The sequence below is a fragment of the Ambystoma mexicanum genome, chromosome 10 (genome assembly GCF_040938575.1).
Source record: "Ambystoma mexicanum isolate Mex_15411 chromosome 10, UKY_AmexF1_1, whole genome shotgun sequence".
NCBI classification, from domain to species: Eukaryota; Metazoa; Chordata; class Amphibia; order Caudata; family Ambystomatidae; genus Ambystoma; species Ambystoma mexicanum.
In genome coordinates, this window is record NC_090932.1 from 1,311,953,626 (window position 1) to 1,312,241,983 (window position 288,358).

Here is a 288,358-nt window from a genome sequence, read left to right on the forward strand (position 1 = left end):
AAGGTATATCACTATTTTTTGTACCTACATTATGACACTTGTTCAAAAAGAAAACACAGGCACATTTGCAAAACCATGCTTTCAGATCCTTGCCAATGCTCCTGGCACAAGTTTGCTGGAAATCCACCCATGTTGTATTTTTTCAAAAGTGTCAAATGTATGCACATACAAGTCATATAACCTAGCCCCCACTTGGCAAAATCCAGTCAGACTTTATGAAAACATTTATATCTAGATCTAAAATCTTTTTGCAAACTTTTGTGTAGATTCGTCAAATTGCACCACATTTATAAGCCTTGACAATATTTTGGGACACCCCCTCTAATTTCGCCCCCTCTTGACAGAATCCCACCAAACTTTGCAAAGACATTTAAATCTAGATCTATCATTTACAAACCTTTGTGTAGATTCGTCAAATGGCACCACATTTATAAGCCTTTAAAATAATTTGGGACCCCCCTCGATTTTTGCCCCCTCTTTACAAAATCCCACCAAACTTTGCAAAATAATTTATACCTAGATCTATTATCAGTTCCCCAACTTAAGTGTAGATTCGTCAGATGGCACTGCATTCATAGGCCTTTATATTATTTTGGGACCCCCCCTCTAATTTTGCCCCCTATTGTCAGAATCCCACCAAACTTTGCAGATTCATTCATAATCAGGTCAAGAATATAAGAGCAATATTTCATGCAATTTAATTGAGTGGCGCCAAAGTTATAAGCCATCCAAGAACTGCTTTTCACCAACCCTGTAATGCAAAGGTGTCTGCAAACTTCGCAGGACTGTGCGCAAACATCCAGACTGTTCGTGGACTTTTGCAGCAAAAACCACCTGTTTTTTTGCTTCTTGCAGCCATACCCCATCCCATCCTCATCCCCACTCACCTCCCCAGAGATTATCTGATAAGTTTGACAAGTGCAATGTTGTGTTTTTTTATATGTTTTTACCGGGATGTCCACGGACAGCGGCCGAAGTCCGCAAATCCAAGATGGTGGGCGTTTCCAAAAATCTGACGCACTTCATGCTTTTCAGGATCCAATCAGCGGGCGCGTCCGATGTCCGCGGCCACCACGTTGCCCTCTAAGCCAATCAGAGTCCTGTCCGCGGAGCGAACAGGGAAGTGTGTCCGCAGAGCGGACATAGACATCACAAATATTGTTTACTTACATTTTGGTCATTTAAAAAAAAACTACTGGCGGATTTACACCAAATTAACAAAAGCACGCTTTCGGGACCAAGCCACTGTTCCTGCCGCATATATGGTGACAATCCGTCCAATGGTTTGGGCTGTAGGAATGAGCAAAGTTTTTCTCCATTCAGTCTATGGAAAAAAAAGAAATTTTGGGACTCCCCCTATAACTTTGCCCCCCTTGACAAAACTTCACCAAACTTTGCAGAGCGGGCCATATACTTTTTCTGCAGAAATTGTGAGGATTCATCCAGGGGGAGCAAAGTTATAAGCCACCCAAAGAGTGCTCTTCCTATGGGTTTAGCAACTTAACCATAACTACTGGGCCGCTAGCGCAGGCCCAGTAATATGATGGAAGTTGTTCTCTGTTTGGCATATACGCAATGTAATATTCTGCAAATTATTTTATGGCCAGATCAACCTTGTGCAGTTCATATGAAGTTTCAGGAATGATCTGCCTTATTCTACTTTTTATGCATTTTTTTGTATTATTTATTACATCTATTGCCATATTAACACACACCTGTTTGGATTCTGTCAAATGGTGCCATGTAACTGTATTGGTCTTGGTGCATTGGTGTGCGCTTTGATATCCATCCACTACAACTTAACAATGTAGTCAATTAAAGTGTTCTCCTTAGCCTGCCTAATTTAAAAAAAGAAAAAAGTACAACATCCAGAACAGACTCCAGACCCTAGTTATGATAACAAGGGAAAGTCTAAGCCCCCCCCCCTATATCCTTAGCCCCATCATCACCCTTTGTTAAGGAACCCCTATCCAATCCTGGGGCGGAAGCTAAACAAGAAGATCAAACTTACCCTCTGGCCACCCTGTCCCCACCAGAACAATTCCCTAGGTTCCTGGAGAAGGCTTCCAGCCTATCTTTGGTAATCAATAGATAGGAGACCCCCCAGACACTCAGGATAAAATCTTGTCTAAATTCTTAGGGGAACAGGAGAAGAGAGAGATATTATTCAGCTTTCCTCTCTCTCTCCCATCAGCAGCGAACCAGATCCCTCATGGGAAGACTCATGGGTAGCCTTACAGATAAGGGGTGTATCAGGCACTTTTACTCCCTAAAAATAGGCAAAAACTCCCAAAAATTAAAATAGGGAGTACAAATACTATAAGGAGCTCATTCTGGCAACTGTAAAGACGCACACAAGTGATCACAGTTCAAGGGTGTTTATTAAACTGTATAGGTAGGTTGGACCTAAATCTAAGATGGGAGCAAGCTTCGACCAACAAACAATAATAAAGAAGTCCTAATGGTTTCTTTGTCAAATAAAAAAGGCCTATACTAAAAACCCTATTGCCATTCCTTACGCTAAATACAAAAAGAAGTGTGGGATAATGTTCTTGAGAAAGAAGAAAGTGTTCACAATTAATAAGTCATGATGCAGTAGTCGAGGTCTCCCTTCCCCACGTTTTCAGCACGGGATAAGGTTGGATTTTGGAGCACAGCACACGCTCGAGGTTTCCCAACCCGATCCAACAGTGTCGCACTCAGCAATCAGGGCCTTTTGTGGTTACATCTCTTTTCTACAAAAAGTCTCTGGCCGCGTGGGTCTGATGTATCAAAATAAACAAAAGTTACTTTCTGCTTGCTCGTTGGGTGATGTCTTTCACCCTTGGATCCCCCTCTTCTGTGCACAGATCCCTAGAAAGTTCCTTAATACTACCAGGGCCTCCGATAGCTATATTTTCCTGCTTTCGAGGGCCTGACAGGTTCAAAGTTAAACATTGAACAAAAAGTTCTAGAGTTTTGATTTGGGTAACATCTCTTCACCTCTGGGTTCCCCCTATTCCGGGCTCAGACCCGTCTCGAACATTAGCTGTTCGTTGTCTGGTGTCACTCTTGCATGTCATGCATTCAAAAAGGCTTTCCCTCTTGTAATTTGCTTTGTTGCATTCACGGGTCGGTGGGTGTTGGCTTCTCACCCTTGGATCCCCCTCTTCCGGGCCCAGATGTTACTTGACTATTCGCCTCCCTCAATCGGGTTCACTATGGCTTTCAATGCAACCGGGTTGCCCTCTTCTGGGCTTGGACCCTTCTCAATTGAATTGTTAGCCTCCCTCCGCCGGGTTCACTATGGCTTTCAACACAATCTTCTTTGTGTCATTCACAAACCTTAAGGTCTCCTAAACAGTTCACTGTGGACATCCCTCGGCCGGCTTCACTCTTGTCAGCACACTGTATTTCGGGACTTTAGACTTTGCCCCCTTTTATCGCATCCCTCTTTCGGGTTCGCTCTTGCCAATCTTGTCAATCGTGCTTTTTTCATTCAGCTCTTACGATGCAGGATTCACTTCCCTTAGCTTCACCATCATCTGTCGGTCAAAGACTCTCGACTGTACAAAGGATTTTTACAAGACCCCTGTATGACTGTTTTGACCTCCTTCTTGCCTTTCCCGAGGCCTTCTGGTTACAGTAGTTTCAACAAGCGGGTAATCGCCCAGAGTTTCCTGAGTGAGCACCCCTGTGGTGACGGACTCCTTGGTTGCTGGTTTTCCCCTTTTTCTCATCAATAGTTCTTTTAACCTTTCACAGTTCAATTAGCTGTTTATTACTTTCCGTTCAACACAGTTCGGTTTCATATCGACTCTCCTCTCGACTCACCAGCTGTGATGAACTACTTGGAGTCAAGGTTGGTTCCATGGAGACAAGACAAGCATCTCTCCTCGGCTTGGTTATCAGCAGAGGAGGGTCTTACGTACTGTTGACATCTGATGCAACACATGCTGGCTTTTGTTCGCAGTTTTACGATTCCTTTTGCTGAGTTTTCTCGGGCCTTGGTCGGAAAGGGCAAGGTCGCTTCTCTCCTTGTCACCCTCTTGGTATGTGCTGTCTTTCTCCTCCTCTTGGACTGCTGTGCTGAGTTAGCTCTCTCAACGTGCAGTCTGCCTTCCTGTGTTGCGCTCTTGGGCTCCACCTTTTATCCCTGTGGGTAAGGGAAAGTGCCAACAGGTGTGTGCGATTATGGTCAATTTGCTTTACTTTGCCTAACCCTGGTGTTGGGACTTGTCAGGTAAATGGCTTGAGTATTAGTCTGTCGTCCTTCATAATATGTGAAAGAATTTGCATCAGAAAGGGGGCGGGGTAAAGTGTTTGTGTATCCTACATGGAAGGTTGGGGAAAAGTTGTCATAAGAAGGGGGATACCGCGTCTCACCCATCAGTGTCCCACTTCCACTCCCCAAGGACCCGCTATCCAGGTGATCCTCTCTCACTGGTGCACCGCCAGGAACTGGATCCAATAGCTATGGCCATGTTCTAGCCACCTGGATGACAGACCCCCGGGACTAGTAAGAGAGACACATTCAGGTTTCTCACAATACTCCCAACAAAAATGGGAAAGTGACTCATCGGAGCATGCCCTCCATCTTTTATCCACACAGCTCCTTCAATATGTCTGGACCAGTAGTAAACATAAGGCCACAGAAAGAAGCTCTACCATTATTACTGCCTGGTCTGAAGAGGAAAAAGTGTACCTTTTTAATGTGCATGTATAACTTGGTGCAAACAAATATTTCAAACAAAACATTTCTGTTTCCCAGCTAAAACATATTTTTACTCGATTCATAAATACTCCCACTGGGACTGGAACTTGCTTTTTTACTCCCAAAAAAACATTTTACTCCCAACTTTAAAAAATAAGAAGTAAAATACTCCCACTTTCAAATCTTATCTGGATCATTGCTCCAGGGTATCGTGCTTCAGAAGACCCAGTCCGTATATCTTCCTTTTACGATAATAACGCCATAATATCTAAAAGCGAACAAGCAAACAAGTCTGAGTCTGTAGTTCCCCATGAGGAAGAGGATGAGGCACCTTTCCCACATGTTCTGCTAACAAGCCTTACTATGCTATGCGCCCAGACATCCCTCTTCAAACTAGAAAACAAGAGAGTACAGGATACTTCTCTACAGGGAAGGGAAAAAGAACAAAGGGAAAAGTCGATACCTTTGTACAGGGAATAAAACTACCTATAGAGCCCCTGCCACTTTAGAAGTGAAATCCATCTGAGCCCAATTAGATATTGGCCCTCATTACGACCCTGGCGGAATACGAAAAACGATGGCGGAAATGTAATACCGCCATCGAATACCGCCCGTTGCGATCATGACCCGTCACCATAAAGTACAATGCCATTAGCGACACCGTAGCGAACGCCAGCGCGCCGTGCAAAACCGCAATATCCGCCATGGCGCAACGGTACGCGAATGCTGACCCCAGCGGACATTCACCTAACGCCATCAAGCATGGCGGAAAGTACCATTCCGCCATGGCGAGAACTACGGCATCGCGAACCAACCGTAATGGCCCTACTGAGTGCCTGTACTCCACTCCCTGGCCACATTGCACAACTCCTCGTAGGCGCAATGCAGTCACACCATGCAACCAGTGAAATGTACAAGTCACCCATGCATGCCAACGAACAAAGGCATGCAGGGGCCCCAAGTGCCCTGTGAGTGGCCATCCACAATTGGCAACACACCATTGCCGTACTGATGCAGCACAGGCATCTGAAGGTGCAAGTACACCAAAATGAACTGAAAATTCCATGACACAACACAACAACAGTCCCCCATCGCTTGCCACCAGTGTAAATCAACATTCAAAGCAGTAACCTGAGGGAGACTGCACCAGCCCTGTACACATGCCAGTAGTCAAACCAACCATCAGCATAAGCACGTACCACACAACTGTACCCAGAAGCCGGAACCCAATGCAGAACACCTCACAATACATCGCGCTACAAATCGGAATATGCCACATTACTAGCAAAGAATAACGCTACACGGTCAATATCGGAATATAAATTTAATGCACATCAAAATCACCAAGCCCATACAGCCATTTGAACATAAACTCACAAATGATCAGCATTACTGTGGGCTGCATCCGCAATAAATGACCAGCTTCCCCATGTGTGACGCCCTGTACCTTCATGGCACAGAGGGGCTACATCAACGTCCAAAAAGGCAACATGGAAGCGCCTAGGACCGCAGGGCCGTCCCATGAAGTAGGCACTAGTCCAGCTGGAAGCTAGGTATGCTGCACCTAGCCACTAGTACTGCGTAAGGGCATGTGGGCCATTGGCGATCGTCCCATAAGATCGTAATGGTGCTCCACTGATTAACTCGAAGCTGCAGGTGTCGACTGTAGAAGCCATCTGCAGGAGTGGCGTACAGATGGCAGCGGCAGAAGGGGAGGAGATACCTGTCACCCAAATGAAAAAAATGATAGTATGGGCATCCGAACTCCATATGCATTACTCACTTCATTCAACACACCAAACCTACAACCATATGCATGCTAGCCCACTCATAAGGATCAATTGCACCCAAAAATCACTTGCGAATCATTACGACACAATTCGAGGTGAATACACTATTTCAAACGAGTGTCTGTGTGCATGCGCCTGTCAGAACACGATCCATCAGATGGGATCATCAACGTGCATAGACACAAGTGATTGAAGGCGCGTCGAGACAGGGAGGGTTCAACAAGGGCAGACAGACGATGGTCCCACTATGGCAGCCTTGCATCACATAGCCCAGGGGAAGGGGACAGATTCCAAATAGCCATGTACATGGCAGACTCCCAATTAAATCATCTTTCCATGCATCCATTCATCATTCCCTCATCCCGTTATGAAAACGCCTGAATATTCACTCACATAACATTCGAAATTTCCATTGAGTCTGTGCGTAATGCAGGCTTCTAAATCCACTGTGCTCCTGCCCGGATTCCTTGTGTAGTGAAGTCACATGTATTTGGGAACGTCCTGCCTTATCGTCCACTACGCTATGGCGCATCCCATTCAAACCATATCAATCATTGCATTCCCGTCATGGGCCCTGTCCCAAGGACATTCAACAATAGAACGTTACATTTCCAGTCAGACCTGTGGGCGTCTCCACGCCGCTAGTTGAAAACCGAAAGCGCTGTCCTTCGAATTCCTCATTTTCAACATCACGTTGAAAAGGCATCTGTGAACGCTTGTATTCACAAATACATCTATGCAGTGCGGCTGTGTGTGAAAATGGTAACTGGCCTCAATCACTGATGGGACTCCCCGCCGTCGGTGAACGTCGGTACAGTGCTGCATGAGGGTCCACCGTTGATCGAGCACTACATTCCACTGACCCTTCACAAGTCTGCTCGCGAATGCAAATATAGTATGTGCAACAATGGGACCATAGCAGAATTAACATGTAAACCAATATTCCACAGCCATCGGGATTAAGAACATGATTGCAAATGCAAGATGCCATGCGTCGAATTGCAGCGTCGTGTGCGGGACGTGCTCGCACGAAAGGCATTGCAGCTGACACAGGTGGAATGAATCACCACAGGTGAAGGCTATACAGCCTGAAAACACATAAATTGCACACCCAACCCCCTCCCCCAACCACACCCACTCCAGAATGCTACCGGCAGGACTAGCGATGTTGGGCCTGGGGGACCTGATTGCACTGCAAGTACTCCAACTTCAAGAAGAAGACGAACGCCAACTACTACAACAACCGGCCGCACAGAGGAGACGCAGGAGGAGGAGGAGGAGGAGGAGGAGGAGGGCAAGGCATGGCCAGCAAGCCCCACCAGCACAGCCACTACCACCATGCAGGCAGCCCGCAATCCCACGCCTCCGAGCTAATCCGTTCAACCTCACAGCTGAGCAGATCCACACCCTCTACCGTTTGGACCGGGACACCATAACCGCCATTGTCGACATGACACACGCTGACCTTGTCAGCATGATAGATAGCCCAACCGCCATCCCACCCCTACTGAAGGTGGTGTCTGTACTCCACTTCCTGGCCACAGGCACCTACCAGCACACAGTCGGACAGTTGCATGGCATTTCACAGCCACTATTCTCACGGACACTATTCCAAGTGCTTGATGCCCTCCTGAAGCACTCAGACGACTACATCACTTTACCACGCTCGGAGCAGGAGCTTACAAACACAAAAGTGGGATTCCATGCACTTGGTGGCATACCGGGTTGCATTGGTGCCATCGACTGCACCCATGTGGAATTGGTTGTCCCACATGCCATGGAGGCCCAGTACCGCAACCGGAAACAATATCATTCTATCAATGTGCAAATGGTGTGTGACTCCAACAGGATCTTTACACATTGTTCTGCCCGATTTCCGGGATCAACACATGATTCTATGGTCTTGCGGAACTCTAGAATACCACGCTACATGGAGCGACACGCAGGGCGCCGATCCTGGCTACTCGGTGAGTCTCATTTAATGCATGAGTATGTGGGGTAGGTGATGCGTGAATGACCTGGCAGGAAGGGGGGGGTGCGTACGTAGCAATGACATTCCACAAACATCCTTTCTTGTCCACATACAGGTGATTGCGGGTATCCACTGAAGAGATGGCTCCTTACACCAATCCGGAACCCACAGGACCAGCATGAGGAGGACTACAACCATGCCCACTCACGTACCCGTGTGGTCATAGAACAGGCATTCGGCCTACTGAAGGCTCGTTCCCGCTGCCTCAGCAGGTCTGGCGGGGCACTCCTGTACCGCCATGAGAAGGTGGCAAAGATGGTCATGGCATGTGTCATGCTACACAACATGTGCGTACGTAGGAATTTGGCCATGCCCCCCGACGCAGAACTGCTAGCACCTGAAGATGGTCATGATGAGGGTGGGGATGTGGCAGCACCTCAAGGGGTCCGCGAGGCACAGGAGGCCCGTGAATTACGTCAGAATCTCATAGATGCATGCTTCTAGCACTCACGCCTGGTGGCTGTTACATGGACACGGGACTTGTGGCACTGTGTGTGTCTGGAACATGCACAATATGGACTGTATGCCAAGATAGGCCTCGTACACAGTGATCAATGTCCACACATCTCATAGGATGAATATGAAGAATTGTATTGCAGATGTGAAATGACATTACACACCCAATCGACCCGCCACCCAAAGAAGCACAACACACCCCCTCCACCCTCCTACCCCCCCCGAACACCAGTGTCCAATGACGCTCATTGTCAGTGGGCAGACGCTATTGCAAGCCCCCTCTCCGGGTATCAGGGGCACCCCTGCCTGTGGAGCGCCGGGTCCTCCCAGATCTACGTTGGGGGCTGCCCTGGACGGAACTTGCAACGGATGATGTCTCTGCCTGCTCACGTCCATGCATGTCCCTAAGGGTTTGTGAGAGCTCAGTGAGCACACGGCGCACAGCGGCAAGTTCACCACATACGACTTTGGACGTCGCATGCAGTTCCCCCCTCAGGCTCTCGGTACTTCTCTCCATTTGTGCCCTTAGTGTCTCTGTACTTTGCTCCATTTCTGCCCTAAGTGTCTCAGTAGATGTTTCAATGGCTGCCTTAGAACCCCCACATTCATCAGCATGCTCCTTGAGGAGCGTGGCTAGTTGCTGCTGTTGCACCATCATCTGCTCGAGGGACTGTTGCCTCTGCTGGGCCATGCCCATTTGCGGTGGTGTCACAGAGGGGCTGGACGCCTCATGTTGCCTTGCAACAGGCCTTGTGGGGGTTGGCCAGTCGTCGTCTTGTGGGTGCCCCTGCGTGGTTTCCTCGTGTACGGGATGAAACATACAGGGGGATTGGGACAGGTCATGGATGTGTCCTACTTCGGCAGCACCGTTTTCTGTGTCGGAGCATGCTGGCATGAATGCAGTGTCACCTAGGGTGCTGCTGCCACCAGAAGCAGTGCCTTCTGTGGCATCCATTGGGGGGACCTGTGGTGCTGCTGTTGTGGACATGCTGGCTGCTGGGGTGCCTGTTGATGTCCCCTCCAGTGTGCTGCCACTCGATTTGTGCAGCTGCCGTGTCTTGATCCGTGCAGCTGAGGTGGAGGGTCTTTGGCCGTTGGTCTTGGCCCTCTTTGCAGGTGTGCTGGTAGGGGTGTCCTGAAGCTCGTCGTTGGAATCGGACCCTGTGGTGGAGTAAAGGAGGGCGAGCGTTATTCATGGGTCTGTGGTAATTGTAATGGCAATTGTATCACATGCATTGGGGTGGTACCTGGGGGTGATTTGGGTCAGGGCCTTGGAGGTGGTCTCATTTTTGTGTGCATTGGGGATGCAGTTATTTTGCAGTCTGCAGTTAGGGTGTGCATGCTGCACATGTAGAGTGTGTTTTTTGGATTTTTAAATATTTATTTATTTGATCTGACTTTTAAGGGGCGCTGTCATGGCATTGTATGTGGTCGTTCTCCTGAACATGTGTTTCTATTGCACTATGGGGACACATGGTACTTCACATGGTTGGTAATTGAGGATTTGGCATAGTTTTATTTGGGCCACCTACCTGATTCTTCTGATGTCTGCACTCCTTTCTCCATCCCTCCGACTCCCTCTATGCTCTCCATTCCAATGGTGGAAGCACAGATTTCTTCCCAGGGGGTCAACTTGATGGGTGATTCCGATCCTCCCCCGGTAGCTGTGGCAATGTTCCGGTTGGCAGAGAGTATGCTCCGGACGCGTATCCGTAGGTCGTCCCATCGCTTTCTGCATTGCTGTGGGTTGCGGGGTGCGGTCCCCACCGCACTTACCCGCTGTGCCACCAGTGCCCATATGGCCTTCTTGTTCGCAAGTGCCGTCCTGGTCATTTGCGTAGAGAAGACGAAGGCAGCATTCTCCTGGAGGGTCTCTGTGAGCACGGTGAGTTCCTCGTGGGAGAAGTGGACCTGCCGCTTGCGTTCGCACGCTTTTTTAGCAACTTTTCCCATATTTATTTTTTTGACTGGGGTGGCTAACGGGTTGGGATGTGTCTCAGGGTCGGATTTTTAATGGTTGTGTTGGGATTCTGATTTTATAGGTGTACGGCGTGCTGTTTCCCGTTCCGGCCCCATGTTTTTACTTCCGTTTCCGTATATTTACGGTGACCGTATTTTGCGCTGACCGCTCATTACGGTGACCGCTAAGATGGGTGGCGGAATTGCACCTAGGGCGACGTACGACGGCGGTAAGGGGCGTTTTGGGGTCATTTCCGCCATCGCGGACTTTGCACTTCCGCCATGGCATAATGCTCGTGCCCGATGGGTCAGAATTAGCCGCACTTTCCTCCATCGTGCAGTGGCGGAAACGCTATTTACGCTATGGCGGTCATGTCAGTTGATTTCCGCCAGGGTCGTAATGAGGGCCATTGAAAGTAAAAGGTCTGCAGTACCCCCTGTGTGGAAGAAAATCACAAAGGAAGAAAGAGTTGGTTGTGTACATGGCCATTTGGTGAGACACCCCCAGACACAAATGTCTATTGCCATTCTGTGAAACGAACTATCTCTTACAGTGACTGTAATCCCTAATTTATCAACTAAATGAATTCTAGGTAGCACAGTCCCACCATTTGACCAATGGGTAGCCCAAATTTGCCAAATAGAACTACGGGCAAAAACCAAAAAGGGAACCATCCAACCATAACCCCAACATCCTCTCTAGAATTAAGAGAACTAAGAAAACCCCTTTATCAGCTTCAGATGGGGAAGCCAAAAACATAAGGGAAAGGGTATGTGACGAATCTGTGGATGTTATCCCCTTTTTACTAGAGGGAGCCCCTTTGCATGAGAACTTAGCCATTTTAAAAGTACTGGGATGAGGAAGAATAGGAGTTACCTAAGTGAAGATCCCTTTCCCAGTACTATGACGAGGAAGAATCCCAATAACTCACAAGTGAGTCCTAAAATAAGTACTGTGATGAGGGAGAAGTCTTGAGGCTTGGGGATTACCTATCTGAACCATGTTGAGAAGTCTAGTGTCTTCCCAAGTATTATTGGCCAGAGCCAGTATAAAAGGGACGACAGACTCGGGAAGTATGAGAGAAGCTCTCCGTGGAGGAGCAAGAAGCAGGGAAGATTTGTGGGAGAAGAAGAAGCTGTGGTCCAGAGGCTCTGTCAGAAGGAGGGGGGACCTTTGCACGCTGGCAAGGTGCTGAGGACTGGGGCGAATCCAGGAGAATCCCTTCTCAAATGACCTGCCAGAGAGCCTAACCCTCCCTGTGGGTGGGAAACTGGGGAACCACATGCTGCAGAGCTGCTGCAGCACACCAGAGAATGTGGAAGACTGCAGAAGCCCATTCCCAAAACAGAAAGACCTCATGGCTGACCAAGGACTACCGGGAGAGACCCTAAAGGTACAGGGGTGACCGGACCGGTTGGTAGGACCAGAAGGGAACTCTGGGATACTGTGACCCAGCTAAACAGGAGAAGAAGGGAAACTCAGGGAAGTAAAGTAACCTTCCTGAGCCCCCAACAAAGAAACGAAGGAAGACGAGTCTAGGGCCAGCACCCAATGAAGATTAACATCAGTCGTCTTCATAGTTGCAGTACTTGGCAGGCTAGTGAACCAGGTCTGCCACACATTATCACAATAGAACTTTATGGGTTTGGGACCCGCACCCCAGAGACTTGAAAGCAAGGTATAAAAAGGCGAGAGAAGAAGAGACCAGGGGAAGAGAAGCATCCTCTCTGGTGTTGTATAGAAGAGGCAGGGGAAGGGAAGAATCCTCCCTATTGTTGTGAGAACTGCATAAGAGAAGTCAAGAGAAGGAAGGCGCTCTCTTGACATTGTAAAGAGCCTAATAAAAGCCAGGGGAAGGGAGACATTTCCCCTGATGTTTGTAACCACAGCAAGAAGCCTGAGTGAGACCAAGAGTTGGGAACCAATCTTTTGGTGTCAACATTTTTGAGTTGAACTTCGCTTTCATTTTGAGGCAGAGAACTTTGCTACTGTGGAACTTTATTTGTGTTGCACTGTTTGGAACTTTGTTTCGGTACATATTGAAACATTTTCTTTCTCCCCAAATTGGAACCCTGATTGGAACTCTAATTCATTCTTCTGGAACAAGAATACCTAGATTCTTTCTAGTTTGGTTGATAAGGTAAGGGACAGAAATAGATTTTGGACACAGGGCGGTGCACTATATACGTTTTACGGACATCATGACAGAGTCCTTATTATTTGGTTTGAGGCTGGGAAACCCTCTTAGTAATAGGGCTAGGTAAGTGTTTTCCTTATTTTGTTATCAGTAAAAGATTATGCCAACAGACTAACCACTCCTGTGTCTGTCTGCTACCTCTGCACCCTTACAGGGTGCAGAAGAAGGACTCTGGCACAAAGGTGGCATATTTGGGGCTTTAGACTTTCATTAGTAAAATAAAGCAAGAGAAAACCTATCTTTCCCTATTTCTGAGAAGGGTTGCCCTCCCTCAACTAAAGATCTAAGGTGACTGTCAGGATGTCTGTTAGAGGAAAAGTGTCTACCGTCCTATGTAAAAATAAATCTACTTCTGGCCCTTACACAATAAACTATTAAATAAAGCAGCACTGTGCTAATACCAGGTGAATGCCTCCTTTCTCCTGGGTTATAGTCAAGATTCCACACAATGGCCCTCATTACGAGGTCGGCGGTAAGGGGTTAACGGCGCCAGTAAGGATGCCGGTGCCGTTAATCCCTTACCGCTGCATTACGAGGTCCCGTAGCGGGAGCCGCTAAAGAACCAGGGAGCTAACAACGGGGCCGTTATTAACAAGCTCATTGTTAGCTCCCTCCCCATTCCGATCGAGCCCTATGGGGGCTCGAATGGGAATGGGGATGGGTTCCCTGTATGGGGAAATACCGGGTCCTCCAAGGTTGGAATGACCCGGTAAGTCCCCATTCAGGGAACCCGGACCCAGTATACGGTATGGGGGTAGCCATGGTGCTAATAGCGCCATGGCTACCTCCATACTCGTAATGAGGCCCAATGTCTTCTTGGTGGGCCACGAGAATGCAGGGGAGTTGCTAGGTCTGGAAAAGACCCGGGGCTAAGCTGATGTCAGAATTGTTGGGACTGGGGGCTAGCTAGTCTTTTGGCTGTAGCTCCTGAGATTCTATCCGGGGCTACAACCAAAAGATCAGGGGCTATAGCCCCCTTAGCCCCCCCCTAGCAACGCCCCTGCGAGAATGACTCCTTTCTCGTGGGGTTCAGTCTCAAACAACCTGGCAGAATGACTCCCTTCCCCAGGTCACAAAGTTCAAAATAAAGCTCCCAATAATAGGCCTGGTGGGACGATTCCCTTCCCCAGGTCACAATGTTCCAAATAATAGACACTGTTCCTTTGGGCCAGGAAAATGCTTTCCTTCTCCTGGCACTCAGTCTAAAATAACCTAACAGAATGACTCCCTTCTCCAGGTCATAAAGTTCCAAAATAACAGTTACCACATAAGCCAGGAGAATGCCTCCATTCCCTAGCATTTGGTCTCAGTTTCAAATTATCCTGGGGGAATGACTCCCTTCCCCGGGCTTGTTGGACCTTCCTCCCGGTCCACATTACCAGGAGAATGACCCCCTTCTCCTGGTAGTTGATACAATCTCTTACAAACAAGTAGAATGACTCCCTTCCCCAGGTTCTCTCCTCCTTAGTTTTCAGACTTACAACACCCAACTCTAAGTGTTTTGAGGGTCGACCACCCTAGTTTCTCTCTTCTTCTTTGGTTTGGCCCACTTGGTTCACTTCTCTGCCAAGTACTGCCACGAGGAAGATGACTCATATCGCACTCGGGTTTAGTCCTCAAGCCTGGTTTCCCTTCTTCTTTGGCTTAGCCTACTTCATTCACTTCCCTGGCCAGTATTGCCACGAGAAAGATGACTTGTATCACTCTCTTGGGTGGGGTCCACAACCCCAGATTCTCTCCCCCTCTCTTTATGTCTACTTGGCTGCCTCACTTGCCAAGTACGGACACAAGGAATGTAGTCCTGCTTGGCACAGGGTTTGTGCCTCCCACACCTTTTGGCTCCTACTAGGCCCCACATCTCTCCTGTTACCTTGTCTGTCCCCGGTCGGTTCTTGCTGGGGGGCCTTCTCCTGCTCTGACTGTTGTGCGGGCTTCTCCGCGTCTTGGCTCTTTTGACTTTGCGGATTTCCCTTGGAGTGACAGTATGAACGCTGCTTCTTGCATTCGTGTCACTGTCTGCCAGCCTCCCGTTACTGTCTGGATGCCGTCGGGTGAAGGAGTCATGATGTTCTCTTGATTCTGGCTATGTTCCTGATATTCTTCTTTATCTCAGTCCAGAGCCTTGAGGTAGTCTACTTTAAACGGCGATTAGGCCTAGTCTCTACAAAGAGATTAGCAGTGTAAGAAGAGGATAAAGTGTGTGGAAGTGTGACGTTCCTATAAGGGCTACACCCCAGATAGTCATCTTTATCCCTGGGGCCAGGGGGAGTCCCTCCTTCATTATACTACTGCCAGGGGGACTATCGGGTAGCAACCTCACCTCCCTGGCCTCATGGGAAGGTGTTCTCCCTTGAGAGTAGTGACAACATCTAATAATTTGTCACAGATTATATATTACCAACTTTACGTATTGTGACGATTCACACAATGTCATCACTTCTCCCCAAGGGGGAGCCCATTTTCATGAGGCTAGGGAGGTGTGGATGCTACCCAATAGACCCCCTATGGGTAGTTTAATGTGGGAGGACCTCATGGGGAGGGATTCCGGTACTGGGAATAAGGACAACCACCTAGGTAATAGACACCACAATACCTGAACACAAACTTACCTGAAGCCTCTAGCACTTTCACACACACCTCCTCTGACTGACACAACCATGTGCTATGGTAACATAAGGTTAGTTTTACCAACTGAGATGAAGAAGATCATCCAAGATGTAAAATGTAACATCATGCCAGTTTCATCAACTGAGACGAAGAAGATCGTCAGAGAAACAAAGGTTAACCCCAATGCAAGTACTGAGACGAGATGGTACCAAGGAGCCATGAAGGGTGACTCATGGAACGAGAGAAAATGTTCTAGTGCTCCACTGGGGAGTGGTCACCAAAACATGTAAAAATCACCAAAGGACTGAGTGAAAGAGAGAGCCGTCCTGGATGCGGGCCAGCCAAGAAGGAAAGCAGCACTTGAGACCGTCCAGCCTGGGAAAATTAAAAGGCAGAGCAGAGAACACGCTGAGGAAGCCAAAGGCAGTCATGCGCTCGAGATGCAGTGAGATTCCTTTGCTCGGTGGTGTGGAGCTGGTCGGGAACTTTGCTGGAGACTGAGGAGCAGTGGTGCGACCTTGAGAAGGTGCGCCATGAGGTCCTGCAACAGCACCTACACTGCCCACCTGGCGAGCAGGGACGAGGAACATGGAGAAGGAGCCGCAAGACAAGGAAGGCCTGTTCAGCGCTCCTGAACTAAGCAAGAGCCCAGGAAGAACTGGCAGAGTGTCTTGAAACCAGCACCTTAACAGGTGTAACACGGGAACTGGTAGGGGCATAAAGCTTGAGAATAGTCAATTGGAAATTCTGAATGCAAGTTAATCGAACTTGGTGATACAAGTGATCTTCATCATGGCAGTACTTGTCAGGAGAGTGAGCCAAGGAGGTCTAACGAAAAGGAGAGGAAAGTAAGGGTTCGGAACCCAACCAAAACAAGGGCAGGGAACCAAAGCTAACCAAGTGAATAATAGAGGGAGTCGCCCTCAAGACAGTGGCAGAGATAAGTCCACTGGCAAGCCGGGAAGGGTCTGGATCCCTGTACTCAATTGTTGTGGGGGAGAAGAGCCCACTGGCCACCAGGGAAAGGTCTGGGACCCTATACATCACAGACAGTGCGGAAAAGGAAACCACTGATGAGATAAGAAGGGTCTGTGACCCCAACACAGACACATTCAAGCATCATAGTGGCAGAGTTAAGTCCACTAATCGCGAGAGAAAAATCTGGGATCCTAAGAAGATTTGGGACATTGTTGACAGCGTACATGAAGAAGCGTGTGGGGAGACCAGCTTGCACTACATTGTAATACAGGACTGGCCTGTAGTAGAGAGGTAGAGATGACATTCATGGGGGGAAGTGATATGTGTAAATCGGTTATCATGAACAGTCCGCCATGTTTAAGAGAGTTTCTGACTTGTAACACATGGTCGGCCCGCAGTAGAGAGGCACAGATGACATTCATGCAGGGAGAGTGATATGTGCAAAATGGGTATCATGAACAGTCTGCCATGTTTAAGAGAGACTCTGGCGTCCATTAGGATAATTAGTGAAATATACAGTCCATTTTTGGGCATTGAAGCCCATAGAGAAGATATATGGATGCCAATTAGTACCCCACTAGGAAATAAGAGCAGGGGGCAGACTCTGTTTGTGGGAAACACATCCTTAACAGGTTGGCACCCTGCCTTTTTCTAGATGCAGGAGAGAAAGAAGTCTTCACCCTGAGAGGCATCACGAGAGAGGAAAGATAGAAGTGGAGATTGTGGTGTCCCTACATCGGACCGTTAGAAACATGGGTAAGTGAGTACCTACAATCGTGTGGAAATGGAGACAGAGAGTCGAAGGATAGACGCTTATTTGAATGGGATGTTCTCGCCTTTTGCAGACATCCTTTTGACTTTGAAGAGTGGCAGTAACAAGAGCACAGAAGACAGGGTACAGCAGAGATCTATCTATGCGTGGGGCCAATTTGAGCACTAGCAATATGTAAGTAACTTGAGAGACAATAGAACAGGTCACTACCCTTAGTGATCTTTCCTTTCCTGTTTGTACAAAGAGAGATAGAGGAATTGGAGCATTTCCATTTCTGTTCTCTGTATTCATGTGTCATTAGGTGGTTTCACCTTCAAGTGAAGCAGTCACCCAAGCATGACAAATTGCAAGATCTGAGGTCCAGGACTCAATATTTAAGGTGTGCACCTTGGTTTTCATTTATTTTAGATGTAAATTGTCAAGTGATTGATTGTACTGCTAAATACATAAGTGTAGATGGAACTTGTTTTTAATGTTAGTTATTTGGCTTGCTTTTTAGATAGCCACGAGTACAAAAGGTTGTAAGCAGTGGGGCATAATACAGCACCCACTTAAGTCCTGAAGAAAGCTGGAGCATCAAACGGCCACAGTGAAAGGCTCATATATTCTGGCTGAAACACGTGTCGACTACTTTTTCTTTTGTTAAGAAATTGACACACTGAAAGAAAGCAACTATGTGTAATATAAGAGAGGAATCAAATTGTTAGTGGAAAGCCCTCATCAACTTAAAGGGCCTGTATATATATATTGTTGGTAATCAGTTGTTGTGTGGAGAGTGATTGTAAATGTTAGTGCATGATTAGTCTGGTGTGCATGTACTCGTGCAAGAGTTGAAGAAAAATTATAGTTACATGAAGATGTTTTTCTAAAGTCCTCGTATTGTTGAAAGGAGGTAATTTATACTGATCAAATACAACTATTTATTCTTTATCAAGTGAAGTTGTGTGATTAGAAATGAATGTCATCAGTTCTGTCCGTCTGTTACTTGTTGGTGTTGATCTTTTGTGTTATAGTACGGTAATACGCGCAGGTGCTTATCCCTCTTACTGGTGATTATGAGTCCAACATGAACACCCTTAATTCTATATACTCAATCATCCAAACCTGGATGGCAGAAAACTGGTTGTGCCTCAATGGCGAGAAAACCGAACTTCTGCTAGTACGATAGTCGCTTGTTTTGTTCCTCCCCTCCCTTTCTGCACCCCTCTCCATCACCATTTGTTTTTCTATGGCTCTACCAGAAATGTCATCAGGCCTAGTACGGTAGTCGCCTGTCTGTTTCCATTTCCTTCCCACTCTCCCCCTCCCTTCCTTATCTATGTCTTAGCTCTTGCACTATCTGAAATGTTGTCAGGCGAGTACGATAGCTAATTTCACATCCTTACTGTTCATGGCCTTTAAGAATGTTGTTGTAATTTCCCTTGTTCCCTCCCTTGCCTTGAAGCGCTTTGAAACACATTGTGTATAGGCGCTAAATAAATAAACTATCATATCTATCATATCAATTGGTTCGTCTGCCACCCTCAGAAAATGGGACAAACAATACAACTCTTTCATGATTGACAACATGCCAATCAATGTATCAAGACCCTGGGTGTATACTTGGACTCCGACCATGAGCAGGCAGGTCAACGCAATTGCATCCACATCAGCATAATAAATTGCTCAACTCAGCTATACCCTTTCTGTCAGAACAGAATTGCCTCACCATTGCGAGAGCAATAATTGGATCTCGGTTGGACTACTGCAATGCTCTCTTCTTCGGGACTTCCGCTAAAAACATCTCCAAACTCCAGACGGTCCAAAACAATGCCCTCAGGGCTGCTACCGGCAACTCCAAGAGGGACCATGTCTCTGAGACCAGGAGGCAAGTTCACTGGCTCCTCGTTAAAGAGCAGATCGTCTTTAAAACTCTCGCCTTAACGCATAAATGTGTCCATAACCTTGCACCCTATACCTGTCTCAAAGAATAGCCAACCCCATCTCACCAGACCCATTCGATCAGATTACACCAACCGAATTGCCACTCGTAAACCCAGAGAGTGCGCGCAGGAGCATCCAGCTTCCCCACCACGGCTGCGACCCATTGGAACACTCTATCCCCCCACATCAGAAGTATTGACTCGCACATAGCCTTTCAGAAAGCGATAAAAACTATGCTGTTTGTATAACAAAGTACTATGGGTGCTGCTGCCAAACCCTTTGCACCCATTTCAGCTGCATGCTTTTTACTATCTGTATGAAACCTCGTTGTGACTGTATGATACTCTAAACATGTGATCACCTTTGTCTGTATCCTACTAGATTCTCACTGTTCGGTTACACACTCTCTGTAACTCTGGGCTAAGTCTTGATCCACCTATGTATCTATCCTACTAGATTCTCACTGTTAGGCTACACGCTCACTGTAACTCTGAGCTAAGCCTTGATCCACCTATGTATCTATCCTACTAGATTCTCACTGTTAGGCTATACGCTCACTGTAACCCTGAGCTAAGCCTTGATCCACCTATGTATCTATCCTACTAGATTCTCACTGTTAGGCTACACGCTCACTGTAACCCTGAGCTAAGCCTTGATCCACCTATGTATCTATCCTACTAGATTCTCACTGTTAGGCTGCACGCTCACTGTAACCCTGAGCTAAGCTTTCTTTGTTTGTAACTAAGACACTCTGTCAGTTTTACTCTTACCTTCTTCTAGTTTCACTCCTGTCCCCCGTATTTCTTTACTTCCTTCCTGCACACTTTGGGATGTCTCTTCCGGATCTGCTCCGAATCTCCTTTTCCAGACAGCCTGCTCTCTGGTCTGATGACAAGATCTACCCCGAGAGGAAGCCACCCTGCCCCTCGAACTCGGGGCAAAGGGGGCCCCCGAACCGGGGTAAACCGGTGTAGGGGAAAAAGCCCAGAAGGCACAAAAAACCCCTTTTTTGCAGGTCTCTGTAGAAGGATGTGGCAGGACTGCAGGGCAGGACAGAGGTAAGCCGGTAGCGAAGCTTGGAAGGTCCGCTAAACAGAACGAAGGCAGGAGAGCCTGCATCGGAAGGTCGAAGCGACCAAGCAATTATGGAAGTCAGCAGGGAGCGAGGCACAAAAGGAAAAGACACAAGTAGCCTAAGCGAGGAAGAGAAAAAACAAGGAGAAGGACTAGGAAGACAAAAACAGGAGCGGGAGTAGAGCACCAGGGAAGAGGAGCGATGCACAAAGGGGAAAATAAGGTGGCAGACGCCACGGAAAGGAAACACTTCAGCGTACCAACCCGGAGCCTGACGCGAGGGTTGCAACGCTCGGGCTTCCGGGTTGGATGGCGCTAAATAGGCTCCACAGAGGAGGGGCGAAAGAAACTAGACCGCTGCAAGTGAACGTCGGCCGCGTGACGGCCAAATCAATGGCCGCCCCATCGCCAGCGTCTCCACAGCCGACAACGGCGGCCGAGCGTGACAGTATGCCCCCCTCCAAGGCTGAACCCCCCCGGGCTTACCCGGATGAGCCCGGTGAAAACACCTGACTAGCCTGGGAGCACGAACATAGGAATTAGGCTCCCAAGAGTCCTCCGAACTGGGGTAGTTCTTCCAGGAAACCAGGTATTCCAACCTGCCTTTGCGATATCTGGAATCCCGGATGGCAGATACCTCGTATTCTTCGGGCAGGGTTTTGGCTTTATTCGACAATCCAGAAGCCTTCTTAACTGAAACATGGGGATCAACAGGTCGAAGGAGGGAGGAGTGAAAGACCGGGTGTACCCGGTGCAGGGACTTAGGAAGCTGTAATTTGTAAGCAACCGGATTGATCTTCTTGATGATCTTGTAGGGCCCTACAAATCGGGGGGTCAGTTTAGTCGAATGCACCCATCTGGGCAAGAATCGGGTTGATAACCAAACTCGATCACCCTCCTTCCAATCAGGACAGGGCAAGCGAGACCGATCAGAAGAAACCTTATACTTATGCCTAGCGGAAGCCAAACTCTGTTGAGCTGTAGAGTGTGCGGCAGTTATGTGATCCAAGGTTGAGTCAATAGTAGGTATATTTGAGGGTGATGAAACTACAGGAAGTATACCACGAGGGTGAAACCCATAGGAACAGAAAAAAGGGCTAAGACTTGTCGCCGAATGCACTGCGTTGTTGTATGCGAACTCTGCTGTGGGCAGAAGGCCAACCCAATTGTCCTGATTCTTGTTGATGTAACACCTAAGGTATTGTTCGAGGGAGGCGTTAAGTCGCTCCTTCTGACCATTGGTCTGGGGGTGAAAGCCAGACGATAAGGCCCTTTCTATCCCTAGTCGATGGCACAGGGCTCCCCAAAATCGAGAGGTATATTGAGTACCTCTGTCAGAGATGATTTTATCGGGAAGTCCATGGAGTCTGAATATGTCCCTAAGAAAAACATCCGACATCTGGGTGGCCGACGGTATTCCCGGTAATGCAGAAAAATGCGCCAATTTAGTAAACGTGTCTATGGTAACCATGAGACAAGTCGACCCCTGGGATATGGGCAAGTCTACAATGAAGTCTGTAGAGATTTGAGACCACGGTCTGTCGGGTAATTCCGGTTGTGTCAGTAACCCATATGGTTTGCAGGTTGTGGTTTTATTTTGTGCGCACACCATACATGTTCTGCAGTGATGCCTCACATCCTGAGAGAGCGATGGCCAAAAGAACGAGCGAGAGATCAATTCTGTGGTTCCTTTAACTCCTCTATGTCCAGCGGTCACGTGGTTATGGCCCCAGACTAGGACCTTCCGCTGTAGGGTCTTGGAGGGAACATATAAACGGTGTCCCACTAGCAAAAGTCCTTTCGACCAACTGATCTGAGGACGCAGACTACCGGGTACTGAGGTGACTAAGTCCGGTCTGGTTACTGTCTTGATTTCTTGCAGAAAGGAAGAAACAATTCCCACAATCCTGTTTCGGGGAAACAGAGGGTTACCGACAGGATGTAAGAGGTACTCGGAAGACTGACGTCTGGACAAGGCATCGGCCAGGCAATTCCGAGTGCCTGGTATATATGTTATTCTGAAATCATACTGGCTAAAGAAATGCGCCCACCGGGCCTGCCTGGAGTTGACATAATCCATACTTCCGAGTACCTTCAGGTTTTTATGGTCGGTGCGTAACACAAAAGGATGGGTACCGCCTTGAAGTAGGTGTCTCCATTCTTCACAAGCGACCTTGAGAGCTAAAAGTTCTTTTTCTATTACCGAGTAATTCCTTTGGCTAGTCGAAAGGGTTTTAGAGAGATAGGCGATAGGATGTTCCTTGCCATCCTTAAGTTGAAGGAGAACCGCTCCCAATGCGTTGGCTGAAGCGCCGGCCTCAACAATGAAAGGCTGATTCTGATCCGGTTGTGACAGGATCGGCGCTGAACAAAATCTACCTTTCAGATCCATAAAGGCTTGATTGGCCGATTTCGACCAAAAGAAAGGCTTGGCATCCTTCTTCAGGAGGGCGGTGATGGGAAGCACGATCTGAGAGAAGTGATTGATAAATTTTCTATAGAAATTGGCTAACCCCAGAAACCGTTGGACGTCCTTGAGGGATGCTGGAATTGGCCAATCCAAGATGGCAGATACCTTCCTCGGATCCATAGTGACCCCTTCCTGAGAGAGGATGTATCCTAAGTATGGAATAGAAGGCTGGTAGAAGAGGCATTTCTCAAGCTTGACTAATAGCTGTTGCGACCGTAACCGCTGGAATACTGTTCGAAGATGACACACATGTTCAGAGTGGGTCTTTGAAAACACCAAGATGTCATCCAAATATATTATGACACTACAATACAACAGATCGGAAAACATGCGATCCATAAAGCGTTGGAAAACAGCGGGTGCGTTTACCAGGCCGAATGGCATCACCCGATACTCAAAAAGGCCAAACGGGGTCCGAAAGGCAGTCTTCCATTCATCCCCATTCCTAATTCGTAGGAGATGATAAGCACTACGGAGGTCCAGCTTGGAAAATATTGTGGAACCCTGGACTGCTTCCAATATGTCTGCTATCAAGGGCATCGGGTATCGGTCTCGAACCGTGACCTTGTTCAGGCCACGGTAATCTATACAGGGCCTTAGCTCCGAGGAGTCCTTCTTAGGTATGAAGAAGAGAGAGGCACCGGCCGGGGATTTGGAATGTTGAATAAGGCCATTAACCAAGTGGGAATCCAAATATATGCGAAGGGCCCTCTTTTCCATAAGAGACAAGGAGAACATGCGACTGAATGGCACCAGGGAATCAGGTAGCAACTCGATGGCACAGTCTTCCGGCCGATGTGGGGGTAGTTAAAAAACTGAGTTGTCCTTGAAGAGGTTTGAGAATTCGGCCAATTCCGGAGGAACCTTACAAATCTCGTTTACCCCTTCCTGTAGAGGAGTAAGGACCTGTACCGGCTCTTCTGCGGAATGGTTACCACAATTTTGTTTACAATACGAGGAAGTGAAGGCCACAGTGTTCTGTGTCCAATCTATGAGCGGATTATGCATCCTCAGCCAGGGAATGCCAAGAATTATTGGAAAATGTGCTGCTCGGATTAAGTCAAACCGTAGCTGTTCCGAATGGTGAAAGATGCAAACCGTCATGATCTCTGTGGAGTGGGTGATAGGACCTGATGAAAGCGGGGAACCATCGACTCCTTCCACCTTCTGGACTTCTTCCCTTTGTACAAGCGTGAGCCCTTGTTTGTGTGCCCACATAGTATCCATAAACACTCCTGCGGCTCCACAATCCAACAGGGCCATGGTGGTAAGGACCTCCTTCGAGGTAGTCAATTGGATGGGAACGGCCATCAGACGTGAGTCCAGCATGGTTGGATGAGAAGCCACTGTCACTGTAAGATAGGGACTAATAGTCCGACCTCGTTCACTCGTCCCTTTTAGTTCCGAGGTCGTTCGTTTCCCGACCGTCTCGGCGGTACTTCTGGACAATTTCGAAGCAGGTGGGAATCCGAGCCGCAATACATACAAAGCCCCAATTCCCTACGGCGTCTTCTCTCTTCGGATGACAAAGGGGTTCTGGTAGACCCTACTTGCATAGGTTCTTCTTTGTTGCTGGAGTGAGCTAGAGAAGGTAAGGAATGGGTGTCTCGAGGCAGGGAGACAGGGTTCTTATACTTCTTTCTTTCTGCCTTGCGTTCGCTCAAGCGGTAGTCGATCTGGGTGACAATGGAGAATAAATCCGACAGTGTTGTGGGACGAGCTATTCTCGCCAGTTCGTCCTTTATCTCCTCCTTGAGTCCACGACGGAATACAGTATACTGTGCCTGTTCGGGCCATCCTGCGGTGGAAGCCAAACGCTTAAAGGTGGATATATATGTCAAAAGGTCGCTGGAACCCTGGTGGACGTCCAATAGCTCTTCTGCTGCCACATGAGTAATCTCTGCTTGTTCAAAGATCTGGCGCAATAAGGTCACAAATCCCCCGTAATTATTTATCACAGGATCATTGTTTGACACCAAGGGAGTCACCCAAGCTAAGGCGTTCCCTGTCATGTTGGAAACCATAAATCCCACCTTGGTGTGATCAGTTGAAAACAAACTAGGTCTGAATGTGAAATACATTGAACATGCTTCCAGAAACTCTTTGAGGCGCTTCGGGGTCCCATCAAACTTGCCAGTAGACAAGGCCATGGGAGGCAAATCATGATCCCTGGGTTCACGAGAAGTGATCAATTGTCTCAATGTTAGGTTATCAGCTTTAACGTTCTGTAGTTCGACGTTCAAGGTCTGGACTGCAGCCACTAACTCTTGTACTTGTTCAGGGGTGGCCATAGTTACTTTCTGGCATTGCAATCTGTCAGTTTTACTCTTACCTTCTTCTAGCTTCACTCCTGTCCCCCGTATTTCTTTACTTCCTTCCTGCTCACTTTGGGATGTCTCTTCCGGATCTGCTCCGAATCTCCTTTTCCAGACAGCCTGCTCTCTGGTCTGATGACAAGATCTACCCCGAGAGGAAGCCACCCTGCCCCTCGAACTCGGGGCAAAGGGGGCCCCCGAACCGGGGTAAACCGGTGTAGGGGAAAAAGCCCAGAAGGCACAAAAAAACCCTTTTTGCAGGTCTCTGTAGAAGGATGTGGCAGGACTGCAGGGCAGGACAGAGGTAAGCCGGTAGCGAAGCTTGGAAGGTCCGCTAAACAGAACTAAGGCAGGAGAGCCTGCATCGGAAGGTCGAAGCGACCAAGCAATTATGGAAGTCAGCAGGGAGCGAGGCACAAAAGGAAAAGACACAAGTAGCCTAAGCGAGGAAGAGAAAAAACAAGGAGAAGGACTAGGAAGACAAAAACAGGAGCGGGAGTAGAGCACCAGGGAAGAGGAGCGATGCACAAAGGGGAAAATAAGGTGGCAGACGCCACGGAAAGGAAACACTTCAGCGTACCAACCCGGAGCCTGACGCGAGGGTTGCAACGCGCGGGCTTCCGGGTTGGATGGTGCTAAATAGGCTCCACAGAGGAGGGGCGAAAGAAACTAGACCGCTGCAAGTGAACGTCGGCCGCGTGACGGCCAAATCAATGGCCGCCCCATCGCCAGCGTCTCCACAGCCGCCAACGGCGGCCAAGCGTGACACACTCTCATGCAACAGCACCTCTATGCCTTTGGGCTGCTAGTGCGCGTTACAAATACAAACAATACAAAATAAAAATAAATGATTGCCTGGGTGATCAAGACCATACCAGGTACCTTCTATAGTAGAGATCCTCTAGTTTGTGGACTCTTTAGAGGGGTCCCTCTTAATGTGCCGCCCAAACCTTGATACCCTGAACTTTTGGATGTCAAAGGAGTTTTCTCTCTGATTTTGGAGTTGCTGGATACATTTGACTGCTCTGCACAGCTGGCTGCCTAGCTTGAGATGAGTATGTGTTTGGTTGATTTGAGGAGAGTGTTGGAGGTCCAGGCACTTAATCTGTCTGGTGGTTCTTTTACTGTGGATGGGGTTTTCTTTAGAATCAGTAAGAGAACTGTGACTGGGTGTGGCCCTATTGATTTTCCAGCCTTTCATCCTATGCTTCATCTTTGCATGGTTAGGTGCTTTAAGGAATAGGAGGGTAGAGCTGCTTCCCTGAGAGGATCCTCTTAACAGCTTTCTTTCTATCCTTCCAGAAACCTCATAAACCAGTCTCTTCCACAATACTGGTTCGGGGGTTTGATGGGGTGTGTCCCCTTGAGGTACTAAAGTTGCTATGATTGGAGCCCGTTCTTCTGGGGGGCTATGCCATCCAAGGTCGTTTGAGCTGGAGCTAAGCTTGAGGACATTCTCAGGACAGCTGACTAGCACAATGAACACTTTTTCATATATTCATTTGCAAGTTAGTTACACATGCTGCTTCAGTGGTTTTGTCTATACTGTCAAAATAAATAATAAGCAGTCCACATCGCATGTCCTAAAATGTCAATTCCAAGTACATTATGACAGAGGGGCGGGATTCTGTTAATGGCATGGAGGGGAGTATTATCCATCCCTTCTGAGCTTCACTGTTTAGGTTTATGTTTCTGCCATCAATTCCTTCACAGGGTAGCAGTTATTTTATGAGATGCTGGTGGCTTCACCTGGGTGGGGAGTGTTGCTCCGCTGCATGTTGGACGTTATCGCCATTTTACGAATCTGGTGAATGGAGAGGCTGGATGTCACATTCGAAAAGAGGCCATGGTTTAAGATGAGGTACTTCCTAAAGGAGGACTCTATCCTAATCTTCTAGGAATAGTTTAGATTATCCATGTCTCTGTCATACTCTATAGCAGCCTGCTGTTTATCGATCCGAATCATCTTTACTTCTGAGGTCTCTAGTGAGCGGCTACCCAGGGGACCAGGACCTTCATATTGTCTGGTTTTCCCGAAGAACCTGGAAACTACATGTGATTTCTTCCCACTTTTCACTTCATGTGGTTGTTCTGCTTAGAAGGCGCCTCTCATTCTTTCTTGCCCACTGTCAAGTTTGGGAGGAGGCTAAGCTTGTTCTTTTGCCTAGACAGGTCTGTGGACGTCATTGTGAGTTTGGAGGTGACTGAAAAAACAGGGAGTGATGGTGCTATCGCCTGACCATGGGTTTATAAACCCATAAGATGTAAAACCACCTGCAAGTAGATGGAAGTTTTTTTACCTCGAAAAAATAGCTTCATTACCACCGGAGGTATTATCAGGCTCAATGGAGTCCAATGGCACTTCAGAATGGAGACTAACAGAAACTCATAATCATGCATCGCCAATAACATCAGTGATAACAGTAATTCCGATTGGAGGTATTACCACCACTAATACCCACAAACTCGTAATTAGGCCATGCATTCCCCTACCCTATCCCATGCTCATAAACAACCCACTTGCACAACCCAGCAGCGACAGGCTCCAAAACGGAGTCCTTCCGTGAGGGCTAGTCTTTAGGGTCCAATTGTTCCTTCTTCGTTACCTAATGCCAAGGACCCTGGGGGTATAATCACCCAAAGCCAGACCTAAGCTAACTGTACAATGAACTTCTCACAGAGTAAATACAGAGAACCGGATGCTCCATATAAGCCCCCCAACAAAACCAATGTGAAAAAAGGGCAGGTAGATGGTTACACATATCCTGGATAGAAAAAGAAGACACATAGAAATTAAATTCCCTGCAGGATTTGAGCTGCTGAGATACTGTCATATCACAGTGCACAGCCCTGGCAGAAAGGACAACAACAGGGTTTAAGTCCATGAAAAGTGCCACAAGACCAAGGGCCTTGGATTACAAGTTTGGCGGTAAATCAGAAGTAAATCCACCTATTTACCAGTAAAATCATTTACCGTTATCACTACTTGGTCCTGTGGGTTTACCATGGAACTAGGAGTGGTGTTGTGGTGGTGTAAACCCCCATTTTCGGGGGGGTCCACTGGGATTTTTGGAGGATGTACTGCAAGTGGTATTTCCACTGGGTAAATCCACTGATTTGTGGCATTAAAGTAGAGGATTTACCCCCAGAACATGCTGGAATCAATCTTTCACTTCAAGGTCAGTCTTGGAAGTCGGTGGTGCGGTGAAACCAGCAGCAATTCCATTAACTCCAAATAAAGTGTCGGTAATGGAATTAGCGCCACTTTTTAGCGCATCACCAAACTCGTAATGAGGTCCCAGATCTGTAACTTTTTATAGAGATAAAGCAGGGCGGTACGTACACGAAATGCATACCTGCCAACTTTGGGCCTCATTACACGGTAGGTGGTAAGGGTTTACCGGTACTGGTAAGGGCACTGGTACCGGTAAACCCTTACCACCTTACTACGAGGGCCCTTTGCGGGACCCTGGTGTAGACCAGCCGTTAAAGTTGGGACCCGCAAAGGGACCTGGTGCTAATTACGGTACCGCAATTTGCGGTACCATAATTAGCTCCTTCCCCATTCCCATTGCCATTGAGCCCTATGGGGCAAAAATGGGAATGGGGAAGGGCCATGGAGAAAGGGGCAATTACCGCCGGGCCAACCTTGGAATGGGGTAGTAATTCCCCTTTTCTCCATGGTGGTACTGGTATGGTACCGGCGGCAACCATGGTGCTAATAGCACCATGGTTTACTGCATTCCGTGTAATGAGGCCCAAAGACTCCAATTAGAGGGAAACGAGAGAGGGATGCCGTTATCTCTATCACGTGTGTTGGGGATTTATTTATTTATTTCTTAAGCGCTGAAGACAAGAGGCCCTGAGGCATAAGAGCGCTGCAACAAGACAAACAATAGAATACACAAGAAGGATTATCAGGAATATAAGGGATAGAAATATTAGCACGGGGAAAGATAAAAAATGTTTTGCATTTTTGGCAGGAAACGAAGGAAGTCTCTTCCAAAAGGGAGTCTTCCTCCAACACGGGGAGAGCTGGCAGCTCCGGGAAAATTGACATTTCCAGTTCCCAGGAAATACGGAGGAGAGACACGTGAAGCTCCCAGTGGAGCAAGCGCTTCAGGAAGGGCCTCTGGTGCTGTTCACTCTTCTGGCCTGCAGATGTGTCAGCTGCACTCCCCTATGTATACCAAACACTCGTTTGCAATGAAAAATGGTCCTTGTTGGTGCATGTTTCCTCCTCTCCAAACTGCTCTGTGCCCAGTGTGCTGGGATGAGGCAATGCACGCAGGCACGTGATTTAAAGCCAAAGCATCCTTCATTTGACCCGTCCGACTGTCACCCCAAACGTCCATTATTCATTCTTAAGCAGTCTGGGCTGTGTATGAAAACATGTAATCGAGACCGTATGTGTTTTAAGACAGATCGTGGACTAGAGACCTAACTAAATTCCTATCTCCTCTGGCAGCCTTTGCTGTTTTGGGGAGCAAAGAGGATTGTATTTGGAAGCACAACGTGTCTACATATCTAGAGTGTTGGTTGCATTGTGGATGAGCAGTGTGCATTTCAACTAAGGGAATCTTTTCATACTGTTAAGTGCCCCCAGGAAGAGGTTCTGCTGTGTGGCCAGATCAGCAAGGTATACTGCTCTGGGCAAAGACATGGACCTGTAGATTCGTGATAAGGCTGGAGAAACCTCTAGGCGGACTGACCTGCTAAAACAGGCCTTGAAAAATGGCTATAAGTACTAATGCATCCAGCGTAGGAATATGCTAGTTTGAATCTTGATGGGTTCACTCAGTTTCTCATCTTTCTAAGGTCAATCCAATTGGCATAGCGGATGGAGTTAGCTCTCAACCATTTGGGTCGCGAAGGCGGGTGAAAACACCCGATTTTAGTTTTGGCGGGTGAGACGCCCATTGAAATGAATGGGCGTGCTGGAGGCTTGGCGGGTGAGTGAGCTGTTTACAAGGCGGGTGACACCCGCCAAAAGCGTATGAGTTGAGAGCTATGTGTAATAGTATCAGCTCTCATCAGCCCCTAGAGATGTTTCATCCGAAAGTGGGCGAGTGTATTTATTGCCAGACAGTCGGCCTCGGTAGGCTTAGTTATTTGTTAGTTCTGCCGACTGGCTGTGTCACGTCCCATGGGCATTTCATAGGCACCTGCTTCCCAAGAATGTTCAGGTTTCATTAGAGCCACTGTTGCCAATGGGGAATTTAGCAGAGCTCTCCAACAGCAAATATCGTAGATCAGAGAAGTAACTCACTGAAGGTCGCTGAGCACTGGTGCAGTCTGCAGTCACAGGTTCGAATGCCAGCAGTGCCGACTTAGTCCTTTATCCTGGTCTTGTATTTTAGCTTATTGATTATCTTTATCTTTACTAATAGCATGCTCTGATTGCTATGCTTTTTTAGATTTTGGACTGTTTCTATAAATTAGGGATACGTAATGTGTATTTTTATACTCATTAGATCGAATTGTTTATATGATTGTGTTTTTTTCGCCGATTATTCAGATTTTTTAATTTTATTTGATTTTTTATTCCGATTAAACATAACAATAACTTTTGTCCTTCCTTGGTCGGTACATTGAGTACCATTAAAAAAGATAATAACTATTTAAACAGTGCTTGGACGTGTGAGGAATCTGGCGCAAGGCTTTAAATGAAATGAAATATAATGTTGTGTGTTAGAAAAAATAGAATGTGGATTCCAGTGCTTTAAGTGGCCTGCCAAATAGAGATGGGGCTCTTAGGGGGCGTGGCCTCGAAGGTGTTCACCGCCACAATCAAGAAGCAACATTTGCTTTAACTGAATGCTGCCTGTTAGGCGACGTTCCTGTAAGAGACCAGGCTCGATTTTGAAAAAGGGTTGTGGACTGACAGGAGGCATTCGCATCAGGTAAGTGTTGCTGCCGTATTGCGGGACCGATCCCTGCCAGGCACCACTTTGCATCAATCGTCTACCTCGCACCTGGGGAGCGAGCGAGGTTGATGAGCCTTGCATTTCTAATGAAAGGGGTGCCTTGCATTGCAGGGGTCTGCGTTGCATTGAAAAAGCAGGCACGGCTCTTTTTCTGAAGACTGAAGCTCTCATGTGTACGCGAGAGCGTCAGCTTTAGAAAAATAAGCATTGGCTTCTAGTGGGTGTTACGTTCCGCCCTGCGTCCCGCTGCGCGGTGACGCAGGGCGTCCTAATAAAAGCCCCGCCCCCGCGTTCGGGAGGCAGTTCCGGGGCAGACCCAACATCAGCGTGGGTGTGCATTCTTTCCAGCTCCTGCTGGAGCTGCGCCACAGGCCGCGCGGCCTCTTTGATCAACGCCAGCCCCCGCGCGCGTAGGCCGCGGCCCGCGAACATAACAATGGCGACGAGGAGAGACGAACCTCACGAAAGGCTCGGTGCTCGGAGAGCACAATAACGCCACACAGCCATCGGCTAAATTTTTGGACACCCGGTGGGGGTGCCATCACACACGTGACCCCCCCCCCACCCAAAAAAAAAAAAAAAAAAAAAAAAAAAAAAAAAAAATTTTTTTGTCTACCTCATCCATTCATGCTCTCTGCCACCAAGTCCACTTTTCTTCACTCCAGAATCGAGAAAACCAGGTGGCATCGAACTTCCAACACAAGGGAGCAGCATCACGGCGGGTAGGGAAGGCCAGGCCCTGAGTCGTAACACGGTGCCTGGATACGGCGGCACCTCCAAGGTAGGCCCAACGTCGCTGCATGGGTGGCCGTCAGAGACAACTACGACAACACGGATCAGGTCCACGCCAACATGGCGGCCGGCGCATCCACGCCTGGGCCCTCCACGCCGTCCAGAATTGCAGCAAACCTGTCCATGACGCCACCTCCACCTCGAACACAAGGCACTTCGTCGACACTGGTCCAGCCGTTTGACCCTTTCACGGATCCGTCGTCATGCGGTCCCAGATGGCAGCTGTGGATCCAGAAGTTCGAGATGGCGATGGAGTGCAAAGAGATCACTGCGCCCAGGAAACTGAAGGCACACCTTCTACTCAGCGTGGGTGACGAGGTACTGCGCATTTTCAATTCCCTCAACGTTGATGATGGCCTGGATGGGTACCGAAGCGCGAAAGACGCCCTCACCGATCACTTCCTCCCTCAACTAAACCCAGACTATGAGACGTTTCTCTTCTGCACCACCTTACAGGCAGCGGAGGAAACCCTTGATGCATACCACACCCGCCTGAGAAAGTTAGCCATGTCCTGTGAATTCACGAACGTGGAGAAGGAAATCAAGAGGCAGATCATCAACGGGATTCATTCGGAAAAATTGAGGCGCCTGATACTTAGTGAGAAGGGTATTCCCCTACAGCGGATCCTTGAACTAGGACGTCAGAGGGAACTGGCACACACCAGAGCGGCCAACATGGAGGCCACACTACACAGGCTGCAACCTGCTCTGAACACAGCTATGGTGGCCCGCGTCACCAACAAACAACCCTCGAGAGATGACAACAGTGGTGGATACGGCCAAAACAGGTGGCAACCGCGCGGTCCGGGATCCACAGAGTGTGGCTGGTGCGGTGGCCCACGACATGGCCGTCGCAACTGTCCTGCTCAAGGCACCACATGTGGAGCATGTGGCCGGAAGGACCATTACGCGAAGGTATGCCGATCGACGGACACCCCCATACAGCCCCCGCAGAACCAGCCGGAGAAGGCTGCGACTAAGAAAAAGAAGCAAGCCAGTGCCAGAAGGGTCGCAGTGGCCAGCTCTTCCACGGAGGATGAAGGGGATGATATCTCGGCGATGCTGCAGGCCCCCTCCAAGGACACAGACAGGAAAGGAAGGAAGGTATACATGGTGTCTGCACTATGCCAAGACCGAGGACCTCGCAGAAAAGCCGCCCGAAGGCGCAAATGCATGGTATCCATCCAAAACCAGTGCATTCTGATGACCATCGACACAGGCGCTTCGGTGAACGTCATGCCTGAAAGCATTTTCCTGACCCTAAGTCCTACACCAGAGCTGAAAAGCACCGACACTCTGTTGTATGCATACGGCTGTCGAAAGCCCCTGCCGGTCATTGGCAGGTTCCGCACCACGCTGGAACACGGAAAAAACAGACTATGGTCCAAAGTCTATGTGGTGAAGGCAGGTGTTGAGAGCCTCCTGAGCGGGGACGCAGCGGAGGATCTGGGGGTGGTCCAATTCATCGGCCATGTCAACGATGAAAAGGAAGTGGAGCAGATGCTGAACCAGTACCCTGACCTGCAAGAAGGCATATGCTGTCTGAAGGGCAAAACCATCAAACTTCATATTGATGAGACAGTGCAGCCGAAAGCCGTCCGGCACCGGAGAACGCCTTTCCACATGAGAGAACAAGTGGAGCAGGAACTCAAGGCCCTGGAAGAAGCAGGTATCATTGAGGAAGTCACAGGGCCCACACCCTGGGTCTCTCCCATGGTGGTAACACGGAAGCCCAAGCAGCCTGGAAAGGTACGGATCTGCATAGACATGCGCCTCCCCAACACCGCCATCAAAAGGGAACGCCACATAACCCCAACAATCGACGAGATTGTGGCTGACCTCACAGGGTCGAGCATATTTTCAAAGATTGATCTAAAGGCGGGGTATCACCAACTCAGACTCCACAGAGACTCTCGATACATAACAACGTTCTCTACACATTTGGGGCTACGGAGATACAAACGCCTGAGTTTTGGAATATCGTCTGCCGCGGAGGTGTTCCAGCAGACCATCCAAGAGGTCATCAGGGGCATCCCCGGTGTCCTCAACGTGAGCGATGATATTCTAATTCACGCCCCCGACAAAGAAACACACGTCAAGAGGCTTCACGCCCTACTGGGCCGACTACAAGAGGTTGGGCTCACAATACACCGGGAAAAGTGCGAGTTCCTCAAATCCGAGATCACTTTCTTCGGCTACAAGTTTGGCAGCACAGGCATCTCACCTGACCCGCAGAAGGTCGCAGACATCCAGGCGGCAAGCCCACCGATGACCCCCACGGAAGTGCGCAGTTTCTTAGGCATGGCCACCTACTGCGGGAGGTTCATCCGAAACCTGGCCACACTATCTGAGCCGCTGCGGGAACTCACGAAGGCCAACGTCAAGTGGGAATGGGGGCCAACATGCCAGGACGCGTTCGAGAGCATCAAGGACTCCCTCTCAGCTGACACCAAGATGGCCTACTACAACACTGAACTGCCCACAGAGCTATTCGTAGATGCCAGCCCCGTAGGGCTCGGAGCCATCTTAATGCAAGTCACGAGAGAAGGGGAGAAGAGACCGATTGCGTATGCGTCGAGAGCCCTCACAGAGACCGAACAAAGGTACTCACACATCGAAAAAGAGGCCATTGCCGTGCTGTGGGGGTGCCGACACTTTCACCTCTACCTCTATGGGCGTCATTTCACAACAATCACGGACCACAAGCCCCTGCTACCAATCTTCATGGGAACATCTGCACACCCTCCGGCCCGAATCACCAAGTGGTTACTGCACCTCCAGCAATATGACTTTAATCTCGTCTATCAACCAGGCAGTGGAAACCCAGCGGACTATCTCTCCAGGCATCCGCGAGAGGCCACTCAACAAGAGATCCAAGTGGCGGCAGAAACAGAGGAACACATATGCCAAGTAGTGCGCGCAATGAGACCCAAGGCGGTGAGCATCGAGGAGATCGAGGCGGAAACGCACCAGGACCCGTGTTGTGACTTAGTGAAAAATGCCATCCTTTCCGGTGATTGGAAGACTTTCATGAGACACACACACAACAGAACAGCGGAAGCAAAAGGGTTTCTGTCCGGCATATTCACAGTGCGGCAAGACTTGTCAGTCACGGAAGGTGGACTGTTGCTACGGGGAAACCGCATAGTGATACCTCTCAAACTACAGGACAGGATAGTGGCCCTAGCACATGAAGGACACCAAGGACTGGTGAGGACGAAAGCCCGCATTCGGCACCGAGTATGGTTTCCCCAGATCGAGGAGCGGGTCGAGACACTCGTTGCCACATGCCTACCCTGTCAGATCACGGGGGCCCCGCCAGACCCGGAACCTATCATATCAGCAGAACGGGGCCGCTCTCGCTGGGAGGCCATCAGCATTGACTTCTGCAAGCTCCGAGAAGGCCTCCACCTGTTGGTGGCAGTCGATGATCACTCTCGATACCCGGAAGTCGAGGTAGTTGAGTCCACAGCAGCGGAAGTGGTAATTCCGGCACTAGAGAAAATGTTCGCGACTCACGGACTACCTATCTCAATCAAAAGCGACAATGGGCCGCCGTTTACAGGGGAGGATTTCAAAAAGTATCTACAGGAACTCAATGTGAAGTATCATCACATCACTCCAAGACACCCCCAGGCAAACGGGGATGTAGAGCGATTTATGAGGACTATCAATAAGGTGCTCAGAGTATCTAAGGCCAACGCCAGCCCCTGGAAGGTTGACCTCTTCCGATTCCTCCGAAATTACCGGGTCACGCCTCACAGCACAACCGGCATTCCGCCAGCGGACCTCATGTTCGGCACCGTCATCAGATCCTCAATCCCGCATCACCCAAGCAGAACCCCGGACACGGTGAACGAGGAACGCACAGAGAGAAGGAGAAGGGATGCCAACGAACACATGAGTGGCAAGCGGAGAGCGAGGCCGTCCCATCATCAAGTGGGTGACCAGGTCATCATGCTACGAAACCCCTCCAAGTCTAAACTGGACACCAGGTACGAGGAACTTCCATGGACCGTCAGCAACCGGCATGGAACCATGGTGACGGTAACACGGGGAAGCCGCCAAGTGACGAGGAATGCGTCATGGTTCAAGGCCGTACCACGTACACTGTGGACCGACAAGGAGGGCCACTGTGAAGGCGAGGACACTCCTCCCAGTGAAGAAGAGCCGGAGGCCATCCCTGAGGACAACGGAGCGAGGGATGGAGACTGGGAGCCGGTGAATGAACCCGGCCTCGAGGACCCGAACCGCGAAGATGGAACAGAGCCGGAAGCAAGGGGGGGTGACCCCCGCGAAGGACGATACAGACTGAGAACAACAACAAGACCGCCAGCTAAGCTAAGTGACTATGTGTGGTAGATGGTACACTGGTGCCCTGAACCCTACTAGCGGGGCGGCTGAGTGTTGAAGACGGACAGTTGTTGTTGGACCTCGCAGTTGTTTGGCAGTTATAGTTATGTGTGTTGTTTTGTTTTATAATAAAGGAGGAATGTTACGTTCCGCCCTGCGTCCCGCTGCGCGGTGACGCAGGGCGTCCTAATAAAAGCCCCGCCCCCGCGTTCGGGAGGCAGTTCCGGGGCAGACCCAACATCAGCGTGGGTGTGCATTCTTTCCAGCTCCTGCTGGAGCTGCGCCACAGGCCGCGCGGCCTCTTTGATCAACGCCAGCCCCCGCGCGCGTAGGCCGCGGCCCGCGAACATAACAGTGGGTTGGGGCTAGCAGGGTGTGGTGTAACCATGAGAGGCCCAGTCACGTGGACCAGGGGAGACCTGAGTCACGTGATGTGGGCGGGTAATAAAGTTGGCCCAGAACTTATTGAGTCCGGAGCCGTAGGCCAAACGAGGTGGTTGCAGCGAATTCTTGTGCGCTGTATTCCTGAGGCCCGTGCGAGTCTATGAATGGAAAGTAGGCCCCGCTCAGCATCAGAGGCCTACTCAGGGCTTTAAGTGGGGTAAGAAATCGAGGGGGGGCCTTCATTTGGGGGCGTAGCTTGTGGGAGGGTCTTGGCCTTCTAAACATAGAAATATGTTACATATTTCTATGTTTAGAAAAGATGGCTTGCATAGTACACACACCATAGTAATGTACGCACACAGATATATAACATTTATATACATTTATATACATTTGTGTGCATAGCCTACGGTTTGCCTAGTTTTCAGGCCATCTTTTTTAAACATTTCGGGTTTATAAAAGATGGCTTTGAAAGTACACAATTCAAGCCGTCTTTTATAAAGCTTTGACTATGGACAAAATTGTCCGTCGGCAAAGCTTTATAAAAGATGGCTTGAAATGTGTACTTTCAAAGCCATCTTTTATAAACCTCGAAATATGTCGAGGAATCCCCAGGTTCGCCGAGGGTTAAAGACGCCTGGCGACCTGGGGAAACAAAGGCACAGTAACTGCCTCTGGTGACCTCTTGCGCGAGGGGTCACCAGATGCAGTTACTGTGACTGATGGAAGTGGCAGCCAGGCACAGCGTAGCTGTGGTTGGCTGCCACTTCTGTCAGATCGCCTGACTTCATGGCAGGCGCCTCTCCCGTCGCGGCTGCGGCCGCGACGGGATAATGCATCCTGCCAATGTTGCGGGCAGTGGGACGGGGCCCCGGCAGGGCCCCGGCTCAGCCCCACTTTTTGGAGACTGCCGGGGCCCGGCCCCGTCAGGCCCCGGCCCACTTTAAGCACTGGGCCTACTCATGATAATAGAACACTGGCGATGAGGATACTTGAACCGCGTGTGTACACGGATTGGAAACGAAAACGAACGCCACATTGAAGATTGCGGCGTACTACGTGGGCGTTCGATACACTGAAAAGGGAACAAAAAGAAGCCATTGAACAAAACAAGAGCTAGGCAACGCTCCACCCAACCACTCTAACACGCCGGTAAGCGATACTAACACTGCAATGTTCTCTGCAAGCCTGTCAATCTGCTGCTCACCAACTGCTCAGTTCCAACGGCAGCAATATCAAGCCTGGCCCATTAACGCCACTATCAACCCACAATCTCTCATCACAGAGCATCCTGGGCTGCAGGAAAACAGCAAATGTAAATATAATACAGCGCATACTTACCCATTGCTGTGGGGAAGAGACACAATTAACCCTTCTCACCACCCCCCAAAGCAAAGCAGGGCCCCCTGGAAAACACATGGGCGCACGTGCCATCGCACAAGGGAAGCACAAATCCCATGCATATCGCACTACTCGCTGGCTCAGAACAAGCAGCAAACATGTCAAGACCAAATGCCAGCCCATCCAGCCCAGGGAGCAGCTCTGCGGATAGGAGGAGTAACCTATTTAGTCCAGACAACCAAGAGATTTCACAGACAATTCTCATGCGGCCATCCGACCTATACACCACAGGCGCAGCACTCCGGTGGGGCATATCGCTGCAGCAATTTGAACTACATTTACAAGCAAGAGATGTTGCTGAGGAAAAAAAGAAACGCACGCTCCTATTGCTGAACATTGGTGCCGCAGCACTACGCATGTTTAATACACTTCCCAACAACGGAGCAGCGGATGACAATAATGCAGCCAAAATGGCACTAACAAATTTAAGCCAGAACTCAACCCAGATTACGAAAGGTTCCGCTTCTGTGTGACCCGCCAAAGGGAAAAGGAGACAATAGATGAGTCCATGCCAGGCTGAGAGAGCTAGCTGTGGGGTGTGAATTTCCCAGCGAGGAGTTTGCAATCCGACTGCAAATTATAAATGGTCTATCATCTGAAAAGCTGCAGAGGGCCATTTTATCAGAGAAAAATGTTCCACTAACTCGCATACTAGAAATGGGACAGCTCCGGGAACGAACGGATGACCAGGTTGTGGTGATGGAAGCCGCAATACAACGCTTACCACTGGATAGCCCCCTGACAGGAGAAGAAGTCGCAGCCATCAAAAGGGGACAAAATAACCAGGCACAGGAGGAGAAGCGCCCCAACTACACAAAGCCTGGACGATCGCAAAGGCGAAGAGATACCTGCAGATGATGCGGCGGCCCATGACACAGAGGCGAACCGTGCCCTGCATGGGGAGTAACATGCAGAAAATGCAAGCGATTGAACGAATTTGCAGCTGTATGTTTAAACCCATCAAGTCCGAGAGAGACAAACCAGCAACAAGAACACAGAACGGACCCTAACCAATGCAAATCATCTCGACAACCGAGAGGAAGAGGGAGAGCCAGAGCAGTAGATAGCTCACAGAGATCTCCCAGTAGCAGTGAAACCGAAGAATGATCTGACAAAAGTGGGTCCACTGACAGACGGGGGAAAGAAAGGCGGAAGAAGTCAAGCAATAAAGGCCATTGCGTGCATATGATCTCAGCCATAAAGCCGTCTTAAACGAAACATGGGAAGAGGTGAAGGCAGAGCAATCAACCATCCTACAAAATCCTGTCGGATGGAAGCCACACCAAGGTAGTCATAGACACAGGGTCAACCTCATGTCGGCCTACACATATAACAAACTCTACCCGAAACCAGCACTTCAAGACAGGCGCTTAGAACTATTCGCCTCTGGCAGCCGAAAACTACTGCCCGTACAAGGGTGTTACGCTCACCTGACTCCCATGGAGGCGCTGGTCTAGTGTGGGTTGCTGTGGCCTCTTCGAGCGTGATGCGCAGAACTCGGAACACCGACTGAACAGGACCCTCAAATCTTGCTTGTCTGGCCCGTAGGAATATCCTTCTGCAGATGAGAAAGGGGATTAACAGTGTGCAGAATAGTGTGCTTGCTCCCCCCTTCCCCTCTTCGTTCTTCTCTAACTTCCTCCGAAATCCCCGGTTGAAACTCACCTTATGGTTTGAAAGGATGAAATCTCCATCCTGCTTCTGGTGCAGGGGCGCGTGTTTGTCCAGTTACTTCACTGGTTTTCAGAATTGCGCTGGCAAAATCCACTTGACTTTTCCGAGCGGAACGCAGTAAGTATGAAGATTACAAAAGTTCAAGTGTTGAGCCTCCTTTTCAGTTGCCTTCCTAACCTGTGATCTGTCCTTTATTTCAGGTGCAGAATGAAGGCGATGCGTTGAGGGATTGAATTGCCGATGGTAAACTCAGGTGAGTTAGCGATGGGGGCGATCCCTCTTAATGTCTTTATATTCCTCCAGTAATGTCTTTTGTCCTTTCCCCATAGGGGCCGGGGTGCGGTACCTGCCAACGAAGCGGCGCCGACCCAAAATGAGGAATGATCCACCAACAGAAGACTGGTAAGTGTTATGGCGGAAAATTAGGCTTTCCTCATGTGTTCCTTCTGCTCACCTTTTGTCTCTTCTTCTCTCCCCTAGGCGCAGAGATGTGGCGACCGGTGCAGACAGTCGCGGTGGACTCAGAAGAACTCCCGAGGACAGGTGAGTGAAGCGCGGCGCTGCAGCGAGCAACGCAGTGCTTTTAAATGAAAGTCTTTTCTCAGGAACGCTGGCGTGAAGGTTCCGGATGCAGGTAAGAAGTTTGATAAAATTCTTGGTTTTCACCTTTCTCTTCTCTTCTTTCCTTACAGGTTTTCCGGGATCGAGGCGGGCGTGGCTGGAGACCAGATGCAGGAGCAGACACGGTGAGCGTTCAGCTGCTTGGATGCAGAACAACGCGAAGCGTGAGCTACTGTCTGGGCGTGGCTTAAATAGCCCCCAAAGTAGTTCCAGGTAAGTATCCTTCCCTAGCCACGCCCGAGTGGCAAAATAGTCCCAATGAAAAAATAGTCCCTTTCAGGTCTCAGGGAGGCCTGAATCTTGCAGCATGGTCTGCATCAGGTAAGTGCACAAAACACCTTCCTTTATGAGCCTGGCACCTATGGCGCCAGGACTGATGTCCAACATGAGCCTGGCGCCAAAGGCGCCAGGACAGAGTCCAAAGAGCCCCTATAAGGGGCCGCTGGGCTTTTACCCGGGGGCATGATGCCTGTTCCCAGGGGTGCTGGGCCTATCCTGGTGCTCCGGGGGTAGGCATCATGACAGCACTCCCCCCCAAGGCCCCTCCCAAGGTTGTTCCCTCTGGAGGTTTCGGTTTGTTTGGGAAATTCTGTTGGAACCTTTTTACCAGCCGAGGTGCATGTACGTGGTCGCTGGGTTCCCAAGACCTTTCCTGAGGCCCGTACCCTTTCCAATCAATTAGATAGAAAAGTTTTGATTTTGAGATCTTAGAATCCAAAATGTTGTTCACCTCGAATTCAGGCTCCCCATCTATCTGGATTGGTTCTGGTGGCTTTATTAATCTGGTTCCTGGTTGCACTGGTTTCAGAAGTGACACATGAAAAACGGGGTGAATCTGCATGTTAGCTGGTAGATCGAGCTTGACTGCCACTGGGTTAATTATAGCTTTGATCGAGTAAGGGCCCAAATACCTTGGATTAAAAGTTCGAGGTCCCTTGAGCAATAAGTGTTTGGTAGCCAACCATACTTGATCCCCTATTTGGTATGGAGGCGCCTCACTCCGATGCAGATCCGCATTCTTTTTGTATTTCCCTTTCGCTTGTTGCAAATGTGCAGTTGCATCCTTGAAGGCTTGAGTTATCGTGGAATGCAAATGGTCCACTGCGGGCATTTCAAGGCTCAGAGGTGAGTCCAGGTCTGAAGTACGAGGGTGATGTCCATATAGGGTATAAAAGGGGCTTTGTCCAGTTCCAGGGTGTACCGAGTTATTGTATGCATATTCGGCCACCCATAAAATATCCTTCCAATTACCCTCCGATTGGTGCAACATACATCGTAGGTATTGTTCAAGGGTCTGGTTTGTTCTCTCCGTCTGACCATCGGTCTGTGGGTGGTGGCTGGTTGAGAGTTTTACGTCGATTTGTGCCAGTTGACAACACTTTCTCCAAAAATGAGAAATAAACTGGCTTCCCTGGTCGGAGACTAGTATGGACGGGAATCCATGCAAACGGATGATATTTTCGAGGAATTCCTTGGCTAGGACAGAAGCTGAAGGTAATCCTTTCAACGGAATAAAATGGCCATCTTGGAAAATAAATCCACCACAACCAGAATAGTATTGTATCCATTACAAGGGGGCAGGTCCGTGATAAAATCTAGTGACAAGGTGTGCCAAGGTGCTGGTGGAATGTCTAAAGGCTGAAGAAGACCAGCGGGTTTTGGCTTTATGCCTTTGTTTTGGGCGCAAACTCCACAGGACATCACAAAAGATTTAATATCCTTTCGCCAGGAAGGCCACCTGAATTGTCGTTTAATTTTTTCCTCAGTTTTGGCAATGCCAGGATGTCCTTCCATCAGGGTATCATGGTGACGGGAAATAACCAGTTCTTGCAATTCCTTTTCTGGCAGAAATAAGCGTCCTTGGAAGTAAGGTAGGCCATCGTTGACCGAAAAGTAAGAACCCCTTTGGATCCAATCCTGCAAGGCTGTAGAGTCCAGGAGTTGTTTTACCCGTGCTTGAATGTCTTCAAGGGTTTGTAAAGAGGTTATCCCCAAAATTCTTTGTTCGGGAATTATCGGCACAGGTTCTGAGTTTGTGTCTATTTCTCCCATTCCTATTCGAGATAGCGTGTCCGCTTTGCCATTCTTACAGCCGGGACGGTAAGTGATTACAAAATCGAACTCAGCAAAGAACAAAGCCCATCGGAGCTGACGTGACGATTGAGCCTTGGCAGTTTTTAAATATTGTAAGTTTCGGTGATCAGTGATCACGGTGATGGTATGCCTGGCGCCAAGAAGATAATGCCGCCAAGCCTTAAAGGCGGACTTAATGGCTAATAATTCCTTGTCGGTGATTGCATAATTTACCTCAGGCGGCGAGAACTTTCTGGACCAAAATGCTACGGGGTGCAGTTGGTTGGTTTCAGGGTCTCTCTGAGACAGGACAGCTCCCATGGCTAAGCTGGACGCGTTGGTTTCGACTATATATGGGAGATCGAGACGCGGGTGCTTCAAAATAGGTGCGGACGTGAATATAGCTTTCAGTTCCTGAAAGGCCTGTTCGGCTTCCTCGGTCCATTCGAAGCGTTTATTTTTCCGCAAGAGTGCAGTGATGGGTTGTACCACACGTGAAAATTCTGGGATAAATCTGCGATAAAAATTGGCAAAACCAAGCATGCTTTGGACACCTTTCACTGAACTAGGTGATGGCCATTTGAGGATGGCATCCACTTTTCGTGAGTCCATTCGGACCCCTTTAGGTGTCAGGATGAATCCAAGAAACTCAACCTCGGTGGTATGGAAAACGCACTTTTCCAGCATTGCAAACAGTTTGTGCTGGCGCAATTTCTCAAGGACGGCCCTGACATGCTTTCTGTGATCAGATTCCGAAGAGGAGTACACAAGAATGTCATCGATATATATGACAACACAAACATTGATGAGTTCCCGAAGGACATCGTTCATGAAGAATTGGAAGGCAGCAGGCGCGTTGCACAACCCGAAAGGCATCACCTGGTATTCGAATAATCCATATTTTGTACGGAAGGCCGTTTTCCATTCGTCACCTTCTTTTACTTGCACCATATGATAAGCCCCCCGGACATCTAACTTGGTGTATACGCAAGCGTCCTTCACCTGGTCAAGGAGTTATGGGATCAGAAGCAGAGGGTAACGGTTTTTAACAGTTATCTGGTTCAATGCGCGGTAGTCGATACAAGTTCTAAGGTCGCCTTCTTTTTTGGGCACGAAGAACAAAGCCGAGGATGCCGGAGACTTTGACGGGCGAATGAAACCATTGGCTAGGTATTGATCTAAATATTGTCTCAAATGCAGATTCTCAGGTTCAGTAAGGGCATAAATCCTGCTAAAAGGGGGTTGTGCACCGGGCGCCAGATTGATTTGGCAATCGTACGATCTGTGGGGAGGTAACGTGTTGGCCTGTTCCTTTTGGAAGACGTCCTGAAAGTCTTGGTATTCCGGAGGTAGTTGCATGGAGACAGAGGTTACAGACGCTAGAATAATCTTCAGATTTTCTGGGTAGCAGGTTTGTGCACAATCCGGGAAGGTTATTCTCTTCGCTCGCCAATCAATTTGAGGATTATGTGTCTCTAACCAAGGGATTCCGAGAATAACCTGAAACTGTGGAGCCTTGATTACATCAAACACAACTGCCTCCTGATCGCCGTCCGGACCTATAAGTGTCACCTCAGCAGTGGAATGTGTTACCGGTCCAGAGGCAATTTCGGTTCCATCGACTGTGGTGATGACATCTTTGCTGGTTTTAGGATGCAGAAGGAGGTTAATCCTAGAGACCAATTCACGATCCACATAATTTCCTATAGCCCCACTATCGATGTATGCCTTTATTGCATGCAACCGCTTAGGCTGTTCCGGATCTACGAGGACTATTGGCACAATGAAATGCAAGGTCTGAGAGTTAGTTTTCAAGCTCGGCAAGCGGACCCCTACGCTTGTCGGGCATGGTCGTTTCCCGAAACAGAGTCTTCATGGTTTTTATCAGCGGCTCCTACCACCTTCTTGGGCGGTTTTGCCGGGCAATCTCGTAGAAAGTGTCCAGAGGACCCACAATAAAGACGTAATTGCATATGCCGTCTTCTTTCACGTTCTTTTTGAGTTAAAGGTCCTTTAACCCCTCTGATTTGCATAGGCTCAGAGACATCAGCACCCTTGGGGTTAGCGTGGGTCTTGACCAACACCCGGGTCTCAAACTTGGACCAATCTGCTTTTCTGTTTTGAAGTCTGTGACCCAATTGGACCACTAAGTCTATATATTCTGTGCATTCTTGGGGCGGATTTACAACTTGGGCCGGGACATCTTTAAGTTCTCCGCGTAGACCTCGATAAAATAACGTGATTCTTTTATCCTCTGGCCACCCAGTTTCCACAATTAGTCTATTAAAGGTTGCAATGTAGGATAGGAGGTCCTGATTGCCCTGTCGCAGGGATAGGAGTTGGTCATCCAGAGCCTGCCCCTGAGAGTGTCGAGCAAATAACCTTTCCATGCTTGCTTGAAATCCTTGAAAATCACGGAGAATCGGGTCATCTTGAGTAACCAGTGGAACTGACCAATCGGCAGCACAGCCGCTGAGATATGACAATACAAAGGCTACCTTGGTCTGGTCATTAGGGAAGGCCCCAGGTCTGCATAGGAAGTGCAAACGACACTGATTCATGAATACGGCGAATCGTTTGGGGTCCCCAGCAAAGCATTCGGGTGGGGCCAGCGGCATGTTTCCAGGTAGATTAATCTGCACAGGGTTACTGGGAACCACAGGAGCGGGGTTCCCCCCGGAACCGGGTATAGGAGTGTGTCCAGCTTGACCTTGCAAAAACTGTCTAGCCAGGTCATCAGTTCTTTCCTTTGACACAGTCACTTCCCTCCTGAGAGCATTAGTCTCTTGACGAGCGGCGTGTACTTCGGCCCGTAATTCCCCCAGTAGTTGGGCCAACTGATCAGTCTCATAAGTTTCCATAGCGCCTGGGTGGGAATTTGTAGGAAGGCTTCGCGTTCTGTAACGCTCACCTGACTCCCACGGAGGCGCTGGTCTAGTCTGGGTTGCTGTAGCCTCTTCGAGCGTGATGCGCAGAACTCGGAACACCGACTGAACAGGACCCTCAAATCTTGCTTGTCTGGCCCGTAGGAATATCCTTCTGCAGATGAGAAAGGGGATTAACAGTGTGCAGAATAGTGTGCTTGCTCCCCCTTTCCCCCCTTCGTTCTTCTCTAACTTCCTCCGAAATCCCCGGTTGAAGCTCACCTTATGGTTTGAAAGGATGAACTCTCCATCCTGCTTCTGGTGCATGGGCGCGTGTTTGTCCAGTTACTTCACTGGTTTTAGAATGGTGCTGGCAAAATCCACTTGACTTTTCCGAGCGGAACGCCGTAAGTATGAAGATTACAAAAGTTCAAGTGTTGAGCCTCCTTTTCAGTTGCCTTCCTAACCTGTGATCTGTCCTTTATTTCGGGTGCAGAATGAAGGCGATGCGTTGAGGGATTGAATTGCCGATGGTAAACTCAGGTGAGTTAGCGATGGGGGCGATCCCTCTTAATGTCTTTATATTCCTCCAGTAATGTCTTTTGTCCTTTCCCCATAGGGGCCGGGGTGCGGTACCTGCCAACGAAGCGGCGCCGACCCGAAATGAGGAATGATCCACCAACAGAAGACCGGTAAGTGTTATGGCGGAAAATTAGGCTTTCCTCATATGTTCCTTCTGCTCACCTTTTGTCTCTTCTTCTCTCCCCTAGGCGCAGAGATGTGGCGACCGGTGCAGACAGTCGCGGTGGAGCCAGAAGAACTCGCGAGGACAGGTGAGTGAAGCGTGGCGCTGCAGCGAGCAACGCAGTGCTTTTAAATGAAAGTCTTTTCTCAGGAACGCTGGCATGAAGGTTCCGGATGCAGGTAAGAAGTTTGATAAAATTCTTGGTTTTCACCTTTCTCTTCTCTTCTTTCCTTACAGGTTTTCCAGGATCGAGGCAGGCGTGGCTGGAGACCAGATGCAGGAGCAGACACGGTGAGCGTTCAGCTGCTTGGATGCAGAACAACGTGAAGCGTGAGCTACTGTCTGGGCGTGGCTTAAATAGCCCCCAAAGTAGTTCCAGGTAAGTATCCTTCCCTGGCCACGCCCGAGTGGCAAAATAGTCCCATTGAAAAAATAGTCCCTTTCAGGTCTCAGGGAGGCCTGAATCTTGCAGCATGGTCTGCATCAGGTAAGTGCACAAAACACCTTCCTTTATGAGCCTGGTGCCTATGGCGCCAGGACTGATGTCCAACATGAGCCTGGCGCCAAAGGCGCCAGGACAGAGTCCAAAGAGCCCCTATAAGGGGCCGCTGGGCTTTGACCCGGGGGCATGATGCCTGCTCCCGGGGGTGCTGGGCCTGGCCTGGTGCTCCGGGGGTAGGCATCATGATAAAGGGTCATTCCGATCGAACCTGACCTATGACGGAAAGTCTTGCAGGACAAGAATATATGTGGTGGATTTTTGCCTGGAAACACTCCTGAGTTGCCGAACAGTGGAAAAACTGCACCTGATACAGTTCACTTTCAGCATCAATACGACAGAGATAGACAGCCTTCTCAGAAAACACTGCCAAGTATTCCAAGGCATTGGGTGCCTCCGCGGCAGGACGATTAAGCTACATATCGATCCAACGATAGAACCAAGAGCGGTACGGCACCGCCACATTCCATTTCACATGAGAGAAGCAGTTGAGAGTGAACTCGAAAAACTGGAGAAATCAGGGATTATTGAAAAGACCTCCGGGCCCACCCCATGGGTGTCGCTGATGGTTGTTGCACAAAAAACAAAACAGCTGAATGTCGTAAGGATTTGTATAGACATGAGACTACCCAATGCGGCCATTGGACGAGAACGCCATGTCACGCCAACTATCGCCAAACTAACTATAGACCTGACAGGAGCCAAGATCTTTAGCAAGTTGGACCTCAGGTCCGGTTATCGCCAGCTGCGGCTTGCTAAGGAATCGAGATACCTAACCATCTTCTCGCCCCACCTAGGCCTGCAAAAATATAAATGACTAAACTTCGGCATATCCTCCGCTGCAAAGGTGTTTCAAAATGAAATTAGGAGAGTTCGTCAAAGCCTCGAAGGAACCACCAACATAAGTGATGACATACCCGTTTATGGCACCACCACCAGCGAACACCATGAACGGCTCGCAGCAGTCCTGCAACACCTTGAGGAGGCCGGGCTCACCCTGAACGCAGAAAAATGTGAGTTCAACAGGGAGAAACTCAATTTCTTTGGATATGTCTTCAACTCCAACAGCGTATCACCGGACCCAGCCAAAGTGAGTGACATAAAGAGCACAAAATCCCCAACCTCAGCCACCGAGGTGAGAAGCTACATGGGCATGGCGAACTACTATGCCAGATTCATACCTACCTCGCTACCATTGCAGCACCCTTAAGGGAACTAACAAAGAAGGACAAACAGTGTGAATGGGCAACACAGCATCAACAAGCATTCCAACAGATAAAGGACTCACTGTCCAGCACCACAAGAATGGCGTTCTTTAATGTAGAGTGAAAAAAATGGAACTCCAGGTGAATGCCTGCCCGGTAGGGCTAGGTGCAGTCCTCACGCAAGTGCACAGGGACGGGGGCATACATCCAATTGCATTCGCCAGCCAAGCGCTAACGAAGACGGAGCAGAATTATGTGCACATTGAGAAAGAAGCACTAGTGATCCTCTGGGGCTGCTGCCATTTTAGAGTATACCTATTGGGACAACCGGCCAAGGTGTTCACCGATCATAAACCACTGATCCCAATCTTCAAGGGGTCTTCACCACATCCCCAGCAAGGCTAGAGAAGTGGATGTGTCACGACCCTCGTCCAAAACCCCTCTGGCAATCCCATTGGCCAGGTGGAGTCAGGACTCGGGCCTCTAGAGCCTGGCATCCTCTTCAAAAGCCCTCATGGGGCCAGTCCTGACGCCTATGGGGCCAGGCTCATACACCATGAACAACAATGTGCTTGGGAACTACTTTATTGTATTGTCAGCCAACATGTGTTTTGGGTGTGGCAGGCCTGGAACTACTTTCCCTGGTACTACTTTACCTGGGCTATATAAACCACACCCTGACTGTAGAACATGCTTCGTGTTACTTTGCAGCTTGCAACGTGACGCTCACCGTGTCCACCTATTCCTTTGGAGAAGCAGAACCTGCAAGGAGACAAAAGGAACATAACTAGCAGCACCATTTTACCTGCAGTCTTCATCTTTAAACACTCGCAGCTACTGAGAACAGCTTCCTCGAATCTGCATGCCTCCCGGACAGAACGACCTGAAAGAGGAAGATAGAGGCAACATTAAACAAAGCTGTGGAGACATTTACAAATTACGAACTGCACAAAAGGCTTACCTGGCTGGTCGCCTCTCGGCTGGCACCACTCCCGACATTCCATTCGCACTGAAAAGCACTGCGACCTGCAAGGAAGGAAAACACATGTTAGCAAAGGCAAGACTTCACAGCGCTGCGCATAGTGCTTACTTACTGCATCATAGCACTCTTAATGCGCCATCATTTACCAGCGGGGCTCAACCAAGCCAGTTTGCTGCGCTGAAGCTCTGCATACCTAAGGGAGAAAAAAGAGACATTTTAAACAAAGAAAGGCATGCAGGATAGCAACTAAACTAAAGAACAGCAATAAGACCTACCTGAACAATATCAAACGGGCCGGCGTCAGTGAAGTAACTGGACCCCACTCGCCCATGAAAGACAACGCGCCCCTGCAAAGAAGGCAGGACGGAGAGCACACCTAATTCTACCACAAGGTGAGGAGAGGGCGCCAGAGGGACTGAAAACATACAGGGGTGGAGGGAGGATACTTACCCCAGTTGGTCAGTCTTGAACACAGTCCTCCTGTATTTGCAGGCAGAACCTTCCCCGCAGACCACATCAGGGCAAAGCTGAAAAGCATACCAGCGAGTAACCGGCTGGGTGGCGTCCCTGCGGATACCAGGTGAGCGTAACAGGATGCTGCAACTATAACCATTTAACATTGATGTGGAGTACTGGACTGGAGCTGACAATCTGGCAGACTACCTCTCCCGCCACCCACGCCCCGCCACGAAGCTCAAGGAACAACATCCAGCAAAAACCCTGCAGGAGATAGCGAATGAAACATCAGGAGACTGGAAGGATTACCTGACAGCAGTGGCAAGGCGCACACCCACAGCCCAAGAAAAACTACAAGCCCTGTTTGGGATTCGCCACAAACTCACACTATCGGGAGAAGGCGTGTTGCTAAAAGGGCACAGGATCATCCTGCCAAGTACACTGGAGGAAAGAGCTTTGAAGCTAGCGCATGGAGGCCATGAAGGCATAGTAAAGACTCAATCATACCTAAAGCCTAGAATGTGGATTCTGCAAATGCACCAATGCGTGATCGAGCTAATCGAATCCTGCGCAGCATGCCAATCGTCAAGGAGGCTGGCACCACCTGAACCCATCATCAGTGCACCGCAGTCACACCAGATGGGAGGCAGTAAGCATGTACCTTTGCACCATCACTGGAGAAGGGGTATCTCCTAGTCCTAGTCGATGAGTTCAGCCGTTACCCAGAGGTGGAACATGTGACGTCCACAAACGCAGAGTCAGTGATCACTGTACTCGAAAAAAACATGTGCAGTGAATGGAATACCCACCAAACTGAACAGCAACAACAGCCCACTGTTTACCAGTCAAGACCTCAAACAATTCCTCCAAGACCTGGGCATCAAACACAAGAAGATCACGACATACTGGCCGCAGGCCAATGGTGACGCAGAATGATTCATGGGGTCTCTGAATAAGGTCATATGGATTACAAAAGCACACACCCAACCATGGCTGACGGCAGTGTACAGATTCTTGCGAGCTCATCGTCAGACACCACACGTGTCAACAGGGGTGAGCCCAGCAGCGCTCATGTTCGGAGTGCCCATTCAAGCAGAACTTCCCATGCACCTGATCTGCGTGAGCCCTGATCCCAACATTCGCCTCATTGAAGAAAGACGAGTAAGGAGGAACGATCAAGAGAGCCAAGCACATCATGCTCGACACAGGGAGCTACAACCTGCAGACACACGGTGCTAGTAAAGAACAGAGCACCCCAAAAGAAAATTACAATGAACTATGAACCCTGCCGATCGATAGTACAAGACACCAACCACAGCATGATAACTGCCATGCGAGGAACTGAAGTACTGACACTGAACGTGTCTCATTTCCGGAAGGTCCCGGAAAACAATGTGGAAGGAACAACCTGAACACCAACCAAGTGGCGCAAGCCCTCCTTCATGACACGAGGCACCCGAACAGACAGGGGACAATTCCTCACCTCACATGACGAATTAAGAGTTCCCCCAGCAAGACACAACAACTCCAAGTCCCCCCAAGGTGGACAAGCCAGAGAGGGCCCATCTGCGGTACCAGCTGAGGGAGAGACCAAAACCATCATCCTGTCTCCACGTGTACGCACTACAAGGGGTGTACCACCGGAGAAGCGAAGCAGAGGAGCAGCAGTAAGAGACTATCCATTTTACATGAAAGTTATAGTGTTTAGCATTCTATGTTTGGGAGGAGTGTGGTGTAGCCATGAGAGGCCCGAGTCACGTGATGTGGGTGGGTAATAAAGTTGGCCCAGAACTAACTGAGTCCGGAGCCATAAGCCAAATGAGGTGGTCACAGTGAATTCTTGTGCGCTGTATGCCTGAGGACCGTGCAGGCCTGTGAAGGGAACGCAGGCCCCACTCAGCATCGGGGGCCTACTCGTGATAAAAGAACACAGGGGACATTAGGGAACCCTGGTACAGCCTTGTCTCAGACACAGTTGCCAGAGCCTGCCAGGGACCCACCCTTAGCCCACTTAAAGCCCTGGTGGATCCTCATAAGTTACTTGAAGAAGAAGCTTATTTGCATTTGTAACAGCCACATTTAAAGCACCCCTGACACACCTACACGTTTGAGCATCCATGCAGAGTCAGCATAGGAAATGGGACTGAACAGGCACAGTTTGTCTTGCCACAGCTCTGCTTTTTCTAGCAGGAAACTCCAATATCTATTTCCAAGGTGAGCTCTCGCACGTGATCAGCCTGTGCTTCAGAAGACTCAAAACGGGGGACTGGATACAGAAACAGGCAAAGCCTAAAAAAAGAGCAGCGTTCAATTTCCATTACTCATTCAAAAGGGTTCCTTATTGAATCACTATCACAAACATGTTTCACATTTAAAATTGGGGGCATTCTTATGCTCCTAAAATGCTCTTTGCTTTAATGCAAATGTTTCCCCATCTTCCAGTGTAGCATTTTTTTTTCTTTTACATTTGAGAACTAGAAGAGGGGTTCATTGCCGTATAAGCGGCCAAATAGCTTACTGTTATTTGACATCGGAAGAGATGATTATTCCCTTGCAATTATTTATATATTTCAGTGGGCGATGCATGTAAAACGATGCTCGGGTATTTACCACAGCACAAGTACGTAGTAAAGTGGAATACGAACCTACTAACGCGTGGGGCAACCACATCGGGTAACAAAACAGTACAGGACGCAACATACATTTCTGATTGGTCCCAGTGCGCTTATACATACCTTCATCATGTGATCCAACACATGATGGAGACGTTCCAATCGCTATAGGAACGTAGGGTTACTTTCCGCATTTAAACGAACACATGATGTGCTCGAATGCATGCATCCAGCCATGCCCACATTCGCTTACGGTTGTCACGCTCCCCATTACAGCTGCTCGCCCCTCCCTACACTTACCTGCAAAGGCAGTCAAGGCACACACACCAAACGGCAGCATGCTACCCAACAAGCGGGAACACCAGCATGCAATCCGGGTGTTTTCCGTCCTTCCTTTCGTTGGCAGTTGCCATGGAGACTCACACACATCTGGCAACGTCCCCGGTTTTCACGGTCATCCATGCGGCACATAGAGAGACTCCCACAGCAACCTTGATCATCCAGCATCACGTGATTAAGATCACGTGACAATCCTCACGCTGCACGCTTCCGTGGTTCACATCACGTGACTGCCTCAAACAAGTTCAAAAGCATCCGAAAACACGGAACCAGTGCTTCACAGCTGATCTCGTGAGGAATGTTTGGCGTTTCTTGTTTTCCCTTCGAATCACGATTACTACGACCTCGGACTGCTCAACGGACCTGATTTTTGCCTTCTCCCTGGATTTTGGAACTGTTTCTTTACGACCTCGGATTGCCTTACGGATTCGATCTTTGTCTACTCCTCGGAATTCAGAACTCCTGTCCCTTACGACCTCGGACTGCTCAATGGACCTGATTTTTTCCTATTCCCTGGATTGCCTCTGATCAATCTCTCTGGAGCTTTGGATCTTTGAACTCTGTATCTTGGAACTTGTGTTTTCGGGTTTTTGCCATCTGACCCAGGTGTTATCCTCCTACAAGCCGTGCGGAACGCCTGGTCTTCCTGCCCTCGACCACCTGTTATCCACTCCATTCAAGGCACTACTATCATACACTGGGGTAAGCCCTATTTCAATTGGTGATTACATTGTATTTTCTTAGTACTGCACCTGTTTAATAAATCACCCATTGGCTTACAGTGGTCTGGGGGTTCTTCCGGTGTTCCTGGTTCCTGATTGACGGCTCACAACACCTGTGGCCTCAAAGATTGCACAGGCAGTTTATTTCTCCTGCCTGTGCGGTATTTGGGGGCGGAGGTACGATAATCTGCACGACCATCAAGCTCAGAACAAAGGTAATCAGTGGCTGTCATCTGTCAGCTGCTTTAGAGTTTAATATCGCTAACCTGGGCAGACCGCGGTCTGCAACGGAGGCAACTTGGCAGAGATTGGGGAATCCCCCGTGGACGTTCTGCTCTCCCTCTCTCCCCGAGTTGGAAAACAGTGAGGAGGGAGGCAGGACCCCCAGGGAAAACCTCCTGGGGAATAAAACACTGAGTCGCTGTGGTTCTTCGGATCGGAACGCAGCAGCCTGGACGGTCCCCCCTAGTCGAGCTGGAGTGTGACGAGGATTGGATTCCTTTCCGGGAACACAAGATAAATTAGGTAAGTTCCAGGTAAGAAGGGTAGAGAAAAAGGAAGGCACGTAAGGATTAGAGGAGGCACGTACGTGTTTATCAGAATCTGATTCACTACGGGATGAAGAGGTTCACGGGGTACATGACCTAGATCTGTGGAACTGAGTGGAATGAAAGACAGAGGAATGAATGTTTGAGATATGGCAGGATATAGTATAAGGCCGGGGGAGCTGAGATTGGATGGGCTTACTAACAAAAGTAAAACTTCTGTCTCGAAAGTAACGGATGAGCTGGGAGACAGCCTGAGAGTGAGCCTGTGGGTTTGAGAAGCAGAAAGAAAGACGGGGGTTAGGATTCAAAGGAGAATGCAAGTTTAGAATGTCAGAAGAGGAGATTCCTAGAGGCAAACTTACGGCGTGTCGGTATAGACAGTGGCGACGCGTACACTGGTTGCACTTCCTTCCTTATCAGGAGTCACTTGAACAGGCGCAAGAACGTCAGATGTGCGTGAATCAACTAGACCGCAGTCATCCTTACAACGTACCATCGCTATGGGAGCCTGCAGTACGATATTCTGTGCCGTTCTTCCTAATCTCCGGGTTTGCCCCATGACCATGGCCGGTAATGTGTAACAGTATGCCCCCTTCTCAGGGGAGGTGAACCCGGTTTTTCGGGGTGGAAGCGATAGAATCTTCTTACCAACTTGGGGGCATGGACCCCCAAAGCTGCTTCCCATGTTCTTTCTGAAGGAGAGTATCCTTTCCAATCAATCAGAAACTGAAGGTGACCTCGTCTGTATCTTGAATCACAGATATTGGCCACCTCGTATTCCGGACCTGTTTGTGTGTCTACTGGCGGAAGGTTAGACTTGTTATTTCGAGCAAAGTGGTCCGGAACGGATAACTTGATCTGGGAGACATGAAATACTGGGTGAATTCGGGACCAAGAATGACATAGCTCTAATCGAACTGCTGCTGCTTCTACTAGAGAGATTATCCTAAAAGGACCAAAGAATCGAGGAGACAATTTGGAAGGAACCAAATGTTTGTGGAGAAACCGGGAAGCTAACCAAACCAGATCTCCCTTCTGAAGTGGAGGTACATTTCTGCGGTGCCGATCTGCATATTGCTTAGCCCGATCCTGGGTGGCTTTTAAAGATTGGCGGGCTAGACGATGACCCTTCTGAATGTCGCAAATCAAGCGGTCGACTCCTGGGCTTTGTGAAGCGGGAGGCGAGATGGAGGGTAAAAAGGATGGGTGATAACCATAGGAGCAGTAGAATGGGGTTGAATTCAGTGCGGAATGGTGTGCATTATTGTATGAAAATTCTGCCAGTGGCAGTAATTCCAACCAGTTATCTTGGGCTGCGGATACAAAGCACCAAAGGTACCCTTCCAACGTTTGGTTTAAACGCTCAGTCTGACCATTGGCCTGTGGATGATATCCAGAACTGAGCGACCTTTTTATTCCCAATTCCCGACACAAAATTCTCCAGAATTTATAAGTGTATTGGGACCCAGGGTCTGAACCAATAGAATCTGGGAGTCCATGTCGGGAGAAGATTTCTGCTAAGAACACTTTGGCCATCTGTTCTGCACTTGGAATCTTGGGAAGAGGTGTAAAGTGAGCCAATTTAGTAAGGTAGTCGATGGTTACCATAATAGTGGTATGTTGTGACGAAAGGGGGAGATCAACAATAAAATCCGTAGAAATAAATTTCCATGGACGATCTGGGATAGGCATGCAGGATAGTAAGCCGTATAATGGAACTCGAGGAGTCTTGGATTGTTGACACACCACACAGGCGGACACATAGTCGCGGACATCTGTTTTCACCGTAGGCCACCAGAAATATCGAGAGATTAGTTCCAAGGTGTTCTGATACCCTCGATGTCCAGCCGCTCTAGAATCATGGCACATCTGTAATACCTCCTTTTGTAATGAGACAGAAAGGACCAATACTTGGGCTTTATAGAAGTAACAGCCTTGTGTCAATTTAAGCTGATGATGGCCAGCTAATTCGTCACGTGTCTTGAAGAAAGTTAGTGGTCATCTCTATGTCATAAATCACCAATGTATCAATTGAAAAGGATATGGTAACCAAAAAAGGATACAATTGGTAGGACTCTTCCGGATCCTTTTTCACACAACTTGATTGTAGGTAGGTCAAATTAGACCTTCCAAATGATACAACTCTCTGACTGATGAAACAGGCAGAGAGATGGATCACTGGAAAGGGCGTGGGTATTGTATCGGAAGTACGCCTAGGATAGATAAAGTATCATAAGAAACTGTCCCAAACTCAAATCACTATGATAGTATAGTATTAGCATTAATTCAAAACACTGACCTTATGGCAAAAACTGAAGTATTCAACGGAAGTCTCTTGAAGAAAACCCAGGAGTTGAACCAACGACAAAGGAGGGGAAGATTAGTAAGGGAGACTTATCCCGAACGGCACGAGGCTCACACTAGATACCGGGTTGGTGCACCACAGGATAGCGTCCAAAGTACTGTGCACAATCACCTTCCAATACTTCGTTTTCCGGGCAATGCATCGAACAACCTCGATTTCGAATAGAATGGTCTAGCGGTTCTATGGGCGTAACTCATTTTGTATGGAGAGGTCATTCCCGGTCCAGAGATATGTCCAGCAGGCATGACAGTGCCACCCCCAAAGAAGCAACCTCTCCCCTTTTCGAGTGGAATCCCCTTAATAAAGCAGGAGCATGAATGTTAGACAGAGGTTCCCAGGATCTATCCTCGGGACCATAACCTTTCCAATCCACCAGATAATACGGCTTCCCAGACCGTAGCCTCATGTCCAGTATGTCCTGTACTTCATATTCGTCTGACCCTTTCACAGAAATAGCAACAGGCGGTATAGGCAATCTAGTAGCATCAGAGCACAGTTTGATGAGTGACACGTGGAATACAGGATGCACTCGCCACCGTTGTGGCAATGCCAGACAGACAGCAGCCGGATTTATAACGTGGAGCACTTCATATGGCCCGATGTATTTAGGCAACAATTTCTTTTTACCGGGTATTCTCAAGTTTTTAGTGGACAGCCATACCTTCATACCTGCTTTGTAGACAGGTGCAGGGATTCTATGAGCATCGGCATAGGTCTTATCTCGTTTTTTAGCTTGCTCCAATTGCTTCTTAACTTTCGTCTGTAGACTCTTTAGATCTCTAATATTACGTCCTGCTGCAGGAGTATCCAAAGACAAACTGGAATCCAAAGGAATGGATCGGGGGTGTTGCCCATACAGAGCATAGAAAGGCGAAGTACCTATGGCACTATGGTAGGAATTATTATAGGCGAACTCCGCTGCCGGCAGGACATTGAGCCAATCTGACTGAAACTGCAGGCACAAACATTGCAGATATTGTTCCATAGTGCTATTGACTCTCTCAGTCTGTCCATCCGTTTGAGGGTGATAAGCACTAGACAACCTGTCATCAATTAGTAATGCCGAATTTAGTGCTCTCCAAAAACGTGACGCAAATTGTGAGCCCCTGTCAGTGATAATCACTGAAGGTAGGCCAAAAAATCGGAATATATGCCGGATGAATAAATCAGCCAGACCAGCAGCTGTTGGTAAACCAATACAGGGGATAAAAAGCGCCAATTTTGTAAAGTAGTCCACCACAACCCATATGGTATCGTAACCTTTATTTCTTGGAAGTTCTACCACAAAATCTATTGATATCATGTCCCATGGTTTTTTAGGAACAGGTAGGGGGACTGGAGTAAACGCACTGGTTTGCCAGGAGTGTTCTTGCATTGACTGCATACAGAACATGTTGAAACATAATTTATAACATCTTGTGTTATAGATGGCCACCAACTCTAGGGTCTTCTTCTGTCCAGGATGGGCTGCAATCAAAGAATCATGACCCCAACTGAGGGCCTTGTTCCGAGTGCTACCAGTTGGTAGATAGAGTACTCCTTGTTTGAAAGGCAAACCATTATATATATCAAGATTCAATTCCTGAATCAATTGTGGATTTAGTTTCACCCACTCCTGTAACTCGTTTTTTAGGGAAGGTTGTGCAGAACAACTACATATCACGTGATCTGCCAACAACTTATTTTGCACCGATGGTTCTTCCTTCACCTCTTCACCGATGCGAGACAAAGCATCCGACTTGACATGTTGTCTGGCAGGGCGATAAGTAATTCGGAAATCGTATTGAGCAAAAAAGACATGCCATCTGGCCTGTCTAGCTGTAAGACAATTCATGGTTTTGAATGCCTGAAGATTTCTATGATCCAAGTACACCAGCACCTGATGTTTGGCCCCAAGAAGATGATGTCGCCATTCTCGGAAAGCACCCCTGATTGCAAGTAATTCACGCTCAGTGACAGTATAGTTCTGTTCGTATGAGGTAAGCTTACGTGAGAAGAAAGCAACTGGATGCTCCTCCTTGGTTTCTGCACAAACTTGCGAAAGTACAGCTCCTGTAGCGACACTGGAAGCATCTGCTTCAACGATAAACTGACAATCCGGATCAGGATGTTGAAGTACAGGTGCAGTGGTAAATGCTTCCTTTAACATCTCAAAAGATGCTTGGGCATTCTGGTTCCAACAGAATGGAACTTTGGAACTAGTTAAAGCTGTCAATGGGGCCACTGTTTTGGAGAAAGAACAACTACATCTGCGATAAAAATTCGCAAAACCTAGGAATGATTGTAATGACTTGACATTGTGTGGAACGGGCCAATTCAATATGGCCTTCACTTTGGAACGACTCATTCGAACACCTTGATTGGTAATGTCATAACCCAGAAATTCCACTTCTTGTGTATGAAAGACACATTTCTCGGCTTTAACAAAAAGCTTGTTCTCTCTCAGTCTTTGTAAAACAGCTAACACGTGTTTAACATGTTCTGGAAAAGACGATGAATAAATCAAAATGTCATCCAAGTAAATCACCACGAATTGGTCCATCTTATCTCTGAAGATATCGTTCATGAAGAACTGAAATGTGGCGGGAGCGTTACAAAGACCAAAAGGCATCACTAAATATTCATAAAGACCGTACCGCATCTTAAAAGCGGTCTTCCATTCGTCTCCTTCGCGAATGCGAACCAGATTGTAAGCACCGCGCAAGTCCATTTTAGAGAAGTACCTGGAAGTTCCTAATTGATCTAACAGAACATTTATCAGTGGTAAAGGGTACTGATTCTTTATGGTGATGTCGTTAAGAGCCCTGTAATCAATGCAAGGCCTTAGATCTCCTTTCTTCGGAACAAAGAATAAAGGAGAGGCAGCCGGCGATTGAGATGGCTGTATAAATTCCATATCAAGAGCTTTATCGATGTATTCTTTCAAGACAACATCTTCTTTGGGAGTTAAAGAATAGACTCAACCAGTAGGGATTTTAGCTCCAGGAATTAGTTCAATTGGACAATCATACTGCCTATGTGGAGGCAGCTGTTCTGCCTGGCCTTTGTCAAACACATCAGCAAAATCTGTATATTCACTTGGTATATGTGTACCGCTCTGATGTACCACACTAATAGTGGAAATTCCCTCCATAGAGGCCAAAATATGTGATTTATTTGACACCACCTGACTGGTAAAGCAATGTTCATTGCAAAAAACGGAAGGATATTGGATCAATCCCGTAACCCAGTCAATGGCGGGATTATGAAGAGTCAACCAAGTAAGTCCAAGTAATATTTTGTACTGAGGAGCCGCAGTGACATCGAAGACTATTTCCTCCGAATGACCATTTAATAAAGTCATCTGAATAGGTACAGTCTCCTGAGTTACCATACCGGAAATCAAGACCGATCCATCCACAGTATTAACAGTTTCAGGTTTGTTGTTGTCTACAAGGGGTATAGAACATTTATTGGCATATGTGATATCGATGTAATTATTAGTGGCTCCAAACTCAACCATAGCCTTGGAAACCAATTCTTGATCATCAAAACGTAAAGTCATCTCAACAGCTATAGGTACGTGCGCTGGAAATATAATGGAGTCCGATGTAACACTCGACACAGGGACTCCTGCTACTGTCAAGTTTTGGCGTTTCCCGAAGGCTTAACTGGTTTTTTAGGACATGCCGCCAGTAAATGACCAGAAGAACCGCAATACATACATAAATTATTTTTTCTTCGGTTCTCTCTTTCTGCTCTAGACAACCGGCCTCTCACCGCACCAATTTGCATTGGTTCGGGATCATTTGAAGAAGCTACCGGTGTCTCAGAACGAACCGGTGCATGCAGAAAAGGTTTTCTCTCTCCTTTGTGAGCATTTCTTCGGGCATCAATTTGTAATCAAATCAAGAAATTCTGAGAAACCTGTAGGAACCACTGGGACCGTGGACAAGGTATATTTCAGTTCTTCTGAGAGACCATTGTAGAAAACAGCCGTCCTCTTGTCTTCAGGCCATTGGGTTTCGGCTGTTAATTGGTTGAATCGGGCGATGTAAGCCAAAAGAGGTTGAGTGCCTTGTTGTAGATTCAGCAACTCCAGATCTGTGGCTTGAGTAGCATAGCGCATATCAAAGACTTTGCTCATCGCAGCCAGAAGATCATCGCAATCGTACAACAAGGGGCTATTTGATTCCAATAAAGGATTAGGTCAAGCAGCCACTGTACCCCCCAAATGGGAAAGCACAAATGCTGCTTTAGTAGTTAGATCGGGAAACGAATTAGGCCGGTAAAGGAAATGAAGTCGGCACTGATTAACAAAGGTTCTATAGGTTTTAGGGTCACCTGTGAACCTTTCCGGGGAAGCCAAGGGAAACTGTGTTGGCATAACCACTTTAAGAGTTTCCTGTGATAATGATGGTGTCGTAGTCCCAGATCCAGATGCAGTGGCTATTGGAACCTGTGCTCCCTGAGGAGTGGCATGTATGGTATCTTGCATAACATCCATTCGATGCTGTAGCATGTCCTGTGCCGTAATCATTTCATTTCTCAAGTCAGTGATTAACTGAGTCAAAACAGTTAAAGGATCCGTACCCTCCATGGCTTCTGATTCTGTCATAAATCACCAATGTATCAATTGAAAAGGATAGGTTAACCAAAAAAGGATACAATTTGTAGGGCTCTTCCGGATCCTTTTTCACACGACTTGATTGTAGGTAGGTCAAATTAGACCTTCCAAATGATATAACTCTCTGACTGATGAAACAGGCAGAGAGATGGATCACTGGAAAGGGCATGGGTATTGTATCGGAAGTACGCCTAGGATAGATAAAGTATCATAACTCAAATCACTATGATAGTACAGTATTAGCATTAATTCAAAACACTGACCTTATGGCAAAAACTGATGTATTCAACGGAAGTCTCTTGAAGAAAACCCAGGAGTTGAACCAACAACAAAGGAGGGGAAGATTAGTAAGGGAGACTTATCCCGAATGGCACGAGGCTCACGCTAGATACCGGGTTGGTGCACCACAGGATAGCGTCCAAAGTACTGTGGACAATCACCTTCCAATAGTTCATGAAATACTTCCTTTCCCACGAAGAACAAAAAATAGAAGTTCACCTGTTAACTGTCACAGGTACCAAAGGTTCAAAGTAGTTCAGAAAACCAAGTGCAGCATTGCACGCAACAGCGTACACACAGCCAGGACAGCCGAGCTTGGAGACAGCGTTTCCGCGTAGAGATTTAGCACGCAAACAGGATATATGCAGCCCAGGACAGCCGCGTTTAAAAACAGAATCCGCGTGTGGAGATTTGGCACGCGGACAGGATACACGCAGCCCAGGACAGCCGCGCTTGAAAACAGCGTCCGCGTGTGGAGATTTGGCGCGTGAACAGGATACACGCAGCCCAGGACAGCCGCGCTTGGAGAGAGCGTCCGCGTGGAGATTTGGCACACGAACAGGATACACGCAGCTCAGGACAGCCGCACTTGCAGACATCGTCCGCGTGGAGATTTGGCACGCGAACAGGATACACGCAGCTCAGGACAGCTGCGCTTGCAGACAGCGTCCGCGTGGAGATTTGGCACGCGAACAGGATACCCGCAGCTCAGGACAGCCGCGCTTGCAGACAGCATCTGCATGGAGATTTGGTACGCGAACAGGATACACGCAGCCCAGGACAGCCACGCTTGGAGACAGCATCCGCATGGAGTTTTGGCACGCGAACAGGATACACGCAGCTCAAGACAGCCGCGCTTGCAGACAGCGTCCGCATGGAGATTTTGACACACGAACAGGATACACGGCTCCAGGAATTAGCGTGTGGAGGAAAACACGCTCCAAAAGGCCAAAGAAGTTGCTGAAGGGAATGCGAGGACGCAGGTCCGGAGTTCAGCTACAAAACGCCAAAAATGAATTAATCAGAAGCAGCGTTTGATGTTTCCACGCTGCTTATGTACGTACTGCAGTGATACACGTGACGGAACTAAGTCACGTGAATTTAACAACGTGAAAAATGTAGACGTCGTTTTCCGGGCAATGCATCGAACAACCTCCATTTCGAATAGAATGGTCTAGCGGTTCTATGGGCGTAACTCATTTTGTATGGAGAGGTCGTTCCCGGCCCAGAGATATGTCCAGCAGGCATGACACTCTATAAATCTAGCGTTAGCGAATAACGGTTCAGGGGTGAAGTGGTAAGGAGAGTAATCGTTGCGTGAAAGAGCATCTGCCCGAAGATTTCTATTTCCCGGGAGGTATGTAAACTCAATTCTAAATGGCAGAAAGAAATGAGCCCATCTCGCTTGTCTGCTGTTGGTCGTATAGGCTTGTTGCAGAACTTTGAGATTCTGGTGGTCTGTGCGTACTTCAACCAGGTATCTTGTTCCCAATAACATATGCCTCCATTCTTCAAAGGCTCTTTTGATATCCAGTAGCTCTTTTTCAATGATAGAATAATTCTCTTCCAAAGGATTAAATGTCTTGGATAGATATGCTACTGGTTTATCGTCTCCTTGGTCGTTCTTTTGCAGTAATACCGCCCCCAAAGCATGATGTGAAGCATCCGTCTCCACAATAAAAGGTCAGTCTTGATCCGGGGTAGCCAATATCTCTGCAGAAGTAAAAAGGTGTTTTAGCCTTTCAAAGGCTTTCTGCGCCTCCGTATCCCAATTGAAGGTTACCCCCTTCTTTAACAATCTAGTTATAGGTCGGACAGTTTCAGAGAAACTGGGTATGAATTTGCGATTGAAGTTTGTGAAACCCAGAAATCTCTGGATCTCTTTGATGGAGGTTGGAGGAGGCCAGTCCAAAACTGAAGAGACTTTTCTAGGATCCATGGAAATCCCTTGCGGAAATAAGACAAATCCTAAATAAGTTACTTGATTTTGGTGAATTTCACATTTTTCAGGCTTGCAGTACAGTTGGTTCTCCCAAAGGCGAGCTAACACGAGATTGACATGATGTATGTGTTCTTCTCTGTCCTTGGAAAAAATCAGGATGTCATCGAGGTATATTATGACAAAGTAAAGAAGGATGTCTGCAAAGAGGTGGTCCATGAATCTTTGAAAAATCGCCGGTGCGTTGACCAGGCCAAAGGGCACAACATGATATTGGTAATGTCCAAAAGGGGTACGGAATGCCGTTTTCCACTCATCTCCTGGGGTAATTCTAATGAGATGATATGCCCCTATGAGATCCAGCTTGGTATAGAATGAGACCCCTCGAACTGCTTCCAGTATGTCAGGAATCAATGGCATGGGATATTTGTCTGGAATGGTAATCCTGTTTAACCCGCGGTAATCAATGCACGGTCGTAGTTCTTCGGAATCTTTCTTTGGGATGAAAAACAACAAAGCTCCAGCAGGAGAATTGGATTCAGATATTGGTCCATTTTGGATATTTTGCTGTAGGTACTCTTTCAGAGCTGTCTTTACTTTCTGGGAAAGCACATACATGCGGCCAAAAGGGATTGGTTGATCGGGCATCAGATCTATATGACAGTCATCCCTGCGATGTGGTGGAAGAGTCTGGAATTCAGGAGTAGCGAAGACAGAAAGGTAGTGTTGATGGCATTCAGGAATCTGTAACGCTCACCTGGTTCCCTCGGAGGCGCTGGTCTTGGGCTGGGCGCTGCAAACGTCTTCAAAGTTAGGCGTAGGGTTCGTTTGGCTCCCGGATTTGGCCCCTTACTCACCGAAAGCTTGACCTGCAGAGTGAGGTGTCTGTAAGTGGAAAATCAAGGTATTAGTGGCTGGAAGGATGGGAGAAGTTCCTAGCCCCTCTCTCCCTTTCTCCCCGTGGTACTCAGATGATTGTTGTGCTCACCTTAAGTAAGTGAATGCTGAGCTCTCCAACCTGCGTCTTGTGCAGGTGCGCTGGGTCCAGTTACTTCACTGGATGTGAGTTCCGCCTCTTGATTGCAGAGGGTAGGTGAGAGTGATGCCGCCGTTTTGCTGCACGAGCGTGACTTGTAAGTATTAAAGTTCTCTTTGGATTGCTCTCTTTAAATGTCTTTTTCCTTATGTCTATGTCTTTTGCTTTTAGGATGCTGTCGATGCCAAAGAAGATGCTCTCCCAGATTCGTGGCAGAGAGCGTAACAAGAAGATGGTGAATTCGAAGGCACGTAAGTAGGAAGACTGCTTTAGGGCCGTAGAATGCACCTTAATGTCCCCTTTTGTTTTTACAGGTGCCGGAATGCAGCGCGAACAAAGTTGGAGCAAGCGCAACACAGGTAAGCCGTATTGTAACTGAACGTTACTAACCAATGTTCTTTGTCTTTGCAGGCCCGATGCCGGACGCGGAGTGCAGAAAAGAAAACGACTTGGATGCTGCCGATGGCTCGGGTGAGTTGAAGCGCTAACTTTGCCTTTGTCTAACCTGTGCCTTTTGTTTTGCAGGAGCTGCTGAAGATTGAAGATTGGTTCCCAGCAGGTAATTTTCGTAACTACAGGATCCGGAGCTGAAGATTCGCTGGAGCTGACACGGTGAGCGTCCTGCTGCAGATGCAGAATAACGCGAAGCATGTGGTACCAATCGGGTGTGGTTTAAATAGCCCATAGGAGTACTTAGGTGTCTTCTTCCACAGCAGCCGCGCCCAGGTAAAAGAGTTCCTGCTTCCAGAAGAGTTCCAGCATCAGTGATCCAGGGAGTGGTGCCTGCCCCACCCAGAAAGAAAAGTAGTTCCTGTTAGAAGAGAGTAAAGCATCATCTGGCTGGTAAGTAAGCAGCATGGTCTGCTTCAGGTAGGTTCACCCAAGCACTTTTACACTTGATATGAGCCCGGCGCTTCCTGTGCCGGGACGGGTCCTTACTATGAGCCTGGCACCACCGGTGCCAGGACAAGGTCCAAAAGGTCCCTATTGGGACTTGCTGGTGCCGATAAGGCATGTTATGAGCCTGTTTCCAAGGGTGTTGGGTAGGTCCTGACTCCTTGAAAGCAGTGGTCATGACAGCACCCCCCCTCAAGGCCCCTCCCAAATTTGTTCTCTCCGGGGGTCTTGGTTTATCAGGAAAAGTTCGATGAAATTTCTTAACCAGACGGGGTGCATGAACATGTTCCGACGGTTCCCAAGATCGTTCCTGGGGGCCATAACCTTTCCAGTCAATCAGATAGTATAATTTAGATTTGGAAATCTTGGAGTCTAATATGTCTTGTATTTCGAATTCTAGTTCTCCGTCCACGAGAATAGGGTCTGGAGATTTTGTCAAACGGGTTCCAGGTTGCATGGGTTTCAGTAGTGAAACATGGAAAACTGGATGTATTTTCATATGAGCAGGTAGGCCTAATTTTACCGCCACTGGATTGATTATGGCAGTGATTGGGTAAGGCCCCAGGTATCGTGGATTGAAAGTACGCGGTCCTTTTAGGGGTAAATGTTTGGTGGACAGCCAGACCTGATCTCCCACAAGATATTGAGGAGCTTCCTTTCGATGTAGATCCGCACTCTTTTTATATTGTTCCTTGGCCTGCTTAAGGTGAGATGTGGCCTCCTTAAAGGCTTGAGTGATTGTCGAATGCAGATGATCTACAGCGGGTGTTCCAAGAGTCTGAGGTGGGTCAAGATTTGAGGTGCGAGGGTGGATTCCATATGAAAGAAAAAACGGAGTTTTTCCTGTTCCGGCGTGGACTGAATTATTATAAGCGTACTCCGCAATCCAGAGAATGTCTTTCCAAGTGCCCTCTGATTGTTGTAACATGCAGCGTAGATACTGTTCCAAGGTTTGATTGGTCCTCTCGGTCTGCCCGTCGGTCTGGGGATAGTGGCTGGTCGAAAGCCTTATGTCAATTTGGGCTAGACGACAACAACTCCGCCAGAAGTGAGAAATAAATTGACTCCCTCTATCTGAGATTAAAATTGAAGGAAAGCCGTGCAACCGAACGATGTTTTCGAGGAATTCTCGGGCCAAAATTGCAGCTGTAGGTAACCCTTTCAATGGGATGAAATGAGCCATTTTCGAGAATAGGTCCACAATCACTAAGATTGTATTAAATCCGGAGCATGGTGGTAAATCCGTGATGAAGTCCATGGAGAGAGTATGCCATGGATGTGGAGGAATGTCTATTGGATGTAGGAGGCCTGCTGGTTTCTCCTTCTGGCTTTTGCTTTGAGCACACACGCCACAAGAATTAATGAAGTCCTTAATGTCCTTTCTCCAAGATGGCCACCAAAAATGTCTCTTTATCTTTTCCAACGTTTTGGTAATGCCGGGATGTCCTTCCATTAAGGAGTCATGGTAACAAGAGATCACCTGTCTTTGTAAATCGGTACATGGTAGATATAATCTTCCTCGAAAGTATAATAGGTTCTTATCCATTGTGAAATCATTTCCCTTGAGCTGCCAGTCTTGCACTTCTGCTGGAGTCAGAAGATCTTTAACTTTAGTTTCAATGTCTTCAATGGATTGTGCATCTATTAAACCCAGGATTCTCTGTTCCGGAATTATAGGTACGGGTTCAAGATTGGTCGTGAGTTCATCTACTCCAATTCGGGAGAGAGCGTCTGCTTTACCATTCTTGTTGCCTGGTCGGTAAGTTATCACAAAGTCGAATTCGGCGAAAAACAATGCCCAGCGAAGTTGTCTAGAGGATTGAGCTTTGGCTGATTTAAGGTACTGTAAATTACGATGATCCGTGATGACGGTGACTGTGTGTCGGGCTCCCAAGAGATAATGCCGCCAAGCTTTAAAGGCGGACTTAATCGCCAAAAGTTCCTTATCTGTAATGGTATAGTTGATTTCAGGAGCTGAAAATTTGCGGGACCAAAATGCCACTGGGTGTAACTGATTTGTTTCCGGGTCTCTTTGCGAAAGCACTGCTCCCATTGCGAGACTGGAAGCATCAGTCTCTACGATATAGGGAAGTTCCGGGCGAGGATGTTTTAGAACTGGAGCCGAGGTGAATTTTGTTTTTAGTTCCAGAAAGGCTTGTTCAGCCTCTGTAGACCACTCGAAACGTTTATTCTTTCTGAGGAGGGCTGTAATGGGTTGGACAACTCGAGAAAAATCTGGGATAAATCTTCGATAAAAGTTAGCAAAGCCCAACATGCTTTGAACTCCTTTCACTGACGTTGGTGAGGGCCACTTAATGATAGCGTCCACTTTTCTTGAGTCCATGTGGACTCCATTTGGTGACAAAATGAATCCCAAAAATTCGACCTCCGTGACGTGAAAAACGCATTTTTCCAATTTTGCAAAGAGTCTGTGTTTTCGGAGCCGCTCCAGTACTGCGGTGACATGTTTTCGATGTTCCGCCTCAGAGGACGAGTAGACCAGAATGTCATCAATATAGACAACTACACATACATCAATGAGCTCTCTGAGGACGTCATTCATAAAATACTGAAAGGCTGCCGGAGCGTTGCAAAGCCCAAAGGGCATTACTTGATACTCGAACAGTCCATATTTAGTACGAAAGGCCGTCTTCCATTCATCGCCCTCTTTTATTCGTACTAAATGGTAAGCTCCTCTGAGGTCCAGCTTTGTGTAGATACAGGCACTTTTAACTTGGTCAAGAAGTTCAGGGATCAATGGTAACGGATATCTGTTCTTAATCGTAATCTGGTTCAGGGCACGGTAATCTATGCATGTTCTTAGGTCTCCCTCTTTTTTGGCACGAAGAACAAAGCTGAAGAGGCTGGGGACTTCGAGGGACGGATAAATCCATTAGCCAGGTACTGATCCAAATACTGCCTTAGGTGAAGATTTTCAGGTTCTGTGAGGGCATAAATTTGACTGCATGGAGGAGTGGATCCTGGAACCAAGTCTATTTGGCAGTCGTATGATCTGTGAGGAGGCAGTGAATTAGCTTGATCTTTTCGAAAGACATCCTGAAATTCCCGGTATTCAGGAGGCAGGTGAGAACTCTCAGAAGCAGTTGCAGCTAGTTTCGTGGGGGGCAGCGGATAGCAGGTAGGTGCGCATTCTGGAAACCGGATTGTCTTTGCTCGCCAATCAATTTGAGGATTGTGTTTTTCCAGCCAAGGGATTCCCAGGATAACTTGAAACTGTGGAGCCTTGATCACGTCAAACACGATTTTCTCTTGATGTCCATCTTGGCTTACCAACGTCACTTCCATGGTGGTGTGAGTAACTGGTCCGGAAGCTATTTCCGTACCATCCACGGTGGTGATGACGTCTTTCACCGACTTAGGACAAAGAGACAGATTCATCCTGGCGGCCAATTCACAGTCCACGTAATTGCCGATTGCGCCACTATCAATGTATGCTTTAATGGCATGCATACGATTGGGTTGTTCCGGACTCACGAGGACCATGGGCATGGTAAAATGCGAGGTCAAAGAACTGGCTTTTACGCTCGGCAAGCGGACCTCTACACTTGTCGGGCGAGGTCGTTTTCCGACTCTGAACCTTTGGCACCCTTATCGGAAGCTCCTACTGTCTTCTTCTTTGGTTTCACTGGGCAATCTTGGAGGAAGTGCCCTGAGTTCCCGCAATAGAGGCACAATTGTAGTTGTCTTCTCCTTTCTCTTTCCTTTTGGGTTAGAGGTCCTTTCACCACCCCAATCTGCATGGGTTCCACGGTATCATTTCCTTTAACGGAGCTCTGTGGTCTTGAAAAAACTCGATTTTCAAACCTGGAACGATCGGCTTTTCGATTTTGTATTCTATGATCTAATTGCACCACCAGATCAATGTATTCGGAACAGTCTTGTGGTGGATTCACCACCTGGGCCAGAACGTCTTTAAGTTCTCCACGAAGGCCTCTATAGAAAAGGGTGATTCTCTTATCCTCAGGCCATCCGGTTTCAACCACTAGTCTGTTAAATGATGCAATGTAGGCCAGAAGATCTTGATTGCCCTGTTGTAGTGAAAGCAGTTCATTGTCCAGAGCCTGTCCCTGAGAATGCCTTGCGAACAATCTTTCCATACTAGCTTGGAAGTCCTGGAAATTATAAAGGATAGGGTTATCCTGAGTCACTAAAGGAATAGACCAATCTGCGGCGCTGCCACTAAGATATGAGAGCACAAAGGCTACCTTAGCCTGGTCTGTTGGAAAAGCGGCAGGTCTACACAGAAAGTGCAAACAACACTGATTGATGAACACAGCAAACCTTCTCGGATCACCTGAAAAGCGTTCGGGCGGAGCCAAAGGTACATTTCCTGGTAGATTAATTTGCACCGGATTAGAGGAAGCCGTTGGGGCATGGCTTCCACCAGGGGTAGGCAGAGGAGTCTGTCCCGCTTGGGCTTGTAACAATTGTCTAGCCAACTCGTCTGTTCGCTCCTTAGAAACCACTAGCTCTCTCCTTAGGGCATTTGTTTCCTGGCGTGCTGCGTGTACTTCTGCTCTCAACTCCCCGAGCAACTGGGCCAATTGGTCTGTGTCTGAAGTCTCCATTGCGCCTGGGCGGGAAATGTTTGGGAGGCTTCGCGTTCTGTAACGCTCACCTGGTTCCCTCGGAGGCGCTGGTCTTGGGCTGGGCGCTGCAAACATCTTCAAAGTTAGGCGTAGGGTTCGTTTGGCTCCCGGATTTGGCCCCTTACTCACCGAAAGCTTGACCTGCAGAGTGAGGTGTCTGTAAGTGGAAAATCAAGGTATTAGTGGCTGGAAGGATGGGAGAAGTTCCTAGCCCCTCTCTCCCTTTCTCCCCGTGGTACTCAGATGATTGTTGTGCTCACCTTAAGTAAGTGAATGCTGAGCTCTCCATCCTGCGTCTTGTGCAGGGGCGCTGGGTCCAGTTACTTCACTGGATGTGAGTTCCGCCTCTTGATTGCAGAGGGTAGGTGAGAGCGATGCCGCCGTTTTGCTGCACGAGCGTGACTTGTAAGTATTAAAGTTCTCTTTGGATTGCTCTCTTTAAATGTCTTTTTCCTTATGTCTATGTCTTTTGCTTTTAGGATGCTGTCGATGCCAAAGAAGATGCTCTCCCAGACTCGTGGCAGAGAGCGTAACAAGAAGATGGTGAATTCGAAGGCACGTAAGTAGGAAGACTGCTTTAGGGCCGTAGAATGCACCTTAATGTCCCCTTTTGTTTTTACAGGTGCCGGAATGCAGCGCGAACAAAGTTGGAGCAAGCGCAACACAGGTAAGCCGTATTGTAACTGAACGTTACTAACCAATGTTCTTTGTCTTTGCAGGCCCGATGCCGGACGCGGAGTGCAGAAAAGAAAACGACTTGGATGCTGCCGATGGCTCGGGTGAGTTGAAGCGCTAACTTTGCCTTTGTCTAACCTGTGCCTTTTGTTTTGCAGGAGCTGCTGAAGATTGAAGATTGGTTCCCAGCAGGTAATTTTCGTAACTACAGGATCCGGAGCTGAAGATTCGCTGGAGCTGACACGGTGAGCGTCCTGCTGCAGATGCAGAATAACGCGAAGCATTTGGTACCAATCGGGTGTGGTTTAAATAGCCCATAGGAGTACTTAGGTGTCTTCTTCCACAGCAGCCGCGCCCAGGTAAAAGAGTTCCTGCTTCCAGAAGAGTTCCAGCATCAGTGATCCAGGGAGTGGTGCCTGCCCCACCCAGAAAGAAAAGTAGTTCCTGTTAGAAGAGAGTAAAGCATCATCTGGCTGGTAAGTAAGCAGCATGGTCTGCTTCAGGTAGGTTCACCCAAGCACTTTTACACTTGATATGAGCCCGGCGCTTCCTGTGCCGGGACGGGTCCTTACTATGAGCCTGGCACCACCGGTGCCAGGACAAGGTCCAAAAGGTCCCTATTGGGACTTGCTGGTGCCGATAAGGCATGTTATGAGCCTGTTTCCAAGGGTGTTGGGTAGGTCCTGACTCCTTGAAAGCAGTGGTCATGACAGAATCCTACTGATGTGGCTGATAGTCTGAACTTTCTGGCATCTTTCCATCTCAGATGGGAGATGTACTCCCACCGAGGAGCAGGACAGACAGTGGGAGATGCAGTATTCAGATCCCAAAAAAAGAGTGCTGGCTGACCAATTGATGAAAGGATTATGTAGTATCAACCATGGAAGTCCCAGGATAACTGGATAATGGGCCGTTTTGATGAGGTCAAATTCCATAGATTCCTGGTGAGTTCTAACCTGTACACTCAAAGGTACAGTGTGTTCTCTAATGGGGCCTGAACTCAAAGGAGTACCGTCTAGCCCTTTAATAGGAGTGACTAGAGGTTTGGCTACTCTAGGAATCCCCTTGCTGGATGCCCATTCGTCATCCAAGAAGTTCCCCGCTGCTCCACAATCGATAAGTGCAGGGACATTCTTCAGAATAGTATTCGGGAAGGATCTGGTCAAAGAAATCACGACCATGGGTCGGTCAACGACCCCGATGTCAGGGGAGGATACCTTGCTAGTAGGGGAACCTTGTCATAAAAAACTCCTACCGTGGTTCCCCCTACGGTAGGGTTTTGGCGTTTCCCGGAACATGGGTTTGCTTTCTACGAGGTGGTACTATGGGACAATCTCTGAGAATGTGCACTGATGACCCACAATACATGCACAACCCTAAATTCTTTCTCCTCTCTATTTCGGTGCTGGATAAAAGACCCTTCATAGTCCCAATTTGCATGGGCTCTTCCGTAGCTATGGGTTTAGTGTTTCCGGGGAGAAACTCCAAATGAGCTTGAGGGCCCTTAGTCCTCTTCTTCTCATGATGGCGTTCTTGCACCCGGTAGTCTATCTGCATGGTAATAGAGATCATCTGCCAAATTTGCTGGTATAGGAATCTTTGAGACCTCATCCTTGAGCTCTTCAGACAGTCCTCTCCTAAATAAAGTGATAAGACCATCATCTGGCCACCCAGTCTCAGAGGACAATTGTTTAAAGAGCGTGATATAAGAGATAAGGTCTTTAGATCCTTGCCTCAAATAAAGGAGTCTTTCTTGTAAGGATACCGAAATTTCTTTTCGGCCAAACATGGTTTTCAAGCTGTTAATGAAGGCAGGATATGAATAAAGGAGAACGTTTCCTGAAGTAACCAAAGGGGTAGCCCATGCTAATGCTGGTCCTGATAAATGCGATATTACAAACCCCACCTTGTCTTTCTCTGCGGGGAAGAATCTGGGCCTGAAGGTAAACTGTATAATACAGCTGTCCAGAAATTCTTTTAGCTTAAGTGGGTTCCCATCAAACTTTTCAGTATGAAAAGTTGACGGTGGAGTTTCGGAAAAGGCACGACCAATCTTCTGTTTTAATTGTGCATTGTCCTGTCTAAGGGTCTGCATTTCCAACAACATGGACTGCATGGCAGCCATGAGTTGTTGCATCTGTTGTTCCATCGCCAATCGCGGTCTGTTCAGGTAAACCGATACCAAAAATGGCGTCGCTATCTGTTATCTGTCGGCTGCTTTAGAGTTTAATATCACTAACCTGGGCAGACCGCGGTCTGCAACTGAGGCAACTTGGCAGAGATTGGGGAATCCCCCGTGGTTGTCCTGCTCTCCCTCTCTCCCCGAGTAGGAAAACAGCGAGGAGGGAGGCAGGACCCCCAGGGAAACCCTTCTGGGGAATAAAACCCTGAGTCGCTGTGGTTCTTCGGATCGGAAGGCAGCAGCCTGGATGGTCCCCTCTAGTCGAGCTGGAGTGTGACGAGGATTGGATTCCTTTCCGGGAACACAAGATAAAACAGGCAAGTTCCAGGTAAGAAGGGTAGAGAAAAAGAAAGGCACGTAAGGATTAGAGGAAACACGTACATGTTTATCAGAATCTGATTCACTACGGGATGAAGAGGTTCACGGGTACATCCGGAAGACTGAGGAGTCGGGGTACATGACCTAGATCTGTGGAAATGAGCGGAACGAAAGACAAGACAGAGGAATGAATGTTTGAGGGTCGACAGGTCAAAGGATCGACACCAAAGGGTCGACAGGACAAAGGACCGAATTATTTTTCCAAAACGAAAACCTAAAAAAAATATATAATTTAAAAAAAAATTCGATCCTTTGTCCTATCGACCCTTTGGTGTCGATCCTTTGTCCTGTCTGCCCTTTTTTTTCGATCCTTTGACTAGACACCATGTTTGAGATATGGCAGGATATAGTATAAGGCCGGGGGAGCTGAGATTGGATGGACTTACTAACAAAAGTGGAACTTCTGTATCGAAAGTGACGGATGAGATGGGAGACGGCCTGAGAGTGTGCCTGCGGGTTTGAGAAGCAGAAAGAAAGACGGGGGTTAGAATTCAAAGGAGAATGCAAGTTTAGAATGTCAGAAGAGGAGATTCCTAGAGGCAAATTTACGGAGTTGTCGGTATAGACAGTAGCGACGCGTACACTGGTTGCACTTTCTTCCTCATCAGGAGTCACGTGAACAGGCGCAAGAACGTCAGATGTGCGTGAATCAACTAGACCGCGGCCATCCTTACAACGTACCGTCGCTATGGGAGCCTGCAGTACGATATTCTGTGCCGTTCTTCCTAATCTCCGGTTTTGCCACCATGACCATCGCCGGTAATGTGTAACAGCGGCTTCCAAACATTACATCTATTACTCATGGACGTTCAGGCAGCTTGTAGGTAACTCGCCTTTTCTCTTCCCTCTCTATGCCAGCGTTTCGCTGTGACAATACCTTTGCGCACGGTAAACCGTGAAGTCAGAAACACGAGAGAAGACGGCATCGAACGGGGAGAAGAGAAACTGCATTAAGGTAATCAGCGGCTTTCAGCTACTAGATTGTAGATTTGAGGGCGTTTAGGCAGCCTGTAGGTAACTCGCCCTTTCTCTGCTCACTGTTTTCCAGCGTTTTCGCTGTAATAAGATCTCTGCGCACGGTAGACCGTGAAGTCAGAAATACGAGGATACAAGCAGCTTTGGGCTTCAGGGATTCCCGTCCAAACGTCGGATCCCGTACTGAGGTAATCTGTGTTCTTCCAATAGTGAACATTGTTGTTTTGAGGTAATTGGCCAGCAACCCTTGTAGAATAAGGAAAGCCCATTGTGTTCTTTCCGATTAAGCCTAACACGGTGCTGTATGTTTTGATTCTGTTTTCTCAGAAATTAAACTATCGCTTCCCTCATGGGGCTCCGGGGGGTTGAATAGCCTGTGGTGAGGATCTCTATATTCTGCACCACCTTGTGCCTTGAGCAAATATTGGTGTATTGGCTTCGTGGACTTCCTGGACCATCCAATGGATGGTAAGCAAGTTTATATGCCTATTAGCATGTTTAATTGATGACGCTGAGTCCCACCAAAGAGGGATAGAGACTTGTGTGTATAAGCTATGAGATTTAGCTATAGATATGGAAGGCCAATTTGTTTTTGGACACCTGAAACTGTATTTATGTGGGCTTTAAGTGTTGATTATAAGGACACATTGAAATTAGCCAAATGGAGTTAGCAATTGCACTCGCTACTGGTAATTTATATACTGGTTTATGTTGGCTAGGACATTGGGACAATTGTTCTAATGGTCCCTTCTTGTTTTTTCTTTTTTCCATAGGTATCAAGCGGATTCAACTTAATGGTTGTTTTGTGGATGCATATTCCATTGAAATACTAAAAGTGGCATATTGAGTTCACGCCATTTTGTTTATTTCTGGGCATTTAGAGCTGAAATATTAGAGACCCAATTAATATGTTGGTCTTTGTGTTTTAACTTAAATAGCGCCTAGAGACGCTATACAGTGCACTATTTGTAGAATGTGACGCAACAGTTCCCTGACGAATTTCCCTTGACTGTATTTTCACCCTTTCCTTTTTGTGGTGTAATTGACGGAATGAAACATGTTGGATAATTGTATGTCGAGAAGGGTGTATGTGTGAAATGTTGAATGATAGAATGTGATTTTTGTTTGAGTTTTGCCAAAATTATTGCGTATTTTGCACTTGCACTAAGGCACTTTGAGTACAAAGTACCTCAAACTTTGGAGGACAGTAACCCTGCCCTGCCCCCCTACACTCTAGACTTATTGTTTGTTGTTTTTTCCATGTTGTTGCACTGATATATGTTTTCTCTATTTTTATCATTGTTGATTGTCTTTGCATATATATTTTTATGATTGACTTTCCTCCTATCAATAAAAAGTATTTATAATTTTTCTAAAAACTGCCTGCTAATTTAATGGAATTTGGTAGTTTACAACCAAGTGGTTGATCCTGTGGTTACCTATGTGGAAACCAAACAAGATGCCTGTTTGATCTGGCTGTTAAGTATTAATGGTTGTTGACCTCTATGAGGGTGGTCAATTACGGGATTCCTTTCCCTTCTACTTCCTTTTTGTGTTTTTGTTAATGCAAATCCGCCATGCTGGGTTCCATGAAGAGATGTGATCCATCCCGGGGCCACGCCCCACAGCATTCCCAGAGTAATTAACTTCCATTTGCAGCACTGTGCAGAGTCATGAAGGATGAGCTTCTCTTTGTGGAGTAATAGAAGGATGTCTGGCATACAGTACCTTAGAAAAGCGGTCCTTTGAATGAAAAAAACAAATAAATAAATAAAATAAAGAGTAATAACATTAAGGTAGTAAAATGGAACCCTGCCGCACTCCTATACTGAAGTTCAGCTTCAACAACAGCTACGCTCTTGTATGCATAAAGGATCAGGGACCACCTTTGATACTGTAAAACAGACACTTGCCAGCGCAGATTGTCAAGCTCTGTGCTACAACCGTGACTCCCACCGTTATTGACTTTGTCAATGCATCCTTCAAGGCCAATGTTGTCCCTATTATCCTCAAATCAGCCTGGGTCACGCCTCTCCTGAACAAACCATAGCTCGACCCTGCCCTGCCTACCAACAACTGCCCCATCACCACTGTCCCTTCCTGCTCAAAATGCTTGACCAAATTGCCTAATCCCAAGTCCAACAATTTCAAGAATCCCACCATCTCCTAGGAGCTAGCCAATCCGGCTTCTGTCCCAAACATAGTACTGAAACAGCCCTGCTTGATCTTAAAATAAAACTAGACAGCATTTGTGACTCAGGCACCTTGCCATTCTCCTTCTCCTTGGCCTCTCAGCAGTGGTGGACCTTGTAGACCACAACGCGCTGTGCCATCGCCTGAGTTTGCACTTCCACTTCTGCACAAAATCCCTCACCTGGGTCAAATAATTTCTGAGTGAATACACCTCAAGAGTATTCATTGGTAGCACAGCAGCCGACCATATCCCAGTGCCCTTAGGTGTCCCCCAAGGTTCCTGCCTGTATCCCACCTTCTGCAACACATACACTGAGCCCCTATTTGATGTCCTTGATTCACTTGGCATCTTCTACGTGAACTTCGCTGATAACACCCACATTCTCATCCCCATTACAGGCAACCACGCCAATGATAGCATATATTAACAGAATATATAGTACCATCCAAAATTGGATGGCTGCTCACAATCTTTGCCTTAACGATGACAAAACAGAGTTACTGATTGTAGGCTCTCCCCACCGACTCATTTCCCATTGATGGTACTGCAATACCTATCCTTAAACAGGGTAAAGCTGTGGGAGTTTATTTGGATGCAGAGCTATCCATGACCAAGCACATGGCTTCGCTTCATCCACTGCCTATACCTCAAAACCTATCTTTTTTGAGTAGACAATATGTTTCACTGAGTAACTGCCTCATGCTCCCACCAGCTATAATCCTCAGCAAACTAGACTATTTATTTATTTATTGACAGCACCAACACCCGTAAGTATCACAGCACTGATAAACTTAGGAAACAAAACAACAAAGAAAAAACATGGTACATAAACATGATAGTAACTGCTGCACAGAGTCATGTAGGGTCCAGGGGGGTATAGCCCAATTTCAGGTTAATCGTATTTCCCAAACAGTCAAGTTTTTAGCAGTTTTCTGAAAATTAGGTAGGATGCCTGCTCTTGGATTTGGAGAGCTTAGGTCATTCCACAGGGTGGGGGCAATGCCTGTGAAGCAAGTGCCCCCAGCTCTTTTTCTCGAGAACCTAAGGATGGTTAAAGACAAAGTGGATGAGGAACTTAGGCAGGGGAGTTTGGCTCTCTTGGAGATGCGTTGGGTGAGGAAGGAGGGTGCAGTATTGTGGATGCATCTGTGCGTTAGGGAGAGACTCTTGAAATCAATGTGTGCTTTGATTGGCAACCAGTGAGCGTCACGTCTGGCATGAGAGATGTGGTCCAAGCACTTGAGGCCGCAGACAGCCCAGAGGGCATTGTTTTGGATCAGCTGAAGTTTAACCAGATATTTTGAGGAAGTGCCTGCAAGGATGGTGTTGCAGTAGTCGAGTTTAGTCCAGTAGTACTGTAATGCACTCCTCATGGGCACATCTGCCACTAATCTGGCCAAAAACCAACTTCTCCAAAATTAAGACTTGCGTACTGCACTGGACCTACGTCTCTCAGACCACATCTCATCAGCAACTAGGTGAGAAGTCCCCTGGCTTGCATTAATGCCTGCATTGAGTTCAAAACCCCGACTATCACACCCGCTGCATCTATAAAGAATCCCCTATCTACCTGAACAATAGCATTGACCAGAAATAGCATGTGCGCTCTCTACGATCATCCAACAGCATCTCCCTTATCATCCCACACATCAAAAGTGTCAGAGCAGGTGGTGCAAGCTTCTGTGTCACTGCTGCCTCACTCTGGAATTCACTACTGCCAAATATCAGCAATGAGCGCTCCTACCCTGCCTTCAAGAGACTTGTGAAAACATGGCTGTTCAACAAATATGATTAATCACACCCTTTACTATTTACTGACACCTGTTACCTGATTTCATTAATGTTCTCTCTGTACAAACGCTGTGCTACCTCCGGGTTTGGGCGTTACACAAATGCTATAAATAAATTAAATAAATGAAATGTGTGCTACATAATCATCAGAGATAAATTAGGAAGGCATATTGCACGTGAAGGGTGCCAAGAGGTGAATAATGAAGAGTTATGTTATGTAGTGGGGTTTGTAAAGATAATTGCTGCCAAGTCCTGACCTCTTGATGTCGATGTATTGGCAGGCTGGCAGGTTGAGAACAAAAAATACACAGATCCGGATGATCCATATTTATAAATAAAGGGAAGGAATCTATCGGAAATGTGGGGCAAACAAATACATCTTACAGTTTTTCTTGACAATTAAGTTGTAGATTTCAGAGAAGGGCCAGGGCATCATGTTCACAATGTTAATGTTAATGTTAAAGGACATTTGTACCGCGCACTATCATCACCGGAGTGGTCCCTGGCGGCTCTGAAACGGGAGGGGAGGTTGAGTTAGTGGGAGGAAGCAGGAAAAGTGCACAAGGGCAGTGATGTGCTGTTGGCGGCCTCTGCCCGGTGGGTCCGTTGGCTGGGCCTGGGGTGTTTGCGGCCGGTAGTCGTCGTGTACTGTTGTGCAAGGCTATGTGTGTTTTTGTTTAGTTGTTGCAGTGTAGTGAAGTTTGTGCGGTTTGTTGTGCTGTAGGTTTTGGTTGTGTTTGGTTTGGAGTTTGAGGGGTGTATGCAGAAAGGGAAATAGTTGGTAGGGGTTGGTTAGTTTGCGTCTCTATCCTGAATTGATGCACTCTGTTTGCGTAGTCTCCCCTGTTGCTGCTCTGTCCTGAACTGGGTCTGACTGGCCTACAGGTTCCTTACTCCTCTGGCCCCCGCCTCTGACATGCTTTCTCATAGCTCCCCTTATCTTCCATTCATCCTCCTGTGGCCATTGCACCTGCCAATGACAACCTCTCAGGTAGTGGGCGATTGCCAATATCTCGATAATTCCACACCCATATGGTACCTGGCGGTAGTTAATTAAGGGGGCGGGCGAAAGTGTTGGTGGGATTGTCTGGGGCAGTTGACTCAGTCTCTGTGCGTATCGCCTGTGTTCCAGTCTAGTCGTTGTCACCCGTCCAGGTGCTGTGGGCGTTACTCTCTCAGGTCCGGGATGTCCATGTCTTTTGGTTTAGTCATCCTTTTCCAGTTTTGGTTTCCTGGTTTAATCTGTGGTGTTGTAGAGCCAAGTTTTTAGTGATTTCCTGAATTTTAGGTGATCTTCAGTGTTTCTTATTTCTTTTGGGATGTTGTTCCAGGTTTTTGCAGCTAAGTGGTAGAAGGAGATGCCTCCAAGTTTTTTCTTATGGTATGGTTTGAGTTCCAGGCGGATTTCGTTGCTTGATCGGAGGGGTCTCGTTGGTTTGTACACTGTTATTTTCTTTTGTAGGAATTCTGCTCCTTGTCCGCTGATTGCCCTGTGCGCTATGCACATTGTTTTGAAGGTGATGCGATGTTTTACTGTGAGCCAGTGTAATGTTTTTAGGGCTGGAGTGATGTGGTCTCTTCTGGATAGTTTGAGAAGTAGTCTTGCTGCTGCATTTTGGATCTGTTGCAGTTTCTTAAGGAGGTATTCTGGTATTCCGAGGTAGAGGCTGTTTGCATAGTCGATTTTAGACATGATTAGGGCGACGATAGTGAGTGTTTTGTGCGCCAAGGAGAGGAAAGGTAGAATTCTTCTTGCCGTGCGGAGGAGGAAAAAGCATTTCTTCACTGTTGCATTTATTTGTGGTTCCAGGGTTAGGTTGTTGTCCATTAGGACTCCCAGATTTTTTACTACCTTCAATGGTGTTGGTGCGTTTCCCATTTCTGTTGGCCCTGGGACGGTGGTTTCGTTCTCTTGGTCTTTGGATATGATCATGATTTCTGTCTTTCCTGGGTTGATTTTTAGGTTGTTGGCATCCATCCAGTTGAAGACTTCTTTTAGACAGTCGGTTAGGGTTGGATGGTCGGCATCGGTGTCTTTGATTTTGTAGATGATCTGAGTTTCATCTGCGTAGTTGTAACATGTAATGTTGTATTTTTTGAAGATTCTGATGACTGGAGTCTGATAGATGTTGAAATATAGTACAGATAGTGAGGATCCTTGTGGTACTCCGCAATCATTGACTCGTAGAGTGGATTTCAAAGGTTTTATCCATACGGTCTCTGTTCTGTCTGCTAGGAATGATTTGGTCCAGCGTAGTGCTGTGTCTGTTATGCCTATGTCTTCTAGTCTTTTGGTCAGGGTGTCGTGGCTAACTGTGTCAAAGGCTGTGGAGAGGTCGAACAGAATAAGGGCTGAGGTAGTGTTTGAGTCTGCGTTAGTTTTGAGGTCGTCCCAGATGGATAGTAGTGCTGTTTCCGTTCCTCTCGCAGGTCTGAAACCAATTTGGGCTTGATCCAGCAGATGGTATTTTTCTACGTGTTCTTGGGTTAGTTTATATACGTAGGTTTCTAGAAGTTTTGCTGGGTAGGGGATGTTGGAGATCGGCCTGTAGTTGGAAAGGTCATCTACGTCACCACTTGTGTTTTTTAAGAGTGGCTGATTTGAAGATCTTCGGTACAGTCCCTGTTGAAAGTGATAGATTTAGAAGGTTTCTGTAGTGTTCTGCTGGTGATCCTTGCGCGATTTGTAGATGTCTGGGGGACATGGGTCCATGGGTGATCTCGCTTTCTTGCTTCGTCTAACCAGCATTGCGAATGCCTCTGCTGATATTTCAGGAAAGCTTTGGAGTTTGAGTTGTGGTTCCGAGTTGGGTTCGTTGGGTTGTATGTTGTGGTTGGTTGGTCGCTTTTGTATGGTTTGACAGATGTCATTGATTTTTTTTTTAAGTGATCTGCCAGGTCGTTGCATAGTTTTTCTGAGGGGGTTGGGGTGTTATCACAGCCTAGTGGGTTTCTCATTTCTTCAATGATGTTAAACATTTCTTTTTGTGTGTTGGTGGCATTATTGATTCTGTCATCATAATGTCTTTTCTTTGCCTTTTGAATTTCCTTCTTGTATGCACGGATTTGTTTCTGGTACAATGTTTTTTTCCCTCGGTTATATTCTTTCCTCCATTCCAATTCCATCTTTCTGTTTTCCTTTTTCATGTCGTTTAATTGTGGGGTGAACAATTTTGCCATTGCTCTTTTTTTTTATGGGGTGAGCGGTTTTTCTGGGGCGATCTTGTCTATAGTATCTGCGATCCATTTGTGCAGTATCTCTGCTTTTCCGTCTAGGTCAGCTAGCTCCAGTTCTGTAGTTGAGGGTTTTGTTAATTCCAGTTGTTCGAATAGGTTGCTTTCTTTGACGTGTTTCCAGTTTCTTTTGGTGGTGGTTGTGAGTTTTGGATGTTGGATGTAGGCTTTGGTAGGCAGAGTAATCACGCATGGGTTTATGAGATGGTCGCTCCATAGTATTTGTATCAGAGGTGCTGTGGTGATGAGTTTTTCTTTGGCAAAAATTGCGTCTAGGGTGTGTCCTGCCGAGTGTGTTGCTCCTTTGACTAGTTGTCGTAGTTTCATGGCGCTGAGTTGATCAATTAGTGAGTTTTGGGAGTTGGCGTGGCTGTCTTCAAACGAGATGTTGAAGCCCCCCAGGATGATTAGGTATTCGTGGTTGATGGCTAAGTTGGTGGTGGCTTCTATGAAGTTATCGACAAATGTTGCATCATATGTTGGTGGTCTGTATACCAGGATGAATGTGATGTTGGTTTTTGGGCTCGCTGTTAGGTGTATTACCATGGTTTCGCAGTTAAGGATGTTGAGTGGTTCGGCAGTTTTTATTTTCAGGTTTTCTTTGAATGCTATGGCGATGCCTCCTCCTTTTTTGTTTTTTCTGTTTATTTGTAGGCATTTGAAGTCGGTCGGAAGGCAGCTTTGGAGTGTGATTTTGTAGTTGTCGTCCAGCCATGTTTCTGTGATGAACAGATGTCAATGCCGTTGTCGTCGAGTAGGTCGAGGATCTCTGTTGAGTGTTTTGACATGGATCTTGCGTTTATTAGATTGCAGTGAAGTTTGGGGGTGTTGTTTGGTTTGGGTTTTGTTGAGGTCGTCTTCCCCTCGGTGTTGAGGTTTCCTTCTTGGTTGGCCACTTGTTGGGCTGTGGGGTTTGGGGCGTCAGCGTCTTTGAAGAGTTCTTCTAGGTTTTGTCTTGGGTTTTTAGTGTTTTCATCGGGTTCGTCTTCCGGGAGTTGTGGTTGTTGATTGGAAGTTCCTCTTGCTTTGGTGATGTAGGGGGTTATTGGGTCGGTCGTCTGTCTGTTTGTTTTGGCCATTCTTCTTCTACTTGCTTGTGTTAGGTTGATTGATGTTGCTGTTTCTAATGTTGGGTTGGATTGCCGTGATGGCCAGTTGTCTGTGAGGTATGGAGTTGGGTAAAGGGATTTTGCTCTTCTCTCAGAGTTCCTTTGGTTTGTGTTCCTGCCTGTGGGGGTCCAGTCTGTGGTTGTTCTAGGTTGCTGTTCTGGTGTGTGTGTTCTTTCATCTCTTTGTCTTCTCCTCGAAATTGGTTGTTTGCGCGGCATTGTAGGACTGAGAGTTGTTTGGTCTTTGTTTGGTGACGTCTAGATGGTCCTGCTTAGGTCGGGCTGTCTTGTGGTCTTGTGGTGTAGTGGTTGGTGAGGGGGGTGTCCGCGGGTGGTTTGGGCTCCGTCTGTGTGGAAGGGGGAGTTAAGGTTTATTAAGTTGGGTGTTATCGGTGGCTCTCTTTACTGTCCGTCTCCCTAAGCGCAGTTCGATGTGGTGAGCAGGCTGTGTGGGTTAGGAAGGGTATCCGCTGGGTAGGTGGCTTGGATGGGCGTAGCTGTCATGATCTCTGCTTCCAAAAGATCAGGACTTGCCCGACTCCCTTGGAAGCAGACCCATAACCCCAGTTCCGAGTGCCAGCCACTCCCAAATGGGACCTTTTGGACCCTGTCCTGGCGCCAGTGGCACAAGGCTCATAAAAATGCCCAGTCCCAGCGCTGGAAGCGCCGGGCTCATAATGCTTGGGTGGACTTACCTGCAGCAGACCATGCTGCTTACTTACCTGCCAGTTGAGCCCCTGATCCTCTTCTGTTTGGGACTACTTTTCCTGTTGGGTGGGGCAGGAGCCACTCCCTAGGTTCAGAACACTGGAACTCTTCTGGAAAGCAGGAACTCTTTTCTCACCTAGGCGAGGCTGTGGAAGGAGACACCTAAGCACTACAGGAGGCTATTTAAACCACACCCGATGGATGAATCTTGCTTTGCGTTACTCTGCATTCTCTGCAGCAGAACGCTCATCGTGTCTTCTGCTTCTGATCCTGGGCCTAAGGGAACAAAGGCTTACCATCCTGGAATCCAGTCTTCAGCAGCACCTGTAAAGACAAAGAAAGAACAGGTTAGCACTACGGTCTTCAGTGGCAGCGCATCTCTTACCTGGTCCATCGGCTGTCACCAACGCCTCGCGCTGCATTCCGGCATCTGAAAGACAAAGGCTTACCTACTCTTCGCATGCTCCGGAGGTCTTCGCACTGCATTCCGGCATCTGAAAGACAAAAGCTTACCAGCTCTTCGCACGCTCCGGAGGCCTTCGGCGCTGCATCCCGCATCTGAAAGACAAAAGAAGGTGCGTTTAAAGACATTGGGCAACTTTATTACTCACGTGCCATTACTCCTTCCCACGCCGAATCCAGTGGGTATTCCAGCACCCTTCAGCTTCTCTAAAGCTCCGAACTCGTACCTGCAAGATAAAAGGGACAGTTAGTGCGCATCGTGAAGCAGGCTACAAGCGCTTACTTACGTGCTTCCAGGCGCTTCTATTCCTCACGCGGGTTCGATCCTCAACTCTCATCAGCCCGCCATCCGCCATCGCCGGAACCCTGCAAAACAAGAGATATCATTACAAAAGACTTTTAAGACATTTGAAGTGCCCAGAACTTACCGTTCGTGCAGTTAACGACGGACAGCAGTCCTCTGAGGTCAAGAGGCCTGCACCCTTATCCAGTGAAGAAACTGGTTACGGCACCCTGCCCCGAGGCAGATGGAGAGCTCGGCGTTCACTTACCTAAGGTGAGGGCGTTAACCTTTGGGGTTCTACAGGAGAAGAGAAAGGGAGGAGGAGAGAGGCACCCAATAACCCCAGTTCATTAATCCCATATTTTCTATCTGCAGACATCTTACTCTTCGAGTCAGACATACAGTGCACAGAGGTCCAGCCCAAAGAGCCAACCGTGTGTTACACATCACCTTTGAAGATACGGCATTCAGCCAGTCAAGACCGGCGCATCTGCGGGAATCAGGTGAACGTTACAGAACGCAAAGACTACCGCAAAACTCCCACCCAGGCGCTATGGAAACCTCGGATACCGACCAGCTAGCCCAGTTACTTGGGGAACTAAGAGCAGAAGTGCATGCAGCCCGTCAGGAAACGAATGCTCTAAGAAGGGAACTGATTATTTCCAAGGAGCGAACAGACGATCTCGCTAGACAATTGCTACAGTCACAAGCCGGACAAACTCCGTTACCCGCATCAGGGGCAAATCTTCCTTCAACATCCTCTATGAACCCAGTGCAGATCAACCTACCTGGGAATGTACCTCTGGCTCCGCCCGAACGATTTTCTGGTGACCCAAAGAGGTTTGCAGTATTTATTAATCAGTGCCGGTTGCACTTCTTATGCAGGCCAGCAGCCTTTCCAACTGATCAAGCTAAGGTAGCTTTCGTGCTTTCGTACCTTAGTGGCAATGCGGCAGACTGGTCGATCCCTCTAGTTAATCAAGATGATCCGGTTCTCCATGATTTTCAAGCTTTTCAGCTCAGTATGGAAAAACTGTTTGCAAGACATTCACAGGGGCAGGCCTTGGACAATGAGCTCCTTTCATTGCGACATGGTAATCAAGACCTTTTGGCTTATATTGCGTCTTTCAACAGACTGATAGTGGAAACTCGATGGCCTGAGGACAAAAGGATTACGCTGTTTTATAGAGGTCTACGTGGAGAGCTCAAAGATGTGTTAGCCCAAGTAGTGAATCCCCCGCAAGTCTGTTCGGACTATATTGACTTAGTCGTTCAAATTGACCACAGACTGCAGAACAGGAAGGCCGATCGTTCCAAGTTTGATGCTCGAGTATTTTCCAAACCACCAACTCCTACCAAAGGAGTAGACTCCGGGGAACCCATGCAAATAGGGGGCCTGAAAGGACCACTAACACAAAAGGAGCGGGAAAGGAGAAAACAGCTGCAATTATGCCTCTATTGTGGAAACTCGGGGCACTTTCTTCGAGACTGTCCGGTGAAACCAGCCAAGAAGGCAGTAGGAGCTGCAGTTACCAGGGTCACAAACTCTGAGCAGGGAAACGACCTCGCCCGACAAGAATAGAGGTCCTCTTGCCGAGCGTTAAAAACAGTTCCGTGACCTCGCATTTCGTGATACCTATGGTCCTCATTAGCCCTGAACATCCGGATCGATTACATGCGATTGAAGCTTACGTCGACAGCGGTGCCATCGGCAATTATGTGGATCATGAAATGGTTTTGAGGATGAATCTGACTCTTTGTCCAAAGGCTGTAAAGGACGTCATTACTACGGTGGATGGTACGGAGATAGCCTCCGGACCAGTAACGCATACCACCCAAGAAGTGACGCTAGTAAGTCAAGATGGACACCATGAGAAGATCGTGTTCGATGTGATCAAGGACCCTCAGTTCCAGATTATTCTAGGAATTCCTTGGTTAGAGAAGCACAATCCTCAGATCGATTGGCGGGCAAGAACGGTTCAGTTTCCAGAATGTGTCTCTACTTGTCACCCTCGACCTGGTGTTGCACTGGCAGCAATTTCCTCGGAGGCTCCCCAGTTACCTCCTGAATACCTAGAATTCCAAGATGTTTTCCGGAAGGATCAGGCTAACTCTCTACCTCCTCATAGGTCTTATGACTGCCAGATAGACCTGATACCTGGATCTACTCCTCCTTGTAGTAGAATTTATGCCCTCACCGAGCCTGAGAATCTTCACCTCCGACAATACCTGGATCAATACCTAGCGAATGGGTTTATTTGTCCTTCCAAGTCCCCTGCTTCCTCAGCTTTGTTCTTCGTTCCAAAAAAAGAAGGGGACCTTAGAACTTGTATAGATTATCGCGCCCTGAACCAGATAACCGTTAAGAATAGATATCCGTTACCTTTGATCCCTGAACTCCTGGACCAAGTCAGAAAAGCATGCATATATACAAAGCTGGATCTTAGAGGAGCCTACCACTTGGTACGAGTAAAAGAGGGCGATGAATGGAAGACAGCCTTCCGCACCAAGTATGGGCTATTTGAATATCAGGTCATGCCCTTCGGACTTTGCAATGCCCCGGCCGCCTTTCAATATTTTATGAACGATGTCCTCAGAGAGCTCATAGATGTGTGTGTTGTTGTTTACATTGACGACATCCTCGTTTATTCTTCATCGGAAACTGAACATCGGAAACATGTGAAAATGGTCCTCGAGAGATTGCGTCAACACAAACTTTTCGCTAAGTTGGAAAAATGTGTTTTCAACGTGACTGAAGTTGAATTCTTGGGATTCATATTATCACCTAGCGGAGTGCGTATGGATTCAAAGAAGGTCGATGCAATTCTCAAATGGCCATCGCCATCCTTCGTAAAAGGTGTTTAAAGCATGTTATGCTTCGCTAACTTTTACCGCAGGTTTATCCCCGAATTCTCTCGAATAGTCCAGCCCATCATCGCCTTGTTAAAGAAAAACAAACGTTTTGAATGGTCTACCGAGGCGGAACAAGCTTTCCATAATTTGAAGACTAGATTTATCTCTGCACCGATCTTAAAACATCCTCGCCCAGAACTCCCCTACATCGTTGAAACTGATGCTTCGAGCCTTGCCATGGGGGCAGTTCTATCACAAAAGGACCCAGTAACCAATCAGTTGCATCCCGTGGCATTTTGGTCCCGCAAATTCTCGCCTCCTGAAATCAATTACACTATTACTGATAAGGAACTTCTAGCTATCAAGTCCGCCTTTAAGGCTTGGCGGCATTATCTTCTGGGGTCCTGACACACTGTTACTGTGATTACAGATCACCGAAACCTGCAATATTTGAAAACCGCAAAAGCTCAATCCTCTAGGCAACTCCGTTGGGCACTATTCTTTGCCGAGTTTGACTTCATAATTACCTATCGACCTAGTACAAAAAACGGTAAAGCTGATGCCCTTTCTCGGATGGGAGTGGAAGAACATTTGATCAATCCTAAACCTGTACCTATCATTCCCGAACAAAGAATTCTAGGTGTAATCGCCACACAATCCATAGAGGAAGTTAAGGATAAAGCCAGGCTACTGGTAACTCCAGCAGACATACAGAATTGGCATCTGCAGGGAAAGGACTTTACGGTGAAGGACAACCTATTATATTTCCAAGAACGGTTATACCTGCCCAGCACAGATTTACAGAAAAAGGTAATCTCTTGTTATCACGATTCTTTAATGGAAGGACATCCCGGTATGACCAAGACCTCGGAAAAGATCAAGCGCTACTTCTGGTGGCCGTCTTGGAAAAAAGATATCAGAGATTTTATAATGTCCTGTGGAGTATGCGCCCAAAACAAGAGTCAAAAGGAAAAACCAGCCGGCCTCTTACGCCCTATTGACATCCCACCTCGCCCTTGGCATACGCTTTCTATGGACTTCATCACCGATCTACCTCCATGCTCCGGATACAATACGATCCTAGTAATCGTGGACCTATTCTCCAAGATGGCGCATTTCATTCCACTCAAAGGCTTACCAACAGCAGCAACTCTGGCCCGAGAATTTCTCGAAAACATCGTCCAACTGCACGGTTTTCCTTCAGTTCTCATTTCGGATCGAGGTAGTCAATTTATTTCTCATTTTTAGCAAAGTTGCTGTCGGTCGGCTCAAATTGATGTGAGACTTTCGACCAGCCACCACCCTCTAACCGACGGACAAACCGAGAGGACCAATCAAACTCTGGAACAGTATTTGCGCTGCATGCTACAACAAACTGAAAAAACTTGGAAAGATATCCTTTGGATAGCCGAATATGCCTACAATAACTCTGTCCACTCGGGAACTGGGAAGACCCTGTTTTTTCTTTTATACGGTAGTCACCCTCGAACCTCGGAGTTGGATCCACTCCAAGATCTTGGAACACCAGCAGTAGACCACCTGCATTCTACAATCACCCAAGCCTTTAAGGAAGCCGTTTCTCACCTTCAAAGTGCTAAAGAACAATACAAGAAAGGAGCAGACCAACATCGGAAGGAAGCCCCCCAATATCAAGTAGGAGATCAAGTCTGGTTATCCACCAAATATCTACCTCTAAAAGGACCACGCACATTCAACCCAAGATACCTTGGTCCCTATTCCATCACTACCATAGTAAATCCAGTAGCGGTCAAGTTGGACTTGCCCCCTCACATGAAGATACATCCGGTCTTCCACGTCTCTCTATTAAAATCCGTGCAACCTCAAACCCGACTAACTAAATCTCTAAAACCTATTCTAGTTGATGGAGAACTCGAGTTTGAAGTCAAAAGCATCCTGGATTCCAAGATCTCCAAATCTAAACTATTTTACCTGATTGACTGGAAAGGCTACGGTCCCCAAGAAAGATCCTGGGAACCTGCAGAATATGTCCACGCCCCTCGTCTAATCAAAAGATTTCATCGAACATTTCCTAACAAGCCCAAACCCCCGGAGAAGCCCGGTTTGGGAGGGGCCTTGAGGGGGGGTGCTGTCATGATCTCTGCTTCCAAAAGATCAGGACTTGCCCGACTCCCTTGGAAGCAGACCCATAACCCCGGTTCCGAGTGCCAGCCAGTCCCAATTGGGACCTTTTGGACCCTGTCCTGGCGCCAGTGGCACCAGGCTCATAAAAATGCCCAGTCCCAGCGCTGGAAGCGCCGGGCTCATAATGCTTGGGTGGACTTACCTGCAGCAGACCATGCTGCTTACTTACCTGCCAGTTGAGCCCCTGATCCTCTTCTGTTTGGGACTACTTTTCCTGTTGGGTGGGGCAGGAGCCACTCCCTAGGTTCAGAACACTGGAACTCTTCTGGAAAGCAGGAACTCTTTTCTCACCTAGGCGAGGCTGTGGAAGGAGACACCTAAGCACTACAGGAGGCTATTTAAACCACACCCGATGGATGAATCTTGCTTTGCGTTATTCTGCATTCTCTGCAGCAGAACGCTCATCGTGTCTTCTGCTTCTGATCCTGGGCCTAAGGGAACAAAGGCTTACCATCCTGGAATCCAGTCTTCAGCAGCACCTGTAAAGACAAAGAAAGAACAGGTTAGCACTACGGTCTTCAGTGGCAGCGCATCTCTTACCTGGTCCATCGGCTGTCACCAACGCCTCGCGCTGCATTCGGGCATCTGAAAGACAAAGGCTTACCTACTCTTTGCATGCTCCGGAGGTCTTCGCACTGCATTCCGGCATCTGAAAGACAAAATCTTACCAGCTCTTCGCACGCTCCGGAGGCCTTCGGCGCTGCATCCCGTATCTGAAAGACAAAAGAAGGTGCGTTTAAAGACATTGGGCAACTTTATTACTCACGTGCCATTACTCCTTCCCACGCCGAATCCAGTGGGTATTCCAGCACCCTTCAGCTTCTCTAAAGCTCCGAACTTGTACCTGCAAGATAAAAGGGACAGTTAGTGCGCATCGTGAAGCAGGCTACAAGCGCTTACTTACGTGCTTCCAGGCGCTTCTATTCCTCACGCGGGTTCGATCCTCAACTCTCATCAGCCCGCCATCCGCCATCGCCGGAACTCTGCAAAACAATAGATATCATTACAAAAGACTTTTAAGACATTTGAAGTGCCCAGAACTTACCGTTCGTGCAGTTAACGACGGACAGCAGTCCTCTGAGGTCAAGAGGCCTGCACCCTTATCCAGTGAAGAAACTGGTTACGGCACCCTGCCCCGAGGCAGATGGAGAGCTCGGCGTTCACTTACCTAAGGTGAGGGCGTTAACCTTTGGGGTTCTACGGGAGAAGAGAAAGGGAGGAGGAGAGAGGCACCCAATAACCCCAGTTCATTAATCCCATATTTTCTATCTGCAGACATCTTACTCTTCGAGTCAGACATACAGTGCACAGAGGTCCAGCCCAAAGAGCCAACCGTGTGTTACACATCACCTTTGAAGATACGGCATTCACCCAGTCAAGACCGGCGCCTCTGCGGGAATCAGGTGAACGTTACAGTAGCGTGGACTTTCGCCTTGTGATGCGAGAGGCCCTGGTTAGAGAGACCCACCACCGTAATTCGTTGGTGGTTTCTGTCTCACTTGAGAGTTTGCTGAATGTGCGAGTGACCTAGGTTTGAGACACCTGTTTAGTGGGAGAGAGGCCTATCAATGCAGTCTGGAGGTCACACAATGCCATTTGGGTGGAGAGGCCCTGCTATCAATGTAGTTTGGGGATGACACAATGCACTTTGGGCACAGAGTCCCTGATATCAATGCAGTTTAGGATCACACAATGTAATTGGGCAATGAGACCCTGCTAAGTTTGAGACAGCTGTATAGTGGGAGAGAGGCCTAACAATGCAGTTCGGAGATCACACAGTGTAATTTGGGCATAGAAGCCCTGCTAAATTTGAGACAGATGTAAAGTGCGAGGGAGGCCTAGCAATGCAGTTTGGAGATCACACAATGCAATTTGGGCACAGAGGCCCCGCTCAGCTTGAGACACCCACACAGTGGGAGAGAGGCCCAGCAATGCAGCATGGAGATCTCCCAGCGCGACCCGGGCACGGAGGCCCTGCTAAGTTTGAGACACCTGCACAGTGGGAGAGAGGCCTAACAATGAAATTCGGAGGTCACACAATGTAATTTGGGCATAGAGGCCCTGCTATCAATGCAGTCTGGATGTTACACAGTGCAATTTGGGCACAGAGGCCCTGCTAAGTTTGAGACACCTGTATAGTGGGAGAGAGGCCTGACAATGCAGTTTGGGGGTCACACAATGCAATTTGGGCACAGAGGCCCTGCTATCAATGCAGTCTGGAGGTCACACAATGCAATTTGGGCACAGAGGCTCTGCTATCAATGCAATTCGGAGGTCACACAATGCAATTTGGGCACAGAGGCCCTGCTAAGTTTGAGACACCTGTATAGTGGGAGAGGCCTAACAATGCAATTCGGAGGTCACAAGAGTGGGGCAAAATATTTAAATGATCAACCCCCAATCTGGTTTGTTTTTTACACTCTTAAGAGGAATTTCTATGCACATCTGAAGGTTCTGATAAGGGCTTAGGGTCCTGAGGACCTTTATTGCAGAAATGTTGATAAGCAATGGCCAGGATTTTGAAATCCATTCGGAAGGTCACTAGGAGCCAGTGGAACAATCAGAGGGCAGGGGTGATATTGCCTTGTATTAATCCAGCTGTTGCATTTTTAAGCATTGAGGTCACCACAGAAGATAGTTGGTGAGTTCAAAATAGAGGCCTTTGGCATAAGCAAGCTTTGACAGCACCCGATCTACTTCACTGTGGTTTCTGTTGGTACCCCAGATTGGAAAGGATAGTTTTAAGGTGTGGAGGATAAGAATCCAGCCTGACCCAGAACTGTAATTTGAGGTGTCAGGCAGAGCTCTTTGATGTTGTGTCATGTTAAAGGACACAAGGACACTCGGCTGTGAAGCCTTTGAACCAGCACATTGAATACCACTTATTGTGCCAGGGCACAGACAGAAAGTGAAGAAGGCAAGAAGAACACACTCAAGGGTGGATCTTAATAGGATCAGCCTGGTGGGATACAAGCCCCCCCCCCCGAAGTAGGCAAACAATTGTACTAGTGTGGGTACCTGAGTGATAAAGTAGTGTAGGGGTGCAGAAGTTAGACTCTAACACGGAGGGGTGATAGTGGTTAGCATAAACCTTTATTCAAGTGAGAAAATGAAAAGAAATCCCTGTCTTACCCTAACTCTAAGGGGGATTTCCCTGTCTCAACCAAAATAATTAGTGTCACAGTCAAGATGTCAAAAGTAAAAGTCCCAATGTCAGAATCTTAGCTCTGTCCCTGACACTCGAAGTTCGAACAAATAAAAAGGAGATCTTGACTCCCTTCCCTTGGACAAAAAGACGGTTCTGGGTTTATCAGTTCCTCAAATGTTGGAGGGAATGTCTCCCTTCCCCAGCTTTCTGCAGGCTTCTGGCACCGTTCATCAAATGCTGGGGGATGTCTCCCTTCCCCAGCCTTCGTTCAACAATTGGTGGGGAAATATCCCTGTTCCCCAATTGGCACTTCTCAGTTTTCTTCTCTGTCTGGGGGTTCCCCAACACTGACTGGCAGACCTGTGTCTTTTCCACCGGGCACTGTGGAAAAGAAGAGGAGTTTGGATGCGTCTCCAAACAGTGGTGGCTCCCTGACCTTCGTTGGCAGACCTGGTTTCCTCCTACCAGGCACTGCGATGAAGAAGAGTGGCTTGGAGGCTCCTCCAAGCTGTGGTGGGTTCCTGATGCTGGTTGGCAGACCTAGTTTCCTCCTACCTGCACTGCAACGAAGAAGAGTGGCTTGGATGCTTATCCAAGCTGTGGTGGGCCCTTTGACCCTGGTTGCCAGGCCTGGTTTCCTCCTACCAGGCACTGTGACTAGGTAGAGTGTCTTGGATGTTTCTACAAGCTGTGGTGGGTTCCTGACGCTGGTTGGCAGACCTAGTTTCCTCCTACCTGAACTGCAATGAGGAAGAGTGGCTTGGATGCTTATCCAAGCTGTGGTGGGCCCTTTGACCCTGGTTGCCAGACCTGGTTTCCTCCTACTAGGCACTGTGACAAAGTAGAGTGGCTTGGATGCTTCTACAAGCTGTAGTGGGTCCCTGACCCTGGTTGGCAGACCTGGGTTCCTCCTACCAGGCACTGCAGCGAAGAAGAATTTGGATGCTTCTCCAAACTCTGATATGTCCTTGAACCTGGCTGGCCGACCTGATTTCCTTCTCTAACAGGTCTCCTAATCCCAAACACAGACTTGGCTTGCTCACCTGCCAAGCTCTGAGTTCCTCTGTATTATTTTCACAGTTCTCTTTATGGTCTTTTAATGTCACATGCAGCTTTGGTTTACTCCCCTGCCAAGTACTGTCTCCTGTGTAGAATCCTGCTAATCCCTCACTGAAACCATGGGAGAAAAGGCCCAGAGAAGTGGGGAGATTCCATGGGATCAGACACAGTATTATTCCCCTAATAGGGAGACTTTTACCACTGTCCAGAAGAGGTTATAGCTTACTGTCATTTGAATGGCTTTAAACCTACTATGGAATCTAAGGTGGAAATGTTGTAACACCAAAACATATTATACCAAAAGAAAGAATCTTTTTGGTACCTAAATTCAAATGCCCTCCTCCATAGAGTAGAGTAGAGCGCTCGCTTTGGCATCCATGCTTGCTAACGCAGGTTCGAATCCCGGCAAGGCCAAACTCAGCCGTTCATCCTTCCGAGGTCGATAAATGAGCGCCACACAACGTGGGTAATAAGAAGCGCTCAGATACCTGAGGGTTCGTAGCGCTATATAAGTGCCAAATTATTATTACCAAAGCTACACTACAAGGATTGGCGGAAATGTTGTCTTCTCTAAATCGTCTTGCTCTAGCACAGTTAAAACATACAGCTCCTCTGTTACAATTACTAAGGGAATCAAATCTTAATGAAATGAAATGATATTTTATTTATATCACTCTCGAACACAAGTGTTTCAGAGCACGACCAGGAAAAAAGGGAGGGGAACAAGGGAGAAAAAAAACAGAAAAACAGTGATCTTACTAGGCCCAGTGACATTTAAGAAAGCCCAAGTGCATGGAAAAGGAAAATGGGGGGAAAGTGCATAGTAGGGGGGGGAGTGGAAAGTGCGAGGCAGAGGAGAGAAAACATAAATGAATAGTAAATAGAATAAATAATAAATAAGGGCGATAAACCATGGTAGTGCAGCCAGCAAGTGGGCGGTGAAAGTTAGTCATAAAGGTATATCTGATGAGTGCAGAAGAAAAGTGGGAGGGGGGCTGTATGGGTACAGATACAGAACCCTAGTGCAGATGGTGGCCTGGAGGCAGTTTGTTTGTTTGTTTATTTGTTTGGTAATGCGCACCAAGCCCTTGGGTAGACGGGCGCAACAGAAACAAGAAATCTTAAAAGCTTAGTTACAGTGCAATGGTAGTAATACATAGAGCAGTGATTGCAGTAGGAACAAAGTACAAGATACAGGATTCATCAAATAAATAGCAATGGTCTTGGTAATTCATGGAAGCATTATCATGAGTCTCAGTATATGCGCACATACATAAGCACGTATGTGTATGCGCCTTACATGTCTACGTCATCATATATCCATGGTGCATACAAATATGACAGAGCAGACAACCATGCGTGCATGGTTAACCAGAGTGCAGTGTAGTTTGGCGGAATCAAGGGTCGTGTAGGGGCTGAAAAGGTGGAAGTGTAGATAGTCAGTTAGGTGTCATTGGTGTGTAGACAATTGAGTATTTTATGTCTAGAGATCAACAGGGAGAAGGGGGGCAAAGGCAGAGGCAAAGAGGAAGGTCTTGAGAAGTTTCCAGAACCAAAGATGTTTTTCCTCAAGTTTCAAGGTGGCCGGGAGGCTGTTCCAAAGGGAGGCACGAGCCGAAGACAGAGATCTACACCCAGCTGGTTTTTTTGCAAACCGACTAACCCTGAGGGAGTTAGAAGTAGAGGAGCGAAGGGCTCGAAAGGGGAGGTATTTACGGAGGGATAGTTGAAGGTATTTTGGACCCATGCCCCAGAAAGCCTTGTGGACAATGCAGAGTGTTTTACTTTTAATGCTTGCATCTACTGGCAGCCAATGAAGGGATTTCAAGGCTGGAGAGATACGATCCCAGGGCTTGAGGCCAAGGACAAGTCTCGCAGTCCTGTTCTGGATTAGTTGTAGAGGGCGGAGAGAGGAGGCAGGTAGATTTAGAAAGAGGCTGTTACAGTAATCCAGTCTGGAATGAACCAGAGCGTGGGAGACAGTGAGCTTTTGTGGGAAGGAGAGGAAAGGCAGAGTACGTCTAAGGAGGTGAAGTAAAAAGTTTGATTTTTTGGAGACATCAGAGATGTGTGCGGAGAAGGAAAGTGTAGAATCAAAGATAACCCCAAGGTTCAGGTTCTTAGCCGCGCAAGTGGGGGTGAGAGGAAGGCCAAGGGAGCCCGGCCAGAGAGTGAGAGGAAAGGAGGGAGATGGTGAACCAAAAAGGAGGATCTCAGTCTTGTTGGCATTTAGACATAGATCATTGGCGGCACACCAATTTCGAATGGCGATTAGACAATCACAGATGAGGGAAGGAGAGGAGGAGGCTGAAGGAAGCCTGAACATGAGTTGGGGGTCGTCAGCATAACACTGGAAAGTTGAGCAGAACATTGAGATCCAGTAAGCGAGAGTTGCCAGGTATTGGTGATCTACCATTAAAGATATTAAAGAGGCAGAAAATCATAACTTCCATAAAGTAAACTACATGTCCCAGAATCCTATAGGGACTGAGACAAAGAAGAAGGCTGAAGAGACAAGTAGATGTAGTAGTCAGGGAACTAAGCCTAACAGCCTTTGCACAGGTCAGGCAGGCAGGTCAGGCAATTGAAACCATTGGCTCACACCTGAAGCCAATTGTCAAACCAGGGAAGCATAAAAGGCTTCAGCAGGAAAGAGCTGGAACAGGAGTTGGAAGGCTGGCACTAGAAGCAGTACTAGCAGAGCACAAGGCTGGCAATTCACAAGGAAGTGTGATCACAGAAAGGATGCTGGGACGTGGGAGAGAGGTTCCTGTGGTCTCAAACCCTGCATTGCCATGGCTGCACTGAGGAAGACATGCTGAGAGTGGAGCTTTCCCAATGTGCGCCTAGTAGCTGTGATTGCATAGCCATGACCATGTTGAAGCTCGATGCCCGTACCAGAAGGTAAGCCGAAGGATTGAGGAGTGAAAGAGACTCCCAATTAACGTGGCCAGATGCCAACCACCTGTGCTGCAGAAGGGTGTGGGTCCAAAGAGTGCCAGAAGCAGCCCGCAACCGCAGAGTTCCTGAAGCCGGTGAGCAAAGCTTGGCATTCAGGTTCACTCAGCAAGCCTAGCTGGTAACTGTTTCCAGCTCAGAAGTGACTCGCGTAAGTCCAAACGTGTGTATTAACTGTTAGTCATTGTGGAAGTTCCTCTTTATAATGGCAATGTAACACACGCACTATTAGTGAGAGCAATAGTGTTTGCATAAGAAGAAAAGCTTGTTAATTCCATTGCCGAGCAATATACTGTTGCCGGAGTGGTCGCTTGCGTCTCATAAAAAGGGGAAAACTCGTTACAGCCATTCACAAAACCTTACTTTATCTTCCACAAATGTTACAAGAGTATGCAGCATCAAAGGAAGGTCGCATGTGACTAATTGTAATTGCGTCTGAAGCTGTCTCCGTGATATTGAATAGAAATACAATCACTAATATCTCTTTAAAATTAAAGATCTATCTGAAAGAGTGATCGTGTGTACCTAAATCTTGTTTCCTTTGAAGACTGAACCTTATAGTAGTTGAAACATTTATTCTTAAAGTCCCGAAGTTGTTGCGCTGACTAGAGGAGCTGACTAGAAGAACAAACATTACCCAAGCCAAAAGGCGAACCCTTTCAACAACCAGTCCTATTAAGGACGTTGCATCTGATCTGCAAGGTTGTTAAAGGTCCAGTGTCCTCTGATACCAGTGTGACATTGTTACCTGAAGCTGGAAGAGTGGCCATACAGTTTCAGGGTAGTTACTGGAACCAAGCAGATGGTGAACAATGCTGGGGAAGGGAGCTGGGTGCTTGTAAAGAGTCAAACAGAAGTACCTAAGTGGCAGTAAGGCAGACAGAAGAGGCTGCCCTTTTCTTGAAGTATAGGAAAGGAAAGTGCCTTGCCTACCTGTAGAGGACAACGTGTCTTGTCTTTCTATGCCTAAAAGTCTGAAGTTGTATAAGAAGAAGAAGTACCAGAAATGTGGTAGTGTATAAACTGTCAGTGGATGTCACATTGCAGTTGGTTGAAGTAGTAGCACACTGTGGAACATTGGAGATTGTTTCCACGGTAACAGTAGCAGAAGTGTGGTTGTCAAGAGGAAAGCAACAACCCAAAAGAATCATCCTGACAGTTACACTAGAGGTACAGCAGAGGTCTTGGTCAAATGTAAAGTTGTAGAAGAAGAAGTTGATAACCTAATCTTTTGAACTGTGGATATTGATCCTGGAAAAAAGACATCCAGGATTACCATTGGTACTATTTTCTTGGCTGAGAATCTAAGGAGATCTTTTCAACTGAAAGCTGAAGAACTGTTACCAGTGGATTTTTGTTTGATGAGCCTTTGTATTGACTTGGAACTTATATGAACTGGTTCAAGACTATTCTTTTCATTTCAACATTTGGAGAATTGACTTTTGAAACCTCTGGGGAAGGGATTTATCAAGGACAGGTGAATGTCACCTAAAATACTATTTAAATACTGTTTGTTATGTTGTTTATAATTTCCTTTGGATGTTTTGTTGTTTAGTTTGAGGGCCAGTGTGTTTTTGCTAGGAGTATTTCCTTAGCTTTTAGACCAGGTAGGGAATCCCCTGAAAGAGTAGGACTAGCAAGGATTTATTTTTCCAGATTTTCTACTAATAAAATGTTACATTTTGAGAAAAACACAAGCAGCTGTCTGCCTCACATTGCCCACCCCTCACACTCCATATGTATCACTCCCACAGTTCTCTTTATGGTTTCTTGATTTTACATACAGACTTGGTTTATTCCCCTGCCGCGTACTGTCTTTGTGTATGTATTTCTCTCACATTTCTCTTATGGTTTGTTAATTTCACATACAGACTTGGTTTACTCCCTTGCCAAGTACTGTTTTCATATGTATTTCTCTCACAGTTCGCTCTCTTAAGTGACAGTGCTGGGTCACCTTTCTTCCAAGTACAGCCACGAAGAAGATTAGACATTCTTATTACTCAATATGTCTTTTTCTCGTAATGGTCTGTGAAGGCATTATGAGTCAGTGTCAGGGTCCCTGGATCCAGCGCAGAAGTAGCATGAACTCCTTCCTCCCCTCAGTGGTTTTGGCACCTGGGACTTAAAGCACACAGGACACCGCAACCACCACGGGGAAAGAGGGTTATGGTCCTTGGATTGGATGGGTACGGGGGTTGTAGGATCACAGGTAGAGGGTAAGGTAGAGGTTACGGATGGGTCGGGGGTTCGAGGACAAACATGCTCCTGATCTCTTGCGGGCACTTTGGTATACACTCCAGATTCTCTCAAGGGGCACACTCAGTTAACTGCACTGAGCATACCTGCCTCTTGACACGAATTCAGAAGCTGGCTCCCTCATAGCCTACCTTGGCTATCAGCATTATCACAGTATCAAACAGTGGTACGTGGATTCAATTTACAGGGCTTCCCTGTTTTTATCACAGGCTGAACCCCTTGACACTGAACACAAATCTAACTGCACAACATGTGAATGCATACACTAACACACGTGCCCCACAACCTTGGTTTTGTACTGGCAGGGCTTTAAGTGGGCCGGGGCCTGCCGGGGCTGGGCCCCGGCAGGCTCCGAAATTTCGCTTTGAGGCGGGGCCCTGCCGGGGCCCACTAATCTCCCCTGGCAGCCCCGGCTACAACACGAAAATGCATTTTTTTCTACAGCCTGAAGCTCTCGCTCATGAGCGAGAGCTTCAGGCTTCAGAAAAATATGCCTTTTAGCCATAATGGTGGCGCCGCACCTGCGAGGCATCCCTTTAATCAAGTGATGCACGTGGGCCGGCGCCACCATTATGGAGAAAACATGAGGCCGCTGGAAGCCGAGGCCTTGCTTTCTAAATACTGAAGCTCCTGCGGATTCGCTGGAGTTTCAGTCTTTAGGAAAAAGGCCTCTACTTCCAGTGGCCTCACCCTTTCAGCCTTAATGGTGACGCTGCCCCTCCCCAGCTGGCGAGGGGCAGCATCACCATTGAGGCTGAATAGGCGAGGCGCTGTCCCCTGCCAGGCAAGCCTATACAAAATAAATGAAGAGATCAGCACTCTCTCCCCTATTGGGGAGAGGGTGCTAATTTCTACAAAAGGCTGCCTGGCAGGGGTGCCAGTAGCCCATTGAGCCAGGGCTCGTCAAGGGGGCGTGGCCTAACGGGCCATGAAGACCCCTGTTGTTAGGCCACGCCCCCTGGATGAGCCCCGGCTCGATTTGTAGTGCCACTTAAGGCACTGTGTACTGGACCCAATACCAGGCTGTAGGTTTACACAACACCGATTTTCCCCAAGTAAAATGGTAAATGACTTAGCTTTGGTGCTTGTCTGAGGTCTGGTTTGTCGGCGGGCCTGGCGATGCCTTTGAAACTGGGCGCTGCATCTGGCAAATTAAACAGTATTAGTTTATGGTTGGCTATTTGCTAAGTTCACAGGTAATTAGCCCTCGCACACTATCTTTCATGCGATTAGCAACGTGTGCCTGGTGCCAAACATGCTTCTGAATTCCAAACATGCGCCCGATGCCTGTTATGCGCCTTTGGCCCTTCGTTAGTCGGCTGCCTCCTGAATTTCAATGCCCCCGTGCTGTCATGCAGTTAGTAGTGCAGGGGTTTACAAGGACTTTAGCGTTTCATCCAAGGGTCAATTGTACTTAGCTTTTGAGCTGCGGGGCCGCGATGAAGAGATTAGAGCGAAGGATGGCCCCGCGTAAGAGTTTCGCTTCCTCAGAGCTCAGGAAAGTGCGTCCGCCCGTGAGGAAAGTCGAGCGCGAACAAGGTTCCGCCTTCTGCGCATGCGCGATCCTTTTTCACGCATGTGCGGTTGCTGGGGCGTTGTCCGTGTGGGGCTCCCGGTCCCGTATGCTCGATTCTGGGTGTGCCGCTCCCGGAGGCTGCTGGGGATCATAGTTTAGGAGCCTTTTCCTGCTCCTGATGCTGCATTGGTCCAGCAGATGCCACTCTTCCCCATCTGAGAGTTCTACAAGTGGGACAGAGATGGCATCTGCTGGATAAAGACGTTCCCACACTAGTAGCTGCAGACAACAGGTTAAAGGTTCTCTACAAAATGTTATTTTAACTTAAAATAGGTAGGGTGGATGAATGCCTAACTTGCCCTTGGCTAAGGTGCGATTTCCCTACCTAAAGAAAACTAAGGATAGTCTATACCAGGAAGTCCAAAATAAAACCAAGTCTGTGTCCAAAACTGATACTTGCCCTCAAACAAACAGCACACAATGTGTGGGGATGTCAGCATCAACAAGGAACAGTGTTCAAAGTAAAGTTCAGAGCTTCCTCAAGCTCTTTGGCTTGTGATCAGCTCCCCTTACCCAAGTTCAAAATAGTTCATCAAATACAGGGGTTCCCTTCCCCTACAGTTCACATCTTCCAGCTTTAAAATGATATGATATATGAGTCATTTATAACTCTCCTGTACACAAGTGTTTCTAGGCATGACAAGTCAACGGAGGGAAGACAGAGGGAGGACAAAACAAATGATCTTACTAAGCCTTGTGTCATTCAGATCGTGCAAGTGCGATAACGCAAAGCGCAGGGGGGAGGGAGAAGCGGGTAGTGCCAGGGAAAGGGGAAGTGCAATCAGGGCAGCATTGCTCTGAGTAAGTGCAGCCAGGGCAGCGCAGCTCTGGGTAAGTGCACAGCGGCATGGGACTGTAGAGTAAACAGTTACAGCACCTCAGTGCACGGTAGGACCGTAGACAGTGCAGGGGCGAGTGGTCGTGGGGGAGCCTGATACCCAGTGTAACACTGAAGGTAGCCAGGCCGCCAGTCAGCACAGCAGACAGGTAGGTCAGAAGGGGAGGGAGAGAGAGAAAAAGCAAAGGCAAAAAAGGAAGGTCTTGAGCTGCTTCCAGAACTTCAGGTCGTCTGGCTCAAGTTTGGGAGGTGCAGGGAGGCCATTCCAGAGGGAGGCACCTGCAGTAGAGAGAGATCTACCCCTGCTCTCTGCCTGGAGAAGTGCCTGACCCTCAGAGAGTTAGAGGTGGCTGAGCGAAGGGCTCATGAAGGAGGGTGTTTTGGAACAGAGTTGTATGACCCCGGGCCCAGAAAGCCCTATGGATAATGCAGAGGGTCTTGAACTTGATCCTTGCAGCCAGCAGGAGCCAGCAGAGAGATTTCAGGGCTGGAGAGATAAGGTCCCTGGGCTTGAGGCCAAGGACAAGTCTCGCAGTCCTGTTCTGGATTAGTTGCAGAGGGCAGAGTGTAGGTGAAGGCAGATTGAAAAAGAGGCTATTTCAGTAGTCCAGCCTAGAGAGAACCAGGGCTCTGGAGACAGTGAGCTTCTGTGGGAAAGTGAGAAAAGGAAGAATACCTCTGAGGAGCTGCAACTGGTAGTGGGCCTTCTTGGCAAGGTCTGTGATGTGAGGAGAGAAGGAGAGAGTGGAGTCGAAGATGACATCAATGTTTTTTGCCTCATAGAAAGGCGAAGGAAGAGGGCCCAAGGAGGGCGGCCAGAGTAAGAGAGGGAAAGTGGGAGCAGGGGTCCCAATGAGAAGGCTCTCAGTCTTACTGAAATGAAGGCAGAGATCATTGGAGGCGCACCATTTGTGAATCGCGGATAGACAGGTATGAGCGAGAGAGGAGAGAAGGCTGAGGGGAGCCTGAAAGAGAGCTGAGTGTCATCCGCATAACACTGAAGGTTAGAGGAGAAGGTAGAGATAAGGTGGGCCAAATCGGCCAAGTAGACATTGAAGAGCCAGGGTGAGAGGTTAGAACCCTGGGGAACACTACATGTGGAGAGAGAGGTGGTGGAGAGAAATGACACAAGTTGGACCTTTGAGGGTTGGTCCAGGAGGAAGGAGGACAACCACTCCAGGGCCTGATCCATGATGTCCAGATTCTCATGGAGTCAATTGATCATGATACCGTGATTGACCATGTCAAAAGCAGAGGAAAGGCCAAGGAGGATGAGGACAGAAGGCTTGAATCGAGATTAGTGAGCACATCTTCACAGGTATTCAGGAGAGCAGTTTCCATGCCTCTGCCTGCTCTGAAGCCAGACTAATGGTAATGGAGACAACCAACAGATTCAGTGTGGAGGGTAAGCTGGGAGGTGGTTGTTTCAAGATGTGGTTGTTTGATGGTGGCATTGAGTAATTCATGTCGCCTGCTTCTGCCCCGTGCCCTGCCTCCTGCTATCTGTTCTATGTAATGTTTGTCTATGTGAGCGCTCTGAGGCCTTCGGGTGATTTTGCGCAATATAAGAACCAATATAGATAGATAGATAGATAGATAGATAGATAGATAGATAGATAGATAGATAGATAGATAGATAGATAGATGGCAATCTTTTCCAGGAGTTTGCCCAGGAAAGGAGTGATAGAGAATGTGCAATTGTTTGCTGGACAGGTAGGATCGGCAGAAGGCTTTTTAAGGAGGAGGTGCACAAGGGAGTGCTTGAGGCGAGAGGGGAAAGTTCCAGTGGCAAAAGAGTGATTGCAGAAATCAGCCAAGGCCAGAGCGAAAGTGTCAGTGTGGTCTTTGATGGTTCTGGAGGAGCAGCACCTGTTTGGAGGTCAATTTAATAGATCAAACTTGTATAGCAACCTTGTCAGGTGTAGTCAGAGAGAAAGAGCAGAAGGGAGGAGGAGAGAGAGAGGCAGCTAGAGGACAGGAGTTTTGGTGGTGAAGTGAGAAGCCAGAGCTATACAGAGGGCCTGTGAGGAAACAGGAGAGGTGGAGACTGCAGAAGGATTGGCCAACTCCTTGCAGATTTTAACGAGTTCAGGCATGTTGTTAGAGGCTGCAGAAACAAGGGCTCTCTTTTCGGACAGGACAGAGAGTCTGTATTCCCTTTGGAGCAGGCAGCAGGCCAGTTTGTTAGAGGATGCGCCTGATGCCCTCTACTTCCTCCCAGCCACCCTACACTTGCGTTTCAGGGTGGCGAGGTTGGAGTCATAACAAGAGTTGCACTTGGAGGTAGACTTTAGACGGATTCTCATGATAAGGGCAAGAAAGTCAGGAAGTCCAGAGTGTTGGAGATAGAAAGATGCAGGTTAAAGAGGGCTGTGTCAGAGTGTGAGTTAGCCGCAGGCATGGGGGGGAGCAGAGCAAGTAGCAGCAAAGGCGTCCACTGGCACATGCTTCATGGGTGAATGACCCAGAAGGTAGGTGGCAGTGCTGGGGTGGGCTTAGCCTGGGGGACAGAGAGCACCAGGTGAAAGGAGATCAGAAAGTGGTCGATCCAAGAGAGAGGAGTGGTGAGAGGGTTCAAGAGGGGGATGTCTGAGGAGATGAGAACATCCAAGGTATGCCCGAAAGAGTGTGTTGGACCAGAGGGTAGAATGGAAAGAGAGAGAGTGTCACAGAGGTTGCAGAAGAGCCCTGAGGAGGTATTAGAGGCATCCAGGTGGATGTTGAAGTCTCTGAGGAGAAGAAGTTGAGAGGTAGAGGCAAGGAGATAAAAGGAGAGGTCAGCCCACACTGGGAGGAAGAGGGCAACCTGGCCAGGTGTCCTGTAGATGGTGGCCACAGTCAGAGAGAGGCCAGGAGAAATAGAGACCCTGCAGACCAAGCATTCAAAGGAGGTGTAAGCCTGCGTAGGAATGACAGAAGCAGGGCCCCGCTCTGGAAAGATCAGAGCTAATCCACCTTCGGGATGGTTGGTTCTGTGTTCGGAGAGGATCTTGTAGCCATCAGGGAGAAGAGTGTCAAAACTCGTGACAGAGCTAGCCATGATCCATATCTCAGTGAAAGTGAGGACATCCAGGTCCATTTTTTCGAGGAGGTGGCAGATGTCAGAGGATTGTGAGAGCAGAGCAAGTTTTGACAGTAGCGATTTGGAGCAGGTTGCCACATTTGAAAGATTTCTGTGGAGGGGAACAGGTTTGAGGTACGCATTGGGGAAGTGGTAGAGGAGCCCGAGAGTAGGTAGAGGAGGTAGAGGGCGGTGGCAAAGTAGCCAGAGAGAAGGAGGAGAAGGAGAGTGGCAGAGAGGCGGCGGAAGAAGAGGTGGCGGAAGATCCAGAGAGGTGCTGGTAGGAATAGCAGGAGAAGGAAGGAAGTCGATAAGACGTGGGAGACGCCTACCGAAAAGGAGACGATTGGGACCAAGACAGTGCCATTTAGATAGCCATTAATGATGGTCTTGGAGGAGTGGAATGGGGCCAAGAGGACTTTCCACTGAGTGCCACCATTATTGAGAGAGGAATAAAAAGGAGAGAGAACAGAGACCATATGAGGTATCCGTAGGTTTGGAGAGGGAACGACAAAGAGGATGTCTATAAGAGTATGTCTCGAGGAAGCACTGATGTAGGTATCAGCGATAGGAAAACCTGGGTTGAGACCAAGATATCCCTTTTGATCTTTTCCTTCCAGCCTAAGTGAGAAGGATAGGATAGGAGATAGAGTAGCAGTTGGAGTATATGGGAGAAATTGAGAGCAACATAGAGGATGCGAGGAGTAGAGTTGGAGGAAGTGAGATTGAGAAGAGAGAAGAAGAGGCACACAGCCCAGTGCTGTTATGCTGGATGCACAGAAGGGGCCAGGGGATAGGGGGCTCAGACAGTAGGGAACACAACAAGAAGAAGCAGGAAGGTGACACACTACAGGGGAACAAGAACCAGCAGTAGCCAGCCCACCTAAGTTCGAATTTCCCAGAGCGCAAGTGCAGCGCAGAAATGGAGATGCACAGAAGTAAATGCACCAAAATTCCAGTGTCCCAGAAAGCGCAAGTACGGCACTGAAATGGAGATGCACAGATGTAAAAGCACTTAAATTTGAATTTCCCAGAGAGCGCAAGTACGGCATAGAAATGAACCGCGATACAGGGTGATGTTTGCTTACCGTTGGGAGCGGGGAACCGCTGCAGCAAGAAGGCAATCATATATTAGTGCGGGTTGCGGGGGCCTCACGGTCCTCCAGGCCCGGACAGGGCCAGACAGGATGGGATGCAGCCCTTAGGTAGAGGCCCTTTGGAAGGAGGACGATCTTTGCCTTCCGGCTCCCAGGCCAATTGGGGATAGAGCTGCTGCCCAGCCAACCAGGCTGTTTCAAGGAGGCAAGTGGAGTCCTCAGTTGGAGACGGTGAACCCGGCGGCCATGTTGGAAGGCCCGAGTTTCCAGGTGCTGTGGTCCTCATGGTCTAAGAGGACTTCCAAGCAGTGGTGTCTGCTTCGAAAGTTAAGGGAAAAGAAAGCCCCTTCTTCTTTTCAAATCTTTCTCCCAAACAAGGGCATCAATATCAAACATCCATAATTCAAACATTTTAGAGTTCTTAGTTGCACAGTCGTGGCTGAAACATCTGTTCTTACTCCTCTGTTAGCTCATCTGTTGTTAACATTTCGCCAATGGCATAAATCTCTATACGAGTGAAAGTAAGCACGAGTTTCAAAACAACACTTAATTTGAATATCACAACAAGGTCTTTGCACAACACAAGCTTCTTGATAGGTGTTTTCAGTACTCTTTTCCATTCAGGGATACCCAGTCTAGGTGCGGTTATCGGACCATATAATCCACCCATTATGGGTCACGGAACCTTAACTGTTCTCCTTGGACTGCAGTCCACTTCTTCTCCTCAGCAGTGAGATTTGCCTCAGTCAAATGTGTCACACTCTTCTGACAATGTATTATGGCTGGTTTAAACATCTTGTGCGTGTTACACCTCCTTATGTTTCCTTGGCTCTTGCCAATGCTTGTTTCCTTACAATGTACAGTTCCTTACACTTGCTTGCCTGTTGCCAGATCTACATTCAACTCTTTGTGCTCTCTTGACTTTTCTAGAACTTGTTTGACTCAGTGCAGTTCATTATTTTCATGCAGTTCACAACTTTCCTTTCTGTAAAGTTCACACTCTTTCCTTCACTCCTTTCATGATGCCAGAGTGTTTTCAACTTATTCTCACTTATGTCGATATTCAAAATACTTCCCTTCATTTTAATTGGCTTTCAATTTGTTCAGTATTCAAAATACTTTTCATCTGCTTTCATTGCATTTGGTATGCAAAATACATTTCACCTGCTTTCATTGCTTTCATTGTGTTCAGTATTCAAAATATGTTTCATCTGTTTTCATTGTGTTCGGTATTCAAAATACACTGCATACACTTTATTTCTGTCACCTTCTTCCAGCCCGATGTTCCCATTTTCTGGTTTCACTCACCAGTCGATCTTATGGCTCCTCGCAAGTCCTTCCACCGCGATGGGTTCCTGGTTTGCAGTGCGGTCACTCATGTCTTCTCCCAGCAGTCCTCTTTTGGCTTGTGCACACCCAGCAATGCTTCCACAGTGAAGCAGGGTGCATACAACCGCTTCTTTCGGTCCTGCCTGCCTCCGTGTAACGGCTTGCTACTGGCCTCCAGCTTCTGTCACGGCTTCCTGCCGCATACACTCTGCACTGCTTTGTGGGCTTCCAGTGCTCCTCCTGCCATGCTGCCACACCGGTGACGTCTCCCTGCACACAGCTGACTGTGCTCATACAGCTCACCATGCTTCTACAGCGGACTTCATTTGTTTTGCGCTTCCAGCTTGTAAAGCTCCCGCCTCTAGTTACATTCCAAAAAGGACTAGACCACTCACCAACAAAGCGGTAGTCCTGCCTTGGTCTTGTTGTCCTCCTCCTCTTCCCAGTACTCAGTTGGATCTGACAATTGTTTATTTTCACAAAATGAGGATGTGTTTGTTCAGTTTTCCTCTTTTTCTTCCCAGTAGCATATTGATGCGTTTTGGGGAATATTCTAGGGACATCACAGTGACAGGGCTGACAAAAGCCTTCTGAAGGCTTGAGGGTTCATGGTGAAAGGGAAATGGGGGATACCATGTCTCACCTAGGGACGTCCTCTCCCCACTCCTCACATCTTGTCCACCCAGGTGAACCTCCCTCGCATATCCACGTCCGTGGTCGGGATCCAAAAACGATGGCTTTTCCCTGACCACCTGAGCAGAGGATACTGGGGTAAAGAAGTAAGATCACCTTCAGGTTCCTCGCATACCCTTCCCCTATGCGGGTTGGACCTCATTGTTTCACAAGGAAACTGGGAGAGGAAGTCTACGTTCCCCTGTTCCCGACCCTTCTGGTGTTCCACTGTGAAACAATATGGATGCAGGTCTAAAAACCACTGCATAACCCTTGGATCTGTTTCCTTTCTTTGGCTGATCTACATTAAAGGGGAATGATCAGTGACTTACCAAAATTTGCGTCCCAACAAGTAATATTTCAGATGGAGTATGGCCCACTTAATTGGCAGATCCTCTAGCTCGACAACTGAGTAGTTCTTTTCTCAGGGGAAAAAAATGTTATGCTAATGTGGAGCATGGGGTGTTCCAGTCCATCATGATTTTGAGAGAGGACAGCTCCTAATACCATTAAGGAGGCATCCATTTGCAGGATGAACTCCTTTGAGAAAGCTGCTACTTTAATAAAATGGGGCTTTCTCAAAAGGTTTCTTTAAAGGTGTTATAACAAAGCTGATCTTCCTCATCGCACTTCATCTTTTTGGGGTTTGGCATTTTTCAATGTATCCGTAAATCTGGCAGTCTTACTTTAAACATTTGGGATAAATCAGCAATAATAACCAATCAAACGTAACAATGCTCTAATGTCTTTCTTTGTTCGTAGTGTGGGGTTGTCAAGTACTGCATTAACCCTTTCCCGTCGGGGTTGCATAGACCCATTACCCACAAAGAATCCTAAATATTTAACTGCTGACTGAGCCCATTTCAATGTATTGGGATTTGCTGTTAAATCTGCCTTTCTCAGTGTTCTCATGACTCTGTAGAGATGACAGACATGATCTTCTGAAGTTTTACTATGTATTACAATGTTGTCTATATATGCTCCACAGAAATCAGAATTGTAATATTTTGTCGATCAACTGTTGGAATGCAGCAGGGCCCCCATGTAGCCCAAATGGGGGGACTTTAAACTGAAACAGACCTATTGGTGTTGCAAGGGCAGTTTTCTCCTTGTCAAGACCATATAACAGAACCTGTCAATAGCCTTTCGTAAGGTCTACGGTAGAGAGGTAAACAGCGTTACCAAGTCGATCAATGAAGTCATCAAAGTGAGGCATTGGGTATGCATCAAAAGTAGAGATGGAATTAACTTTTCTAAAGTCAATACAAAACCTCCAGCTCCCATTGGGTTTTACCACCAACATGATAGGGGAAGGCAGGGGCTAGTCGATGGTTCAATGATGTTAGCCTAGAGCATTTGATTGACTCCTTTGATAATAGTTGATAACTCTCCCTGGTTCTTTGAATATATCAGGAAACTGAAGTATAAGGTCAAAAAGGTCTTGCTTTTCATTATTACTGAGTTCGGGTGGAATCAGGACCTTGTTATCAGAGTCTTCAGGCAGCAAACAAGATAGAATAGTGGCAGTATTTTCCTTCCATTATTTTAACAGATTCACATGATATACCTGGGGTTTTAATAGTTGGTCAGGTTGGGAAATGTTATAAATTCGAGGGCCCGTTTGTTCTAATACCTCACAGGGTCCGTGCCACTTAGATATTAATTTGTTTTCAGAAGTGGGCAACAATACCAAGACCTTTTGGCCTATTGAAAAGGACCTTAAGGTAACCTTTTTGTCAGATGAGTTTTTCTGCTGTTCTTGGTCCTTGGCCATGTGGGTTTGAACTAAGGACCTGACTACCTGTATGTGTTCGTTCAGTCGGTTTACAGTTTGGGAGAGTGGAATGGGATATCTAAGATATCTTGAGGTTCCCGCCTATAAGGTAACTCGAATGGGGAGAATCCTGTAGAAGCCTGCGGAGTCTTTCTTATAGCAAAGAGAGCCCAGGGTATCATTTGGTCCCAATGTCTGCAATCCTGTTCTATTAGTTTGCGTAGCATGGTTTTTAGGGTCTATTAAGGCATCATGAAGCAAGACACAGACAACAGATTCAAAATTCAAACAAAAGATCTTTAATAACTCAAATGTCAGGATGGTGTACTTAGGTGGGATTTCCCTACTGTGAGACAGGCACGGTATCAAGAGATGACACAGACAACAGATGTAACAGTTTTGAAAACCTTTATTAAAATGGGTAGGATGTGTGTGACGCCAAACTTACCCTATAGCTATGGTGGGGATTGCCCTACCTAAAGAAACCAAGGAACCTCTCTGTCCAGAAGTCCAAAATAAAACTCTGGCTGTACCAAAACCTATGCTTTCCCTCACATCTACTACCTAAATGTAGTGCAGGGATATTGTAACTCAAGATAGTGTCCAAATAAAAGTCTGGAGCAATCTCTAGCTCCCTTTTCCAAGTTCAGGCTACAGTTCCAAAGAAAATGTTCTCAAGAAACTCAGACTTCCCTTCCCCAAGTTTCAAGTACCAATTTACAGCAAAATGTTCAAATGGAGTACAGGACTCTTCTCCCAAGCTGCAGGTACTGGCTTACCAAAAAAAAATTCCAAACGAGCTTGGCGTTCCCTTCCCCAAGTTTTAAGCATGGATTCACAACGCAATGTTAAAAAAAAAGGCTGAGGGCTCTTCCCACAAGCCTCAGGTGCTGGTTCACAACTAATAAAGTTCCAAAAGATAATGTTCCCAAGAAACGTAGGTCTTTCTTTCCCAAGCTTATTGTCTTGCTCCACCAATAATGTCAGTGTTCAGTAGGAGCTTAGGTTTCTTTTTCCCCAGGCTTGTTGCACTGATTCAAAACCAATATTCCACTCTTTCTTTCTGGTTTCTCGGTTGTTTGTACAGTTAATTTAGGATTATTGGGTTATTCAAACTTGGAAGATTCAAATGCAGCTTAAACCTTCAATTCAGCATTTTGCTCACACTTCGCTGATCCCCTGGGCTGCTTGCAGAAAGCTCTCTCAAAATTTCACTAGCTTGCGTTGCTTTAGAATTGTCCTTTAACTGTTCAGAGTCTTTGAACATTTATACTTCCTTAAACATGACCACTCTGAAACATTGTTATTCATTAGCCCATTGCTGGCCTTGCATTCGTCTATTTCGTTATTCGGTTTTCATTAGAGGCTTTTGAGAACATGCTGCATGCACGCAACCACTCCGATACAGTGTAGCTTCACTAACTTTCAAACGCGCACCAGTTTTATCTCATTCATTGGCACTCATCGGTCGTGTAATGGTTCTTTCCCAGTTTGTTGGTTCATACGGTTGGGACAGTGATCCCCAACGTGTAGCTTGCGAGCAACAAGTTGCTCTCCTGGCCCTAAAATGTCGTTCGCCGGTTGCTCTGGGGCGCTGTGTGGAGGCCAAGATGAAGGACATTCAGGAATGAGACATCAATGGCAGTGTACCCTGTTCCAGGACTGCACAGGAAGGCCAGCCAATCGACCTGCTCTATTTGACAGGCATGACATACTGTTAGTTGTTGAAGCATTAGCTGTGGAGGCATCAGTAGAGTGGTCTGATTGGTGGGGCAGTCAGATGAGTGCAGGGAGCAAGGGGGTGGCTACGGAAATTAATCTCTTGTGGCTTCAGATGAGATGGTCCCCAGTCATTGAAGAGAACCTGAAGAACAGAAACTAGGCTGGCCTAGTCATCCATGTGAATACCCATTGTACTGCTCCCACCCTTATTGAGACAATCCCTGCCTTAGCACTCGAAAATGGCTATGCCACTTGGAGCTCTGGTACACTATGAGGTGCATCACTGGCTTAATCAAGTACACAATCTACGAAGATAATATTGCCGCCAACTGAGCCCTCCCCAGCTGGACTCAGGTAAACAGTAAAGGGGTTTGACAAAAAGTAAAAAAATAAGTTGGAAAATAAGTAACTTGAATGCCCAACTGTCAAGGAAGTTCCAATAAGTTTCTTTTTTACATGTATGATTAGCGTGTGTTGCCAAAATTCAATTTTTGTGTCCAAAATTTTCCACACTAATTGCATAAACTTTATGGCGACATTTTCGTCTTCTGATTCTTCTTTCCAGTACAGAAGTGCATTAATGGGAAATATAATCACACCAAATGCCCATGTTTGTGTTCTGGTGGCAATTGCTAACTACTGTGCCTTGATATGATATGGTGAGTTTTTTATAACGCGCCTGTACACAGTGTTTCTAGGCATGACAAGACAATGGAGGGAAGACAGAGAGACAAAACAAACAATCTTACTAGGCCTTGTATCATTCAGATTGTGAAAGTGTGAATGCAAAGTGCAGAGGGGATGGAGAAGTGAGAAGTGCCAGGGAGAGGGGGGGGGGAAATGCAATCAGGGCGGCATTGCTCTGAATACATGTAGCTATGGAAGCGTGGCTCTGGGTAGGTGCAGGACCCTGGGGACTGCAGGGTTTCAGTTAGAGCCCTTAAGTGCACTGTGGGCCCGGAGGCAGTGCAGAGGCGACTGGTCATGGAGGAGCCTGGTACACAGTGATATTCTGAGGGTAGCCAGGTAACCAGTCAGTGCCGCCGACAGGTAGGTAAGCAGAGGAGAGAGAAAAAACAGAGGTGAAAAAGAAGGTCATGAGCTGCTTCCAGAACTTAATGTGGTCCGGCTCAGATTTGAGAGGGAGGTACCTGCAGAGGAGAGAGATCTACCCCCACTCTCTGCCTGGAGAAGCGCCTGACCCTCAGAGTTTGCGGTGGCTGAGGGAAGAGCTTGAGAAGGAAGGTGCTTTAGAAGATAGCGTTGGATGTAGTGTGGGCCGCGGCCCCATAAAACCTTGTGGACGATGCAGAGGATCTTGAACTTGAGCCTTGTAGTCACCAGGAACCAATGGAGAGATTTCAGGGCTGGAGAGATACGGTCCTTGGACTTGAGGCCAAGGACAAGTCTCACAGTCCAGTTCTGGATTAGTTGCAGAGGGCGGAGAGTAGAGGAAGGCAGATTGAGAAAGAGGCTGTTGCAGTAGTCCAGCCTAGAGAGAACTAGAGCTCTGGAGACAGTGAGAGTCTGGGGGAAAGTCAGACAAGGAAGAATACCTCTGAGAAGGTGCAGCTGGTAGTGGGCTTTCTTGGACAGGTCTGTGATGTGAAGAGAGAAGGAGAGAGAGAGGAGTTGAAGATGTCTAAGATGTTTTGCCTCACAGGAAGGTGAAGGAAGAGGGCCCAAGGGGAGTGGCCAGAGTGAGAGAGGGAATGCGGGAGCAGGGGTCCCATTGTAAAGTATCTCAGTCTTAGCAACATTGAGGTAGAGATTGTTGGAGGCGCACCAATCCTGAATCGCAGATAGACAGTCAGGAATGAACGAGCGAGGAGAGGAGGCTGAAGGGAGCCCGAAAGAGGGATGAGTGGTATCCGCATAACACTGAACGTTAGAGGAGAAGATAGAGGTCAGGTGGGGGCCAAGTAGACATTGGGCCTCATTACGACCCTGGCGCTAAGCGAAAAACGATGGCGGTAAATGCTTACCGCCATCGTTTTCCGCCAGGTACGATCATGACCCGTGACCGTTAACTACGATGCCAATAGCGGCATCGTAGTTAACGCTGCCGCAAACAGCGCTAAGGGTGCGCGCACGCGACCGCCCACACCGTACTTAGCGCCATGGCGGAAAGGCACGCAAATGCCGACCCAAGCGGACATGCACCTAACGCCATCAATGAGGCCGCTAAGTACCTTACCGCCATGGTGCAAATAAGGCCATCGCGAACCAACCGTAAAGGGCCAATTCAAGTGAATGCAGCTGCCACAGGTGCACAGAAACAGCACAGGTGAAGGCAATACAGACTCAGGGGAGTATAAAAAGAGCACACCCCACCCCTACCCACACCCAGTCACACTCCACAATGATGCCAATACGACTAGCAATGTTGGGGCTGGAGGACCTGATAGCAATGCATGTGCTACTACAACAGCAACAGCAACAACAACAACAACAGGCAGCACAGAGGAGACGCAGGAGGAGAAGGAGGGCAAGGCAGGCCCAGCAAGCCCCACCAGCACAGCCAGTGCCACCACGCAGGCAGCCCCCAATCCCACGCATCAGAGCCAATCCAAACAACCTCACTGCTGAGCAGATCCACACCCTGTACCGTTTGGACAGGGACACCATCACCGCCATCGTAGACATGACACACAACGACATCGTCAGCATGATAGAAAGTCCAACCGCCATCCCCCCCCTACTGAAGGTAGTGGCTGTACTCCACTTCCTGGCCACAGGCACCTACCAGCACACAGTGGGGCACCTGCATGGCATTTCACAACCATTATTCTCACGAACACTCATCCAAGTGCTCGATGCCCTCCTCAAGCACACAGACGACCACATCTCATTACCACGGACTGCCCAGGAGATTGCAAACACCAAAGTGGGTTTCCATGCACTAGCCAGCATACCCGGTTGCATTGGTGCCATCGACTGCACCCATGTGGAATTGGTGGTTCCACGTGCCATGGAGGTACCGTACCGCAACCGGAAACAGTTCCACTCTGTCAACGTGCAAATGGTCTGTGACTCCAACAAGATCATCACACATTGTTGTGCCCGATTCCCCGGATCAACCCATGATTCCATGGTCCTGAGGAACTCCACAATACCACGCTACATGGAGCGACATGCAGGCCCAAGATCCTGGCTACTCGGTGAGTGCGATGTCATGGAAGTGGGCATGGGAATGACGTACCAGTGCATACTCCACCTGGCTGAAAGGGGGGGGGATGATGCATACTCCACCTGGCTGAAAGGGGGGGGGGGGATGATGCATACTCCACCTGGCTGAAAGGGGGGGGGGGGATGATGCATACTCCACCTGGCTGAAAGGGGGGGGGGATGATGCATACTCCACCTGGCTGTGAGTAACACAGAGAACGGATACAGAGGAAGGCCACTCACAATGCACAAAACCCCTCTGCATACATAGGGTGATGGCATGCAAAACAGGCCATGGCAGCAATGAGCATATACTGGTTGCATAGTGTGAATCAATTAGTGCATGTAGAAGTGAGCCAAGGTAACAGTTCCATGCCAGCCATGGTGGGACATCATGTTCCTGATCAGACAACATGACTGACACATACATTCTCGCCTACATACAGGTGATGCAGCCTACCCCCTGAAGAGGTGGCTCCTCACGCCAGTCCGGAACCCGCAGAACCAGCACGAGGAGGACTACAACCGTGCACATACACGTACTCGTGTGGTCATAGAGCAGACATTCGGCCTCCTGAAGGCACGATTCCGAAGCCTCAGCAGGTCTGGTGGGGCACTCCTGTATGGCCATGAGAAGGTGGCAAAGATCGTCATGGCATGTGTCATGCTGCACAATATGTGCGTCAGACGGAATGTGCCCCTGCCCCCTGACGCAGAACTGCAACCACCTGACGATGAGGATGAGGATGAGGAGGGTGCAGAAGGGGCGCCACCACATGGAGGAGGCGATGCACAGGAGGGGCGTGCCATGCGCCAAAGTATCATCAACCACTGCTTCTAGCACACACGGCTGGTGTTCATCGCATGGAGACTGCACTTGGGGCACTGTGTGACTCTGGGGCATGCACACTGAGGACTGGACACCAATAAAGCACACATACGCAATGAAAATGTCCACACATTTCCTTTTTTGAAACGAAAAAGTGTATTTGAACTATGAACTGTCGTGTCACACCCCCTCCCACCTCCCACCTCCCCCCTGCACACCCCAACACACCCCCTCCCACCTCCCACCTCCCCCCTGCACACACCCCTCCCCAAACTCCCCCCTTAACTCCCCAACACACCACCCCGCCACCCCCCTGCACACCCCAACACACCCCCTCCCACCTCCCACCTCCCCCCCCCCTGGAATCCCAACAAAGGTGTGAGTTGGTCTGTGCAGCAGTGTCAGTAGTAGGATTCCTACACTGTCCGGCCACTATTGGCAGCCCCCTCCACTGGCCCCCGGGGCACCCCTGCCTGTGCTGCGGAGGTTCCTCCCCGATCGGCGGATGGGGCTGCTCGGTGTCGAGCTGGCAACCGAGGAGGATCCTGCCTGCTCATTTGGACGCATGGCCCATATTGTCTGCACAAGGTCAGTGATGGCGTGCCGCACAGCAGCTAGTTCCGCGCAGATGTCCTTTGTGGACGACTCTATAGCTGCCTTCACAGTCTCAGCACATTTATCCATTGCTGCACTTGACCCCCCACATTCAGCAACATGTTCTTCGAGCAGCGAGGAAAGTTGCTGCTGCCGGGTGGCAATCGCCTCCAGAGAATGGTTGGAATTCTGGCCCATGGCTAATGGCAGTGGTATTCCCATTGGGCTGATCTGCCCCTGCAGCGGGGATGGAGTGGCTGGCCAATCGTCATCCTCTGGCTGACCCTGAGTGGCATCCGCATGCGGGCTGCTTAGGGACAGGTAGGGGGAATGAGGGTGGCCTGTGGGGCTTCTGACATCACTCTCCTCAAAGATCCCTGCTTCGCTATCGGAGGAGGCAGCAATGGCAGCATTCTCCCCAATTGTGCTGCTTGCAGCAGAGGCTGTGGCTTCTGTGGGCATGATTGGTGTGATGTCTGCTGCTGCTGCTGCTGCTGTACTGCCTGCTGGGGTGGCTGTCTGTGCCCTGTCCTGTTTCCCTTGCAGGGATTTTGCCTGCTGTGGTGTTTTCCTCGGGACGACAGAGGTGGAGGGTTGTGGCGTTGGCACAGTTGGCCTGGCCCTCTTGGTGGGTGTGGAGGCTGTGGTGTCCTCTTCCTCAAGGTCGGAATTTGAGCCTGTGGTGGGACAGAGGAGGGAGAGTGTTATTGATGGGTCTGCGGACATTGGCCGGGCATTGTGGCGACTGGCATCTCATCAGTTAGTACATGTGGCACATTTCATGCAGGGGAAAAAAGTTGTCTCCCTTTTGTGTGGAAGTAGCATGGAGGTATGTGGGTGCCTGCAGTTAGGGTGTGCGTGCTGCATGTGTACAGGGTGCAGATCGGATGTATCTGTGGGCAGTCTCCTGCTGATGTGTTGCATTCACACTATGGGCCAACATTGTACTTCACATGAATGGACTTAGGTGAGATTTGCATGCCTTGATTTGAGCCACCTACCTGCATCGCCCGATGTCGGGGCTCCTCTCTCCATTCCTCCTACTCCTTCAATGCTCTGCATTCCGATTGTGGAGGCACAGATTTCCTCCCATGGCTGCAATTTTATAGGGGACTCCGATCCTCCCCCAGTTGCCATTGCCAGGTTCATGTTGGCTGATAGTATGCTCCTGACTCTGAGCCGGAGATCGTCCCACCGCTTGCGGCACTGTTTGACATTGCGGGGTGTTGTTCCCACGGCACTGACCCGCTGAGCTACCAGTGCCCATATGGCCTTCTTCTTGGATATGGCCGGTCTTGTCAGTTGGTTGGAGAATACCACGGCAGCGTTCTCCTGGAGGGTCTCCGCTAGAATGGTAAGCTCCTCTCTGGAGAAGCGGTCTTGCCGCTGGCGGTCACAGGCTTTTTTCAGAACTTTAGGCATCTTCCTGCAGGTAGAAGGTTGAAGACGGTATTGGCGGGGTCTCAGGCTCGGATGTCCAGTGGTTTCGGAGGATGGCAATGGATTGTGTTTTTAAAGATGGCCGCCGTGCTCTTTCCCGTTCCGCCGCGGTGACGCTACTTCCGGTTCCGCTTATCTACGGTCACCGCTAATTGCGGTGACCGCTAACTACGGTCACCGCTATGTACGGCGGTGGCGGTGGTGCACCTTGCGCCGCATACGATGCCGGTAGGTGCCGTTTTGGGGGCATTACCGCCATGGCGCTGTTTACATTACCGCCATGGCGTAATGCTCGTGCGCGATGGGTCCTAATGTGGCGCACTTTACGCCATCGTCCCACGGCGTTAACGTTCATTACGCCATGGCGGTAATGACGGCGGATTACCGCAAGGGTCGTAATGAGGCCCATTGAAAAGCTAGGGTGAGAGGTTAGAGCCCTGGGGAACACCACATGTGGAGAGAGAGGTGGTAGAGAGAAAGGACCCAAGTTGGACCTGGGAGTGTCGGTTCAGGAGGAAGGAGGTCAACCACTCCAGGGCCTGATCCGTGATGCCCAGGTTCTCACAAAGTCGATTGACCAGGATGGTGTGATTGACCGTGTCAAAAACAGAGGAAAGGTCAAGGAGGATGAGGACAGAAGGAAGGCTTGAATCGGCATTAATGAGCAGATCTTCACAGGTGTTCAGTAGAGCAGTTTCTGTGCCTTTAGCTGCTCTGAAGCCAGACTGATGGTCATTAAGACAGCCAACACATTCAGTGTGGAGAATAAGCTGGGAGATGGCCACCTTTTCCAGGAGTTTCCCCAGGAAAAGAGTGATAGAGATCGGGTGATAGTTTGCAAGACAGGTAGGATCTGCAGAAGGCTTTTTAAGAAGTGGGTATACAAGGGAGTACTTGAGGAGAGAGGGGAAAGTTCCAGTTGCAAAAGAGAAATTGTAGAAATCGGCCAAGGCTCGAGTGAGGGTTTCTCAAGGGGAGCACCTGTTTGGATGACACTTTCATAGATCGGACTTGTCTAGAAACATTGTCAGGTGAAGTCGCAGAGAAAGAGGAGAAAGAAAGAGGAGCGGGAAAGATGGCCAGAAAGGGGGGGGGGGCAAGAGAGGGAGAGGAAGAGGAAGAGGAGAGAGAGAACGGGATGGTGGTTTTGGTGGTGAAGTGAGAAGCCAGAGATGTACAGAGGGTCTGGGAGAGAACAGGAGAGGTGGAGACTGCAGCAGGATTGGCCAGCTTCTTGCAGATTTTGAAGAGTTTGGTCATGTTGTTGTTAGAGGTTGCACAGACGCGAGCTTGGATGTGGGCTCTCTTCTTTGTCGAGTACAGCTGGTACCTGCATATTAGACAAATAGGTTGCATGCATGCTCAAAATTTCCTTCTTAAACAATTTGCTCATGCCAATTTCTCTGTTACTGAAAATAATTTCTTAGTGACATAGTAATTATTTTTACTTTAGCGTTTCTTGCTAGATTCTTCCTGCTTCTAAATTTTGTAAGAACGGTTATTACCCAATATAATGTACTGAAATCATCAACCTTGAACGATGAATGGCTAAGTCGACCCTGCCACAGGTTTGAACTTGCGAAGTGCAGGCTGACCCCATGTCAAGGGAGTGCACTTAACAAGTCAGGCATACAACCATAAACATATAATGTGTACAATTTGAAGGAATAAACCCACCCCTGCTAGAAAGTGGTCTTCAAAAGTTTCAATTTGTGAACAATGTTACTTGCCCACTAACATGCTTAAGAATGCACCACTTACAACTTTATTTCCCTCGGGATTGATTGGGGAACGAGTACCCAACGAGTATCCATCAGGAAAATGTTTTTTTCATTTCTAATAACTTATCCTCAATGTAACAAACTTTGTGTGCTTTAAAAAGCACTATTTTCCACTAATGTTCTCATGTGGATAACCCTCCGCTCACACAAGGCCTGGTTTAAATAATATTTTAACTCTACAATATTCCATCCATTGTTGCTCATGCTGTTTGCCTAAAAATTTACAATGTGCCCCTTAATATCCTGAAAATCCCTTTGGGGGATGAGTCAGGCGCACCAAAATAAGCCTTTATATTTTGGAGTAAATGCTAGTGTTGAAACGTGCTTAGAAAACATTTGCAATTAAATCACTTGAACATTTCCTGAGAGATTACACCAGGCACTCAAATATTTTGTTACCTCCTGCAATGTTTTTGAATAATTTTGCTAGCCTAGTGCCTACAAATGAACTCTTTGCGAGTGCCACTTAATATACTAAAGATTGTATTTCTATGCCAATTTAATGTCAAAAGATGTTTAAGGCAATTATGAATTGCCTGGGATAAGCTTACACCTGGATGGGATTACTGTTAATTACTGATAATTAACAGTGCTATTAGAGGTATTGAGCTTAGTATAGTTATGATTTGTTCCAATCATTTTACCACCAACTGAATGCCGATAAATGACATGAAAGTACTGAAGTTACTCACCATATCATCTGACACTTAAATGTTGCTCATTGCTAACAAAAGGTTGGGGACCCTTGAATAAATCACATGTTTATCATGCTTTGTTCCAATATGCATAGTATTTAAAGAATCAAATGTTTAATCAATCTATTCACATCCATGTTTCCTTACGGTACAAAATCAAATGCTCTTGTGTATTTCACATGTGCCCCAGCCAACACGTTTTTCAACAGAATTCTACAATTACATAATCCATTATAAGACAAACCAATGATTCAAATAAACATACATGAATAATTAATAAAAATGAACACTTGTTTCACACCAGTAAATCAAATTGGGTAGAAAATTAGGTTTTGAGGAGATAAAGAAAGAATAATAATTATTTAAAATAATAAAGAGAGAAAAGAGTGAACTTTTTCCAAAATATATGTTACTCTGGCAGTAATCAAACACATCATGTTGTCATGCTTCTATCCAGTGATCTTGAGTGACATCACCTCTGTTGTGTCACATGCAATTTGTCCCGATTGGGCTCATATGATCCAATGAAAATATATATTCTTCTACAGCATAACACTAATTATAGAAGCCGTGCATCCATACTCCCAAGTAAGTCATGTGAGTTGAATGTTCGCCAGTGCTGATGTTATATGTTTCTATGGTACCCTCTCATAGGGATTATAGTCCCCTGCATATATCAGTGTCTTGCATGCAATATAGCAACCTGTGATCTCTTGTTTATTGTAAAGCTAGATAATGGGTTGTTCCATATGTTAAATGGACAAACCCCTGATACTCTGTGTCACTTAATGTGCTACTACATTACTCCACCAATTGTTCCACTAGATTGACTCACCATATATTCCTTCAAGGTTTGCTAAATTGATTGCTCAATTTAAAACCTTTGTTGCTAGACTTCAAATCTGGAAAGATTATTTTATGATTATATTAGAATTTGGTTCAACTCACATTGGGAGAATTGTTAAGTCCTGATATTCTTAATATTTGTAAATCTTGTTAGTGGTACAGAGTGATCGATATGTAGTTTGCTCACCAATGGATATCATATGTATATCCTCTTTCCTGATTGGCATCCAAAAACGATTATAATCCAGTTATTGTCTCCTATTTTAACTGAAATCAAATGGGGATTTATGAACCCCCTGTCCTTGTTAAACTAGTCATACAGTATACATGTTTACAAAGTGTTCCAATTCGGTATTTACCTGATATGAATACCTTAGTCCAAATTCATTCTATGGACCGTGTGTCCTGTCAAGATTCACCCGTGGTTCCAAACGGCATACCATGTGCAAACGCGGGTGCCATTTTGTTTCTTGTTTATATCATGAGTGGTGATGGCACGCACATGCGACGCGTAACATCACCGACGTGAGCCTGCATGTAAACATTATAGCATTGCCCTGCTCAGTAAATTAGTATGTAAAAGACTTACCAATATTGTATTGTGTAAACAGTTCTTGTTCGCCATGCCTTTCAGACGTTGTCATGTATTTGAAAGAGTTTGTTATCACTCATTGTTGAACCTATTCATAATGTGGCTCATTTAAAAGACTAACCAGGTAAAGTCTAAAGAAACTACTAACGCAAGGGCAGATCAGAGTCTTGTGATCAACCTTTCTAATAGAACTCTAAAGGATACAGAGGTATCTGTGCTCAAGAAAGGACTCTTGTTTGCTCTGACGGTGGGAACCAATTTAAATCGTCTTTCAGATAGACTTTTACAAGTTCATCAGAAAGCTCAAACTCAAGAAATTCTTTCATTATGAAGTACAAACTTGTGAATCACCTAAAACTCATTCACCCAAGCGTACATGTAACATATCAGATATAGAGAATACACATCTACTCTTATCGGTGGAAACTGATACTCACAGAGTCAACATCAGATCTGTAAAGAGTTGGGTATTCATCCTAGGAATTTGAAGAGTCAGGAGCTGAAAGCTAAATCGAAATTGAATCCACAATCACCAACAGAAAGTGTTATAGAAACATTTCACAAAGCAGTTACATTGGAGATACATCGATACATAGGCAAGGAAGGTGCTACATGCAGTACCAAGAATTTGAGCAAAGGGGAGAATCAGTCACTAATTACTTTGTCTAGTAACAACCAAATAATGAAAAAAGAGGCCGATAAGGGGGGCAATGTAGTTGTCCTCGATAGGGGAGACTATATCAACATGAGAATGTTACATCTGTCCACACCTGGATGTTATAAAAGAAAACAGAAAGGTGAACCTACTTGGGCAGTAGTGAAGGATCTGTTGGCATTGATACAAGACCGGTACAGAATAGGTCTGTTAACAGATGATTAGAAACATTACCTGAGTAGAAGGGAGCCAACAATGCCCTTTCTACCTAAGGTTCACAAGCCTTTTCAAACATTGCCAAAGGTATGACCTATAATGAGTGGTATAGGATGGGCCATAGAGGGTCTCTCAGGATACATAGACAATGCCATCAGAAAGTTAGTATTCACTCACCCATCCCATATCAGAGATTCTACCCATGTTTTGCATGTTTTTGAGAATATTGATGGGCAACCCAACTATTTACCGGCTACACTAGATGTTAAATCATTACATGATTTGATAGTTTATTTATATAGCATGTATACACAATGTGTTTCAAAGCGCTTCAAGGCAAGGGAGGGAACAAGGGAAAATACAATGACATTCTTACAGGCCATGAACAGTAAGGATGTGAAATTAACTATCGTACTCAGCCTGACGACATTTCAGATAGTGCAAGAGCTAAGACATAGATAAGGAAGGGAGGGGGAGAGTGGGACGGAAATGTAAACAGGCAGGCGACTCCTGTACTGAAAGGCCTGACAACATTTCTGGTAGAGCCGGAGAAAAAGAAAAGGTGAGGGAGAGGGGTGCAGAAAGGGAGAGGGGGAACAAAACAAGCGACTATCGTACTAGGCCTGATGACATTTCAGATAGTGCTGGGGGGGGACAAGTAAGGGGAAGAGGGAGGAGACAGACGAGGTTGCTATCATACTAGGTCCAGGGACAATTCTGATAGAGTAAGTGCATAGAAGAATGTAAAGGGAGGAGAAAGGAAAAGGGAGAAAGGTAGAGGAGGAGAGAACAGAGAGTAAGCAGTCATAAAGAGTGGAGAAGCAATAGGGGAGTGTGAATACAATTGCAGAAGTCAGTAGTAACACATAGGGCCTCATTCCGAGTACGGCGCTAACCAATGGCGCTATTAACGCCTTGGTTGACGCCGTACCCGGACCGGCAGCGCCTTGGTGGATGGCGGAATTACCGCCCCATTCCAAGGTTGGCAGGGCGGTAATTCCCCATTCACCAAGGCTCTTCCCCATTCCCAAATGAGCCCCCATAGGGCTCAATGGGAATGGGGAAGATGCAAATAACGGTGACCGTTCATTACGGTCACCGTTATTGGCTTGGAGGCCCCTTTGCGCCCTCGACTTTAACACCTGCTCAAAGCAGGCGTTAAGGGCGAGGGCGCAAAGGGAACTCGGAGTATGGCGGTAAGGGATTACCGCCACCGGTCTCGTTACCGGTGGCTGCTATCCCTTACCGCCATACTCGGAATGAGGCCCATAATGTTGCAAGCCAGGCTACAAGATGAAGATGGGAACAGCATGATTCAGGGCCAACCTGAGTACAAGATGCAAAGGAAGTCCAGCATGAGAGTTGAGAAAGGATGATGCACCGTGAATCAATGAAGTCCATAAAAGTCAAATCCAGCGTTGACCACAAGACGGTGATGGTGAAACCAGAAAAAATCTTCTTGTCACTGAAACCTTCCAACTGTCAGGGAGATCTGTGCCCTGCACAGCTCATTAAAGATGATGCCCGTGACCGCTCCCCGTTCATCACGAAATTAATCAACGCTTCCTTTTCCACCAGCTCTATCCCCACCAACTTAAAACAATCCTGGGTACTTCCTCTACTAAAAAAACCACACTCGACCCAGCCACGCCTACAAACTATAGACCCATAACAACAGTACCATTCCTTCTAAAAAATGTGGACAAGGTTGCATACGTACAAATACAGAAGTACTTGGAAGAACATCACCTACTAGGAGCCAGACAATCAGGCTTCCGCCCTCAACATGGGACTGAGTCTGCTCTCATTGACCTTAAAGCACAGATCAACAAGCTTAGAGACAATGGCCAAGTGGCCTTACTCCTCCTCCTAGACCTCTCTGCAGCATTCGACCTGGTTGATCATTCTATTTTATGCACACACCTCCACATATCAGCTCACTTTTCCGCTGAAGCCATCACATGGCAGAACCACGAGGGTCTTTTCACCTACAGCCGCAGCAGACCCCATACCTATCACCTGTGGTGTGCCACAAGGCTCTTGTGTCTCACCCACATTGTACAATATATTTACCAAGCCCCTTTTCGATGATTTGGATGATCTCGGTATCACCTACACGAACTACGCAGATGATACCCAGATCCTTATTCTGCTTTCTGGAGATTATGGGAAGGATTTGGCCTTGGTGAATAGAGGGTACATCATCATCCAGGCATGGATGGCCACACATGGACTATGCCTGAATGATGATAAAATTGAACTTATTATCATAGGCACTACCACCAGCTTAAAGAAATTGGGCCCTGCCTATTGTTCTTTCATGATCGATGGGAATAGCATCAAAGTAGGACAAGAGGTTAAAACACTAGGCTTCTACTTGGACTCTATCTTCTCATTCAGCAAACAGGTGAACTCCCTAGCCTCTTCCACGGCTTCCACGTGTAAACTGATCCGTGCAGCCAAACCCTTTCAGTCCGACACCAGCTGCTTGACCCTCTCGAGAGCCCTCATACTGTCCCGCCTGGACTACTGCAACGCTTTCTATCTTGGGTCATCTAAAGCCACCACCAACAAACTTCAAACTCTCCAGAATAACGCTCTTAGAGTGGCATTGGGCATCTCCAGAAGAGAGCATATCACAGTATACAGCCAACAGAATAAGTGGCTCTCTATCAAAGACAAAATTCTCCTAAAAACTGCCTCACTCACTCACAAATCCCTCAATAACGCTGCCCCAATCTATTTGATCGACAGATTTCATAGACAGACCTCCCGGAGACCCACTAGAACAGCCTATAAAGACTGCCTTTCTGTCCCCAACTTCAAACGTTCCACTATAGGGGGTAACAATTTCCCAGTGAAAGAAGCCAAACTGTGGAACCCTCTACCGCCTACTCTCAGAATGGACTTGCCCTATCAGAACTTCTGATCTGAGGTCGTTTTATGGTTGAAAACGTAGGCCTCCAAACACAACCAGACGCCAAGTCTTCTGCCTATTGCCTGTACTTATTGTTGCCTATTTGTATATATGTATGTAATCCTGATACTACTTTTACTGTGTGTATGTATATACTTTTGTTGTTGTAACTAAGCTTCGCAATCTCATGTAAATTCTGCGCCCTGTTACCTAACGGTATGCTCGCGCATTACAAATAATAAAACAAACAAACAAACAAGCAAACAAACAGAATGTATCAGGACAGGCTCCTGCAGAAGTAGGTTGGAGGGTGGAGGGGAGCATGGTAGAAGAGTCAAGCAAAACAGACAACACCTGTGTGTGAGAAGGGGGGGCACAAGGGAAAATCACGGGGGGATCAGAGGTGGTGGGGGTAGCCTGTGGGGACAGAGGCAGTAAACAGATGTTGGTGCATGCTTACCTGCTGTCTGAGCAGTGGGTTGGGCCCTGGGTCCTCCTGGTCCGAACAGGTCCAAACAGGAATTGCCCTTTTCTTTGTCTGCCCTCCACTTCAGACGCCCGGGCGAGAGATGCCCTTGATCTAAGAGTTAAGAGCTGGAAGAAAGAAGCAGGGCTAAGAAGGTGGGTGGGGCTTAGGCCAGGTGCCCCAGATCGACTTGCACCTGCTCCCCATCTGCAAAGGAAAAGAGGCTGGAGGGCTTCTTAAGTAGGGAAAAAGAGCAGCAACCATGAAGGCACCAGGTAGGCGGGGCTTAGGCCAGGTGACCCAGATCCACTTGCACCTTCTCCCCTTCTGCAAAGGAAAAGAGGCTGGAGGGCTTCTTAAGTAGGGAAAAAGAGCAGCAACCATCAAGGCACCAGGTGGGCGGGGCTTGCTAAGTGGGGAAAATTGCGGCAACCAGGAAGGCACCAGGTGGGCGGGGCCTAGGCTTGGTGACCCAGATCCACTTGCACCTGCTCCCCATCTTCAAAGGAAAATAGGCTGGAGGGTTCCTTAAGTAGAGAAAAAGAGCGGCAACCAGGAAGGCACCAGGTGGGCAGGGCTTGCTAAGTGGGGAAAAGAGGAGCAACCAGGAAGGTACCAGGTGGGCGGGGCTTAGGCCAGGTGACCCAGATCCACTTGCACCAGCTCCCCATCTGCAATGGGAAAGAGGCTGGAGGGTTCCTTAAGTAGGGAAAAAGAGCAGCAACCAGGACAGCACCAGGTGGGCGGGGCTTGCTATGTGAGGAAAAAGAGCGGCAACCAGGAAGGTGCCAGGTGGGCGGGGCTTAGGCCAGGTGACCCTGATCCACTTGCACCTGCTCCCCATCTGCAAAGGAAAATAAGCTGGAGGGCTCTTTAAGTAGGGAAAAAGACCAGCAACCAGGAAGGCACCAGGTGGGCGGGGCTTGGGCCAGGTGACCCTGATCCACTTGCACCTGCTCCCCATCTGCAAAGGAAAAGAGGCTGGAGGGCTCTTTAAGTAGGGAAAAAGACCAGCAACCAGGAAGGCACCAGGTGGGCGGGGCTTGCTAGGTGGGGAAAAGAGCGACAACCAGGAAGGCACCAGGTGGGCGGGGCTAAGGCCAGGTGACTCAGATCCACTTGCACCTGCTCCCCATCTGCAAAGGAAGAGAAGCTGGAGGGCTCCTTAAGTAGGGAAAAAGATCAGCAACCAGGAAGGCACCAGGTGGGTGGGGCTTGCTAAGTGGGGAAGAGGGCGGCAACCAGGAAGGCAAAAGGTGGGCGCAGCATAGGCCAGGTGACCCTGATCCACTTGCACCTGCTCCCCATCTGCAAAGGAAAAGAGGGTGGAGGGCTCCTTAAGTAGGGAAAAGGAGCAGCAACTAGGAAGGCACCAGGTGGGCGGGGTTTGCTAAGTGGGAAAAAGAGCAGCCAGGAAGGCACCAGGTGGGCAGGGCTTGCTAAGGGGGGAAAAGAGTGGCAACCAGGAAGGCACAAGGTGGGCCTGTATACACATCCATTGAATATCAATTGGCTGTACAAGCCATTGATTACACATTTGCCGATTTTTTTTCTGCATCCAACAGGCAACATGTAGAGATGATCAAAGAATTTCTTAAGTTCACTCTCAAACATAACATTTTTGTATTCAATGAAGACTATTACTTACAAACTAAAGGAGTAGTGATGGGAGCAAAATATGCACCATCACTAGTCAACTTATTCATGGGCCATTTCAAACAAACACACGCCCTAAGTAACATAGTTTATGCCCAAAGAATTGTTCCATGGAAAAGTTATATAGATGACATTCTTGTCATCTGGAATGGTACTAAGGATACATTCAGTGATTTTGTTGGCAACCTAAATAATATTACATTTGGTATAGAACTAACAGGCCAAAGTGACACTACAGCAATAGACTTCCTAAATGTCCATATTTATGTTGACAAGGACAAAATAGAGACCAGAACTTATAGGAAGCCAACAGACATGGATTTGACTCTGTATGCTACCGGTTGCCACAAAACATCTACTCTTACCAATATACATGTGGGTGAATTTTACAGAGCACGTAGAAATTGTAGTGATGATCATGTATATAAGCATGGATGTGATCTGTTATCTAGTAGATTTTGTGAAAGAGGATATTCTAGAGATTATGTCATGAAGGCATAGAACAAAATCAATACAATTGAAAGGAAGAGTATGCTGAATCCCTTTCTGAAGGATAAATCTACACACAAAGTGTGAATATCATCACCAAATATTCCATGGACAGCCAAGATATTTTTAAATTGGTACATGAACATTGGCACACCTTGAAGATAGACAAACCTAGGTTAATTTATATGAGGGCACCAACTATCAAAAATATGGTGAGCCCATCATTTCTTTAACCAAGCCAAGAAGCAAGAAGCAGATGTGATTGGTTGAGACCACTTAAGTATGGCTTCTTTAAATGTGGCAACTGCAACATGTGCAGACTCACAAACCCTGACTGTGACAATTATATCTGTAATGGTGGCATGGAACTCAGAATACGTGATTTCATTAGTTGCAGCACGAAATATGTGCTATATGCCATCATTTGCATTTGTCTGAAAATGTACATGTGTAGCGTGATACAGGAATTACGTATTCGAATTAGGGAACATATGTCAAGCATAAGTAACCAAGACATGAGATTACCATTAGCCAGTAAGACTAATATCAGATTTATTGAATTGCAAAAAGTTAAATGTTGTAGCCAAGGGGGTGATCAAAAGCTGCTCCTTAGGAAAATGGAATCTCAAATGAGCTGTGGATTATGGTGCACCACCATTGGTTTAAACAGAGAACATGGGATGAATGCATTTTTATAGATAATATTATATGTTGATGTTTCTGCATATGATAGCTCATGGCTGGGGCACATATGAAATACATTAGAACACTGTATATTGTATGATAAGGAAAATTGGACTTTATATTGATTTGCTTATCAATTGAGAAGAATTGACTCAAACATATATTTCATGTGCAATAGCTGAATGTATATCATGATATGTCAGAAATTAAGTGTCTAAGACTAACAATATTATATGAGATTTTCAGAATATATCTAATGTATATACCTGTGTGAGGAACATGCTTCTCTAATGTCCATTTTTTGTTTCAGATTGTTGAGCAATTGGGGATATGTATATTTCAGAGAAAACAGCACTGTGGAGGACTTTGTAATTTTTGTTCTTTTTTATCCACTGATGTGCAGAAAAATCTAATATGTCATGGACGAACAAAAGCAAGGATTAAATTAATTGATATAGTCTAATAGTAAAGCTGTGCATTTGGACTACTGATTACTCACACAGGTACAGGTACGGGATTTATAAAATCGAAAAGATGTTTAATAATATAATAACATACCACCCATATATTGCAAATTCGATTATGATACTAACAAGATCAATGTGCGTAGTATACAATACACTTCTAAGCGAATGCTAGGTTTAACACAAGGATTGTGTTTAAGGACACCAACCTTTCGATATTATGTTGAGAAGTAGTGTTGAAGACTGTAATATATAATTTTACATATTCACATGTAGCAGGATTAAGTTGTACAGATGAGGTACACTTAGAACAGGTCTAACAAAAAGTGTTAATGAAATATTTTAGATATTTGATATTCCTCTAAAGGTTAGTCATGTTTACTTTTGGTGCAATAGATCATCATAGGTGACTCACATTATGAATAGGTGCAAAAATGAGTGATAACAAACTCCTTTGAATACATAACAATGCCTGAAAAGCATGGTGATCAAGAACTGATTACACAATACAATAATGTTAAGTCTTCAACATATTCATGTACCGAGCAGGGCAACGCTAACATTTTAACATGCAGGGGCACATTGGTGAGGTCATGCGTCGCATACGAGTGATGTCACCGCTCATGATATAAACAAAAAATAAAATGGCACCCTCGTTTGCACGTGGAACGCCATTTTGAACAACGGGTGAATCGTGACAGGACACCCAGTCTATAGAATGAATTTGGACTGAAATATACGTACAAGGTAAATACCGAATTGGAGCACACTGTATAAATGTATACTGCATGACTAGTTTAACAAGGACAGCGGGTTCATAAGTCCCCATTTGATTTCAGTTAAAATAGGAGACAATAACTGGATTATTATCGTTTTTGGATGCCAATCAGGAAAAAGGATTTACTTGTGATATCCATTGGTGAGCAAACTAGATATCAATCACAGTATACTATTAACATCTTTTTACAACTATTAAGAATATAAGGACTTAACAATTCATCCAATGTGCATTGAACCAAATTCTAATATGATTATAAAATAATCTTTCCAGATATAAAGTCTAGCAACAATCTTTGCAAAATGATCAATCAACTTAGCAAACCTTGATTGAATATAAAGTGAGTCAATCTAGTGGCACAATTGGTGGAGTAATGTAGTAGCACATTAAGGGACACAGACTATCAGGGGTTTGTCCATTTAACATATGGAACAACCCATTATCTAGCTTTACAATAAACAAGAGATCACAGGTTGCTATTTTACATGCAAGACACTGATATATGCAGGGGACTATAATCCCAATGAGAGGGTGCCATAGAAACATATAACATCAGCACTGGCGAACATTCAACTCACATGACTCACTTGGGAGGACGGATGCACAGCTTCTCATATTAGTTTTATGCTGTAGAAGAATATTTATTTTCTTTGGATCATATGAGCCCAATGTGGACAAATTGCATGTGACACAAGAGTGGTGATGTCACTCAATAGCTCTGGATACATGCATGACAACATGATGTGATTAATTACTGCTGGAGTAACATATATTTTGGAAATCTTTTCTCTCTTTATTATTTTATTTATTTTTGTTTCTTTATCCTCCAGAAACCTCCTTTTGTACCCAATTTGACTTAATGGTGTGATACAAATGTTAATTTATATTAATTATTCATGTATGTTTATTTGAATCATTATTGTTTTGTCTTATAATCGATTATGTGATTATAGCATTTTGCTAACTTGTTTTGAGCCCTACACAATCCTTGATAAAGACCAAAGGACGAAACAGGTGTTGGCTCGGGCACATGTAAAATACACATGTCCATTTTATTTTGTACCGTAAGGAAAAATGGATCTGAACAGATTGATTAACCATTTGATTAATTAAATATTTTACGTGTTGGAGCATAGCATGATACACATGTGATTTATTAATTGTTGCATAATTGATGGTGAGAGTTGAAGTGCACTAACACAGGTATATCATCTTTAGGTTTGTTACAGATTGGAAAGGGCAGAGGGGTTATTAAAGCTGTGTTCTTGTGTAACCCAGTCACTAAGGAATGAAGAGACACAGATTGCTCTACAGAGTGAGTTGAGTGATGGGACCAATGGAAGGGATGGTAGGACCAGGGGCAGAACAGTATAAAAGTAGAGTGAATTAGAGAGAAAACTAAGCATTCCAATGCCTGGTTCTCCCAAGCACTCATGGATCTTCGATCAATAAAAAGGGTATCACTTGTCACATGGAAAAGAAACCCAACTGAACCCAACAAAACTGCCTTCAAGACCATTGCGAGAGAATACAAAATTGCTATCACACATGCCAAAGCTGAATCCTACAACACAAGTATTAATAATGCATACTTGGGGACTAAAGAAATCTTCGCTATTTTCAGGGAACTTGAATCCCCCTCAGCCCCACCACCCAGCATTGTTAAAGATGAGGCCTGGTGTAACCAAATTCAAAGAGCTATGCTTGACAAACTCGACTCCCTTCACACCAAAATTCTAGCCCATCAAAAAGCTGTCTCTTCCTTACTAGCAGCCCGAATGGCACAACCTACATTGGACACATCCAACCAGGTACCCAAATTTGATTTCTCTCCCATGAGCGAATCAGAAGTCATTGCCCTCATAAAGTCAAGGAGTATCATGCTATCATCCGCCATGCCGAGTGGTGGTTACTTCCCCATTGGTGGCTTCATCGCAGACGAGTGCATCGCTAGTTCCGCCACGTTTCTTTTCATACATGCGGTGCAGGTCTAGTGGTTGCCTAAAAATGGCAGCTGCCGGAAAGTATTTGTTCGTTCCACTTCCGGCGACCGTTGCGTTGCAAACCCTCAGTTTAAGCTTCACTCACCTGTGGGTAAAACGCTAGTTTTCCTCTTTCGGCTACTCTCTGCCGCTCTCTCCTTTATCGGATTCGCTCCTCTGTCATTTCAGTACCTCTCCCCCCCCTTACCTATTCCTCCACTGTTCTTTCTTGCTTCGCTCGGCGCTGCCGCTTCTTGGACTCTCCTTCCTCCTGCTGCTATGTTTATTGAATCCTGCCGCTGCCTCGGCGGAATTCTTCAGCTCAGAGCTGGGTTCTGTTCTGCGGTGGGTTCGCCATTGCCGGCTCCACATCCAGAAGCTGGTCTATTCCTCACCTCATTGGAACGCTGTTGCTGCAAAGGGTTTTTTCTGCGTTTCGGCTTTTTCCCTTTTTTCTCGGTCTGACCGCGGGAACATGGCCAGAGGACCGCTGGTTTATTAGTGGTCACTGTGGCTTCCTCTCGCGGCAGGCACACACAACAAAAGAAAGAGAAGGATTACCTGGCATGTCGGCATCTCAGCCCCGAAGATTTGGAGATCAACTACTCGGGTGAGGAGAGTGGGGAGGAAGAAGGGCTAGACGCTACAAATCAGGACACATGCCTTCAATATAGACAGCACCTCCATCACAGTATCCCAAACCATTAAGACCTTGGGCGTATACCTAGGGCCAAACCTGACCATGGACAGGCAGGTCAATGACAGAGCTTCCTCTGCAGTGTACCATTCCAAATTGATCAATGCTGTCAGGCCATTCCTGACCCAACAGAACTGCATTACCATAGCCAGAGCCATCATTGGCTCCAGACTTGACTATTGCAATGCCCTCTTCATCGGAACCTCTCAAAGAAACCTGGCTACGCTCCAGATTTCCCAGAACAATGCCTTAAGGGTCGCAACAGGCATTTCACGCAATGAACACATCTCACTGGTTAGGAGGCATGCACACTGGCTACCTATCAAAGAAAGGGTGGTCTTCAAAATACTTGCCTTAACACACAAATGTCTTCATGGACTCACACCCACGTATCTCGAACAAAGAATCTCCAAACAAACAGCAGCTAGACCCTCCAGGGCCGCCTATGCCAACCGCATCTTGGTTCCTCACACGCGTAGCGTGCGTGCTGGGTGTTCGAGCTTCCCAACAATGGCTGCCTCTTTTTGGAACAACCTCCCGAACGAGATCAGATCAATCGAATCTCATGCTGCCCTCCGTAAGGCCTTAAAAACTTGGCTCTTTGTCTAGAAGGCTTACCCTACGTGTGATTCCTGACATATGCTTCCTCACTGAATGTGTCACACCTTTGCAATGTAAAATATTGTTTCTCTGTAACTGTACCAACTAGAGCAAATGTTATATGTTTTTTCTTGGGCCGCTTATTGCAACCCTCATGCAAGCCTTCTTAAGTATCCTTGATAGCGCCTCAATGCCCGTAGGCTGCAGTGCGCTCTACAAATCGAAAATAAAATAAATAAAAAATAAATAAGAGATGGTGTCATGCCTGCTACGCTGCACACTGCGGCTCTATCACTCACCTTTTCATGGCATGTCTATCCTTCAGCTCTGTCTGGGGGCGCACGTTCCTGGCGATGCCACACCCCATGCGGCGTTAGCCAGGTGCTTTTGTTTGCCATGGCAACGCATTCCATGCGCGGCACGCCGGCTCCTATTTAGATGCCTTTTTCAGTTGTTCAGTGTGTCTCAACACTCCCTTCAGTGCCCTGTTTCCTTGAGCTCTGTTCAGTCCTGTTCCTCAGAGCTCCATTTTAACCTTCCTCTTACCAGCCCCCTCCTTCCTTTTCCTTGTTCTTCCCAGCTCTGAGCTGGGGGGAAATCTGCCGAAAATTTGCGCTATTACCGGCGGTGTGAAATCGGCCTGCGGTATTAGCGCGAAGATTCTCCATTGAGCCCAATGGGGAATGGGGCATTCCCGAATGGGCTCAGTGGGGAATGGGGACTTACATTACCGCCGAACTAGTGATCCAGCGCTATTAGCGCCGGGGAGTTCGGCGGTAGGGATAATACCACCCGCACTAATAGCGTTACTGTTACCGCCAAAGTCATGATGAGGCCCAAAATGTTTGATTTCCCTCACTCCACACTGGAGCCAATATGTCAATACCTACTTTCATCCAGGGTCTACTTGGTATATCAGTCATAACCATAGGGTACTCATTATTCACACATTTCTTGTCTGACTTATTACAAAGGATACAGTCTCTTACGCTCCTTTCGATTTGTGCATCACATCCTGGCCACCAATACGTATTCCTTAGTCTATTCTTCATTTTGGAAATGCCTTGGTGCCCTTCATGTCCCAGTTCAATTATTTTCTTCCTGATGTCTTCTGGTGGAATTAGTCTGTCTCCTCTAAGTAAATATCCATCTTGTATACTTAACTCATCTCTGACAATGCATAATCCTTGTACTGCCTCTTTAATTTTATTAATGGGAATGTTTACTGTTGATATTTTCTAACATAAACTTCATTTTCATGTCTTTGTTCATCCCTTCCAACCATTCATCTTTGGAAATAGCTGCGTCTTGCAATATACATATTGTTTCTTGTTGACTTTCTTCACTTTCACTTTCACATTCTTCTTGAACATTTGTAAGCTTAGATAGGCAGTCTGCAGCATAATTCCTTACGCCAGGGATGTATTTAACCACTACATTAAATTCTTGCATTCTATGGACCCATCTCCTTATTCTTGCCGACACCTTATCTAATCCCTTATTCATGAACTGTTCTACAAGTGGTTTGCGGTCCGTGTGTATGTCAAACTGTTTTCCCCACACAAAACTCCTGAATTTGGTTACTGCCCATACAATAGCTAAGGCCTCTTTTTCAATTGTTGCATATGTCTTTTCTGCTCCCTTTAACAACCGTGAAGCAAACACAATTATTTTCTCTTCTCCATCATGCACTTGTGCTAACACTGCTCCTAGACCTACGTTACTGGCATCCGTTGTAATCATTGTACGTTGTCCTCTTACATAGTTTTTTAGTGCTGGTGCAGTTGGTAAAGCATTCTTTATGTAATTGAATTCTTTCTCACAATTTTCATTCCATTCATATTTCACATTCATCTTGGTGAGATCTCTTAGTACGGCTGTGTGATCAGCAAATTTCCTTACATATTTAGAATAGTATTCAACCATTCCTAAAAATGTTATCAGTTGTTCTTTATTGCTGGGGGTTGCCATAGTATTGATTGCAGACATTAAATCTGGTTTTGGTGCAATCCCTTCTTCTGATATAACATTGCTTAGATATTCAATCTGTTTCCTATGAATTTTTGACTTTTCTTTGCTTAATGTCATGCCCATTTTGTGCAATTTCCTCAATGCTTTCTCCAGTCTACTATCATGCTCAGCTTGATCATTGGCACATATAAGAATGTCATCATGAAAGAAGACTATACCTTCATCACCATCAAATATGTGTTGCATGGTTTTCTGAAACACTGAGGCTGCTGATGTATGACCAAACGGCATTCTCTGATATTGATATAAACCTTCCAGGGTTATGAACTCAGTCAGATGCCTTGAGTCCTTATGCAACTGAATTTGATGATATGCAGAAGTGAGATCAAGGGTCGAAAGTACTCTGGCTGACCCCACAGTTGATAGTAACTCTTAAATATTGGGTAGTGGGTGTCTTTCAGGAATGATGCATTTGTTCAGTTCTCTAAGATCAATACATACTCATTTTTACTGAGCACTTCCTCACTACTACCAATGGTGACACCCATTCTGCAGCATCAATTCTTTCAATTATCCCTTGCTCTTCCAGTTTCTTCAGTTCCTTTTTAACTTCTTCTCTCATGGCTAGAGGCACATTCCTCAGCTTCTGTGCGACTGGTTTGCAATTTTCTTTGAGTTATATTCTGTGTGTAATACCTTTCACACACCATATTCCATCCTTGAATACTTCCTTCTTTATTGTCTCTGCGGTTATTTCATTTGATTCAATCACATAAACAGATTCTTCCGCACTTGCATCCAATCTAACCTTAAGCCATGCTTGGTGTGTCCAGCTGAGTAAAGGTGATGCTCCCTTTTTTGATACATACACTTTCCCATTGGTGGTTGTATCCTTGAAAGCCAACTTTGCTTCAAATGATCCAATGATGTCTATTTTCACACCACCATAAGCACTGGGATTAATGTCCGATTCATTTAACCATTTCAGACCAATCTTTTTCCATATTGTTTCCGGCAATAGTGTATACTTTGCTCCCGAATCCGTCATCATTTTTATTGGAGACCCATATATCATGATGAGGGTCTTGGGACTTTCCAGTTCTGTTTTATTTGCGCCATCACTGACGACAAAAACACGTTCTACCTCTTCATATTCTTCTGCACCACCAATCCAATTCATGTTTCCTTTATCGATCCTACAGCATTTGGCCAGATGACCCCTTCCATTGCAGTTCTTGCAGATTATATGGATAGCTGGACATTCAGGACTGTTAGCCCAGTGCATGGGACTGTCACATCTAATGCACGTTCTGATTCTTCCTCTGCCTCTTTGACTCATTTGAGGTCGAAGGCTATTTATGAAACGCCCTTGGTTATATCCTCCATATCCGCGTCCAAAACCTCGACTCTTCACATCACCACTGTACTTGTATGTTCTTTGCATCTTGGGTTCTTCATTCCGCTTGATTACAGAACTTTAACTGTTCCATTATCAGCTTTCGTCATCTGAATTGCATTGATATTAGTATCTGGTTTCACAGAAGTACTTTTTACTCTATCTTCTAAAGTCTTTACACAGTTTTCCATATGCTCAACTTCCTTGGCAATGCGTAGTACCACATCCAAATCAGGGTCATCTTCAGCCCATAGTCCTTCCCTAATCTTGGCGCTATTACACTCTAGCATTAATTAATCTCTGAGTCTCTCATCTAGTTGTGGTCCAAATTTGAAGTTCTTTGCAAGTTTCCTCAAAGCAGTTATATATTGTTCCACACTTTCCCCGGTTTCTTGTGATATCTTGGCAAACGTATATCTTTCCAGTATTGTGCTTAGCCTTTTCATTCATAGTGTTTATTTAATTTGGCAATACATTTCTCATATTCATTCATATCCCCTTCATCTGGTAAATTAGGTAAATCCTCATACTTTTCCTGTCCCGCTGGTCCCAAACAATGGAGTAACAATGACTTCTTGCTCTCCACACTGTAGTTTGTTCCACAAACCACTGATGCATAATGTTCAAAGGATTTTAACCACCTTTTCCATGGCAAGTTTGGTTCTCCGGCTTCAAGTAAAAACATGGCTGGTGATGGAACAGTGTGCATTGTCATGTTTTCAACCTTGTATTGATCCCCTGCCCCTCTGTTGTTGCTGATGACTACTGCCACTTCTATATTGACTCAGGAGTCACACCCTTTTTTTTAACAATAATCTTCTTACATATATATATATATATATGTGTGATGAAAGAGCTTTCCTTACAATGCATGTATTTATTTTTCTCCTAATCTTCTTTTAATTTTAATTTGAAATTTTTTTTAGGTACTGGGACGATTAGGAGGGATGTAGCTTCTCTCATTATTGTCCTCCCCAATCATGTGTGAAATGCGCTTTAATGCCCTAAACGCGTGTGCACATCAATCAATTGTTTGTTTACATATGCTGGTCTATTCAGCCGCTCGCAGCGCCGCTCCGTCGGCCTGCGTAGTATCAGTGGCTCTCGTTGTTCGCTGCCATAGCAACACACTCAAACATATTGCACGCGAACGACGCGCATCATCATGTTGCGCGTCCTCTTTTCTTTGCACGTCTGTTTAATCATAAGTAAAGTAATGGAAGCGCGCGATCCACTTGAGGACGTATTTTCATTCAACACAGTCTCGCGGATGCTAACGGCAAGCTTGTGGTAACTTCAATAATGACAATAGTATAATACCGCTCGAAATTGCTTTTGCAATGTTTAACAACAACGCTTCCTCACTGGGCATACAAACTAATTTGCGCTGTGCGGCTCATCTGTTTTTTTTAAGTTGCTGTACGGGTGCTCCGCTCATCAGCTGGTTACTGTGTTGACTTCACTGCAGTTACACTTCCTCGTCGCCAAGTGAAGTATATAGATACGGGACGCATATGTTATAAAAAGAACAGGGTTTAGTGATATGGTTATCTTGTATAAGTATATATATATATATATATATATATATATATATATATATATATATATATATATATGGGGATAAGAGGGAGTCTCTGAAGTAGGTTACTTCAGTCTCTCCAACTGCTGCTTCAGTATCCCTCTCGACATTCCGCCCTCCACTTCTAGAATCCTTCCAGCTTCCACACCAAGTGGCAGCACATGTACCATGCTACAGAAACCTCAAAGGAACAGTAAAGAAGGACATAAGGTGTGAAAGGGAGAGGGAAGTAGGAAACAAAGAAGAGTAAGATCAGGGACAGGTGAGAAAGGCAGCCAGTGGTTGAGAAAGTGCAAGGAACAGGATGTCTGTTTTCGGTATAAATCAGAAACTTGACGTTCCAATTGAGAAGCCTTGGAGGATGGAGAATATCTTTTAGGGCACCTTAGGAAGACCTGGAGGGAGAAAGACAGATAAGGCTGGAGCCAGATATTCTGGTGCAGATATTAGGGCGCTGGCCGTTTTTAGCATGGTACCTTGGGCGCAGGTCGCTTTTAGGTACGCCCTGTTGGCCGTGGCTAGCTGGGCTCAGGGACCTATGTGCCGGGATATTGATGTTTGCTTAAATATATTGTCAACTGAAGCACTGACTACTGCAGTGCTTTGGATGACAGAACATTTAAGCAAACACTAGCTGCTCAATACAGGGAGCTGTACTGAGAGTGAATGCACAAATATGTTGCTGTGTCCCTCATGTGATGTTTGTGGGACACAGCAACCTATTAGTGCATGGAGGGTTCACTAACAGTACAGCTCCCTGTACTGAGCATTTAGTGTTTGCTTAAATATACTGTCATCCAAAGCAGAGCGCGACCAACAGGGCACGCCTAAAAGGGACCCACCCAAAGGTGACATGCTGAAAGGCCAGTGCCAGCTGTGCCCAAACACAGCGTACCAAGATAAGACTATGACCTTTTGGCCATAGCTAGCATTTATATATTAAGGGTTACCAGTAGCTGGCTAGCCAACCTCAGGTTAGAGACCCCTGGCAGAGGAAATTGGGAACTTATGGGAAATGAGAGAGGGGCGGCCGCTAGTGCTCCCCAATCCAAATCAATCCACTGCAGATCTGATGATCTTATTGTCTGTTTTAGAAACACCCTTGGGCCACTCTTGCTCTTGAGTCACTGTGTTTGTGACGCCATCCGTGACACGAGTTAGGAAGTTCAGATTGTGTGAAAAAGAGAAATATAGCTTAAACAGGAGCACAACTGCAGAGCCACCAACAAATTAATGAAGACTGGGTCCACCTTTTACTCCCTAACCTGCACCCCCCTGCATTATAACCTATGAATCTACTTTCTTTAGGCCCTTGGTGAGGTAGGCATGGTGACAAGAGAGACACATACACAAAAGATAGCAGTTTGAACACCTTTATTTCAAGATAATGGTTTGGTGTAACGCCTATCTTGCCCTATCTCTAAATGATGTTTCTAAGGATAGTCGAGGCCCGTAAGTCCCAAAACAAAATCTTTCTGTGTCAAACCTATGCTTGCCCTCACTCTTGAAACAAATGTTGTGCTAGGTCTTCTTAACAGAAAAATGGTGTTCCAAAAAGAAGTATAAAATAAAGCTGGATTCAGGTGGCCTTATCATCAGGTTTAGTGTAGCCAGTAAAAAATAGTTCAACTTAGCAATATTTTATTTTTTCCTCCTGATGAGCTACATTTATTTAAGTGGAGAAACACGTGTAGAGGATCACAATTTGAGGAATACAATATTAAGAATTTGACAACGCTAGCGAATACTACAACAATTGAGAATCTATTTGAATTACATACCATTTGGAATTTAGGATCGAGGATAAATAAAGTATAATTAATTTAACAGAATTGACAACTATCTGAAGCATTTTTTCGATTATATGATCTACACACCCATGTGGACAAGTTTGACAGCTGGTGCAGAGATTAAACTGCCCCTCAGATACCCCTGGAAAATGGACTCCTCCCAGGGGAACGAGTATCTGCTTGTGCCACGGCCCACAGGTCTCAGCATGTCTAAATCAGGCTCTTTGGAGACACGGCTTCCTCACCACGCTGCAACCCTCACACAGTACCGGATCAGCATCCTGTTCTTCGTGATATTACGGGGACCTCCAGCTGCAGCTTCCTGTTCTCTGGCTTCCACGGCTCGCTCAGAATTCACAACTCACTCTCTTTCTCTGGCCAAAAGTCGTTTAGTAACAAGAAGGGATCCCCTTCTGGACTCAGCCATGCAGCCTCCCTTCTGCTCTCCTAACTGCTGCTCTCTGCTCTGCTAAGTGCCTCACCTTTTATACACATGAGCCCTGTCAAAGGGTTTCAGGTGTGAGTCCTTGGCCTCCCTTGCCTGACTCCAATTAGGCCAATTAATAGGACGTGCCTGATTCTTAGGTTTCTTTTTCTTCATCCCAGTACTAGAGTGGAAGGTAATAAAGTGCAGGTGTGCATAGCTGTTGTCAAGTGCCTGACTTTGCCTGACCTTGTTAGAGGAACGTGTTGGTAGTGTGGTGTGGTAGGCCTCTTCATTCATCTTCCTCCTCACAGTACTGTAGGGACTTTTCCCATGGGTAATCTTTCTTACTCTCTGATGCTTCTTCCTCGTCTCAGTATATGGTGGAATTGGGGAGAGGGGAGCGGAATAGGACTTATAACAGCCCATAAAGTCTGAGGGAGAGTGGGTGATGGATAATTGGGAAAGGAGGGATGCTGTGTCTTATCCTCAGGCATGCTCTTCCCACTCCCCAAGGACCCCTACTCAGGTGATCCTCCCTCGCGTGTTCGCTCCGAGGGTCAGGATCCAACAGCGATGACCATTCCCTGGCCACCTGAGTAAACGATCTGAGGGAAGAAAATGTGAGGATGCCCTCAGCTTTCTCACACCTTCCAAATGTACCGTTCATATTATATCAATTTAATTGTATTCATATCATTATATCCTCTTGTGCAATGTGCTCCATTGCTTCACAACAAGATTTGCGCTTTACCAAATGCAACACATACATGGATACATCCAAAAGATACAATTGTTTCTTCAGAACAAAATGCGTACATGTGTACATTTTTTTATTATATACACAACAGCCCGCAGCCATTCACCATGTTTTAAAGATATATTTTACTTTTAAATCATAGACTCAGCGTTAGTATATCATCACTGGTCTCCACCCCTGCTCATGCAGTGTCACCCCACAATTCTGGGCAAGGAACAGGCAGATTGAGCAAAACTCACATTTATTTAAAGAAAATTAAAGTTCAATCCAAACAAAGGTGGTCTCTAGCTTTATTCCAGGGTAGTCACCACAGTGATATATGCTCAAACAATTAGTCAGCAAAATTCAATCTTACCGGCCTGCATGAATCTCACTAGCCCTCATGCACAATCATTAATTTCCATAATCAATGTCCTATATAATTAAACTATAAGGAATACTTGGCATTCAAAATACAATTCTATTGCTTGTCAATACTTGTCTCTCCAAATCCTTAACTGCACAAAAGCAACTTCATAGAATATACAAGTTTACATTAGTAAATGCATCAAAGTATTGTTTTTACCTTTCCCACTGACACCCACCATTTAAAATGTAAGATCACAGTTAATACCATAGACGTCGATCAGGGGCCACTGAACATGACTGTGCAACTTTCTCTGGACAGGTTAACATGTCTGTGCAACTTTCAGTCTACTTCTATTCCTTTGCCTTCAAATCTACAGGTTTTGGGTGGGAGATGAAAAGTTCTTCAGTAAAAGGTACAATGTTAAAGCAGACTTGCCTTTTCACATCATGCATAGGTCTACCTGTGCATTTCAGGATGAGGTGTTGCATGGGTTTTACTGTGAATAAAATGAATTCTCTGAGCTACTTACTGTTCTGCAAGTAAATATTTAATGACTAGGCTCCCATCAGCGGCAATTATAAATGAATCTCTGTCAGGCGATAAAGTTTCATGATGGGCCATACATTTTCATGATGACTTTATGGCATACATATTATATTTTAAATGGTGCTTCATTTTTCAGAACAAAACTACATTTAAATTTTACAAAATGATGTCAGTTTAGCACCGACACACATGACAAAATGCACTTGGTGATGTTGGAAATAAACTCTCAATTATACTTTCAAATATAGAACACAGTGGGCCTCATTATAATTCAGGCGGAATGGGTTAACGGGGTCCGCTAATGGATGCGGACCCGTTATTCCCATTCTGCCTGATTACGAGGTCCCCTCGCGGGACCCAGTAAGGACGCCTGGTAAAACCAGGTGTCGTTACCGGGTACCGCGAGGGGACCAGGGAGCTAACAACGGGCCGGTCATAATCGGCCCGTTGTTAGCTACCTCTCGCATTCCAATTGAGCCCTATGGGGGCTCGAATGGAAATGGAGAAAGTCCAGGCCTGGGTTCCCTGAGGGAGGAATCACCGGGCCCTCCAAACTCGGAATGGCCCGGTAATTCCCCATTCAGGGAACACGGACCCAGTTTTGGTGGCAGCCATGCCGCCAATAGCGGCATGGCTACCACCGAAGCCGTAATGTCGTTGTGTCTCTGTTAAATCAATTATCCCCTTTTACTCCCAGAACCCCCCCACATTCCTAGGTACTACCATGGATATTACAATCAGGGAAATCCGGATTTAAATGTGGCTCAGTACTTACATTTTAGAAGTGGCTTCTTATTTTTGGACCTTAGTCTGAACCCTCTCAGTTTGGAGTTCCTCCAACAGTGAGATTGCTTTTAGCTGCTGTGGCCAAGCTGATATGGACTTCTCATCTCCTCCTGAATAGGTACATCCTTCTGCAGCCTCTATGAAAACCAGCACTCCAATTGGTGTCTGTTCTCCCCCAGCCAGCCATCTCCTTCCAGTAATATTCAGAATAAAGTTGATAATCCCCGTCTGTCTGTCTGCATAATCAAAGATCCATCCCATATCTTGTGACTTGAAAGGAGGGGCTCTTCCCTTTGTGTCTTGATGCTGGAAAAAGGTGGGAGGAATCTGCTCCCTGCACATGGATAGGCCGTTTTGTTTATGCAATATACATTTTAATGTGTACTTGCTAGTTTAATACAATTAAAGACCATTGTAATCTACACATCAGGACAGACAATTCGAGATGCTACAAAACTCTGTGAGATATATATTTTTGGAGATATTCATTTTTCATGATTTTTATCAGTATAAACTAAGTGAATTTTGTATCTGTTAAACAGGTTTTTTTTAAATCTGCAAATCACAATTTGTCTTAGGTTCCAAGGATCTTCGACTATAAAGGTATAGATTTTAATCTATTATATTTTTAGGTGGAAATGGAGCGGAATATTTTGTTCAGCTTGATATGAAATGCATGTTAAATAAATGCGACTTTTGGCCACCAGATGTCACTGGTTATACATTACAAATAGGCACTTTTGCATACTACTGTTTAATATGAGCTTAAAAATCTCATAATTTCCAGTTGAACAAATATCACGTGACTGCAGCCTGGAAAACTAGTTTGAACAAGATTAGACAGGTGACTCTTACGGTGGACAAAGCTGCATCACATTCCTTGGGTGGGGGCTTACTAATCCAAGACGAACCAAGTTTGCAAAATACAAGGTTATTTAAAGTAATGGAACTTCAAATGGTGTTTCCTTCCCCCATTTATTAATGCATTTTTTTTCTCTTGACATTATGTATCTAACTTTACCCATAGGAAGAAAGAAACACATTTTAAAATGACAGATCTATTTTATCTACCCCTGGTATAAAAAATGTAGCAACATACTGGGAAATCAAGTTCTTTTTAAGCTTCATAGCTGCAAAATAAGTGTTCTGGGACCCAAGCTATGTGTCTTTACTGGTAATCACACTCCAGACGCTTATGCCTTAGCACCTTTACATGTGGCAAAGTTCCACAGGGGTAGTTCTCTGCATGTCTATGTCATTGATAACCCAAACGCTGTACACAATGTACTTAACTGGCTTTAGAAATAGTTAAAATGTTCTCTTTCACTTTGTTGAAAAATGTCTCTCGGGTGCGTAGGTGATTATTAGCATCTCGCAGGTGCAACCTTTTTCTCATGGTAGCCAGTAAGAGGCGGATGTCTGGCATATAACATAATCCTTTGGGTAACGCCCCTCTCACTTTATATTGAAGCAATCTCCATGTTCTCAGTTCACTCCAGGGGAATAGCACTCAGCTCCACATTTTCCACAATGTGTATATGGAGTGTGACTGATAGTGGTAGGTTGTGTAATGACACACTGAATGTGTTTGGATGCAAGTCAACTTCTGTTTCTTCACACTCAGTCCTGAGGCATTCATCCAATCCTTTCACTATAGAACTGAAAATCTACAGCAGAATAAGGATACAGCTAAATAAATAGGGGTCATGATGGGTCAATACAATATGGGAGTTCCTGCAGGCATTATGCGCCCAAGTGCTATTCATATTATAAAGTTCAAAGCCTATTCTTATAAGTCCTTGTATCTTCCCTGAGACACCCTACTCTATAAAATAATGTCCTCATGATTTGTCCAACACAAAGTCCCTATTCAGAAGTCTTTAGCCTCCAGGCAACCCTACTCTATGAAGCCATTGTCTTGAGGATTTGCCCAACACAAGAGTTCATGAATCTATTCTTTCATAAACCCATCTCTATGCTATCAAAACAATTATTCAAACAGTACTTTCCAACAAGGCTCCCTCACAGTCCACACACCTTTCTGTCTTCCTGCTTTCTTTCCATTTCTACAAGACTTCTCCCAAGTATCAAGATCAATGGTGAGTTGTATCAGGCGCTTGCTTGTAGTTTCCATTTGGGTTTGCAGCAGGTCCCCTGAAACCTGGATTTACCTTCAGGATTTGCAAATGGCACTTCTGACGCTGCGGTTTCTCTCAACATTTCCCACTTGTTGGTCCTTCCTCCACCTCAGTTTCTCTCAGGATTCACAAATGGATCTGTCTGGACCTCTTCTTTACACAGGTTTCGCTACTGGTCCTGTCTGGATCTCTGTTTCTCTGAGGATTCAGTACTGGTACTGCATTGACATGTATTTATCTCAGGTATCACAACTGGTCCTGCATGGACCTCTGTTTCTCTCAGGTTTCATGCCTGGTCTTGCATGGACATCTGTTTCTCTCAGGTTTCATGACTGGTCTTGCATGGACCTCTGTTTCTCTCAGGTTTCATGACTGGTCTTGTATGGACCTCTGTTTCTCTCAGGTTTCATGCCCGGTCTTGCATGCACCTCTGTTTCGCTCAGGGTTCATGACTGGTCTTGCATGGACCTCTGTTTCTCTCAAGTTTCATCCCTGTTCTTGCATTGACCTCTGTTTCTCTCAGGTTTCATGACTGGTCTTGCATGGACCTCTGTTTCTCTCAGGTTTCATGACTGGTCTTGTGTGGACCTCTGTTTCTCTCAGGTTTCATGACCGGTCTTGCATGGACCTAAGTTTCTCTCAGGTTTCATGACTGGTCTTGCATGGACCTCTGTTTGTCTGAGGATTCACAACTCGTTCTGTTTGGGCGTTTGTATCTCTCAGTAATCAGAACAGGCATGGTCCTTCCTGGACTTTGCTTTCTCTCAATGTGCAAAAATCTAGGTTTGATTTAATTCTGATTTGCTTTGAGGTATTTGTACCGCATGCCGGTCGAACTAAATCCTATCTGGGCGCAGATTGAGCAAAAGGTGGTGAACTAGTGATCTGTTGCCACCAACTAGCACAGACTGAAACCTACATCTAAACTGGAAACTAAAATTCTATAATGCATTGCTTGCCCAAAGCTATTTGAGTAGGTAACTTTTCAGAGCTCTACGGAACTGCTAGCATGTTCTCTGGGCCTGAATTTCAAGCTGGAGGCTGTTCCAGAGTTTGGGGCAGTAAACACCAAATCTAGGTGGATATGTATTGCTCTCCCCCCTAATCATGGCACTTTTCAGACAATCAATATTGTAATACCCTCCTGCCATGGGACGGGGTCCTCGCTAGAGTGTTCACTATGGGTTGCAGGTGCTCGTCCTATTGGCTTAGGCATCCAGCCCTGCCCCTAAGGATTTAAGATTTAATAGTTCCCTATCACCTTGGTTAATCCCTCCTTCCAGGGCTTTCAGACTTCTAGTTTGCTCTGCCTACCTTTTCCATCCCTCCTCCACAGTAGCAGTATGGTATTCCAGACAGTTTGCTTTTTCAGCACTCTTCTCTTTAAGACTCTACCTTGTATGAAGAAGTTGCTGATTGGAATATCTTCAACCTCACTGATTCTTGTGTTTACCGGGTTTCCCCAACCTGTTGTATACTTCCTAGGTGGGGAGGTGTTTGTAAGAGCTTTTCTGATTGGTTATTCCATGTTTGTTTTTGTCTGTTCGTCAGGGATTGCTTATTGCTATAATATCCCCCAATTACGCATATTAGGTCTAAATTGGTTCAAACTCGAACTTGGTTCCTTACTTGATTAGGTCTATTAGTGTTAATCATGGCCAGCGAGAGTTTAAAAGTGTCTGCAGCAGGATGGGTCATCTTTTCTGCCAGTGCTCCCAGCGGGCCCTCACAGTTCCACTGTTTCTCCTTTCTGTGTTGTCCCACTCATGGTGTCTGTGCTGAAGTGAGGATCCCATGCTCAGCTCACCATTTCTCTTCCTTCAGGCAATGTAGCAGCTTGTGCGAAACGCATAAATCTGCATGTAACACTTCACAAACGGGGATTGTTTGGTCGCTCCAGACCACGGGCAAGCAGATTTACTAATTCAATAATCTGGGACTTTAAGTCCTTCAGATGGTCATTCCTGGATCTACAGTACCGTGTCTCTGATGATGACGCATGCATGAGCAATCCCTCCTTTTCCACCCTTTGGGAGGTAGATCCTTAGCAGATGGACCAACCTTGTTCCTTGCCGCTCACTACCCACACATGTCAGAATGAGGAGTTTCTGGACCTCACCACACTGATGCAAAACTATTTAACAATATATTTAAATTCCCACAAGACCCGTTTGCTGAGTAACTGGACTTAATTGGTCAGACCTATGCCATTCCCCGCTACATGGTATAATTATCCTGCAGGTCCCTACGTGCCTTCAAGTGCGTCCAGTGCACCTGCTTCTGTATGCCTCGGAGCAGCTGTATACTTCCGAACACCTGTATACCTCAGAACACCTTCAATCGTTCAATAACGATCATGAAACCCAAACTTGACTAGGCATCACAGCATTTCGATGTACAACATATTTGCCCCGCAGAGGGTGATATAATAATAATAATAATAATAATAATATATATAGATGGTGAAGCTTGATGGAATTGAATCAAATGACCCATCTGAAGCTGGTATCACCTGGCATCGTGCACACCTTGGTCTCCAAAGCATTAAAGACATCACTCGGCTATTAATGGTCTCCCTGAGGAAGGTCGCAGAACATTTAAAGGACTGGAACAGGTTGAAATTCGGCTGGACTCAAAGTTTCTCACAAATAGAAAACAGAAATAATTTGGTGAGCAGCGTTGCATTATACATTTTTGATTCCAAGACCAATCGTCAATTTTCTGATTTTTGAATTGATTGAGTCGCACTTAATATGTGGCGAGTGGAGGCTTGCTGTGGAGTATGTTTACCTGAAAGACAACAGTGTACGCAGTGGTGGAAATGGAAAACAATATGGGCCGGGGTGGGGGGGAAGTTTGGGGGAGTGGGGGTGGTGCCCGAGGAGGTAGGGTTTAGGGGGCAGAGCTAGCAGTTGACCTCCGAACGAAGGAAAGGTCCTAAATAATAGTTTAAAACGGCATTATTTCTTTCATGCTGCTTCATTTCCAAACTATGTATCGATTCCACTTTAAACCACTTCCATGGCACTGGTGATGAGTTACTTTACTATGCGGATAATAGTTTTGACCAGTGTTGCCGAGTAAATATTCTTTAAAATGCACAATTTGCATCCCATTTTATAAATTAAACTCCCCCTTGGGTACTATTCAAACAGTGTGATTTCAGTATGCTATAAGCAACGTTTTCTTTTCCTTGAACCACACCCGGCACAGCTCCTGCAGTTCCACTCTGAAAGCAGTTGGGTGGCTGCAGTTTCAATGTAAATAGGGGTGTTTATTTAGTCATGCAATGTTTGTCGGATACCTGTTTATTTATTTATTAATGCAATGTTTGTCGGATACAGTTATCTGACAAACATTGCATAAATAAATGCAGGTCGGCTGAGGACCGGGTCATGGCTGAGGACTGTAACTTCCTCTGGTGTCCCCTTGCACAGGATCATCAGAGGAAGTTACAGTTTGCTTTTCCTGCAGCTGTGACCTGTATTAAAGTAGTCTTATTTGAAAGACGACACACACACACCTGCAGAGGCAAATCTGTCTACAATGCACGCCAACTACCAACACCCCACTGCACCTCCCCTCCATCAGAATGCAGGCATGAAACCATTCATTGACTAATGGCCCACCATTATCAGTTACGTGCGCTACATTCTGATTTGAGTGGCTGGTTATGGCAGCTATGTACTGCTCCACCCCCTACTCCATGCCGTCGTGGGCGCTTTCTTTTCTTTTTTTTCTTTCCCTCAGAGCAATGCATGGGTTTGGACGGCTGACCCTGGCCGGATCTGTGATCCGGCTACCCATCTACTCAGATCTGGTGAGAGCCGGCCTAATCGCCATCGCTGACTGTACAGATATATACTTCCTGTTCTGAACATACAATTATATAGATTTTTCTGTCGCAAAATGAATGCTTTGCAGTGATTTTTTTGTGTGCTGCATTGCCTTATTCCTCAAAGAGTAAAATGTAGTTGCGTGAGTTTTCGGAAACTATTGGCTGTCGATTTCAGGAGTTTCAATCAGGGGCGTTGCTAGGGGGGGGCCAGGGGGGCTATAGCCCCTGATCTTTTGGTTGTAGCCCCGGATAGAATCTCAGGAGCTACAGCCAAAAGACTAGCTAGCCCCCAGTCCCAACAGTTCCGACAGCAGCTTAGCCCCGGGTCTTTTCCAGACCTAGCAACTCCTGCTGCGTATTACTACGCTGTTGGGCGCATGCGCGAGCCATAACGAGGCTCACGCATGCGCAGTGTTAATAAACATGGCCCGTGCGGCAGTTCGCGCCGGGGACCGCAACCATCCACACGTCTCCGGCGTGGCTCCTTGAATGCATGCGAAGCGAGTGTGTGTGTGCTTGCGTGGGCCTCCCATCGCCCCCACAATACATAACACTGGCGACGAGGACGGCGCGGGAGCCATCCTCCGCTCCGGCAACGTTCCAGGAGCAGAACGTTGACTCGCGTTTACACGAGTCCACTTGTATGGCCGGCGGCCATCTTGGTCAACACGTGAAAGGCAGTGGTAGCGGCCCGTGAGGGTACTCGTGCGCCACTTGCACTTTTGCTTTGCCCAGCAGAAATGTTTGGAACTCCCACAGCCCTCACTTCTACAGGGCTGTGGCACAAGTCACCAGGAAGAGAGAAGGGAGCAAGAGAAACACCACATCGAGAAGGGGACTCAGCACACCAGCCCAGCAGCCACAGAAGGTGTCCAGCAAGTTCTGGTGAGTGCTACTCGCCAAAATGTGGGAGGAAGATGACCAGGATGGTGCAATTGCCCCCATCCCACGCAGGATGAACAGCACGCTAAGCCCCATGCCTGAATTTGACACTACTGGCCCTCCATCTAAGCTGGGTCCGAAATGGCTCCTGTGGGTGAAACGGCTAGAAATGTTTTTCACGGTCGCGGGGGGTCACGGAAGACGCAGAGAAAATCACCATCATGGTATACTCGGCAGGGGTGGAGGTACACAAGATCTATGACTCGCTGACTATCCCTGTGGCCCCCTACGTTGCAGTGAAACAAGCATTCAGAGATTATTTCCTCCCCATGGCAAATGTAGACTTTGACAGGTTTGTCATGGGCGCGGAGAAGCAGCGAGACGATGAATCGTTGGACGCGACTCCGATACCTAGCAAGCTCCTGCAGATGGGGTAACGAAGAGGAGATGGTTCGTAACCAGTTGCTGCAGGGGTGCAGCTCCGAAAAACTGCAGAGGCAGGTTTTGAGAGAACCTGGGCTAACCCTACAACAAATCCTAGACATGGGGAGAGCGTATGAACTGGCTGATGCGAAAATGGACACCGCCACCAATGTAAAAAAGGAGGAAGAAGCTTTTGCAGTCGGTCGCTATGCACCTGGGAAGACAAGATGGGCACCAAGAGGTGGTGACCCACCCACCGGTCATAGCAATGCTCCATCATGCCAATACTGCGGATATGACCTGCCACATGTAGGCGAGTGCCCCGCCAAATCTAGAACCTGTGGCAGGTGTGGCACTCCAGGACACTATGCGAGAGTGTGCAGGGCAACAACACCAGTCGCAGCGTCAAGGGGTCCGGAGAGAGTTGGCAGAGGCACCTCTAGGAGAATTAGGGGTGTGTCGTCCATTGAACAGGGCATGCAAGACTTAAACATCGCAGAAGAAGGGGAAGAAGAGGACGTAATCTTCTTCATCTCCAGTATCGCCAAAGGCCCAGGGAAGCGGCGTCAGCCCAAGTGCACAGTGCACATTGGGGGAACACCCACGTCAGTCCTGATAGACACAGGAGCATCCGTCTGCGTGCTAGCGACCGAGCACTACAATGCGTTGCCTGGCCCACCAGGGTTGGCAGAGTCCACGGCACGCATATATGCTTTTGGTGGACACACTCCGCTCCCCATTCAGGGGGTATTCGTAGCACCGGTGACTCGCGGACAGACCAGAATCAAGGCAAGATTCTTCATCACAAGTGTGAGCCCACACTCACTCCTAGGTTGCGCTGCCGCGGAAGCGCTAAACCTTGTCCACTTCTCATTCGTGGTGTACTGCACTGATCTGGAGAACCTACTGCAACGGTTCAAGACAATCTTCAATGGCATAGGAAAGCTGAAAGCGGATCCAATACGCCTCCACATAGACGAGTCAGTGAGACCAACAGCTCTCAAACACCGTCGCATCCCGTTCCATCTGAGAGCACAGGTGGAGAAGGAGTTGCAATCCCTGGTTGACCGAGACATCATCGAAAGGGTGGAAGGCCCCGCCCCGTGGGTCTCCCCTATCGTAGTAGCCCCGAAGCCTAAACAGCCCGGCGCGGTGCGCATCTGCGTGGACATGAGGCTACCCAACGTAGCCATCAAGAGGGAACGCCACATCACGCCCACCTTGGATGACATCGTCGGGGAACTCCAAGGAGCAAAAATATTCTCAAAACTGGACCTACGATCTGGATATCACCAGTTAGAGTTGCACCCCGAGTCCAGATACATTACGACCTTCACAACTCACGAGGGGTTATATCAATATAAGCAGCTCAGTTTTGGAGTCTCGTCCGCGGCAGAAGTCCTCCAAAACACCATCAGGGGGGCTCTGTCAGGAATCAAGGGAGTGATCAACATGTCGGACGACATCCTGGTCTTTGCCCGGTCGGAAGCAGAACATCTGAAGCGCCTAGAGAACACCCTGGAAAGACTGCGCACTCTAGGTCTAACTTTGCACAAAGAAAAGTGCGAGTTTCTGAAAGACAGGTTGGAGTTCTTTGGCTTCATTTTCCATGCTGGAGGGATTTCCCCTGATCCAGAAAAAGTGAAGGACATCCGTGAAGCCGCGCCACCAACATCTCCAGCGGAGATCAGGAGCTTCCTGGGGATGGTGAACTATTACGGTCGCTTCATCCGCGACCTAGCCTCGCTATCGGAGCCCTTAAGAGCGCTCACCAGGAATGATGTTGCATGGAACTGGAGTGGAAAAGAACAGCGGGCATTCGATGACATTAAGAACGCCCTATCCGGGCAAGAGACCATGGGTTACTTCAACTCGGAACGAAAGTCAGAAATTGTGGTCGATGCCAGCCCGGTGGGCCTAGGAGCAGTGCTTATGCAGGCGGACAATCAAGGAACCATGAGGCCCATCGCTTATGCCAGCAAAGCCCTCACCGAGACGGAGAGGAGATACTCTCAGATCGAGCGGGAGGCCTTGGCCATACTGTGGGGGTGTAAACACTTCCGCATTTACATTTTGGGGAAACCAGTCATCGTGGTGACGGATCACAAGCCCTTAATCCCAATTCTATCAGGGACCTCGTCCAAGCCACCACTTCGCATTCAACAATGGATGCTCTCACTAATGAAGTATGGGGTCAAATTACTGTACCGCCCAGGAACACTCAACCCGGCAGACTATCTCTCCCGCCACCCGGGCTCGGGGAGGCTCCGAGACTCCATTGAAGTGGCTGACTGCGTTGAGGCCGTACACCTGACTGTCGAATCTGCGCTGCCCATTGCCCTGGCCCGCCAGGTGATTGCGGAGGAGTCAAACAAGGACGAAACATTCACCAAAATCAGGCAGGCGATAGCGAGCGGGGAGTGGCGTGAGGTCCTGCAAGACAACTCCAGGAGGATCATCGGGGCTCAAAAAGACCTGCAAGCCCCCTGGAAGGCGCGGCACGAGCTGACGGTGGCGGATGACGGCCTCCTGCTGAGGGGTCACCAGATTGTGATCCCGAGAACATTGGTTGACAAAGTCCTACATCTGGCCCATAATGGCCACCAGGGGATGGCCAAAATGAAAGCTCGTTTAAGACTAAAGGTCTGGTTCCCGGAGCTGGAAAGCAGAGTGGAGGAGTTCGTGAAGAACTGTATTCCCTGCCAAGCTGCGAGCCTGGTGGAAAGGGGGCCCCCGATCCAAGCCATGCCAAGGAGCGACCAACCATGGGGGACGGTACACGCCGACTTTGGGTCCACAGGCCGGGGATTGTACTTTCTGGTGGTAACCGATCAGTGGTCGCGATACCCCGAGGTTGAGCTAGTCGAGTCCACTGCCAGCGAACACACCATCATGGCGTTGGAGAAAATGTTTGCCACGCATGGGTTCCCAACGGAGCTGTGCTCGGACAACGGGGCCCCGTTCAAAGGGCAGCAGTTTGCAACCCACTGTGAAGAAAGAGGGATAAAACATCAGAAGGTCACACCCCTCTGGCCAAGAGCAAATGGGGAGGTACAGCGGTTTATGCGAATGCTCAACAAGGTGTTCCGCATATCGATGAATGGAGGAGAAGATCTAAGATGCAACCTATTCGAATTTCTCCGAGAGTACCGCTCGACCCCGCATCAGTCCACTGGGGTCGCCCCGGCAGAGGCGCTCTTCAAACGGGTGCCAAGAGGATTGTTACCAGAAATCGGAGGTCGACATCCGGGAGAGATCAACAACAAGCAGGTGCAAGCGGAGAGAGCCACTCAGAATGAAAGAGAGACCACCAGGAGGAGGCTCCCCGAGAAAGACATTGCCGTGGGTGACACCGTGCTAGTGCGAAACAGAAGGCCGGAAGGAAAGTTGTCACTACCATATGAGACGCAGCCACTCGGGGTGACACACGTCAAGGGGTCCATGGTCACCGCTGCCAATGCACGAGGGACGGTCACCAGGAACGTGTCCTTCTTCAAACGCATAGGAACTGCAAGTCTGGAGGAGACAGTCACACCCGACCCGGAGCAGAATGCCGAATCAACGTTGAGACACGATGAACCGCCCGAACCTCCAGGGACGCCTGGCGCACCTCCGGATGAAGCACGCAAGTACCCGAGCCGGGCGGGCCGCAGGCTGCCGCAGAGGTTCCAGGACTTTCTCATGGACCCTGCTCCGTAATCAGTGGTACACTGACAGTTTAAGTTGTATTTGAGCACTGTTCACTTTATGTTTGTTCATGTTCTTTGTTTTGGGGGAAAAGGAGGGATGTTGCGTATTACTACGCTGTTGGGCGCATGCGCGAGCCATAACGAGGCTCACCCTTGCGTAGTGTTAATAAACACGGCCCGTGCGGCAGTTCGCGCCGGGGACCTCAACCATCCACACGTCTCCGGCGTGGCTCCTTGAATGCATGCGAAGCGAGTGTGTGTGTGCTTGCGTGGGCCTCCCATCGCCCCCACGATACATAACAACTCCCCTGGTTTCAATTATACAATTGAGCAGAGAAGAGGTCGAAAAACGTTGATGTTTTGCGGTTTAGTGGCGGACGCTGAAGCGCAGCCTGGACTTTCCCGAAGTTCTCCTGTAGGGGGCGATGCAATTCCCAGTTCCGTGGCCGTTCGTCATAGGGCGAGTGAGTTACTTGTGGGTGAACTGAGGGTTAGCTGAAAAGTATTGCAAAGATCGAAATAGATTCAAAAGAGGAAGACTAGAAAGTGTTAACGGAACTGAAGAGGCTGTCTAGTTTCCACGTTTCATTGAGGCTATGCCATTCTCATTCTATCATTTGCACGAAACCCTTGTCCCCCCGCTCGCGAAACCCAATGCAGCTGCGAAACTCGACTCCGGTGGAAACCCCCAGGGCCTTTCTCTTTACAGTTACTGGAGCCCCTGACTAGCAGAGACAGGCAAGAACAGCAGCCACTCGCTCTGCGAGAGCCTGCGGCTTTGAGCAAACATCTCCCATATGTGGGCTTTCACGAGGGGCACACCTGGCGTAGGCTTTTTGTAACGATTTTGCTGCTTCTGTGGAATGGGGCTAGTCGAGACATCCACTTACACACAGGTATTACATATTTTGTATGGAGTATCCTCTCCAGGGTCGCCATTCCAAATGACTCCACTAGAGGGCAACAGAAGCCTTAGAAACTACAAAACTCCTCCGCTGGCGTTACATTCAAGCTTCAGAAAATAGCCAAACAAACATGTTGCCATCAGTCTCTCACGCTGTCGCTGACTCGCTGTGACGAGTATATAGTATGCATTGGTATAGGTCGTAGTTTTAGCTGATATATAAGTATTTTTTTAAACTTTGAAAAGAAAATGTTGATGTATAAGTATCGAACAGTACTTTAAGTGGGATAAGAAATAGAGCGGTGCAATTGGCGGAGACACATTTCTGGTTTAAAATGTTTATTATTAGTACCGTAAGAACATTTCTAAGCAGCGAGACATGAGAAGTGTCGAGCACAACCGATGAATCACAATTACCTATGGCGCCTTTAAACATGTGGCCTAGGAGTTTTCACACCTACCATTAAAGGAAGTAAACAATATTGTAAAAGGTGTGCTGAGTATAATATATAATTTCCTAATGTCTGAAACGGATGATGTGATGTTTAACATGGGTGATATTGACATCTACTGGGGAACAGCGGTATTGTCACTAATCATGTTTTCTTTGTCTTTTAGTGTGGGATAATCAGTTCAGGAAGCCCATGCAGATACCCCGGCTCCACGGCTGTGCCCACTGTATCTTTTAAAACACTACATTTCTTTCCCAGTCACTAGCCACGGCCTTCGCCCATGACTATTGACCACAATCTCTGGCCGTGGCCCATTTACATGTTTCCCCAATAACTTTCTCCTGGTCACACTAACCATGGCCTTCAGCTGTGGCCACTCTACATATTGCTCCAATAGGTTCCCTAAATGAGCCCAATAGCCATGGGCTTAGGCCATGGCCACACCTCTAGGTTTCCTTTGGACACACCAGCTATGACCCTTGGCCATGACCAGTGGCCACAGCTTTTCGCCGTGGCCACTTGACATGTTGCGTACTAGGTGCCGTGTCCACTGTACAGGTTTACCCATTATCTTTCTTTTGGACATGCCAATATACATGTGTCTTTCATGCCCACTGTATCTTTAAAAAAACTACCTTTCTTTCCCGGTCAGTAGCCATGGCCTTCACCCATGACCATTGGCCCCGGTCTCCGGCCGTGGCCCCTTTACATGTTGCCCAAATAGCTTTCTTCTGGTCCCACTAGCTATGGCCTTTCGCCATTGCCACTTTCCATATTGCAACATTCTGTTCCTTAAAGTAGCCCAGTAGCCATAGCCTTTGGTCACACCCATTACCACCCACCCCACTGTAGCTGTAAAATTCCCCTTTTTTGTTGTAAGCTTTTTTTTTAACTATCCCTTTTTAAAAGAAACTTTTATTTTCTCCATAACCACAGTTGTTTGTTTTATTATTTATAATGCACAAATATACCCAGGGGTATCAGAGCGCAGCATTTACAAGAATATGCGAAGCTTAGTTGCAGAGTATAGAGTGTACATATTGGCAAAAGCGAGTATATACAAAGCATAATAAAGAGAACAGGCAATATAAACAGTATATACAAGATTACAAAAGTGGGCACTCGTGGTTACACAGTGTGCGCATAGCATGTTGGTAGCCTTGGCACTTAGCTATCTTGGTGGTCCTTCAATTTCAGCCATGAAACTACCTTGGAACGGAAGTTCAGGTAGGGCATGTCTACTCTCAGGTTGGGAGGCAAGGAATTCCATAGTTTGGCTGCTTTTACCGGGAAACTGTTACCACCTATAGTGGCAAGTTTGAAGTTTGGGACAGAGAGGCAGTCTTTGTATGCAGTTCTGAGGGGTCTCGCGGAGGCTTGTCTATGGAATCTGTTAATCAAGTAGATCGGGGCGGCATTGTTAAGAGATTTGTGGGTAAGTGATGCCGTTTTTAGGAGAATTTTGTCTCTAGTAGAGAGCCAGTTATTCTGTTGGCTGAGTCCTGAGATATGCTCTCTTCTGGGAATGCCAAAGGCTGCTCTCAGGGCGTTGTTTTGGAGGGTTTGTAACTTGCTGGTGGTAGCCTTGGAGGTTCCTAGGTAGAGGGTGTTACAGTAGTCAAGGCGGGATAGTATAAGGGCTCTAGCGAGTGTGAGGCAGCTAGTGTCTGACAGAAATGGTTTGGCTGAGCGGATTAATATGCATGTGTATGCCGATGATGATGCCAGGGAACTCAGTTGTCTTTTGAAGGAAAGGTTGGAATCCAAGTAAAATCCTAGTGTTTTGACCTCCTGTCCAACTTTGATATTTTTCCCATCTATCGTGAAGGAATTGTAGGCCGGGCTAAGTTTCTTTAGACTGGACGTAGTACCCAGGATGATAAGCTCTGTTTTCTCATCATTCAGGCATAGACCATGAGTGGCCACCCATGCCTGAATGATGATGTACACCCTATTTAGCAAGGCCAAATCCTTTCCATAATCTCCAGAAAGCGGAAGGAGGATCTGGGTATCATCTGCGTAGTTAGTGTAGGTGATACCGAGATGATCCAAATCATCGAAAAGGGGCTTGGTAAATATGTTGTACAGTGTGGGGGAGACACAGGAGCCCTGTGGGACACCACAGGTGATGGGTATAGGGTCTGCTGCAGCACTGGGAGAGAAGACTCTCATAGTTCTTCCGTTAAGGAATGAGGTGATCCATGTAATGGCCTCGGGAGAGAAGTGTGCTGCTGTGTGGAGGTGTGAGCATAGGACAGAGTGGTCAACCAAGTCGAAAGCTGCAGGTAGGTCAAGGAGGAGGAGGAGCCGGGCAACTTATCCTTTGTCCCTGAGTGTATCAATCTGAGCTTTCAAGTCGATGCAGTTTCAGTCCCATGTTGAGGGCGGAACCCTGATTGTCTGGATCCTAAGAGGTGGTGTTCTTCCAAGTGCTTCTGTATTTGTACATGGGCGAACTTGTCTAGGATCTTTAGTAGGAAGGGAACAGTCGTTATGGGCCGGTAATTTGTGGGTATGGCTGGGTCAAGAGTAGGTTTTTTTAGTAATGGAAGTACCCAGGATTGTTTTAGATTGGTGGGGATGGAGCCAGTGGTAAAGGAAGCATTGATCAGTTTAGTGATGAAGGGTGAAAGGTCGCGGGCGGCATCTTTAATGAGCTGTGCCAGGCACAGGTCTCCCTGGCAATTGGATGGTTTCAAAGACAGGATAATTTTTTCCACGTCAAGAGTATTGGCTTTAGAGAACTTGAAGCGAGTAGGATCTGTGGTTGTGCACTTATCCAGTCTTTTGGATGGGAGCGTGTCTTTTAGGGCAGCTTTTTTGTTAGAAATTTTGCTTTGAAGGGTCACAATCTTATTTGCCAGGGCATTTTGAATTTCTGAGCACCAGTTTTTGTCTTTGGTGCAGGTATCAGGGGGGAGTATAGGGGTTTCTACTTCTTTAAGTATAGAAAAGAGTTATTTCGTATTAGATTTAGCTTGGGATATGCGAGAGTCAAAGGAAGTTCCTTTAGCCATGTAGATTTCTTTTTTATAAAGGGCGGCTATTTTGGAAAGTTTGAGTTTGCGGCTGAGGGGGATTTTTTCCAGGTACCCTCGCAGTTTCTCTTTTGCTGCCTTAGGTTTTTGAGGAATGGTGTGTACCATTTGTTAAGGTGCATTTTTGGTTTACTAGGTCTAAGTTTAAGTGGGGCGATGAGGTTCAATGATGTAGCCATGGCCTTGTTGTATTCTTCAACTAGGATCTCTGGATCCAAGTTGTCCAAGTCCGAGAGTGTGTTAAGTGTGGGGAGTAAATTCGGGTCGAGTCGTTCTGGTGTAATATTCTTCTTGTTTCTGGTGAGAGTAGGGGGGCCATTGTGATGGGCGGAGGTGGGGGTCTGTCGGTAGATAACAAGAACGATACCAGGTGGTGGTCGGTCCAGACTAGTGGAGAGATATTTGTGATGTTCGCTAGGCAATTGTGGTCGGCCACCCAATCAAGTATTCTACCTTTCGAGTGGGTGGGTGCCATGCTTCTTTGTGCAAAGCCTAGTTCAGCAAGAGTGGTGACTATAGTGCTGGCTGTTTGGTCTGCTGGGCCATTTAGCCCATGTTAAAGTCCCCCAGGGTGAGAACTTGAGAAGAGCTTTTAAGATTGCTGGATAGAATGGCATTGGGGTCTTCATCAAAGGTGCCGATGGGGCCTGGCGGGCGGTAAATCAAATGGATATTAAGGGTTTGGGTATTAGTGAGTGGGACTTTGACTGATAGTGTTTCGCAAGAGCGGGCATTGGTGGGAGTTGCTAGTCTCATAGATAGACTACATTTGTGTATAATGGCGACACCCCCTCCTCTGGAGTTAAGGCGATCTTGCCTCAGGATGGAATAGTTATCTGGGACTGCTAGCATGAGCATGAGGCATGCTGCAGGGTGTAGCAAAGTCTCAGTGATAGCGAGGAAATCAAGATCGTCTTTAAGGATCAGGTCTGCGATCTCTATAGCATGAGCTACTAATGATCTGGCATTGATCATGGCTCCCTTAATTTTAGGGCTGTGTTTTTGGTAGTAGATATGTGACGTTTGTCCTGTGTTAATTTGAGAATGCCCTGACTGGGGAGGTTGTGCAGGGAACTGAGGGTGAAGTTGAGGGGTGGATTAGAAGTTTTAGTGTAAGAACTAGATCGAGGCGGCTGCTCTATGGACTTCTGTGAAGTGGGCAGAGAGCGGGCGAGAGGCTTGTAGATTTTAGCTAGTCTAGCTCTAAGTCCTAGGTTCCTATCTGTGGTAGTACGAGGGAGACTGGTAGGTGGTAACTGAAGGTTGATTATGTCTAGGTGAGGACCCTGGTCGATAAGCATAGTTGGAGAAGGCGTGTTGGGTAAATGTCGAGCCATCTTAAGCTGAATTGCAATGTTTAGGACGATGAGGACACAGGCAAACAAGCTAGTAGTGGATGGACACATTCTACGTAGTGGTGAGAGTATAATTTTATTTTGGAAGGTTATAAATGTACTAGTGATAATCGCGGTTATCCATAAACGCACACAAATAACCATGGTTTTCAGTCAAAAGCACGCAAAATCCAAAACTCTTAAGTGCCCACTTCCTTGTGCCATGCTCACCCCACTTCAAGTTCTTTTTCCCTCCCTAGCCCTCTCCCATTCCCCCCAACACTCGTCCTTTCGTCTGACTCACTTTCATTCCCGATCTAGTTTTCTAACATAACTGCAGTTATCCCTCTGAATAACCCTAGTTTTGCGTAAAGTTTCGAGCTCTGAACTTGGTCCCCAGCAACCCCCAAACTCCCTAATTTCACATGGTATTATTAGCCTCTGCCAGCCCCTCTGCTGCAAAGCACCAAGTCCGATATAAAAGTCTTAAGGAGCAGGGGGCACTCTGTTCTCCATGGAATCTTTTAAAACTACTGGATGGATTTACCCCGTACCAGTCAAGGAAATTAAGTCAACCCTTTGTGCCCAAATTGTTTCTTATTTGGTCCAAATCTCCAAAGCTGTTTTCACACTACGGCTGTTCACAAACAGCACTTTTTCTCTATGGGAAAACAAAAGGGTGTAGGCTGAAAACTGTGTTTTTATCTTTTCTTAATAACTTTTTCAGTTTTTGACAAATTGTTCCCAGAATCTCCAGTTGGGAGTGAGGGCCCGTGAGCTTTGACAATCCCTTGGTTTAGAAAATGTCATCCAAATCCAACTAAGTCAACGGTTATTAACCTCTCTCAGCCTGCCTCTCTGCTGAAAGGCACCAATTGTGATATAAAGGTTTTACGGTGCAGTGGGCACCCCGTTCTCGGTCGAATATTTAAAAAATTACTGGATGGATGTACCACGGACCACTCAAGGAAATTAAGTCAACGCTGTGCGCCCAAATTGTTTCCTATTTGGTCCCAGTCTGGCAAGGTTTTTTCACGCTGCGGCCGTTTAAAAACTGCACATTTTCCTCTACGAGAAAATTAATGGGCTGAAAACTGTGAAACTGGTGGGTCTTTTTCTTATAAAGTTTTCATTTTATAACGCATTGTCCCCAATATTTGCAGTTTGAGGATGTCGGGGGCCTTGACAAACTATTTGTTTTGAGAATTTCATCCAAATCCATCCAGCAAGTCAAAAGTTACTAGCAATAGAATTTTGTGAAAATTGACTGCTTTTCTTTTCTGAAAAGCCTGTCAGCAGCCTCTCTGCTGCAAAGCACCATGGGAGATATAGCTATAATTTTGGAGAAAGGGGCACCGCCTTCTCCATGAAATATTTTAACAATTACTGGACGGAATAACCAAGACCTCTCCAGGAAACCAAGTTAACGCTTTGTGCCCAAGTATCTGGTCCAATTCCGTCCAGCGTTTTTTGCTGTCCACTGCGCAGACATTTGGACTTTTCCTCTATGGGGAAATGAATGGGAGAAGGCCAAAAACAGCATTTCTTTTTGCCTTCTTAATAACTCTGTTTGCAAAATATCATCCAAATTGTCATGCAAGTAAAAATATATTAGCAATTAAATATTTGGGTTTCCTATGTAACTTGATACTCAACTTTATATTTATGATATCCCCTATAATGCCATTTTGAATGGTATTGTGAATCCCTTCTCATATAATATATAGGTGCTCTTGTGCTTTGCAACAGGAACACAGCGAGTTAAGGCGATCGTGACTTCCCAAATGTGCTGAATTTCAGGGGTTTTGTTGCGATACATCTGGTTATCTTAACTAAACCAATCACTCAAAGACGATCATCAATCACAAACTGATTTTGTACGGTTTTGACAGTGGTATTGTTATGCATAAAGGTTTGCAGGCTTTGAGAACTTGCAATGTTTTTAGGCAATGCGCAGTGGGATTAAACTGTTTGCCATGGACCACACACTTTGGTTAAGCAGCGTGCTCCAAGCCCCTTGTTTTATGGCCGGTTTCTTGGTGACTCTTGTGATACATTGCACGACCCCAAATAACCACATTTAAGCAGCACAGAAACTGGAAAAGACCAGCTGGAAGAATGACATATGCCCAGGTATTTTCAACACCCATATTTTTTTATGGCTGGTCTCTTGGTGACTTTTGTCATCACACAACCCAAACTAACCACATTTAAGCAGCACAGAAAAGGGTAAAAATGATCAGCTGCAAGAATAACATATGCCCAGGTACTTTTGCCCCCAGAGCGAAAATCAAAAGCTGGCACCCATGAAGATACGCACAGTAAGTGACCGTATATTTTAAAGAGAAACACAAATGCAGTTCAATTGACCTTCTTAGAAGAAAGTATACAAGACAAAATAGCATTGGACTTTTTAAAAAAGGTAATGAACACCAAAAAAATATCCTGAGATAGGAAATCTTCCAAAAAATATGCTGGCAAAGTATAAAAGGTGCTCTCCTTTTAAACCCAGCAATCTGTAGTGAAATATTCCATGGAAAGCAAAATCCAAATACGAAACAAGTGCTTGTGTTCTTGTGGGTAAGCGTCTGCACTGGGAGCATGACAACCTCAGTAAAATCCTGGTATCCAAATACTTGAGCAAGCCCAAAGCCCCACCCTAACCGTGCTGGCGGTGGGTTGTTCTGATCTTCTGGGAGTTCTTGAACCAATGCAATGACAGAATTCAACTAACAATTGAAATTGGAAAGCCTTCCATCAACTTTTTGGATGTTACTATTGAAATCTCAAACTCAGCACTTAAGACACAAATTTACAGAAAACCTACAGATGTCAATAGCACTCTTCATTTTCACAGTTTTCATCCAAAACATCTAAAAGAAAATCTACCGTATAGTCAACTCCTTCGCCTGAAAAGAATTACCTCAGAGGCGGATAAACTCCAAGAAGAATACTTGATTATGAAATCCCGTTTTGAAGATCGACATTTTCCAACTGTCCTCCTAAACAAAGCTATACTCAGAACAGAAGCACAGACTAGAACGGAATTGCTGACCATTAAACCCAAGGAAACCAAATCTAACTTGATACACTCACTGAAATACTCTAGCCAGAGCTTTCAGATAAAAAGGATAATTTACAAAAACTGGGATATCATTAAATCAGACCCACAGCTTAATCAACTGTTCCCAGAACCACCGATGCTTGCCTACAAAAGAGGCAGAAACTTTCGAGACAAATTAATTAAAGCCGAAAGAAGGAAAAAGTCCAATCAGTCATTTCTTAACAAACCAAAAAACGGCACTTTCCCGTGTCTGAATTGTCAGCATTGTTCGAATGTAATAAAGGGAGATCACATTAGACATGCCAACACAGGTAAAAAAATACTATTAAAACAATATGCCACCTGTGACTCAAAAAATGTCATTTATGCTCTACGCTGTCCTTGTGGACTGTACTATGTGGGTAAAACAGCCAGAAAAGCGAAAGAACGTTGGACGGAGCACAAATCTAACATCCGTACCAAAAACACAAAATCCCCAGTATACAGACATTTTAGAGACCACAAACATACTGTGGCCCAAATGAGAGTTGTGATTCTCGAAATTGTGCAGCCGCTTCCAAGAGGTGGTGATCTACAAAAAATCTTGTCACAAAGAGAATTATATTGGATACACTGCCTTGATTCACTTACCCCGTTAGGGATGAACGAAGAATACTACCTAGGCCCTTACTTATAATGTAGCATTTGTTGATACATCGTTGTTAGATTCCCGTTCTATTTCTATATAAAAAATGTTATGCCAATATTTTTCTAAAAAAGACTCGGATACCATGCTACAGTTTCCAGAAATAGAATGTGCATCCATGAGGAGCAGATATAAATGAAATTTGATAACAAACCGTCTGCAGAGGTTGCTCAGACTAATTAATTTATACAGTAATTTGGAATCGTTTAATGGTTGAATTTATGTTTATGTTTATGTTTTTGTTGATACATATCCTTACGTATCCAATACATATGTTTCCTTATGTTTACATGTACCCGAACCATCTTGTTTCGACATTCCACCTCCCATGCGGCCGTTGTATAGAATACCATACCTTCTTTAGTAAATACTTCAATTCCCGAGATTACACCTTTTTAAGATCAGGTATACTAAATTTCACATCTAGTCTTTGCTGAGCACTCTTTGACTCGCCTCCCTAAGGTTCACCATTTTGGTTTCTTTTACTTGAAAGACGCGGATGATACGTCACACGGTTGACGTACACCACGCAACCACTTGATCTTGGATACGTCAGTAAACATGATGAGATCTGTCCTACACATGCGCAACTCTTCCTTTTCCTAAATACGTCAGTAGACATGACAAGCTTTATCTACACATGCGCACTTAGGCTACTCACCGCGCATGTCACTTTGCTAACAAGGAGCATCACAGTCAGTATATAAAGAGACGCTGCACAGGGTGGACGCATCTCCAATCCGGCAGATGCGACAATCCTTGTAGCGCCTCCCTCCAAAATATTTAATGTAAGTACTTGTAGCCATTAGGTTTTCTCTAGATTAGATGCAGTCTATTTAAAATATTTATCTTTGTCTCTCTCTTCTCAGTTAAAAAATAGTAGTCGACAGACTTTGAACCTTTCTGCCGCAAACCTTCCGTGTTGGATGACAACCACTAGATGCACTTTGCAATCACCTTACTTTTACCGATCATTTTTTCTTAAGATACGTAAGTCTTCAATCCACCTACTTTCATTTAGAAAGTGCCAATTAGATAACCTTGTTTTCATTTTTTTAAAAAAAACGCTTTTGTTGTTAAAAAAAGTTCCATGTACAAATATAACTACGTAAACTCTTGCTCAAGAATGGAGGATGGGATCATAAGCAGATTTACCGAGCTGAATATAAACAACATTTGGTCTTCTTTATCTTTGTGTAAAACAAGCACACTACTATATGGTTTCCAAGTGTGTTTTTTTGTATTAATGAATATTTTTCTTAAATTACGATCACCTGTTTAAATGTGTTACTTTATGTTCAACGGATGACTTGTTGACGCTATTTTTGAGTTAAACTGAGATAAAAACAGAGATAAACTATATGTATGGGCTAATATAATTTGACTTATATCATCTCTTCACTTTGTAGAAAAATGAAACAATTGTGCCATTGCCCCTGAAGAAGAGTTGTACTCGAAACGCGTTGGGCACCACCATATGCTTTGTACAATAAAGAAAAGGATAATTTTACGAAAATCTCTGGTCTCCAGAAAATATTTGCATATTTGCTTACTTGTTTAAGGAAAATTATTTATGTATCATGAAACGTGTTTCTGTCATAATTCTCGTTTTTTCAAAAATTCTACCTAAAAGATTATATGTGAACGAAATCCAGAAACTCTCTTGAGTTATTGTTCTGATTTTTTCAGATATTCGATAGTGTGCAGGGGACGGGAGTTCCCAAAGTGTTTTGGGAACAACCACACTTTTGTCTATTTTTGTCCAACCTAGATGCCAAGGTTGAGCTTTTCTCCCCCTGCACCTCAAATTTATCTTTAATCCCATTTATCTAACTTAGCTTGATGAGATAAAAATTTCATAAACAGGTGTGCCTCCTGGTTCTCTATATATCTTTCTTAAAAATGATCAGCTGCAAGAATAACATATGCCCAGGTACTTTTGCCCCCAGAGCGAAAATCAAAAGCTGGCACCCATGAAGATACGCACAGTAAGTGACCGTATATTTTAAAGAGAAACACAAATGCAGTTCAATTGACCTTCTTAGAAGAAAGTATACAAGACAAAATAGCATTGGACTTTTTAAAAAAGGTAATGAACACCAAAAAAATATCCTGAGATAGGAAATCTTCCAAAAAATATGCTGGCAAAGTATAAAAGGTGCTCTCCTTTTAAACCCAGCAATCTGTAGTGAAATATTCCATGGAAAGCAAAATCCAAATACGAAACAAGTGCTTGTGTTCTTGTGGGTAAGCGTCTGCACTGGGAGCATGACAACCTCAGTAAAATCCTGGTATCCAAATACTTGAGCAAGCCCAAAGCCCCACCCTAACCGTGCTGGCGGTGGGTTGTTCTGATCTTCCCTAAGTGTCTTCCCTCATACCCACCCAGCCTTACTCTTCTTTCGAGAGCCTGTCTGAAAGCTGGTCGTCTCTCCCACCTCCTCTCTAACCATTGCCACCATCTACCGCCACCCGGCACTACAACCCTGTTCCTCTCTGAATGGGATGACTGCTCTTCCTCACTCCTCACTCCTCACAATCACTTCTAAACTCCTTTTCATGGGTGATTCCAACATCCACCTTGACTCTTCAATCACGGCATCCGCTCTCCCTCTCCATTCTCCTTTCTGGTCCCACCCACAAGGCTGGACATAATCATGACGCCTTCATCAACAGTGATCTTTCACTCTCCTCCCCACTGATCAAACCACTCTCCTGGTCAGACCACTCCCTCTTCTCACCTGCACCCTCTCGCCCCTCTGACAGCACCTCCCCCAGCCCTGCCAACCTTGTTCACAAACATCCATGCGATGAAATGTGTGTCAGTTGCTGCCTTCGCATCTACCTTCATCCCCCCTCTCTTCTCACTACAGACTATACCTCTGACTCTGCTCTCAGCAACCTCAATCTTGCCATTACGAATACCCTTCACATTCTTGCCCCTGTCGTGAGGATCAAACTGAAACATGCCTCCAAGGCTCACGCTTGGTACGACACCGAAACGGCAGCCCTGAAGCGCAAGTGTAGAGCTGCAGAACGAAAGTGACAGACCTCAGGCTCACCCTCTGACAAACTGGCCTGTCGCTTGCTCCAAAGACCATACATACTCTCCGTCCGCACAAAGAAAAGGGCCCACATCCAGGCTTGCGTCTCTGGTGCATCCAACAACATGGTTGAACTCTTTAAAATCAGCAGAGAACTTGCCAACCCTTCTGCAGTCGCCTCCTCACCTCTTCCCTCCTAGGCCCTACGCAATGCACTGGCCACACACTACACTGCAAAAGCTCAGGACATCAAGAGCACCCTTGCATCACCCCCCACCCTCTGCTTCCCCCAACCCTCTGCGGTTCTCTCCTCCTTCTCGCCTATCACACCTGACAAGATCACCAGAGTTGTCAGCTCCATCAGGGTCTCCTCCAAACAGGTTTCCCCCTGCTCTTCCAGAACAGAACAATAAAGGACAACATTGGTTCTCTTGCCCCTGCACTTGCTGATTTCTGCAACCACTCTTTTGCCACTGGGGCTTTACGCTCCTCCCTCAAGCACTCACCTGTGTGCTCCATGCTGAAAAAACCTTCTGTAGACCCCTCTTGTCCAGCCAACTATCTCCCCATTTCTATCACCCCCTTCCTTGGGAAACTCTTGGAGAAGCTGGTCTTCCCCCAATTTATCCAGCACACTAAACTTGTTGGTTCCCTCCACAACCATCAATCTGGATTCCAAGCATACAGAGGCATGGAAACTGCTCTTCACCCATGAGAAACCTCTCGCATCTCTTGACTCCAATCTCCAGCTGTTCTCATTCTACTTGATCTCTCCTATGCATTTGATAAGGTCAACCACTCCGTCCTCATTAAACAGCTCCATGGCACCTTATGTATCTCTGAGCGGGCTGACCTCCTTCCTCAAGGACCGTCCATCCCAGGTTATTCTGGGCTCTTTCTCCTCCCCCACCTCTATCTCCACTTGTGGTGTCCCAAAGTGCTCCAACCTCTCACCTCATCTCCACATTCTCCCCTAACTTCCAGTGTTACGCAGACAACACACAACTCTTTTTCAAACCTCCATCTGACCCACTCCTTACTTCCTCCATCATTTCATACTGGCTATCTGCCATCCAGTCCTGGTGCACCTCCAATGATCTCTGCCTCAACGCCAGCAAGACGGAGGTCCTTCCCATTGGGACTTCTGCTCCCTCTTTCTTCCCCTCACTATGGCCATCCTCTATGGGCTCTCCCCCCTTCTCTTTCATCTGAAGCCAGAAACTTGGGAGTCATCTTTGACTCCTCTCTTTCCTTCCTCCCTCCCTCACATTCTGGACCTTGCCAAGAAGGCCCACTTTCATCTCTACCTCCTCAAAGGAATTCTTCCTTTCCTCACCTTCCCCCAGAAGCTCAATGAAACTAGAGCTCTTGATCTCTGCGGTCTAGACTACTGCAATAGCCTCTTCCTTAATCTACCCACTTCGTTTCTACGACCCATCTGGCTATTCCAGAATAGGGCTGCAAGACTTATCCTTGGCCTTAAGCCCAGGCACTGCATCTCTCCAGCCCTAAAAACTATCCACTGGCTCCCGGTTGCTGCATGGATCAAATTAAAATCCCTCTGCATTATCCACAAGGCTAGCTGGGCCAGGGACCACGCTATGTACCACTTGCTCTCACTAAATACTCTCCCTCCAGATCTCGATGTTTCTCTGGTACAAATTCTCTGTGTGTCAAGTGCTTCGCTAAACAGCGAGCTGGTGGCCAATCTCTTTCCTCAGCAGTCTCCCTCCTATGGAACAGCCTCCACCTTCCTCTATGTCTTAAGCCGGATTTCCTCAAATTCCGGAAACTCCTCAAGACTTTACTTTTCACCTACTCCTTCCCTTGTTCCCTACTCTGCTAAAACCCCAAAGTTGCTGAGATTGATGAAACAGCTCTTATGTGTCCTCTTGGACCCTGGCACCCATACCCAATCGCATTCTGCCTCCGCCCGCTCCCAACACTTGCTTTAGCACCCACTGGCCTATGCCACCAAAGGCTTGCACTTATTTTTTTGTAGGCAGCTGACCACTCACCTAGGCACTTACAGGTGCTGAATCTGTAGCACTTCCCTCCTGGTACACCTTGAATTTATACCCCTACTCCTCATCCCTTCTCTCTCTCCCTGCACTTGCACGTTCTGAATGCTCACAAGGCCTAGTAGGTCCGCCTCTATCCTTCATTGTTATATTTGATTTTCATTACCATGTTCCCTCCCTGTTGCCCTGTGGGTGCTTTGAAACACAATTTACTTGCTGTATGAGTGCCTTACAAACGCACAATAAATAAATAAAAAGCTTGGCAACCTAAAAATATATATTTTTTAAAGGGTTTGCGTCTGCTCTCTGATATAAAGGTTGTGCTGTCCATCCACATGTGTCCTTTATGTGTGCCCTGAAAAGCCGCCCCAATCAGGGGAAAACAACTTCAACAGTGTGCAGGATTGCAAACTATCTTGACACATCGTGGGCAAATACTCATGACTTACTTGCTCTCTCATCATTTCCCCTCCTCACCCCCATGTCTGTCTTTCAACAATACTCTGCTTTATAAAGCTAACTTCAAAAGTACACATACCATAGTGTCACTCAAATATATAAATCCTTATAAAACCATGTTAGGCAAAAAGTGTACAATTGTGGCATTATTCCCCCGATCTTGACTGTGAGACTACAAATACCAGAATGCAATTCAGCAAAAGGCAAAAAATGGTCTCTGAGTGCAAACCTTCAAGGACTGACAGTAGCACGGTTTAAAAAATATTAGTACCCGGCGAGAGTCAAGCAGAATGCAACACACATTCTGATTGGCTCTCGCCGGGATTCCAGCTGCCTTGTCTATGGCAGGGGGCGTTGCAGCCCCTCAGCCAATGAAGAGACTCGAAGCGGGGCCATCCTTGCTCCGAGTCTCCCCACGGCTGAGAAACTGCCTTCGCCCCCCCCGCCGGGGACTCAGGCAAGGTTTTTTTCCCCACCCTTTCCTCCCAACTCCCTGCCCCTCCCAACTCCACTAACCTTCTGTCTTCTTTGTCCATGGCGGGCAGCGTAGCAGCCTCCAGCCATGTGGAGGCTTGAAGCAGGGCCATCCCCACTCCACGCCTCCAAACGGCTGCAGGCTACCATCGTCCCACTCTGGGGATTCTGGTGCGTCTTTTTTTTTCTTTTCCCTTTCCTTCCCCCTCCCCCCAACCCCACCTACCTTCTTCTCTGTCGTCTTTCAGGAGCGGACGCGCTGGGAACATTTCTGTTCCCAGCGCGTCCGCTCCCGATGGCCGACATGGAAAGGGAAAACAGACTCCATTTTCCCTTTCCCGGCGGGCATTTTCTTGGTCTTTTTTTTTTCTGTCCTGAAACGCTGCGGCTTTGGTGAGTCCGAGCTGACCATGCTGGTTGACCACATAGTTGACAATACTGGGGAGCTATTCTCAGCAGACCAGTGCCGCAGCATGCAGCATGCAGCTCCGGCAGAAGGCAATCTGGGCAGAAGCAGCCCGGAAGGTGACTGCTGAGGGGGTGACAGCATGCAGTGTTAAAGACTGCCACAAGCGGAGGGATGATCTCCGGCTGAGAGTGTGCAACCTTCTGACTGCACACCACCGTCACGGCACAGCTACAAGTGGCGGACCACCCTCAACCATCAAGATGCTGCCCTGGGAGAAGAAGAGCAGCAATGTGCTGCATTTGGAGGGAATAAAGGGAGTCGGTGTAACAGAGGTGGGAGCTGGAACACCTGTCAAGGCTGGTGAGTAGACAAACTGAACAAATATAAAGCTCATACATGCACATCCTGCCCCCGCCCTGTACCATCAATGCACATAAATGTCCATAGCACTGGCCACATCACCCCAACCAGACCCAGCACTCCCATGCCCCCCCTAGTGAATTTAGTGCTAAGCAAGTCACATGCCCTGCCCTCATGCATGCCCCATACACAACCACATGAGAAGGCACCACACATGACTGTGTAAACCGAAACAAGGGTGCCTGTAAGTAGACTGGCACACATGTGGCGGGACTGGCAAACACATGATGATGCTCCATTAAAGGGGCTGCCAGGGCAGCAGTGCCCAACAGGCCTGTCTGTGGCGGGTGCTGCGGCCCTGGCATGCTGAATTGCCATGGAAGCACTGCCACCATCAACAACGTTGCCACTGCTCCTGCCTACCAACTCCCATGGGTCCGTATGGGACTCAATGGGAATGTGTATCAAGAACATCCTGCCGCCTGAAGTCAGCATATGTACATTGTTAATGGCTCCGGCAGCAATCCGCCGGTAGCACTGACATGGTTAACACCGGATCCAAAACGAGGCACAGTGTCACCTGCATACTATAGCACACACACCCAGGGAGACATACACAGCTGCATGTACAGCATGGCTATGGCATAGGCCACACACCCAGGCCCCCCCTAACCCGCACATGAGAACACTGATGAACATCTCATAGCCAGACTCAACTGGCAATAGAAGAAAACATAATCCACGATGGCGACACTGTGCATCCTGATCATGAGTACTGCATGTGTGTCTGCCATGCTGCCACTGCCAGCACAACACAACACTGGTACGCCCTCACATGCATATACACTTGGGCACACACCAATTGGTTAGTGCATATCCCTTACATGACCCTGCCAGCCCTACCATGAAAACCCCACAAACATCCTGGCCATGCAACCAGGTCACACATCGACTCCAGGCACGCACCCCCTTCAACAAACCCTGCAACACATCCCAAATACCTGCACACGGGCAGACCCACATGGCAATACCCACAGCCCAATGTGGGTGTACATGTCAGCATACCCAGCACTGCTGTGTCACATGTACCATCTGCACAGTGCCTGCAGCTGAGTCTACGCAACACATGTCTGAGTTAGACATACAGTGCAGCAGTGCATGCCCCCACAATGTAATATTGCACAATGACAATGTTTCATGTAAATGTAAAGCTGTCAGCCAGGCAGTTCCCTAACATCATGCCTTTCATTCACCCACAGGAACATCATCTGACACGGACGGCGGGCATCCACAGATAGCAAGGGTCAGTGGACGTGCAAGGGGCACATAACAACGTTCATCAACCTCCCATGCAAGCAAATCTGGCAGCGTGGGAGTGACAACTGCCACCGTACACCAGGCAGAGCTGGCAGATACCTCAGCTGGCCCTGTAACCGAGGCAGCCCATCTGCTTGCTCCACCAGCTGCCCCTGTCACCCAGGCAGTCCCTCTGCTTGCTCCACCAGCTGCCCCTGTCACCCAGACAGCCCCTCTGCTTGCTCCACCAGCTGCCCCCGTCACCCAGGAAATAGTGTACAATCAAATATTGCAGAGACAATGGCACTGGCCTTTCAGACATTCATGTCCTGTCTCTCGCGTGAAAACACGCCTGTGCCCTCCACCACCTCCACGCCTTCAAGCTCACGGGCAGCCAGCCCCAGGACGAGATCCATGCACCTGTCTCGCTCCTCTCAGAAGGGCACACATGTCACCAAGCGTGGCCGGAAGTAGTGCGGAAACATAGACACTTTCTCCACGTGTGACTAGTTGGGAAGTGGAAGGTGGGAGGGTACGTTTGGGAGTGGGAGGGGGGTCCATAGTTGGGATAGATAGTTGGGGCATGGGAGGGGCTCCATAGTTGGGATAGATAGTTGGGGCGTGGGAGGTGGGAGAGTATGTTTGGGTCGGTATTGCTGTTGCACCTGTTTTCAATTGTGTTAATAATAATACACTGGGTTGTGCATATCATTCACGACTGGACATACTTTTTCTGAGTGAGTATTAATTATTTAATAAAAGTGTTTGAAATTACCTGCCAGAATTGTGCACCATGTGCTTGTGAGGATTGTTAAAAAAAGAATTGTCTATCAGTGCATCCCGTGCATGTTGACCATCCATGGCATCCTGCCGGAGTTGCACTGCCATCCCATCATAGTCGTCATCCTCATCCTCCTCCTCTGCAGGGTCCATGTCCGGGGGAAGTGCAATGTTGCATGAAATGCACATATTGTGCAACATGGCACATGCCAGGACAATTTTGCCAACCTTGATGGGGCTGTACATTAGTGCCCCGCCGAATCGGCTGAGGCAGCAGAACCTTGCCTTGAGCAGTCCAAATGTCTGTTCTATGGTGCCCCGTGTATGGCTATGTGCCCGATTGTAGGCCTCCTCATGCATGTTTGGTGGGCATCTAATGGGTGTCATCAGCCATGGCTTGAGGGGCTATCTGGCATCACCTGTATGGGAGTGACAGAATGGTGATTTAATGTTTGTGGTGTCAATCGCATGTCAGTGATGTGAGCATGTACACATTTCCAAGATTTAATTGGCACATGACACAGCACATGCCACAGATGACCCTACTGATTTTTTCAATGTTACATGTAATGACCTGTCCATATTTAAATGTCACTCATTCAATCTGAGACTGTTTGGCCTGCTCACTGTCTGCAGTTATGATATTCCCTTCTCAGCTACTACATGTCTTTTTTCTTTGTATGGAAACAAGGGTGCGTGTCTGCCTACTAGGAGCCTCCTATCATGTATGGTGCTAACAATATGCCTTCCACACCCGCAGTGCCCAAGAGGCCAGACACTGCTGTGTGCAGCGGGCCCAGTAGGCAGTGTGCTCAGGGGAGCAGCAGCTACTTTCTCACCGATGACAAAACTCTGATGTACATATTGCGTACTGTGGCACTCCATGGTTAGGGGGACTTCCAATTTACCGGCACCTGGATTCCTGTGACACAGTAACCTCTAATGGGCCTCAGGCAGCAGTAAGCCAGGTGCATGTAAGGTGTGTGGTGTCTGGCACAACCCCAGCAGGGGATAGCTGAAGCTTCACGCAGACCGACAGATGTGGGCCATGTGAGTCTTCGCTTTGAGGTCTCTCACATATTGATGCACTATCCCACTGCATTGTTCTTTCATGTTGTGTGTTCTGCCTGCTTCAACGTGCTACTCAACATATTCGGAGTCCTGATAGGTCATATTGAGCTGGATGTATAGCCTGTAATGAGTACTTGGTGATTGCTGACCACTTGTGTAGACATGTGTACTGGATACCTGTTGTGGGGATCAATGATGATGGTATGTAGGTTTGCATGATTTTGACTTGTCTCTGAAGCAGGCGGTGGGGGATGTGCACAGTCTTTTAGCAGACACATGTATGGATTGTCTGATACATTCAGGTACATGTGGTAGTTTTGTGTTGCCTCATTTGTCTGATCATTGATATGTATAGGGTGTGATCCATATGCCCCTTTGGTACATGCGTTCCATGATTTTTGAATAAGGGATGCAATGTATTAGTGTTAGGTTGCATTTGCCACATGCTCTGCTGACTTTGCTTCTACCCACCCCCAAACAGAGGTCATGCATTGGTCATTCTACTCACCCAACAGCAACATGCACTCTGGTGAGTGCCTATTTACCCCCCCACTACACAGAGGTCATGTATTGGTCATTCTACTCACCCAACAGCAAGGTGCACTCTGGTGCGTGCATATTTAACCACCCCCCACTACAAAGAGGTCATGCATTGGTCATTCTACTCACCCAACAGCAAGGTGCACTCTGGGGAGTGCCTATTTACCACCCCCACTACACAAAGGTCATGCATTGGTCATTCTACTGACCCAACAGCCAGGTGCGCTCTTTGATGTGCCGTGACATGTACCCTGGCAACGTGGAGATCCGCAAGACCATTGAGTCGTGTGTGGATCCCGGAAACCGTGCACAGCAATGTGTTACGCTCACCTGGTCTCTGCAGAGGCATTGGGGCACAGTTGCTGCCCCCCGTGGTGTTAGATCTTCCCCTTCTGGTTTTGTCCCCTGCGGATCAGCTATGGGCGGCGACAACTGGTGGCCCTCCCTGGTTTTAGATCTTCCCCTTCAGGTTTCGTCCCCTGCAGATCAGCTGTGTGGGCAAGAACTGGTGGCACTGCTCCTGCGTGGATATGGGAAAACGTGAATGCGCTGGTAGGTGTCTGTGGTATCTCCCAACCCCTTCGACACAAGGTGCGGTTATTGTGGCATAAAGCTCACCTGGGTAATGTGAATGATGAGCTCTCTGTCATGCTACTTCCAGCAGGGGCGCTTGTTGGTGGAATCTAGTTGCTTCACTGATTCCTGAGTATTAGTCCAGTCCGGCTCCGACTAAGTTCCTATTTCTGCTTTTTCGCAATGTTTTTTGTCTTTTCCCCTCTTTCTGTTTTCTTTCAATGTCTTTGGGCCTCATTACGACCCTGGCGGTAAGGGGTTAACGCCAGCGTTAGCTGCGCCGACCCCTTACCGCCAACTACGAGGTCCCTTAGCGCCATGGCGCTTTTAACACCTGCTTTTAGCAGGTGTTAAAATCCATGGCGCTAAGGGACCATGGAGTTGATTACGCCACCGTAATTTACGGTGGCGTAATTAACGCCTTCCCCACTCCCATTATGCCCTATGGGGCAAAAATGGGAATGGGGAAGGGTAAATGGGGATTGGGGACTTACCGCCCCGCCGACCTCGGAATGGGGCGGTAAGTCCGCCAACCACCATGGCGTAAACGTAGTTTACGCCATGGTGGTAAAGTCACGGCCCAGGCGGTAATTTACCGCCTGGGTCGTAATGAGGCCCTTTATCTTTTCCCTCTCAATGTCTTGATGTTATTGCTCGCAATGTGGTTGCTTTGCACTGAGTAACGCTTCTCTCTGTTTTCTCCCAAATAGGTGGAAATGCGGCTAAACCTCAGTTGTGGATGCGCAGAACGCAGCTGAGCGGAAGATAGATGAGGCCGCGATGTCCAGCAGGAGGTGAGTGATGGCTTTACGGAAGGCGCAAGGTTTTAATGGCAGCAGGCTCTTAACGTAATGTCTGTTAAGTGTCTAACCTTGTCTTTTGCCTTTTCTTTGCAGGTGCTGCGAGTTTGGATGGAGTGTGTCGTGCCGCAGTGCCCAGCTGATGCTGTCTGCGTTCTGGGGTTTTTTCCGGCGAGCCGCGTTGTCCGGAAGAAGATGTCTACGCTCAGAGATGTTTGCAGGTGAGCCGCGGTACCAGGAAGAAGATGTCTGCGCTCCAAGATGTTTGCAGGTGAGCCGCGGTGCCAGGAGGAAGATGTCTGCACTCTGAGATGTTTGCAGGTGAGCCGCAGTGCCAGGAGGAAGCGCACAGGTAAGAGCAGGATTCTCCAGTGACAAGCACAGATGAAGATGGCAGGATAACTCCAGGTAAGATGAATCCTAGGCGGCAGTGAGCGTTACGCTGCACGGAGGTGCAGAATAACGCGAAGCGTGTGCCTTGGGGTTGGGCTGGCTTTTAAAGCTGAGCTCTTAAGGCCACGCCCCCTAGCCAAGTTTTGCATGCCACACCCTGCCACTCCTAGAAGTTAGAAGATGCACGTGCAGATGCAGATGAAGATGGAGACCACACCCGGACTAGTTACACAAAGGAGAGTTCATGAGAGTATTCTTGCTCATAATAAAGAGTTCCTGTTCATTCTAAGCACTTCTGCCTATAATGTAAATGTCCTGTTTAAATACATCCATGAGCCTGGCGCCAAAGGTGCCAGGACTGTGTCCAACCAGGCCCCCATGTATAAATGTCCCAGAGGGACGTGCGTGACCCATGATGCCCCCTGTCCCCTCCACTTGATGGTTCCACTCTTGTGATCCTGGGCAAGTGGCCATGACACAATGGGTGATGAGGTGTTCAGCATCACACACCATCTGCATGTTGAGGGAGTGCAATGCGTTTTTTATACACTGCCTCAATGGCATGTCTGGCCACCAACTCCACATGTGTGCAATCTAATGCACCAATGCAATTGGGCATGCCGGCAAGGGCATGGAAGGCCACTTTGGTGGCATTCACCTGGGCAGGGGTTCGGGGTAGGGCAATGTGGTCTGCCACATGGCGCAGCAGTGCATCCAGTACCTGGAACAGGACCCTGGAAAACAGGGTTGTGACAGCCGTGCAGCTCACCCCCCGTGTGCTGGTATGTGTCGGTTGCAAGGAAGTGCAGTACCGACACTACCTTCATCAAGGGGGATTGCAGTCCGTATGTTTGTCATGCTGCTGATGTCGTAATTAATGAGGGTGACCATTGATATTATGGTCTCCTTGTCAGGCCAGTACAAGGTGTGGCTTTGGCTTGGGGTCAGGTTCCAGGGCAAGGCCCTGATGCAGGGTATTGGTGGCTGCCTGCGGGATGCTACCTGCTGGACATTGATGTTAGGCATGGCCAACTGGCTCTTCATTAGCCTCCTGCGCCTACGCTACCTCCTCTGCCTCTCAGCTGCTTCATACTCAATACCTCCTTACAGGTTCCCCAGCCCAATTGCTGCTACAGCGACTGCCAGCATGGTTGTGTTGGGAGGTGGGTTGGGTGTGGGTGTGCTCCTTTTGTACATTCCCAGTGGTCAATGGTGTGCAGCTGGGCTAATTGTGTACACCTGTGGCCTGTTTGCCAGCATGGTTGTGTTGGGAGGTGATTCTTTTCTGCATTCACAGTGCTCAATGGTGTGCAGCTGTGCTGGTTTGGTACACCTGGCGCCTGTTGCTGCTCACCTGGCACTGTTTAGCGCCTGGTCCGTGGTGCCGGTATTACATTTATGGCGGTGTTTCCATGTTCACGGAACTCTAATTGTGCCCATACTACTGCCGTGCTGGTAATTCAGGGACGTTTGGAGACTTTCTGCTGGTTACGGTCACGGTGCTACCGGGTCGGTAGCACCGTGGGTGTCACTTTGCGGTGACAATGTTTCCACACTTGTGACACTGAATGTGCCGGTCCAGAAAACGGTGCCGGTACAGTGCTACTGGCACAGCTTTTTCCGGACCGGCATTCTTGTAATGAGGCCCAATGTATTTTAGCTCCCTCAATAGCTACTCGTCCATCAATGTGGAATATTCCGATTCAAAGGTGGTGGTGACTTCTACCTCATTATCCGTGGTGTTGTCGGGGTACTTTGTCCTTGCCGTCAATCAGTTCAGAAGATACCTTTATGATTTCATACTGTGATACATCAAGAGGTGGAGATCTGGGAGAAACAGGAACAGTAGATCTGTATGTTGCACCAACCCCTTTTGATGGCCTCGATAGGGTGAGTGGATCGGCAAGTGATGATGGCACGTCTTCTGTGGGGACTGCCTTCTGGGGAGGACATTGGGCTGTAGCAATGATCCATCATTACGTTCCATGGCTGCCTGGCGATTGTCAGCTTAAATTCCAGCCACTGCACATGGGCATCCTGCATCTAAACATTCAAACAAGTATTTGAAAGCTCACATAAAAGTTACTCCCAATTCACTGCAGTTTGACAAGAAACATTCTATATGAAAGTGGTTTGGCCCAAGTTATTCTATTATTTTTCCTTGGCCTTTATACAATATAAAAAAACTAAATTCTAATTTTAAAAACAAATCTAAACATTACAATCAAGAAAATGACAGCAAATGCCACAATAATAAATTTAGTATACATATGAAATAAGAATTTAATATTTGCAATTGTTTTCTTAATGCGTTTGGAAACAGTTGACATTCCTGTGCCCATGCCAACCACAGTCTACAGTATTACCAAAAAAAATTGTAAATTAATTGGTGATCATGTTTTTTAAGTAGATATTTCAAAACCATTTTGTTATTGTTGAAAGCACAGACCTAGCTCAAGAGCAGCAGAGCGCTGTACAGGGTGTGGGTAGCCAGCACATGGGCAGTCATCTTTTAACAGTAGCGCAGTACTGTGAGGTCTGTACATTGGTATGTGCATCCATTGGAATGAGTCCTTGGTCAGGTAATGTATTTCAACATATATGCCTATTTACCGAAAGACTTTGAATTGGACTGCAAATGAAAACATTATATCAAATTGATATCCACATCATACAATTATTGCTGCAATGTTCGCATGGTGTTTGTGCCATAATCAAAAGTTGACATATTAGTCTAGTCTGGCTTAAGGCTTAACAAAAATGTTAAACAGGTTCAAAGAAAAACAAAATCAAGCCAGGACCATTTTACTCTAAAATATGTATTGTGAGAAACCAGATGTTTGTCTCCCACCTACTCCCCCAGGAGTCTCCATTCAGGTGACTAGGGAAGGGCCATCCCTTTTGGATCCAACCCTGGGGGTGGACAAGCGAGGGAGGATCACCTGAGTGGAGGGTCTTGGGAGATTGGGAGGAGAATATCTAAAGGCAAGAGATGGGTTTCCTCCCTTTCCCATTACACATCAAAACCCTCTCCCTCAGCTTTTATGGGATATTTTTAATCCCATTCCATCTCCCCCTCCCCATTTCCAACATGTACTGTGATGAAGAAGAGGCAATCAAGAGCAGTGAAAATTACCCATAGACATAACAGTGAAAAGCAAAGAGAAGCCTACCACAGTACACCACTAGGCTGTCCCACTTAGAGAGTCAGGCAAGGTCAAACTTTGCTACCTTAACCATTCACACCTGGCTCCACTTGACCCTCAGTTAAGGTATAAAAAGTGTGGTTCTGCCAGGAAAAAAAGAACAAGCTGGGGTTGCTGGTTGTAACATGGATGGAGGCTGCAGCAAAAGAAGCCTGGGAAGTACGGAGGAGAACGGGATGCCGTGACGCTGACCCTGTGTAGCTGGAGGGTTGCAATGCAGCGACAGAGCCTTGTCTCCATGGAGCCGTTGTGAGGCGAGCTGCAAATGATTGGCTTTTTTCCAGGCCTGTGCTCGCTCTGACGCTGCCCCATGGAAGGAACTGTGTGAACTTTTGTTCGAGACCAGAGAGGTCTTTGCTTGGGGAAGGGAACCCTCAGAGGCTTGCACAGACATTTTGAACCTTTATAGGAGAGGCCTATACCTGGTAAGGGAACCCTGAGAGGCCTGACCAGAACTGTGTATTTTTATTATTGTTTGGAACTGGAAGGAATAAAGCTTGGGGAAGGAAACCCCAGGTGACCCAAAGACTCTGTGGACTATATCTGCAGCACTTGCCCTATGTGGAAGGTACCAATGGCAACACTGTTCGTGTTCAACTATCTTTTTAGTAAACTGGCAGAACTACACCTGATGGTAAGGCCCCCTGAAACCAATAGTGATATACATTTCTTTTTGAGTCACCATTTTTCTTTAAGAAGATCCCAGAACACTTTTTTGTTTAAGAGTGAGGGCAAGCATTGGTTGTGACAGACAGATTTTGGTTTTGGACTTACAGACATCGACGGCCCTTAGAAACATCAGTTGAGGGAGAAACCCCCTTAGAGTTAGGGCATGTTAGGCATTACACCAACCCACCAAAGTTCTTCAATAAAGGTGTTCTAACTGTTGCTTTTGAGTCTGAGTCTCTTTATTTTGTTAAATTTATTTTTCGAATTTTACAACAAGATAAAACAGTCCCCAAACTCCCTCCCACCACATCTGCAAGAGTTATTCCCCTTAAATCAGGTAACTGCATAACACCTTGTTTTTGGAAAAAAAAGGACCACAATCCGTATACTGGGAGGACACCATTGTCTCACCATTGTCTCATTGTCTTCCTTCTGAAGGTAAGTCAACACACCATCCCAATCCTGTTAGAAGGTGGCTTGCTCTTCCTCAAGTACGTACGAGGCCCATACCATCAATAAAAGGTTCCATATCTTCCAAAGCCATTCCTGATCTGTAGGTTTTTGTGCTTTTTCCATTTCTGTGCCACCACCAGCCATTCTGCTATGAGCAGGACCATAAAACTGTGTTTCTGTCTTTTTGTATATGTCTTACCTAATGGGTCCCAAAGACCACATAACCACACCTCAATGTATAAGGAACTCAAATCCTGAAACATTCCCTCCAAATGCGCCTTGACCTCCGCCCAGAACGGTTGCAGAATTTGGCATTCCCACCATGTATGTCTCTAGTCCCCCTTGACCTTACAGCCCCTCCAGCAGAGACTCGATGTAGACGGATACATCGTATTAAGCCGATCAGGGGTATAGTGCCATTGGTACATCACCATATACCACATTTCCCTTATTTAGATGGAACGGGTTAATTTTGGTATGTTTCCCCAAAGATGCTCCCACTGTTCACTAGACATGGCCTTGCCTTTTTATGAATTTGCACTGAACCTGGGTTGTATTGTCGTTCAAAAATCGATATAATATCAATATTAGTTTTCTCAAACCTGTATGAGTCTTAATATATGTTTCAAAGGGCATCAGTTGTCACAGGGCCATCATCTTACTGCCCGGACTAGATAACCAATGTTTGAGGTAAATATATTGCATTCTATCCTCTTCGATTATGCCAATATTAAGCTTACAATCCTCAAATTTTGGGTTATGAAATATCGGAAGGAATAGAGATAGGCTGGGAGAAAGAGCCCCCTCCTTCATTGCTGAGTCCCAGACCTCTGTTACTAAGCCCATTATCTTGCCAATTTGTGAACTGGGTGGTCGATGTTTCCCCTTAAACCATAATAATCCAGTTAGGGGAATCCCCGCTACTGCCCTATCCTGTCATGTCCATACCTTCTGCCCATCCCCCGTGAACCATTCTCTTATTGCTCTTAATTGTGCTACCACATAGTATCTGTAGAAATGTGGAAGTGCCTGCCCTCCCCTTTGTCTTGGAACCGCCAAAGTACCCATCGCTATCCTGGAGGGTTTATTTTGCCATATGTAGGATGTGACAAGTTTCATAAAGGATTTTAAAAATGTTTTCTGCACATGGAGGTGGAGTGCCTGAAAGTAATATAATATTCTGGGAAGGGTCACAATTTTTATTACCGTAAACCTTCCTAGCCAAGAGACCGCTAATGGATTCCATCTCTGCAGATCATTTTTAACTTTTGTAAGTAATTGAGGATAATTTGCTCTACATGTTTGTTACAGTAAGTTTGTCAATTCCACACCTAAATAGGTGATACCCTTCTCTGCCACTGTCAACTGATAGGGAACTCTCAAACTTTCGAAATCCTTGGGGTTGACCGGCAAATTCAATATTTCAGACTCCTGCCTTATCATTTTTAAACCTGACACCGATCCAAATTCCTCTAGTTCCGTCCATATTGCCGGTATCAACTTTTCTGGATCTGCTTTAGCAATTAGCATGTCGTCTGCGAATGCTATTGCTTTATGCTCTTCCCCGGCCATATCTATACCCTTAACCGAAGCCATATCCTGAATCTTCGCTAACAGAGGTTCCAGGTAAATAGCATACTAAAGAAGTGACAGGGGGCAACCCTGTTTCGCTCCACAGGTCACAGAATTGTTTTTTAGATAATAATCCATTACTTGCCAATCGAATCATAGGAGCCTGGTAATTAGCTCCAACCATACGCATACATCCTACTACATAGTTTCAAATAATAGTGACCACTCGACCCTATCAAACGCTTGTTCTGCGTCTAGCGAAATCAATAGAGCCGGTGTCTTTGGTATGGCTATTTTTTCAATCAGGTGGCAAACCAATGGGTATTATCGCTGGTCTGCCTCCCTGATATAAATCCTGATTGGTCGGGCCTCATAAGTGTGGGCAGGAGATCCATTAATCGATTAGCCAATATTTTGGTATAGATTCTGGCATCTGTATTTATCAGAGCTATAGACATGTACGAACCTGGATGCGTCGGGTCTTTACCTGGTTTCTTTTTTACCTTCAAAATTGTACAAGTGCACATTTCTCCCTTTAATTGTCTGGCTAACAACTTATCTGCCTTGTTCGCTTTCATATAATAAAATTGCCTAGTTAATAGTAATGCTTTCTCGGCTTGCTTCATACAAAAAAACCTCCAAGTGGCCCTGCGCGTGTTTTAGTGCTGTTTGCATAATCCTGTTAGAACCCTTCTCCATTTCCTCCTGTAGCCCCTTCACCTTATTCACTAGTTCTGTCTCTTGTGATCTTCTTAGTTTATCCCTAGCCGCTTTTATCGCTATGAAATTCCCTCGCATTACCACTTTGAAGGCATCCCACACTACCTTCCTGGCCCATTCCCTGGGTCTCATTCTCTGCAAAATATGTTTCAATTTTGTTCTTTATGGTTTTCACTAAAACCAAATCTTGTATTATGTCAGTTGGAAATGTCCACTTCCAAAGATCCCCGCTATGTTCCCTATTGCTACCTCCATTAACACTGATCTGATAGGGAGATTGCTCCCAGTTCCAACTGTTTGATCCTCCCCAGCAATTGTGTGGATACCCATATATAGTCTAGTCTCGACTGGGATAAGTGTACATGGGAGGAAAGCGTTTATCCCTTGTCTGGTCCTTTTATCTCTCGTCATGTATCATGTAGAGCTAGTGTACTGATTTTATGCTTCACCATTGTGGATGGTGCCTTTATATACTGTGCTGCTCCCGCGCTCCTATCTATCGGAGGGGCCCATGCCATATTAAAATCCCCTGCTACAATTATGTCCCCCTTTAGTGAATCTCTCCAGTTGTGAAACCGTTTTCCTCAACAACAAAACATCCATCCGTGTTGGGAGCAAATACATTTGCCAAAGTATAGGTTTGAGTCCCACGTGTTATGTTAAGAAAAACCGATCTCCCTCCCACGTCCATCCTAGTATTCAAGATCGGTAGCGATAATGTATCATTTATCGCAATTACCACCCCTGCCATTTTGTCTACAGCATTAGCCTGATATAGGTGGTCATTCCGAGGTGGGCGGTAAGGGATTACCGGCACCGGTAAGGAGACCGGTGCCGGTAATCCCCTACAGCCCAATTCCGAGGTCCCTTAGCGGGAACCCTAAGGGACGTGTGGTCGGACCACACGTCCTTTACGGGTCCTGCTAAGGGACCAGAGCGCAAATAATGGGCTTGCCATTCGCAAGCCCGTTATTTGCGCCCTCCCTATTCCCATTGAGCCCTATGGAGGCTCAATGGGAATGGGGATTCGTTTGTTCAATGGGGACTTACCGGTCCCTCCAGGGTCGGAATGGACCGGTAAGTTCCCATTGAATAACACTGGTGTCGGACCCAGTATTGGAGGCAGCTATGGAGCTAATAGCTCCATGGTGGCCTCCAATCTCGTAATGACCCCCATAGATTGGAATGACATTTAAGCCTGAGTTCACCTTTATCCATTTTTCGAATACAAGTCTATTGATACATTCGGATATCAGGTTTCACCCCTTTGACATATTTTTCTAACTTTTTTCTCTTAACTGGTGTGCTCATGCCTCTCAAGTTATACGACAAAACCCATTTTGCTGCACGTAAAAAGCTTTTCTCCCTCAACCCCCTGGCAGGTTCCTCCCCTCCCTGCCCCTCCCCCCACTAACAACTCCTCCAAACCCACCTCCCCAACCCCCCACCCCAGCAATCTTCCCCCCAACTCCACCTTTCCCTGAGGAGAGCCAAAGTTCCTATGAATGCCCAGATTAAATGTCTGTCGCCTTTGACCCTCTTTATAACCCAGAGACATATCGTGGGGATTCCTAAACCCTACTCCTGGATTCCAACCCTTCTACCACCTCGCCATTGCCCCCCTGGGCCGTCTTCTTACTTGATACGAGTGTCGCATTGTTCCAAAAGAGTCACAATGCTCCCTGCCGGGGCTACTTGTATTCCGAATCGCAAATCGCATCCAGTAGTTCGTCATTTGAAAGGGCTGCATCGAATTTTGGGAGGGGCATGTGATCACAACTTTCCTTTTCCATCGTTCTTGTTCGTTCCCACTTTCCATACCCAAGGCTTCCTACTTCATCTGTCCTGTCTGTCAGATGTTCTAATGCTGTCTTGACAGCCCATATCTTCTTCTTGTATTTGCAAAATATGTTGTCCCTCTTCACAGGTCATAATCTTGTGCTGCCTGCCCTCCCATGTGAAAAGCAGTCAAAATGGAAACGTCCATTCATATCCAATTTGTTTTTGGGCCAAGAATCTTACCACTGGACACATTGCCCTTCTCTTTTGAAGCTAGTCTGGACCAAGTCTTGGTATAACTGGACTTCGGTGACATTAACCTTTATCAGGCCTGAGATTCGCACTGCCTTCAATATGGATTCCTTCTGAGCAAATGAAGTAATTGCCATCAGCACATCTCTTGGTCGTGCTCCCGGGTCTGCTCTTCTTGCGCCCACTCTGTGTACTCGATCTAATGGGACCGTTCCATCTTTAGCCCCGGGAGAAGGTCCACAAACAGATGCTGCACAGTAGTTGCCAGGTCTTTATCCGCAATAGATTACGATACGTTTTTAATTCTCATGTTGGATCTTTGTAATCGGCTTTCTAAATCCTCGCACTGAATTTCCAAATTGTGTGTGAAGCGAGAGAGATGTTCTACGGTCTCATCATTCTTATTCGTTTCCTCCATTATATCCTGTAGAGCTCTCCCTTTAGTGTCGATCCTTTCTTCCCATTTTGCCAAATCGGTTTTCAACTCCTGCAAGCATGGTCTCATTTCAGCTTTCAGTTTGGCAAATTGGGATTGGACCATTATCATAAATTGATCCTAAAATTCTTTAAAGCACTCTTCCAGGTCATCATTGCAAATTGCCATGGTCCTTACTCCCGTGCTCAACTGCAGTGGTATGTCCTGGTCCTCCTCGCCTATTACCACCTGAGGTGAAGTCTCCATCCCCCCAACGTTTTTTGATGCTGCTGTCCTTGTTTTTCAATGGGGGTTTCTGCCCCGATGATGCTCCCTTCCCCTTACTTTTAGACATTGGGAGCATTTATAAATTCACAGGCTTTGTATTTCTTGTTCACTGCCTCCAAGGTTTATTACAGCTCCGTCACTTCACGACCTGGTTCTTGCAGTGTCCTCCCCGGAAGGGTATGGGGACCCAAATCCTGGGTGCGTCTCTGAACAGCTACATGCACCCCTTCTCCTTTCCTTGAGATTTAAGGTGCCCCTGGGAGCATGAAGGACCGTTGTTTCCCCATTTACTGGGCCACCCGCGTCTGCAACACTCCGACTTTGCTGCTGCTCAAGCCCTTTCACTTTCTGTTCAGCAGCCGCTCTTACGCCTCGGTTGCACCGCCAATCTCTGGCCTGGCCAGTCTGCTTTGTTTCTCTGTGGCTCTTTCCCAGAGAGGGGTGTTCTATGCAATCCACGCTGCTCCAGCTCCGTTCCAGCTTTCTCTCCACCCTTAGCTCCGGTCTTTCCTGTCGCGGTCTCCTCCTTCAGGACACAATGCTCTGGGTGTTCGCCACCTTTATTTCAGTGGCCCCTCTGACTTGTTATTCACATGTAGCTTATGAGGCAGCCCAGTGGGGACGAGGCTGCTCACGCACGTCTGTCTCTGCCATCCGCCATTTGGGAATCCGGAGTCTCCTTTGATACCATGCCTTTCTCACAGTATATATAGAGGTATGAAATGAAATTCAAAACGCTCAGTTTTATGGAGAACATATTATGGCTGTCACTTTAAATGCTGTACCTATGCTCCTTGTGTTTCTTCCAGCTCCACCACATCATAAATATATCTGATGTACATCAATTCATGAAGTATATCAAAAATGTATATTTCAAATAGTGACTTATTAAAATGTAATATGTGATTTCTACATTGGCAATAACTTCGATACTAAACAGCGACATGCAAATTTCTCTACATATCCCAATGATGGACAAGGAAACAAAAGAATTAGCTATCCAACTGTTCAATCTGTGTGCTGTCAGATGAAGCAAAAGTGTTACGAGGAAGAAAATAGATTCATAAAGGCATACTAATTAAAAAATGACGAGGGGGCGCTGTTGCGCGCGAGAAAAGATGTCTGCTCTCGTGTGAGCTCTGGCGTGCACCAGGGCCTCGATGCCAATATAATCGTTTACAGTGACCGGTTCTTCATCTATAAAACATTGCATGAACGGCAATCACTGCTGGTCAGAACTGTGAAATTTGGGGGCCGTCGGTGAAAGAATCAGCAAGAAACAGCAGCATACGAATCCCGCGGGCGGCGGGTAGCTGAGCCTGTGGACAGGCCAGAATTCGAGGGGAGGAGCCCGGCGGAAGATAGCGCGAGTGACGGCTGGGAGGCTCGCGGCCCGCTGACACTGGGTTAACTGTTGGCGCTCCGCTTAGCGTAGAGCGCCAGTGGAACCCCTCCATCATACATCGCCTCTCCCCCCTGCAGGCGCCCTTGAGGAACAAAGCGCGATGCCAAACGTACCGTGCTGGGCGCGTATCAGCTACGGTGGAGATGCGGCAGAGACCGCGCAGCCTGGGAACCACTGGAGCAACACTGCCGGGCCCTCGGCGGGTGCACTGATCTAAGTGGGATGGCGGGGGAAAGGAGGGATTAATCGGCTGAGCGCGGACCTCTGGGTCCATATATATAACCTGGACTTCCCTTCCCCGCGCGGAAAAAAATAAAAACATTTTAAAAAATTTTTTTTTAAAAAATCTGCGGCACGCTCTTCTCCCTCCCTCCGCAACGGACATAATCTGGCCTGGGGCACGAGCGCACATCTGCCTCTGTTGTGGCGCATTAAGGAATACGCGACCAACGCCCCACTACTGCAACGTTGCTTGACTTCGGCGGATACATAGAGCCAAGCGGGGGGGGCTCAGGAAGGGAAGAGGGGCTCTGCTGGAAAACGACCAGAACTCCATATAAGTGATCAAGACCTCCCTGCCTTACACCACACATTAAGAGATCCCTCATCACGCTCCTCCTCTCCATCTCCTCCAGGGGACATAATTTGGTGCGGGACACGGAACGGGCACCCCCCGAACCCTCTGTGCAGCACCGTGTTCCACAGTGCATCCCTCCATAGAACGACAGAGGCAGTGCTGATGCAACATGGTCAAACAACAGATGGCTGTGTAAGGGGGACAACGCAGGACAACTGACCCTCGCGGCAGAAACTTGCCCAATAGAGACATACTGCAAGTCGTGAACATTCCGGATCAGGTGGTTGGTTGGTGTGGTCATCCTGGCGCCCTGAATGGTAGGCCAAGCGATGAGGACAGGCGCCCTCTGATGGGGGTGGGGATTACGACGGGAGCAATACAACTGGAACAGGCAGCAAACAGGCACTGCACTCAGACTTCGTGAGGGAAGGAATTGAAGGGAAATAGAGACACTTGTGGGACGCCTGTACACAAACCTGCGATCAATAGGTATACACTGTGGTCCATACTATGTTCACACGGCGACAGCAGTAGCTCAGCATTGGAACTGCAATATCAGCAACAACTACGCAGAATTAGACCCCCCCACCTCTGATAGGAAATGTTTTAGAATGGAACAGAGGAGCTGAACACATTAATAACTGCAGGAGTGTCAACCTGAACTGGCTTGCAGCGAACCACACACAAAGTTGGCCTTGACGGCATCTTGCATTCGCCCACCTAAGAAAGGACTGAGGAAAGACTAGCTCATCCAGCACAGTGGACAATCGACCAGAAAAAGGAAATAATTCCCAAGAGTTTTGGCCACAAGGAGGGCAAGGGAGCCATCGACAAATATACACAACCTATCCAGAAGGAAACAGAACTCGAGATGGAGGGAGAAACGCTCCCGCAAGACCAACAGGCCCCATCGGCTGCGTTGATGGACCCTCAGGCGGTTTTCCAAGCAATGCAACAAGGCTTTTCAGCCCTCAATGATAAACTGGATGGGATTACTGCAAGTGTGGCATCCATCAGAGCAAAATTGGACAAAACAACAACGTGTATAACGGAAGCAGAAACAAGAATATCAGGTACAGAAGACGCTCTTGAAGCTTTGAAAAGCACGGTCTCCACGATGGCAATTGAACAGGGAACGGTGAAGTCCAAATGCGAGGACTTAGAAGCTATGTCAAGACGCAACAATATTCACTTAGTAGGAGCACCGGAAGAAGCGATGAAAGGCTCCATGGAAAAGGAAGTAGAGACCCACCTACGCACATTATTGGGTGACCCGGGATGGTCACCAATGTTTATCATTGAACGGGCTCTTAGTTCATTGGCCCCAAAACCGAAACCAGGAGCATACACTAGGCCAATCATAGCCCGAGTGATGAACTATAGAGACAGAGACTTAATACTGAAAGCGGCAAGGGAGAAACAGGAGCTGAGATGGGAAGCCAACATCATACGGATCTTTCCAGACTTCACACTGGCGGTTCAGCAAGAGAGGAAACTCTTCAATGGGGTTAAGAAACTACTGCAGGAACGGCAGGTCTAGTATGCCATGCTCTACCCGGCGAGACTTAAAATTCAATATCAGAATAAGATTCACTTCTTTACCTTCCCTGAGGAAGCCGCCAACTTCATAGAGATGCACATCCCTGCCCCGTCTAGGCAGTCTGATACGAATGAAACGGAGTAATCTTTACAGCCGCGCAACAACAGTATGTTCAAACTATAAAATGTGGGTCCAGAACTGGTGGCTCCCCCCCGCTAAGGGGTAGCTCTCTGCGGGGGAAGAAAAGTTTCAAATATGGAAGGTATGCTACAGTCTGATGTTCCCCACAGATAGCAGTATAAGTGAGAGCAACTAATAGAACCAGTACATTTTACATACGGTCCAGAAGAGCATTGGCACTGGGAATCGCCGCAGGCCCCCCTGTAGCAGGTGCACATATATTTGGAGGGAGGGAAGGGTTGGGATCCAAAAAGCACAGTTAAAGTTATGGGAACTGTGAGGGGGGGGAGGGGTGGAGTTTGAAACGTTGGGTGGGAGTTATGTTAGGGAGGGGAAGAAAATAAAAAGCACACAGGTAATGACTACTGGGAACACCAATAGAATTGTAATGCTGCATTTGCAGACACACGTATACGATCACTTCATAGGTAATGGCTGAAACAGGCATTGATGGTATTAAATTACTGAGTTGGAATGTTCGAGGTCTGGGCTCCAGATTCAAAAAAAGATAAATTATAGCATATATTAACAGACAGACCTCAAGATTATTTTCCAGCAGGAGACGCACATAGGGCCACAACAGGTAGGACAGCTGGTCCCCAATTGGGGAACCCACCAATACTTCACAACGTACTCTAAAAGGGCCAGAGGAACAGCAATCTTGATACATAAGACTTTGCAATTCACATGCACGGATGTGGAATGAGACCCCGAAGGGAGATGTGTTATTACATGGCATGCTTCAAGGCAAAGAAATAATCCTTCTCAACGTATATGGGCCGAACATAGACGACCCGGAATTCTACTCTACAATTTTTGGGAAATTGGTGTGATGCCTGCCGCGGGGCATCCAGACCAAGTCCATCAACCCAGGAAGCAGGCATCATGTCATCTGGAGCAAGCCCAGCAACCCCTGTTAGGGGCCATCTGGGTACAGTCCTGGCGCCTGTGGCGCCAGGCTCATATGGGACATCAGTCCTGGCGCCATAGGCGCCAGGCTCATATGTTTAAACTTACCTGATGCAGACCATGCTGCAAGGAATCCAAGCCCTTGTGAGGCTTGGAAGGGACTACTTTACCTAGGGGACTATTTTGTTACTTGGGCGTGTTGTGGAGGAATACGTGGTTGTGGAGGAATACTTACCTGGAACTACTTTGGAGGCTATTTAAACCACACCCGAAGAGCAGCACATGCTTCGCGTTATACTGCATCCTGCAGCGTGACGCTCACCGTGCCTGCAGTCAGCATCCAGCATCCAGCATCCTGCCACGCCCGCTTCGAGTCCAGAGCACCTAGAAAGGAGGAGAAAGAAGAAGAAAGGTTAGAACAAGAACATTACTGGATTTCTTACCTGATTTCGGATTCAACTCATCTTTGAACCAGAAAAAGACTTTTTTTTAACCGCGTCGCTTCGCCAGCAGCAGCGCCGCTCCATACTTACCGTTCCGCGCAGCACCACCACGGTCCGGCGTTGTCTCCATCACTTGGTTACCGCATTCCAGCACCTAAGGGGGAACAAGGAAAAAATGACAAGGTGAGCCAAGGGAACAAACAAGGACAGTCTCTTTCCATCATATATTTACCTGATTTTACCGCCGGAGGTATTAATCACCAGCACGCCAAATCCTCTTTCGCCGCACCTGCGTGAAAATAGAAAGCAGCAAGTTTAACCTTGGCAACTTTTACCGGACAGTGTTGGATAACACAGACTCTTACCTGATCGCTTTCAGCTGCCACAAGACGACCTTCTTTTGGATCTAAGCTGCAACAGAAAACAAAGGAATTGGACAGAGTGATTACTCAGACATTGTGAACTCTTTGGAACTCTTCCAATATCTTCAAGCCAGTGAAGTAACTGGCCATCAAGGCGCCCTGCATTCCTCGCAGGATGGAGAGCTCATAATTCAAAACTATAAGGTGAGCTTTGTGAAAGGGAATATCGGAGGTGATAAGTGGGAATGCAGTGAGGTGCTAATACTCGAATCCACGGGTGGCTAATTCCCTTTCCCCATCTTTAGGAGACTAATTCCACGGGTCAAGCAGACGAAGCTAGGTGGGCCAGTCCAGTCAGTCATCTCTGCACTACACATCACACTGGTGGAGACCGTGGGAGTCCAGTTCCGTCCGATACCCCTGTGGGAGCCAGGTGAGCGTAACAATTGGCTAACTTCCCCACTGCCTATTTGATATGTGGGGGATATTTTAATACCATTCTAGATGTACACACTGACCGCACATCAACAAAATCAAGAACATTAACCAAAGCTGCACAGACAATCATCTCACACATGGCAGACATGAACTTGAAGGACGCATGGAGGACCCTAAATCCCTCTAAGAGAGATTACACCTATTATTCTTCAGTGCACGACATGCACTCGAGAATAGATATATGGTTGATGGATAACACAGCACTATCATGGGTCACGGACACTCAGATCCTCCCTAGGACGTACTCTGACCACTCCCCCATACTGCTGACATTGCGAATCCCTGGCACCATAGTGAATAGACTGCCATGGAGATTCAAACCTGCAGCATTGCGAGATTTGGTCTATAAAACGCAATGGACAACCACATACAAGAATACTTCGACCTCAATGAGAATTCAGTGTCTAGTCTAACAATATTATGGCAGGCTTTCAACAGAAAGCGGAATCCTTAAAGATATCAGAAATAGATTGCAGCGATTGGAAACGCAAATAGCATCGTTACAAGGCCAATATGTGCTTAGTCCAACACCACAGCTCAGCTCGGATATTAAGAATAAACTAGACGAATATACTGCGGCAGCGGACCAAGAGATCTGCTACTTCGATAAACCAGCGGCAGCACGCCGCTACAGAGAGAGCGAGCGCCCGGGGAGGTTGCTAGCCAGGGCAGTGAGGGGAGAAAGGGGAACAATGACTATACCATGTATACAAACAGTAGATGGCTTGGCTACCACTGATCGAGGTAAGATACAAGACACATTCCATGCATTTTATGAGGAACTTTATTCGCCTCAATCTGATGCCACAGACGCGGAGATTGAACATTATCTCTCCCAAATTCCAACAACGTTCCTAGCAGGGGATACAAGGGAGTTATTGGAGATGCCGATAACTGAAGCAGAAATAGAAGAGGTGATAAAGGCACTACCCAACGGAAAAGCCCCCGGCACTGACGGCCTCAGTGCAGAGTTCTACAATGAGTTTAAGCACCTGTTGGCACCCAGATAACTTGCCGTGTGGGCTGAAGCCTTAGATAAGGGAGAGCTCCCTGAAACTACAAAAGAGGCAGTAATTACGTTACTGCTCAACACAGGGAAACCCCCCCCACCCCCGAGGACTGCGGGTCATATAGACCGCTGTCATTAATCAATACTGATGTAAAAATCTTAGCTAAGATACTTGCGACTAGACTAACACCATTGATGCCATACATGGTCCATGAAGACCAGCAGGGTTTATTCTGCGTAGGTCCACCGTCACTAATATTAGAAGATGCCACGAAATCCTGACTACAACACCCCCTGAAGAGCAGGCTATAGCCATCTCGCTGGATATGCGTAAATCATTTGATACAGTCTCCTGGCCCTTTCTCTTTGGAGTACTCCGGAATTATGGGTTCGGCCCAAATTTCTTGAAATTGATACAATTATTTTATACAGGACCCCAAGCCAAAATTAGAATCAATGCAACCCTAACAGATAAGCTTGTATTACGAGGGGGCACTAGACAGAGATGCCCATTGTCACCATTACTGTTCGCCCTAGTAAAAGAACCCTTGGTGGATATATTGAGGGCACACTTCAGCGCATATGGGCTGAGGCTAGAGAGCAAGCTACATATTATAAATCTGTAGGCAGATGATATCTTGCTAAACCTAAAAGATCCAGACCAAACATTGGGGAGGGTCCTTGCAGAAGTTGAGCGGTTTGGTAGATTCTCGGGCCTACGCCTAAACCCCAGCAAATCGGAAATATTCCCCATTACAGAAAATATAGCTAAACCCCGAGACCTACATGGCCTAATATGGAGCCCTACACATATTCTGTACTTAGGCGCACACATTGCTAGGATGGCCCAATTATCGCAAACTCTAAATTATAATTTGCTGGCAGATATGTTGTGCATTAAGATGAAACGCTGGAGTGCCCTCCCCATCTCAATGATGGGAAGGATTGCATTAATAAAAATGATAATTCTCCCAAAGCTCTTTTATCTATTCAGCACTGTACCGGTCTGGCCGGGCCATGCCCTGTTCGCCAAAATGACTAGTGCATGTGTCTCATACGTATGGGGGGGGGGACATCCGAGGCTGAGCTGGAAGATGTTAACCGAGGCTTACTCAAAGGGCGGTCTGCTGGCGCCGGACCTAGAATTATACTACATGACAGCATAGGCACAATATGCTGCCCAATGGGCTACATTATTCCTGAATCCAGCGGGCCCATTGCCGACCCAGCCTGAAAAGGTAGCTACTATGGTGCTCCATAAAATGATACAACGACCCCCAAATACTACAACACAATCAAATCTTCGAAGGTGGTGATTACGGCATGGGCCAAGATAGTTGACATATTTGCCTCTAATAGACTGTACCATCCGAGTATGCCACTTTGGGGCGACCCCCAAACGCCCTTCAGTATAGATGGGGAAATGGCGCAGCACTGGACCTCCAGGGGATAACCCAATGGGGCCAACTATTTCCTGGCGGACACTTCATTCAGTGGGAGGACATCAAAGGGCTAGTGGAGAATACATATAGGTACAGACAACAATATAGCCGTATACAATCAGTCATACAGAATATATACCCCACCTTCCCAGATGAGCCACCGTTAAACATGGGACTTGGATACATGTTCACAGGGGGGCTCCAAAAGGTCTCGGCATCAGCACTGTATAAGATTATACTCCAGACGCGCCCAATAGAAAAACGCACAACTAAGACCAAGTGGGAGCTAGACCTGGGACAACAAATTGGCGACGAGGAATGGTCCCAAATTTGTGCACTTACCAATCTAATATCGTGTAACTCCAGATACAGACTAATTCATTATAAGATAATACAAAGGACGCACTACACCCCCGAAAAGCTCAGACGTATATACCCAACCATGTCCGGGAATTGCCCGAGATGCAATGCAGAAGATGCTAACATTTATCACATGTTGTGGGCATGTGTAAAACTGAGGGGTTATTGGAAGGAGGTGTGTGAGGCCCAAGATGGGATGGCGGATAACCAGTGGAATGGTCCCCCTGGATGTCCTTGCTGGGTGTAGTCGAAAAAATGAACCCGATATGGCGCAAACTTTTAAGACTGACTCTGCTCATCGCCAAAAGGGCGATCTTGATGAGATGGAAAAGTGCTAACCCCCCAACCAAGGCAGACTGGGATAGGGGCATGCTATGGACAAATGACATGGAAGAATTGTACATAGACTCGGTGTTACCTGTATCCAGACCGAAAAATATATGGGAAAGATATAAACTATACCTGCTGGAAAAAGCCGAGCAAGAACACTCCGACTCAGAAAGAAATTGATTATGTACAATGTATGAACCAATGAACGTTGCCGCTATGTAATTGTATTACCTGTGTACAAGAAAAATAAAGTTGTAAAAACATTTTTTTAAAAATTAAAAAATGACTATGTATCAAACATCTTAACAAGAAAATAAGTGAGTTAACATTTCAATAATTTGAATATAGAATTTAGAAGAATAAACTAAGTTTCAAAGAAATAACTGTTGTGCATCACTCGTGTCAGAATAGAGGTCACAGTTTGCGCAACAATCTCCTCCTGTAAATCGAAGATAAAAATTGATTGATAAGAACAATATATATATTCACAATTTGAAGGTAGATTGTATGGGAGGACAGGTCTTTAGGACCCCCTCCCCCACATCCCTCTCCTACGTGAGGCTTATGACTCGTCGGCAGCCACCTATGCACCTGGGCCCGGGATGCAGGATGGCTGCGGATTGACACGTAAGACTGCACGGCTCACCTTGTAGCATAACATAGACTCCATTTTGTAATGCACTTAGACTCCATTTTGAGTATACTAAACCCAGGCCTCTGTAAAACAGGCCGCCTGCAGAAGCTGCAGCTTACCCCCACTGGATCGTGCACAGCGAGCCTGCACTTCCCCCAAGCCTCCTCCCCATGGCAGCTCCGCTGAAGGCCCGTTTCACAAACAGCTAGATGCGAACAAGTAACAGAACAAACACTGTATCATTTACATTCTGCAGTACATCATTGCCCTGGCAGTGACCTGACTTTTAGTTGGGGTCTGGGAAAGAACAAAGTTGTCCCTATGAAACATACCTTGACACCCCACAGACCCCCACATTCATGATATATGATGCTAATGACCCCCCAACCCTGTTCCCCCGGTTGAAATGTTAAAACCTGAATGTTAAACCCCTGTGCCTCCCAGTCTTATCTATGCTGCTAAGCCATTTGTGAAAAGGTTTTAAAACCCATACTGCCGATTGCCAATATTAAAATGGTACAACCCTTGCCCACCCCAGGACATCTCCGTGTAAAGGTGTCAAACGTATTTACAGTCGAATCTGCCATTGACTGACCAATGGTTGCTGCTATTATAAAATGTTTAAAAAAGCAATGTATAAAATGCCTGTGTATGATATGATAGTAAATGACACATGTGAACCATTTAAAGTATTGAGCCACACCTGCTGTTGATTGAAATGTTAGTTGAACTCGTTGTCTGATCAGAAGCATAATGTTGTAATTTGTCACTGAGATCGATGCACTCACCAACCTGGTCCTACCTCACGTTTTATGTGATGTAAATGAAAACGTTCTCTCTATTCATCCTGTAAACATGAACACACGCGAGTCGTAGAGATATGCAATTTACATAATGCCCCCAAGTCTAAGCAACCCGTCTCTATAATAGTGTTCATGCTGTTCAGTAAACAGGGACCCGCAAAAAGTTACAAGGCCATCTCCCCCTCCTTCTAGAGAGCTGCATATCCAGCTACCCTCCTCCCCCCAAGGCTCGGAAGGGCTTGAAGGTCCCTGGTTTTCTACTGCTGGAATGTTACAGCTGCACCTCCCCTCATTCCTGCTGGGCCTGCCCCAAGTATTTACCTCCCCCATGCCTCCGACACCAGATGCCATCATAAAATCACTGTGTCCCGCCATGACCAGGCCAAGAAGAATTATGAGCCACCCGGTCCCGAATCCCACCACCTTTTGAGGTGCCAGCTATGTGCCCCTACTGACCTGGTTCACTCTAAGCTTAATGGGCCATGGAGACAGTTATTCACCCCTGTACTAACATACCGTAAAACTATCACTCACTACATCTAACAGAGTGGAATAATAAAGGTAGCCTAACCCGTGCCCCCTGATAAAACACCTAGACTCATGAGACTGGGTCCTTTGTAAATGGCAACTTTATGGTGATGTATTAAGGAAGTCTCGTATTGCATAGTGATTTTCTGTGACTCCTCCCTGGTATTAGATTGATGTGTTGTAGGATTTATATGGTAACCTGACATAGAAGTTTGTGATGAATGTGTACAAATGGCCACAAGGGCAAATTTTTAGCACTGCAGCAATGTATCCACATGGACAGCTCGCACCCTGACCCTCCACCCCGATGAGCCCAGCTGACCCAAGCACTCCATGATGCCACCACGTGGATCTCCACCAATCATGGAGAACCGCACCTACATTATACATAGTAGATAATCATCGCCACCCAATCCCCAAGACTATATGCCTCCTATAGCTTATCTTGTGCATGACGTGTCTTTGCTATTGTCAGACAGAGCGCTCTCAGGGTTTGCAGAGTCCTTTGCATGCCCTATATCGATTTAGATAAAGCCTTCTATATCTCACCCGCACTTGGTCTTGGTCTCATTCCCTGCTGGGGTGTGTCCATTATTGCCTCTCATTGAAGGGATTTAACTGCCTTATTGGGGGACGCTCACATTCAAGTGGTGACCCCTTAGACGGGATTCATCTTTTTGTCCTCTTTTGGCACGAGATGTCCCCGGCCACAGCGGAGACGCACGGCGTGCCCCCTCAAAAGAGCTGCCCGCCTACGGCAACTGGTACGCTTAGACGTCCGCACGCAGTAGGGTGGTACGGGTCCCACTTCAAAAAACCCTTAGTACCGTTCGCCAGAGCCAGGGGCGGCCATTGAGTGTGAGGCAGCGCCGCCTGGACGGACCGAGTCCGGAGAGTCTCGGATCAAGATGAGCACGTGAGTATTAAGTGCGAGTGACATTAAAAGGAGTCGGATATTGATAGGAGCGTACGAGGTTGCGCTAAGCCAAAGGAGGCTCTCTTAGGGGTAAATTAAATGGTGATTTCATACTTTTCTCTTTCTGTTGCATATGGCCATTAGGATAAGTTAAGAAGATTACAAGGTAAAAGAGGAAGACGGGAACCTAGCTCTTAAAGGGGGTAGAAGGCGGCGCCGCATAGTGCTATCATGACTAGTACTGGGAGTAAGTGAAACAAGGGAAAATATAAGTAAGGGTCTCAGAGGAGTAGAAGACTCGGTGTAAAAGTTTGAAAACGCTTTTTCTTTCTCATCTTTTCTAACTTATAAGGGGAAATTCTGACATTTCAAGGGGAAGAGGGTGTAACGGGTCAAAGTAAAGGGGATCCTTTGAATAAAAAAACTGTGAAGGAAGGAAAGGGAGGTATATGTTATGTGTTGTAAGTAAAACGTTTATCAAAGTGACGTCATGTATTGAATATGTTATGCTCCCTTTTTACTACAAATGTGGTGACAAAGTAATAAATCGATTGTATCAGGATTTGGTGAAAAGTGGTCATGGTAAGTGTGACCTTTTGAAATTAAGTACCCAGGGTGTGACAGAGATATATAAGTATCCAAGTGTTGCTATCATAAGTGTGCACACAAGGTATCCCGATTAACGTAAGGTGACACAAGTGGGTGGAAGACAGGGGAACAGCATGGGGGCTTAAACCCCCCTGGCCCATATTTGTAAATATTTACCATGCTATGCAGAATGCATAATCAAGTACCATGACCAATAGGTCACAGAATTAAAGGGGGAAGGGCTACCCCAGGCATTTTATAAAAGTGTTCTGGACATGGTGGCTACATGCTTATTCATAAAATACAAAGGAAAACAATTCCACAACAGAAGAGAGATATTAGACTTTTGGAGGCTATTCGAAGAAGTGCCCCCAATCAAAAGAAAGGAAATAGCGCAAGAACAAACTACCTCTCCCCTAGCAACAGAAGAAGGTGAAAGAGAGGGCAAAGGGAAGGAAGGATCAATAGAGGTAACACAGTTGTATCCCCTCCTAAATAAGCAAGTGCCGCCTGAGGGATATAGTGATCCCGTGTATGTGTCCGCACCTACTCCCGCAGTTGTCTCACAACCCACTGCACCCCCACCATATGAGTGTCCCAGAACAAGTGGACAGGTAAGTACTCCCACAATAGACATTGAAAAGTTAACAGAAGACTTAGATTCCTGACTCTCAATGGCCCGAAGTGAACTGTCTAGGCTACGAGATATATGTGAAGAAAGTGGATCAGCCACCTCCAGGACCGAACAAACACAGAGGGTGCTGACGTCTGGCAGGTCCATAGAGGAAGGGTGGAAAAAGGGGGAGATACTTTTCCGAATACAAGAAGAGCCAACCAGAATAATAGAGTTAGAACAACACACGCCCGGAGCAAACCCAGGGGAAGAGGGAATGGCCACAGGAGGGATGGAGGAGTTGTGGTGTGACATAGAGGAAGATGAGTTAGAATGGAGAAGATTGGGATTGGCAACAGGAGGGATGCCAGTGAGGCTAGATGAAACACCTCTGGGGAGGGCCATGGAAGAAGAATGGACTGGGAGATTGAGGAATAGAGTGGGAAGAATGACAGCATTGGGAAAGAAAGGGTCAAAGCTGAGTATTGGGAAAGGAACAAAAAAATAGGTTCCAGCTGCCCCTGATACATAGAGGAGGAGGGAGGCCAAACTACATACCCTGGGCTCAGATGGATAAGGCCAACTTATTGAAATTATCGCCCCCGCTGTCGGTGGGAGCAAGTAAATGGATTTATGCATTCGAGAAGCACACAGCAGGGGTTCCACTAGCTGTTGGTGATGTTAAAAGTTTGTTGGTATCTGCAGTGGGTGACCAAGCTGACAGGGTTTGGGCAAAGGCCGGATTCCCAGGTGGAACATTAGATTGTGACCACCATGATGGTGCCTCTTTTAATACAGTACGCGCAATGATCTGGGATGCCTTGAGAGACACCTTAACAGACACACCAGATTAACAGTCAGTAATGCAATGTACAATGAATGATGGGGAAGATGCTATGGATTTCATTTTACGGGTGCAGGAGATTTGGAGAGCGGAAACAGGTACGGCCTGGGATCAATCAACATCTTTGTTTTACTTTATAATAAAGAGAGGGCTTCCAAAAGAGGTTCAGAAAGCGCTTGACAAAATAGCAGGGACTGAAGCAAAAGGCTGGCCTGAAATACAAAGTATAATAGTACACCACTGCAAGAGGATCAAGGAGAGGGAGAAGGAGATAGCACAGAGAAGGTTGGCAGACGAGGCAAAATTAATACAAACGAAACTGGTGAAGGTCGCAGCAGCTGTAGCTGCACTCCCTTTCAGATAGGGACGCAGAAGAGGAGGAGGGGTCAGTAGCAATACAAGGGCGAATGGCAGCAAATTGGGCAGGCAATGGGCAGTCACAGTGGAATGGTCAAGAACAGTACGGAGGACTGCAGTGGCAAGTGTGGAGCGCCCAGGGAGGAAGAAGTGGGTACAGAGGGAACAGAGGGGGTGGTCCGGGATACGGAGGGAATGGCGGGCATGGGGGACCAGGATCCAGGGGAGGACAAGGAAATTGTTGGAATTGTGGGAGGTGGGGGCATTTCTCACGAGAGTGGAGGAGCAGGCCAATGAATAATTACCAAAATGAACAGCAGTATGGCCACCGACACCCGGGGAGCCCATACGGGCTACCGATGGGTGGTGGAGGGGGATGAGAACAGCAAGATCAAAGGTACCCAGAAGAACGTAGGGAGCAAACACATAATGTCCAGCAACACCCACAATGCTGCGAGCACATGCCATACACCCAGGGCAACACTTTCACCACAACCGCAAATGGTGCACCTGCACCCTTTGGAGGGGTGGCCATGGTATCAGGAAATGTTTTCAGCCAAGGGGGTACCACGAGACACCCGGCATAGGACAGCCCACAGAGAGCACTTGCGTGTCCAGTACTATCAACGACCCTCGATGCATCAGAGGAACCATTGATAGGTGCGTAGATAGGGAACAAACAATTCATTTTTATGGTAGATTCGGGAGCTGAAAAATCATGCCTATGTGAAGGCAGGTTTCCGCTATCTGATCATAAATTGGAGACGCAAGGGTTCTCTGGGGCGGTGGTCGAGGTTCCTTATACAGAAGATTTGGATGTAACTGTGGGGGGGTAAAACAGTACGAGCTCCCCTGTTGTATTATGAACAATCTCTGATCAACTTGCTGGGGAGGGACCTCCTCAGCAAGCTCAACATGACTAATTATTTTACCAAAAGGAGGATAGTTTGCTCAACACCCGGGATCTGCCCATTACGAGTGATGTTGGTAGTACACACGAGCAACAGCGCCAGAAGTACGCGGCATGCCAGTGGACCCAGACATGTTTATTCAGGGGTTGAAAACACTGGCACGAGTGGTCCCAGAATTGAAACGCCAGGAATGGAGGGTGTCTGCAGAATTTGTTTTCTGTCCCGTAGCATGCCCAGAGATGGTGCCAGGGACAGTGATGTCATTAGATTTGCATCCAGTACAAGTTTCAGCACAGAGAATGACGGTCATTGGAATGGACATACATGGCTGCCAGTGGCGCTCAGTGTTGTGCATCAATGCCGACATCGCGCTGCGAGATTTATCAGATGAAGACATCTTCACTGATTCAGACAGTGATGGGGAAATAATAATGGAGATAGCAATCCCCTGTGACATTATGATACAGACAAGACAGGTACCAGTGCAGCTGATGGCAGAGGTAGGAGCGCCGCCTCCATTTTTTGACAGCGACATGCAATCAGTACCGGGTGACTTGTGGACCACCGGCCCACATGATGTGGGACTGTTACATGAGGTAACACCTGTTAAGATAAAACTCAAACAAGGAGCCTTACTGCCCAGAGTAAAACAATACCCCCTGTCCTGGGAAGCAGAGGAAAGGATAAAAGAAACAATCACTGCATTGTTAGCACAGCAAATAATTGTACCATCAAATTCACCATGCAATACCCATATTTACCCCATTAAGAAAGCAAAAGGTGGGGCCTGGAGGATGATCCAAGATTTACACCCACTCAATGACGTCATACAAAAGGAATTCCCATTGGTCCCCAATCCTGCATCAATTCTGTGCAGTATACCGAAAGATGCATCTTGTTTTACAGTGGTCGACTTGAAGAACGCATTCTTCTCAGTACCACTAGCTGAGGAGTCCCGATACCTGACAACATTTACATTGGGAGGAAAGAGATACGAGCATTGTAGGCTGCCCCAGTGGTACTGTGAAAGCCCAAGTATATTCAACAGGATTTTACATGAAGATTTAGGAAATGTGGTCACAGACAGCACAATTATCCAGTACGTGGGTGATTTACTGATTTGTGGGAAAAATGAGGGTGAGTGCAGGAAAGATTGTATTACACTTTTGACATTGTTGGGCCACAAGGGTTACGAAGTAGATAAAGGAAAATTACAATACTGTCAACAAGAAGTGTTGTACCTGGGACAACTGATTTCAAAAGATGGTAAACAAATCATACCAGACAGAGTGGCTGCCATAAAAGCAATGAGCAGGCCAAAAACAATGAAGGAAATGCAGAAATTCCTCGGCATGTGTAACCACTGGCGAGCTTGGATATTAAGAGTATGCAGCACACACAAAGCCATTACTGCAGGGACTCAAGGAAGCACAAAGAAAACACAGAAATACAATGGACAGCAGAGATTGATGAGGCCTTCACAACACTTAAGGAACTAATTTCAATGGCACCATTACTCGCGAACCCAGACTATGAGCGCAAGTTTTATTTATTTTCACATTGCAGCAGGACCCTCTTGACAGCAGTACTGACACAAAAAAACATCTTTGGGGCACAAACCATTGGCTTATTACAGTGGAACACTGGATGCAGTAATGCAAGGACACTTCACTTGCGAACAATCTCTCGCAGCCGCAGCGTTCGCAATTGAAAAAAGTGCAACAATCGTGATGGGATGTTCTGTGACACTGTTCGTGGAACATTCCCTATTTGCCATATTGGAAAGATCAAATATCACACTAACAACTCAGAGAGCCACAGCATATGAAATTATTCTGTCCAGCGCTAACATACACATAGTGAGATGCAAAACAGTCAATCCTGCAACATTCATTACAGAGCCATGCACAGTGGAAGACATGCAAGCACATGATTGTGCAACGTACAGAGGAGAGGAGGGGGACTCGTCCACAGTAAGTGAAAACGCACTGGCAGAAGGAGAAATATACTTCATAGACGGGTCAGCATCAATAAATTCAAAGACAGGAGAAAAACATGTGGGAATAGCTGTTGTAAGACTAGAGGAAGATGAATATGAAGTGCTAGTACAGCAGCGATTACCAGCCCATTACTCAGCACAAGCTGCCGAACTGGTAGCACTCATTGAAGCCTTACATGCCGTCAAGAGGTGTGCTGTCACAATTTACACAGACTCAGCCTACATGACTACTACAGTACACAGGGGCTTGGCCAGATGGGGGAGAAGGGGATTTCACAGGGTAGATGGGTCACCCGTGCAACACGCAGAACTACTCAAGGAATTGATAGAATCCTTAAAAGATCCTACAATTGTAGCTATAGTAAAATGCCAGGCCCATACAAACAACACTGACGTTATCTCTTTGGGGAACGCGGACGCTGCCGCCAAGGAGGCATCTTACTTAACCAAAGAAAGAACAGGTGAGTACTTGATACAGAAAAACGTGGAAGAAGATCTCCCAGATAGGTATAATACAATGACTGTATCACAAATATTAGAACTACAAGATGGGGCAACAAACGAGGAAAAAGAGTTGTGGGGAAAAAGGGGGTGTAGCCAGTTGCCCACAGACCTCCTATGGTGCCAGACACCACACAGTTAAGGTGGTGATGCCCTGCAAGCTACTACAAATAGCGTTCCAACAACTTCACTTTCCAGCCCACAATGCAAAACAGCTCATTGCCGCAGAGATACAAGAGATACAAGAGAATTGGTTTATCCCAGGGTTGCAGGAACAACTTTCCAGACTTGCGATGGAATGTACAACCTGCCAAATATACAATTCAGGAATTGCCTAAACCATCAGGCCCCTTCAGAGAACTTCATATTGATTATGCAGACATGGGAGAAAGGTGCAATGGGTCACGCTACATGATAGTAGTAGTTTGTCCATTTTCAAGATGGGTTGAGGCAGGATTGTGTGCCCACCCAGATGCCAAGTGTGCTGCAAAATTCTTAGTGCGGGATGTATTCCCGCACTGGGGAATTTGTGATGTGATTTGCTCTGATAATGGCACAGACTTTGTTAATGATCTCTTCAAAGAAGTTACAGCTCTGCTAGGCATAAAATATAAGCTGTGCTCTATTTATCACCGACAAAGTAACGGCGTGGTTGAGAAGATAAATGGCCCCCTAAAGGGAGATTGTCGAAACTGTGTTTTACACTAAAAAAAAGTGGGTGCACAGTTTGCCTTTGGCCTTGTTTCAGCTGAGGAATCAGCCCAGCAAGGACCACCATCTGTCAGCGCTTGAAATTGTAACAGGAAGACGCATGTATATGGCAAATTCTCTACTCCGCGGCATTCATACGCCCACGGAAGTTCTACAGAATTAGGTGAAGAATTTAATGACTATCTGACAAAGCTCACAAGAGCAGCCTGTATGATAGCAAAGCAGCTCGCACCCCCGTTCACAAGTGAAGAACAAAGTGAGGCAATGACACCTACCACAGACAGCCCAAAAGGTAAACTACTGCCAGGGGAGATGGTATATGTGAGGAGTTTCATTCATAGGTGGAATGCTCCAAGATTTCACGGCCCATACGAGGTAGTGTATTGCACACCGACGGCAGTTAAAGTGAAAGGGCTGAGATATTGGATACATTTAGCAGACGTTCCAAAAGCCTAGGATAATGTCACACAGGGACAAAATGGGAGAGAGGACGAGGGGGAAAAACATACATAATAAAGAGAAAAATGTGTCTCTCCTACCAGTACTCAGTGATATAATATAAGGAGTACTAAATGAATCACTACTGTAATGTACATAATGTTGATAATGAACTGCAGACATTTCCCTCTCCCCCTCTCCCTCTCTTCTCCTCTCCCCTTCTCTCTCTCTCTCTCTCTCTCTCCCTCTCTCTCTTTCTCTCTCTCTCACCCTCTCTCTCTCTCTCCCTCTCACCCTTCCTCCCTCTCTCCCTCTCTCCCTTTCTCCCTTTCTCCCTTTCTCTTCCCAACCCCTCTTCCAAATAACCCTACCAACTCTTTCTTTAAAAATAGACAAGTGAAAATGTTAAAGTAAATTTATTTGGATACTTTTTGGGATGCTTAATACACTTTTATGTTTCACTATATATGAGAAATAATGGCAATGGACGGGGCCCCCGCTACGAATAATGTTAGGGCAGACAGAAACGGGAATGTACATTTTGACTTGTGCAGATATTCTTATGAGAGTAGCCTGTTTGTATGCGCTGTAACATTTTTTACACTAATGTTTGGCCTGGTTTTATACTGGGCGGTTACATTTATATCTATCGATATAAATGAGGGGGGAGGGAACGGAACAATCATGGTCAAAGAAGGAGCCCATTTTATATGGGACAGCTTCCAGCTCATATGGGGGCATGACACGCAACATGATCACGCACAGCACCTGAATGACACAAGCAATAAGATGATGACCCCACATCCTACTTCCCCACACATTTTCTCTGTATATAGTGTTTATGAGTTAAATGTTCGCAACCCTTCTGTTTTATCATGTTTGTATGATACCATCTCTACCACTGTCACGCCAACAGTCCATCCGTCCATAAAGTATGAATCCCCGACAAGTATAAAGGGAGATAATGCAGAAATGACTGAAAGGTTTCTAGCCCTATATGGCAAGTGGGACAAGGGGGGACGTGTGAACAAAGTACAACACAACAGGCATTCAAGCATGAGAAAATATACCTAAAAAGCAATCGGAGAAGGAGGGAGGTTGGGAGGAGAAAATATGAAGAGTACTGCGGGCTAGGGCTAGACACCATAGAAGACCCTAGGCACCCACATCAGTCAAATAAATGGTATGCAGATATGAGTTCCACCGCCAAACAAACAACCAACGAGAGCTGCTATGTATGCTCTCTGATACCCCACACTTCAGGCACACCTAAGGTATTGCTGCCGCAAGAATTGCCTCTTGCAGATGCCCAGTGTCTCCTTCATCTCACCCTATGTAGAATAAAGAACACCTTCCAGGCACACACAGTATCTTTTGAAATGCTGCAAAACGAGAAGACATGCTACTCAAGACCCAAAGGTGTGATATGTTTAAAATAACCATTTTTGGTTATTAAAGGAACACTGTTTTCAGAAAACAAATATAAAGAGGAAGAAATAACATGCAAAGCAGAAGCACTAAGAGGATTGACGGCAGAGAAACTGCAATGGGTCGAGAAAACATGCACACCAGTATGGGCCGAGTACATCACAAAGCTCACTTGGGACACAGCCATGGAAAAACCCTTCAAACTGCAAAAAGAAATTACATATGAACTATGCTTCCTTGAGCAAGGGAAAAACAACATCGGCTCAAATAAGAACTGTAGCAAAACACTCATTATTCCAGACATGAAGAAAGGGACAGCCGCCCTTATGGACACTTACTGGGTCAGTGGTAAACAGGCATACTTTCACCTTCCACAATCTTGGAGGGGCACGTGTTCTTTGGTGACGCTGCACTCTGCCCTGATGGTGGTTCCAGAGAGTCATATCGAAGGGGGAGAAGGACTGCGAGCCGTCCACCATCCAGAACACATACAACCAACAGAAGAGCCACCAATGTATGTCTTATCCGCGGACAACGTCCAAAGCATAATGTCAAGAAAACGGAGGTCATCCAACTACATGTCCAAAGCCTCAACAGAACTTTTGGCACAAATCCCTGACAGGTTCCGGCTATTCAACTCCACTGAAACATTCTTTGCCTCCCTCGTCCCCATTATCCAACCGCGAGCCAACGCAAAGTGGTTGCACATAACGTGCTGGGAATTGATCCAACTGGCCAATGACGCTGAAGAAGGGTTTAACGTGATCAAGGTGGAGCTAAGGGCCCTACGGCTAATGACAATGCAGAACAGGTATGTCCTAGACCTGTTAACGGCAATGGATGGAGGTGTTTGCCGAAAAATCGGGAGCGCATGTTGCATGTTCGTGCCTTCTGCGGACAACGGAACGCTGTCACACGTTATCGCGGCAGTGCATAATTTAGGAGAGTGGATGAAGAAGGAAGGTGGAGTGGACCCGAGCTCTTGGTTCGACAACATTTTTTTCATGGGTACCATCCTGGGTCGCAATGACTGTCAAAATGCTGATACCCATCATTGTATTTTTGCTCTTGATTTTTTGTGTGTGCCAGCTGGGTCTTCGGTGCTGCGCAAATGCAGTTCCTAATGGTACAATGATGACGGTGACAATGGGCAACACTAGGGCAACAGCGCAAATTATGCAAACAGGTGAGGATCCTGAACTTAAATATAGAATGGTGGCTTTGTAATATGATGGGGATATAGTGGATAGACTGTATCACACTACAATAAAGGAGCCCCTGGAACGAGAGTGGTATAAGGAAGTATGGGTAGATCTGGAGGGGGATGGGTGATGCATATACATGACCTGAACCCCTGACAAATATGCAAGGGCAGGAGAGAGTCTCCGGGGGTATATAGAGCTTGGATGCCAATTAAGGGGACACCCGCATGGGACGAAGCAGTAGCTGATGAAAAGGAACACCAGAGGTTGGGTGAGTTACAATATTTGTGACTTAAGTGACGAAAGGGGGGAAATGTATGGGAGGACAGGACTTTAGGACTCCCCCACATCCCTCTCCTACGTAAGGCTTATGACTCGTCGGCAGCCACCTATGCACCTGGGCCCAGATGCAGGATGGCTGCGGATCGACACGTAAGGCTGCACGGCTCGCCTTGTAGCATAACATAGACTCCATTTTGTAATGCACTTAGACTCTATTTTGAGTATACTAAACCCAGGCCTCTGTAAAACAGGCTGCCTACAGAAGCTGCAGTTTACCCCCGCTGGTTCGTGCACAGCAAGCCTGCACTTCCCCCCATCCTCCTCCCCATGGTAGCTCCGCTGAAGCCCGTTCTCACGAGCAGCTAGATGCGAACAAGTAACAGAACAAACACTGTATCATTTTCCTTCCGCAGTACATCATTGCCCTGGCGGTGACCTGACTTTTAGTTGGGTTCTGGGAAAGTTGTCCCTATGAAACATACCTTGACCCCCCCCCCCCACAGACCCCCACATTCATGATATATGGTGCTCATGACCCCCCAAACCTGTTCCCCCGGTTGAAATGTTAAAACCTGAATGTTAAACCCCTGTGCCTCCTAGTCTTATCTATGCTGCTAAACCATTTGTGAAAAGGTTTTAAAACCCATACTGCCGATTGCCAATATTAAAATGGTACAACCCTTGTCCACCCAAAGGCCATAAAAGCCCTGCATGCATCCACCTCAATCCAGGATAGACTATCAAAAGACGGAGTGTTCTCTGAGAAAATTTAAACTTCCATAGGATTAAAACAGGGGTGCCTTCTGCCTGCTGCACTGTTTAACATGTATTTGTTTGACATGAGCGAGAGCCAGAAGGTAGTAAAAGACGTCCCCCAGAAGGTTTATTTGTATTTATTTTATTTGTCTAGTGCAGCCAGGCCAGAGGGCAACCCGGGCGCATATCTTCAAACATAGTTACATGAAGGAATTACAGTTAATGATACAGTCAGACATATGCATACACAACAGCAGTAGAGTACAAGATCAGCGCAGATTTAGTCAAGCATACATAAAGTCGTGGTGAATCGGTTGTTCAGGAAGACAATTGGTTATGTGTGATGACTAACCAGTGCTTGGCCTTTTGTTTACATAGGTTCAGTGACGGACGATTTCTCATGGTAGGTTGTATAGTGTTCCAAAGTATGGCAGCCTGGACGGGGAAGCTGACACCTCAGGCTGTTTGAAGCTTGTATTTAGGGATAGTGACGCATTGAATTTGGGCAGATCTAAGTGGCCGAGATGGAATGTATTGTGTGAATCACGAGGCAAGGTAGATGGGGGCCTGGTTGTTCATGCATTTGTAGGTGAGGGCCAGCGATTTCAATGAGATCCTTTGGGCGACTGAGAGCCAGCAAAGGTTCTTCCTAGTTTTGGAAATATGTGCTGATCTGGGAATGTTGAGGGCCGCTCTGATAGCGTTGTTTTGGGTGATCTGGAGTTTGTTAAGGTTGCGTTGGTTGGTTCCTTGGTACAGTGCGTTGCAGTAGTCCAGTTTGGACATAACCAGTGTCCTGGTGAGGGTGATGCAATTCTGAGTAGACAGGAATGGGCGGCAGGCTGTGATCAGCTTGCAAGTGTAAGCTGAGGCAGAGACAACTGCGTTAGTTTGTCTAAGTAGGGAGAGTGTGGAGTCTAGGTAGATTCCTAGTATTTTGGTATCTTTGGATACCTTGATGGAATTACCATCAATGTTGAAGGAGCTGAAAAGATAGGTTCAGTTTGTTGAGTCTCTGTTGTGTACCCAAGATGAGGAGCTCTGTCTTGTCGTCGTTGAGACAAAGCCCATGTTGGTCCTCCAAGATTGGATGACTTGGTAGATGTCATTCAGAGCTTTAGAGTCTGCAATGTAGTCACCAGTGATGGGGATGAGTATCTGGGTGTCATCCGCATAATTAGTGTAGGTAACACCCAGATAGTCAAGTACGTCAAACAAAGGTTTGGTGAATACATTGTAACACCCAGATAGTCAAGTACGTCAAACAAAGGTTTGGTGAATACATTGTAGAGTGTGGGGGATACACAGGACCCTTGAGGGACTCCGCTAGGGACTGGCGTGGGGTCAGCTGAGGAAGAAGGTGAAAATACTCTCATTTGTCTATTGTCTAAGAATGACCTAATCCAATTAGTGGCATTGTCACAGAAGTGGGCCGTAGTTTTCAGATGATGACAAAGGATTTGGTGATTGACCAAATCGTAAGCTGCCGATAGGTCCAGTAGGAGTAGAAGGGCCAGTTTGTTGTTGTCTTTTAAGTCCTCAATTTGCGTTTTGAGGTCTAGGAGGGCTGTTTCTGTCCCGTGCTTAGGTCTAAAGCCCGATTGTCTGGTACCGAGAAGATAGTTTGTTTCAAGATAATTCTGTATCTGTAGGTATGCCGCTCTGTCTAGTATTTTTAGAAGAAACTGGACCGTAGTGATGGGCCTGTAGTTAGTTGGTACCTCAGGATCTAGGGTTGTTTTTTTTAGGAGAGGGATGACCCAGGCGTCCTTCAGATTATTAGGGACCGTTCCCGATTAAAACGAGGAGTTGATAAAGGTAGCTATGAAGGGAGTATGGTCATGTGCCGATTCCTTGATGATAGGTGCTGGACAGGAGTCACCTTGGCAATTGGAGGGATTTAAATTACAAATGATTTTTTCAACCTCCGGCATGGTGAGCGGCACAAAGCTGAATGGAGAATGGGAAAAGGAAGTGGTTCTTTTGGTCGTCGAGGGTATAGTTAGGGGTGAAGAGAGAAGGGTGTTTTGTTTGGCATTGATTTTAGATTGCAGGCTGGTTATTTTGGTAAGGAGTGCATTTTGGATGTTATTGCACCACGTACTGTATTTACTGCAGGTGTCGGGGACAGGTGAAGGGGATTCTAATTCTTTAAGAATTTTAAATAGCTCCTTCATGCTGTATTCAGCTTGTGAGATACGCTGGTTGTAGGTCTCTTTTTTGGCTTGTAACATAGCTTCCTTGTAATTGAGGGAGGTGATGAGAAGGATGTCTTTGTTGGCCTCACAAGGAAGACTTTTCCACAGAGCTTCAGCCTTGCGTTTTTCTTTACGCAGAACTCTAAGTTGCCGGGGTGAACCAGGAGTTCAGATGGGCTTGTTGTTTGGATTTCCGTAGTTTGAGCGGTGCTATAGTATCAATGGCTTTGAGCAGTGTTTGATTAAAGGTGTCAACTAAGACGGTAGGGTCGTTATGCTGAGAAGCGCAGTTGTTTAGGATGGGAAGGATGAGAGGAAGTAATTTGTCCCTTCTGATGTCCTTTTTGTTACTGGTGGGAATGGCAGGGGTTATAGTAGGTTTGGGATGAGGGTTGGTGGCTGGTAAGTGAAAGATTATGATGTGGTGGTCGGACCAAGCACAAGCAGAGTTGGAACTTATCGATATATTGCAATTGAGATCTGTAATCCAGTCAAGCGTTCTGCCCTTGTTATGGGTGGGTTCAAGAATACGTTGCTGAAGCCTAGGTTGTCGATGGTTGTGGCGACCTCAGTGGCCATGTGATCCTTAGGGTCAGACAGGCCAAGGTTAAGGTCACCTAGTAGTAACACCTGAGAGTTAGGCTTAGTGTTGTTAGTCAGGATGGAAGTAATATTGTCTATAAATGAGCCGAGTGGACCTTGTGGTCGGTAGATGAGGTGTAGTGTTGCTGTGTTGTTGGGTGGGAGGGTTAGTTTCACAGATAGAGATTCGGCAGAGCTAAATTGAGTGTTGGGAATAGTTCTCATAGTGATATTATCTCTATGCATAAATGCGACTCCTCCTACTTTGGAGTTGGACTGACGGTCATTTCTGTTGATGGAGTAGGCATTAGGGATGGCGAGTGCGAGAAGTGGGCTAGAGGCTGCATGTAACCATGTTTCAGTAATGGCAATGAAATCAAGGTTTTGGATGGTGATGAGGTCAATAATATCGAGTGCATGGGCTGTGAGGGATCTTGCATTGATAAGGGCTCCCTTGAGTTCTTCGATAGGTGGGGTCGGTAGGGGGGAGGTTAGCTAACTTCAGAGTAGTAAGCTGTGTGCTGGGGGTATGGCTGCGCTGGGTGGATGGTATATGAGGCAGTCTAGATCTAATTCTAGCATTCCTGGATAGGAGTGTGCATGGTTGATTGGGTGTGAGTTTATGATTTCCCAATCCCATGGATCCTATGTGCTGATGATCTAGTTATGATAGACAGCAAAAGAATTGCAACAGTGAATTAACACTCTTGAGATTAACATGAAGAAGAAAGGCCAGCAAGTTAACGTAAAGAAAACAAAAATAATGGTGTTGGCCAGTGCCCAACATAGAAGAAAAATCTAAAAAGAGACTACTCTTTTACTTATTTGTGGGTCCACATTAATTGTAACATCAATGACAGTATTAAGATCTAAATGTAAAAATCTGTCATCACAAGCCCTGTTGTTGAAAGGGAACTATGGCAAATTCACTATGTGTCCAATTTTAACCTTCTATAAACAGAAGGTGATTCCCATTCTAACATATGGAGCAGAAGCTGCCTTGAATTTGTCTTGGCAATTTTGAGATCTCTTGGAGTGTGCCTTTTGGAAAAAAGTACTCCATCTTCCAAAAAGTGTTCCGATAACATCGGTTAGGTACGAACTGGTTTTGCAATCTCTCCAGTCTATTGTACTATGGAAATCTTTAGCATTACATTGCGAGTGTGCTATGGTAGATTACCTTCCCCCTTTTGAGATTCTGCGAACCAGGCAAAAAGAGAGGTGAATGGCTTCTTGACAAATGGAAAGAGACACGTCAAAAATGGTTGAAATCTTTTGATCTTTCTGAAGAGATATTGGTGACAAAAATAAAATACTAAGACAAGACTGGATCAACACATAAGAAAAACTGAGTACTTACAAACTATCTGCAGATTCTGCAAAAGGCAAGATCTGGTAGAATCTGTGAAACACTTGCTTTTAGAGTGAAAGCCTTAACATTGATAAGAACTACATTGTTGGCTGCTACCTGCAAAAACATGACCACTGTGATGGTTGAAGATTGGTGGGCTATGTTTTTAATTGGGGAAAATCTTCCTATGATTTTTGCTGGGACAAAATTCTTGAAAGAAATGTTAGTTAGCAGAAATAACTGAATTATCAAAAAAGTACAATGAGATTTGACTATAATTGTGAGATGTTTGGATTTGAATGTATTCGAAGGAATGAAAATTATGAAAAGTTTGTAATAAACTAAACAAATTAAAAAAAGAAATTGGTAATGTTACTTACCCAACATTGTGTAATGAGAGGTAGCAGGAACAGCATTGGGAAGTAACTTACGAGTTAGTCACGGGCAACCCTTTTTAGTGAACTTGGAGTATTCAGACATATCAGATGAGAGGTGCATGCTGCACACGTGAAAGCGATTATCCCTTACATCCTCAAAGACTTCCTTGGCTCTGCTGAACTCAAAATCTGGGAAGCCACACTTGAACAACCATACTCGTTTTGGCATGTCTTCCTCGAAAACGTGCAGCACTGTACCAGGGGTCTTAACATTGTTGACATTGGGACACCCCAAAACATGAAGGCATTGTTGGCTGCACAAGAAGTTCTAAAATTAAATATAAAAAGATATATAGACTGATACACCTTCTCATTGTATGAAACTGAGTTACAAAACACCACATTAGATAGTTACAACTGAACATATAATGTAATGGATTCCTTAAAGAACTAAAAATCAATTGAAATGTTATAAATTAATTATTGAAGGTATATACAAAAAGACACAAAGGAGGGAGAGCAGCCTAAAAAGTACTAGAAATGAACGCCCTAGATAATAAGTAAAGTTGACCAAGGAAGAGTTTAAATACCGGTCAGTAAAAAAAAATCTACATGGCGATTCGGCAACAAAGAAAATGGCTATGCAATGTGAATCTCCATAGTAGATATTTTCTGGCAAAGGATTCGAAGTCAGCAAAACATATTTGAAGTAGTGGGTGTGCATATGTGAACTTGTGGCAGATACAGAAAGACCGGCCTTAAAATATGTTGGAATTTTTGTTTTAGGGCATGAAATACATTCAGGACTTGTAGAAGCTCTGAAGTGGGGGGGAAAGATTGTGGCTGCAAAATAATGTAGAAGGATGGTCCTACCCACCTTCCGTGTGAGAGCAGGGCCAAAGTGAGAACTGCCTTTGATATGGGGAAGTGGTGGGGGGTCAGGATGAAGTCAGCAGAAAAGGTCTGCACCTGAGTCAACAGTGGCATATTTATCTTGATCACAGGGACAGTGTCTTAGAAGGTTTGTCTGGAGACACCATATCACGGATGGCCATGTGGCCAAGGGACATTGGAAGCAAGACCCTTCTGAGTTGTACATTGTTCAGCACTTGGGATGTGTAGGTCCACCAACCCCCATTGTGAGAACAGGGCAAAAGTGATGACTTGGTATGCGGCAGGGGGGAATCAGACTGCAGTCAATCGAAAAGGTCCACACCATCAAAACAGGACGAGCGATATGTGTTGTTTGGGCATGTAGCGCACCAAACCTTTTTCTTTAAAAAAAAAAAAAACACATTTCTGTATATATGGGCTATTTCTTTGGTGATTTAAGGCACATCATGAGTTTGAAAGTAGCCCTTAAACCCTTAAATGCAGTGGTAATGCTATTACCGCCACATTTAAGGGCTGGCCCTATTATGGGTTGGGCCATAAGTTGGATTTTTAACTCCAGCAAAAAGATGAAGGTAAAAATGTCCACTTATCACCTGTTCTGGGCATTTTTCTGCATTAATCCCGCTGGTGCAACTACCGCTGGCAGTAATAGCTCCCCCTAGCCTCATTGAGTCCTATGGGCCCAATGGGGAATGGGCAATGACCGCCCAACCGCTACTCATGATCCGGCGCCAATAGCGCCGGACCGAGTAGCGGTAACGCCATTTGCTCTGGCGGTATCCCGACGGTATTATCACTGTGATACCGCCAGACTCCTGGTGAGGCCCTTAGACAAGAGCTAGTATCATTTTATTAGAACATTACTTTCTTAAGAAACAACAATAAGTGTCATTTTACCAAACTTTTATCAATTTATAAGTGTAACCCCTGGAAATGTACAGTGCTTAATGCAAAGAAAACATATGATAGGCAAGGATGTGTTTCGCTTATAAAATGCATTTCAAAGTATAATCACATTGTCCTTTTATAATGTGGTATATGATATCAAAAATAACTTAAATGTGTTTATATGAGTTCATATTAACATTTATTTGGAAAGAAAGTACACGAATATCAAAGATTGAAAAACATGAATATAAAATGATATGAATAACAAATGTATTACATTTTTAAAGTTTGTCAGAACCCTTATTTAAAAAATAAAAAGTAAAAAGATACTAAAAAATATAGGCTATACCGATTAGGATTCGGCATTATCTGCTCAAATCGAGTGCATTCCCCAGAATCATTCGGAAATTCCTTCCGGAAGGCTCTTACGACACATGCTGGTATGACTCGAACTCTCAACCCCCATTCTTCTATGAGTCCACCAGATGTGCGATCTATAGACCACACGCCTATACCATCTCTGAAAATAAGATACTTGTTTTGTTGAACTTATTAGAAAATTAACTTGTAGGCTTTTTGCATAACTTTGAAAAAAGTAGGCATACATGGAAAAGCCAAAACATAGAAGTGGATTTAAGGAGTCGACAAATAGTTTGAAAATAAACGGCAGATGCCAGTCGTCGGAAACCTAGGAGCACAGAGTGGAAGCAAACAAGGAGCGGAGAAACCCAGGAGCAAAGGAGAAAGCAGGAGCCGCAGAGATCTGGCGGCACGGCAGCGGGAGAAACAAGACACACAGAAAGGCAGAAATGAAATTAAGCATGCGGCAGAGATCACACAAACTAGTGTTTTGCAACACTAATGGCAGTTGCAACGCTGTCACGCTCACCTGATTCCCACGGAGGCGCAGGTCTGGCTTCGAGTGCTGATGCTTCTTCAATGGTGAAGCACAGGACTCTGAAGATGGACAGGAAGGGCCCCTCTACTCTGGCTTTTCTGGCTCGCAGGAATATTCCCCTGTGCGTGAAAAGGGAGTATTACCTTAGGGTCTGGAAGGATGAGTTCTCCATCCTGCTTCTGATGCAGGGTCACGTTGAAACCCAGTTACTTCACTGGATTGAGGTTTGATGGGAGTTCAAAATAAGCTTGACTATTCAGGTGAGGCGCTCTAAGAGTTCTGTTGCAAGTTCAAAAGTTCAAGCTTAATAATAATGTTCATTGTCTTATTGCAGCAAGCGCTAATGCTTATGTCTTTTTCCCCTTAGGGGCCGGGGTTCGGAATGCCAGAGATATGGCGCCGACCCGAAGTGAAACGTGGCGTTCCAGTAAATGACAGGTAAGTTCTGGATGAGCGTTTAGGTAATGTCTTGGCATTCGCTCATTCAATGTCTTTGTCTTTTTTCCCCATAGGGGCCGGGGTCCGGAATGCCAGGAAGCGGCAGGACCCGAAATGAAATGGGAATGACCCAACAGGTAAGTCTTAGAAGGAACTGAGCTTTTCCTATTTCCCTTCCTTCTCTCACCTTGTTTTCTTGTCTTTTCTCTCTAGGCTCTGGGAAGTGGGTGCGGATCCGGATGATCGCTGCTGAAGATGGAGGCGCCCAGGAAAGGTGAGTGAAATGCAGCGCTGCAGCGATCGAAGCGAAATGCTTTTAAAATGATGTCTTCCCTTTCAGGATCGTCGGTGTGATGTCTCCGTGATGCAGCTTTAGCAGGTAAGGTCTTCTTTCTCTCCAATTCTCTCTTATCTCCCTTTGCAGGCGACCCAGGATGCTGACAGGTGTGGCTGAAGTCCAGATGCAGGAGCTGACACGGTGAGCGTCCAGCTGCGAGGAGCAGAACAACGCGAAGCGTGAGTTGCTGATCAGGCGTGGTTTAAATAGCTTTGGAAGAAGTTCCAGGTATGTATCCTTCCACCGATCAGGTATGTATCCTTCCCCGACCACACCCAGGTGGAAAGTAGTCCCACAGGTAAAGTAGTTCCATTCAGGCTTCAAGAGGGCCTGGATGTAGCAGCATGGTCTGCCTGAGGTAAGTGCACATTAAAACACTTGAACACATGTCTAGCTTTATGAGCCTGGCGCCTAAGGCGCCAGGACAGGGGTCCAACATGAGCCTGGCGCCTAAGGAGCCAGGACTGTGTCCAAAGGGCCCCAGCTTGGGCCCTCTGGCACTTCTCTGGGAGGAATGATGCCTGCCTCTGGGGTTGCTGGGTTGGACCTGGCTCCTTGGAGGTAGGCATCATGACAAACGCTTAACCTACCTGTTTTGCAGTGCCTTTATTCTCATAAATGCATTCTTCGGGACTGACGCAAACTTGATGACGTCAGTGCTCCGGGAATGCGAATACCTGCCATGTCAGAATGGGACAATGGAGTGGGTGCCATGTCATGCAGCCCTCCCTGGGACCAGATATCTGCTCCTAGGAAGGGACGCCTGAGCCCAGGGAGGAGTGCAGGATAGCCCCCCCCCCTTATCTGCCCCTAGGGAGGGCTACATGAGATGCGCCGCCCCTCCAATTGGGGTGAGGGTGGAGAGGTGCACCCCCGCCTTCATATTAGAAAATTCCCCAGCGGTGTAGGGCGCCCTCATCCCCGGCTAAAGGGCAGCCTGCCATTTTGAATTATTTTCTTTGTTTACCAAACTTGCCTTGGTGCAGAGGGGCACATTAGTGTGCCAATCTGTCCCTGGGGTGCCCAAACCTTACTGCCACACCCACTGGAGGGCCTGTCACACAATTTTAGGGGGCCCTCTCCCCCCACCCCAAATGGAGGGGGGTGTACCTCACGTAGCCGTTTGTAGGAGGCCCAGGGAGGGCTGCATGAGGTGCCCCACCACCCATTTGGGTTGAGGGGGGGAAAGGGCCCCCGAAAATGGTGGGACAGGCCCCCCAGTGGGTGGGGCAGTTAGGTTTGGGCACCCCGGGGCCAGATTGGCACACCAATGTGCCCCTCTGAGCCAAGGGGAGTTGGGTTACCAAAGGAAAAAAGTGAAAATAGTGGAACGGATTTTAGGGGGGGCTCTGGGGCACCCCAAAGGGATGGGCAATTTTCTAATGGGAGGGGGCATTGACCCCCCCACCTCCCACCCGCAATGGAGTGGGTGCCATGTCATGCAGCCCTACCTGGGACCAGATATCTGCTGCTAGGAAGGGACGCCTGAGCCCAGGGAGGAGTGCAGGACAGCCCCCCTTATCTGCCCCCTGGGGAGGGCTACATGAGATGCGCTGCCCCTCCAATTGGAGTGGGCATGGAGAGGTGCACCACCCTTCACATTAGAAAATTCCCCAGTGGTGTAGGGTGGCCCTCAGCACCCGCTAAAGGGCAGCCTGCCATGTTGAATTATTTTCTTTGTTTACCATACTTGCCTTGGCGCAGAGGGGCACATTGGTGTGCCAATCTGGCCCCAGGGTACCCAAACTTTACTGCCCCACCCACTGGGGGGCCTGTCACACAATTCTTGGGTGCCATGTCATGCAGCCCTCCCTGGGACCAGATATCTGCTCCTAGGAAGGGATGCCTGACCCCAGGGAGGTTTCCAGGACAGCCCCCCCCCTTATCTGCCCCAGGGTGGGCTACATGAGATGCACCGCCCCTTCAATTGGGGTGGGGGTGGAGAGGGGCCGGGGCACCCCCCTTCACGTTAGAAAATTCCCCAGCGGTGTAGGGGACCCCACAGCCGCCGCTAAAGGGCAGCCTGCCACTTTGAATTATTTTCTTTGTTTACAAAACTTGCCTTGGGGCAGATGTAGAACCTGATAGAATGGAGTGGCCTGATTTGTTATCATTACAGAATCCTTACAGAACCATTACCCATCATTAGCTGTTAGAAAATCATTAGAGAACCATTACCCATTTAGGAATCATTGCATCATGTTTAGTTATCTATCATATATTCTGATTAGTACATGAAATAGTAACATTACACTATTCACATTATTACCATGCATTTGAAGAAAGAAATAGGCCCTGTTGTATGAAGGGTTTGCTTAGTTATGTTATTACCATATATGTTGAAAGAGATGCTTTTAGAATTATGTATTATGCCATTTCTGTAGCACTTTGGCTGAGAGAAACGTGCTAGGCACTATAGTGAATGAATGAGGCCCGTTAAGAGCCATGTTGAGCCATTTAGAGACACATTATACATGTAGAGATATGTAGAATATGTTATGTATGTATGTATGTAGAGAGACATGCATGAGTGTGCACATAGAAAATGCAATGAGTTTGCATTATGTAGCACTTGGATTTGCAAGAGAAAGCGTAAACGCTAGAAAGCATGTGGCTGGCATTATAAAGCCATTTCTGGATGGAGACACAGAGGAGTGCCGCGGCACTGCGAACTTTTATGGTACAGTGTGAAGAAGGAATTTGTAAACAGTTTGGTTGATAAGAGGTCACCTTTGCCTTAGTAGAGACCCGGAAAAGGAGGCCTAATCAGCCTTGGGCTGGTGTACGCAGAGACAAAAAAGGTGGGAGGCAGCACCATGAGCAGCAGGCAGAGCTTTGCATGCACGAGAAGGAGAGAGGGATAGTGAATGGATATGAATGCAGAAATATGAAGATGCTAGGATTGCAGGCAGACAGAAGGCCATGCTAGTAGATATGACGGCTAATGTCACATTGACAAAGAACACGACAAGAACACAGAGTGAACCCACATTTTCTGCAAATTTCACTTGGCTCACCCAGCGAAACACGCCACCACCAACACATGGCTTAAAGAACTAATGTAACCATAGGGATTTGTATACGTCATTGGACAGTGTAATGGAGAGAATGGAGAAGGGGAGTTCTCTAGTTGTTGGAGATGAGGCTTTGGGGTAGTTGCTGCTCTGCTGGTCTGCTCTATGGGATGTTGTTGGAGATGCAGTTCTGAGATCGAGGGACCTGCTCTTTGAGGATGGAAGAGAGATGTTTGGCGGTCGCATAGGAGATACTTTGGGAGTTCAGAAGCTTGGGGAAGCATTCTGATGAGAGAAGAGATCGATGAGCTTGGCAGAGGCTTGAGGCAGTTCAAGTGACCAGACTTGCCTAGATTGGAGAAGGGGGTTATTGCTGAAAAAGACATGGGAGCATGGGGGAATTAGAACAGACTCACACAAAGAGCTTTGGGTTTGGGGGGAAGGGGAAATCAGACAGGGATTGTCTGAAAGAAAGAGAGAGTGAAGTATGGTGTGGAATGGAGAGGAATGCTGAATGCTGGCACTTGCCATATGTATATTGCATTAGACTGATAGATCCAGCTAATCACAGGCTTGTATTAGAAGCCTGTAAGGCTTATAGTTATTCACTGCATGGTAGATTTGCACCAGAAGCATAAAAGGTGCAAATTCGAGATTTGGATAGTTTTAGTAGTTTTTGCATCATGCATTGTTATGTATGAATACATGTATTCTATTGTTATAATTGAATCGATTCTTGTGTTTTCTTTGTGTCTTATGTTATTGTGTCCATAGGAGTAAGATAGGAGTATGTTGCATAGCATAGGAGTAAGTAATCTAGGAGTAACACAGTGCACATAGGCCATGAGATACGACAGCAGGGGGCTATAGTGATCCATTCCCCCTAGGAGATTGTCTAAGATTGTCTAAGACTGATGCATGGTCGCCCACACGAGACTAGACCATGGTAGGAATTGTGTTACGGGTCACACACAAAGGGGCACATTGGTGTGCCAATCTGGCCCCGGGGTGCCCAAACCTTACTGCCCCACCCACTGGGTGCCTGTCCCACCATTTTTGGGGGCCCTCTCCCCCCACACCAAATGGAGGGGGAGTGTACCTCACTCAGCCATTTGTAGGAGGCCCAGGGAGGAATGTGGTTTTTTTCACCTAATTTCTGACTTTGCCAGGGTTTCTGGGTAATAAATTCTGGGCCGATTTGCGCAAATCATACCTGTACGGATTCCCATGGGTGTCCTCTTTTCAGAAATTCATGAGGTTCCCTGTTTTCCTTGGTGGCTTGGACACCTGAGTACCATCTTCTCACGGGTGTCATTTTCAGAAATTCATGGGGTTCCCTGTTTTCCTTGGTGGCTTGGACACCCGAGGCCCATATCTGTATGGTGTGCCCGTCTGGACAAAGTGTGAAATTCAGGTGTCAAAAAAGACTTGGGGTTACCTGTGTTTTAGGCTTTCCCCTTGGCGCCCAGGTAGGTGCACCCGCACATGTGAGGTACCGTTTTCATCGGGACAAGTGTGGGGATGCAGGAAGGTATAACATTTGTTGTGTTTGTGTGGTTTTCATAACGTTTTGACCCATTTGCTGGTGCCCTTTTGTCACACAACCCTTTCATTTCCCAAATGTGCCCTACATTTAGTCGCTGCTTTAGGCACCATACACTTTTGTAACCTGCACAAGTGACCTACCCTTGAAAAGGTCTGCCTGTGCTCTTTCAAAAAATGTATACTTTCCGTTCCTCACCACATTGGTTTTCCTGTTTTACACATGCTAAGTGTGTCTGTTCAGGCCGCAAGCATAAAACTCCTTTGTACCATGGCTCAGTGTTTGGCTTGTGCCGTTGCTTGTTTTGTAAAACACTACAAAGAATGTATGCTTTCCTAACTGCAAGAGTTGAGGGAATGTAGCAGAGTATTGCTTTTCTCAGAATTCATAGAAGCCATTGCCGTACCAAGCCAACCATGTCTTTTTTTGGTCATTTTGCCGCTTTCCCCCCAATCTATAGCATTTTCCCCTACCTAGTTGTTGCCCGACCTATGCAAATCACACCTTCCTAAACTTGGAATTTTGTCTACTTTTCAGAAATGTATGCCTTTCTCTCCTCCATTTCGGCTTTCCTACCCTTTTCTTCCATTCCGTCCATGCATGTCCAATTGGCAAAAATGGCCAAAATCGCCTACCTCTCACAAAACGGTTGATAACCACATCAAAATAATTTATTTTTGTTTCCATTCAACCTGTTCCTGAAAGCCAGGAAATTGGGGAATTCAGCACAGCAAGCCATTTGTTCCTAGCTCTTACAAGGAAAAAACCACAGGCTTCTTTGTACATCCTTTTATTGGCATTTTTTAAAAAAACACCACATTTTCGCCCTTTTTGCTTATTTTCTCTCACCCCTACAGCAACCTAGGATTCCTCGGTGGCATTACGACCGCCTACATGTGGGAAAAAAGGGGCCAAATTTGGCAGAGATATCTCATGTAACAAAAAAGTTACAAGGCATTCAATGGCCACATACTGAAATCAGCAAAAAAGGCCTTGGCACTGGGGGGAAAAACCCATGGAAGTTAAAGGGTTAATGGGTCTGCATTTTTAAATTGTTTCAAGTAGCTGTTGTCTTCTTTCAGTATTCATGCCTTAAAAAGTAACTTTATCCTTCTCCCTGCAATTAGTTTTTTCACCAATCAGGATGCAAATGTTGTTTTATTATGAAAAACAATGTCCTTGGTGAGCTTCTATGAGATCTGCTTCATTTACTAGGTCCCAATCAATGGCTCAAATCTGCTTCAGTCCAGATGACATGTTACTTCCCTGTCACCATGAGCAAAGAGTTTTGTCCTTCATTTAATTTTTTGTTCTATTCCACGGAGCGGAGGAAAGTTTCTACACAGCTCTGATTTCTTTCAGAATAGATTGCCACCTGAATGATGATTCCTTCCAGGATCACATTCAAATTTGCAGTATTTCTTGGATCTCTTAGGAAAGTTACAACGTCTGTGTGTCTTCCAACTAGATGTGGGTATACTTCAATTAGACGAAAGAACACCACACTGACCAGTCTAGGCGATGCGTCAGTTGATAAGGGCATTTGTGTTTTACTCACTGAACTCAGGCAACTTCAAAGATTTGGTGATGATTATGAGCATTCTAATGATCTTTTCATTGTCAGGATCACCAATAAAAGCTGGAATGTGGCAAGTTCTCCCCACCAATATAGGATGAGAGAGTAACACCCACTCAAGATACGCAAGCACGAATTTAGAAAGGTCATCGCTAGGTAACACCATGAATAACACCGACCAAGAGCTCTGTATAAAAAGAATCAGGGTACTGTACCCTCTTCCAATTGCTGTGTCCACGATCAAAATTTTGCATATTCTTATCAAGGCTTCTGTGTGTCTCAGTCCAAAGTCAATAAACTATTGTGGGTTTATAAGCATACAGATCTTGTTTTACTCTGCAACTAGGATGCACAGAGTGTTCAAATGTGTCCTTTTCCCCTTTATTTATAGCTCAAAAGGGGGAGTGTTCAAATTAAACCACAGTTCAACAAAAGAGTTCTTCACACTTTCCACTTGTCAGGTTATGCGTCCTTCCTCGTCATGGATCTCGTCTGCACATTCTTTGGTTCTTCCCCGATGTTTGTAGCTTCTTCGCGGTGGGGTGTAGGCAGAGAAATGTCTCTGGCGTAGATCTTGATATCTCCCAGGAAGATCCAAGCTCTCCTACCCAGCAATTTGACAGCAGATGGCGTCACGTCCTCAACGAGAAATGAACCATGGAACCTGGGCTTGTCCCACTTTTTCCTTGTGCGGTTACGAATCAGGACTTTATCTCCCGGGTAGATTTTTGGACGTAGAAATTCAGGAGTTTGGATTGTTGAAGCATCTCCTTCTGTGTTCTGTACTGCCTTATACCCTCGTCTCTGCAACTGTCCTGAAATTACACAAAAACTAGATGTTAAATAGTTCAAATAGTTTTGCAATTCATGTCCTAAAATTTCTGACTTTGCCTGAGCATCACTTCTAACTCGGGATGGAGGCATGAAAGGTATCCTCATTCGCCTGCCTGTCACAATCCTGTTTGGCGAAAGATGGTGATCAGAACCTGGTGGGTTCCTCACTGCATACAATACCAGTGGTAGACAGTGCAACCACCCTTTCTTCAAAGTAAGCTTCAACTTAGCTATTCTTCCTTTTAACAGGCCATTGAGCTTTTCACAGAGACCGTTTCCTTGCAGATGATAAGCCGAAGAAAACTTGTGTTTTATACCCAGCAATGAGGTGATCTGCTCGAAAACTGTATTAACAAAGTGAGGTCCATTATCCGATTTCATTACTTCGCACACTCCCCATCTTGAAAATACTTTGCGCACTAAGAATTTAGCTGCACAGGTAGAGTCTGGGTGCGTACATGGGCCTGCCTCTATCCATCTGGAGAAAGGACATACTACAACTAATAGGTATCTATATCCTTTACAAACTTGTATCATGTCGACATAGTTGATATGCAAGTGCTGAAAATGGCCATTGGGTCTTCGGATGACCCCCCTCACTATGCGCAGTGTATGGCCAGCTGTGAATTGTTGGCAAATAATACAATTTACCATAAAAAAAATGCAACATGCTCCATTAGGTTCGGTACAAACCAATCCTCAGCAATGGTTACTCCAAGATTCTCTTTGTAAGGCTATAGGCATCACTGGTTTACCAGTGCTGTCTTGTTGCCACAATGCTTCAGAGGGTTCTAAAGAACACCCTCTTCGTTTCTACAAATTCTTTTCCTCTTGCAGTGCCTCTCCTTAAAGCTCCACTATCTGTGTTTTAGGCATATGATTATATCCCTCACCCAAAATCATCATATTCATCCTTTCATTCACATCAATGGTTTCAATATTCATCATCCCTGTATCTGTATTTGCTATGCGCTTGGCTTTAGCATCTGCTGCTTGATTACCGTGCACGATAAAAATCTGTCCCTTTCGTGTGAGCTGAGCATTTAATGACTGCTATGCCCACTGGGAGTTGTAGTGCCTTAATAAGCCTGTCCAATAAGGCTCTGTGCTGCACTGGCATGCCATCCGCTCGGGTGTAGCCCCTCCTTTTCCAGTGCACTAATCCTGCGTGCACTGTCAACGTCACATAGGCGGAGTCGCTGTACACTGTTACTTCCTGGTCTGCGTGATTCTCAATTGTGAGTATCAACACCAATTACTCTGCAGCTTGTGCTGAATAATGAGATGGCAATCGAGTACTCACAAGCACTCAAAATGTACCATTTGCCAGATGTTTTACTACTGCGGCGCCTGTATATCTTTGTCCATTATTTTGATCGATTCTTGAGGATCCATCAATGAAGACAATCTCTCCCCCTGTGAGCGCATTCTCCTTTACCCTAGGGAGCTCATCACAGAACTCTTCATAGTTCGTGCAATCGAGTATAGGTGTCATGACCACAGGTTAGTTTATTTTCCCATACTTGTCCTAAGAGTTGCAGGTTCATAGGGAATTTATTTGCCCTAGCTAGTTATTGATTCTAACTCCCCATATTAATGGTTGGTTGAGTTTCTTTAATGGCCGCTAGGTGGCTCCTCTGGTCAGTTAGTTAGCGGGTCTAGTTGTTTTCTTGTGCCAGCTATTTAAGCCCCGCCCCTCAGGAGGCTCACGCTTCGCGTCGTTTGTCTGAGTTCAGACTGAACGCTCGCCGCGTACCTCCGTTCCCTGTCACCGCTCAATATACCTTGTCCACAGAAAATTACATTCATTCCTTGAGTAACTTTAATTAGTTATCAGCTCCCTTCCTGTGTTTTCCAGTTGCTGCCGTTCCCGGCTCAGTCACAGTCCATAGTTGAAGTCCTGTCATAGCGTTCTCCTCAGCTCTCAGTTCGTAGCAGTCTTCTCTCACGCAAGTACACCTATTATATGCAAATGCATTTGCTTCGTTTTTGTTGCCTTGTTGCCTTATCAGATACATTGAAATTGTGGATGAATGTTATCTGAATTCTAGTCAGAAAATTTTGGTCACACTAAGGTTCCTATTACGCTCAGTGATAAGGTGTTTTCCTGTTTCCGTCTCGTATAGTGTAGTGAGGTAGTTTTTTCTGTAATTCTACACTTGCATTACACCTCAGCTTATTGCCCCCTTTTAGGTTCAATTAGTATAGGGTTTATGTCATTGTTTTAGTGCCATTTAGTCCCTTTCAAAAGAAACTGTTATCAGTGTCCCCTCTTCAGAACTTGTGCCCCTGTATAAAACAGGATGGAGAGCTCAACTAATTAAATACCAAGGTGAGATATTTGCTGGCTCCCATATTACCAGTTTTGACCTTCTGTTTTACAGGAGAAAACTAAGGAAGGGAAATTGTTATTTTCTTCACAGAAATTCAGTGTCTAGTTCCCAGGAAGGTAGAAGTCAGTTGGAGTTCCAGAGGGTTCCTGCAGAGTTTTCAGGTGAGCGTTACAATAGGCTCTCCTTCTGTAATTGGCTCAGCTATAAACATAGCTCGGTTCACTATTTTACATCAAACTATTTTGATCGCTGGAGTTGATATGATTACCTCATAGGCAGAAGCCCTTTGAGTAGTCAGGATGCCTTTTGTTTTTTCTAAAATAGCAAATAATGCATGTTCAACAAATAAAATCATAGAACATACCATCACTATGCTTGTAGCCTTCTCCATGGCGAACGTGGCGGCTGCCAAACTTTGTTCGCATGGAAAGTGACCTCTCATTACTTGGTTCAAAATTCCACTGTAATTTGCAAGGGGGTTGTACCCCAATGTGGTTCTCTGTGTGAGTACTGCTGTCATAAAAGTACCATCTGTATGCAAGAATAAAAAGAATTCCTCTGCTTAATTGGGGATCCCTATAACTGGGGTTGCGCAGATTGCTTTTTTCAATTCAAACCCTTCTTCCATTACCTCCGTCCAAATGATTTCTTCTTTCGTTGTCTGTGCTTTCTTCAAGGCCTGTAAAAGGGGTTTTGTATATCAGCTGTAGTCGAAGACCCATGCTCTGATATAATTGCATAATCCTAGAAAACTCTGCATTTGTTTTATCGTGTGTGGCTTGGCTGTTTTTAAAATGGCCTCAGATCTTTCAGGGGTGACCTTCTTTCTCTCATGTGAGATCAATTGGCCTATATACAACATTTCTTGTTGACAATATTGTAACTTTTCCTTGTCAACTTTGTAACGTTTGTCAGCAAGTATAATCATCAGCTGAACAAAAATCTGCGGTGTTAGTTTATTAGCCACCTTTGTCACTATATAACTATCTGTAGTAAATTTAAAAAGTTCTAGCAAGTTGTTGACTGCTATTTTGAATAGCTCTTATGGAACACATCTAAAAACTATTTTTAGAAGTCTTTATTGTTAATACACAAGAACGTGTATCTATATCGTTGCGCAAGAGAACTGGTTTGTACTCAAGTGGTGCAGCAGAGACTCAAGTGAGACTTGAACCCGAGTGAAAAATGTTTTTCTTTTTTTTCTAGAACCCGAGTGGGAAAATTATTTGAAAACCTCTAAATAAACTAATTTTTGGGGACTAGTAATTAGATACAGCATGGAACACGGTTAGCTCTTAAGCTAGATTCGAATAGATGAACTGCATACCTCTCCACCTTACGTATACAAAATTGTATAAGTGGCTATAGAGTCAAATCTTGTGCCACTCGATGGCCTTGTTGAGGCCTCTCTTGTCACTTTGTTAGAAATATGAGCGTTTGTTCTTTTTCTAGCAGGATCTTTTTCCTCATATTTTGGTTAGCACCCCTTATTGTCACAACGACTGTCCATTTAAATTCCTTGCAACCATGATTTCTTTCTACAAACTGTTTCACCATTGGGGCAAGTAGTATTTTATTTTTGATGCAGCTCTTGTGATCGATGATGCAAGCTTTCATTTTTCTATATGTTTTTCCTATGTATCTGAGTTTGCAAGGGCATGTAATCATATACACAACATATTTGAAGTTGTAATTAGAAAAATGCATCTGTTTCCAGGGTTTATCAATTCCATTATCTACATCTTTGGATTTAGAGGTCATTTTAAAACAGATACAGTCCCCGCAATGGTAGTGGCGAATCAGTGGGTCGAGTCCCCAAGTCTGTGTTATGCTTTCTTTTTCTGGTGTTTTAGCTTTCAATTTGCTGCTACATAAACAATTGCCTATTGTGGTTTCTTTTTTTTTATAGGCAAAAAGTGGGAGCTGAAGTTTGGAAGTAGATTTTCCAAAGATGTTCCATTGCTTGCGGTTAATATTCCATATGGTATTTTCGTTTGCAAAAAAATATATATATATATTCCATATGGTGAGACGCAGGTTGGTGTATGTGTTGACACAAACTATCCTCTCATCTGGAGATTTTTTAATCTCGTCTTCCAGAAGCGCTTCTCGGTTGTTATTAAATGCCCCCTTTGAAGCTTTCGTAATTAACATTTTAGTGTACTCTCTTTGTCTCATTTATACCGACCATCCGTTTCAACAATATCTATCATGGGCTCGATATATTGATGATCGCATCATGATCCGAACAGGAACTAAAGAAAAAGCCTTGGAATTTCTAACCTGCCTGAACCAATCTAACCGCCACCTCCAGTTTAACATGGCAATGAAAAAAAGAATCTATTGATTTTATGGATCTTACCATCCATCACGAACAAGGCCAACTTTTAATAAAACCTTTCCATAAGGCCACGGATAAGAATTCTCTCCTGCATTGCCAGAGCCATTACATTGAGCATCTTAAAGATAATCTGCCCATAGGGCAGTTTCCAAGGCTCAAGAGAAATAGTAGCCACACAGAGGCATACGAAGATGAAGCAAAGAACTTAACGGCCAAATTGAGACAAAGAGAATACCATAAAAAGTTAGTTAAGAAAGCTTCAAAGAGGGCATTTAATAACAACTGAGAAGCACTTCTGGAAGACAAGATTTAAAAACCTCCAGATGAGAGGATATTTTGTGTCAACGCATACACCAATTAGAGTCTCATCATACGGAATATTGTACGTATGCAATGGAAAATCTTTGGAAAATCTTTTTCCAAACTTCAGCTCCCACTTTCTGCCTATAATTAAAAAAAATTATAAAATTTAAAAAGAAATCAACCTCAATGGGCAATTGTGTAAGTAGTAGCAAATTGAAAGCTAAAACACCAGAAACAGAAAGCAAAGCACAGACTTGGGGACTTGACCCACTGATTGCCCACTACCCTTTCGGGCACTGTACCGTTTGTAAAATGACCTCTAAGTCCAAAGATGTAGATATTGGAATGGATAAACCCTGGAAAGAGATGCATTTTTCTAATTGCAACTCTGAATATGTCGTGTATATGATGACCTTGCAAACTCAGATACATAGGAAAATCAAATAGAAAAATTAAAACTCGCATCATCGAGCACAAGAGCTGCAACAAAAATAAAATACTACTTGCCCCAATGGTGAAACATTTTGTAGAAAAGAAATCATGGTTGTGATGAACTTAAATGGACAGTCCTCATGACAATAAAGAATGCTAACCAAAATATGAAGAAAAAGATCCTGCTAGAAAGAGAACAAAAGCTCAAATTTCTAACAAAAAGTAACAAGAGAGGCCTCAACGAGGCCATCGAATGGCACAAGATTTGACTCTATAGCCACTTACCATACAATTGTGTATACATAAATGGGGAGATATGCAGTTCATCTTTGAATCCAGTTTAAGATCTAACCATGTTCCACGATGTATCTAATTACCATTCCTACAGAAAGGAGTTTATTTCGTGGTTTTCAGGTTCTAGAAAAAAAAGAAAAAAAATGTCTCTCGGGTTCAAGTGAAACCTGAGTCTCTACTCCACCACTTGAGTACAAACCAGTTCTCTTGCCCAAAGATATAGAAACGCATTCTTGCGTATTAACAATAAAGACTTCTAAAAATTGTTTTTAGATGCGCTCCATAAGAGCTATTCAAAATAGCAGTCAACAACGTGCTAGATCTTTTAAAATTTGCTACAGATAGTTATATAGTGGCAAAGGTGGCTAATAAACTAACACTGCAGATTTTTGCAGTGCCTACAAACCATAATAACAAAGGAAGGACTTTTTTTCTTCATATTGCCCTAAAATGGTGCACAGGAGTTTTTTCAGCATTTTCCCTGCATTTTCCAGCGTTCTCTGAGCTAATATAGAGTCCTAAGTACTGACTCTAATGTGTATCCAGAGAGAAAACAACGGATACACTCGTATCTCCTCAAAATCAAAATACAAGAGGTAAGAATGTACATCATTCTAGATACCAACCACACCCGGAATTTAGCAAGATAGTACATATAACATTTTACGAACACATCCAAACAAACGGAGGATACAAAGCATTAATCTCTACTTCTGGATATGTTTTTTCCAGATCATTGCGATGAAACCCTGATGGGAATTCAACTCGGACAGAAGCCGGGTATTATCAATTATAATTCACTCCTAACATGACGCCTTCTGTTGCACTGGATAGATTGCTTAAATACTCACTATACTAACCCCAGGTAAGTCGCACATTTGAGAATATTGTTCTCTGTTCCTATTGAATATTAGAAATTCCTCAACAGAACGATACTAATCTAACCAGAGGCAAGTACTCTTTAGTCTAATAATGCCATACCTTTTTAAATAGGGCAGACAAGATCTTTGGAGAATAGCAGTACATCCTGTACAGACACAGGATGTAGGTGCCGGAAAACTTCTACACTACAGCTCCTCATACCTTTCCCGATTAACTGATTTTGAGGTAAGACACTTAGAGATACGAAGGAATAATAGTGTGTATGGGAAAAAGTTCTTGCTAATAGAACAGTTAATCCTCTTATTTAACCTACAGGTTTCCTGCATTTTGAACTAAAAGTGTATGTTTTTCACTCACAAATGACTCTCCTGCTTAAATCAGGACAGCAACAACAGAGGACTATATCCACCTACTAGAACAGGTAAATAATATACCTCTTTCTAGCCATGATATCTAATTAGTATCTTAAGGAACTGTAGCAATTACAGCTTACCCTTTGTTTTTATGCTTTATCAACAGTTACACCATGCAGAGTGATTAGAAGACTTCACGTAATGAAAATCAACTGTATTTGTATTTTTATTGTAACCACAACTAAAGTGACACACCTCCTGACGAATGTTCCATACTGACATAGAGAACAGAAACATGTTGAGTCTGAAATTCTAGTGATGATTAAAAGCAGAATCCTGTTTTAAACTCAAACTAAGGTTGTTGACAGCAGCAAGATTACAATAGCTTCTAATATCCTAAATTCATTTGAGTCTATTGAATACACATTCTCCTATCGTTAAAGGATATTTGGTAACTAATAGTTGTATGTTTATTGTGTTTTTTATACTATATGTACTTTTCCTCAACAAGTCTTTGTTGCATTTTAATAACAACCTGAATAAAATGTATAATTTGTTTTGAGAAACTTTGAGACTCACTCCATATTGGCATAACTGTTGATAATATCTGTGATGAGTGGTGCAATTCAAACTCTTTCTCCCCCACAAGCACACTCTCCTCACCTGAGCTGTCTAAGTTGGTGGTTTCTTGTAGACGTCGTCGTGCAAGATAGTCTCTTTCCTTCTTATGATGAATGTGCTTGTCACGGAGGGAAGCCACAGTGACCGCTAGATAAACAGCTGTCCCGTGACTCCCTTTCCGGACCAAGCCAGAATCAGGAAAAAACCCTGTGAAGCAGTGTAGACTCTTCAATCCGATGCCAGAATACACGCTGAAGAGAGCAATGGAGCGAGGCGGATTGCTGAGTAGAAGAAGTCCAAGCGTCGAGTCAGGAGAGACGGAGGCTCCTTGTGGCAGTTAGAATAAATGGCAATGGTTCCAGAAAGAGAAAAAATAGGTGTGCAGCAAGCCAGCTCGGAGGAGCCAACAGGAAGAGAGAAACGGGAAGGATTCCCAGAATCAGAAGAGAGAGAGAATAGGCACACCGGAGTACCACCCGGATTAGCGGAAGGAAATAGTGGCGTTCCAAGGAAGGAAACAGGAACACAGGAAAAACAGGAAACCCTCTGGCAGATCCGGCAGAGGATCGGAGCGAGGAAACCCGGAAACAGGAAGTGTCCAAAGTGGGTTGCAACGCAGCGACTACCCAGAGGCGGGGAGTTTAAATACTTCCAGCTGTGCTGCGTCACGTAACTGGGACTGATAGCAAGAACACAGAGAAAGGACTAAAACACTCTACCTCTGTGTCTCCAGCTCCAACGCGGATACAACTACCAATTACGGCAATGGCCGTGACGGCGGATGACAATATCCAACTACCTATTTATAAATTGTTCTCTTTTCCCAAAAGAAGGTAGGGATTTCACCCTAGGGTGTCAAATTTGGGATTCCCTCATTTCATATAGAGAGGCATGAACTGTGGCAGCAAGGCATAGGTATATGAAAGAAAGACTACATAGACCAGACAATGGGCATTGCAACAGAGGTTCAGGAAATACACGAGGAGGGTTGAACCGTGTGAATGTTTTATTAACTCAAATGTCAGGATGGTTGAAGGCCTAACTTTCCCTATCCTAAGGTGGGATTTCCATACCTAAAGAAACTAAGGAAAGTGAGTCAGAAAGTTCAGCTTAAAAGTATATCTGTGTCCAAAACCTATACTTGACCTCCCAACTAAAGCCAACAAATGTGTAGGGATGTCAGCAATACAAGAAATAGCGTTTCAAACAAAGTTCAGAGCTTCTTCCAGCTCCTGTTTTACTTATCAGCTCCCCTTCCCCGAGTTCAAGACAGTTCCACAAGTACCTGTGCTCACTCTTTCAATATTCAAATGCAGCTCCAAGCCTCCTTTATACTCCTTCTGGATTTTTCACAGTTGGGGCTCCCTGGTCTAGGCACAGTTGTCAGACCACATGGTCCGCCCATTACAGGTCGCTCAACCAGGGCCCCTAGCCCACACAGGTTCTTCTGCATGTACATGTGTGATGGTTCACACTAACTCACATCTATTGGTTTTGCCACAATGTGTTCACTCCTTTTTCAGTCTTTTGGCTTTGTCACAATGTATTTTCATATAAAGTTTCACATTGTGGTGGTTTGTTCCGTCACCATTTTACTTTTATGGTTTCTCGCGCAAAAACACACACACACACACACACACACACCCCCCCCCCCCCAATTGTTATGACTTTTCTCTCTGCCGCTTGCATATTATTATTACTCTGGGTTAATTTCAGCAGGCAGAGACTTTCTTATTAATTCTGCATCAATTTGCGTTCTCACACAGCCCCAGGAGCGCCCCAGCTTGAGTGCTCTTCTCGCTACACCCACCAGACCCTGGCGTTTACTCATGGGGGTTGGGTTTTCCTTTTCCGCTCTGCCAGCATTTCTGCTTTCACAAGCAAGCCCCGCTCGCACTGTACTTTCTTCTTGGCTCTCACTATGCGGAAGCCGTCAGGCACCTTTCTTCTGTGTCTGCAGCTCTGGCTGCAGACCACTGACAAAGGAGGCTTCCCCACCTGTGGCCTTCTTGCGGCTCGCTTGCCCGTTGGCTCCACAGTTTCCTGGGGTCCTCTGCCAGCATCCTGGCCCTCCTGCAGGACCCACCATGACTGCCTCCTCGCACCAGTATTCCTTGCTGGTCCTTGGCCCTTTTCTGCTTATCTCCTTTTTTATACACCTGCAACCACTTGACAGTTTGAAGGTGCGAGTTCCAATTTGCAATTGCTTGGTTGTAATTAGGGAAGTAGATGAGACATGCCTGACCTTTACATTACCCTGCAGGCTTCTTCCTCATCTCAGTACTGGAGGGGTGTAGTGGCTTACTGGTGTGCACTACTCCTAGTCGCCTCTTCCTGGTCCCACTGCCATAGTGGGTTGAATTAGGAGATCTGATGGAAAATGATTTGCAATAGCCCATGAAGGGTGAGGGAGGGTGAGGCTGATTTTCAGAAAGGAAAGGGGGGATACCATGACTCACCTGGGATATCCTTTCCCCAATGATCCTCCATCCAGGTGATCCTCCCTCATTTCTCCACCCGCAGGGTAAGGATACAAATGTGATGGCCTTTCCCAGACCACCTGAGAAGAGGAGCCAAGGGGAGTAGGTGAGAGGATACCCTCAGATTTCCCCACAACTGTCACAAAAAACACAGTCTTGCAGAGAGTTCAATGGTATTTATTATTAAAATGTTTGTTTTCTCACACGCTCCTAATGCAGGTGTTTGTAACCCCCTGATTAGTGTTACTGAACTGTAACCTCTACTGTCAAAGGTCCGCATTCGACTAAATGAGGGTTCCCCAAGTTCAGGCTCACTGACTGTCAGGGACCACCTCATCCCTACTCTCACCAAGTGTTGAACTTCTAATTTGCATTCTGCCTTACACTTACTCTGTTGGATTTGGCTAGGTTGACTCACACCCACACTTACCATCTTCCTTCTACTAATCCTGTTAGGCGACCCATGACTTCCACAGAGACAGTATATGCTTACCTCCCCAAACCACTGAGGGAGCGAACTTAATCAACGCTCTGACTACAGCGATTGGACAAAAAGAAGGGAATTGCGAACTAGCATCCGGAAAACATGCCCTACCGGACGTCTACTCCAACTGCAGAAGTTGAAAGAAATCTAACCAATATAACTAAGGATTTCATTTATTTTCAAGATTTCTTTTGGCTCTATTACTGTACAATGTTCTAGAATAAAGATCAGGTCCATACTGCAGAAAACCACCCAAATGATCCCCAAGCTACCGCACACACTACTGCAACAGATCCAGGGGTAAAACAGTGTGCAAGGACCTATCCTGACAGCACAAGGATGCACTAGTAACTCAATGGGCTCCAGATAGCATCGACAACAGATTCCAGGCTGGTCGCAATGGTACAGGTGGAGCAAAAAGGCTGTTTCACAAAAAAGAAACAGTCATCCAAAGCACTAAATGGCCTGAGTCCAGAAGAAAACTTGAGAAGACAAGAAACCACCAGGAGCAGGGCCAGAGAAAAACAAGAGATGTTGCTGGATCCAGCAATAGTAAAAAAAAAAAAAAATTAAAAAGAAAATCTGTATCTAAAGAAGCATGCGATGTAAAGCAAAAAAATGTAATAAATACATTTTTTTTTAAAAAAAGAAGATGAGGAACACAGAAAAAACAGGAAGTGGCTTGGATGGAAGGTACCCATTTTGAGAAGCACCGTTTGTGATCCCCCGGATAAACATATTTCTGGGTGATTAAGGAGGAGGCCACGCCATTGGCTCAATGTTCGGCTGCCCTGCTGACATTACGTAATGCTGTGCCTCAACTTTCCATCTGTCTCCTCCACAAGTGGCAGCTCCTTCCTCCCACCTACTGGTCGCTTGGATTCTCAAACTCCACTGCTAACTTCACCTGAACAGCCTTCATTTCCTGTCCTTTGCTTAAATGTTCCTCTCTACCGATTGGGCATCTTTCCCTGGTGTAAGGGATCAAGAGTAAGACTCGGACACAGTGGCATTTTAAGTGTTGGTTACAGACTTATTTCACCAAAGAAAGGGGGTTTGAAGAATTCCTATCTATCCCTAACGCTAAGAGGGGTTTCCCTGCCTCAACAAAACTAAAGAATGTCTGCCAGGATGTTAAACCAAAAAAGCATCCAACGCCCTGTATCCAAACCCCTAAACTGACCCTTAAACACTGGACTCAATATAATGTGTAAATCAGGAGTTTCTATAAAATGTACACCTGTAGCTTTCTTTCAAAGTTTCAAACAAAGTTCTAAGGTGCAGAAAAGAAAAGGGTCTTCTCCGCCTCACCCCCCTATGTTTCTTCTGGTCTTTCATGATCTACTCTGTACCTCTGAAAAAAGTCAATAATGTTCCACTGATTCAAAGGGGGACGGCTCTTCCCCAGAGTTTCATCTTTTATACAATATTTTCTCCATCTTGGTACTTACAGTCTTCCACAGTTTTAAGAAAAATACCTCTTTTCCTTTGTTCCTTCAGTTTTTGCAATTGGACACTTTCACATCTTCAAAAGGAAGGGGTTGCTCTTCCCCTTGATTTCTGTTCAATCACACAGTTCTTTGGATATCAATTATCCTTCAAAGGAGTATGGTTCTTCCCCCTTTACATTGATTGTCATTGTTTCAAGGAGGGGTTTTTAACCCTGGGCTTTCTCTGCCCTTTTTTCACCTTCGGTTTGCTCTCCTGTCAGAGTGTCACAACTTTGTTACTTGGGTGTGGGTCGCAGACTCGAAGACTGCCTGGTTTACTCTCCTGCTAGGGCTTTTTATGTCCTCTCGTGGGTGCTAGTCCCAGAATCACTTTTTGCCTTGTTCACTATCCTGTCAGGGTTTTTCCGTTCTCCAGGCACTCTCTTGCATCCAGGAAATAATGTCTTTCATCTCAAAAACTCAGGACATCCTGTCCTCACTCTCCTCCTATCACCTCCCTCCCTCTCTTCCCGGCTCTTCCTCTGGCCCTTCTGCAGCCACCCCTCCTCCCTCCTTCTCTGCCTTTCCACTTTTTTCTGCTGACGAGGTTTCCAGACAAGTCAGATCTATGAAAGTCTCGTCTAAACAGGTTCACCCCTGTTCCTCCAAACAAGGACCACATCGACTCCCTGGCTCCTGCCCTGGCTGACTTTTGCATCCACTCCTTCGCCTCTGGAGTCTTCCCATCCCCCCTCAAGCACTCCCTTGTGCATCCTCTTCTTAAGAAACCCCCCTCCGACCCCTCCTGCCCGGCTAACTATCGCCCAATCTCCATCACTCCCTTCCTGGGCAAGCTCCTGGAGAAACTGGCCACCTCCCAGCTTAACCTCCATGCTGAAACTGTTGGTAGTCTCCATGACCATCAATCTGGCTTCAGAGCGGCCAGAAGCACGGAAACTGCTCTCCTGAACATCCGTGAGGACCTGCTCTTGAACCTCGACTCCAACACTCTGTGTGTTCTCATTCTGCTTGATCTCTCTTCTGCCTTTGACACTGTCAACCATGCCATCCTGCTCAACCGTCTCCGTGATGACCTGGGTATCACTGGTCAGGCTCTGGCGTGGCTGACCTCTTTCCTTTCCAATCGACCCTCCCAGGTCCAACTTTGGTCCTTCCTCTCTGACATCTTTTTCTCCACCTGTGGTGTTCCCCAGGGATCTAATCTCTCTCCCTGGCTGTTCAACCAGTATCTGGCACTCCTTGCCCACCGCATCGCAGCTCTCTGCCCCTACTTTCAGTGCTATGCGGACGACACCCAGCTCATTTTCAGGCTACCCTCGGCCTCCTCCTTTCCTTCCCTCATCTCTGACTGTCTGTCTGTCTGTCTGCCATCCAGGAATGGTGTGCCGCCAATGACCTCTGCCTTAATGCTAGTAAGACTGAGATTCTACTCATCGGCACACCCACTCCCTCCTTCCCTGCAGCTCTCTGGCCAGCCTCGCTTGGCCCTCCTCCTGCTCCTACCTGCAAGGCAAAAAACCTCGGGTCATCTTCGACTCCACACTCTCCTTCTCTCTTCATATATCTGATGTCTCTAAGAAGTCACACTACCAGCTGCACCTCCTCAGAGGTATTCTTCCCTTCCTCTCCTTCCCCAAGAAGCTCACTGTCTCCCGAGCCCTGGTTCTCTCGAAGCTGGACTACTGTAACAGCCTCTATCTTAATCTGCCTGCCTCCACTCTCCGCCCCCTGCAACTCATCCAGACCAGAACTGCGAGACTTGTCCTTGGCCTCAAGCCCAGGGACCGTATCTCTCCAGGACTGAAATCTCTACACTAGCTCCCAGTGGCTGCGAGGATTAAGTTCAAAACCCTCTGCATTGTCCACAAGGCCTTCTGGGGCCTGGGGCCTAAATACCTTCAACTCTCTCTTCCTAAATATCTTCCTTCCCGAGCTCTTCGCTCATCCATCTCCAACTCCCTCAGGGTCAGCCGCTTCTCGAAGCAACGAGTTGGGGGTCGATCTCTCGCCGTGGCAGGGGCCTCCCTCTCCTCCTTCCTGCCTCCCTGAAACTTGAGGAGAACCATCTCCGGTTCTGGAAGCACCTCAAAACCTTCCTCTTTGCTTCTGCTTTCTCTCTCCCTCTCCCCTGCTAAATTCTCGACTGAATCTGCACCGAATCTGCAACTGGGCCACTCTCACCGACCTCCATCCTGGGCCCACCCACTCTCCTCTTGCACTGCCTCCCTGGCAACCCCTGCACTGAGGGACTGTCTCTGTATCCCTACAGCCCCCCCTTTCCCAGCACTTGTCTGCACTTGCCACCAGCTGGCCCTATTTATTTACTTATTCTACTTACTTGTACTGCACTTCCCCCCTCCCCTTCCCCTTGCACTTTTCCCTTCCCCCTACCCCTGCACTTGCGCGGTCTGAATGACACCTGGCCTAGTAGGATCGTTGTCTGTCTTCCCCTTGTTCCCCCCTCCCTGCCTCGTCGCGCCTTGAAACACTTGTGTATAGGCGCGTTACAAATGCCATATCATATCATATCATATTGTATCATTGACCCTTTAACAAGGTTTGTATTCGTATTAATTATTCTAGTTTATTCAAGTGGGCTCTCTCACGCGGTCACCGGTACATGGTATTGGCCCTGAAGCACCTTGGTATCCCATTTGCTCTCCCTGGGATTACCGGTCTTCACTGGCGGCTTTGGCGTTCCTCGCATCTCACCGTCTTCTCTGCCTGCTGATCGGGAATGCAGTTCATCAGCCCCTTGGTTCCCGCTTTGCCTCCCTCTTCATTCGGTGGCTCCAGCCACCTGTAGCAATGATGCAGCAAACTCCTCTCGACCTCTCTGCACTCCGTTCTAGTCAGCCTCCTTGTTGAGTCCTGTAGTCGACTTGCCTCCTGTGTCCCAAACAGCATCAGCAAAAGTCAGACTCTGACTCAGTTTCTGTCTCTCAGTCGTTCAGTTCAGCTTGTCAGTTATGAATGTCCCGGCATTGGTTAGTATTTTCAACTACTAAAACACAGAGTTGGCTTACCGCTATTACTTCTCAATACTCCATCCCTCTTCCTCGTCTCAGTAATAGTAAGGGGGAGGGGTATAAATAAGTTTGACAATTAAGAAAACCTCTGTCTACATCACAATAAGCCATACAAGCATGTTGCAAAGGAACATGGGTGTCACTAAGAAATACCGCTGAAGGTTCATTTTGGTCCAGTGGTTTTGTTATGTCTCCCCGGAGTTTGCCCTCCCTTACGTGGTCCCCAAGCAGATCACCACAACCAGGGTCAGAGTCTGGAAGTTTCTACCTTTCCACAGCCACTTAAGAGAAGCTTCCCTCCAGGGAATCAGGGACGATGTTGCTAGATTAGTCATACTGGCCAATCCAGACCAGTCTTCCGTTCTCAGTAGGTTTATGTGCATGGGGAAATCTTCAAAGAGGGGTTAAGCCCTATCCACTTTCTCTGTGCGGGCTCGCCGCGTAAGAGCCATAGCGGGATAGGAAATGCAATGTCCGAGTTCCTGCTCCCCGGCACCATGTTGATAGGTTTGGGGGAAAGTGGATTGCTGCTTTCAGATGCAGGCTGGCCACCAGACTCTGGCAGTCCTACACAGTGAGTTTGTGTTGCATCAGTGCATGGCTGAAGCCTGCGTCTATCTCTCTCAGGCTGCTGCGATCGGGTCTCTGTGGTGCTGCAGTGGTCTTTGCTGACTCGCTCTGTTGGTATGTGATGCAAGCTGATGTTCTGGTTTCGTCTTCCCCACGCTTATCCTTCGTCTTGACCGATAGAATACTGCCAAGCATTTGAACTTGGAGGCAAGGTTGGAGAGAAGGGTCTGTAAAGGCATGCTGGCACGTGGGGGGAGGGTTTGGGGGCCCCACCGGCTGCAGTTGCTCTGAGCTAGAACTGCCTCTGCATTGCTTTGCGACAGGCCTCCCTCCCTCTACAGAGAAGGCCAAATCACTGGTCTGATGACTTACCTCCACTTTTTCTTCTGGCTCTTTTCCCCTCCCTCATCGCTTCCTGTCTGAGGATACTGTGAGAAGAGCTTGGTTAGCTTGTTTTGTACAGGCGTGATTCTGTACATTAAAACAGTAAGGTTGTAAGACCAAGGACCAGCTTAACACTCGTGGGTTGGTGTCATTGTTTCTCGCAGTCCACACCAAGGGTGCATGGTCAGTGACAAGTTTGAAATGACACCACTTAGGATAGTACCCAAGATCATCTACAGCCCACTTGGGTGCCAAACAATGGAGTTCAACTATTGGCTAATTCTTTCACGGGGAAAAGAGTTTTCTAATGATGTACCAGATAGGTTTCTCTTCACCTTCATGAATTCGGGATAGCACAGTTCCTAGGCTGATTGAAAAGGCGCCAGTTTGAAGTATGAACTCTTTTGTATAGTCATACATGACCAGGACGGGACAAAGCGGTTTCTTAAATGCCTGCTGAGCGTGAGCATCCTACTTGATATTGGATTTGCCCCCAGGACTTGGCCTACCTCTGTACTGCTTGTGACAGGCCCCCACACCCTGTTGTCAACGCCAGTGTACTGGCCTAGCCACACCTACCCACAAACTCTCAGCTATGTGCACAAACATACAATAGAATACAAGAAAATATTCTCGCAGTGGTTTTAGTTTGTGGACCTAGAATCCGGCCTTGGCTCAACAATGTAATTTAAAAAACACACAAACGACCCAAGGAACTTTCCTATAAAAGCAAATATGGGAGACACTGTAGTGGGAGGCTCCACTTCTTGATGGGTTGTACAGGGTTTGCATCATGCACTTTAGATTTTGTAAAAAAAATGCACTCCCAATTATTGGTCTACGGTTGATGGGTGGTGGAGAAGTTGTAGGTAACTAGCAAGACTGAGGAAATGAATCACACCAACACGCCAATTTCCTTATAGAAGTATACATCTCTTTATGTATATGCATTTTCTTTTAGCATCATGTTTTAAGGCGGTTAAACATCCTCTTCAACAGTCAATAGGCAGGGAGGAATGGCTAAGGCATTTCGGACCAAATAGAAATAATAGTAATCCTTACAAATATAATGTGCATCTATATACAGAAAATAAAAGATTATGGTAGACCTCTTAAAGAGGGCCATAAAAAAGAGCAGAAAGCAGAATCTATATACATCATAAAGGAGAAGCAGAAAAGAGACATGATGTAAACATATACACACAAAAGCTTTCCTAATCAAAAGAAAGGCGCACCTGGCTTATGGATGTGCCATGTGAGCCACCAAAAAATGGCAACGAAGTACACCACAAGAGGAAATCTAAGTGTTACAAAGAAAAACAAAAAGATGAATAGCAGCGTCACAAATAGGCATAATTTCAACTAATAATCCACCGAAAAAGATGTAGACAAGGAAATACCTATTTATTAAAGTAGATTGTAAAAATACAGAACCGAAAAAACTGCAGAGGCGAAACAAAATAGAAATTCAATAAATAAAATATTTAATGGTTTAATAATTAATAAACTTTGGATACTGTGAGGATCCGACTGACTCAGGATGGTCTTTTGAAATTTGGCGCTGCACAGAGGATTGTGCAGATCGGCTGGAGTGCAAATCCTTTTGGGGCGCTGGAGGTCCGGCTGTTTTCCCTATATATATATATATATATATATGGGAAACATATATATTTTATATATAAAAATCTTTAGTGGTAGATCGGGGAAACCTAGGCTAAAAAGGTGCATCAGAAACGAGACGGAATTCCACATTTAGGAACTGCGTGAAAACTGGGTAAGAAAGGTCTGGCTGCACGGGATCTTATCTGGGGACTATGTATTCCTCCAAGTGTCCCCTCAAGCTTCTCTTTACCTCCCGTTCTCTGGGTTTGTGCTTCGCTGCGGGTCCACAATGAAGAATATGACCCATCATGGAAGGTTGCTCAGAAGCAGTTTTCACTTGTCTGGATGATATAACATCACAGATCTTAAATGGAATTCGGACCACCATCTCCTCCTTACTTAAGATACAGCGGAGAAATACATGTTTGGCAGAAGGGTAAATGCACCTCCCCACAGTGTCTTCAGAGGCTAGGTCTCCCTGTGCTCAGAGAATTTATGTACTAGGAGGGAGAATCTACAACTCCCGCCATGTACAGCCTCCAGGTAGCTCACGGCTAAGACATCAAAATCCTGTTAGGCCAACTTTTAATTTTTGCAGAAACTACTCTAGGCCTCAGGACGGGGTGAGGCACCTGCCTTCCACACATACCCTTTCTGACCCTTAATGGGGGTCTCCACACCAGATGTTGTGGCATGTAGTCGATACTAGACTGGAGCTTACTTTATTGCTGTTGGACCAGAACGAGCAGGGCTGTAGTCTCTATATACATCTTTCCTCAATAAGTGTCTATGCGAGGATAACCATGCGAGTGGTATATGGTCTGCCAGGATTTTTTAATCTTTGCCCTTTTAAATAATATTTTAGAGCTTCTAGGACCTACTTGATGGCTAAACATTCAAGCTCTACAACAGAGTAGTTCATGCAGGGAAAGCACTTTCCACTAAGTGTGTTATAGGTTGTGCAATCCCCTGGTTCTTGTGCGAGAAGTATTATCCTAGCCAAGCTCGGAGGAGTCTGAAGAATAAACTGGTAAAGTTGGGCCTGACTAGTAATGTTTTGATTGCATGGGGCCGTTTTCAGGAAACTTTACTAGCTGTATTGGTTTCCCAAATAGGATTTTATTAAGGTGAAAAGACGTAAGGGGTCTTGCCATTGAATAAAAAGGAATAAATCCTAAGTAGTAACTAACTACATACAGATTTTGTAAGACGCAGGCAAGTGGACCGACTATATGAAGTTCACAAAGACCTGGCATAACTGCATACTTGCCAACCCTACAGATTTAGGCAGTAGGCTACTGCTTTTAATGCAGTCCTCCTGCCTACCGATTTTGGTATCTGATCCTACTGCTATTTTTAGACTCTCAATTTGGTTTATGGCTTCACAGGCTGCTGCCTCGGAGCCCAGCCCCGGACCCAGAGCCAGCAGCAGCAGAGCGAGAGTTACTCAGCCCATTCTAGGAAGCCCATTAGTGCAAGCACTGAGTCTGTAACTGACACGACGTGACTCTTCAGTACATACATGTGCAGAGGACTTTAGGTTATCATTGGGGCAGTGTGAAGCCACACATTCCATGCCTGATGGAGAGCTGTCTCTCTGTGTAGTTCTGCAGTCACAGTGCAGTCCACAGAAATAATCATTGCCTGGGCTATGCTGCCACAGCGCACCAAGAGTTTCTTGTGGGTTCTGTGAGGACCCCTTCTGCCAAGGTAATTTGTATTTTACATAAGGAGTTAGGAGTTCAGGGTGACTATTTACAATATTTCAATAGTGTGTATTGAAAGCTCCAGTGCAACGTCCAAAAGACAATTGATACACCATTCGTAGGCCAGATTAACATAGCCTTTTCAGCCCAAGACTGCACATTTTTTCTTAAAATGTCCCACCTATGCAGCAGGCACCAGAAATACACTGCCCATCACATCGCCTAGTAATAAGTGCCATCACACAACTGAATGATGCTCATTTTATCAAACTAAAAGCTATGCAGAGCTCTCTGCAGCCAAAACATTCACCACATGACCTATTTTAGCAGCATCAAAATGTAACTTGCTAGAAGCTCTCTAGGATATCTCAAATTATGTAATCTTTGTAACAATTGCAAGTAAATGCCAGTTTTCCTGAAGGTTCCCTGAAGTGTGGGTCTAGGCTGGCAAGGGTGGTTGGAGTCACCTAAGAAGGTGACAAGGGTATAATGTATAACCCGACACATTCCTTACATCATTTTCTTCCCACTCTCCACAATCAAGAGTACAGTAATCTACCTTCTGATTTTCATTCATAGTTTCTGTTTCAGTTATCTGTAATAGACAACAATGCATCTATTTAATATTTGCTGATTCACAGGAGAAATACAGGGATTGGGGTTGTCATTTTCTCCTGGTGATTGGCTTATTTCTGGTCGGACCTTTTCCTGCAGTGACTGCCAGGCTCAGAATAACATTCTCTGATAAAAATGGCATGTTATGTCATTGAGCCAAAGGTCATGTGATGCCATTATCTGTGACGTCATCACTATGCTAATGACTATTTTGAAGCTTAAAAAATCCTACCTCTTTTTGACCAAAGAATGTTGCCAAGTATGTAACTGCCGCTTAACAGTATTTGCTTTAAGTCCCACATGCCATAAGGGTCGACAGATAAGATTTAGTAGATGCATGTGTGTATTCATTCTTACTGTAGATTGTCGATATAGGTGCTGACAAAATGATGTGGCAATATGTCTGCCGTCAGATAGTCCTTATGAAACCAAGAAAACCTGGTTGATTTGTTCTGCCTGAAAACGAAAGAGTAAGTAAAGAATGCATGCATTTAAATAAATAAAAAAATCCAACAGCTGATCAGCAGTAACCTGCGTCAAAATTAAGCACTCCAGTACAGAGATGATTTAATTCACTCCTGTTCATGTGGAGATATCGAATCAAGCCAATTCACCCATCATTGTCACCTTTTGTTAGACATAGTCCAGGTTTTAGCTCAGAGCTACCAGAAAAGAACCTGCACCACCCCAACCGTGGCCTTTAGCAGGTCATTTTCACTTTCCGTCCTAATTTTGTTTCACATTTGTGCCACTGATCCCCAGTTTCCAAAATCAACTATCACAGAACTAATTAATGATTGTATTTATTTATTGTGCATTTGTAAGGCGCTTATACATTCAAAGCGACCACAGGGCAACAGGGAGGGAACATTGGAATGAAAGGTAATATAACAATGAATAGCGAGAGACAGTCCTACAAGGTCTTGTGAGTATTCAGAACGTGCAAGTGCAGAGAGAGAAGGGATGAAGGAGGAGGTGGCTGAGGTACCACAGAGGGATGTGCTATGGGAGTAAGTTGCAGGCAGCTTCTAGGTGAATGGCAGAGATCACATGGGAACAGTGGTCAGCTGCCAATAAATAATTGCAGGCCTGCGATAGCACAGGCCAGTGGGCACCAAGACAAGTGCTGGGAGCGGGCAGAGGCTGAAGGCGATTGGGAGTGGGAGGCCAGGACCCAGGTGGACAAAAGTGCCCTGTTCACCAATCTCAGCGACTGTGGGGTTTAGCAAGGGAGGGAGGGGAGGAGCTTCCAGAATTTGAGGCTCAGGATGAAGAGGAGGGGGAAGGCTGTTCCATAGGAGGGAGCCAGCCGAAGAAAGAGATCAACCACCAGTTTGCTGTTTAGCGAAGCGCTTGACACAGAGTTGGTGCCGGAGTTGGTCCCTGCTAATATAAGTGCTTTAACTTGCAGAACCTTTTTGAAAATAGATATTGCCATTAAGTGATGTGGCATAGGCCTCAGCCTTCCTTAAATCTGTCAATATACCCGAACCCAGTTCCTCAAAAACCCTCAATATTTTCGCTACAGACAAAATCTGTAGTTTTATTTTCTGCTATTGCAGTTCTCGATTCAACATTGCGTTACTCTTGTGCAAAATTTGCAGATCAACATAGAAAATGCAATTTTAAATGTAACAAAAGCTATTCAGGGGGAAATGAATTGAAAACGTTTTTTGTTAACTAGAAATCTATCAAAACTGCAATTATTTGCATTAAACCGTTTTGGTTACAGCTCTATTTTTCTTATGTTTAAACTCAACGTGCAGTATAACTGAAACATCAGAAGAAGTGCCAAATGATCCATAAACCACAAAGGAAAACAGTGCAAAAACATAACCAATATGATTGTGCTTTTATAACGTGCTTAATACCAGCGAGTAGTTTCTGAGCATGGGATTGGGATTCGAACCTGTTGTTGCATATGGCCCTGCGGCCCTCACATGCATACGCGCACGCACACAAAGTAAGGAGGACACGGGACGCGATGTTGCTTGCTACGCGTCCCGGCGGCAACTGCCGCACGGACGCAGTTTATTCCAACTGCGCATGCGCGGGTCCACAACGAGGCCCGCGCATGCGCGCTACATCAAACTGGGACGTCACATCCCTTTTCAACTTTAACCAAAACAGTGTAAACCTTCGGGGTGTGCACACCCCTGCACAACTGGTGACCATGTGGGCGGTCACATGAATAACTTAAAGTCTCACCTCACTTTCTCAGTTCAGTCACCTGAGTCCAGGACGTAGTCCTTGAGATGCCCTGGTAGTCTCCGCTCTCGGCGGACAGGGTACCTTGGCGAGATGGTGGGCGGAGTGGCACACTCCAGTTCAGAGCCAGTGGAGTCCCTGTTCTGCTCACCCTCCTGGTCTCCAGGTGGCTCCTCCCGACCCACGAATTCCGCCGAAGCCCCGTTCTCAGCGGGTGTTTCTAGTCTTTTGAAAAACGACCGGTTGCGCGTGACTGTTCCTCGGTCGCAGGCTGCCGTCACCATCATGCCCTTTACGTGCAATACCTTCCACGGGCACGGCTCAAATGGCAGGGACAGCTTCCCGTCGGGGTGCCGGTTTCGGACCAGCACTGTGTCCCCTACTCGCACCTCCTTTTCCTGCAGACCCCTCCGTTCACTTTCTTTGTCGTTGCGCCTGGCCCGTTCTTCCTGGACTCCCTCATTGTTTATTATCCCTGGCGGACGGCCTTCCTCTTCCGGTAGCATTCCCCTCGGGCATCGTCCAAACAGTGCTTCGGCGGGAGCCACTCTCATGGACTGGTGGGGTGTCGTGCGGTATTCTCTTAGAAACTCCACTAGCTTTCTCTCCAGGTCTTCACCGCCACTGGCGGAAATTCTTAGGACCTTGTTGAGAGTCCGCATCATTCTCTCGGCCTCCCCATTGGCTCGCGGCCAGAGTGGGGACACTCTGCGATGCCGGATCCCCCTTTCCCGGAGGTAAGTTGCGAACTGGCTGCCCGTGAACGGCGGCCCGTTGTCTGAGCACAGTAGGTCCAGGAACCCATGTGTGGTGAACATTTTGTCCAACGCCTTCATCGCAAACTCTGTCGCTGTCGACTCTACCACTTCCACCTCGGGTACCTGGACCATTGGTCAACTGCTACCAGAAAGTACATGCCACGACCAGTCGAGCCGAAGTCCACGTGGACAGTTCCCCATGGTTTGTTGCTGCGCTCCATCGACCTTATCGGCGGGGCTCTGTCTCCTGGGGCCGCCGCTTGGCACGCCACACATCTCCTCACGAAGCTCTCCACTCGCCCCTCCAAGTCCGGGAACCATACTTTGTGTCTCAGCCGAGCCTTCGTTTTGACAACCCCCTGATGACCAATGTGGGCCAGTTCGAGTACCCTTGTCCTCAGTGCCCGTGGGATGACGATTTGTCTCCCCCGAAGTATTAGCCCATCGTCTGAGACGGAGAGTTCATCTCTCACTTTCCAGAGTGCTTGGAGGTCACTCTGGGCCTCTGCTTGACGGCACGAGTTGTTACGCAGTACCTCCCTCCAATCACCGCTCCTCACGGCGGTCTTGACGATGCTAAAAACCTCGTCCTTGGAGCATTGTGTCGCTATTGCAATTCGAGAGTGCCATTGGAAGGGACCCTTCCACCACCTGACACAGCAGCCCGTGGCATTCATTCACCCCAATGTCGGTGACGGAGTTTTCCTTGCTGGGGTGGCGCGACAGGTAGTCGGCCGGGTTGTTCGTTCCTGGTCGGTAAGTTAGTTTCACCCCATACTCCATCAGGGCCAGCATCCACCTCTCGATCCTGGGGGGCGGCTTGGATGACACGCCCGCCAGTATGGGCAGTAGCGGCTTGTGGTCGGTCACCACCACGACAGGTTTGCCCAGGATGTATAAACGGAAATGGCGACAGCCCCACAGGATGGCCAACGCCTCCCGTTCGATCTGCGAGTATCTCATTTCCGTGTCCGAAAAGGCCTTACTTGCATAGGCGATGGGACGCATGTCCCCGCGTTCATCGGGTTGCAGCAGCACAGCCCCTACTCCCACTGGACTTGCATCGACCACCACCTCCGATTCCACCTTGGGGTTGAAGTATGCCATGGTGTCCCCATCGGATAGGGCGTTTTTCAGGGTCTGGAATGCCTCTTGTTCACTGGCACCCCATTTCCACGCAGCGTCGTTCCTTGTTAGCACTCTGAGCGTTTCTGCCAGCGACGCTAACCCTTTGATGAAACGCCCGCAGTAAGTTACCATCCCCAGGAAGCTCCTTACTTCCGTGGGGGATTGTGGGGGGGCGGCTTCCCTAATGTCCTTGACTTTGGCTGGGTCAGGTGACACACCGGCCGCATGGAAGATGAATCCGAAGAAACCAATACGGTCCTTGAAGAACTCGCATTTTTGTCGATGAAGGGTGAGCCCTAATTTTTTCAGTCTCTGGAGCATGTTCTCCAACCTCTTCATGTGCTCCCTTTCCGAGTCCGCAAAAACTAAGATGTCATCGCTCATGTTCAATACCCCTTTTAGGCCAGCCAACGCCCCCCTGATGGTGTTCTGAAATACTTCGGCAGCTGATGAAATACCGAAGCTCAGGCGTTTAAATTGGTATAGGCTGTCATGCGTCGTGAAGGTTGTTATGAACCTGGAGTCCGGGTGCAGTTCAAGCTGATGGTAGCCCGCTCGTAGGTCCAGCTTTGAGAAGACTCTTGCCCCCTGAAGCTCTCCGATAATGTCATCTAGAGTTGGAGTAATGTGCCTCCCCCTCTTCATCGCAGCGTTTGGGAGGCGCATGTCCACGCAAATTCTCACCGCCCCGGGCTGTTTCGGCTTGGGAGCCACCACAATTGGTGACACACAGGGTGTCGGCCCCTCCACTCTCTCAATAATGTCCATATTTACGAGTGATCGGAGTTCCTCCTCCACCTTCTCCCTTAGGTGGAACGGAATCCTACGGTGCTTGAGGGCTGTCGGTCTGATGGACTCGTCGATATGCAGGCGCACTGGGGGTGCTTTAAGCTTCCCTATACCCTCGAAGATGCCCGAGAACTTGTCCAGCAGCGTTTCGATGTCAATCTGGTATATACCATATGCAAAATGAACCAAATTGAGGGCCTCCGACGCAGCGCAGCTGAGTAGCGAGTGAGGGCTAACGTCCGTGACAAAGAATTTTGCCTTGATGGTGCTTTCCCCCCTCGACACTGGTGACACGAATACACCCTTGAGTGGCAACGGGGTGTCTCCTCCAAAAGTGAATATCTTCGCCATGGACTTGTCCAGTGCCGGCGGGCCTGGGAGTCTTAGATAATCTTCCTCCGCCAGCACGCATACGGATGCTCCGGTGTCGATGAGGATCTGCGTCGGCACGCCCAGTATGTTCACCACACACCTGGGTTGTCTCTTCCGTTTGCTTTCTGAGGCAATGTTTGAAATGAAAAACACTTCTTCTTCGTCCTCCTCCTCCTCTTCCTCTTCCTCTGCAAGTTGCAACCTCTGCACCTCCTGTTCGAGAGCTGCGATGCTGCGCTGCCTTCTGAAACCGCTGCCCCTTGCTCTCGCGGGGCCTCTCTGAGTAGGTGCAGGGGCGCGGCACATGCGGGCATAGTGCCCCGGTCCATTGCACCGTCCACAGGATCTCGTTTTGGCAGGACACTCCTCTACATGTGGCAGGTCATATCCGCAATCTTGGCAGAGTGATCCGGGTGCTGTGGGATATCTGTTCTCTGTTGTCTTCGGGACCCACTTATCCTTCAGCTTTGTCCTTTTGTTTATGGCAAAAGCTTCCTCCCTCACGCTTGCCCTAACTGCTGCGTCCATGCTCGCTCCTCTGGATTCTGCCAGCTCGTACGTCCGGCCACTATCTAGTATCTGCTGTAGTGTCCACCCCGGCTCTCTCAGCACTTGTCGCCGCAATTTACCTGAGCTGCAGCCCTGGAGGACCTGGTTTCTTATCATCAGCTCGTCGTTGTCCCAGCGACATGTGTTGGCCATCACTCTCAGTCTGGCGCAGAATTGATCGAGAGATTCTTCCTCCCTTTGCTTCTCTCTGCAGAACAAAAATCTTTCATAGTCGACATTCGACTGTGGAATGAAGTGGTTTTCTAGCGCAGTCTTGACAGTGTCGTAAGTAACTACTGGCAGGGTGAATGATTCGTAGATGCACATTATGTCCAGCCCGGCCGAATACAGAAGGGTCGCCCTTTTTGCATCGTCGTTGGTGGTTCCGGTCGCTGTAAAGTACATCTCTAGCTTCTTAACCCATAGTAGCCACCTGGGTCCTAGTTTGGACGGGGGCCCCGACGTGTCAAACTCCTGCATTGGCAGCAGCGACCCCTGTTGTGTCCTCACCGCTCTTGTCGCAACTTCTGTGTCTTCGTCGCTACTGGCCATCTTCACAGGTCGCACAGGCACCTCTGGGTGTGTTAGAGGCCGCAAACCTGGCTGGTGTAAGGCTCAACGTACCTCCTGCTGTGGTCTGTCGCCTTTTCCCCTTGTGTCCGGCTTTTCTTTTTTTTTTTTTGGATTGTCCCCAGGTTGTTGGGGACAGTCAAATGTTCCAAAAATTAGCCCTTTCTTCTCCGGGTAGCAGCGCACGAGCACCTTTTCAGGCCGCTACTGCTCTGAGGAGAAAAGAAAATGTTCGTGCTCGGTCCGCGTCGTGTCCTCGCGTACTGATGCGGATTGTGCGCTCACATACGTTGGGCGAACGCTGTGGCGGCAATCCCACCTCGTCGCCAGTTGTTGCATATGGCCCCGCGGCCCTCACATGCATACGCGCACGCACACAAAGTAAGGAGGACACGGGACGCGATGTTGCTTGCTACGCGTCCCGGCAGCAACTGCCGCACGGACGCATTTTATTCCAACTGCGCATGCACGTGTCCACAACGAAGCCCGCGCATGCGCGCTACATCAAACTGGGACGTCACACCTGTGTTGTGCTGCATTGTCTTGTTTCCAAGACAAACGCATTGCCCATGAGCTATCCTCCTCACCAAGGCATATGAACCACGAACCCTTTAACAACACTACCATCCGATGTGGGTAACATGGGAAGTGAAGAGTGGAGAGCGAGAAAGCATTTAATAAACAAATGCAGCCCACATCTACAGAAACATTTTCACACTTCTGTGGAGTCAAGCATTCCATTGTTAGGGGGAAAATCTACCAGAACTGTCCAAAACGCGTCAAAATCTGCAGAGGATTTTGGAAATCTGTACTTCTAAGAAACCTTCATTTTCTGCAGAAAAATCTGCCCTGGAGATTTGAATTGTCTCAAATCATCAGGAAAGCCACGAGCAAAAACACCTTCCCACTGTTAGGGGGCTGCTCCGGATCACCGGGCAGCCCCCATACTCATGTCGGGGCACCCAACGGGGTTCCGTTGGGTGGTGATCACGCCACGGACAATGCAGTGGGGATCACCCCACTGCGCTCCAGGTCACTGGAGCCCACACGGGCTGGTGGCACCCAGCACACAACGGCCCCGGCTCTGGGGGGCACCCAAGCTGGGGTAGAACCCAATGGCCATGATCACATGGCCCGCAGTCAGTGGAGGTCGGCGTTGCCCAGCAGGGGCGCCGGCCTCGTGGTGGGCCCGGTCCTTGGGCCTACACCACGCGGTGTTGCGCCAGGCAGGCGCTCGGAAAGAACCACACCGGAGTCATAGTATGGTGTGACTGCCGAGCCGGAAGCGGCTCGGTACCTTTATTATGTTGGTCACGTGGCTACAGCCACATGACCCATGACAACATCCTGGGAGCTACCATTCACCCAGGAGGGGCACTATGCAACACCCACTACACTCACCAAAGGGTCCAATTCATTTATCAGAGGCAGTAGTACCTTTCCACCAAAACAAACTGCAGAGCAAAGAAACATGCAGGAACCAAGTGTCTGCTTAACTTATTTCAAGAATGCTTTAAACCACATGAACCTCAGAAAAAGCAGCACTTTACTCCAGTGCATCACGTAAGCCTGAACAGGTAGCTCAATGACACCAGCACCGAATACCTTTGCAACTCTCTTAATAGCCAACGAGTTCTTGTGTGCAGAAGTGCCAAGGCTCAACGCCAGGAAAGGAAAACATGTTTCTGCCATGAAAAATCATTCGAATCTCAACTCTGTTCTTACCACCTTAAAAATTCCCTAGTTAAGAACCCCTCGTAGGCAGCGTGAAAGCTTGTACCACAGCTAGACAATCACCTCGTCCTTGATCAATTAAGTTGGTGATCAGTCACCACCACATGATGTTTGCTGTCCTCACCCACCATAGCCTATAAACCAGGCAGTCAGACTACGGGAACTCGTAATTTTCCAGATGCTCCACCTTTATTTCCCACCTCACTACACTCTCAAACGGAGGTTGCTGGAATTTAACACGCCTCTCCTATAAAGAATCAGCAGACGCCTGAAATGGTTACAACTACTCGAATTTTGTTCCTGAACAGAAAATAGGATTGTGCCACCCCTGTAATTCTCAGTTTTAAAGTCCCCAATGTAACATCAATGGTAGGAACTGCCAATAACATCCATTCTGCTGTGCAGGTCAGCACTAAGTGTGTGGATACATCTTAAAAGCGTTCGCTCGCTTGTAGGGAGATCCTGCTTCTCTTGAAAGTGATCTGGGGAGATCTTGCTGGGTGCGCTCCATTGCATTTTGAGGAGCAGGCAAAATAATGTTAATCCCCGCCTGTGCCTTTTGTGCCACTGGCAACAAGCCTGACCGCCAGCGGATCCTTATACCAAACTGGTGTTGGTTTCTTTCTCTCCACTGTTGATGTCCGCCTGCCCGCTGCCCGCCCCCACTCCCACCCACTCCTTAATGGTCAGAAGCATTTTAGGTGCAATAGGAAATTAGAGCACAGTGCAATTTCATCACAGAAAATGTCAGAGGCCACAGTGACTGATATTCCTTTTATTGCCACTAGATTAATAATCCCTCTACTCAGTGGATCTGAACACTGCATATCTCCTTTCCTTTAGGAAAGGATAACCACAACCTCATTTTAATCTTGGGAGCAGCACACCAGATTTCCCCAACAAAGGTGTCGTAACCATATTGAAACCTCTTCAGTGCAAGCATACTTCACCTCAGTGAGCACACGTTAGCATTAGGTTCTTTCAGAAGTAACCTGGTCTGCACAGGTTTCACAGGATACTATATTCTCAACGTATAGTGAAAACGCATTATTCATTTATGACACCCATTTTCAAGAGTCATTACCTAAACGTCTGTCTATACTGAGCATTCCCCACCATCATCTTTTCATATTGGATTTAGTCTTCCACTTTCTCATTTTATTCCATACGTTTAAATCAATTCATCAAACACTTTGCTTTCGATTCACTCTATGCTCGCTTTTCCCTCCCATTGGGGTACTATTGTCTGCTTTGGATAACTTTGTAGCCCATACTTTGGGATTCCACACTCACTTTAAATAAATGTAATTCTAAAGGAAACAGTCTAGAAAGCCATATATATGGTGAAGAAAGGTGTAGATCATCGCTGCTTGCTGATCACTTGGGCACCCTTTAATTCTGGCCAATGCAATCTGCCAATGTGAAAAAGTCAGCCATTCCATTACTGAATGGGCTCTGCTCCTTCCAATACCTCACTCTAGAATTCTTCTTCCCCCATGGGGTGTGGGGGGTTCCCTCTTTTTCCCCACTCTGGTGCTTGTTTCTATCTCCCCTTCCGCTGCAGTGTTACTCCATTCTCTCCCGCTACAGGGCCAGGAGCTTTCTCTTATCACTCTGCAGCTTCTCAGTGCTCTCCCCACTGCATGATCGGGGTCTCCCTCTCCCCCCACTCTGGGGATTCTCAGTGCTCTCCTGTCACCAGAGTCCACCTCTTTCTCTCTCCCCAATCTGGAGCTTTTCGATGCGCTCGCCACTCTGCTGCTTTTCTCGCCACTCTGCTGTTTTTCTGTGCTGGGCCGACTGCGGGGTTGGCTTCTTTCTTGCTCTCCACTCTGGGGCATGCCTGTTCTTTCCCCAACCCAGGGGTCTTGCTTCCTCTTCCTCACCTTGCCGCCTGGATCCCTGGAGCCACCGCGTACCTGCTTCTGCTAAGCAGGTCTCCTCACGAGGGGCATGTAGTCTGCCACTTTCCCCCTGGCCCATAAAGCCGCTTACGCAACTTGTCAACCAGGTATGTATGTATTTTATCTTATGTAGCGCCGGTAGCCCGCGGGCATCAGGGCGCTTGGACAAGACAAACATTTACTACCTAAATCACCCTGAATAATCTGCATTAGGAAACTACATTAGATGGCTAAGAACTCCTTTCTTATCTAAATAGGTGAGTCTTAAGCTGTTTTCTGAACACAGAATAGCTACTTTCCATTCTCAAAGAGTCTGGCAGGTTGTTCCACAGCTGAGCTGCCAACACCAAAAAGAATCTTCCCAACCCAGACTTGAGTTTGTACTTGGGAATAGTCAAAAGGCTTTTATTTTCGGACCGCAGCGGTCTATGTGGTGCATGTAGAACCAAGCTATTCTTTAAGTAACTGGGGGCTTTACCATAAAGACATCTATGTACCAATTTTAGAGACTTAAACTTTATTCTCTCCTCCACTCTAAGCCGGTGGAGCTATACGCTGTCCTTGGTTACATGGTCTCTTCTCTTGAGACTTTTAACCAACCTAACTGCTTCATTCTGAATAACTTGGCATCTTGCCAGGTCCTTAACAGATACCCCAATCAAAAGGGCATTTCCATAATCTAGCCTTGACAGCACGATGGCTCTAGCAATAATAGCCATATTACCTTCATTCAGATATGGTCTGATGGCCTTCAAGAGCCGTAGGTAATATGCTGTCTTTTTTTGCAAATAGTTGGTCTGCGCTTCAGAGTCGACAGCAGAGTTCACCATCATACCGAGGGTTTTGACCTGAGAGGACACTAGGATTCTAGCTTCCTTAATCTGAAAGGACTTGAAGTCTTCCCCAAGTTTGGCTAGCTGGCGACTGGAGCCGAACAACATCAGTTCGGTTTTAGTGTCATTCAGACACATCCAGTTGGATTGCATCCATTCATCGATCACCCTATAGACTTTATTGATCTTAATACTGTCTACACTGTGACTGCCATCTAGCTCAAAAATAAGCTGCGTATCATCTGTGTAGTTTGTGAAAAACACTCCGGTTTCCACCAGTATACTATACAGAGTACGCATATAGATGTTGAAGAGCAAGGGCGACCAACTAGCACCCTGTGGTACACCAAACATGATAGAGCAGGGGTCAGAGAAACGACTTCCCCAATGTACTCTGGCATGGCTGTCAGATAAAAATGATACCAGCCACTTGATTGCCAGATCAGAGCAGCCAACATTGTCTCTCAATGCTTTAATAGCTGATGATCGACCAGATCGAAAACGGCGCTTAAGTCTAACAGCATTAAGATCCCTACTTTACCCTTGTCCACCGGACTCAGCATGCGCCAGGCATGGCCGTCTCCGTACTATGAGATGCTCTAAATCCAGACTGTTGTTGATGTAGCGTCGAGTGTTTTTCGATGGAATTTTGCAATTCTGTGTGGCTATTTTATCCAGGATTTTAAGAACAAAGTTGGAGTTTGTAATAGGACGGAGATTGGCCGGGTCCTTCGGGTCCAGTCCAGCTTTTTTGACCAACGGAGTGATGGTGATCTTCTTGAGCTCCTTCCCGACCAATCCATCCTTAAAGGAGGCATTAACTATTTTCAAAAGGATGGGGCAAAAATGTCCTTGTGTTGAAGTATGATTTTAGAGGGCAACACATTTTCTGCACAAGATGTTGGTTTCATATGACCCAACACCTCCAGCAGTTCAACTTCAGTGATGAAGATCTCTTCACTAGGACAGTGATTCTCCCCTTTGGGAACCCTTATCTGATTTGATGTTAGTCTAGCTTCAATATTGTTTTGTCTAGCTTTCTCGATTTTGGCTAAAAAAGCCTTCTGTACTATATCACAGTCTACCTTTGTAGGCAAGAACGGTGGAGTGAGATTCTTGGGTTTCTCAGTACTCTTCAAAATATCGAAGAGTTTACTGATTTTATTGGCAGCATTTTCAATTTCAGCATTAAAGAAATTAGATTTTGCTGTCTTTATCATTTCTTTATACTTCATATTTTCATGCTTCCATTTACCCTTGTTTTCTGCGGACTTATTTTGTCTCCACTTCCTTTCAAGGGCCCTTTTTTCAACTTTTATAGACTGAAGCTTAGCCGTATACCATTTCAAGTTGTTGTTAACTTTCCTAACTAGCTCCGTTTTAAGTGGCGCCACTTTCTTCACTAGCTCTTGAATGTGCATGGAATATTTCTCTAACATAGTTGCAGTTATCTTGCTCCTGAAAGGAGAGCGAGATTTTGTAAAGGCGTGGCTGAAGTTGTACATGATTCAGGTTTTTTAAATTTCTACGGTCCACCTGAACATGAGGATTATGTTGTGGGGAAGGTAAAAGCAATTTTAAATCCAGTGAAACCACATAGTGATCGCTCCAGATGGAAGGTACAGTATTGCATTCCTGTGTCAATATATTGTAGGCGAGCACCCAATCCAACTGGTTCCCTTGTGGGGTAGTGGGCTCCTCGTTAATAACATGGAAATTAAGATTATTTAATGCTTTTTCTAGCATAATAGCTTCTTTGTCCTTCTTGTTCCCACGCCAATAATTAAAGTCCCCAACCACCAAGGTCGACACATTAGTGGATCTCAAGCTAGGCAATTGTGAACAAAGTTCATTAGGGAATTCAGAAACCAGTGACAGCGCTCTATATAATACAATAAGATTAAATTAGGGGGAAAAAACCAACTTCAATTAAATGGCTTCACATCCACTGCAACTGAAATTGCCTCGAAAAAATGTAAGATTTTCCTTGGCAATAATTGCCACCCCACGACCCAAACCCTGCTCTCTGTTGACATTGTAGATAATGTAACCCTCAGGTACTGCCAGCTCACATGTAGGCCCGATAGGCTCTTTAAGCCAAGTTTCTGTCACGCAAAAAATATTGTATTGTTTATCAAGGATAAGTTCATTGACATTGACTGCATGTTTAACCATTGAGCGTGTGTTCAGCACGCCCACTTTCAGGCTAATACAAGGCTCAAGTGGCAGAGGTGGTGGTTCTACTTCTATGTTATTTTTTATGTAATGCTCAGAGCCTCCCCCCCTCTTCAACAACCCATCCCTCACTCCAGCAGGCATAGGCAACATGTTCCTGAGCAGCGTTACTAATTACAAAGAGAATGTCATTACCTGGGGAGGATGGAAAATGAGACGCAAAAGACGTGGCAGAGCAGAGCACACCCGGAGCAAACCGCAGTTAACCGGCCCTCACGCGCAGGCGCTTACGCGCCTGACTATAAATATGCACGCAATCTACAATAATGCTGGGAGTTGTAGTTCGCTGAAAATCAGATCTGCCTAGAAACAACTCCGTTGCATGAAGAGGCGGAACGTAGCTTTGCGAGTGCTCGTTTCAATACCAGTGTTGGACAATTGAATTTAGAAGGCTTTACAAACAGGATTACAGATTTAAAACAATTCTGACGCTTCTTCTGTGTAAAGTAAGTAAAGTAATTCAAGGTAACTAAAATCAAATAAGCACACAGCTGAAGATAAAACAAGCAACTACCTAAAATATACTTTCATAAAAACAGATCTTAAAATTAGGTTGCCTAACTAGCAGAGTAACTAACCTTAAATGTTACTGCTCGTATTTATAACCAGAGTTAACTGGCGCTTACGCGCCTGATGTGACTATAAGTATGCACGCGAACTACAGTAATGCTGAGAGTTGTAGTTCGCTGCAAATCAGATCTGCCTAGCAACAACTCAGTTGCACGAAGAGGCGGAACGTAGCTTTGCAAGTGCTCGTTTCAATACCAGTGTTGGACAATTGAATTTAGAAGGCTTTACAAACAGGATTACAGATTTAAAACAATTCTGTGACGCCCCTTCTGGTTCCCTGGAGCCACCGCGTACCTGCTTCTGCTAAGCATGTCTCCTCACGAGGGGCATGTAGTCTGCTGCTCTCCTCCCGCACATAAAGCCGCTTACACAACTTGTCAACCAGGTTCCACGCTGCTTGTGCTCTCCTACTCACTTCATGCAGGAATGAGACTGTGGCTTCTCCTTTAGCATCTGCCCTCATGATCTGAGCTTCCTACGTCACCAAACGTGACTTTTTTTTAATTTTATTTAAGGTGAATCATATTGGTTATACATTTTGACAACCTTTGACCACCATTGTCTCCATGATAAAACAGAAAAAGCATATATCAAATTTCAAATGAAGAGGAAAGAAGAATTAAAAAAAAAAAAAGAAAAAAAAAAAAGGAGAAAGGAACCAGAATAGATAAATAAAACAGAAAAGAAGCAAATCATCGGACTTTGTACACCATGTGTAGACCAGGCCTGTAATAGAAGACCACTTTCCTAGTTCTTCCTTCACTCTTCCAGTTGCTTTTTCATCACTATTAAAATGTAACTAACCAGAGCCAAAGTTATAGATGTCTTCTCTCCTGCTAGCAGAATTTTCCACCAAGCATCTCTAGTTCTCTGACCATATTTGGTGATCACCTCCTGCATTAATTTTCTTCTTTGTTGGTCCAAGGCTTTGCAGTCCATTACTAGATGTTCAATAGATTCCGGTGAGTCTTCAGTCTTACACAGTCGACAGATTAGTGAATTGCCATCTAATTTTCCCCAGTTTTTTGTCGTCTTGTTCCCAAACAAGTTCAGACGGAATCGAAAGAACTGATCTCTGAAAAACCAGTTTGAGAAGACTAGCAGGTATTTTGATAGAGTGTTCAGTTTCCTGCACTCGTTTATTGGTCTCCCATAGGTTTTGTATTTCTGTTTTTCGGCCTTTGTCTGAATCCAATCCTGGATAAACAGTTTCTTCTTAGTTTTATCTGGATTGTCAACAAGGAATTGCGGCGATGCCTCAATGCTAACTAAGAGCGTCTTGCATTCCACCTCCCATTTTTGCAACACAGGGTCATTTTGTTCAGCTAGGGCTTTTTATTTTTTTTTAGACATATGAAGCCCCCCTTTCATCTCCTCTTGGATACATTTCCTGAAGGACAGTATTTTCCACTCGGCTATTGCCTTTAGTGAGGTAAGACTGAGTTCCATCCTTACTGCCTGGACTGGAGTACTTGCGGGTATATTCAATGCCCTTTTCCAAAAGGCACCTTCTATTTTTGCCCAATTCGCTGGGTTAAAATTAAGGAAACTTTCCGCTCCATATGTTAGAATAGCCGATACTTTGGAGCGGTAAAATCTAATTAGTGGAAGCATCGAATAACCCCATACTTTTTTAATTAAGATCTTCGCTTGGCCTGCCAGAGTCCGTGCTTTCCTTATAAGACTCTCCTGTCTCAGTGTTTCAATGGTACTAGTATTTAGACAGACTCCCAAATAGGTAATGGAAGCCACCACTGGGATCTTTGTTCTGTTCAGGTTGCAAGCATAATGTTTTGATTTCCCTTGCCGGCGTCCTAATGAGAGGACAAATGATTTTTTTGGGTTGATGATTAAACCATTTTTTTCAATGTAAGATTGTAAAGCAACCAATTGTCTCGGTAACCCAATCAGGGTTTGATCAATAAGCACCAAATCATCAGCCTATAACAGTCTCCCTATTTCCATATTGGCTATTTTTGGAGGAAAACAAATAGTTTCATTGAATGCAGAGTCGATGTCCGAGATGAAGAGTTTGAATAGATCCGGGGCCAAAGTGCACCCCTGCTTCAGACCCTTGTTTGTTGCAATTGCTTTGGTTAATAGCCCCGCTGAATTCAGTCTAACTTTGATCGATGTCTCGCTTTGCAGGTCTTTAATTGAGGCCAACAGCGAGTGCGGGCAGCTCCACTGATGTAATTTGGACCAAAGTAACAGGCGGCTCACTAGGTCAAATGCCTGCGTTAGATCTATAAATACGATATACAGTTTCTTGGCATTGCGGATTTCAATACGGGCTTTTAGCAAATGTATTAAAAAGATGTTAATACTTGTGCCCATACCCTTTTCAAAGCCGGACTGCCAGATGTCAATATGTCCCGAGGTGATAGCCCATCTTCTCAAGGGCTTCAATATTAAGGAGGCAAAAATTTTCCCCAGGACATCCATCAAGGCAAAAGGGCGATAGTTAGCGGGGTCTGCTCTTGCTCCTTTCTTGTGGATTGGAAGGATGATTGATTGCCTCCAAGAGGTTGGGATCTTCCTAGATTTGATTATGTATTTGAACAGTATTGACAGAAAAATCGCCCATTGGTCTATGTCTTGTTTTAGAATGATATTACTCAAACCATCAGGGCCCGGAGCTCTTGAGTTAGAAGATTTGGAAATGATTTCCACGATTGAAACTGGATGAGATTCAATCGTATCCCATTGCTCATTTGTTGGCAAACTCCGGCACATTCTGTTCACATTAACCTCAAGGAATGATCCGGAATAATTCTCCCAGGTTGCTGCTGGAATTGGATTTAAAATTGCCACTTCCTGTGGGGAATCCTGTTGATTTATCACTCTCCACATTTCAGATCTGTTCTTTGTGCCAAGCAAGGTTAACATTTTCTCTGCGTCATTCCTCATGATTACTTTTTTGTAGCGACTCAGCCAGTTATGGTAATGTTGTCTTATCTTTTTGCGCTGAATATCTGCTATCAGCGGACTGACCTATTTTAGGGAATCGATCTTTTTCCTCAAATTCTTTTTCTCTTTGGCAACTATTGCATCATAAGCATGCCAGTGTGTAATCCCTTCTTTGGGACCTCTCCCTGGTTTAACCTCGAACAGGTTAAATAGTCCCAGATAGTTTATGGGTCTTAGCTATTCGTTGGATTGGGCGCAATTGACCAAATTTCTCAGTTGGTCGGTTAGTGCTGGGATTTTTTCCGGTGCAATGTTAATTCTGTTTCTTTCAATGGTTACTCCCACATCTGAGGGGTATAAGGTCCCCCGATTGTAGTGAACCAGAATAAACTTCACCGACAGTAAGTTGTGGTCACTTTTCTCCATATGAACCACCTTCAATCTGTCTGTTTCTTTCAACAAGATCCCTCTTTTTTCCGCTACTGTGATTTCTATCGGCTGATGTAATATTGGCTATCCAAATTTATCCACACAGACTGCATTCAAGTCCCACAGATCACATACCAGGGATCTTTCCATTTTAGCCTACATTTTTCGATCAAATTTGCCACTTGAGTTGGGAAATTCATACTTGCTACACTTGCCGGATTCCAATACAAGTTAAGCAGGATTAGTATTTTCCCTTTTTTGTGAGTTTTCCAGTTTATTTTTCCCACCAATAATTGTATTCGCGGTGTCAGTAACAGCTCTTCAAGTACCGTAAATTGTAGTTCGTTTTTAATCTGTATAAGCAGACCTGACATAGGCCGGCCTTTTTCTCCTTTGATCGCTGGATTAAAGGCATGGTCTAGTAAAATTTTGAATTGTCCCTACGGGTCGGCCATGTTTTTTTAAGCCTAAGTGGCTCGATTTTAGAAAACTTTCCTATGGACCTTACCCGAGTTTTCGTCCGTTAAACGCACGCGAAAACAAGCACCAGGGAGCCGCCATTTTCTGATAATCCTATCTTTTCCCCCATCGCCCTGGCTGACCTGCTTTTGCGGCACTAAATCAATTCCCCCGCCCCTGAGCCTGTCATCAGCAGATTCGTACCGCCCATTTCCCAACGCCAAAGCACGTCTCGTGTCAACATTCGCTGCGCTTCAGCTAATGACGTGTCGGCATGGAAATGGCAGGACGCCTCTTTCCTCAATAAGTATAAACAGACCGTTTCACAACACACAGCAGCAGATTTTCGATTCCATTCCTCTCTCTGTGTTACTTTGAGTATTCTGTGACTCGTTTCAGTGCTCTGGTCAGCTACCTTCGCTGCTTGTAGCCCGTGTGAACAGATACCAATGCCACCGCTATAAATTATTTTAGTTTGTTTAACACACAATGGCTACAATAATGCCCTACATGTACGAGCCCGAGTATACCGAGGAGGAACTACTGGAAAGGGAAGCACGCAAAAACGATAGGGATTGGGACGGCAATTGGCAGGACGAATCAACAGATGAAGAGCCTGGGCCTAGTCGAATTGTCGGCGTCTCCACCTGGTGCATATGCAATCGGTGCGAGCTAATGCCAACCGAGGAGAACTGCTGCTGCCGAGAAAACTCGGGATGCCTGGCCTACATTTCGGAAGGCGAGCCACGACCGCAATGCATCACCGACTTCAGGGCAGCCTGCCTCACACGGGCTGTGTTGAGAATAATGATGGTGCTTATGCATGAACTTCGCGCAACTGTTCGTCCTCGTAATCCGATTAACGAGTAAGTATACTCTGCTTGTCATGCCACTCCTATTTCATGTTCTTCTACTATATCCAAAATTACATCTACATATCATTGTAACGCATGTAAGTCGTTCAATAGTGTGCATTGTCTAGATAGCATTTGTCCGTGCAGAATGCCATTAGTTACAAGAATTGTCATTGACAACAAACGTTTATTAAACTTATCTTGGTCATTTAAAAACAGTTTGTTTCATTCCTTTTCACAGGTGGTACAGGCTGGTGGTCTATCGTTCCTTTACATGGTAGCTCCACGGGAGGCTTGGGCACCGTGTTCGAAGAGTGATACCTGCCTGTGCCGTTCGTGCCATTAGAGAAACATTCCCGAGTGACAGCGGTCAGTACAGGGGATTTTCTCTCGCTGTGCTGCAACCTGAACTGTACAATGTTTAAAGTCTTGTATTTTTGTGTCATCAAAATAAGATACAAAATAAAACACCACATATATTTTAACAACGGTTGCTTCGATTTTTTAAATTAATCAAGTGTGTCTCCATTCAAGGATGGACGTCAGACATCTGTGCTCCGAATGGGTGAAGGTCTGGTCGCTGTGAAGCAGGGTGGTCACTATCTATGTAAGCTAACATAACATATTCTCGATAATGCATGCACTAAATAACACTTGTTCAAAGTCTTTCAGTGGGTTATGTCTCTATAAAAGTCACACATATGTCTATACTAACAATTACCATTGGATTATACAGGCCTTGGGTCTTGACCACTATAATACACCGGTTGAAGTGTGGGTCTGTGCTCACAAGAATCTCCGGTATGTGGCATTTGTTATTGATAAGCAACGATATGCTATCATTGATTTAAAGACGATATACTATATATTGATATAAAGGCGGTTCGCGCCGGTGGATGCGCGCTGGCATGGGGGGCTGTCAGGGGCGCGAAAGGCCAAGGTGCCAAACTACGTGTGCACTTCAAAAGGTGTCCCACGCCAAGGGGCCATCGGTCACATGGCCTCCTCAGACCCCGTGTCTCCAGCCAGGCCTCCCCTTGAAGCAGGCCGCCCCCCCTAAGACCACGACATACATACGTCATTCATTCACAAACACACCCCTGTTTCTAATACTTTATAAACCACTTGATATGTCTCATGAGAACATCTTTGTGTTTTGCAAGTCAACTCCTGAACGTGTTACCTGGCAACCACTGAGATCTACGCTAATCTGCTCGTCGCCGTGCTATCCGTGAACTTCTGTGACTGCCTAGAGCAAACTCATCAGTGTGTTACCTGTGGCCACCCACCTATTCTCCTGCAACATACTGCTCTGCTTGCTGAATCCAACTGTTTGTTGGTCAAGGTAAGGCCATGTATCCTAGTCATATTTCGCAGATTTTTAAATTTCTATCTATTTGCAAGTTCAGTACACAATAGTGCTAGGTTCATTGGTCTCATTGCTATTGACTTGAGTTTCCATTGCTATGCTATCAATAGATCTATTTATTTTCATCTGTGTCTATTGTCATCGAATTGCACCCTTCGGGGGTCCAGTCTATAATGTAAGCATGTTTCCTTCTCGCGCAATACAGAACATCCAAGGGATGAGTCACATGTTCAGTTTTTAGTCACATAATTTATACATTTCTGCAACTTATGCGAATACTAAGCCGCACATAATGAACTGGTATAGTTCCTGCGACCAAAACAAACCTTGCATTCATCATTGTATGATTCATTTACTTTTGTATCAAATCTTTATTCTTGAAGATTGTATAATAATGTCGATATTTACTTTTCAGATTTATCAACAATGCCTGCCTGTTCAATTAGCTGTTGCCTTTCGAAGACCCATGCTAAATCTGAAGGCACTACAATGCATGTATTCCCGAAAACTGTTGATCGAATAAGAGAATGGGTCAGACATTGCGGATATCCACTGGATGAGCTGGAAAGTAGAGTCCAACAAGTCTTACAGGACAAGAGGGGTAATCGATACCGCATCTGCAGCCGGCACTTTTCCTTGGACATGTACACAACATCTTGGGTAACAAAGAACAATAAACGGCGGGCGACACGGAAATTGCTCGAAAACGCTATTCCCACTTTATTCGGCCACATTCCACCACCGGTGAGTCAAGTGTCCGGATTTAGCTTTAGGCCTTGCGGTAGTGTGTAGGTATCCGAACGGATTAATTGATATTGTAGGTGTTCTATCCCTTGTAATAATTTCGATATTGATATGAGTGTATAGTTTTTTGAATAATGACATTCACCAATATATTCTTTTTCGATTTCATAACCCACAAACGCAATGTATATATATGGGAACAGGGAACTGTGCTGTATTGAGCATTTTACAAGTATTCTGTCGCCTTACATGGCTATTTTTAATATTGGCATTTCATTATCAATCATTAATTTACCTTTACAACTTCTTGACTATCCCTTTAATCTGAAGCAAGAACATTCTACATCCTTGTCGTGGTCGCAGTTATCAACCACTTCTGCCGCGTATCAGGTAATCTTACTAGGCTAATCTGCTACAGACTTGTTTTATGCATGTCAAGTAATATTTTTATTTTATCGTGTAATCATTTTACCGAATGTTTGGTTAGTGCTTTCCAATTGATATACACCTTAGTTATCATCCACTGGTGTTTGTTTTCAGTTATAATTAGTGTTATCCATACTAATGCAAGTACTGTCTTTCAGGGAGATGCTGAAGCGTCCGCCGCATCTACAACATTTCTAGATGTTCTTCAACAGCAGGAGGTGTGGATACTGACAGCTCCATCGAGCGTCATCATCAGAGCTGGAATTCTTGTTGTATGATTTTTCTACACAATGTTTCATTCGTGGTTAGCCGTTGATATGTACCTGTGCTGTCGACACCAGGTGTGTGTTATGTTTTCACTATTGTAATCCTCACTAATGCAAGTACTATGTTTCAGGCAGTTGATGGAGCGTCAACCCCTGCACTTGATGCAGAGCCTGACATTCAAGTAAATCCAGGGGAAGTGGAAGCGGGACCATGCGTATACGAATCGGCGCAACAGCTTTCGGAAGTGCGCACTACATTTGCAACATCCATAGGTATTCTTCAGCAGCACGAGGTATGGATAATGACAGCTCCATCATGCGTGATCATATAACGTTATTCCATTTGCTATACTTTCTTCCCTATTAACGCAAGTGCTGTGTTTCAGGGAAACGACAAAGCTTCCACTACAATCACAACATCCAATTTAGATGATGCAGATGTAAATAAATCGGAGAAATAAGTCGATGAAATGTGATCATATTTAGATTTTCCTTGATTCTTTTGGACAATGCATCATTTGCGGTTATCTCTTTATATGTACCTGTGCGTTCGACCCCAAGTGTGTGTTATGTTTCCAATATTGAAAACCATACTAATCCAAGTACTGTGTTTCAGGGAGACGACGGAGCTTCCACCACAATCACAACATCTCATTTAGATGATGCAGATGTAAAGGAATCGTTGAAATCAGTCGATGAAATGTGATCATATTTGGATTTTCCTTGATTCTTTTGGACAATGCATCATTTGTGGTTATCTCTTTATATGTACCTGTGCCGTTGACCCCAAGTGTGTGTTGTGTTTCCAATATTGAAAAGCATACTAATGCAAGTACTGTGTTTCAGGGTGATGTGGATGCCTCCTCTCCAGTACAACCATTCATGGCAGTCCATGCAGAGCCAGAGGTATGGATACTGACAGTTCCATCGAAATAGATCATCACTGGTCGAATACTTGTCGTTTGATTGTTGCACACAATATTTAAATCGTGTTTGGCTATTGAGATGTACCTGTGTGTTCGTCCTCACGTGTGTTTTATGCTAACAATATTTTGATACATAGTAATGAAAGTACTATGTTTCAGGGAGACGATGGAGCCTCATTCCGTGCTGTCTATGCGGATACAGAAAATATAGTCGTTGCAGCGCAAGAGGAAGGGAGGACCTGCGGAAACGAATCGGAGCTACAGCGTGCAGATGTTGAAGGTCGAGTCAAAAAAGTTGCAAAGTAAAAAAAAAAAAAGGTTACAAACAGTTCATAACTTGAAAAAAATGTTTGTGCTGGGGACTATTTTATGTTTTTTCCAGTCAATTCTACTACACTCAATCTTGTGTTTAAACTGAACATCCCTTTTCCAACCTCTCCTCCAGTTACCCGTGGGTGTCAGAACTATACACACACACAGACAGTGAAGCGAATGAGAGATGTGGCTTGCCAGACCGTGTACACTATGGAGGAACTATTAATTGAGGCGAGGCATGTTCAGGCTCGAGATGCTCATGTCCAATGGCCAGAACATGAATTAACTGTGTTTGGAGACTACAGCAAAGTTGCATTGGACTATAGCTACAGTGCGACCGCACCACCACAATAAGATGCTATTGAATGTATTGAAGATAGCTCTGAAGTAGTTGCAGATCAATTTACACAATCCACACCCACCAAAAATTTGCCACCAAAAAACCTGTCGACATTGTTGTGTTCTCCCATCAATGTTGAAGTAATAGATGTCGAAATGACAGAGAATGAACCAGCCGCAGCATCCATAGACGCATCAGAACTTGATAGCAGCGTTATAACTTTCCAATGTGTTGAAATCTCCACACGTCACAGGCCGAAACAACGTTGACGCAGGATGACAGTCTAATGAAAGAGAGCAAATACATTGTATTCGACAGTTGTTTGATGGAAATTATAAGTATGCTGAAATGTGTGCATTCCATTAGAGGGAAATTATGTGGGAAGCCATTGATTAATGTGACTCGTCAAATAAAAGGCAGTAACGTCAAAATAAATGCCACCTGTAGATTAAATCATAGGTTCTCATGGTCTGCACAACCGATGCTGGGGAAACTGCCAGCAGGCAATCTACTGTGTGCAGCTGCATCACTTTTTAGTGGCTCCAGTTTTAGAAAGTTAGAGGCTTTCTTTCAGTTTGTGGGACTCCATTTCATTTCTAAAGCGCTGTACTACATATACCAACGTGATTATCTGTTTCCGGCCATTAGTGATGCTTGGAAAATTGAACAATTGTCTCTAGCAAGTACATTCGAAGGCAAATGATTCAGGCTAGCCGGTGATGGACAGTGCAACAGCCCTGGATTTTCTGCCAAGTACTGCACCTACCACTTTCCGGACATGGATAGTAAGAAAATTGTGAGTTTGGTGGTCGTGCAGGTAACACAATGTACATCGTCAGTGGCCATGGAGAAACTAGGATTTATAAAATCAGTGGAATATCTACAATCAAGGGGAATGCACATCGACCTCATAGCCACGGATAGACACGATTCAATTGCCAAGACAATGAGAGAGCAGTTCCCACATATTAAACATCAATTTGATGTATGGCATCTTGCTAAATCAATCAATAAGAAAATCTCGGCTGCAGGGAAAAAAAAAGAGTTTGAAAGTATTTTGCAGTGGTCACATTCAATCACCAACCATCTTTGGTGGAGCTCAAAAACTTGTGAGGGGTCAGTGGAAATACTACTTGAAAAATGGCGGTCACTGATGCACCACTGTACCAACGTTCACCGCTGGATAGCAAATGAACATTTCCACCAATGTGAACATGGCCCTTTGTCCCCAGAGGAGGCACGGAAGAAGAAGTGGTTGATTCCATCTTCACCGACACACAAAGCCATTGAGAAGATTGTTCTCGACAAAACTCTATCAAGAGATTTGAAAGGACTGACATAATTCTGTCACACAGGAGATTTGGAGGTGTTCCACAATATGTGCCTAAAGTACAGGCCAAAGCGCTTGCATTTTAGCTTTCGGGGCATGAAACATCGCACTCTACTAGCGGTCTTGGCCCATAACAGCAATGTCGGACGTGAACAATCTAGGACTAGGGGTAAAGTAAGGATGCTTCGCTACACTAAGGTGTTTTCAAAACGAAGTAAGCAATGGGTGATGAAACCAGTCTATGATGAAATGCAGTTTGACTTTGCGAAAGGCCTTATTGTTGCTGTGTTAGAGAAGCAGAGATATGGAATTTTGGACGTTTCTGTGCAGAGCAGTGATCCATTGCCACCGAACATTGCGACTGTGCCATGCCCACCCGAAGCACAGTTGATTGTGAAGTATAAATCCCGGTTTAAATAATTGCAAAACGATTGTCTTTTTGTAAATAAATGTTATTGTACAGTGTACCTGTAAACCTAACCCCTACCTTCACCATCATGGGTGGCGAACAAGCTGGGTGTCATCTTTGAATTCTCTCTATTCACCTCACATATGTGAATGTATATATTTTTCTCATGTCTCATCTCATGTAAATGTGAATGCTGTGCACTGTTAACGGAGGAGAGGCTTGCGTATTGCAAATAATAAAACAAACAAACAATACATCTCACTTTTAACTCAACTCCTGTGGTACTTTATACTTTCCCTGACCTTCCGCAAAAAATTAAATGTCTCAATTTGGGCTGCAAAGCTCGCAGACAACGGGGACAAAATTGGGGCACTTAGAACACGCCAGCCAAGCGGGCCGTGGCATTTGGGAGAGAAGCCAGTTTGCATTTGCACATTGAGGCGCACTACATAGACGGATTCTAAACTTCAAGTTCTCACAGATGCCTATACTACGTGATGTTGCAAATAAAGAATGCGAAGGACAGCGCCCAGATGAGGCCCACAAGTCGCACTGGAAGTATAAGGGTCTATTGTTTTTTGACCTTGAGACAGGGAACATGCTGAAAGAACTACATTTGAAGGGGGTGCACAATAACGTAAGAGACGATAAGGCAGAATATTCAGAAACTAGACCGAGTTTCATTTTAGTTCATTATACGAAAAATCGTTGTCAAGAGCACGGTCCGTTTTACAGACTGCATTACGAAGAGACACAATGGAAATTTCAAATATAATGTAAGTAAATCTTTACACGCTTTTATACCGGAATGAAGATTTAATGAATGGATGCATGAATAAATGAATGAATGAATGAATGAAGAGCTAGGAAAAGCAAGTAAAACGTGCGTGATTTATCTCGTTACTTTTCGCATTGATTTTTAGAGACAAACATACTCCATTAACTATCCTTGCAAGCAAATAGTTTCTGATCGGCCGTAATAAATGAAATGAGTAATATTAATGAAGTTCGGCTAGCGAGACCAATTATCATTTTTTTGTTTTCATAACAGGTATTTGAACCCATTCTGCCACTGCCATCTGTTTGCTGAAGAATCCATCCGCCGGTGTCTCAGACACCTGCAGCTTCGTGTCAACAACTGGAGCACGATCACCATATTATGGGACGATCGCCAAGGGCCCAAATGCCCTTACGCTGTACTAGTGGCTAGAAGCAACATATCAACCTTTACGCTGGCCTAGTGCCTACTTGATGGAACAGCCTTGTGGTTCACTGTGCTTCCAAAGTGATTCTTTTTACGAAAATGAACACCCTGTGTACCATAAAGGAACAGCGCGTGACTGAAACGGAACAGTTATTGCAGATACAGATAAAAGAAAATAAATGGCTTTCGGAGTTCATATGGCAATTGCTGAATATTCTCTAAACATTTAATGTCAAATAAATGTACTTTACCAAATGTACCGTGTTGCTGTTTCATTTTAAAGTACAGTTTCATATTCCGAATTGTGGCGCGCTGTGTTGTGAGTTGATCTGTGTTGGTTTCCGGGTTCTGTGTGGAGTCGCGCAGAAGAAGACTGGGCGCTTTTGCCTACGCAGCACAGTAACGTCACGGAGAGAGTCGGGGAATATGAATGTTTTGATAATGTCAGGCTCAGGGGCGGGGGAATTGATTTAGTGCCGCAAAAGCAGGTCAGCCAGGGCGATCGGGGAAAAGATAGGATTATCAGAAAGTGGCAGCTCCCTGGTACTTGTTTTCGCATGCGTTTAATGGACGAAAACTCAGGTAAGGTCCATAGGAAAGTTTTCTAAAAATCGAGCCACTTAGGCTTTAAAAAACATGGCCGACCCGTAGGGACAATAAAAAATGTTACTAAACCATGCCTTTAAGATGCGATGAATAGCCTTATATCAATGGCAAATGATCTCAACCATGTTTCCTGCAGACAGAATATATCATGTTCTTCAATCTCATCACCCCCGGTGGTCAACAGTTGCTTAAAGCCTCTAGTGTTCCAACTTGCCACAGTAAGGGGTTGCGAGTCAATAGTCTGTTGAATCTATGGCTTTTTTATCTTATCTGCAACCATATTCATCAGCCATATCCACTTTTCTTCGGATCCGTGTACTCTTCCCCTCTTCTTCTTTTCTTGATGTCATCCTTTCTTGGTCATTTCTCCTGTTATAGGGAGACCATCTTTTACTGTTCCTACGATTCCAATTATCATCTCTCCGTGAGGTTCGTCGTTTTTGTTCTCGCTGTCTACTCAGTGATCTTTCTTGTCGATACCTTTCTGGGGTCCTCCCTCGGTTTTCACCCCCCCCTTCTTGATCTCTCGGATCTCCAGTCATCTTTTTGTCGTAACTGCGGCACTTTCGCTGATTTAAATATAATTTTTTGCCCAGTCAAATCGAACCCGAGCAGTCTTAATAGGGGTGCTTCTTGTTTCAGTAATTGCGTTATAAGTGGAGTGGTAGGGTATATAATCACCCTCTCTGTCCGTTCGCCATCCATAAATTCCACTATTGCCAGGTTGTCAGATGTCAGAGGTTTTAGGGACGGAAAGTGATGTAATAATCTTAAAATGTTTGCTCTATTGAGAATTAGTCCGTCTGATTCCCTGGTCATTCTTTCCAAGAGTAGTCCATCTTAATAACCTCATGTTCTATTTACCTCTGATCCTCCTCGATTTCTCCCCAATTCTCGGTCCTGGGAGTTTGATCTTCCCTCTCTTCCAGCAAAATAACACAGGAGTTTCAGAGGTGATATTTTGTAGGGTCTAACATTTTTTTTCTGGTGGTCTTGTGCAGCTGGGCATTCACTCAAATTTACCTTAGATGGATTGGGAATGTCTAAGGGATCCTTGTCCTTTGTTAATTCAGCTGGATTTTTTGATCTTCCCTTTTTTGTTGTGACATCTTGCCGAGGTCTTCCCACTGACCGTTGACTTTTTGGTTTCTCTATTTGCAGGCATATTGGTTCTTTGGGAACCTCAGACTCCTCTGATGAGTCGTCCCTTTTGGTTTATTCTGATGTTTCATCCACAAAACTTTCTTCTTCCCTCTCTGAAACGTCGTCCGTGGCATAGTCTGAAATTGAATAGGTTGTCATGTTGATTAAATCTATACCTGGAGTTCTCTTTTCCTCTATAGTTTCACTCATTTTCTTTACTGACTTGTAATCCATCTTGATGTCAAATTGGAGCTTGAATTTCCATCTGCGGGAGTTTGATGATTTTCTCCGTAAAAAACTATAGTTTTGGTGGTTGGCACTGTTATGTTGTTAATGCATTTTTTAACCACCATCCCTCTCGGCTTAGCCAGGATCTTCTGATTTGTTGATTTGAGGATTGCTTGCAATTTCTTGTTTTCCTTTTGAGGCAGGGGCCCCTTTGCGCTTGTAGCAGATTTTGATGGGCCACTTTCTTTCTGCTGAGTTGCCCATTGACTCCCTTGATTTTTCATAAAGATTGGGCATATTTGTTCCAACAAAGTATGTGAAGGAACCAAGCTCTTCCCTTGATCTGTCTGCTTCTTGAGCGCTATAATAGCATCTGGTGCATTTATGTTTTTATCCGCAGTCATATTTGCTATACGCTCCTGGATTGAATCTTTTAACTCTGATCTGGTCTCCTCTCTTTATGGTACCACGTTTGGTTGGTTAGAGTTAGAAGCATCTGTTCCACCAAACCCCTCTCTCATGGGGGGGGCTAATTTCTTTTTCTTCAAATAGATCATTAGATCCCTCAATTATTTTTTCCTTGCAGATGTTTATTTCCGAGAGATAAAACGTTCTAGACATCCGACGCATTTCCTTCTCCTTGATTAAGGGATCTAAAATTGTGTGAAGTAAACCAGTGACATTTGCCATACTTAAATCCATGTCTTTTTGTATTGCAGATATAAAAGCTTCCACAAAAATCATTTTCCATGTCAACATGGCCAACATTGTTGTTTGGTCCTTCAGTTGATCCCCTACCTGTCCATACAGCTTCATAAAAGGTGCCACGATAGCTGTTAATGTCCTTATTGTTGATGCCTCAGTGTCTTTTTCAGGATTATCCCTCTTCTCATTCACATCAGTCTTATCTTGAATTGTATGGCATTAAACTTCAACTCCCAGTTTGTTGGATTTAAACAGTTTTACAAGCTCCGATTGTTCCCCTAGGCAGTTCTCCTTTGTGCTCCCCTTATTCAAAGATGTACATTTATTAGATTGTTGGGTATAAGAATTACTCATACCCACATTCACCTCGTCCCCTTCAACTGGTCTTGGCATGTGTTGAATTGGAGTTTGCTTGGGGTGGTTCGTGCATGATGTGTCACTCTCCAGTGTTGATGCAGATTCCAACAAGAGTTGATCCAGAATCTCCAATCCGAGATTCCCTCTGAATTGCACCATCCCGCTCCTGGTAGGAAAAGTCTTTCCTAACAGCAAGATCAAATATGGACAGGCCTCTTGTCTTCCATATATTTCTTTCTGGATGTTGGTAGGGCGGGGCTGAATGGTTCCTGGTAGGCGTTGGTCGGATCTTTGTTTTTCCGACGTTCATGGACCAGTGTTTGGATTGCTGAGGGTCCCCCCCCCCTTTGGATTCAGATTGACAACAAGGATCAGTTGCCTGGACCCCGTATTGATTGCCAATGGTACACTCACATACCCCTGCCGTTTGGCTTTCCCCTCTGAGATGTAAGTCAATGGGCCTCGGTATTTCCTTCTGAGGGATTACTGTATCAATGACACCCGCCCCCTTGCTAACTAGAGGTGGGGTTAAATTACCCGCTTCAACCAGTGGGGCTTCGGGTGAATTAGTTGTTATTGGTGCAATCAGGACCAAAGGTGCTAATGATACTTCTTGAGGAAGCTTCCCCATTATCCTCCCACTATCTTCAATTACCTCATTAGTAGGGGACTCTTGGTTCACAGGTTTTGATTGGACCGGTCCAACTGTTTCAGATTCACCTGGGGGCAGCTCCCCAGCTTGTTCGATAATCATACATTCTGCCATGTGGCTAGCCGTACTCGCTACGACTGGTTGCCAGACATTTGGTTGAAAAAATGTGGTCGACTGCACAAATGGTCAAACCAATTTGGTCGAAAGCCAAATGGTCGCATTTTCTATTTTTTTTTCACCTTTTTTTTGTTTTTTTTGGGGGGGGGGGGCCAAACCCCTTTTTTTTCTAAAAAAACCCTTTTTTCCCTAAACGAAAACCAAAAAATACATATATAAATGAAAAAAAACATTCGACCATTTGGTTTTCGACCAATTTACAGTCGACCTCTTGTCTGGACAGCACTACGACTACCACATTCACAGTGTTTATAGGACATGGTAGGGATTTGCTCTTCTCATTCACCCCGTCCACCATTTCCATGATGCTGCTGTGTTTTCCAAAGGGTCTCACACAGGCGTCTCTCGTGCCAAACACTGATGCTTAGTTATAGATTTCAGTTGGTTCAGAGATAAAATATCTACAGACACTAACTGATAGGTGGCACTTTTGGCAGTAGAAGGAGGCCCGGGCCGGCTCAAAAGAATGTCCACAAGCATCAGCACCAGCAAATCACCACTGTTCAATGTGGGTATATAGCACAAGTAAAAAGTACAAACTCTATACCGTGCAGCTCCACTATATTAGAGGACAAAAAAGGTACAAAATGTCGAGCACATCTAGCAAATGCAGGTCCTACTCCACTTCTGCTTCACTTATCACTTGCCTCAGGCGCGAGGGATTGGGGGGGGTAACACACCGCGGCAATCAGCAGAAAGCAGATGGACCAGGCAGGGAGATGAAGGTGATAAATATTGCTCACCCCGTTCAGGGAATGAGTGCCGCCCATATTAGAATCACTTTGACAGGGCGACTCCAGCCGGCAAACACAGGCGGCAAAACACAGGCACTGGCCCAAACAGGATCAGCTCACGCAACAGGACACCGTGATTGCAGCCTCCAGGAGCCAAAAAACTTCTGTGCCTCCTGCGAGTTCCTCGAGTCCTCGAATCTGAGGAAAGGACCTTAGTCGTTAGATGCAACGGATGTACATGCAAACCCGTCAAACCGCACTGTGGGCTGAATCCTTGCTCGCTACCACACAGCTGCTTCAGACAAGTCAGCCTGACTCTTCCAGTTACTCATGCAGTGTGCCTGGCTGCACACCCACAGCACAGACTGCGGTCCAGGCATTGCATCTGGTGTTCTCTCTCCAACAAACCACACCTCTTCTGAGCCTTCAAGCTCAATTGAACTCTGAAGGTTTTGCTCTTTTGGTGTGTTCTCTCCACAACGCTCCTTCAGGGGCAGGTTTAGCTTCTGAGCTGCTTTCCAGAAGGATGGGGGAATAGCAGAAGCCTAAAGCCAAATCAGCCATTACAAAAGTGGCTATAGGTTGATCATACAACTTAGCTCTCACATATCCCAAAAACTCTGTTAATGAAGTGGCAGGGATTGGGGGTGGGGAGTATGGTGACTTGTGTCCCCCCTCTGGTTTTCCTGTCCTCAAAGGGAAGGGAAGCGGTCACCTCCAGAGGGATCAAGAATGCCATGTCCCCTGGGGGGTAAGAGTAGCAGGCTCACATCCCTAGTCTCAAAGGACACAGTCCCTCTTGGTGCAAGGTGACTATCTCCTTGGAAACATCACAGTATGTAGAAAGCCATGTTACAAAATGATTCATTAATCACATAATGGAACCTAGACAGGTTGATCTCCCAAGCTTTATCGTACCATAATGACTGTTTCGTTTTGAAATTCAGAACGCCCCCAAAGCCTGCGGCACTATATGCTGCAAAAGCAAGCAAGACAGTTTTGCTTTGCAACCTCATATTGACAGATTACCTCTGATGTATTTGAACAACCCTTATGAGTAGCCATAGAGTTCCTGAAACTGGAACAGGTTATCAAGAAACAAAATCGTTGTATCAGCAGTATAATTAAAATCAGCCTCAAATTCCAATTCCTGGAAATCTATACTGCACCTGCCCATTAACATCCTTTGTGTGCAGGATATGTATCACTCTACAAGCCACATCATTGGATCTCTGACCCATTAAAAGTTGCCACCTCCGTGAGTGCAGGCCCATTCCGTAGCCAGACAATTTGTTGTTCCATCTCCCAATCACCATAACATAAAACAGAGAAATAAGAGTAGGTCAGACAGATGCATCAGCAAAACCACATTTTCAGGGGTGAAAAGCCTTGGTTTGAATGGCTGAAACTGGTGCAAAGGCACAATGCTCCACAGCTAGTGCATGGGTATCATTTTCAACAGATAAGTTCAGAAGAGCTTTACATGACTAAGGACCTGGTTGACACAGAGCTGGCTTTGGTTAATAAAAACAATACACAAAATGAGATCAATGCCACACTCCAAATATCCTGTTGACCTGGACAGGATACAAAATACCAAACCTTGTACTGGAGCCATGAGGCGACCTCAGCAGTAGTTACCACATGGGATACATTAGACTTTCTCCAAAGTGGAGTTGGAACAGGTTTGTATGATCCAGAGAAAAGGAAATCGGAGTGAAAAACAGGCAGCAGTCTCAGCATTACTTTTCTAATATCAATTTGAACGTATTGGCTAGGCGATAAAACACATTTACAGTCCAAAGTGTGGTGATAAGTTGATACCTCTTTAACCTTCCCAGAAGTGTTGATAGTTAAGATTACCTACTAGGTCCTCACCAGCTTGCTGCCAGTGCAGATTTCTACTGATAGATCTTGATGAAAACAAAATCTCATGGCTGCAGAAAATGGCAGGCTTCAGCTAGTTCTCAGGGTAAAGGGGTTTCTTTCAGCTGCTCATGCAAAGAACTGACAGAAGAAATGAAAGTTCTGACAGCGAAGGAAGTTATCATCCATGCAATGCAGGTTAGTATCTTTTTTGTTGGCGTGGAAGACCCCCTCAAGAGACATCCATAGAGGACCTTGTGAGGACTTCGACCTGTTCTCCTGTTGGGATGTTCATGTTAAACAAGAATAAAAGGAAGGCTTTAGGCCAGTCTCTTGGCATAGTTTAGACAGTTTATTATTAAGAACACCATTGTTGGGGGAGTGGCTTCGAGCGCCATCGATGTGGTCGCTCCTCTGAGGCCGCCCGTGGGATGCCCGCCACCGCCGCCGAATTCCGGCGGTTCTAAGCGGGGTTCCGCGTCGCTAATGCCATCTAAGGCGACCGGAACCGACATGGCACAACCTGGCCAAACATAGCCTTCGACCGAGGAAGCGTTCTACCAGAATTCAGCGGCTGAACTTCTCCCCCGTCTTCAACCGAAGAAACCAAGATGGCCGCCAGGCCGGAACCCAGAAGCACACTCTGCACCCGGCGGTAGCGGGGCCCTAGAACACTGAGGAGCTGGAGAGCTGGAGAGGGGGAGCGGAGTCTAACACATAATCATCCGATTCTTACCAAGACCACCCAGAACACACCGGTGTGCAGCCTCGGCGACTTTGGCTTGCGCACACTCTGAGGGAACAAGAGAGCAGGCTTCCACCCCTCCCCCCGCTACGCAGAACGAGTCGGGGCCCCCGCTCAAAGACTGATATGCAAATGGATATTTCCCATCTGTGAAAGGCACAGTGAGTAAAAGCAGTGGCTGCGAACTCTCAAGTGGTTAATAACCACTGAACAGGTTATCAAGTCTGTTCTTTCGAGAGAGGGGCACCCGCTACCGTTGTAAAACTATGATCGTTGAAAAGGTGCGATGGACGAAAGAGTAAAAGGAGAAATCTTTTTCATCAGGGTGGAACACCCGCCATGAGTCTATTATCTCCAGAGTCCTGAAGAATCGAAGGAGGCTTAGTGCTTGGGCGAAGTCGCCTTGGGTCGGGGGGTGTGATTGGTCGTTGGTGGGGTCGGGAACCCCATTGAAATCCCCACCGACAATTGTTTGGCCCTCCACAAAACTAGCGAGAGATGTGCCCAAGGAGTCATAGAATTGTGACTGTCCAGTGTTAGGGCCGTATACTGAGATGAGGGTATATAGGTCTCCCATCAGGAGGCATTTGACCGCTGTAAATCGGCCTTCTGGGCATATTTTCATTTCCAGAATATGAACATATACTCAAAAATTCTAGCAACCCGCTTAAATCGCATCTTGCCGAAGATCATCCACCCCGAACAGGCAGGTTTCATCCTACACCGGACAGCAGGTGACAACATCCGGAGAACCCTGAACCTGGTGGACCTTGCCTCCCGGAACTCCCAAAAACTAGTCTTGGTGGCTCTCGACGCAGCTAAGGCGTTTGATAGGGTGGATTGGACGTTTATGAGACACACCCTAGGGGCCTTCGGCTTCGGACCAGCTTTCCAAACGATGGTTCTAGCCAACTATGATAGCCCTAAAACAAGCCTGAGGATCAATGGTCATAACTCGGCCCCAATCCCCTTATCATGCGGAACCCGGCAAGGCTGTCCACTGTCGCCCTTGCTCTTTGCACTCACCATGGAGCCCTTCGCACAAAAGATCAGGCGAAATGACCAAATCAAGGGCATACAAAGTGGCCCCACGCATCACAAACTCGCCCTATACGCGGATGACATTCTGCTCACGATCTCGGAGGCCCACTCATCTCTCAAACATTCGATACGTGAAATCGCCAGCTACGGCGAAGTCTCAGGCCTCACCATAAACTTCGATAAATCATCCGCCTTGGGTATCGGCCTCACCCCAGCAGAACGAGAACCATTGACTAAGATGTGCCCGATAACATGGGAAAAGAACGCCATCCCCTATCTAGGGGTCCACATCCCGGCTGACCCAAGGCACACGTACAAAGCCAATTTTCCCCGACTCTTTAAAGAACTGGAAGGCGACTTGAAGCGCTGGGAGACCCAAGAGATCTCACTACTCGGGCGCATCACTGCATGCAAGATGAGCCTCCTTCTGAGATTCCTATACACCTGTGCCTCCCTACCAGTGGCAATCCCCACGCCAACTCTCCGAGGGATCCAGAGAAAATGCTGAACTTTATCTGGAGAGGTAAGAAAGCGAGAATCCCTCTCAGAACTATGCTGGGGAGTTCCAAATTGGAAGGGCTGGGGGTCCCAGACTTACAGGCCTACAGAGTGGCAGCCCAACTGGCCCAGGTCCAGGCCTGGCAAAATACGACAAACCGCCCCAGATGGGTAGAGCTGGAACAATCACGGGCACCCCTACCCCTGCGGTTTCTACCACACATCCCGCCCCCCCTCAGGACCCATTGGGGAGAGCTCCTGCTATCAACTAAACACACCCTTAGCACCTGGGACTGGGCGCTAAAACGAAAGGGAGTGCCAAGAGGACTGAGCCCACGTTCCCCGGTCTTCCATAATCCAACGTTCACACCGGGTACGAATCCCCACAATTTTCGTAACTGGATCAAAGGTGGGCTGGAGACCATAGACCAGCTGTATACAGGGGGGAGACCTCTCACATTCGCCCAATGCAAGGAGAAGTTCCAACTCCAGGAACGGGATAGATTCACATATATTCAACTACGCCACTGGTGCTCGCATCCCCAAACTTTGCAAGCAGCAACACGCCCTCCTACGGCCCTAGAACTCACCCTGGGAGACCTTCCAACCCGCGGCAGAGTATCCACCCTGTACAGATGCTTCCTAAGCGACTTCTTGACCACAAGAACCCGCTGCATGTCCCAATGGGAGGCGGACCTGGGTCACCCGATAGAGGATGAAACCTGGGTTGACATATGGACCAGAACACACACCTCATCCACCTGCATCACCAATAGGGAATGTGCGTACAAGATCACGCTGCGGTGGTACTATCCACCCCTCAGACTTCACCATATGAACCCCCAGGTGGATCACTCTTGCTGGAGAGGATGCGGCCACCCAGGCTCCTTCTTCCACATGTGGTGGGCCTGCCCGAAGATCCAACCATTCTGGAAAGCTTGCCTAGGATCCATCTCACAAATTACCGGAACAACGATTCCCTTGGAACCAGAACCGGTTTTGCTAGGAGCTCCAATTCCCGGGACCTACCCGCGCTCCAGACCCAGAGCGAAACTACTAACCCACTGCCTACTACTGTTCTACTGCTCCTGCCGACTGAGAATGATGTGGCCAACAAACGTGCTGAATGTTAAGTGCAGCTAGTAATTCTTTTACTACCTGGTTGATAAATGGGTGCCCCAATCACCAAGGTTTGGAATACCTCTCAGTATAAGGTTTCAGTTTAATCACCAATGAGACAGCATCTGGCCTCCAGCACGGATAGGCCTCAATCCACCCAGAACATAAATCTAGAACTACCAAAATATACTTGAAGTTATTACAAGGCTGATGGAAGAAGTCCCCTTGAATAGAATATTAACCAAGGGGCCGGGGCCATATGATGTGGGCTGGACACCTCGTGTGGTCGGGATAGTTTTCCTATAGTGGGTTGAAGACTACAATAATTTTGCACCACTGATGCAAAATCAGATGCCCGTCAGTACTCTTCAGTGCTATGAGATAAGACACCTGTGCAGATGTAACATTTGCCAATTTACAGTGTGGAACACACGAGATGAAGCATGGGATGGAGAGAAACTTACTGCAGGGTCCAGGAGCGCTGTGCAGCTCAGCAACGCTGAAGAACGTTGGAAAGCGACATCCGTTGTATGCTGCTCTTTTTTTCCCAGCGGAATCTAGCATGTCATCACGCCTAATGCAGAGACATATAGGCATGGTATGAACAATAAGACAAGTGACCACAGTTCAAGGGTGTTTATTGAACTTCAAAAAGGGTATGATAAAATGCCTACCTAATCCTAAAGCTACAGATGGGAGCAAGCTACAACCATCAAATAATAATAACGCAGCCCTAGTGGTGTCTTTTCAAATAAAAGGGCCTATACTAAATAACCACATACCAGAGACCACTAGAGGGCATGGGACAAGATGGCTACTTAAGATCGCAGCTCATGCTCCCTCCAGCAGAGGACAGAGCATCAAAGCCCGAGATAAGTGCATCCAAACGCATCAGCGAAAAGAGGTTGGCCTCTGGAACCTGCGGGTTCAAAGATAGAACCAGAGGCACACACGAAAGGGGTGAAAACAGCAGAGCCCCCTGACGAGGAGCGTGGCGGGGAGGCCCTCAGCAGCCGGCAGCTTGGAGCGCATAGCCAAGGCACGCCCTGCAGCCGTGAAGCAGTGGACGCAAGGGGAACTGAGGGAAACAGGTGAGACTCCAGGGAGAACGAAACGGATCGGTGGGGAACACCCGTGCGCGTCGCCCCACGGCAAAGACTCATGCAAAGCGCACCCGAGGAGCGGCCTCCCATAGAATGTTGAGCAGTGAAGTCGCCTGGAAGACCCAAGGCAAGACAGAAGAGGACCCGGAGCAGTGGCCGCTTAGGAGGAGCCATTGGTCGCCATGACCGAAGCGGGCAAAACGACCAGTTGGAGTGGGACCGCCACAGATAACAGAGAGGCTCAAGCATCGAGGAAGGAGCCCGGAGCGGACAGGGAGCATTCTGCCCATAGAGCAAGGTATGTCCGGACCCCCTAGATGCAGCAACACCAAGGCCGTGCGGGCTGCCAGCAGGAGACCTGGGAAAAGTGAGGAGCCCAGGAGAGGGAGCTGGGGCATAATTGAGGTGCACGGGCTGCCCTGAGCACCGGACGGTGCCCGACCATAGGGATAAGAACTGTGAGGGGCCCGAGTGCACACCCCCCAGGGGCAGAAGGCCCCAGGACTGCACAACATAACGAGGGAAGCGTGCCCTGCAAGCCTCCAGTTAATTAATGCAACACCACCGGGAAAGGGTCGTGGACAGGAACTAATGAGAGGCCCCACCAGACCTGGGCGGGCAACACACGCAAGGCTCTACACATCGATCCATCCAGAGACTCTAGTGGTACAACGGCACAGTGAGGTGAAGGCCTGGAACGAGTCAATAAGGACAGGGTCTCCTCAAATGCAACAGGCCAGAAGACCTGCCCGGGTCTTACATACCCTAGAAGGGTGGAAATTGTAATAGAGAAGACTAGAGAAGTGGTGAAATGCATGCTCCAGGACCCATCTACCCACAGGGGTGAGACTTTAAACAAACAAAACTGAGGTGGGGGGACCTTGATGAACCATAGCTAGAGCCAAAAGTGCCAAGGGGCAAGGAAATCTCGCCAGGCACAGGAAACAAGGCCCAACGCGACAACACAACACCCAGAGAAGAGAGGTGGAGGAACAGACAGTGCAGCTGAAGGGTGCCGAGGAAAAGGTACCATAGAAGCACTGGAACACCGGACCCACGGGACACTCGAGGAGCAAGGCTGGCAAGTCGATGTAGTGGACCGTGAAGAACCCGGGCAACAGGGCAATAAGAAATTAACACCTGGAGGCTCATGAAAGGAGCCGAAACTGAAAAACTAACCGCTCCCAAGGCACAAACGAAACGGGTAGAGAGGCAGAACAACTGACTGAGGAGCCTCTGGAGTTGCTGGAAGCAGAAGAAAAGAAACAGAGGAGAACGCCTGAGAAACGATAGGGAAAGCACGTGGCAGCAAAAGACTGAGCAAGACCGGAGCAGCACCCACAGTGAGAGAAAACAAAACAGAGGAGAGCGAGGACCGACACCCTGAGAAACGAGGCAGAAAGACCGGAAAAGCCCAAGTAGTCCAAATGGCCACGGGAATAAACTTCTTCCAAGTTCTCAACAAAAGAGCACACAGGGCACATCCTGGCAGAGATTAAGGCCCTCAGAGGGGACATACCGGCCTTGTTGGCAGACCCAACAGGCAGAGTGACCACAGTCGAAAGCAAAATTAAAGGACTTGAACACAGACAGATTAATGCGGACATGGTCGAAATGAAACTTGATGCTAGAATGAGAGAACTGGAATTCAGAGAAGAGGAAGTGATGCTCAAAATAGATGATCTGAAAAATAGGGAGAGGCGTAACATAAGAATACTAGGTCTGAAAGAACCGTAAAGGGAAACCCCACGACAGGTTGAAGACAAAGTTTGTGTGCTGATACACCAGCTCTTTGAAAGTGAAGGGGGCAAGACGGTGCAACTCAAGAGCGCACAGAGGGGGTAGATCCTATGCAAATGGCCCCGTACTATAGCGGCAAAATTCCTGAGCTACAGGGACAGAATGAAGGTCCCGAACAGAGCGAAGCAGCAATAGGAAATAGAATTTGAAGCCACAAAGTGACTATATATAAAGACTTCTCAAACCTCACGGCGGAGAAGCTGCAAACCACTCAAAACACGGGTGTGGGAAAATGGGATTAGATACAGGTGGAGCTACCCTTTCTCACTGCAATTTGAGATGAGTGGAATACATACAGGCTAACGTAAGCGGAGGAAGCAGAGCAAGCCCTGAGACATCTTACATCGGACAGAGGCCCAGCCAAGAATCCTGCAGAGCCCATCCACAAGAGGGATACGATCGAGACCCGCAAAGGAAAAGGAGAGGACAGACTGGGAGGAAATATGAGGCTCAAAGGACCCTCGCCCTGCAAAAAGCCCACAATGCAAGAACAGCGGCTGGAGTGAGACACTGGAAATGGCTAGGTGTGCAAGTACAAGATATACTTCTGGAATCGGGCCTAGGCCCAGAGAAACACTGGAAATTTGCTGCAGGGAGCCAGAACCCCCCGCTTCAAAGTTGCCCCCAGTGAGAGAGGGGAGGCATCTTCGATACAAACATTCAAAACACCAAGTTGGGGTTCCTACCAGTTAAACAGTTTAGTTTTAAGTTAAGTAAGGAAGTTGGCATCAGGACAACACATCAGGGAAGACGAGTACGGCCCCCAGATGAGAGAGGACTTTGAAGAAGAGGTTCAAGAACCATAGGTAAACACAAAACTAGGGCGGAGGGACACACCCATAATGGGGAAGGATGAAGCCATAAAGGGTCGGATTGTGGGCACCCTCAATGTGAAAGGCCTTGGAGGAAACACGCATAAAACAGGGGGAGGAGCAGGCACTGAGAGGGGGAGGAATTGGGCAGGTATACTGGGCCTCGGGAAGCACTAAAAGAGGAGGAGTCGGCATAGTCCTCCGTAAACAATGTAGACTGCAGGATTGTGAAGCCACAAATCTGTTAGAAGTCAGACTGCTTATATTGCAGGGAACACTGGAGGGAGTAGGTTACTGTTGGCAGCCGTATATGCCCCCAACCAGGGGCAAGAGGGTTTCCTAAGGGAAGCACTAGACAAAATATAACAACACAAGGCGGACCTGTACATTATAGAAGGGGATCTTAACTCGTGGCCGAATGAAACCTGGGACAGGAAGACGACGGAGGGAAATGTGGACAAAGGGGCAGACAAATGGGGGCACAGGGGAGTGACGATAGAGGGGCGAGGTTTAGTGGATGTATGGAGGAGTCAGCACACACGGGAGGAGGGTTACCCCTTCTCAGCACCGCATAAAACATTCACGTGGATAGATTACTTACTCATAAATAAAGACCAGGGTTCGAGGGTCACAGGGAGTAGCATCAAGCCTGTGGGATGGATCGACCACGACATGGTAACTATGACCCTAGACGTGGTAGGACTCTATAGACCTAGGGGTATGTGGCGGTGCAACGAATCCCTCTGAAGAGGCCCAATTTTCTCCGACAAGCTGGCAAAGGAGATAACAGAATATTTGACACTAAACAACACCAGAGAGGTGAGCACGGAAGTGGAAAGCTACCTGGAGAGGTCCATTGATCAGGGAGGGAGCTAGGAAGGAGAGAGGGGCCTGAGGGAAGAAAGACTCAGAAATGAGATCCTGGAAGGGGTGGGGAGGATGCATGCTGCAGAAGGTAACATGGAGGGGCTCAAGGAAGAGGTGTTGACTAAATGGACGGAGCTAAAAGCAGTGGGTATGGGAGAAACCTTATTGAAACTGAGATACCTAAAGCACAGATACTATGAAAAGGGGGACAAGGCAGACGCTCTTCTGGCAGCAAGACTCAGGGCACAGAGATGGGTAACCAAATTTTCAGGCCCCAAGGAAGGTGACCAGGTATCAGCGAAGGATATTGCTGAGGGATTTGCCCGATACTATGAAACACTATATACCTCTGAAGCACAGGGTAAGGAAGAGGCAGTGGAGGTATATCTACACCAGGTCAACATGACTAAGCTCACGCGCCTGGAGACAGAACACCTAAAAAGCCCAATTACAGACAAGGAGATCCAGGATGCAATAGCACGTCTCCCAAACGGAAATGCCCAGGGGGAGGATGGTTACACTATAGGGTTTTATAAAAAAAAATATGCAGGAGTCTAACACAACATATGGTCAAGCTATACAATTACATCTTAGACACAGGGAAAGCACCCGCAACGTTCAGCAAAGCCCTGATATCGGTCATCCCCAAGAGGGGAGGGGCCCGGTCCAACATTCCTCATACCATCCGATCTCACTCCTAAACGTAGATGAGAAAATATTCACAAGAATCCTAGTGACGAGATTTGAAGGGAAGCTGCCCCACATAGTACACCCAGACCAGATGGGGTTCATAGCAGGCAGACAAGGCACTGATGCAATTAGGAAGACACTGGACCTTATGGAGCACATCAAGGGAGACCCAGGGGACCATGTACTTTTGAGTTTAGATGCCGAAAAAGCCTTTGATAGGGTGGACTGGGGCTTCCTTTTTGCAGTCCTGCGTAAAATGAGGGTGGGGACAGAATGTGCTGGGTGATCTACTTGGCCCGACAGCCAGGGTAGTAGTTGTCGTGAAATACAAAGTGCCAATTTGCCAATTAGGGCTTCAGATGACAGCATTAGCTGCTGAAAGCCAATAGTTTATTCAAAGTATGTTCTAAATGCTGAAAGTAATGCTGACAGTAAAGTGTGGTAGCGCCTCCATTACGCTTTAGTGAGCTACAAGGAATAAGCAGGCCTAGTAGGGGTGGCAGGTCACATTATGCATTGTGCATCGACAGGCAGGGCGGAGGCCCCAGTTCTGTAGCTAATAGAGACATTATTGTAAGGTTTGGAGCATTATAGCACATATATAGCGCTTAGATCTTTGAAGCGCTTTGGGCACTAAGCTATGAGTGCAGGCCTGGTAGAGCTTGCTCACATGGGGTTAATTCATCTCAGCTTCTGTTAGAATATTCTGCCTTTTCTGTAGCTCTGCATGGCTATATAAACAAATCCTCTTTCCCTGAGAAGGCACTGATAAGACATTCCTGAGCTTTCGCAGATGGGCTCCAAGTCGGGAGGGGCAGCGAAGGGAGCACAGTGGAAATTCACCGAGCTGGGTTTTTCCATGAGCAAGCCTATATTTTGCACAGGGAACGTTCTAGAACGGTGTGTCATGCTGATTGACGGCACGAGAGCACAAAAGGTGCATGCACCCAGAACTGGTGGGAGATAGATCCGTGGACTTGGTTCAAGCCAGAGTAAGTGTCCGGAACCTGATGCTCTATCGGCACCCTGCAGCGCTGTCATCTGAGCGGGACTGGCAACAGCTAGCTTATGAGGGTCAGGGTCTCCTGGCGCTGATTAAGGAACCTAAGACTGTGTTTCTCTATGTTTCTCTAAGTTCTATGTTTCTCTATATTTTGTGTTTCTCTAAGTTTTGCGATTGCTCTAATGAGCTTTGTAATCTTCTTTAACTTGAGTTCCAAAGTGCTGCTAAATTTACTGTTTATGCTTTTTGTCTAAAAAAAATTGCTAAACATTTTTAAGGTGTCATTTTTCACTAGCATGAGTTCATTGCTCAGCACGATAGAACCTGTATTTTGGGCTGAATCGGGTAATTTTTGCTCTCAAGGGCTGGTCCCGAGGAAGATTTTCCCCTTTTCAAGACATTTGGTGGCAAGCTTTGGTGGGATCATGCAGAGCAGTGCCTTGCAGATTGAGGAGCAGGCTGTCACATTTCCTTGGTCATCTCACTGCAGCTCTTTGACGTCAAAAAGACAGCACTTATGTGTCAGCCTGCCGCGACCGATAGCTTGTGTGGTTAAGGTTTTCCCCTTCAGTAAATCAGTCGTGGCTGGCTTACTGCTTGGGAATGATGCCAGGGAGCAGAAGGCGATAAACAAGCAGGAAATGGCTATGTTCAAAGCGCTTCGATGAATGGTGAAGAAAGATTTATGTTCAATTAGGAAATAATTTTTTCATGCGGTTTCCCTTGACAAAGTTGTAATTTGGATTGCAATGTGAGATAAAAGTTCTTGCTCTATTTTGGCATGAGGGCAGAAAAAAAAAGTTGCAAGTATTTGACATGCAAATTGTGAATAGTGATTTAACCATTGCGATTCAGCCCCAGTGTGGTAGCGAGTGGGGGGGCTGTAATGTAAGGAGGCAAAGGTTCGTCTTTTTAAAATGTATGCTTTTGAAGTGTTGACCTTCCTGAAGATACCGCAGGAAGGAGTCACGTTTAGGAGAAAGAGTAACATCTGTGTTGAAAGATTTGAGGAGGTTTGTTTTTGGCAACTGTAAATTACATGTGCTGGTGGTGCATTCTGTTTAAGGGAACACACTAAATTGCCTGCATTGCATTTTGAAAGACTCACGAGGGAGAAAAGTGAGTGAATGGCATTGGCATTTGAATTTTGATTTCGTGCATTGATTTGAAATTGCAGAATCAGTTTGCAATTGTTTGGGGGAAAAGATAATTTATATTTTCTAAATTGCCCCTAGAGTATGTAAATGTTCCCACGCTATGCCATGGATTTGCTGCTAAAGACAAAGTAAAGTTGCTATAAAGTGATGTATGTTTTGGAAATTATAGTGACCTGTTGACTATGACACATGGTGATAATATTTTTGACAAATTAACAGACCACAAGCAGAACAGAGTGTGGGTTATTCCTGCAGAAACCGTGCAGGGAACTGCACTAAAAATGACACTAAATGCACTATCGTTTGGTGCTGTAAAGGAAATAATTGGTTTTGGTTTGGCAATGGTACAACAGAATGAAAAATCTGTGCGTGATAAGACAGCACAAAGATTCAGTGGGTTGCGAGTTCTTTTGAAAGATCGCACATTGCATTGGAGTGAGTTTGTGAAGCCAAACTACAAAGTCACCAGAAAGAAACATGATTTTACATGGGACCTAGAGCAACAGTCTGTCTTTCAGCAGGCTAAGGACGCTTTTCAGAATTACATCACAGTGGGCCCAATGACAAAAATTGATCCTTTTGAACTGGAAATTCTTGTCTACAATGATGTTGCTGTGTAGAGCTTGTGGCAAAAGCTAATGGCAAAAAAGTGCCCCTTTTGAAAATGAGAGTTTGTGTCGGCTTGCTGTGCAGAGCTTGTGGCTTGAAGATAACTTGCACAGACATTCTTGTTATGGGCTGGCGGAAATGGCTGTGGGAGGAAGGCAGAAAAGCAGAATGCTGCGCTCCTGTTCAGTAAAATGGTGTTTACAGAAGCTGGCAGATATGGGAGCTTTTCTGAGTTGCTAGAGCAGTGCAGAAAACAGTTAATCTGGATGAACTGTCTGAAACGAGTGCCTTCCATTGAAGAGGAGTTATAGGCCTAAGAGCAAAGAGACAAGCTTGCCGCGTGCATATGGCGCTGCCATGTGCACAGGAATGATAAACAATGGCCGGCATTCCTGCATTCCATCCCCTGTGGAAGACACTGTTAATGAGCAAAGGAGGAAGTGGGGGTGCAAGCCAGAATGCTGAAACTGAACTGAAGGCAATAATTGCCATGAGTGAGAAGATGAAAAAGAGCACCATTTTACCTTACATATGCCGATGTACGCATGCTTTCTGACACTGGCATGTAATAACAGAGCTGATCAGAAGCAAGGAAATCGCCCAGTATCAACACTGGAAGAAAAAGAAATGCTGCATGTAAATGGCAGGCTGGGCGCATCGCGCATTTGAACATTTGAGGAAACGGTGCACCTGTGAATGGGCTAAGAAAAGACAGCTGCCCATTTCAAGAGACATTGCCGTGCAAGCTGCATCCCAGTGCCCCATGTGATGTGAAGTAAAGCGCTGTGCACTGGAGAAGAAACCTCTAGGCGCTTTAAGAAGTGAAAATACACGGCCGGCAAAATGCAAGCTACACTGCCTGGGCTGGAGTAACTGATAAAGACATTATAGCGTTCCAAATGGAAGCAAAACTGACAAAGATAGCCGTTTTGCAAGAAACATGCAGAACTGAGTATAACATGAACACTGCACATTAGCCATGATCCAGAAGCCTCACGACTTAGTGCGAGAATGAATGATTTGTTGAAGCAACAAAAGGAACTGATTCAGACTATCGCTCTCAAGGGGTGGCCCAAGAAATCAGCAGAAACCCTTTGGGAAACTGACAAGTGGAAAACCAGAGGCTTGAAAGACACTAGCTGTATGGAGAAAAATAAACAAAGCTGCTTGTGCAACTGTAGGAGGTATTGGACTGAAGGACTTTATACTTTGAGATATGGAGTGATGCCACTTTGAAAAATGGAGTGATGCCAGCAGGGCAACCTAAATCAAGATCATGAAACACTGGAAGCAAGTTGGCGCCTGGCATTCGTGATCGCTTTGGTGACAAAGAAAAGCATTGATCCATTGAGAAGTGCGATCTGGGTACTTATTATAATGCTTTTGTAAAATCACAGATCAGTCTGAAGTACCATTGACCAACTATGATCGCATTGCACAAATGAGTTTGTGATTAGACAGTTACACCCCGTATGGTTTAGTGCAAATAAGCACCCAGTAAAACACAGAAGGGTGACAAATAATTGCGGTAGCAATGATAAAGTGTGTAGTTACCTGATGAGACTTTTGAAGGCGGAAGTGGTGTTAAGGGAAGGGGTGGACAACACTGATATTGTACTTTTGATGAAATCCTAACATTTTTGTTTGTATTTTGCCTAGGCAAATAACCAAGACAGTAGCATGCCATGATTGGGGGTAGACGAGTGCAATTGCCGGGTGACACTGATCAGTCAAGCAGACGCATTCTCAGAGAAAGCGGGTCACTGCGGGGTGATATGTACACTTTGAACCTGTCCTGCACCGCACTCAATGCTGCTAACGTGCGTGACGCATGAGGACATTTGTTCTGTAATCTGCGAGAACTGCCTAACAGAGTAATAACTTTTGCTGAACTGTCACGGTGCAGACTTGGCTTATTTTCAGGCATTTGATGCTGCACATTCTCATGATTCCGTTGATGGTTTTAAATAACCTGTTTGATTTGTTATGCCTTTTTTTTTTGTTTAAAAGGACTGTGGACAAAGCAACCGTAATGGGTTGTGGACTAACATCATGCACCACAAGCAGCTGTGTGACACAGCACTTAAATGCTAACACATTGAAAATGGTTTTTTGAATGCATTTTGAGATGAATCTGTACAAAAACAAAACGTTTTGCTCTTCCAACTGAATTGCTTTAACCAGAGTTTTTTTTGGGAGAATGACTACAGTGAATGTAGCCAGGAGTATGATTTATGAATTGAGGGGGCAGCAGGGTTATGCAAGCAGGAGCGTAATATATTTTGAGATAAAATGAGTGCACACACCAAAGTTAGCTGTGCATAGGTTAAGGTTCTTAATTTGAAGAAATGCTGCCGAGTATATGAGCTCCGATTAGAGATTATAACATTTGAAACACAAGGATTCTTAAGGCGGGTAAATGAAACCCTGACTGATTTGATACTTGATTTTATGACAGTGTGTGAGACGGTTTTTGTTAAAAACAACGAGTTTCAGGTTTCTGTGGGGACGGCCGTCTCCAGAACACTGATGCAAAGAGTCACCTTTTGATTGTAGACATTTAGAGTAATTCATTAGAAAAGCGCTACAAATGAGTATCCGCATGGAACAGCTAACGTACTGGCCTGGCACATTGTCAGGCATCTTTTGTCACTGACTCATGACTGGTGCTTATGAAATCCTAGGCCCAAGTGTTTCAGTGAATGAATCTAACAATTTGTTTGATTTTTCATGTTTTTTCTTACCAAAGAACTGCAGCGAGTGTTCACGCCAAGATTTTATGGACTATAACTTGACTAAATGCATTGCATACAATTACGCTATGCAACAGCCACTACCGGATGGTAGAATGGTGTTTATATCAAAAATTAATATTGTATATGGTAGGCATCCCACTTGGAGAAGGGTATTCTCCAAGTCACACAAGGTAGAAACTGTGAACATGCTAGATTTCCCAGTAGTAAGGCAACATTTAAATTGTAGGCCGGTAATGCATGGCTCTATTATTACAGTGATACACTTAGTTAAAGATTTGTCACGAAGCAATGTTTCCTTATTACTATCAAGCTGCTACAAATGGAGTCAATTTCTATGGCCCATCACCAAAGTGCGCGTAGCTAGGGGGCTAGATTCTTTGATTGCGGAAGCAGCGGGGGTGGGAACGGGCGCTTTAAACGCTTTTGACATAGAAACTGTGTGCAATAAGCTAGCCACTATGGGTTCTGATGCCAGCGCTGCTATAAAACTTCTGGACCAGTGGGGCCCATTGATAAGCCCTACCCTGCGAAACACTGCTACTAGTATTGGCAACCACTGGAGATCGCAGAATTTTAGCTATGAAGACATTTTTTCTGCCATACGGCAGGTCAACAAGACTGCTAAAGACACATGATGCGTTTTATGGCAAACATTGTTAAATCAGCATGTGTTGGCTTTTCCCTCCGAGTGGGGGCGACTATCCTTAACCCACTGGCACACAGAGCTACAGTTACCAGCAAACATATGGATTAAACCGCTTGCTTTTGATTGCATGAATAACACATGCCATGCGTTAATGCAAATTAGTAGAATTGTTTTTATTTAGATAACCTGGTGCCCATGAGTTCACCTTGCTCATGAAATTGGATGGTTTTTGATTGGGTTCTACTAACATGGGGGCGGGGGGAGTGTCTAATCACACAGCCCATAGTCCCGTTTGAATGCCCTGGGATCAGGGGGAGGGTAGGCCCTTAGGGTGGAAGGCTGCCATGTTTAGAGTTGATAACCATACATAAATGCAATAGTGCATTGTAAAATAGACTACACCAGATTGCCTTGATATGTTAACCGCATGCTGCTTTTTGAATGACAATCAGTTATATGATAATTTTTTAACGTATTTTTGTGTAGGCCAGGTTTTGGCTAGGGTATATGTCACTGTTCACTTTGTGTACATTTTTGTTTAGGTAGTGTTTTTATTAACCTTGCATGCCACGCTGACTAACCGCTAGAAGATAGTTTGCTTAAACCTCTTGCAAAGCCCCAAGGTCTTTAACCACCTCATTTGTCACTGCACTACATACTATGTTGATGGGTATTAGCCAGCATTGTCGCCCAAACTTTGAAAAGGGGTGGAATGTCATGAAATACAAAGTGCCAATTAGGGCCTTAGATGACAGCATTAGCCGCTGAAAGCCAATAGTTTATTCAAAGTATGTGCTAAATGCTGAAAGTAATGCTAACAGTAAAATGTGGTAGCGCCTCCATTACGCTTTAGTGAGCTACAAGGAATATGTAGGGCTAGTAGGGGGTGGCAGGTCACATTATGCATTGTGCATAGACAGGCAGGGCGGAGGCCCCAGTTCTGTAGCTAATAGAGACATTATTGGAGGGTTCGGAGCATTATAGCACCTGTATAGCGCTTAGATCTTTGAAGCGCTATGGGCACTAAGCTATGAGTGCAGGCCTGGTAGAGCTTGCTCACATGGGGTTAATTCATTTCGGCTTCTGATAGAATATTCTGCCTTTTCTGAAGCTCTGCATGGCTATATAAACAAATCCTCTTTCCCTGAGAAGGCACTGATAAGACATTCCTGA